The 288,358-nt window shown below is 37.9% G+C and overlaps 8 protein-coding genes across 42 annotated transcripts in view; 4 read left to right on the top strand and 4 right to left on the bottom strand.

Moving 5' to 3' along the window:
• pkp4 (plakophilin 4) overlaps window positions 1-19,623 on the top strand; it is a 41,334-nt gene extending 21,711 nt beyond the window's left edge. For 6 of the 9 annotated variants that reach the window (XM_058778920.1, XM_058778917.1, XM_058778919.1 and 3 more), the window contains 15 exons: window positions 962-1,120; window positions 1,227-1,437; window positions 1,911-2,043; window positions 6,876-7,089; window positions 8,376-8,559; window positions 8,828-8,945; window positions 9,534-9,725; window positions 10,420-10,593; window positions 11,273-11,423; window positions 11,555-11,747; window positions 11,880-11,964; window positions 13,592-13,709; window positions 13,912-14,043; window positions 16,167-16,240; window positions 17,483-19,621. In XM_058778920.1, coding sequence (XP_058634903.1) covers window positions 962-1,120; window positions 1,227-1,437; window positions 1,911-2,043; window positions 6,876-7,089; window positions 8,376-8,559; window positions 8,828-8,945; window positions 9,534-9,725; window positions 10,420-10,593; window positions 11,273-11,423; window positions 11,555-11,747; window positions 11,880-11,964; window positions 13,592-13,709; window positions 13,912-14,043; window positions 16,167-16,240; window positions 17,483-17,722 — 2,378 coding nt within the window. In that variant the 3' untranslated portion in view covers window positions 17,723-19,621. Of the gene's footprint in view, window positions 1-961; window positions 1,121-1,226; window positions 1,438-1,910; window positions 2,044-6,875; window positions 7,090-8,375; window positions 8,560-8,827; window positions 8,946-9,533; window positions 9,726-10,419; window positions 10,594-11,272; window positions 11,424-11,554; window positions 11,748-11,879; window positions 11,965-13,591; window positions 13,710-13,911; window positions 14,044-16,166; window positions 16,241-17,482 lie in introns of all 9 variants that reach the window. The other 3 variants (XM_058778915.1, XM_058778914.1, XM_058778916.1) reach the window with 2 other exon arrangements.
• A 644-nt stretch (window positions 19,624-20,267) lies between these two features.
• Window positions 20,268-97,271, top strand: tanc1a (tetratricopeptide repeat, ankyrin repeat and coiled-coil containing 1a). 3 transcript variants are annotated; one of them, XM_058778334.1, is made up of 27 exons: window positions 20,268-20,431; window positions 33,590-33,688; window positions 42,694-42,915; window positions 47,781-47,873; window positions 63,774-63,895; window positions 66,532-66,742; window positions 68,808-69,080; window positions 71,897-72,022; window positions 72,477-72,761; window positions 72,953-73,086; window positions 75,373-75,604; window positions 77,366-77,532; window positions 79,492-80,099; window positions 82,958-83,066; window positions 83,161-83,283; window positions 86,394-86,630; window positions 87,683-87,847; window positions 88,200-88,281; window positions 88,904-89,037; window positions 89,141-89,264; window positions 89,781-89,956; window positions 90,057-90,189; window positions 91,941-91,970; window positions 92,053-92,144; window positions 92,483-92,629; window positions 93,352-93,452; window positions 95,288-97,271. In XM_058778334.1, the coding sequence occupies exons 2-27, from the start codon at window positions 33,625-33,627 to the stop codon at window positions 96,486-96,488; spliced, it is 5,391 nt and encodes a 1,796-aa protein (XP_058634317.1). In that variant the 5' UTR covers window positions 20,268-20,431; window positions 33,590-33,624; the 3' UTR covers window positions 96,489-97,271. The 3 variants fall into 3 exon arrangements, with proteins under 3 accessions (XP_058634317.1, XP_058634318.1, XP_058634320.1); XM_058778335.1 differs by lacking the exon at window positions 91,941-91,970 and having other exon boundaries at window positions 20,269-20,431; XM_058778337.1 differs by lacking the exons at window positions 20,268-20,431; window positions 33,590-33,688; window positions 42,694-42,915; window positions 47,781-47,873 and adding an exon at window positions 63,450-63,565.
• Window positions 97,272-98,677: 1,406 nt separating this feature from the next.
• Window positions 98,678-109,765, bottom strand: wdsub1 (WD repeat, sterile alpha motif and U-box domain containing 1). The gene is made up of 13 exons (XM_058778338.1): window positions 109,682-109,765; window positions 108,942-109,372; window positions 107,735-107,922; window positions 106,741-106,830; window positions 106,562-106,655; window positions 106,074-106,107; window positions 105,913-105,953; window positions 105,718-105,824; window positions 104,885-104,899; window positions 104,545-104,574; window positions 102,933-103,112; window positions 99,697-99,831; window positions 98,678-99,624 (listed from the first exon to the last, which is right to left on the bottom strand). Exons 2-13 carry the CDS (start codon window positions 109,337-109,339, stop codon window positions 99,473-99,475), a joined length of 1,464 nt encoding a protein of 487 aa, XP_058634321.1. The 5' UTR covers window positions 109,340-109,372; window positions 109,682-109,765; the 3' UTR covers window positions 98,678-99,472.
• A 4,439-nt stretch (window positions 109,766-114,204) lies between these two features.
• On the bottom strand, window positions 114,205-201,745 carry baz2ba (bromodomain adjacent to zinc finger domain, 2Ba). Of its 20 annotated transcripts, none has more exons than XM_058778136.1 (38): window positions 201,267-201,744; window positions 189,186-189,229; window positions 156,733-156,894; window positions 149,649-149,849; window positions 148,665-148,820; window positions 148,129-148,334; window positions 147,776-147,985; window positions 146,395-146,988; window positions 142,667-143,267; window positions 141,324-141,614; window positions 139,245-139,305; window positions 138,411-138,519; window positions 138,037-138,138; window positions 137,265-137,481; window positions 137,085-137,177; window positions 136,939-137,000; window positions 136,692-136,757; window positions 135,802-135,867; window positions 131,454-131,498; window positions 131,026-131,058; window positions 128,720-128,785; window positions 128,305-128,445; window positions 126,837-127,088; window positions 126,291-126,514; window positions 125,454-125,528; window positions 124,998-125,226; window positions 124,814-124,876; window positions 123,966-124,110; window positions 123,088-123,866; window positions 121,671-121,938; window positions 121,360-121,515; window positions 120,113-120,273; window positions 119,725-120,026; window positions 119,080-119,215; window positions 118,832-118,978; window positions 117,732-118,015; window positions 117,498-117,641; window positions 114,205-115,681 (listed from the first exon to the last, which is right to left on the bottom strand). In XM_058778136.1, the coding sequence occupies exons 3-38, from the start codon at window positions 156,890-156,892 to the stop codon at window positions 115,525-115,527; spliced, it is 7,002 nt and encodes a 2,333-aa protein (XP_058634119.1). In that variant the 5' UTR covers window positions 156,893-156,894; window positions 189,186-189,229; window positions 201,267-201,744; the 3' UTR covers window positions 114,205-115,524. The 20 variants fall into 20 exon arrangements, with proteins under 20 accessions (XP_058634119.1, XP_058634120.1, XP_058634137.1 ...); XM_058778137.1 differs by having other exon boundaries at window positions 131,032-131,058; window positions 201,267-201,743; XM_058778154.1 differs by having other exon boundaries at window positions 119,830-120,026; window positions 131,032-131,058; window positions 201,267-201,743.
• A 1,530-nt stretch (window positions 201,746-203,275) lies between these two features.
• On the top strand, window positions 203,276-226,297 carry marchf7 (membrane-associated ring finger (C3HC4) 7). 4 transcript variants are annotated; one of them, XM_058778158.1, is made up of 11 exons: window positions 203,276-203,926; window positions 213,119-213,315; window positions 217,431-217,580; window positions 218,013-218,169; window positions 218,281-218,463; window positions 220,092-221,205; window positions 222,620-222,789; window positions 223,326-223,429; window positions 224,694-224,795; window positions 224,954-225,002; window positions 225,488-226,297. In XM_058778158.1, the coding sequence occupies exons 2-11, from the start codon at window positions 213,133-213,135 to the stop codon at window positions 225,589-225,591; spliced, it is 2,316 nt and encodes a 771-aa protein (XP_058634141.1). In that variant the 5' UTR covers window positions 203,276-203,926; window positions 213,119-213,132; the 3' UTR covers window positions 225,592-226,297. The 4 variants fall into 4 exon arrangements, with proteins under 4 accessions (XP_058634141.1, XP_058634140.1, XP_058634142.1 ...); XM_058778157.1 differs by lacking the exon at window positions 203,276-203,926 and adding an exon at window positions 210,181-210,336; XM_058778159.1 differs by lacking the exon at window positions 203,276-203,926 and adding an exon at window positions 210,366-210,389.
• Window positions 226,298-227,111: 814 nt separating this feature from the next.
• Window positions 227,112-234,556, top strand: fam171b (family with sequence similarity 171 member B). The gene is made up of 8 exons (XM_058778161.1): window positions 227,112-227,592; window positions 229,212-229,445; window positions 229,848-229,940; window positions 230,143-230,298; window positions 230,725-230,895; window positions 231,365-231,478; window positions 231,662-231,785; window positions 231,965-234,556. The coding sequence occupies exons 1-8, from the start codon at window positions 227,418-227,420 to the stop codon at window positions 233,193-233,195; spliced, it is 2,298 nt and encodes a 765-aa protein (XP_058634144.1). The 5' UTR covers window positions 227,112-227,417; the 3' UTR covers window positions 233,196-234,556.
• Window positions 234,557-236,148: 1,592 nt separating this feature from the next.
• On the bottom strand, window positions 236,149-240,868 carry zswim2 (zinc finger, SWIM-type containing 2). 2 transcript variants are annotated; one of them, XM_058778162.1, is made up of 10 exons: window positions 240,590-240,868; window positions 240,434-240,510; window positions 240,040-240,080; window positions 239,662-239,887; window positions 238,773-238,911; window positions 238,566-238,678; window positions 237,907-237,991; window positions 237,589-237,671; window positions 237,282-237,459; window positions 236,150-237,182 (listed from the first exon to the last, which is right to left on the bottom strand). In XM_058778162.1, exons 1-10 carry the CDS (start codon window positions 240,737-240,739, stop codon window positions 236,496-236,498), a joined length of 1,779 nt encoding a protein of 592 aa, XP_058634145.1. In that variant the 5' UTR covers window positions 240,740-240,868; the 3' UTR covers window positions 236,150-236,495. The 2 variants fall into 2 exon arrangements, with proteins under 2 accessions (XP_058634146.1, XP_058634145.1); XM_058778163.1 differs by lacking the exon at window positions 240,590-240,868 and having other exon boundaries at window positions 236,149-237,182; window positions 239,662-239,799.
• A 16,173-nt stretch (window positions 240,869-257,041) lies between these two features.
• calcrlb (calcitonin receptor-like b) lies at window positions 257,042-270,493 on the bottom strand. 2 transcript variants are annotated; one of them, XM_058778165.1, is made up of 13 exons: window positions 270,295-270,493; window positions 265,937-266,032; window positions 265,491-265,638; window positions 264,005-264,118; window positions 263,789-263,901; window positions 263,563-263,654; window positions 263,342-263,468; window positions 263,084-263,237; window positions 262,923-262,983; window positions 261,681-261,747; window positions 260,707-260,925; window positions 259,430-259,471; window positions 257,042-259,321 (listed from the first exon to the last, which is right to left on the bottom strand). In XM_058778165.1, the coding sequence occupies exons 2-13, from the start codon at window positions 265,985-265,987 to the stop codon at window positions 259,103-259,105; spliced, it is 1,407 nt and encodes a 468-aa protein (XP_058634148.1). In that variant the 5' UTR covers window positions 265,988-266,032; window positions 270,295-270,493; the 3' UTR covers window positions 257,042-259,102. The 2 variants fall into 2 exon arrangements, with proteins under 2 accessions (XP_058634148.1, XP_058634147.1); XM_058778164.1 differs by having other exon boundaries at window positions 265,937-266,035; window positions 270,295-270,491.
• Between the last annotated feature and the right edge of the window lie 17,865 nt (window positions 270,494-288,358).

Here is a 288,358-nt window from a genome sequence, read left to right as displayed (position 1 = left end):
TAATCAAAAGTGACAGAAAAGACATGAACAAAGTTACAAATATTTCTATTTCAAATAAATGCTGTTCTTTTGAACTTTCTATTCAACAACTAACTTGCAGTTTCCACAAAATTATAAAGCAGCAAAAACATTGATAATAAGGACAATAATTAATAATAATTAAGCACCAATTATATTAGATGAAGACTGGAGTAATGGCTGCTGAAAATTCAGCTTTGCCATCACAGGAATAATGCCATTTAAAATATATTAAAATAGAAAACTAATAATTCACAATGTTACTGTTTTTATTGTATTTTAATTACACAAAACATTAAAAAATGTTCATTCCAAACTTTTGCCCACTTGTGTACTCATGAAATCAGGGATATCACTGAGTGAATTAAAACTAAAACCATACGAAATACTTTCATTACTTGAAATGAGTAATTAATCAAATGATTAATTGCATCCAAAATAAAAGTTTTGTTTACATAATATATGTATGTGTACTGTGTATATTTATTATGTATATATAAATACACACACACACACACATGCATGTGTATATTTCAGAGAGATATGTAATTTTTTTTTTATTAAATGTATTTATTTATAATATAAATTATATGAATATAAATATAGACGTAAATATTTTCAAAATATATACTGTATGTGTGTTTATTTATTTATATATATGTATATACACAGAGCACACGCGTATATTATTCAAACAAAAACTTTTATATTGGATTTGATTAAGCACAATTAATCATTTGACAGCACTACTTGAAATATAATAAACATAAACTGAAATAAGACATAAAAAAAACGTTTTATTTCAGCTGGTTGCCAAGTTTAGTTCAAGTACTACAACTAAATAAAAACTACATAGACATATTTAAGAAAAACAAAACATTTTTAAAAACGTACAATAAATTTACTGAAATGACACCGTTGTAAATCTCTGATCTTCGTCTAGGCTTGCAAACCTCTTATAGTCAGAACAGCCAGTTAGGCCAAGAAGCCCGCTCCCCTGACTGCCACGTCACGCCAATCTATGAAGACAGAACCTTCCAGAACCCTCTGTACCAGAGCCCCACGCACGGCTCCCAGAGCGCTATCTCCAGAAACAATACAGGTATGTGACGAATGTCCTTCATGCACCACTGCTATCTTTCAGTGAATGAGTTCTGATTTCCAGTGTTAATCTTAACAATGTCTGTACTGCTCACTCTCTCACTTAGGATTTGGTACTTTACAAAGGACCACTAGTCAGTGTAGCACTCTGAGGTACCAGCGAGGGTTGTTCTCAATGGGCTCCATGGCAACGCACTCTGACACCTATCGTCCTGCCCATTACCGCCAATCTGACCCGAACTACACCAGACATGCAGCTGCCGTCGACAACGCCGTCACGCGCTCACCTTCCATAGACAGTGTTCACAAAGATCCCAGGTGAAGAGCTGAACCTAATGATTCCAAAAACATTGCAGAAAGCTTCCAAAATGATTTAGGGCCATATTTGAAGTCACTGCCATTTAAAACGTGGAAACTGCTTGTAAATTAAACCCAGCGTGTATCTTCCCTTTTTGCTGCATTATTCCAACTTATTTGATTTCTTGAGCCTCCACTACTTTTGTGTTTTGCATGTTTATTTTGCAGAGCTTGTCAGAAAATGTAAACTAGATCGCCTGAGTGCTCATTCACATTTGCAGTGCATATTTTAATGACAAATTCGAATGGAAAAAATAGAAGCTGGACTGATTTTTTTTAAGCGGCTAGTTATTTGTCCTGATGCAACATGTAAACACAAGTAATTATGTATATTTTATTCAAATCTGCAAACATTTATTTTTCAAATGTGGACATTTTTCATATTTGTATGTGTGTTTGACATCTGTTTTCTCTGTGCCTGTGGGGGGGGTTAGGGAGTTTGCCTGGAGAGACCCCGAGCTGCCAGAGGTAATCCGAATGCTGCAGCATCATTTCCCTTCTGTCCAGGCCAATGCTGCAGCGTACATACAGCACCTCTGCTACGGAGACAACCGCATAAAGGCAGAGGTATGGTTACACACACATACACCCATGCCATACAAATAGGCACTTCCTATTTATGTCTTCTGTTATTCTCAAATACAGTTGACTTATTGTAGCTTAAGCGTAACCAAAAGCCTAACCAATAAGAGAAAAAAAGCATTATTTAAATGCTTTATGCACATTTGATTGGACAAAAATCTTGGACATAAATCTGTGCAGCGCAGGATGAGGCATCAATATTAATAATAACTGTACATTTTAAACTACTATTCAAATGTTTGGGGTCTGAAAAATTAATACTTTTAATTTAAAGGCAAGGACACTTTAATTCATAAGTAACAGTACAGGCAATGACCATTGACAATGACAATAATATAATGATGCAAGATTTTTTAGAATCACAAAATAACAAATGCTGTGTATAATTGCGCTATATACAGTATAAATATACAGAATGTTTTTTGAACCAAGGATCATGTGACACTTAAGACTGGAGTAATGGCTGCTAAAAATTAAGCTTTGCCATCATTGGAATAAATTATATTTTAAAATATATTAAAATAAAAAAATATTTATCAATATAACAGTTTTTACTGTGTTTGATCAAATAAATGCAGCCTTTATGAGCATAAGAGACTCCTTTCAAAAACACTAAAAAATCTTACCAACTCCAAAACTTAAATTAGTCTTCACTGAAGATATTTAACAGCTATTTAATATAAATAACATAAATGTAATTCTGTAGTTGATTTTTATACTCTGAGTAGTATTTCTCTGACACAGAAACAGTGGGGATCTTAATTAGCATTAAACCTGAACAGATACAGTATGTAAATGACACAATACAAATGTAGGTTTCAAAAAGCTAATATAACATGCTAATTCTGCAATTTGAAATCATAAATGAGCAACAGTGTTTAATAAATTCAATAAAAGAAGTAAGAAGTTAGGACTTCTATTAGGGATGGTATCGGGCCCGATACTGAGCTCCTGTACTCGTACTCGTACTCGTACTCGTGAAAAAGCCCCGATACCAAGCGCCGATACCTCACAGTAGAGGTCTGCGCGGGACTGTTTTTTAAGTCCCGCTCACCCGCCCGCTCCCGCGATATATTTACTCTTTGTTCACCCACTGTCCGCTTTGAATAATTTTCTTCCCGACCTGACCGTTCCCGCTAAATTTAGATCTCGTTTCCAGAATCACACATTTAAATTTCCTCTACTGAAAGAAAGACAGATAGGCTAACAAATAAAAGTGTAGTCTGCACAAAATTGTATTTATTTTATTCGTCGTCAAGAGTCTTTTATTGACAGCAAAATGTTAAACGAATTTTGTGTCTTAAGACACGAAATTCGTTTAACATTTTGCTGCCAACACAGTAGGAAAAAAAAAGTGTCACAGAGAAAATAAAAATGTACAACAATTGTATTCCTTATTTTTATTTGTCTTGTCAGGATACAATTCGTTTAACCTTTACAACACGATAGGAACAAGTGTCGCAGAGAAAACAAAATGTAGGTTGTACAAAAATAGCCTATTATAATTTTATTCCTCTTGTCAAAATACTAAATTCGTTTAACATCTTGCTGTAAACACAGTAGCCTAGGAAAAGTGTTGCAGAAGAAAAATAAATAAATAAAGACATGTGTCATTTAAAATTATAGGCTAAGCAAAATATAAACAAAACCAAGTTGAGCGTTCTTCAAGGACAGCGCATCCACACTTTGCTCCATCTTTATTCTGCTCTGTCACTCATCGACAACCTGCCTGTTCTGTCTGCGGGCCGTATTTTCACCACTGGTAGGCTAGCCTGCTCTGAGCATCGTTATGCGTATGCTGCGCACAGACACTCGCAAATAAAACTAAGCACTGTTTCATGCGTGAAGTGCCTGCGTAACAGTCGAGTGCAGGTGCACAGTTCTTGAATAAAGCACAGATATGCTGTTCTGAAAAGACGTCGGGAACGGGATATTGTTAGACCACCCGCTCCCGTTCAAATTGCACCAGAGTTACCGACCACAACCGCGTTTTATTCGGGAATTTAATCCCGCGTTGCAAGAAATCTGGTCGGGTCCCGCGGTTCCCGCGGGACAGCCGCGGGAATGCAGACCTCTACCTCACAGCATGTGCTTAGTGCCATATTCAGACAAAGAAACAGGACAACATGCAGCAGAATGGAGTTATTAGAGATTAAGGATGTCTACGAAGCAGATGTATGCAATGAATAATGTTAAACATTCAGTATTAATGCCTTTATAGCTGATGTGCGTGAACTGAAAAGCAAAGCGCTGAGTGGATTGAGCGGGCGCCGGCGCAGATGCGCGAGCTTGTCGAGTGAATATACTTTTCTCACAGACATCACTGGAACGTTTGTAGTTCGGTCGGATATGTCAAAAACAAGTAAGCAAAACAATGCACAAGTTACTTAACGGGAGGGAGGGAGAGAGAGAGAGAGATAGAGCGCGCGCACTTCTGTGATCTTTATTGATGTTCGCTCACATAGCATGCATCACTTGGATTAAAACTGAATCGTAAATATAAGACAATTTATAGGGGCATTCACTATAAAATAAATAATTTATTTTCAACCTTAAGCATACACGACTTTCTGGCAAAAGTAAAACTAGCAGCCTGTGTGAAATGCGCTAGGCTGTACTGTCCCTCTCATTCTGCACCAGTACAAATACGTGCGTGCGTTGTGCATGTTTTGCTTGCTTCATGAGTGTTTCTGCATTAGAAAGAAAAGCAAAGAAAAACACGACTTCTATTTCTGAAAATATCACAGTTAGGAGATTTATAACGAGTGGTTCCCTGCATTATTACAGCAAAACACGTGATTTTAGCAGCTCTAATGCAATTGAATTAAAGATGATGTACCATTGATTTATACATTTTAATGTGCATAATTAAGTGTGAAAATAACGGAAGGATATACAGTCAAACCAAAAATTATTCAGAGACCAAATATAATTCTTGATATGTTTTACTAGTGGGTGCAGGACACTATAGTTTATTTATGTAAGTGAGGATAGCAAAATAAAGTAAATTGTGACATATTATATGCAAAAATTCTTCATACAGTGGACTACCAATAAAATTGATACAAATTTGGAACCAAAAATTATTCAGACCGAGTCTGGAAAAAAAACTGAAGTTCAGGTTTGCATGCTCCTGGTTGACAGCATGCCCAGGAGACTACAGGCTGTCATTAAAGGAACACTCCACTTTTTTTGGAAATAGGCTCATTCACCAACTCCCCCAGAGTTAATAAGTTGAGTTTTACCGTTTTTGAATCCATTCAGCTGATATCTGGATCTGGCGATAGCACTTTTAGCATAGATCATTGAATCCGATTAGACCAGTAGCATCGCGTTCAAAAATGACCAAAGAGTTTCGATATTTGTCCCATTTAAAACTTGACTCTTCTGTAGTTATATCGCGGTACTAAGATCGGCGAAAATGAAAAGTTGCGATTTTCTAGGCTGATATGATTAAGAACTATACTCTCATTCCGCGTAATAATCAGGGAACTTTGCTGCCGTACCATGGCGCAGCAGGCGCAGTGATACGCAGCGCCTGAAAGTAGTCCCCAGCCAGGTACCCAGTTATAATATAGCTGGGGACTGCTTTCAGGCGCCACGTATCACCGCGCCATGGCACGCAGCAAAGTTACTTGATTATTACGCGGAATGAGAGTATAGTTCTAGCCAAATCGGCCTAGAAAATCGCAACTTTTCATTTTCTGCTGGTCTTAGTACACGATATAACTACAGAAGAATCAAGTTTTAAATAGGACAACATCGAAACTCTTGGTCATTTTGAACGTGATGCTACTGGTCTAATCGGATTCAATGATCTATGCTAAGCTATGCTAAAAGTGCTATCGCCAGACCCGGAGATCGGCTGAATGGATTCCAAAACGGTAAAACTCAACTTATTAACTCTGGGGGAGTTGCAGAATGAGCCTATTTCCAAAAAAAGTGGAGTGTTCCTTTAAGGATAAGGGTGGCCTGACAAAGTATTGATAGTTGTGTAAATATTGTCATACTAACAGCTGTCTGAATAATTTTGGTTGATTGTAATCCATCACATACCTTTCAATCAAAGTTATCTGATATTATCGAGCTGAATTTGTTCTGACACAGTTTAACTCTGAGTTCTTGTCATATTTTACTACCATAAACTATAGCGAATAAACTGTGATAATGTGAGAAATGTTGAAGGTGTCTGAATAAATTTTGGTTTGACTGTACCTATTTGATAAATTAAGTTAACCAACTAACATTATACATACTCTTTTGATTTCTGTACCCAATATTTAAAAAATTTAGAAATGCAATGGAAATATCGGTATCGGTACTTGGTATCGACAAGTACCAAAAATATTTACATTTACATTACATTATGCATTTAGCAGACGCTTTTATCCAAAGCGACTTACATTGCATTCAAGTTACAGTTTTTTACATTTTATCAGCTCTTGCTTTCCCTGGGAATCGAACCCATGATCTTGGCGTTGCTAGCGCCATGCTCTACTATTTGAGCTACAGGAAATACCGATACCGAAATAAAAGTATAAAAGTGGTATCCCTAACTTCTATGTACAAACTCGAACCGGTGAATTAGTGGTTAAAGTGAATGAGTTCGTTTAGACAGTTCATATAATAGTTCAAGAGCTGTTTTTGCAAACAATGTGATATATGTGCTGTGTTTGAAATAGCAGTTAAATTACTAGCATGCTACTAAAAAATGTTTCTGCTTTTAGTTAATTTGCATTTGCAGATTGCATAGACAGAAAAGCACACCTTGGAAACATACATGTGAACACTTGCACTCTCTTACTGTATGTTTTCAGGTGTGTCGACTCGGGGGGATCCGACACCTGGTGGATCTGCTTGACCACAAAACCCTGGAAGTTCAGCGGAACGCTTGCGGAGCTCTGCGGAACCTAGTGTACGGAAAAGCCACTGACGATAATAAAGTGTGTGTGAGGAATTCCGGTGGAATCCCAGCTTTGGTTCGTCTGTTGAGAAAAACTCCAGACACTGAAGTGCGAGAGCTCGTAACCGGTGAGTGGGTGTGTGGGATCACATGACTGACTGCCATAAGAGAGTCTTTCTTGTGCTTTTTCACTCCCTCTCTGTTCCTCTGTCTCGCTCTTTCCGACTCGCTTTCTTCCACTCTTGTGACGAGATCAGTTTGCGCTGTGAAGCTCCGATCAGAGATTACAGTCAGTGGAACTCGTGGCTGTGATTAATGTGGAGGGACAAAGTATTTGATTAAAAGCTGAGCTGACACAAACTTGCACGCACACACACACACTTTCTCCAAGCTGGATATCTTAAGTATTGCTAGATAGATATGGGGAAATTCTACTCTCTCAAGCAGTTTTCTTGATGCATACAGTGCATTTTACTGTCATTTCTCAAACAGAGGCAGTAGGTTTGTTCAGCAAAGATAGAGCTCTTCTTGCTCACACATACTCACAACCACAGGGACGATTTTGTGTTAATGAATTCTATCTGCGGGATTTTTGTTACACTCCCACTGCCTCTTTACAGTTTTATTACACACCTCAGAATGTGTCTCTCATTTTTTCTAATGAGCTATGTTAAATTATCAAGTGTGTTGAATTACTTATTATACCTAAATAGTTCACCTAAAGTTTTTTATTCAGCCTCTTATCAATGCAACAGATTTTACTGTAAACTGCTTAATGGCATATTTTAATTTGATTAATGAATTCAAAAAAGCATTTAGCTAAAGAATTTAAACAACGCCATTGACAAAAAAAAAAATCTAAAATGCTATTTAAATCACAAAATAATTGATTAGTCAATCAGTGTTACATTTAACTGCAGTTAATAATTAGTAATTTTATAAAATACAACTGCGAGTAAATTACATATGTGACTAAATTTCACACTAGGTGACTAAAAATGTCTGTCTTTATGATTTCTGAAGGGTCACGTGACTCCGAAGACTGGAGTAATGAATGCATCACAAGATTAAGTTACATTTTTTAAATTGTAATAACATTTCACAATATTTGCGTTTTTACTGTATTTTAGATCAAATAAATGCAGCATAAGAGATTCTTTATTATTCCAAACTTTTGACTACCTGAGTATATATACGTTGGTCTTTTGTAAGTGGCAACTAAAAAATGTGTTAGTCAGTAGCAATTCTATTGCCAGTGTACATAGTGGGTTGAAATAAGTAATTTATTCTGTTTTATTAATTCATAAATTTGATTCCTTCATATTAAAGTGGCACTCCTAGTTCTCTATATTTAATACTGTACTGTTGCATTTTATATGTTATTTTCTATGTTTTTGGGGTCATGCCTTGACAGGAGTGTTGTGGAACCTGTCATCATGTGACTCTGTGAAGATGACGATCGCTCGAGACGCTCTGGGGCCACTTACCAACACAGTCATTATCCCTCACTCTGGGTGGGGTGCGGCCCCTCAACGAGAGGACCAGAAACTCAAACTGCACTCATCTTTGGTCCTGAGGAATACGACTGGCTGCCTCAGGTATGCCTCATGTAAAGGTGGACCAGCCTAATTATACAGGGCTTCCTGTTGAGATTGATTAATCAATAGTCGTTTAGGTAACTGCTGACTATTTTCTGAGTTGATTTTTGTAATATATAGTTTTGCACATTACTGGTAGTAGCAGCATCACTCTTCTTGCTCAGAGATTATCAGTATTTATACTATTTATATTTCCAAGTGATAATGACTGTTTTTGTCTAAATCATATTGTAATAGTTGACCGCATGATTGTGTGTGTGTGTCTCAGGAACCTGAGCTCAGCTGGAGAAGAGGCCAGAAGGCAGATGCGTTGCTGTGAAGGGCTGATTGATTCCCTTCTCTATATAATCAAAACCTGTGTAAACACCTCTGATTATGACAGCAAGGTTAGAGATATTCATAAAAAAATATATCTGAAACCATCCAGTTCTGATGTACAACAGTCTATAGATTGTTGGTAATATTTGGATCATGTTTGATACATTCTTGCCAGATATTTGACAAATTTTCAGTCTGTATATCCGATGACAGCTGGGAACTGGCAGAGGCTCATGATGCTTATAAAAAGGTGTTACTTGTTTTCTGTGCCACTCCTTGAAGGGCCAAAAAATGTTGAGAGCCTCTAGTGGTGGAGCTCAGAATTGTGCAGCTATGGTTATTTTTCTTCACGAAATCTTAGTCTTAGCATGCCATCTGCTGGAACAGGAAGCATTGAAAAGCTTCCTGGAAAAAAATGTTTTTAATGTTTTTATTACATTTATTTTAAATGATTAGTAATAACTGTTATTATACGAAATATAATAGCAATTGTTATTTTAAATTTAAATTTAATTTAAACTTTTCTTAAATGGAACAATGTTATTGTGATTTTTGAAAAATATCCAGGACAAATATAATGAAGATTGGGGACTGTCGATGTCCAAAATATTATACATTTCTTTCCTTACCCTTTTTCTCTTTTCCTGTGTTGTTAGATTGTGGAAAACTGTGTGTGCACTTTGAGGAACCTGTCATACCGTCTTGAGCTGGAGATGCCTCCGTCTCGGCTGATGGGAACCCAGGATCTGGACACGCTCCTGGGCCCTGACACCTCCAGTAAACAGGCCGACTACAGCTGCTGGGGGCTCAGAAAGAAGAAGAAGAAGAGGTCCTGGCAGGATCAGCAGGTAATCTATCACTAAATTAAATGAGCTTGGGCTCCATGTTCTGAAAGCTTATAACTGCTTTTGTGCTCAGTTATCAAATGATTTGGGATTGTTGGAAAGAGAAATTCATTTTGCAAATAGCTTTGCACAAGCCAACAGATGTTTCATAAGAGCAAGCACCAAAAGCTGTACATTTAAAAGAATTGTTTTTCAGCCAATAGTCATGGAAAACCTGGAAACATCAGTAAATTTTAAAATGGACATTTCCAGCTCTGGAAATCATGGGAATTAATAAAATCTTTAAAATGTTATGGAAAGGCCATGGAAATTCCTATAACTTATTTTCAGTTTCAGCTCAGCTCTAAAAGTTTATGTTTTGCTTACTTTATATTTGAACAAAATATTTGATTTTAAGTGCAGCCTCTATAAAATTATTTTTCTAGTTTTATTTATTTTAAAATTAGTTGTCATTTTAAATAATTAATTAATGATTATATAATAATAAATAATATTTCTAAAAAATAATAAAAGTAATAATAATTAATAAATAAAAAATGGAAATGAATAATATCTTTTTATATTTACAAATATGTTTGTTTTTCACATTTTATGTTGACAGAAACCAATTTTTTTTTTGTTTCTACAGAAAGTTATTTTTACGGAATGTTCACAGCTAAAACTAACCTATCACTATTTGTGTGATCCTGTGATGCAGTGGGATGGTGTGGGGCCTATTCCAGGATTTTCTGGAAGTCCAAAGGGGGCAGAGATGCTGTGGCATCCATCTGTGGTAAAACCTTACCTCACTCTGCTGGCAGAGAGCTCAAACCCAGCCACGCTGGAAGGGGCGGCTGGGTCTCTGCAGAATCTCTCCGCCGGAACCTGGAGGGTAGGCTGCTTGTGGTCACTATAACATAAACTGAATTATACAGCCGCAGTCTTCAAAATAGAACTGAATTATATGAATGCCATAATTGGCTAGTGGATGAAGGATATGTCCTGCACACACGCACACACACACACACACACACACATGTTCGTTTTTGTGAAAAGTGGGGACATCCCATAGGCGTAATGGTTTTTATACTGTACTTACTGTATGTGCTATTGCCCTACACCAATCCTACACCTAAACCTACCCCTTACAGGAAACTGTGCATTTCAACTTTACCCAAAAAAACCTCACTCTGTATGATTTATAAGTGTTTTGAAAAGTGGGGACATGGGTCAATGTCCTGAAAAGTCACCTTCACCTTGTAATACCTATGTCATACCTTTGTTATTATACAAATCTATGTCCTGACTTCACAAAAATGCGCACACACACACACACACACACACACACACACACTATTTGACCAGATGTAGCTTCAAGGTTCTAATAAAGCAACAGTTTTTGTTTTCTTTTCTTTGCATCCTTTATTTTGGAAATGCTTTTAAAGTTAGGGATCGACTAGATACCTAGATATAGTGTTTTGATTTCATCACTTTCTCTGTTTCAGTAAACAAAAAATTCTTGCTTCACTGAAAGATAATAACCTTCTTTTTCTCTCTCTTTCACCGTTCAGTTTGCGGCCTACATCCGTGCTGCTGTACGTAAAGAGAAGGGTTTGCCCATACTGGTGGAGCTACTAAGAATGGATAATGACAGGGTGGTCTGCTCTGTGGCCACTGCTCTACGGAACATGGCTCTGGACGCCAGGAACAAGGAGCTCATTGGTCAGTCACTCAAACTTATTGCTATGAACTCTTTACATTCCATTTTTATTATATGTCGGTTTTATGTGGCCATTAAAAACTGCATTGCAACTTCTAAAATAAATGTTTCCTGAATTCGGTTGCTTTGATAGGAAAATACGCCATGCGGGACCTAGTGACCCGTCTCCCTGGCAATGGGCCCTCCCTGCTGTCAGATGAGACGGTGGCGGCGGTCTGCTGTGCGCTGCACGAGGTCACCAGCAGGAATATGGAGAACGCCCGTGCTCTCGCCCAGACGGGCGGCATCGACAAACTGGTTACAATCAGCAGAGGACGTGGGGAGAGGTGCATACCTGTTTTTATGGGCAGTTTGAAGTGGGCAGTTTGGCGTTGCCACATTTTGTTTCATAACAAAATCTTTTTTTTTTCTTTGAATGTCCTGGTATATCTAGAATAATAGCTTGTTCTCTGTGGCAGGTACTCCATGAAGGTGGTCAAGGCAGCAGCTCAGGTGCTCAACACTCTGTGGCAGTACAGAGATCTGCGTAACTTCTACAAAAAGGTACATGTTCTCAGCTATTGCTCTGTGGTGAGGGACCCTGATGTTCTCGTGACATCCATTCTGTGGGATCCAATCAAAAGTGCACAGCAAAAACAGGGTAGATATAGTGCAGTGCAGTTCAGAGCCAATCCACCCGGCAGGGCCAAGTTGGCCAGCAAATTAGCAGGTCAGAGGCAGCCAGAGAGGGCCAGTGAGGACTAGCCTACACCAGCAGCCATCTATCTGCAGCAACGGGTGAAAGTCAGAACATGAACATTTTTTACAAAAAGTTCACTAGACACAAACACACACACACACACCGTCTGTTTGGACAATAAAAATTGAGAGCAAGTATTGTCTGATCAGTGGTTTTTATTTATAAAAAGAGAGATGTGTTGTGCTGGCACTTCTGCAGTGCCATTTTTATGTCATCCCACCTGTGTTGGGGCACATGACTTTTCCTATGGGCCCCCCCCTGGCTGGTTCTTGGTCCCCCCTGTGCCACCCCATTAAAAAAAATCCTAGAATCGCCCCTGAATAGCAAAGACAAATAGCAATAGCAAAGAATTCTTGGCAGCGTGATACATAGAGCAACATAAACGATAACCCACAAACTTCAGAGGCAAACAGGGCAATATATACAAGCAACCAAACACAAAAAAGGTGGTGAACATAATCAGTAACCATGTTGACTAACAGGAAATAAGATGCATACAAGTCCCTCTGTGAAGTTTGTATTTGTGAGCTTAGAAGTCGTAATTATGATGTCAGGTGTGTTCAAGTCAATTTGGTGGGACCAAAGTGGTGATGTACTATTTCTACATAAAATTCAGCAAGATTTTCTCTATTTCTAAAACATAATAAAAATGTTCTGCTTTTTTATGTTTTTATTTCAGTTTATGAAGATTCTGTAAATTTAACTGTTTTATATTTTCTTTTCTATCATAATTGTACAATACAATTGTATTTTGTACATTCAACTTAGTTTTGTTGTAAATATGTATTTATAAATTCATTTTAGCTTAAAGAAAGTTTTAGGTTTCTCACTTGTAATTGCGACTTTGTGGTTGTGATCATGTGCATTCAATTCGATTTATTCGACATGACTTCAAAAAACTAGGAAACTAACGAAACAGTAACTAAAAATCAGAAACACCGTGATTAGCTAAACAAAATAATCTTCTTCCAGATTTTCAACCTGACTCATACATTTAATTGAGGAGCAAAAATGGGCTTTCAGGCGATATATATATATATATATATACGTATATAAAGATAGATAGATATTGTTTTTCTTGCTTTTAAGCATAAGCTTTTTTATGCTTTTTCAGTTTTGTGCTTACAACTAGAAAAATATTACTTTATGTGTTTGTAGTGTATAGAATTTGTAGTGTATACCCTGATGGTTTGCGGAAAACAATATATTTATTTACAGATACTTACAGTACCTAAATATCAATCATTACAACAATAGTTTAAAACATACAAAGGAACAACCTTCTCATCAAAAACTTGGAACTCAGACAAAATGACTTGAAATTGACTTCGACTAAAAATACTTTTTCGGTTGATCTTTTGTAATTGCATCACCTGAGATGGATACTAACAGTAGATGTAAACAGGAACTGTGTGTTCTGTGATTCATCAGGATGGATGGAACCAGAACCACTTCATCACCCCAGTGTCAACACTGGAACGAGACCGCTACCGTTCCCAACCTACTCTGCCAACCAGCAATGTGCAGATGTCACCTGTTATCCAATCAGGTGGGCTATTACAACAGCAAGGAATTGTAGGAAATGTAATTCTGTAGAAGCTACAGAGAAATTACTCACTTCTCATTAATTCTGATATTAATATTTATTAATTGGTTGTTTTATTTTATTCTCCTGATTTTTTTAGTTTTTTTGTACTCTGCATTGGTTTATTGTTAATTGTTATTTGATTTTTTTCTCTCTCCACATTTAGGAGGTAGTGCCACCTCTTCCCCTGCCATGTTGGGTATAAGAGGTCATCACTTAAATCAGCGGAGGACCCAGTCGTCTATGCAACTTCATAATTATTATGGAGACGCCAACAGAAACACAAGTCAGTATACAGGTGAGCTTTCCTTGAGTCCTCTTTCCACTTCATAACAGACAAAAAGCAAAAATATACCCAGAGCCTAACTGTGCACTATTCTTGTTAGCATAGTCTTATGGTCAGAGGTGGGTAGTAACGAGTTACATTTACTTCGTTACATTTACTTGAGTAAATTTTTTGGGTAACTAATACTGTCAGAGTATATTTAAAAATGGGTACTTTTACTCTTACTCAAGTACATTTTTAGTGAAAAAACGGTACTTTTACTTCGTTACTGTGGACGACGCACCTATCGTTACTTTATCTTAATGCAACACAAGTTAAAAATCCTTCAATTTATTCCGAACGCGCCGTCTACTTTTTTTCTGGGCAATGAGCGATGCCCGTTCGCGAATGATTCATTCTTTTGAGTCAATTCTGTTCGAAGGCTTGATCAAACCAGTTGGCAAACCAGTGAATCGGTTCGTGAATCAGTTGGAATGAATCGTTCAGTTCACTGCCGCACTCGCTGAGTCGCCTGAAGCGGTTCTCACTCAGAGTTGTAACAGAAAGAGCGCTGAAGACGTGTCTTTGGATATTCGGTCAGTTGAAAGCAAATCTGCAAAGGCTATTGTTTGCTAGCTATGAAGATCTTTATTAGACGAACACCGCGTGTGCTGTCGATTCCACAGGTATAGATTTGATTACAGTACACGATACCACTATGACATTACCAGTTTGTACATGTACCTTACACATTAAATACAATGTATAATTTATTCATTAAATAAGCTATCACAGAGTAGTCATTGGAATACAGTCATGTGAGGAGTTTTCACTCTTTCCCGTGTCAGAGGTTATATACATATATACATTTATAATACATAATTAATATACTTTAAAATATAATTTAATTTAATTCAGTGATGCAAATCAGAATTTTTATCAGCTGTTACTCCAGTTTTCAGAGTTGTATGATCATTCAGAAATCATTCAAATATATTGATTTATTACCAGTGTTGTTGAAAAAAACAGCATATGCTGGTTAGGTATGTTTTGAAGCTGAGATGATGGTTTAAGCTGGTCGGACCAGCATAAACCAGCAAAGGACCAGCTCAAACCAGCATCCCATGCTTCAAAACATACCTTACCAGCATATGCTGTTTTTTTCAACAGGGAACAGTTTTGCTGCTTAATATTTTTTGGAACCTATGGCATTTTGTCCAGGATTGTTTTATGAATAGAATGCTAAAAAAGAACAGCATTGATAATAAATCAGGCTGATAAAAATTCTGATTTGCATCACTGAAATAAATTAAATAAAAAAAAAACAAGTATTTTGAACGGTAGTTTGTTTGTGTGTATATATATATATATATATATATATATATATATACAGTATATCTATATATGTATATATAAATGTTATCTAAATATATATAGATCTACATAAAAATAGACTATATTCAGTATATGATCCAAAGTAACTAGTAACTAACTACTTGAGTAGTTTTTTTATCCGGTACTTTTTTACTCTTACTCAAATAAATATTCAGACTATTACTTTTACTTTTACTTGAGTAAATATTTCTTCAAGTACTTTTACTTTTACTTGAGTACAGTTTTTGGGTACTCTACCCACCTCTGCTTATGGTACATCACTCTTGGAAAACAACAGAAGAATCTGTCTGTGAATTAAGAAGCTGGACTGATGTGCTAATAGATATTTCACCCAAGATCTCTTCAACTAATAGAGCAATCAGTTTTATTCCCCTGTCTGGTCGGAAGCTATAATGGTCATTCATTTAAGAGCACTTGACCTCCGTAGTTACTCTTTATTGATTGGTGGTACTTCGGCCTGGAGGGTCTGATTATGTGGCTGTGATTCAGAATGCGTCAGGTCTTCATTAGCCCTGTTGGGCTGTTGAACCATTTCCGTCCATCTAACCCTCAGCCCTGCTCTCTGCCCTAACTGTGGTCTTCACAGAATTAGAGCTTCACCACAGACTGTACATTTATGTAAAATACAAATATAACACCTTTAAACATCACATTATTAGAGAACATGGATGATTATAACTAATACCTGGTAAATAGAAAAGTCTTCATTCTGGTCTTAAGATAGAGATTGTGTTTTAATATTTGTGTTCATCTATGTTTAGGGTCTGGAAAGCAGTCTGCCTATTTTATCAGTTCCTATCCCTCTCCTTCAGCCGAGGAGTCCCGCAGATCACAGGTGAGGTGAAGAAAGGAAGGAAGCAGGAAGAAATTGCTGAATCCGAAGCCGGCTGAACCCAGATGCCATATGCCCACTGTAAATGATAACCATTGACGTGGATTTAATGTGTCTAATCCCAACAGATGAAGTTTATGTAATCCATTGGGTTTATTCCTTGATCATTGCCCACAAATAATCTGTGGTGAAAAGCATCTGGGTTTAGAAGCACGCACCTTATAGAATACTTTTTTTTAGATTTAAGGAAAAAGATTCACTTTTTGTAAGATTTTCACTTATTCTAAATCTTAATAAATTAAAAATATTGTATGTTGGGATAAATCATCATACATGACACCACATCATGACACTGTAAATGTAAAGATGTAAAGGCCTGTTCACACCAACATGTGAAATGTCTGAGATAAACATTTTAATATGAATGAACAGACTCAAAAATTCACATGCCGTCAATGATTTTATTTTACGCATTGGGCTGAAGAGACATTAATTGGACTAAATTTTTGTTACAAACTTTTAAAGCTTTAATGCTGATATTTTTACGAATATTAGGTTTTGAAATATTGTTTACTGCACAAACATTATAACAAGACTGACAATTTGAGATCTCCTTCTGACATAACAAAATATAGTATAAGATATTCTACAGTTAATAACTAAAATAAGATTTAAAAAAAAACTTAAACTTGTTTCATAGCTTCTTCAACATTTCTCATTTTCATTTAATTAACTTGATGTACTAAAATAAATAACTAAATCTAATTTGGATAAAAAAAAATATGTAGACATGTTTAAAAAAACTAAATAATAAAAATGACAAAACCCTCAACAAAATTACTAAATCTAAAATTTTAAATAAAAACAGAAAACATAAAAAATAATATACGCAAATATTTAATAGTATTAGTAATATTTGTTTAATAGTGTCTCAATAAAACTAAAATAACATGAGGCTGAAATAAAATAAGTAATTAATAATAAATAATACAAAATAATAAATAACTTAAGTATAATACTATAATAAAATAAAGTCTTTTCTACAAAGAGAGAGAGAGAGACAATAAAGACAAAGTATTATCCTTTAGATAATTTTATATAAATATATATTGTAAAAAAAAAAAAAAAATCAGATAAAATCACTGGATTTAAATAAATGGTGTCAGTAATTTTTTATTATTTGGTTATTCTTTTTATATATGTAAATGATAATTAAAAAGGCACTCTTTTTGTCTGCTCTTTCAGCATGGCCGGCTCTACTACCCAGAGGAGGGAAATCAAAGCACCTATGACACTTTTGGAATGTACCTGTCATCTCCGATGGGCTACGAGGATGCGTACCTGGACGAGCCGGTTCGTTATCCCGTGGTGAGCGAGAGGCAGGTGCTCAAACCCAATACCAACTACGTGGACTTCTACTCCACCACACGCAGGCCTTCATACAGAACTCAGCCCTTCCCGGCCTCACCTGACTCATGGGTGTAGGCATGTACGTGTGCGTATTTGTTCATGTGACGTGTAGCCATAGATAGAATATTGCAAGGAGGTGTTACTCTTTAAGACATATCTGGGTCAGTGGATTCCAAGACCAATGTATGGACAAGCTGTTGCATATGAAGTGACTGGTTCATTATCATTCGACAAATTGAATTTGTTTTGTGTGTGCAAACAAGCCCTTGCAGCGACATTCATTTTCATTTGGATGTTTGTGTGTGTGCAGGTGTGAATGGAAGTGTGTGTGTGTGTGTGTACATAAATGCTCAATTAAATTAACTTGAATTAGTTTGACCTGGGATTGAGTGTGAGCCAAAGACTTTACTTTTCAGTGTCTGCTGTTTTTAGACAGTACAGCGTGTTTAAGGTCTGATTTACTGAGAACTTGAACCATCGTTTTATCATTTGATTTTTCATGTTTTGTTTTTTTATTGGCATGTTAATATAGTCACCTCAGTTTTTGAGCCAAATGAAAAGGTGTTACTAAATTACATATTGGCTGAAATAGCTAATAAAGAAATAATAGCAGTGTAAAAGAAAAAAAAAAGAAACACTAATAATAATGTTCTGTGCATTGGAAAACAAAAACGTCATTTTGTCTGGTCTCATTGCTGTAACCTACTTAATGTAAAGATTAATGTATGTTCCATGGAGTCTTGTACAACTACGTCAGTTTATTGTACAACCGTGATCTGTGCTAATAAGCACAAAAAACTGTGCCATGATAAATCGCTATGTAGAACTGTGTGTATATGTAAGAGACCTTATGGAGGCAAAAGTTATTACTATCAGAATATTTAGATGTAATAAAGATAACATTTTTTTTTTTTTTAATATTTGATGTTGGATTATGTTGTTTATTCATCTACCATAAATTCAATTTTATTTTCAAGTGGTTTTCGCGCTACAAATTGTGTTAAAACATTCTAACAGAGAATAACCCAGAGGACAGATTTCAGCTTTGCAATAGCTTTCATTTGGAAGAAACTATTTATCACTACAACATTAATATGCTTATCAAATTTCCATTCAGAATCAGAAATGACACCCAGATTTGTAACATTGGCGTGCATAATAGCAGACGGTGGCCCTAAGCTATTCACAAGTGAAGTCCTTGCAATATTAATGAGTAAAATGTTCCATCCATAGCCACACAGAGACGCTAAAGAGTCGATTATACTGCACATAAATGGAGCAGCACCATACTATTTAAGCAGATATAACAGGATAGATATTATAGACTTGTGGTTTTAGGGAGTGAAAACCCCTGATACATATCAGTATGTTTATTTTCTTCTTCCTGGTGAGTTATTACTTCTACATCATGTTCTGTCAGCACAGATTTATAAGCGGTCAGTTCCTGCTCTACTGTATCAGATGAACATAAGGGTCAACTACAAAGAAAGAAAGAAAAAGAACAAATGAACAAGCTTGTGGTGAAATATAGGGATTTCCAGAAATGTGCTCTGGTCAAGTTCATACACTTTTTATGAATTATAACTTGCTTAACAGTAAGTTAGTCCTATTAACCTATCAGGTGAAAGTTAGTCATTACTCCATGAGAAGATTAACTTACATTAACTTATAAGTTAATTTGTTTTTCTAAAGTTTGATCTAACAGGACAACATGTTTTAAACCAACTACTACCACAAAATGTCAAATTCAACAGATCCATTGCTGTTTATTTTATTTTTTACTTTAATTTTTAGATTCAATTTTTTTATTTATTTGATGAATCAAATTCAAACAAACAAATATGAACACATTTGAAAGTATTCTTATTTTTTAAAACTTAATATTGTTTTTGGGTTATTGTCATAAATGAAAATCATTGCGTTTTTCCCCACCAAAAATGATGTCACTGGAAGATGGTGTAGCCTAATTGTTAATAAAAAAGGAATAAAAAAACAAACTGGAATTGGAATTGGAAATTGAGGATTTATGGGAAATATTTAAAAATATACATTTTCATTATGGCCCTGCATATACAGCAATGCAACTGAAAACTTAAAGGCCAAAAAAGGTAATATAGACATTGTTAAAATATCAGTGGTTCAACCATAGCACACAGGCATGCATTGTGGTACTGTCCTGAATGTGCAGCGAAGACTGACATGTAGCTTCATTACATTGAGGTTGAACCACTGATGTCACGTGGACTATTTTAACAATGTCCTTACTACCTTTCTGGGTCTTGAACGTGTCAGTTGCGTTGCTGTCTATGCAGGGTCAGAAAGCTCTCGGATTTCATCAAAAATATTTGTGTTCCGAAGATGAACAAAGGTCTTACGGGTTTGGAACGACATGAGGGCGAGTAATTAATGACAGAATTTTCATTTTTGGGTAAACTATCCTTTTAAGGTATTTGAAGGAGACATTGTATCAGACACCTCTTAAGACTGATTTTATGTTTCAATGTACATTTTTAGATTTTATGTTTTATTTATTTAAAATACTAATATGCTTTAAGGAAAGAAAGTATTTAACTGTCCATGTGAACAGACTTTTCTCAGTCAGAGCGGCGGGAGTGTGTCAGTTGATCGCGCTGTTTGTTCTGATTGAGGGAATCGCGAGAGGGAGGAGCTGATGGAGCGCGCGCCCTCCCTCATTCACTCGCTCCCTCACTCCAGTTATAAACTTATACTGAACGAGAAACGCGTGTGTCAGGCAGAGACTGAGCGGTATCTCTCTTAAAACAGGTAAGTTTTCTACAAACTTTAATTCTGACACAGTTTGTACATGAAACAAAGTAATAACGGACAGCCTTTGCAAGTTTTGGTCTTGTGAAGTTGTTACACAGAGGCGCGTTCGTGTTACTGATGTATCAAAAATGCGTGTTTCAGAGTATGTTACTAGTTGCGTTGTTTATTTCACAGTTGTTTTGTAAGCGTCCTTTGCTGGACATATATTTATCTTTTCCGGCTCAACATTAGTGATTGAGTGCTCTGTCATGCTGTGATATTTCAGTTATCACGTGCAACACTGGTCATAATTTGTACACAAACCAGTTCAGTAGTTTGCAATCCTGATTCATATTTGTTTGCCTTTCTATTATTAGTCAACCAAGCCAGTACTATTTTCTGTTTTGCACACAAAGTATGTAACAGCTCCTTGAATTTTATTTAGCCACAATACTGCACTGGACTTGAGGTAGGCATCACATGTGGATATTTTGTGCTGCAAATACTTACAGCAGGGACTTTGGACCTTTAAATCAACACCTAAAGCCTGAGAGTTTCTTTTCCTCTTTATACACATGCTCATTTTAGGAAAAAATGTGAGGTACCCAAGACTTTCCTGCCAGGGTCATGAGCCAACTGACACTGAACAGGTGTACACACACACACACACACACACACACACACACACCCACACCCACCCACGTTACACTAGATTTGACAAAGTAATGGAATGTGTTTGTTCTTGCATTTGTAAAGGTCAGCTGAACCAAGACTGTGGCCGTTCCTCCATGCCTGCTTGTCATTAAACACTTGCATTTCTTGTCTGCTTTCCACACTGTACCCTGAAGCCTCTTGATTCAGTTAGTTAATGTTTTCAGTTCAGTAGACATCTGTTATTGCTGCCCTCGGCCAGAAAGTAATCAGATCACTTGCGGTAAGCAGAGTAGGATTTCATTTTTAAAGCTTGCTGCCATTGTTCTGATCACTGAATCTGTTGTTGCATGCTCTATTGAACCCTATCGAATTATATTGAATTTTGCAAAAGCAAGAGCATGGACCGCTTTGGGTGGGTTTTTGTGAAAGAAGATATTGTCCTTATCCCGCTGCTTAATCCTTACGGATCCTTTAGTGTCTTGTACTTCCACTGTGAGCATTCCAAGCACTGTTTCCATAACAGTGGAGGGGTCACGATACTTGCAATAATTTGTGCCATCTTCAGTTAGGACAGCATAACTGTTGCTTGATGGAGGATATGACTGAACTTCAGGTTATGAAGCCATTGCTTCACAATAGATGCAACTGTTGCTTTTCCGGAAGTAAAAACTCTATTTGTTTTCTCCATAGGTAAACAGATTTTTAACAATAACTTACAGACCTGGGGCCCGTTTCAGAAAGAGGTTAAGTGAAAACTCTGAGTATGTTAACCCTGAAATGAGGGAATCTCTGGGTTTTCCGTTTCAAAATGGGAAGTTTGCCAAACCTGAGAAAGCAGGGTAAGTCAAGCCCGTTTCTGAAAGAGAGGTAACTTACTCTGTGAGCCTAACCTGGTCGGGAGCAGGTTTTCTTCGCTAAACCCAGAGTTTCTTTTGGTCTCTTTTCTTTTACGTTTTAAAGTGTAAGCGATGTTTAAATACCTTATTCGTTCATTCACGCTGCAAAAATGCTTTTCTTACTGAGTATTTTAAGTGCAGTTTACGTAAAACAAGTAAAATTGTCCGCCATAGGGTAAGAAAAATAATCTTAATGCAAACTGAAACAAGAATATTTTTAATTTCTAACCCCATTAACAGATAATTTGCAAAATAAGAAAAATGCACTTTAAAACATCGGAGATGTAGAGCACATTATAAGTCCACTGTATGGAGATTTTAAGGAAAGTGTGCATCCCTCTCACACTCATTCTGAGAATTTTTTTCTTGGGCACAAATCAGTCAAAGAGGAGTTTCACAGGACTGAATTCTTCCAATACTTGACCATCTCTTGATCTGTCAGTGGTGCTGGTGCAGGTTCTCCCTCTGCCGCCTTGCTGTCAATAGTTAATTTTATTACTCTAAGAAATGTAACAGTTTGGATTAGAGATTATTGAATTATGTGAAAAGAGTTAGACACTGTGGCAAAAGCTGCATCGCATTGAAATAGACACTGAATGATATTTAATGTGAAATGTTTGTAAAGTCATTTAGCCTACACCCATGAACCTTTTATGCTTAAAGCTTTACCTTGATTGAATTGTGTTTTTATACTTGATTTTTAGCTGCTGCCACGTTCTTGTTTATTTTTTCTGTATTTTTCCCTTTTTTTTTGGCCATGGGATACCATTAAAATGAATATTAGTTCAATAATTTACAGTTTTCACCTCTGATATTATAACAGTTATTAAGAATCAAAGTTACGCGTTGACTCGGAAGTACGCGAACGTCTTTTTGGCTGGAGCTGTTGCCATGGTGAATCGTAATTTCAGAGCCCCACTGATTATGACACTTCATAGTCGTGGTGCATGCGCTAAACTCAGTCAGCCTACTCCGAGTTGAATAAACTAACACAATTCAGTCGTTCTGAAAGCGAAAACTCGAGTTTCCCATCACACGGTAAGTCAACTCAGAGTTCAAGTTTAAACTCTTGTTAACCCAGAGGCTCTTAATCGATGGTATGTTTTTGTTGGCGCTATCTGTTTGCGTTATTTAATTTTTTTTTTTTTTTTTTTTTTTTTTATAATTGTTTAACAGTTTAAATTTGTGGCGAAAAACTACATTACCCATGACGTTGTACAGGAAATTCCACCAATATTTGTGTATAGACCTTATGCTTCAGAGAAACAAGTGTGCAGCCACCTTTTGAATTTTGTCTTTAAACTTCTGTTTTTGCAGTAGCTCTATATAGCATGAATTGTTGAAGAGTAATTAGCTGGTGAAGTGGAATTACTTATTGCAGAGTTTACAGAAATGATCGTGTGCGTTGTAATGTTCGAAGTGGATGTCATAACAAATGTCAGTAGACAGGGAAGATTTTAAAACGAGCCTTTCATTCATCAATTCGTACGACCTTACAGTACAAGCTGTGAAAATACAAATGGAAGTTAGAAGGCAAGGAGAGCAGCACTGAAAAGGGGTGGGGCTACATGAGGTCTATATATTCAGCAATTTCAAATGAATGGTTTTATCTTACTATTGTTTTTAATTTGGTTATGGCATTAGCGATACCACTTTTTTCTAAGGCACATTTATAAAAATGACTTAAATGTCCTAATTTAAAGGTGCCATAGAATGAAAAACTGTCTTTACCTTGGCATAGTTAAATAATAACAGTTCTGTAGATGGAAATGACATACAGTGAGCCTCAAACACCATAGTTTCCTCCTCCTTATGTAAATCTCGTGAATAAAAAAGACCACTGAAAAAGAGGCTAATCAGAACATAACACCGACTGTTACGCAACAGTAGGAATCACTAATAGTTACGCCCCCAACATTTGCATAAACCCGCCCTTGTTCTAGGCCAGCCGAACCTACACTACCGAATCATCAGAAGTCCTGCAGGTATTGTAAAGAAACAAGCGAGGACAACAGCGAAAATGGCAGACCATGGAAATAAATGTTATGTTTCAGGCTGTGCAGGGATGGGTTGGTGTCTGTATTCAGAAAGGCACGGAAAGCAAATAACGCGTTCTAATAAAATAACAGGAGCCACTAAAGGGACATGGTTAGCTGCTTGCTAGCCTGTTACAATACATAAGATTTCACTTACCACATAAACAGAGTAAGGAGAGATGAGGATGATGGAGGATGATTTACATATCCTGAGCACCACTGACAAGCATCTGATCTTGTAAAATGTTTGGTAAGTACTGCCGCTCCATAGTATAAACAGAGTATGTGCGATCACGTATCTTGAAAGTGAAACTATAACGCGATCGACCGAGCCTTCAAAAGCAGTTTCAGTGCCTCGCGTATTAATAACGGCTCCCTGATGCCCGCATTTTATATACAGTGTAATTACCCGACGATATAACTGCGAGAGAAAGTATTTAAATATATATTTTCCTCCCTGTGTTTCCTTCTTGCTGTGAGTTATTGAAATAAGCCGCACTGTGAAACAGCCAATCAGAGCAGAGCTCATTGTTATTCATGACCAAATAAGCCAATAACAGACCATTTCATTCTATGGAGAAATCCTAGGGTTGTAAATGGACATTTAAAACCGTTTTTGGAGATTTTTTTTGCCCTTACCTAAGCCACATACCTTCCATATAGATATCAGAGAACAATTTAAAATACTGTATCAATGCATTCTATGGCACATTTAACTATGGCCTAATCCTGGTTTAGGCCCCGTTTACACTAGTGCCTTTTCGTTAATATGTTCAAAAAAACCAATCCTCGTCTGCACTGCCGTTTTCACTGCGTTTCAGAAACGATCTCCGTCCACACTGCACAAACCGAAAACGTATGTCACATGACCATTCATGCAGGTACAACCATAGATATGTATAGGTAGATTCCCTATTATTTAGATGGTGGATGCATCTATGTGCTTGCAGCGGTCGAATATGAAATCTACTTATATATTCATATCTAGGGGTACAACAATGAGCATGATGTTATCGGTCGTCAAGGATACACAGAGCGAATGTGGGCAGCAACGCCATTGTTTTAAAAGTCTCCGTTTTGGTCTGTTTACACTGAAATGCAACCCCGGGTTTGTAAACGACAGGCGTAACAGTAGCAAAAGTTATGCGTTTTAAAACAAAAACGCAGTGAAAATGTAGCCTTAGTCTAAGCCCTGTCTATGAAACCATGCCTAGAAGTTACAGAAGATTGCAGGACATGACAAAAATGGCAGCATTTTCTCAAAGCAAAGTAGTAAAACTTGTTATTACAGTGTATTAAAATAATTTTTAAATACGTTTTGTAATGTTGTGATTTTATGTTGTGGCTGGTTTGCTTGGTTCATGGCTTTAAACACCTTAACAAAGGCTTTTTTGAAATCCCTGTGGGAAAAATGAGTGAAAATTATTCTGGAACCAAGGCCACTGAAAAAGTGGGCAGACACTAATGTTGAAAGATACAAAAAAAAGTCCTGTAATCAAAAATAGCTTGACATTGTGTGTTTTATATGAACTTTATGATTCTTGTTTATGTTTAAAATTACTATTATGGTAAAATTGTGTGCACTTAAAAAAAAAAAAAGAACATAACATCATTGCTGAACTGTGGTGAACATGCATCACTGGATGTCCTCCACAGTTCCTCAGAAGCCTGTGACTTGCAAAGTTGTAATAAAACAAAAAGGAATGTTTGTTTTCGAACAGAGAATTCTGGCAGCTGAAGAGAGAGTGCCACAGAAGTAGTTCTGACTGGAAAAATCATAAAATCCTAATTTAATCAGCGTAATTATTCCCTCTGTGAGTTCCAGAAGCGATCCAGTGAGTGAAACATGCTCGCTGTGCTATAGTATTTGTTTGGACATTGTGAACACTAGCTTTCCATCTCCTTGTCAGCACCTTAAGATCATTTCCCATGTTTACTCATTAATGGAAGTACAGGCTTGCACGGTCCTGCTGTTCCTTGAGTCACTCTAGTGTTTTTATGGGAGACTAATGGTTTAATTGGCTGTGTTTAACTCAGCAGGAGAGAATGAGCTAATGTTTGACCTGAAAAGAGCTGGAGTGAAAGGGTGGGCTGGTTAATGTCCACAGGGTGTCTATAGGTTAGTGAAATGAAGTGAGGATTGTTACACTCACTGCCATCCAGAAAGATTTAAAGTGACACTTTTGAACATTGTTCTCTTTTTCGTCAACACACAGTATGTTGATGGCAAGATTTAACTTTGGTTTGTGGCTGTATTGAAGTGGGATCTGAAAAAGGAAAAATTGCCTCACAGTGTTTAATGTACTTCAGATGTCGAAATTACCAGAGAATCGGCTATAGATCATCATATCTACTGTATAAGTTTAGGGTAGTCATTGGTCTACGCATTGGTCTATGCAGGATGATGCACCATGATGTCATGTTAGGTAGAATGGAAAAAACAGATGTCATGGTGGTTCAGGGAATAGGTTGTCTCCTCATTTGTGTTACATACCTCTATAGACACTTGAGCCTTGAAATCATGGTCACTCTTCTTGTACATTCTTCTGAAAGTTTCCAGGTGAATCTTGTAAAATCTTTTAAGAAATGTTAAGGTCACATTTTACCCCAAACCCAAATAAAAAAAAAATAAGAAATCATATTTTGCATAAAGAGAATGTATAAAATTATTTATTAAGACCATTTGAATGGTTTACCTTGTCACTTTTTTAGGACAACTAAGCAATTTTTTTCACTTGCAATTACAGTAATACCTCTGGTATTGTCTTTGCAATTATCAATCAATAAAATTATTTAATTTGAAAAATAATAAATTTTTCATAAATAGATTGAAGGACAACAAATGCTACCATAATATATATAAAATATGCCAAACATAGAATAAAAAAAAAAAAATTAATGTCACATGAAAGAAGCTTTTAGGATGCTGATAACTGATAAATGACTGATATTATTATTCTATTATACTTATTTAAAAAAAAAAATCACATGTATTTGATGTGCACTTTTAAAGGAAAAGTATTCTTAAAGTGTTAAATATTTGCCATAAGCTATTATCTCTTTAAATTGGTGCTCATTGATGATAAATCTTAAAATAGACAGAAATAACTATCTGCTGCTATATATTCAATAATAGCTGATTCTATAATATAATCATATAAAAAATAAAATATTAAAATAATGCAAGTGTCAGCTAATGACTGAAATGATTTATACTTCATAATATTTCTTGTTTATTTGTTTTTGCTTGATTTTGGAGTAAATGATGACCTGCACACCTCTTGGTGAGATTCACCCTCTCACTGCTTATCGTGGAAATGAATGAATCTGACAAGTGTGTACTAGAACTCTACTTCTGGAGGATCACGAAAACTAGTTCTTGCATAACTGCTCACAAAACCAGTAACCTTCTGTCTAAAAATCTGCTCTTGTTAGGCCTGAAAAGCTTGACAGCTTTTGATGTGAGGGCTGCACATTTGTATAAGACCCCCCATGTGTCATATGTCTTATTCAAATGGTAAAGTGGGGAGGAGATTTAGGCCAGATTGTCCATAAAAGGAAACAAGGCCATTTTCCCTTAGGTTTTAGCCATAAAACCTATTTAGAAAAAGATGTCCTCATTTCCCGCTCACTGAACGAGCACCGTCAATTCTGAAACCCCTAAGACGAGTCGTTCATTTGTGCTGCGAATGTATTTCTGAATGTGTGATTTGAATGAAAAATTCCCATTCAGCTCTTTTATATTTTCATATACTATAGCACTTAAACTCTACAGCATTATGAGACTCAATGTACTGCAGTGTTTTCCTGAATGCATGGTTTTCTCTGTTTCCTATACTTTTTTTAGTCATGTTTTGCTTTCAACCCTCAGCATCCACCCCAGTCGCCACCTTATTTCTTGTCATTCTCTATTTTTCCCTCCACCCTCTGATAAATCTCAGCTTTCATCCAATTAAATGCACATTTAGGCTGCAGTCATGGTCCACAGAAACCTGCTATTACTAGAAAGTACAACTTAAAACGTTATTCACGGTGGAGGGCCAGCGGTGGTCAAACCAGAGCTTTCCAGTTGCTTGGTTCCAACTCTGGCAAACACACCACGGTGAAGCTCTAATGCACTTTTCTGGAGTCTGTAATTTGATTTTCAGTCACGCGCAGGGATGATTTGCTCTGGTCTATTTTAGCTTCTCAAACAGAAATCAGTGACTTTAAAAGTAGAACGACCATTATTGATATCACTTGTGATGGTGAATTGGTAGCCAATATGCAATATCTACGAAAACGCTGTCATTAGTACAAAATTAGAGGGTTTTGTAATCTTTTTAGTACTGGAAAAAAAAAACAGACTTAAGAAGATATAAATGTTTCTTAGTGAAGTAAACTCTTATTTTCTGCCTGTATGTGCTTTGTCTCCGTTTTCCCTATATCCAGCACCATCCAGATGGAGTTAGTTATGTGACATCACCTCTGTGACATCAGTGTCTCTGCAAATCTGTACAGTATGTGGCTTGACAAGCTAGTCGTTATGAACTCCATTTTGCACATATGTGTGTGACCCTGCTTCATGTTCCTGGGGTGCACATGTGCCCGTCCAAAGACTGTGATGTGTTTTTCATGATGTCATTTAGGCTTGTGTTTCAAAACCATGTCTCTGAATGACAGAGCTCCTTTCAAATCCAGGCAATTAGTATTGAATCCATTGAACCAGTACTGCTTTTTAAGCTTGGTGACAATTAATTTTAACATTTAACAGAACGCAAACTAATCAATCCTAGAGTTTGTCTCCAAAACTCTAACAAATTATAGTAAGTGCACAACTGTGATGCTTCTTTAATTAATAATTTCATAATCTACCCTTATATGGTTTTATTTCCTCTAATTTGTTGTTCTTTTTTATTTGATTGCTTCTGGTTGGTTGTGGCCAGCAGTCCTGTGGAGTTAAAGAATCAGCAAAATTGGTTGTGCTGTATAAAAGAGCTGATGGTGACAGTTTTTAAGCCCAAACCAACAGTCAGACCCATGTCTTAATAACTCCCAAGTAATTTTTCTACAAAAATATATTGCATGCTGCCTACAGCTACTCCGTTTCCTTTTTTCTGCTTTTCTGTGGTGTTCCAAGAAAAGGATTGTTTAGGCAGAAAACAAAGTATTAGTGAGTCCATCACTCATTTGGGCTTTTGAACAACATGGTTCAAAAGTTTAAAAATGACCCTGGGTTAATGTCTCATTCTGTTCATGCTCTACCCTGGGTTATTATTTAAATCGTTAGTTATAAATTAATCTCAGGTTTTGAATTTCACACTGTATATGTTTGAAAATAAATATATTATTTGCATATTTATGAGGTTGCAAGTCTCTACACACACTTTGCCAATAGGATCGCCATAAGGTTGTGTGTGTGTGTGTATAGTCATGGCCAAAAATGTCAGAAAATGCAACACTTTTCTCAGAAAATTGTTCCAATTGCAAATGTTTTGGTACTCACGTGCTTATTGTTTTTGTTAACTCAAAAACAGAACTCAAAAATGGACTGGACAAAATTATTGGCACCTTGTCAAAATTGTAAGAAATAATTGCTTTTCAAGCATGTGATGCTCCTGTAATTTGTATTTAGACACACCTGTGGCAAGTAACAGGTGTGGGCAATAAAGTAATCACACTTGCAACCAGTTAAAACGGATAAAAGTTGTCTCAACCTTTGTGTTGTGTGTCACACTGAGCATGGAGAAAAGAAAGAAATGTAAGGAGTTGTCTGTGGATTTGAGAGAAGAAATTGTGGAAAAACATGGACAATATCAAGGCTACAAGTCCATCTCCAGAGATCTTAATGTTCCTGTGTCCACTGTGCACAATATCATCAAGAGGTTTACAGCCCATGGCACTGTAGCTAACCTCCCTGGACGTGGACGGAAGAGCAAAATTTATGAAAAATTACAATGAAGCATCGTTCGAATGGTGGATAAAGAACCCCGATTAACTTCCAAACAAATTCAAGCTGATCTGCAGACACAGGGTACAACAGTGTCAGCTTGCACTATCCATCGCCATCTGAATGAAAAGGGACCATGGTAGGAGACCCAGGAGGACACCACTGCTGACACAAAGGCATAAAAAAGCAAGACTGGAGTTTGCCAAAACTTATGTGACAACCACAATCCTTCTGGGAGCACGTACTGTGGACAGATGAGACAAAAGTTGAGCTTTTTGGTAAAGGATATCATGGCACTGTTTACAGAAAAATGAAAAAGGCCTTCAAAGAAACCAACACAGTCCCTACAGTCAAACATGGTGGAGGTTCAAAGATGTTTTGGGGTTGCTTTGCTGCTTCTGGCACTGGATGCCTTGACTGTGTGAACAGTATCATGAAATCTGATGATTACCAAAGAATTTTGGGGCGCAACGTAGTGGCCAGTGTCAGAAAGCTGCGTCTCCACCAGAGGTCATGGGTCTTCCAGCAGGACAATGACCCGAAACACACTTCAAAAAGCACTCAGAAATGGTTACAAACAAAGCGCTGGAGAGTTCTGAAATGGCCAGCAATGAGTCCAGATCTGAATCCCATAGAACACCTGTGGAGAGATCTCAAAACAGCAGTTGGGAGAAGGCATCCTTCAAATCTGAATGACCTGGAGCAGTTTGCAAAAGAAGAGTGGTCCAAAATTCCAGTAGAGAGGTGTAAGAAACTCATTCATGGTTACAGGAAGCGATTGATTTCAGTTATTTTTTCCAAAGGGGGTGCTACCAAATATTAATTTAAGGGTGCCAATAATTTTGTCCAGTGCACTTTTTGGGTTCTGTGCAATTGTATCAGATTTTACTTTTCTTTTTTTTTTTTTTTTTTTGTGTTGTTCCAATGCAAACAAAAAAAAAATAAACGTGAGTACCAAAACATTTGCAGCTGCAACAAAGGGTTGCATTTTCTGACAGAATTGTAAGGGTGTAGATATTTTTGGCCATGACATATACACTGAACAAAATTATAAACGCAACACTTTTGTTTTTGCCCCCATTTTTCATGAGCTGATCTCAAAGATCTAAGACTTTTTCTATGTACAAAAAAGACCTATTTCTCTCAAATATTGTTCACAAATCGGTCTAAATCTGTGTTAGTGAGCACTTCTCCTTTGCCAAAATAATTCATCCATATCAAGATGCTGATTAGACAGCATGATTATTGCACAGGTGTGCCTTAGGCTGGCCACAATAAAAATGTACCCATTAAGCACAGCCGGACTTTTTTACTTTAATGATGTATATCTTTATTGAAATGTATGTTTGGGTATAAAAAGATCTACAAAGTTACAAATCTCAAAGTCCACTCCAAAGGGAGATATTTCATTTTTAAAATATCCCTTTTCAAGAACTACAACGAACGGCTCGTTTGGACTACAGCATTGTTTTCCGGTGTTTGTGATATCACAAAGCAGCCCATTAGAATATCAAAATGTTTTGCCCGTGCTAATTTCAAATAATGTGGCATGAAAATTCAAACGCAGCATCAGAAAGCTACATTAACTTTCATCGTGTCTACACCGGATGTGAGCGGCGCGGCACGACGCAACAAAATACTATGGAACCAATTATAATCAGTGATGTTGTCTACACTGGATACGGCACGACACGACAAAACCCCGACAATAAACTGTTGACTCGTTCTATTTATGACGTACTGACACAAAGTTCAGATGATTTGCAATGCTTTGTTGTGTCCGGTGTAGATACGATGTGTCAGCAAAAACATGGTGAGTGTGAAGAAAAGAAAAGTGGACACGGAAAATAGATGATTGAAATGTGAATGGACTGAACAGTTTTGAGTAAGTGACTGATACCATCTTTATGGAATACACGTTGGTTTGCAGTGAGCTCACAGTTTTAACGTACCACAAGTTTGCTTTAATTTATTTTCAAGATCTGATGTAAAATATTTGTTGCTTTCACTATGGCTATAAAGATCACGCAAAATAATATTCAAACTCACATTAGACACTTTTAACATTGAATAAATCACACAGTCATTACCTGACATTATCACTGTCATATTTTGTATGTTGTTCCTGCCTTGAGATCGCAAAACACCATTTCTGAAAGAATTCTGTGTCGCTTATTGTCACATGTCGCTGTTGCTGTTGGTTAGGACAAAAACTACATGGAAAAGATATTTTTTATCGCATTGCGTCTGGTTGGGACACACACACAGTGTTATAGTTTGATCCCCCCCAAAGAAAATCTTAAGTATAAAAATATTAATGCTGACAGATCTAATAATTGAATCTGCAATTAGGGGAGGTGGAGAGAAGAGATCCAGTCTGGGAATGAGCAGGAACAGTTTATTTGCATGGCAGACATGGAGATCCAGATTTTTTGTTTGTTCATTTGTTTTTAATATTCAACAGGCAAAGTTCTTCTGTAAATGCAAAAATGTTCATAATTGTTTGAATTGAACAGACTACTAGAGGGGAAATAATAATATATGTATAATATAGGTCAGTGGCTCTTGGCTTGGTATTGTTGGCAGAATTCAGGGAACCCCACTAAACTGGGTTTAGTTCTTAATTTTTTAATCCAAATGTCAGCCAGACAGACTTCATGGTAACGTACGCAGCTCTTCTCCAATCATTTAGTCCTCGTAAACCTCGCCCCTCCAACTCTCATTCATGCGCCTCTAATTTTGAGTGCAACACCCACATCTCAAAATCTAATGAACAACCAATGCACAGAACCAAGTCCTTGCCCTACATTTGTTTCACTTGGATGTGCATCACAATATGGAAAAGATCTGTCACTTCCATTTCTATGCTACTTTTTGGACATTCAATGTAGTGTGAAATGCCTTGATCCACCAGTAGTTTAGTTGTAACTGGACAGTTAAACATCTACAGCTGGATTCAAACAGAACCCTGGAATGGACACTATTCTTGTGTCTCCTAATGAGCAAATATCCACCTCTGACCTGCCTGTCACTGTGAGACCAGCCTGCAGGCCTGGATACCCAGATAAGCAGACAGATCCATTCTGCTATTTTAGAACGAGGTGGAGGTTTGGTAGACGGGCTGGTATTTCCTGCTATTGTCTGAAAGATGTGTCAGTGTGGACAGCTGCCGTGTGGACACATGCAATGGACTCATGAAGGACAGTGGCACACTAGTTTCCCTCTTATTTTGAGTGGTTTATAGCAACTGGTCTTTCCTTGCCTACTAAGGTCTTTCAGTTTTTCTTCAGTTTAAGCTGTTAAATGTATTTTTATTTCTCATTTAATGGATTATGTGAGTGGCGTGCAACAGTTTACAGTGTGTGGGTACCGCTGGCACTCACTGTTTCTTTCTTTATTTGTTTATATGCCTAAGACCAGGCAGCAGAGCGTTAATTAGATGTGGAATGTGGGAATTTCATCAACCAATTCCTCCAGTCACGAGGTGGCAACACACACATACATGAAATGAATAGGGAGTTTTGTTTTCCATTGTGTTGTCAAGTTTTTGGTAACTTGTTTAAATTACTCGTCCAAAGCATTGTGGTATTATTGACCAGATCATATTCCTTGATGAGTTGCTAACAGTGTGCTCTTCTTCAATAAATGTGTGTTTCTGCAGGAACAAAGGACTGCGGTAAAAGTGGGAACTGAACCATGTTTAAGGGAGTGCTGAAGAAAGGGCGAGAGGGAGGAGGAAGAACTGGCATAAGAGACGCAGGTAAGCTGCTTTATTCCCAGAAGGAAGGAAAATGATATTAATAAACTGTTGCTGAAACCTTTTGAACTGTACTTTGCTGTTGGCTGTTGTGTGTATGCTTAATTTAATTGCATAATTGGCTTATGGCCTTCAAAGAGATTTACAGAGCTGTGGCTGGGATTGGCCAAATTAGTATTTTTTTTTTCTCTCTCTTTATTCCAGCTCAGGCTGTGACTCATCATTGAAAATTATCTAACAAATGATTTTATAGAATAATAGTCACCCATATATATATATATATATATATATATATATATATATATATATATATATATATATATATATATATATATATATATATATATATATATACACAAGTGTACTGTATTACACACACACAAATGATATAATAAATGACAATTTTGTGTGTGTATAATATATGTACACACAAAATTGTCATTTATTATATAATTTGTGTGTGTAATATAATTTTTATGGAACATAAAAGAAGGAATTTTGAATAATGAATGGGGATTGTAACTCTCAAAAAGCATGCAAATTATGAAAATATACAAGTAGTCCATACGACTAGTACGCTATATTCCATATCTTCAAAAGCCATATAATACTTGTGTGATAAATAGGCCAAAATTGTGTCTTTTCACTGAAAATTCTACTTTCTGGTGGGCTGTTGTCATAAATGAATTATGAAGCAATCGAACTGGAGCAATCGATTTACTGATGAAAAAAATACTCTAAAAAGTTATTCTTTTCCGACTTGGATGTCAGGAATCACAAACTTTATTTTTCTTATTAATGCGTCCTAAGGGAAGAACTCGTTAAATAATGACATACGTTTTTTTTTTTTGTTGTGTGTGTGTAATGTTGTAGCTGCATTGAGCCAGTTCCCCATTCACTTTCATTATATTAAGACAAGGGGCCAGGATATTCTTCAAAAATGAAATTGTGTTCCACAAAAGTCATATGAGCTATGGAAAGAAATGAGAGTAAATAACTGACTTTTCAATTTTGTGTGAATATGCCTTTGAGAGTCTCTACGCTTTCTCACTTACGTCACTCTCTTGAAACGTCAACCACTGCGACAAATAAGAGTTACTTCATTAATGATGTCACGTTACCATGACACCCAGTTCCACAAGATCGCCCTTGTATCCGCTCGGCTTCTTGCTGAATTCAGCACCATCACTGGCCCGATACCTCTCTCCCAACGGAGCCCCTCAATGGAGCCGTGTTCCAATTAACCTCATTCATCTCTGCTCCACTCACTCACTTAAGTATGTCAAGACAAGTTTGAGAGCTGCCAAACAAACACTACCTGACCCACATACAAGAAACTTTTCATCTGCTAATCTAACTCAATGTCTTCTTTCTAAGTCAGGAGACTACAAATAAATAATTTCCCTTGTATATCCTCCTCTCTTCAATGTAGTTGATTGTCACTTTGTTCATTCTCTGATGTGCAAATCTGCTCTACTAACATCGGTGAACTCCCTCTGGTTTTCATGCTGACAGCCGATGAAGTCTCTGTCGGTTAGAGACAACACTTGTGTGTCCTCTAAAGAGACATATTGCTCATGAAGTATTTACGACACCTTATGTTAGCTGCAGGGGGATGGAGAGAGTTATCCAGCACACATGATAGATCAGACGCCACTCTACAGTGCCTCTTTTTGTGGCTGATCATCTGCCTGGAAGCTCTGTTCTCAGTTGCAAAAGTAATAAAGAGCACCAGATACACATGTAGTGAGGTCATGAGAAACCTTTCTGGTGTCAAATATGACCATTTTTGTTCAGTCAAATCTGTTATCATTAGTGTTTGAGGAAGCTGGATTTCAGAAAGCTGCATGTGATTTATGTACAGTTTTTCTCAAAAGACACATTTCTTAAAAGCTACTGTTTAACACACAAAAACACAATTTTACAAGCTTTTAAGACAAAATCAAATGCTTTTTTAATCTTTAATATAAAATTAAACTTTGCCTTCAAAGGACATAGGTACCAGCAACTGGTATACTACTGTACCATGCAAAAGTTTGGAATGTACTTTTTTTTTTTTTTTTTTTTTGAAAGAAGTCTCTTATGCTCATTTGCTAAGGCTGCATTTAATTTGATTGGAAATACTAATTTATTTGATCAAACCAAGCCATTAGAAATCATTCTAATATGCTAATTTGGTGCTTATGAAATATTGAAAAGCCATTGTGTGTCTAATGTTCTCAAAAACAACCTACCATGGCGAGAAATATTTTTCTGCTTATACTGATGTCTTTCATATACCTTTCATGGTCAACTACAGTAGGACAGATCTCATCAGAAACAAACAATCTCATTGGCCTACGTCCCTCTCCTCCACATTTTTGTTCTTGTACTCTGTCTTGGGATGCAAACAATGCAAAAAAAGTGCTTAAATTAGAGGAAATGAATTTGCCCCATGATTTTGACTGGTGTAAGAACAATTTTGCACATTGAGAGCTTGGTGTAAAATGCTGAAATTGTGTAGTGTTTTGAGGAAATAAAAGAAAGAACTTTAACAGATTTGCATCTTGTGTGAATCACAGGAATGTTTAATGTTTTCAAAATGTTTAATTTCAAAATGGTGTTATAGCTTAGGATATTTATAGATTTTAGAGCATTTGAGAAAAAAAGTAAAATGGCATGTGGACTACTTCAGTACTTTTTTGGTCATTTTGTAGCTTGACCAACCCAGACCCATTCAAAATAAGAAGCCAGGATGTTTTTCAAAAATACACTTGTGTTCAATTAAATTCATACTTGTTATGGAATGAAATGTGGTTATTACATGACTGAATTTTCATTTTTTGTGTGAATATTCTTTTATGGATTTATAGATTTTAGAGCAATTGAGGAAAAACTGTAAAATGTAGTGAGACACACGTGACTAGCAAAAAGCTATATTCAAAAACGTATTACTTCTTACTAAAACTTATGAGCTGCCTTGCTGTCTATTCACTTCATAAGCAGCTTCCTTCTAATGCAGCAGCCTAAATTGATTTGGAACCTCATACTTGACTAATTTGGAATGCTGTACATGTGCAGCTACAGAAATGGCACACAGAAGACTCGACTCACAAATAATTACAATAGAGTTTTACATTTGCATGTTGCTAAGCAATTGACACAAAGAATACAAATATGTAGCACACATGAATATTGAATAAGATTCAATTTTTAATTAAATTTACATATTTTTTGATATTCTGTGCTATTGAATGACATTTAGAATTGACATTTCCCTTGACTCCAAATGGAATGGAATCAAAATTTACTAGACATTCTAGGATTGCCTTTTCAGTGAAGTACATGCAGTGCTGCATTAGAATTTGATATCTAAAAGATATTACAACCCTAAAATGATCCCTTAAAATGCTATCTTGGAAGTACAGAACTATTGAGTCACAGATTTTGCGAAGTAGTCATTTAACGAACATGATTTTCAAAAACACATTACATGGATGGACCCTTTATTGAACTTGTCTTGCTCAGTGGCACAATGGAGATGGCTAATGGATCCCTTTGTGGCATTGAAACCTATAACCAGCTCAGATGTCTAACCACTGCTGTAGTTTGATTGGCTGCTACTAGTAAAATGGAACCCAAGGCTGTATTACAGAAACTTCTTATCTTAATGCTTGATTTAAGTTTTGAAAAAAAGTTATTTCTTAGTAAAATTACCATTAGTTTGTTACTAAAGGCTGGAATACACTACACAACTTTTTACCCAGATGTTTCCCCCGAAAAGTCTTTTGCCCAAATGCTTTGCCAAAAGTCAGAGCCAGGCTATAGATCTGAGTTGACCTAGTGTATGATGGTCACAGACTCTGATTTTTATTGACTGATTGATTGATCATTTTGAGTCAATTTTAGTACACTTATTGTTTTCATTTGTCATGAGTCTTTTATCAACAAGCCACATGTTTTTGCGAGTTTGTTGTGTTCAGAAGATCTTGAAAGTAGTGTGTGATCCTCAGTTACTTGGTGTGTAATTCCGAGATTTTTCTCTGTAACTGTTACAAAGTCTGTAAGTTATTATTCATAGTGTTTAAAAGTCATGTAGTGCATTCCAGCCTTAAGCAGATAGGATAAGATTCTGATTGAGGTTGTTTCTGCCTCAGCATCTCAACTTTGGATATCACATACACTCTTTTTCCCATCCAGTATAATTTACACCAATGATGGGCCAAAACAATCTAAAATCAGTTTATCAGTGAGAACTGCTGTTTTATTGTCTTTTTTTTTTGTCTCATTTCAGTCTTTTCTGTCTTTTTTTTTTTTTTTTCCTCTCACTCCTTTTTATTTTTTATTTTTTTGTGGATTTGAACTCTTTAATCCCTAAGAAACATACTTTGGTGGGGATTTCTGCTTTCACGGATTGACCCTTTTTCGTTTGGAATGTCAGATTGAAGTATTCTCCTGCCTTTGAACTGAGGCCTTGTAAAGGTCTGATCACAAAGGATTTAGCTTTAAAAACCGGGACTGTTTGATGCTGGGTTACAGTGCAGAGTTATATAGCATGATTCCGGCCTGAGATGTTGAGTTTACAACGTGTGTGTGAGTTATTACTGTCCTCAGGTATAAATCTCTAGGAGTAGTGTGACATTCAGAAAGTTGATCCATCTGCATTGTGTGTGACAGGGTAAGGTTTATGTTTTGGGGCCAGTTGTGTGTGTGTGTGTGTGTGTGTGTGTGTGTGTGTGTGTGTGCACGTTTCTGGAGGGTTGTCTTGTGTTATCTCAGCTGCTCTAGTGTCCAGTTTCTCCTTACTCAGCAGGGGCTCCTCATGTGATTTAGCAGAGTCAGATTGTTTATAAAGACACACAAGATTGTTGTCTGTCCACCTATTAAAAACACACTTGCAATCAGATTTTAATTGTGAATTTAAATGAAGTATTTTAGCTAGCAAATTTGCTCAGTTAATGCTTAATTATTGCACACCCAAAAATGAAAATTGTGGTATTTTCTCTTCTTTATTCCAAACATGAATGACTTGCATTCTTTTGTGGAACTTAAAAGGAGTTAATTTGCAGATTGTCCAGGCTGCTCTTTTTCCATACAAGGAAAGTGAACAGGAACGTGAGATGTTAAGCTCTGAAATGGACACACAAATCTTTTTAAAAAGATTTTTATGCATATACATTATTCCAGTCTTCAGTGTCACATGATCCTTCAAAAATCATTCTAATATGCTGATTTAGTGCTCAGGTAATTTTTTTTTTTCAGGGTTCTTGAGCTGCATTTATTTGAAATTGTTTAGGGGGAAAATTTAATTTACAGCTAAATTTAAAACCTTTTGGTCATTTTCCCAGATCTTTAACCATAAAAATAAGCCAGTCAAAATATATATTTTCTTCAGGTTAATTTTTGAGAAATGTTAGCCAATTAAAAACTGCTGCTGGAGCATATTACTTGGTAATGATCTTTTCTGAGATTGTGTGTTTGAATTCCAGTAACACAAGGCCTAATCTCATTACCAGAAACACAGCTGGCCACACTCTCAGATGAGTGAGCTAATCATGGATAACATTCTTTGAAATGCCTAAGAAGTTCCAGTGGTAATCAGTCAGCATGTGCACTAATCTGACAGATCTACCATGGCCTGCATGTCAGGTAACACAACAGGCATGGGCTATAGTGTCAGAGTTCTGGAGTCAGCAACCTCTGGAATTCTGCCATCAGGAAGAGAATCAGGATATAGGAAATGTTGAAAATTTAGGAGCAAAAGATAAAAGTGAGGCTAAATTACAAACGGATGCTGAGTCATGTAACAGTTAAAGTTGCTATAGGTTAGGGATGATTGATTTTATCTGGCTAATAACTCCGTCATCCATCTGTGGTTTGCATGTTTCGATTAGGGACAAATACACTTGTCAACCATTGCTTTCTCTTTAAGAGTCTGCATTATATTAGTCATCACTCAATCTGTTCTTGCTTTGTATACTGTATACTGTATACAGTACTGTTTAAAAGTTGTGCTTTTATGCTAAATTATGGGTAACGATTTAAGTGAAATGGTTTTTTTTTTTTTTTTAATTAGTGACCTAGAAATAGTCCAGAATTTTAAATATTTCTTATTTTTGTCATTTCTTTGTTTAATTTTCCTCCCAGAATACAATTTTAGGTTTATATTCAGGCTTAAATAAAATTTAAGTCCTTAATTTTCAACATGGAAACTGAAGACTTGTAAACATTGCACATTGGTTGGTTAGATCTTTGTTTTTGAAAAGTGTCTTATGCTCACCAAGACCTTTATTTGACCAAAATGCAGTAAAAACAGTGTAAAACATCACTGCGGTTTATAATAAGTGTTTTCTATTTAAATATATTTTACATTTTCAGCAGCCGTTATTCCAGTCTTCAGTGTCACATCAGAGAAATCATCCTAATATGTTAATTTGGTGCTCAAGAAACATTTCTTCTTCTTCTGCTTCTTCTTCTTCTTCTGCTTCTTCTTCTTCTGCTTCTTCTTCTTCTTCTTCTTCTTCTTCTTCTTCTTCTTCTTCTTCTTCTTCTTCTTCTTCTGCTTCTTCTTCTTCTTCTTCTTCTTCTTCTTCTTCTTCTTCTTCTTCTTCTGCTTCTTCTTCTTCTTCTTCTTCTGCTTCTTCTTCTTCTTCTTCTTCTTCTTCTTCTTCTTCTTTTTCTTCTTCTTCTTTTTCTTCTGCTTCTTCTTCTTCTTTTTCTTCTTCTTCTTCTTCTTCTTCTTCTTCTCCTTCTCAATGTTGAAAGCAGCTGCTTAATGTTTGTGGAAACCTTGACAAATGAGTGAAAAGTTCAAAGAACGGCATTTATTTGAAATGGAATTTGTTTCCCTTCCTTCCTTATTGTTGTCATCCTACGTCTGTCCTTGCCTGTGATTATTTTTTTTGACTTCCTGTTTGTGTGAAGAAGAGTTGGTACCATCTGGAGTTAAGGTTTGTCTTTTGTTTTCATCTACTGTATGTGTTCTTTTACTTAATTTCCTTCAGAAGTTGAGTAGTCGTCACTTCAGTCATTCGCTTTTTCTTATGCTGAACTCCAGCGTACCTGATTTATGCCTCGTTCTTATGATGATGCCAAAACGCCAGCATACCTGATTTACTCTACATGTACATTTAAGAGTCCATTTACAGCAGCATGAATGTATTTTTTTTTTTTTTTCCCTGTCTGGTTCGGTCTGTCCACATTTGACTAAATATAGGATTCAGCAAAGCCTCCGTCCAGCTCCAAACCCTCATTTCGACTGAATTTATATTCTGATAAATATTTGATGTCTGATGAATGGAGTCTCTGGTTGGTATTTTGGTCAGGCCTCAGTGTTATGAATGCAGGGCTGTAATTATATCAGAGCTCTCTGGAGTAGACTGTCATTAGTCAGACTTGATTTGCTGGGCTGTGTTAAGAGGCGACTGACCACAAATCTGCAATAAAAGGGAAGAAGAAAGCCATGCCGGCACATTTTCCACCCTATGGCCAATGTTACATATAGCCTCCATACTGGAGTGAAACCTTACCCTGTGGTCAAGTATCATTTGAATCCTGAAAATCATTTACTTTTAAAACACAAAATGCAAACAAAGTTGATACAATTGAATAAACGTTCTGTAGTATAATTTATTAGCAAAACTATGCTTGAAAAACACTACTATCTTTTTTTATTATTATTTATATATATATATATTAAAAGTATGTTTTACAAAAATAGTATTTTTAGACTTTCTGCTTCAATTTGTTACTTTTAATACAATGTTACTTTGCTTCTGCACCAATTATTTAAATTTATGTGATTTTTGTTTATCTATTTATTTTACTAATCTAACGTTAATAAGAGGATCCCTGGAGGAATGATTTATGATTTTTATTTATGATTTATTTTATTTTATTATTTTTCTTTAAAAGATTTAATTTAGTTTTAAGATTTAAATATTTCATTGTGCATGCTCAATTCTCCTTTTTTGATTATTAATTACTTTTAAGTTACTAATAAAAGTTACTATTATTATAAAAAATACTGTACATTATAATCTAGTGATACCTAGATTTACTAGTATTAGAAGTATTAGGTTTTGTACAACGATTAGTTTGTTTGTTTGTTTTTAGCCACAACATGAAAATGGTTATCAATATTGGCTAGAATTTTAAATTCTAAAATAAAATGCATCTTGCAAAACGAATGTTTTAGACAACCAAGCCAAGCCAAAGTTTAAGAATGTTGCAGTCACGGACAAGAAAGCAATATGATTATTGTGGAAACTGACTAGTTGAACGGGAGTAGCATATTGATTTTATGTGTATTCTGTTTATTAATTTAAAAAACAATGCAAGTTTTCAGTAAAGCTGTGAATTAGTGTCAGCCTGTTTATTCATTTATTTATTTATTTTTTTGTTTAATTTACACACAGAGTAGTTTTACATTTTGGTCTCTTTAATCAGTCTTTCTCCAAAATGACTGCAGGGATGTCCTGTACATAATATGGTGGGTTGTCCAGTGAAAAATCTGCATACTGTTGGCATTTTGTTTAAAACCAGCTTCGTTTTGGCAGTAAAGATCAGCAGTAAACCCTGTTGCGGTGAGAGGAACTTTAGGCCTTGTATGTTTGGTTTGGAATGTTAAAAGAGCTTAAATTATTCTCAGCTTTCTTCGAAAGGGCTTATTATAGGAGGAGAAAGATGTATAATATTACTGTTGGTCATGAGACTGGCTTAGTAGTTTGTCTGTATGTTTTTATAGTGGTTTTGAAGGCTTGAATACAGAAAGCCATTGGTAATGATACCTAGCTAATTGGATTTCTGACGTCCAACTGGAAAGCATACAGGCTTTTTTTTGTTTTTTCACTTCTCAATGAATCGAATTTAAGAGTTTGAGAGTTTAAGAGACTCAAACCATTCTAAATGTTCAGTCTGTATAAGTGACTCATGTTGAATGGATCACTAACACAGGATTTTGAACTCTCATGTTCGGCTTTGTTTAAAAAGTGCAATTTTTTTTTCTTGTCTATCTTATTTTTGCTTAGGAAGTCAATCCCTCAGCCCCAGTTTCCATCACAGAGTTCAGGAAGAGGGGATTGTGGGTGTTCAGAATCATGGGAGTGGGCCGCTGCCAGTACAGCCGTACCCTGCAGAGGAGATGGTGAGGCCGAGTTTGACCAGAGGAGTGTCCGTCTCCCTCCCTTCCTCCCCCCTTCTCCCTCCCCGCCAACCCTATCTTTCTCCAGTCCGGTCCAACAAGTCACCAGGTACATAACAGTCACTTTTTAAATGTATTTACTAGGAGTATGCGATTACTGACAGTTTGAATTAATGGCTCAACTCAATTTATTAATACATTGATACTTTTAATACATTAATACTCAGCTGATTAATATGATCATATACTATGCAATATTATCCTAGACTTATCATGGACTATGCATTTTTTAGACCCCTGGTTGTTACTTGTATCATTCAAGTAATTTCGGGTTTCACATTACATATACTATACATCCATTCAGAGCTGATGAAAAATGCATTTTTACAATGTGAGATAACATTAAAGATAAAAAGTAAATATATATTTACAATAATAGAAAAAGGGATAGAAAAATGTTTACATTTTTAATCCTAGTCAGTTGGACTGGTGATTTAATATCTATCCTAATGGGTAAATCTGGCTGTTTGGGTACTATCCAAATAGTACTTCTGGTTCAAGTAGTATGCTGTATATCATATACAATAGACACATCAGTCAAGTTTACAGTGCTATAGCTTGTCCTCCTCAAGAAGTTCTGCAGCTGTGATTTATGTAATGCACAAACTGTGCCATCTGTTGGTGCTAACTTCACACTGTAGACCAATGTTTCTTAACTTTTTTGACTCGAAAGCCCTTCATTGTCTAACATTCAAAGGCCCCCCATTTATATTTCTTCCTGTAACTCCTCTGCTTGTTTTCAAACTTTTTATTAGAAGAAACTGAGAATGTCACTAATATTAAGTGTATTTAATTATTCATTCTGTGATTTCACAACAGTATGTACTTCAATAAAAAAACAACGGTTTGAGGGGGTAAAAAAAAATTGTGGCCCAATTGCCCCTTGATTAGGAACAACAGACTACCTCTCAGTCTATACAAGCAATTCTCAGCTGATGTTTCACAGGACTGTTCCGGCCCTGGACAGCAGGACAAAAAAACTAAAAGAAAAATGCAAATATTCAAACATATATTATAACTGTATAATTATGTAGAGTATGATTTTTAAAAGATAAGAAAAAAACATTAAAAGGTGTGTGTATTATAAAACTTTGCACTATTTTATAAGTCAAGGCATTATTTATATAGCAAATTTCATACACGGTGGTAATTCAAAGTGCTTTACATAAATAGAAATAAAATAGTCATAAAAAAAAAAAATAATAATAATCACAACAATAAAAACAAAATTTAAAAACAAACATTCTCAAGCTTTGTTCAAACTCTTCCGCACTAAGTGAAAAAAACCTCCCAAAACACCCTAACTATTCCACTACTTCACCCCCTACTTTGACCATCATAAACCAAACAAATAGAACTCAGAGGTCCTACTTTCAACTGATTAACCAACACACTTGTCTTTCTTTGCCCACATTCTCTTTACCATCACAGCACGCACTTTAGCCTTCTGTTTAATCTTTTAAAATGATATAAAAGTTGATTTGAAATGAATTTAGAACAGTTAGAAAATGATTATACATAAAATACAGTGCAATCAGTTCGGATGTAGCACAGTGCTCATTCAACAAATGCACAGCTAAACAGATGAGTTTTGAGTCTGGATTTAAATATGGCTAATGTTTTAGCACATCTGATCTCTTCTGATATATCTATCTGGTATAATAGCTAAAGGTGGACTGCCCTTGTTTTGTGTGAACCTTTGGTATTTCTAACTGACTTGATCCTAATGATCTGAGTGGTCTGAGCAAATTATTAAATTCAAATGTATTTTGGAGTAAATTTAGTGTTCCAGATTATTATTTTTTAAGTATTTACATATGAATAGATTTCATGTTTGATTTTAAGGACATATTTGTTAACTTTTGTACAATAAATAATGTTTCTGTGATGCTCAATAGCAAATGGGAGTACCGAAGCAAACCATTTGTGATCCACTGGTCTGTGCGACCACCAGCATCGCTAATGTGTGTACTTAAGGACAGCAAGGGCTGAAGGCAATATTTGGGATAGGGTCAAAGAGTCACTTACCTGCATGTGAAGATCAGTTGCATAAACTGCTTGGAATAATCAGTAGTAGCCATCTAATCTTTTTTCTTTAGGGCTAATCACTTTTAACTGTTATTGGTTGGTTGGTTGATTGATTGATTGTCAGATATATTGCTCTAATTCAAAAAGTAAGACTAATTACCCCTTGAATAACTACTAGTTGGCCAGACTAGTTAAGAAGACATAGTTGCTGTGTTTATGCAACCGGCCCCTAGGAAGGAATCCCATTATGAAACAAAAGTCAGGGGTCAAAGTGTAGGTTGAATTGATTGTCAGACTTTAGGTCAGAGTGTAGGTCAAGATGAACTTGAGTGGGTTCATATATTGACATGTTTCTGATGTAAAATCTTAGATAACATGCAGTCTTTTCCAAATGTGTGATTAGATAAACTGTATATTTTTTGGTAGCTGCTTTAGATTATTTGAGAACTGATGAATGAAACAGTATATATATATACTGTGTAAAATGCATTACGTTATCATTGTGGCATTGGTTGCTCTGTGCTGATTCACACTGATAGTTGAGCTGAGAGCTGCCAATCACATGGCAAGAGAAACACTTGGCAGGAACTCGCTCAGTATTCTGGCAACGTTTGGTGATTGTTCTTCCCACAGTCTTGCACCTCAGGTTGTGTGATCATACCCACCTCAGCCCTATGTGCTGCTGAATTAAAGCTGTTCTTAATTAGAATGCTTTACAGAACACATTTGGGAAAAAAAGAAAAAAGAAAAACTGAGAAATGCAACATGTTACCATTAATCAACTTGATTTAGATTAGAATTGGATTTTTTTTAGATCCATTCTAATGTTTAAGTAGCAATTAACAACATTCACATTCTCGTTTCATAATATTTAGTTTTATTATCTGTCACTTCATTTCACAAAAGCATTTATTTCTCCCCTGATGCAAGCATTTCCCATATTAAGTAATGCTAATGGAAGCATTTCTGTGCCTGCAATTCTGTGTGTGTTCCTGTAGGTGGCAGTACACACCACTTTTCATCTAAGTCAACATAAACCTAAAATTGCTTTCTTAGTCTTGTTCTACACAATTCATTTACATTATTCCGAAGGAAAAAAATAGCACGTTACAATTACGTTTTCAATTATGTCATTCATGTTTAAGTCAGTGTCACATGTTTTTCTCTGCAAATATTGTTGCACTTAGAGACTACTATGCGAACGTTGTCAGGTTGATTTTAAAACTGAGTGAAAGCCTATCACAGATCAAACCTTTTTAGTTACTTACCTTATAGCAAACACTTTTCATCCAAAGCATTGTACTGAAAGTTACATGTAATTACATGACAGTCCCTATCAGGCAACCTGTTGTTAACTGCCAAACTCCAGGATGTGGAAGTGATAGAGCTGTGACTGTGCCATTAGTCTAGAGTCAAACCTACATTGATTTGTTCCTACAGCCCTAATCTCTCAGATCCTTTGCTATTGGTTTCCTTCAAACAATCATTAACTGTGTAATGTAATATTACCAGAGGTTCGAGAAGAGTCTGAAAAGTCGAGGTGACGCATTGCCCAAACAAAGTCCAAACTAATTTTCTTCATTTCACATTGGCTGTCAACTTTTTGTTTTTTGGCTGATCAACACAAAGCTCTTAAAATATAATGATCCCCAACAAGTGGGTAGGGATGAACTTAATTTCTGAAAGTGGGAAAGGCAGTTGCTACAGCCTCGAATATTACTTTCAAATCTGTGTGCCAGTAGAGATGTCTGTCTTTATTCTCATTTCAGGCTCCTTTCTGATGTTTGAGGCTTTGTATGAGGAACCGCTGTGAAGTTAAATGGAACAAATGTTCATGCAGACGAGTCAGGGCTGTGAATGAGCTGATTCAGCTAGTGGTTTGTGTGCTGAAGTAACCCTGAGACTGTGTTTTCAGTTTTATTTTATTGTTTCATATATAATTTGATCTAGTATTAGACCAAATAATAAACTATTATTATAGATTGCGGTCAGAAGAAACTAATATATATATATTTTTTTCAGCATGGATGCATTAAAATGATCAAAAGTGCAATAAAATCATTTACATTGTTCCAAACATATCCATTTCAAATAAATGCTGTTTTAAGCTTTCTATTCATGTAAGAATCTTGTATAAAATATCAAGGTTTCCACAAAAATTAATGAACCGTTTTAAACACTAATGATAAAGAATGTTTCTTGAGCACCAAATCAGCATATTAGACTGATTTCTGAAGTATTATGTGAAACTGGAGTAATGAATGCTGAAAATTCAGCTTTATCATTACAGGAATAAATTACACTTTAAAATATATTCAAATACAAAACAGTTATTTAAAATTGCAATACTAATTTACAATATTGCACTTTTTACTGCATTTTTGATCAAATAAATGCAGCCTTGGTGAGCATAAAAGACTTCTTTCAAAAACACTGAAAAATCTTACCAACATCAAAACTTTTAAATGTTAGTTATTTATAGTCTATTTCTCTACTCTAAATACTTTTATGCTTTGGCAAAATTGTAAATGTTGACAATCATGCCAATAAAGCTTGACTCTGACTCAGCAGACGCAGGAGGAACTGCTCAGGGTGATTAAATCATTACAGACGACTCATTTATACTGGAATCTCTCTGGGAGTACAGGACAGCCGATCACAACTGTTACACACACACACACACACACACACACACACACAAGCAGATCCACATGCAGCTCTGCCCAGAGATTCAGATCGCCAGCTTCAAAATCCCATCTGGAAAGACTTAACTGTCTCTGTGTGTGTATGTGCGTCTCTCTCACTCTCTTTCTCCTCCCTCTCTCTCTCTCTCTTTCTCTCACTCTCTCTGCTCTGGTCTTTCTCTCATTTTCGCTCTGTCTGCAGGTTCAATCAGGACACCCAAATATGTGGAGAATCCTTGTGTTTCTGGAGATCCTGTCACCTGTGCTCTGAAGAACAGGAAGAAGAACAATACTGGTGAGTACTTCTGTGAGTGTGTGTGTATGGACCAGTCGGTCTGTTATGAAATGTATTCTTTTATGTGAATGTTTGCATTTGTAGTTTCATTGATTTTTATCTGTGGGTCAGGTTTTGTTACGTTGTGGGTACCAGATGTCCTCACAAGGATAGTAAAGAGAGAACCAGACATAACCTACGTTTTATAAATGCATAAATACTAATTTCTTCCTTAATGAAAATGTTTGTTTGAGGGTTAAGTTGAACAAGGGGATATAAAATATCATTACCTCAATATAAAAACCATAGAAGTCGATGGAAAGTCCCCTCAGTCTTTGAGTGAAATTTGCCCTTGTCGTAAGCTGAGGGATGGTGTTTTTAAGATGTGGGGAGTTACATGAATTTACAGCTGAGAGTTCAGTAAATCCAGCAGTCCATTAAACCGCATTCCTTCCTCCCTCTTTTTTACTTGGTATACTTCTGTCTTCTAGCGCCAATCTTTTCTCCTACTTGCTATTCATTTTCTCTGTAGAATGCTGACCTGTGCTTGTATGTGTTGGTGCGCTCAGTGAGTTACTCAGTCTGTCATTTTTGGTGATGTGATGCTGAGGAAGCCAGTTAGGATGGCAGATTTCAGCTCTGCATTGTAAAATTTAATTGGAATATGTGTGAAATCTGGAGGGTTACAGGTGGGCATGCAAAGAAAAGGTCATAAAATGCTTGTTAGATGTATTTTTTCTTAAAAGGTTGTGTTTATATAATCAAAAATGTAACTGTAATAATTAAATATTATTGCATTTTAAAATAACTGTATTCTATTTTAAATATATTTTACAATGTAACTTATCCCTGTGATGGCAAAGCTGAATTGTGTCTTCAGTGTCACATGATCCTTTATTCCAGTATGCCGATTTGATGCTCAAGAAGCATTTTTTATCATCAATGTTAAGAGCAGTCATGCTGCTTAATATTTTCCTGGAAACCATGAGACTTTTTTTCAGGATTCTTTGATGTATAGCACTTCAGAAGAATTTGAAAGACTTTTTTTTTTTTTTACTGTTACTTTTTGAGTCCTTTCTGAATAAAATAATTCATTTGAATGGCAGTTTACATAACTTTTTATATAATTTTTTTTTTAAATCCAAAAAAGTTGGTTTCCAGGTGAACTGGAAAAAATCCCAGATTCTGTGTAGTCTTAAACGTTTGCTCCCCACTGTAAATGCAAACAAACATGCAAATATTGCCACTTAGACAGCAGTTGTTTTCACATTTGTGGACACACGAACACATGCAGAATTACACAGATGACACATTAACAAATGTCCCCTAATTAAAAGTCATTTGTTATTTTTGGACCCTCTCCCTAGACACGTCTGTTCTATTTCAGGCAGTCATTATGGTTGCTTTGGCCTTCCATTAATTTCATACATCTAGAATATTGGTGCATCTACAAAATATTAATTATGAAGCAGTCACACCTCCACCTGTTTGATAATCTCTAATGCAAATCGTGAGAATGCACCAGATGCGGTGGCCCACTCTGGATGAACCTGATGTAGATGCAAATGAATGATCTCCATGTCAATGACTGCCCGGGTGACTTTGACTTTCAGCTTGAGGTTCATTGTCCTGACAGCTGTTCTATAAATGTTTTCCTCCTCTCCCTCCATACCTGTGTGGACTACAAACTGAGCTCAGAATGGACTCTGGGTCACACAGCTTTTCTTTACAGATCAAAGAATCGAGAATCATGGGAGAATGAGTAAACCGGACTTTAGAAATACACCCACCGCTTGCCTCCAAAACAGATGACTATGAAGTGCATTAGAGTCTGACTCTTCCTGTGTAAAAGGCAATTATCATCTCTCTGTGCTCACTTACTGTTTCCTGAAAGGACAAAAAAAAACCTTTGTGATGTCATTACAGCTGCCAGCACATCCACCTGTGATTGGGCAAAGTGCTGTGTAGATTTAATGATTTACATCCTGTGATGTAATTACATCTAGTGGATTGGAGAGTTTCCCACAAATGCTGGGCATTTTCTCCTGATCGCTGTTCTTTCTCTATAAATAGAGGGTGAGTGTACGGTTACTTGGGTTGGTTTGAAATCAGCGGAGTTGTTGGTATTAGTCCATTTCCTTTGTAAACTCTTTGGCCAGAAACATGCTCTACGCAAGTAATGCAGATACAAATGTTGGACATGCATTGCAAGTGCGCATTTCCGTTGTCCATACTTAACATGCATTCTTGCATTATTGTGACAACCGATGATTTTACCATTGGCTTTTGGATTATTGCAGAAAATAAGCACTGTTGTCAACAAAAAAAAGTCTGGCATTTAACTAAAAACCCATTTAAAAAAAAAAAACCTGACTGCAGGACAATGGAACTGGAAGTGCTAATATGTCGCCCCTGCTGCAATTAATAAGTATTGCATCATGAATTGTGTTATGATACATTTTTTTTTTTTTTTTAAAGATTTATTTTTTATTTTTATTTTTTTCTTTATGGCAGGGGATTGGGGACGGGATGCCCGAAGTGCAATGGTGCTATATGTCGGCACGCTGCCCACGAGGCTATTGCCGCCTTCATTAACATGTTATGTGCATTAAGAGATGTTCACACTAGCCATGTTTGCATGGAACCCACAGTAATTAAAGATGCACAATATTGATACCATATAGGTTATATATTAGTTTTTCTTTAAGTATTGTTTCCATATATCAGCCAATGTTGGGTTTTTAATTGTGCAAAGTCATTTCCCTATTTTATTCACATGTTGATTACCTTAGCCATTATACCACATTGTTAAATCACAAAGTCAGTCTTTAGAAATGTAAATAATTTAATAACGCTGATAAATGTAATATTTAGCAAATATATTTATTAAAATATATAATTTATTTATGCTGTGCATTATGTCATGATACCTTAATTTATTTGTAACATTTACAGCAATTCAAATTTGGTTAAAAAAAATGAAATTTATAGTATATGGTTATAAATATATAATATAGTTAAAACGTATGTAAAACATTTTATTTTTAATTTTTTTATAAATGGGTATAGAATTCGGAATGTTGACCATGACAAACAAATATTTATTATTTAAAATTTAATTCAGGTGGTGTAAACATTTGAAAATCTTGTTACATACTAAAAATAAAGGTTCTTCACAGTGATGCCATAGAAGAACCAGTTTTGGTTCCACAAAGAACCATTCAGTCAAAGGTTCGGTCCCACTTTATATTAGGTGGCCTTAACTACTATGTACTTACATCAAAAAATAAGTACAATGTACTTATTGTGTTCATATTGTATTGCAAAACACTATTGCTGCTATTGAGGTGGGAAACAGGTAAGGTTAAGGACAGGTTTGGTGGTATGGGTAGGTTTAAGGGTGGGTTAAGGTGTAAGTGATGGGTCAACAGTGTAATTATAAATGTAATTACGGAAATTAATTACAGATGTAATTACATATAGGTATTTTTAAAATATAGGTACAATGTAAAAACATGTATGTACACAGTAAGTGCATTGTACCAAATGATTAATTGAAATGTAAGTACATAGTAGTTAAGGCCACCTAATATAAAGCGGGATCAAAGGTTCTTTAAAGAACCATCTCTTTCTTACCTTTTTATAATCTGAAGAACCTTATTTTGCCACAAAGAACCTTTTGTGAAACAGAAAGGTTCTTCAGATGTTAAAGGTTCTTTATGGAACCATTTAGACAAAAAGGTTCTTCCATGGGATCGTGAAGCACCTTTATTTTTAAGAGTGTAGGAAGATATTAGCTTATTAGTTTCCTAGTTGCCTAAGAAATTGCTATTTTAAAAGAATGAAAGGTAACACAGGTACAAGGTTGACAGGCAGAGACCAGTGAGAAGTGCAATGCTATGTGTAGTTTGCTATAATATAGTACAGTCAGCATCCCCATTTTGAACAAGAGATGAAGCAATACTCAAATTTACTAGTCTTGGCCTTAGACACATCCTAAAGCACACAGCCCACAGTGTGGACTAATGCTGAGCTCTCGAATATTAGAGTTGCAGCGTTTCATTTGATTGAGCTAACAAATCTCTATGGCAACATTGTGTCTGCTCTCTTTGAGCCATGACCATCGTTTTCCACTGATCTCTTCAGAGCATAATCTCCATGATTCAATTCTAATGAGCACTAATGATTTACCCAGCACAGATCTCTCATCACAGGCCGATAATACCGCACCGCATCCCGCCGTTTACGCCATACCGCTGCCCGTTGCCTTCCCAATCCGTGCTTTCTCCCCTGTTACATGTGTTTCAGCCATTAGCTGCAAAAATAAACCTTGGATCGACAGGGCTGTAATTTAGATGTCATTTTACAGGAAAAACTTTGAGTCGTTTGACCGAAAAAAAATCAACAGACTCGGCCAGGTTGACTTATGCCAGTTGCTATGGCCGTCTGAAATGGATGCTTGGCCAAAGCAAATGTAATAATAGGTCCTTCTTTTAATGACAACAATGGCTAGCATGGAGGTGTGCATGCTTTATATAAATATATAAAATTAACAAATAAGATTAATGTCACCAATGATTTATTGAATGAATCACTTGTTTTTTGCTACTTCGTATCACGACATGACACGTTCTGGCATGCACAGGCTGTAATTAATAAATTAAATGTAACATTTACAACAAAAAGTTGTTGTAAGGATTCGTGGGTGCAGTTGCTGTCAGTGTTTGTAGGAAAATGTTTAATTTGAACTTTTCAAGGGTGGCACTGGGATACCATCAAAGTTAGAGCAACAAGATATAGCCTGTTATTACCCATGTGTGGGATTGCTTTGAAAAACCCATAATCAAAGTTTGATGACAGTTTTATTAATAAGTGCTATCGCCGGAGATAAAAAGGCTACTCATTGTCTAAACTGATCTGAAAGGATCTTAAATTTGTGTGGCATATAAACATTTATTTTTGACAAATAACGATTATGACTAAGCACTGGCTGCTTGAGACTGCGAGGACAGAGTGAATGTTCATCACATGTTCAGTTAATTTTAGCATTATAGTTAGTACATAGCTGCTGATGTTCATCAGGAAGGGTACCAGTGTTTTTCTGATCCTCTCATGTTGTCTTTTACCCTTTGTTAGTTAAGTGGTTTGTCTCATTCATTATCATATTAGCAAGACGTCCCTCTGGTCTTATGATAAAATTCAGCACATCTCAGTTCTTAAGCCCTTAATCTTTTGATTATTGCTTTGGTTTGTTCCAATGCAACAAGGGTCATTAAAAAGCTACAGCTAATTATATTTGGTGGCCAGTGAAACATGTCTTGCAAATTAGAAGCATTGTAGAGGCACAGGATTGTGTTGTAAAGCATCTTAGTTGAGTGCATCTTAGTTTCTCTTTACTTTTAATATTTTTGTTTTGTTTTATTTATTTTTTAATTTATTTTAATTAATTCATTTACTTTATTATTTTTGTTTTAATTATTTATTTTGTTTATTAATTTGATAATTTATTGATTGTATTCATAAACTGACTTAAAATATGATTTTTGTTTGAATTTTGAAACTTTTTTGATTTTTATTAGAGATGACAGTATAAAATGGCTATTACAGTACAGAATATAACCACAAACTTTCAAAAAACATTCCTTTCTAAAGCAAATTCATAAAATGTCATCCTTCCATTTGAAGATATAGAACCTGCTACAAAAACTAAGGTTAATAGTCAGCTTAGTTATTACTGAATTGTGTATTTACTAATGTTGGACCCCTCAGAGCTGTCTGTGGAACTCCAGACCTCCACCCTGTCTACAGTATCTCTCTCTCTCTCTGAGTGACACACGCTCTCTTCTCCGTGGCTACTGTATTTTCTTTCACTCTGTCTCTTACTCTCTCTCACTCTCTCTCGCTTGCTCTGTGTCCATCGTCCTCTTCTCCACCTCCCCCTCTTTTTTCACACTCCTCCATACATAGATACATACCTCTCTCTCTCTCTCTCTCTCTCTCTCTCTCATATCTCACGCTGTCTGTCCTTTTGAGGATCTTTCTCTGTTTGTCTCTCACATACATGCGCATGCTCCCAATGAAAATTGTGATAAAAGTGTGAGTTTGTGTACTCCTAAAGCTATTTGCTTTATTTCATAAACTATGTGGAAGAACAAGGCCATCTGATGAAAAGGGACGGAGTGGAGATGGAAGTGTGGACAGGGGGAGGGGAATGGTGTTCCCGAGCTTTTTAGCATGCAAATAGATTTCAGCGTCTAGAAAATGAAAACGACAGGGGCCGAATGAGACAAGTAAGATTATGGTTGATTCATAGTCTGAGAGACAGGATAGAAATGGAGACTGGAATTTGGAATTTTGAGGAATTGTTTGATTTACCCCTGTATCTGATTCATTACCTGGTTCTCAAACCATATATATCCAGGGGTCCAATGTGACTGGAAATTTACAGTGCTAAAAAATGAAGATATTTTAATGCCAACATTTTTATTTTAAATAAGATATACTTAAAAAATAGTGCTACAAGAGAATTTAGGCATAACATTGTTAAAATGCACAGTATGAAAGATGGATAATTATACCTTTTAAAGGTGCCATAGAATGGAAAACTGTATTTACCTTGGCATAGTTGAATAATAACAGTTCTGTACATGGAAATGACAATACCGTAAGCCTCAAACACCATTGTTTCCTCCTTATGTAAATCTCGTGAATAAAAAAGACCACTGAAAAATAGGCGAATCAGAACATAACACCAACTGTGATGTAACAGTCGGGATCACTAATAGTTACGCCCAACACATTTGCATAAACCCGCCCATGTTCTATGCCAGCCGAACTTGCACAACCGAATCATCAGAAGTCCTGCAGGTATTGTAAAGAAACAAGCGAGGACAACAGCGAAAATGGCAGACCATGGAAATAAATGTTATATTCCAGGCTGTGCAGGGGATGTGAAGTGCAGGGATGGGTTGGTGTCTGTAATCAGAAAGGCACGGAAAACAAATAACGTGTTCTAATAAAATAACACGAGCCACTAAAGGGACATGGTTAGCTCCTTGCTAGCGGTAGCCTGTTACATTACAGTACATAAGATTTCACTTACCACATAAACCAAGTAAGGAGAGATGAGGATGATGGAGAATGATTTACAGATTCTGAGCACCACTGACAAGCATCTGATCTTGTAAAATGTGTGGTAAGTACTGCTGCTCCATAGTATAAACAGAGTTCGTGCGATCGCGAATCTCCAAAGTGAAAGTAAAAAGCGATCGTGCATTTGAAAGCAGTTTCAGTGCCCCGCATATTAATAGCGGCTCCCTGATGCCCGCATTTTATATACATTATATTTACCTGATGATATAACTGCGAGAGAAAGTATTGAAATATATATTTTCCTCCCCGTGTTTCCTTCCTGCTGTGAGTTACTGAAATGAGCCGCACAGTGAAACAGCCAATCAGAGCATAGCTCAACATTATTATTCATGACCCTTCCAAATAAGCCAATAACAGACCATTTCATTCTAGGGAGAAATCCAAGGGTTGTAAATGCACATGTAAAACCGTTTCTGGAGAATTTTTGCCCTTACCTAAGCCACATACCTTCTATGTAGATATCAGAGAACAATTTAAAATATTGTATTAATGCATTCTATGGCACCTTTAAACATCTGGTACTGAAAAAACACATAAGTCCTTATGCACTCTTTAAAATAAAGGTTTCAAAAGGAGGTTGTCCCAGAAGAATCATTTTTGTATTCACAAATAACGTTTTTGTGAATGGGTCTTAAAAATGACAATTTTGTCCAAGATTGTTCATGGAACCATAGATGTAAACATTTATTTTTAAGAGACATTTCTTTACTGTAGGAGGGACCTCTAGGTTGCTGGTTAGAATGTCCTTGATAATCTAAAGAAAAGAGCTCAGAGTTATACTCCATACATTTAATAAGGCAGTTGTACATTTTTCCAAGAAATGTCCTTGACTCCTTTTAATGGACAAATGCACAGCAAATCACTTGGGCATACATTTTTAAAGGGAAAGCACTCTTGAAGTGAGTTATTTTTGAATTAAAAATACCACAAATTGGTTAATTTGCTCAGTTTCATGAAAGTGAGCTTTAAGACTGCACTGCATTAGGCACTGGATCTGACAAGATTTCCAGGGGTGCCATGAGCAGTTTTAAGGGGGGTATTCAAGACAGAATTGGTATTTAAAGGAAATAAATATTTCCAGGACTTAAATGGGTCCTGTAAATAAAGAACTAGAATTTGTTGTAATGCTTTGAACTATTTGTGTCAGTCCTCTGTCATGTGTGCCATGTGTTCCCGCCTCTTGTTTCCATATTTGGTCTTGGTCCTGTCCTTGTTAAGTGTGATTATTAGTTAAGTCTTGTCCAGCCGTGTTTCGTCTAATTATCAGTGATTGTCATGTGTATTTAGTTCCTGCCTGTTTAGTTAGTAGTTTGTCTGGTCTACTCGTTATTCCCCGGTGTTCCTGTCTGTGTGAATCTTGCCTTGTCTTGCCCTGTCCTGATGTCACCATTAAAGACTATTATTTTGAAGTTACTCCTCGTCTCTGTGTTCCTCGTTCCTCCCTGCTGTGTGCACCGTGACAATTTGCAAGTAATATTTTTAAATTATTTTCAAATATCCACACATTCATTCTTAATCATATACCTAATATGGCAAAAACAGTTCATTGATTTTCTCATTACTATTACAAATTACATGAATCATGCAAATGATATTTTGCATTCAAAATGGCTAAATTGCACGAAGAAGTTGAATAGAAATGTCTCCAACTCCGTAACAAACTATTGTAAGACAGTTGTCATGATGTTTAGCTCTCACTAAACATCTGCAGTCTTTAACTTTTATAATCAAAGCATCACACTGGAATTCATGCTTGGGTTCTGTCAGTGGTAAAGCCCGCCGCCTTTGATTTAATTGGTCATCATTTTGACATTGACGAATGCTGTTAGACCACTACAAAGCAGTCCAGCCTAAAAATGTAATTTTGTAAATCCTTTTTTTGTTATCCTAATAACATGTAGAGTACTGCAGTGCAATACAAATATGGCTTATATATATATATATATATATATATATATATATATATATATATATATACATATAATAATATTATTATTATTTTTTTTTTGTAATCAGAATATTCTGTTTATAAGACACCCAATTTGTAAGGGAAATTTTCAACCTCTTCTTTGCTATTTTTTTAAATTTTGGTCACACTTTATTTTAAGGTCCAGTTCTTACTATTAACTATGACTTTCGCCTGAATAAACTCCTAATTACTGCTTATTAATAGTTAGTAAGGTAGTTGTTAAGTTTAGGTATTGGGTAGGATTAAGGATGTAGAATATGGTCAGAGAATGTGTACTTTATAAGTACTAATAAACAGCCAAGATGCTCGTAATATGCATGCTAATAAGCAATTAGTTAATAGCGAGAATTGGTCCCTATACTAAAGTGTTACCAAAATGTATGCATGTATTTATTTATTTACTTTTATTTTAATACACTCTTAATAGTGTAAACGTGTTCGTGTATGCAAGATAAAGCAAAAAACAACGGCACCCCTGAGGATTTCCATGTGCTTTTGACAGATGGGAGAAGTTTAAAAATCAAATTCCAATCAGATTCAAAATATTTTTAATATCAATGTTTGCTTGAACTGCAAAATCAACACATTCAGTTACACTGTCTGTAATCCTTTATAAATGTTAGTACTGTTTTATATGTGTTCTTAGAGTGTAAGGTCCTTCCACAGATTTGCAAAATGCAATTCAACACATTGCGGATGCTCTCACATGATTTATCTACAGGATTACTGATATTAATCAACACACATAGTGTACGTTGCTTGCAGTTTTTAAATGCAGTCCAATATTATGATCTCCATTTAATCAGTGCTGAAATCATAAAGAGAGGATATTTGGTGGACTTGGTGGTACTTGGATGTTCTCATTTTTACAAACATGGTACTTGGCCTGAAATGTTTGAAAAACATTGAATTACCTTTATAAACTGTGCAGTTTTTTTTAATGAGTAACATCTGATGCTATAAATGGTGTTGCTGCTTGTCTTTCTATGGCATCAAAGTCACTACACAGGTTTATTTCTGTTTGCTGTACATCACACATTTAGAGTTTAGATTTACGCACCTCACTCAAACAATCAAGAGGGAATTTGGCAACAGTTCTGAAGTGATTTTCACACACACACACACACACACACAACACACACACACACACACACACACACACACACACACACGTTTACTTACTGTAGCTATCTAAATGGGGACATCCCATAGGCGTAATGGTTTTTATACTGTACTTACTGTATGTGCTATTGCCCTACACCAACCCTACACCTAAACCTACCCCTTACAGGAGACTGTCTGCATTTTTACAATTTCAAAAAACCTTTGTTTACTTTATTTTTAAACTAGTTTTACAAATGAGGACGTCCCCAAAGAGAGGTTTTTGGAGATTTTGTCAGGTTTAATTTACAAATTTGTCCCCAAAATATGGTTAAGTAGGTACACACACACGCGCACACACACGCACGCACACACACGCACACACATGCACACACATGCACAAGTGTTACTAGACTTCTAGACTTCTGGCCTGCCAAAATGAGAAGGCACCAATACACTACTGCTTGAGTGCTCTGCAAAAACAAGCCATGTCTAACTCTGTGTGTGTTTGCGTAAGCATAAGCAAAAGGGGAGTGAAATGTGTGAACTCATTGGGAGGTCTGTGTCCTTTGGCAAACACAGATCAACTGGAGACCAGCTGAGAGGAGCTGGCTGCAGACTTGTGGACCACCGTAAAGGTGCTTAGAAACAATCCACCCTCATTTCACTGTCCTAATGTCTGTACTGTAAAGCAGAATAAATAGTTTAATTAGGGGACATTTATCTAGATTAACATGCTTTTACAACCGTGCAAATGGCGCATTTCTTTGCACGTTAATAAATGTTTTATGAACAATGTATTACATTTGGATTCTGCCTGAGGTTTGTCTGTGAAATCTGCCGTCAGTCGAAAGCAAAAACAAGACTACCTGACCAGCAGAGTCAATCGATCGTGAAGTGATTTGTGTAAAGCTGGATTGATGGCAGGAGATGTTAACAATGGAGGGAGGGAGCAGGACAGAGTGTTGCTGACGGAGTGCAGTATGCTAATGAACTGTGACCTGTTGCCCTGTCACCCCCTCAGGGATGCTACACACGACTGCCCTGCTCATTTACATTTCGTAATTGTGTAAATATAACTGACCACACATTAGGGCTGCATATTTTTATTTCGATTAATCTATCGGCTAATTTATCGATTAATCTAAACGATTAATTTCCCACAAAAAATAATTTTACTTTAATTTTATTAAATTATATTTTATTAAACCAAACGAAATCCAAATTTCTATGAAATCCTTTTTTTAAAGCAAAAGTACAGTGCAACGTAGGCTTAGTTCACACTGCAGGTCTTAATGCTCAGATCGGATTTTTTGCTGAAATCCTATTTTTATTTATTTATTTATTTATTTTTTGCACTGTTGTTCACATTGTCATTTAAATGTGACTGCCATCAGTTTTGTGTGTACCGTATACGGCCCAGAAGTGACCTGCATGCGCAGAAGATGACGTGACGTCAGACGCAGCACACTGTGTTTGCGGAAATAAAAATGGATGCTGCTCATGTTAGCGCATGTTTAGCAATTTTTAAGTTAATGTGCAATCGGAGCCAAAATAACGAAGTCATAAGAAGAAGAATATTAAGAAGGAGAGCACGATTTCCTCCAGCGCAGAATTGTGACGTCTGTTGCATTTCAATGATGTAAAAATCACATGAAATGCGACATGGCTGTTCAGACAGAAGTCGCATTGCGAAACATCGGATATGTATCTGATTTAGGACCACATATGAAAGTGGCCTGGGCCTGATTTGAAAAAATCGGATTTGTGCTGTTCAGACTGTCAGAAGAAAATCAGATATGGGTCACATTTGGGCAAAAAGTTGGATTTGGGCCACTTTAGCCTGCAGTGTGAACCTAGTCATAGAGTGCAAGAAGCAAGTGTCCATCTCATAGTCCAAATCACTGAAATCAAAGTTCAGTATTATAGAGTAAGAATGACAACATATCCACGTGTTCTAGTCTACTGATAAAACAGGATTTGGTCAAGATAAAACTGTAAAACTCAATTAATTAGACAGGCTTTTTGATTAATAAAAACAGAGTATAGAAAAATGAAAATGGAAAAAAACTGAATTTGGAAATAAATCGGATTTCTTAGGGCCCTATAATTATAATTATTTTTTTTTGTGGTAATAAAAATAGATGCAAGTGAACAATAGCCTTTAAAATTACTTAAAATGCATATATAATAGCAATGAGGCAATAATAATTAGTTCAAATAGTTATAGGCTATTACCAATCAAATAAAATCAGTATCCACAAAATCTATTTTTGCACCGCAGAGGGGGCTCAGACTGCATTTAAAACAGCATTTAGATGTATTTACACTGCAGTTGCATCAATGATGCTAAGAGATTAATGTATTAAAAATAATATTTTGAATACCGAAATTATTTTTAAAACTGAATGTATCTAGTGAGTCAATTAGTTATTTATTAAACTCATTTATTCAGTGGCTGATTCATTCAGGAATGTATTCCAGTCCTTTGAAATGTCCTACCCTAACTTCTTATTTCAGTAGGAAATGTGTCAACAAAAAAGAAAACTGATCTAGTTAGTGATTCTTGCTAAGGCAACCAGCACTACTATAGCTTGTATTGACTTTGATAAAATGCATTTATTTCATGTTAAGTATACTACAAGTACATTTACATATTTATGTACTTAATAAAAAAATACCCTGCATTTGTAATTTCAGTTTACTAAACTGGTATACATTCCCCTGGTTTCACAGACAAGGCTTGAACCTAGTCCCAGACTAAAGTGTAAGTTTGAGCTGTTTTAACTGAAAGAAACTTGCACTGACTGATCTTAAAATATATCAGTGCCTTTGTTTTGTCTCAAGATGCACACCAGTAATGTTTTTTTCTAAGGCATGTTAATAAAAATCACTTAAAATCACTTAAATTTCCTAATTGAACAATGGCCTAATCCTGACTTAGTCTAAGCCCTGTCTGTGAAACCGGGCCTTAAAGTCTGCTAAATTGGAACAGCTCATTTTGTACGCAATGCACTTTAATTGTGCAGAAGTAGTGCGGACGTCCAACTAAAGATATACTGAAGTGTACACTGTAAAAAATGACTGTGATTTTAACAGTAAAAAAACTGTGACAATGCTACAGTAAAAACCTGTTAAATGGTTAACGGTAAGTTCCTGTAAAATTTACAGGGAAAAACTGTAAACTGACGTTCCCAGAATTCCCTGCGTTGCATTTCAAATTTTGTTTGAATTTGATGTTATTTCTTTGAAATAACTATGTTTCTTCTTAGTTTTTTCTTATCAGTTATGTTTATTAGGGTTGTATGTTACATCTAATATTGTTAAATTAATGTTTATTGCATATTTCAGTTTAATGAGTCTCACCATGGTGGTGTTTAGTGCTTGTGTGAATGACACTGTGCCCCTTCTATATATATTATTTAAAAGCTGCTTGTGATGGGCCTTGGTTCATCACGTGACTTTCTCATCACCACCTGCATTTGGTGGTTATCAGTGTATTTCAAAGGTACAAAACAGATTTCAGTACTTTAATAGGTTGGTATATTAACATTATATCAGTTAATAAAATTACGGTATTTAACTGTAAATTTAAGTTAAAACCTTTAATTGTTGTTACCGTATTTTTTACAGTAGTATTATGGCAACCACAGCTGCCGTTTTTTTTACCGTATATTTTACGGAATTTGTTTTTACAGTGCATTTGAATATGGTAAAAGGGAGCTATTGCAAGTGTACTTTAGTACACTTTAAATGTCTTGTTTAAAGACAGATATTATTCAAATATCATACAATCCTCATCAATAGTGACATTAAAATACATTTTAGGCTTAATATTAAGACATGTGCATTGTGCCCAAGTACTCCAAATAAAGTTTAATTATCATTTTAAGTAGGGCTGCACGATATATAGCATGCGATTTATTTAATGCGCATATTGTCAATAAAGCCGGTTCTGTAATCAACGGTAAATTTCCATCACGTGCGTGATTTCACATGGAGCAGCATTTACTACACTGAGCCGTTGTTCACTGACAAGCTGATCATGAACGTGGATTTGCGCAGCTTGTCAGTGAACAACGGCTCAGTGTAGTAAATGCTGCTCCATGTGAAATTCCAAAGTTGGAATTACCCCACTTTTAGAAACGGTCTTTGAGCATAGCTGGCAGGCTACTCCCAGGTTCAGGAAATAGTCCTTTGTAAAAATGCGATGCACACACTCAAATATTTGGGTTGAACTGTTCTGGAACAGTGTTGTAAATGCAACTTAACCACTGATTTCTAGTTGTGTCCTCTTTTGGAAGCCTAAACAAAGTAGTTTTGCTTTCACAACGAACCACAGCATCTCCACAACATGGCGCCGGCGGCAGCAACAACACTACAGCGAGAATAATAGTTACGCCGCCTTTAATTGCATATACGTTTGGGCGGTGTTTTTAAATCTCCCCACACCGTGATGTGGGGCGTGTTTGAATGAGCCGTTTTAGGGGGGGCGTGGTCAAGTCTTAACTTTTATAAAGAATATATCTTTGGTTTTGAGACTTTAGTCTTTGCAACTTCAGGGATCTTATCTATGCACGAACAGCTTGTAACACTCCAAAGAGAAAGGAAAACTTGAAATCGCATCATATGACTCCTTTAAAAATATATTACTTTTTTATACAAGGGTTGGTATACATATGCTTTTAACAGTTGATTCAGTGAACCGTACAGATTTAATTTTATTGACATTCACATTGTATTTAATGTTCTTAATGTCAAGTATTTCTGAGTGAAACAATATTCTGCCGGAAATCTGTCAGTCTATGATGTTATTGGTTAATATTTTCCCCCACCTTTCTATTCTTTAGAATAACATGCACTGATGAATCATGTGCAGAGATTTATTAAACTAGTAATTTTGATTTCATGATGCCTTTCATGTTTAGCCAACTGGTCTCATCTCTGAATTAAATCCCTAAAATATCAGTATCCAACGTTAAATTAATGTAGAATGAATGTTTCTTTTTATGTCTGTCAATGCAGAATTGTGGGATGGTGTTGGTGCATATGAGAAGGGGAGAGAATGAATGAACGTGTGTGTGTGTGTGTGTGTGTGTGTGTCTAGTCAGTTGTACTAGCCCAGTGATTGCAGTGAGCACGATCTCTGCTCATTCACATTCACACCCTGTCCTCTCTGTCTCACACACACACACACAGCCTCTGAATGGATGGAAACTTGGTTGTCATAATAACCGCATCTCAGACCTAGGCTTTTTGAAGCTGTGCGGAGCACTGTAAAGACTGTGTGTTGTACTACAGAGCGAGAGATACAGGGCAACAGAAAGGAGGGGGAGAGAGGGAGGGATTGAGACTGAAAGAGAGAGAACAGTTGCGAGAGAGTGAGAGCGGGAGGGACGCAGATTGCGAGAGAGCAGAGGAGACTCTGAAAGGCAGCGAGAGGAGAGGAAAGGAGAGCACAGGAAGTGCCACACCAGTCCTTTGGATCTTGGTGAGTTGGGACAGATTTGCCATACGTCCTGGAGGAATAACGTTGAATATGTAATTAGACTGAATGTAGGGTTTGAATATAAATGTGGTAGATGTATTGTCAATGTGAATGTATCCTTTGTGTGTTTGGGTACCTGTAGGCATGTCGCTTTTGGGTGTGGGCTTTTTGTGTGCATCCTCCTATAACCTTTGTGTGTATGTGTGTGCAGAGCTGCTCTCGCCGACTGAGTCTGGCTCCTCCCCGGCTGTCCAGGAGCTCATGACACGGTTGGGCTTCCTGCTGGGAGACGCCATCCCCACCTCATCACAAACAAACATGGAGGAGAAACAGGTAAGCATGAACCCTACAGGTCTAAACACCCAAACTCCAACAGACATGCAGTCTGATACACAAACAACCTGCCTGCTGCATCATGTCACAGATGATCGCAAGATTAGGACGATAACATAGAAACAGGAACTCAGAAACAGGAAAAGGCTTCTGAATGTTCTTTTCAGTCAGGTTACACCCAATCAGCCTTAGATACCAGAGGTCATTTATCAGAGAGATCGATTACACTGCTGGAGCTGTTCTGCCCTCAGAATCACACTTCCACTCCAGACACTACTGGAGGAGCTTGGTTTTAGATTCCACTTTAAAAAAAGGTTGTTCGCACTCTTCACTGCTGGCAAGATTAGCTTTTAATACAATTTTGCAGTAGAAGCACAGTTTGTTTTTAAAAATTGGTGAAACATGACTAGAGAACACGGGCTGTCAAAAAGGTAGGTAAACTTCAACACCCATAATGCACTACTACAAAAATGTGCAAGTACAACCTGTAATTTTCACACAAGCTTTCAAAAGTCCACTGGATGACATGTTTTGCTTTAGCTAACAAGCATTTGAGTACAGGTGACATGGAAAAAGAGTTCACACTGACATTGTAAGTGATTCCCAGATGAAAGAAGCTTTATTTAAAATTATCATTCATGTATTTATTTACTTGTTGTGTGTGACGGCTTAGATTTGTGCTTTGTGTCAGTGTATAGCTGTAATGTACTAGTTCCTGATTACTAAACTCTGGCTTTGATTTTCATTCAGTGTCTTCTATTTGTTTCTAATGTTCAAAGATATTTGTGTTGGTTTGTCCACATCATCATAAAGTAGATACATCATACAGAGGTTTTGAGGTGTTTATCTGGGATCTAAATCGCTCTTAAGAGGCTTACGTAGCGTTTTTAGGGATTGCTGCCCACAAAGCTACTAGTTGCAGAATTCATCCACAAACATGCTTCAGCAGTCGTGTGTTATCACAAATGAGAAGCTGCTTTCTGATTGGCCAGTTTCTGATTTTCGCTTCTGGCTTTTCAAATGCAACACATTAAGTATGAATGCTGGTTTCTGTGTGTTTGCTGCCTTGTACGTGCACAGCTGTTTTATAAGGGTAGAAACCATCTTGATGTGGAGAAGCACCCTGGAGATGTTGCTGCCGGTGAGTAATGCAGTTTCTCCGCGGGAAAACGAATGATGCGGGTGGAGCAACAGTGTCCCTCTTACGCACGCTCGTCTAGCGCTATTGCAGCACTGAGGAAATTATTGAACAGGTGCATGAAGCTCTACCTGAAAGCTTGAGCTCTGCTTTACTCTGATGTGTGTTTGTGTGTGTGTGGAGAGATGAGAATCTTTCATTGGTGAGCGGCTGGCAGGCAACAGTTCTCTGGGGACCAGGGCTCCGGTACACTGATTCCCCTCACACACACACACACACACACACACACGCACACCATCACTCTCCCTGACCTATATAGAGTGCATAGAGAGGTAAGAGGAGAGGACAGAGTAGTATCTAGGGTTTGATGTACTCTGTACAGTATTATAATAAAAGTCAAGCAGAAATCTTAAGTCTGTTGGTTTATGCTCTGTAAGCACTTCTTTCAGATATGCAGCAGGTAGGTTACCCATAATTTCTCACACACCAACATTATGCTAGTTCTTTGGGCTAATCTGCATTCAACTCTTTTAAAGCATTAGTTCTCAACTGGGGCCAGCCCTCAGCAAGCTTCCAAGGGCCAATGGATGATGTCAAAGTATTTAAATTAATACATTAATACAAAATTTAACTCTATAACTGAATTAAAGTGCTAAAACTAAAATATTAGATGTAATAGCTAAAGCTTTTATTGAAGAACATGCAGTTCTTGAAACTTATGGAGTCACAAACTTAATCGTGGTTTATTATTTAATATGTAAATACTACTAGCTTGCAGCTTTGTCATAATTAGAGCAGAAATACCAAAAATATTTTGGCTTCTATTGGCTTTGAATATTGTGTTGGGGAATGGGGGCCTTTGGGTCAAAACTTTGAGAACTGTTTGCACCCTATTTTATTTCTGTAATGTGATGTGTTTAGGAAGAAAATTTAGATTTGGACTTAATTTTTTCAATCTTGACTTGATTCAGCTGTGGAAGGTTGTCATCACAGATGGATTTTTTACAATAAGACCAGCATTAAGAAACATTTAGGTGTCAAAACCTTTAATCCAACAGTTGTTTTTGTTCTTTTTTCTTTTCATCTTTACTTGTTGGCTTGTTTTATCAGATTTTCAGATTCACTCTTTATCCCTAACTAAAGTATTGCCAGTGTAAACACTGGTAAAATGCGGATGTACATTTGTCTGTGTGTTGGTTACTGTCGCCATTGCAGGGTTGAATCTGGTTCTAAAAGCATCTTATTGGTTGCTTATATTGGAACAAAAGCAGACTGGAGGGCTTGGAGTATTTTTGGCCTTGCCCTTGTATGGACATAAGAACTGAGTTTAACAGTTTCCATCTATCACTTTATCTCCTCGCTCCCTTTTTGCTTTTCCTCCCCTGTCTCTTTTTTTTCCTTCATGCAATGTTTATTTATTTATTTCTTCTGTTTGCTTCTTTTGCTTCATTCCTCCCTCCCTCTCTCTCTCTCTCTCTCTCTCTCTCTCACTCTGTAGTGTATAGTGTCCAGTCAAGGCGTGAGCCCCTGCTCCACTCTGACCAGCAGTACGGCGTCTCCCAGCGCTGAGAGCCCCTGTTCCACCTTACCTGAGACCTCCTCCAACAGCCGGGCTCCTGTCATCTGCTCCAGCACCTGCTCCACTGCCACCTCCACCGTCATCACCACACCCAGCTCCACCCTGGAGAGCAAGGACAGCGGGATCATAGGTAACATCTACCTCCTTGCAAAGTCCACTTTCATTTGCTACCATTTTTCCATGATATTAAAACAATTGCTTATAGCACATAGGCTCCAGACAGACTTTTTGTTGATAATTTCAGAGTTAAGGCTCTTTCACATTGAACACAAAACAAAAGGAGAAACAACTCACTGATGAATGGTCTATTCAAGCCCAGCGTGAAAGCATATCTGTCGGGCTCAATTAAAAGCTGGTCCGCCATCCAGCTGTCAGAAGCACAAGAGAAAATGTTCAATACATTGTTACATTTTTCATTTTTATTGCTGAAATGACAGAAATGACATTTAACTAAATTCAAGTCATTTGTGTTTTTTGTTTGGTAGAATTTAACCATCGAAGTTCAGCAGGAAGAATGCTGGTATAAAAGGGAAGATAAAGTCCATGAAGTGTATTTTTCATCTTTTGACAGAACTATGTTTTGTTTAATAAAAAGGTATTTGTTTCAAAAGTGTGCTTGTTTGTGGAATATTCTTTTGCAAACAGCTCGCTAATCATGCCTTATGATTTATTCAAAAGGTTTGTGAGCTCCAAACATTTTATTTAGAGTAGTTTTCAGTTTTTTGTTTTTGTTTTTTTTGAGTGCAAAGACAGCAGTACACTTCAATCTCCAATGCCTGTTTTAAACCTGGTGATTTAAAGGGATTCTTCACCAAAAAATGAAAATTCTTTCATCATTGGCTCATCCTCATGCCATCCCAGATATATGACTTTATAAACACAAACAAACTTATTTTTTATATATATATATATATATATATGTATGTATATGTGTATGTGTATATATATATATATATATATATATATATATATATATATATATATATATATATATATATATATATATATATATATATAATCAGTGCGTAGTCCTTATAATGGAAGTGCACAAGAACTCCAAAGTTGACACTTCAAAAACCACACAAAGTGAACATGACCGTAATCCATACAACCCTGATTATTTTTCTAAAAGTCTTTGTTTGTGTTCATTGAACGAAAGGAAGTGTATACATCTGGGATGGCATGAGCGTTAATAAATGGTAAGAGAATTTTCAGTTTCCCTTAGCTGGCAAAACAACTTTGAATGCATTAACGTTACCAAATGCTTTTATATGTATAGTTGCAGCAACTCCATAACCTCTAAATAAAAATCTTATTGTTTGGTATGTTTTCATTGCCAATTGGTATAATTGTCAACAAGTACAGTAAATGTTCATCTCCAGTCTACATGACTCCATAAAACTGCTGATTCATGATTGGTTTGTTTACATAGTTTAGTGCGTAGAGTACTTGAGGAGTTAATTCTGTTTATTAATAGTAAATGTCAGAGTTCTTTACTACTTTTATAAAGGGTCAGATTCACTCGCTCATTTTCCTTCTGCTTTTCTTCTGTTTCTCGGTGCTGTTTGAGTTTTTGGCATCTCTAACATGTTACAGCACATTTGGAGATGCTGACAGAGGTGTGTATGTTTATGCATGACCAACCTTTCCGCACCACCAAAAAACAGCACCAGGACCATGAGGAAGAGAGGAAGCGAGCACTAGACTTCCTGAGACCGACTTATCAAAGCTATTTATTGTTTGTTAACGTTCTTGAAGTGTTTTTGTTGGCCTGTGCTGTTAATGCTCATGAGTCTGAGATATGCTCTATCAAAACTGGGACAGCGTTGTGTCTTTATTTCAGGTCTGTCGGAGGTTTCTTGAAGTAGGACATCAGTAGGTTTTTCTAAAGCCCAAAATAGTGTTTTTCTATTTGGTTGCAGCAAAGAAAGGTCAAAGACAGCTGCATTAAAGCAAAACATCTGACAGCAATTACCTGAACGAGTTCTATTTTATGTCTTTACACTCTAAGCTCATTGTTTGTTGACCCTCTCTCCAAAACTGCCTTTGATGGTTAATTCCTGTTTTCTTTTCCGTGATGTTCTGGCTTGACCTTCTGTGGCGTTCTCTCCTCTTGTGTCCTTCCCATTAATATCTGGTCCCTCCCCCCTCATACCTCATTCACCTTCATCTCTCTCTTTCTCTCCATCCTGCAGCAACAGTCACCAGTTCCAGTGAGAATGAAGAGCGCTGTGGCTCTAGTTTGGAGTGGGCGAAAGATGGCGGTGTGGGTGTAAGGGGCGAGAGCGGGCGTATCGCTCATCCGCCTTGCACTCCCATCACCCCAGAGGAGCTGGCGGTGTCTAGTGAAGCCCAGATGAGGACAGGCACCACAGGAGGGGCAGCACCCATCGTGACATCACCTGTGGATGGACCAATTACATACCACAGCACTTCTTTGGTTATGCCACGGCCAAATTCTGTGGCAGGTGAGTAATGAAACATCACATGCTGTACTATTTATCATTGTATTATAGAATTTGGATGAGGAGTTTAGTACCTTAGTGTTTTTTGCACCGTTGTTCATCATTCCACCCCTGCTGAATCTGTGGCACAATTTTACCCAAGATGTGAGCTTACGATCTGAATTGAATGTGATTAGATAAAAATGCTGTGTACAGCAAAATAACATGAAGACAGTATTTCTTTCTGCTGCTTTTTCTTTGCTGGATTCATAAACCAATGACCCTTAATAGTCATTTTGTAATGAATTACTCAGAAACACTCTATTTGAATAAACTGACTGAATCAGTCACTTAGTGAACCGTTGAAATGTTACAACATTAAACTATAAAAGCATTCTTTAAAACATTAAAAGTATGTTAGCAAAATACTATTTGTAATTTTTTACCGTTTTAAAGTCCGTTTGATCACCAAGGCGCTGCATTCATTTGATCAGAAACACAGTGAAAGCAGTAATATTGTAAAAATTACAATTTAAAATAACAGTTTTCAGTAATACTTTATTTTACAGTGTCCTTGTTACACGTTACGTGTACTTTTAATATTATAATTTTTTTTTAGAAAAATGCATAATTACATGCAAGTAACCCTAAGCCAAACCCTAATCCTAAACCTAACCATATAGTAAATACATGTAGTTAATTAATATTACTCAGTACTTGAATGTATAACTACACTGTCACAAGGACACCTTAAAATAAAGTGTAACCCAGCTGGTAACTCTTTACAATAAGGTTGTATTAGTTAATGTTAGTTAATGCATTAGTTAACATTAACTAACAATGAACAACGCATCTGTTCATCATTACCTAATCTTTGTTAATGTTAACTTATGCATACACTAAAATGTTAGTTAATGCATTGTTTCCACTTTAGATTTAAGTTCACCAATAACCCAAAATCAGTCCCCAAATGTTGAGTTAGTATTGTTCATCCTTTGTGTGCTGCTACATAAACTTATGTATATATGTGTAGTATAAATTAGCATTACAAAACATTAAATAAAGCTATTTACAGGCATGGTTCATTGTTAGTTCATGTTAACTTATACATTAACCAACGTTAACTAATTAAGCTTTTAATGTGAAGAAATGCATTAGTACTGTATATGTGTAAGCTAATATTAACAAAAAATGAAGTAATCCTGAGCAGTGGCTTTGTTCATTTGTTAGTTCATGATAACTAATGCATTAACTAACACATTAGTATGCATAAGTTAACATTTAACAAAGATTAGGTAATGCTGAACAGATGCGTTGTTCATTGTTAGGTCATGTTGACTAATGCATTAACTAACGTTAACTAATACAACCTTAAAGTGGCACCCATTTTTTTCAGTATTCTTAGATGAATACAAAAATCAATGAACAGCATTTTTTGTAATTTTTTTTTTTTTTTTTGTGACAATGTTAACATTTTTACTGTAACTTTTGATCAGTTTAATGCATTCTTGCTGAAGAAAAGTGTTAATTTCTTTGAAGTAAAAACCTTACTGACCTCAAATTTTTGAATGGTATATTTGCGTCTTCAAGCTAGCTAGTAAAAAGGTTTGCAGCTGGTTGTCTGTGTGTGTGTGTGTGTGTGTGTGTGTGTGTGTTTCTGTGTGTTTGTGTGTGTTTGTGTGTGTGTGTGTGTGTGTGTGTGTTTGTTTCTTGTTTCCTAAACACAGTAGCACGTCCTGGAAGGGAAAAGCTCAGTGCACTATATCGCCTGGCTGCCTCTCCTCCTGCGGCTTGTGGAAAGCTTTGCAAACGGGTGGCTTTGATTTCCTCTTGCTGTAAAGCTAAATAGGGAAATTGCTGTCAGATATACAGAATGACTCCAACAAAGCAAAATGTCTCGCCAAGTGCCTGTCTGTGGTGATCTTTGTCCTACAGAGTGGTGAAAAAGGAAGCTAATGTATTTATATCTGTGCAGCTTCAAAGGGCTGGATCATGATTTCACATTTGAGTCCCTTCACAAACGAATGCAACGTGACAAATGACAATCATCATCCCTGTGTTTATGCCCCTCTGCAGAGATTATGGGTTTCAAGCAGATTAGATTATGGGACAGGATGGAAGATTGTGCAGGGATGAGTGGAATGGGAGGGGTGTAGTGTGGTGGGCAATGAAAAAGATGAATGAAATGAGCCATTGATGGAATGGAAGAATTATGATTGGGTAATACACTCTCAGAAAAAAAGGTACAACTTGGGTGGTAACTTTTTAAAAGGTACACCCTAAAGGGTGCATATTGGTACTTTAGAGGTGTTAGTACTCAAAATCTATATATTGGTACCTATTATGGTACCGCCCTAGTGACAGGGTGTACAAGCCAAAAGACTTTCTCCAAAAATGTTGAAAATTTGATTTTCTGAATCCAAATATTCTGAATATTAAACATTTTCCTTGCTGGTTGTCATTGGACAAGTATATTAAGTCATGTTTTTATGTAATGGATGCTTTCTTATTAATGCAGTGTATACCAGACATCCTGAAACACATTTAAGACTATTAATTTTTCTTTTTTTCCTTGCCTAGAGGAAGTAATAAGTAGAACAGCTTTCCTCACTCTCCCCATATACTTATTTTGTGCGTTTTTCTATCTTTAAACAGTGTGTGTGTGTGAATGAATTGTGGTGGGTGGGGGTGTTGGGTACACGTGTTCCTCCACACACAGCAGCAGATTGTGTTTGTTCTTCACAGAGATCACAGAGGTGGCATGTAATCTCTCTGCTGTCTGTGAGCCAAACACAACCCTAAATGACTCTCTTTCTCTCATTCGGTCTCTCTCCCTGCAGCCACAAGCAGTACTAAACTGGAGGAGCTGCGGTATCTGGATGAACAGAGGAATGCTCCCCAGCGCTCCTCCATGCGCTTACAGTGGCATGGAGCTCATACAGGGGGTCGCAGTCAAGAAGCTAAAGGTGCTGACTAACCTCTACAACTTGCCAAATTAAATGCAAACACTACAGTAACTTTTATTAATTCATTTATCCTAAAAAGCAGCATCTAACCTCATATATAAGGAATGTTTGGGCTTCATTTTATGTTTTCAATTCAAGAAATTCAAGGCCTTATGATTCATTCTCATTTCTTTTAAAATATGTCCAGCATTGATTTGCCTGTGTGAGTTACCCCATGATTTACTCACCCTCAAATCATCCTACTGTAGGTGTATGACTTTCTTCTTTCAGACGAATACAATCAGCTCTTCAAAGCTTTATAATGGCAGCGAATAGTGGTCAAGATTTTGAAGCAAAATGAAGTGCATAAATCCATCATAAAAAGTACTCCACACAGCTCCGGGGGTAAATCATGGGATAAATTTCATTTTTGGTGAACTATCCCTTTAACACCTCTGTGGTTTGAATCCTGCAGCTCGTCTCACGCCCTACAAACCAGTGGACATCATGCTCAAACCCCTGCTGTTTGAGGTGCCCAGCGTCTCTATGGATGCAGTGTTTGTGGGTCGTGATTGGTTGTTTCAGCGGCTGGAGGAGGTGCTTACGGGGGGAGGAGATTCCGGTGAGGGTAGAGGGGCTGTCATCATAGGTAACGTCGGTTTCGGAAAGACAGCAGTGATCTCACGGCTGGTGGCTCTCAGCTGTCATGGTGGACGAATGAGACAGATTGCTTCCAACAGCCCTGAAGCTACACCCCAGAGTAAGATGTCTCTTTAGGAATAGTTTAACTCAAAAGTAGAAATTTGAAGACGTCACATAGACTCAAGGCTTTTGTTGAATATGTCTTCAACTGAGATGTGTTAGTATCTCAGATTTTCAGACCTGCTGCAATACCTATATTCATTGAATTTATGTCAAATAATAGAGGAATTGTGTGTGTTTGTGTTGTAGATCGAGGGGCTGATGCTCATCAAACCAATCAGCTGAACCCCCCCTCACAGAGTCCCCTTCACAGCAACAGCTGCCCCCCGACCCCAGACACACACCGGCACAGAGAGGGGGCTGTCAAACGCCTGGCTAGCAAGGTACACACTTTACGTCCATTCGGACAGGATTAGTTTTCACTGAGGAGGTCAGGCAAGTCTGTGTTTCACAGACATACTTGTCCGTATCAAAGTGTATATTTCTCATACAACCTCTATGAATAATACAGAGCAAATTGCAGTGTTTTTTCTGACAAACTTAACCTTCCTATAAGAAATCTGATATTGTCTACATCTAGGAATATCTGTAGTTTGTGGTATTTACATTTTTCACAGCACTTTTCTTATTTTTATTTTTCCTTAATGCCATTACTGAAGTTAAATGACTTGCTACAATGCTACTGTTCCAAGTCAGTAATATGTGTATATTAGTTCTTTTATTAAAAAATGATGCTTTAAACTGATCAAAGGTGACAGTAAAGTCATGCATAATTTTACGAAAGGTTTATATTTCAAATAAGTGGTATTCTTTTCTATTTAGCAAAGAATCCTGAAGAAAATGTATGATTTATTTTGACAAAAATATTAAGTAACACAACTGTTTTCAACATTTTACACCAAATCAGCTTATCGTAATGATTTTTGAAGAATCTTGTGACATTGAAGACTGGAGTAATGGCTGCTGAAAATTCAACTTAAGAATAAGGAATAAATTCTATTAATACATAATATATTGACATTTTTAATAATAATAATAATAATAAAACATTTTTAATAAAAATAATAAACATGTAGCTTTGGTGAGCATAAGAGACTTTCCAAAACCTTCAGAAAAAATCTTGAAACTTTTGTGAGTGTGCTATGTGTTGTTTATTTGTTTGGGTAAATAACAGTTGATAGTCAAGTAGTTGGAATGGGCACTGTAGTCACTGGTTAGATTTGATCTGCACTTTAATTAATTGCTTCCGTTAATTATGTGATTAATGTTCTAATTATATTACATATATAATTATTGTTTATTTCAGTGGGCTTCGTGACATGTATCCAAAACACATGATCTTTAATAACGCCCACTTCCAGACAATAGACTTTATGAAATTTTTTTGATTGGGTGATTTAAAAAAATGGAACCTCTTCAAAATTGTTTACAGCAAAATAAAGAGATTCCACCGAGCAGCTCTCATGTTTATTTATAAATACACATGATGTTTTGTGCGATGTTTTAGATGTGTCATTCCGTGACAGAGGCAAACTGCATGCCACATGCATATTCAACACTTTGCTCTGTGTGCCAGTATGCGCGCGTGTTTTCCGTTTACATCTGGACCTGAACCTTCTCTGTTGAGTCTTCTAGTCACGTCTTTTTAATCAGCCATCTGTCAGTAGAAAGTCGTTTCAGGCCACGATTTGGGACTCATGGTATTCAAACAAACCTTATAGGGGTTATATCATGAGAAATCAGATTTTCCTTGATCTTTTGAGATACAAGAGCTTCATGTGCTTTGAAAACCCACAGTGCAGTAATGTTCAGAACCTAAAACCTTCTCCCCAGTGGAAGAGCATTTAAACTAAGCTCCAAAATAGTCTCTTGTACCTTCTGCAAAGATAACGATTTGAACACATGACTGCCCACATTGACGCATGAATGACATTTTATTAATCTTGGTGAGGAAAGAGGGATAGGAAGAGGGATTATTAATTATAAAAGTCATCCATATGACTTTTTCATATTCCAAGTCTTCTAAGTTAAATTAGTAATGTGAAAACAGACTGAAATTTAATTTGTTGTTCATTGATAATCTTCCCCTCTGCTGCAGTTGGATCACTGAGTCACTGAGTGAACTGAACTGGGTCATTCAGATTACTGTTGTAAAATGGATCAACAAATGAATAAAAGATTTGATTCAAAAGTGTTTCATTCTTAAAACACCCATTTCTACTTCCCTCATGAATGCGCCATAAAGATGTCTATCATATGACTTCATAATATAGCACACAAGTCACATGGACCATTTTTATGGTATTTTTTTTTTTGTCACCTTGGATTCTTGACCACACCAATCCATGCTGTGTTTCCCAAAGCATTGTAAACAAAAGTAGATCATAAAAGGCCATTGCTGTCAATTGTGTCTATCTATTTAGGTTTACAATGCTTTTAGGAAACAGCCCAGAGCTGTCAGGATTTGTTTTTCTCCATTTAATTCGCTTTTAGGGTTCCAGAGAATCCAAAGAGTAGTAAATAATGACAGAAATTACATTTTCGGGGTGAACAATCCCTTTGAACAACTCTTTTCTTTTTGTTTTCGACCTGTCCAAATCTCCCACTTTCAATGTTTTCCTATCTGTTTTCTGTTTTGACCTCCCTCACCCCTGTTTCTTCTGTTGTAGGTGGTGGCCTATCACTATTGTCAGGCTGATAACACATACACATGCCTGGTCCCAGAGTTTGTGCACAGTGTGTCCGCTTTACTGTGCAGAGCTCCTCGCCTCAATGCTTATCGAGAGCTCTTGCTCAGAGAGACGCACCTGCAGAGCCTGCTCAGCTTACGCTCCTGCGTCCAGGACCCTGCCGCTGCCTTCCGTAAGGGAGTCCTGGAGCCCCTCACACTTCTACGCAAAGGTGAGACGCATCACATGCTACTGTCATTAATCACACCATCACATAAAAACTAAATATGTTTACTCGAGGGGGGGTAATGGGGGGAGAAGAGCGCTCTTGCCTCATTTAATTTGGCCCAGTACGGATGTGAACAGATGGTCCTCAGAAACGGCTTGGATCACAAGGAACGACAGATGAAGGACTTAACAGGAATTTTAGAGAATGAGGCTAGAGCAAATTTCGAGTATGGAAATGAAGACATAGAACTGTCACTCTGAACTCTTGATAGAAAATCAGTGTTCCTGGTTTGTAACATCAGATCAGAGAGACAATCGAGAAAAGCAGAGAAACCAGCCTTTATATTAATAATGTTGGGTAAAATCAACATTACTCTAATTCCTGTATACTTTAAAACCAGGGTGCAAATATTTCTGATCACAATACTTTTTAATTTTTCATGATTTTGTATTAAAACTAATACATTTTGTCTTTATGACAGTGGGTTTATTTAGCTGTTGCTTTCTTGTTTCTTAGTGCAGATCATATACGAGACGAGTCAGTCTCTGTGTCTCGTGAAACTGCACTTTTCACATGATTTGATTTGAACTTTTTGATTTGGTAGCTTATTGTGGTGAATATTCCATGTGTGAAATTTAGAGAAAAACTTTAGACATACAAGATAAGCAGGTAAATTTTTCACTGTGATAAACTCAGTGTCACTTGTCGGGTGTTTTCTTCCAAAAAGGATTTAATGTAATCTTTCGTCAAAATGTGGTTTCGTGGCTGTTTTCAAAGTAGGCTGTGCTGGCTATTAATTGATTTTAATATTAATTTATAGTCAAACAGCTAATTAGGCATTGTTTTAAGCTACTGTTGTAGTTAATGCAGCATTACTTTACTACATTAAATATTGGTATAATTAATTTAATTCTGATTAATGGACTGGGTGTAATAATGTTTTTATTGCGGCAATATTAACAAATAATGATAGATTTGAAAAAGAAATGTTACTTTAGTATATGTGGAGACCTTCAGCATCTATGTTCCAGTTAAAAAAAAGCTTCTGAAAAAGTAGGTATTGGCTGCTGAATTGCATTCAGGTTTTCCTCTATTCTAGTATTGAATGCCCTCATTTCATGATCCAATCAATTGTTGATCGATAAAATCAGGTCCTGCCCTACATTTTATTTTTCTTGTTAAAGATCTTATTTCACTTCAAAAAGCACCACACTATGGAAGTAATCACGTTTGCGACTTCAAAGGAATAATTCACCCCAAATTAATATTATGCCATCATTTATTCACCCTCACACTGTCCCAAACCTGATTTACTTTCTTCTGTGGAACTCAAAAGCAGATGTTAAGTAGAAAGTTTAATTTACTCTATACAATGAAAGTGAATGTGGATAGGTGCTGCGGAGCTCTAAATATGAAATATTTTTCATTTTTATGTGAATTATTCCTTCAACAAATTGTATTCTGAAGGTGCAGCTATTTGTCAAATGGCAAGTACTCAAAAACTATGAGAGTGAGAGTTTCACTACAGACTGCAGGCACATTTTCCTACTCAACATATGGTGAAAGAAAGCAGCATGCAGGGATTTATTGTGCTGGATGTTCTAAAATCATCTAGTACATGAATTCAGCAGCACACATTGTTCCTGTTAACTTTACAAAAGAAAAACCTGAGCACACCCACGTAATGCCCAACTCTTAACAATCTCGGGGCCTGCATTTGACTTCTAGTTCGTCTAACCATGGTGTTTCTGTTGTGTTTTGCAGAGCGGAAGATTCCAGAAGAACATTACATCATCCTAGTGGACGGTCTTAATGAGGCAGAGTTCCACAAACCAGACTATGGAGACACCATTGCATCTTTCATCACCAAAATCATCTCTAAATTTCCTATTTGGCTTAAACTGATTGTGACCGTCAGGGTCAACCTAGTGGTAAGTATTTATTTATTTATTTTATACGAGGTAAGACTACTGAGAAGGTTTAAAATGCTCAGTGTCCTGATGTGCCTTTTGCAATTTGAGCTTTCAGAATGGTTGCGGTGGTGAGTTTTGGATGCTGGTCAGTGGCTAGTGTTGTAGGGTGGGTGTGTGTAATCCATGTCTGATCTGGAGAGCTGGAGCTGGACTCCGGCCTGCAGGAACCAAGCTTATATAAGAGGGGATAAGGGCTGTGATGCAACACCGCAGATGCTACGCGTGTCCCTATACACTTTTCACACACGTACACTGTCTCTTTCTCTCTCACTCACTACTTCTCGGAGCAGTGACCTAAAAGTGCCAGACAACCCACACAACCAGGCTGCCGGTGTTTATTCTACAACATTAATCCTGCAGTTGTTTTGATTGGAAAACATTTGTCGTGATTCGCATACAGATGATGATGAGGATGTGCAGAAATATAAAAATGAACAGACTTTTGTGGTCCTTGTAGTATTCATTAATTTTCCCTCTTGCAGTCATCAAGGGCAGCCTGTTGTCAGTGGTTACAGCACAAAACTGTAATCTGAAAGGAACTATAATTATTCAAGAAATAGGAGTTCTTTGGGAAGGCTGGTGGTCGTTACTCTTGTGCTGTGGTGCAGAACAGCCAGTGAAGTTTCATCCCTTAAAATCCCAGCCTTTTTTCATATTTAATTGCATGTCTTTCCATTGCAGCAGGCAGAAAGCTGTATTACCAGTATCTGAATTATGCAGGCATTTTCAAAATATGGCCATTTTGTGTAGTTTTGTTGTTTTATCATTTATTGATCAAAGTCATGTGGTGCAACCAACATGGTGTCAGAGGGAGGACCCCTGCAGACCCCCATGACTGTGTATCAAGCCTTTTTAGACATATCAGATAATTTGACCTTTTGATCAAACGTCATGTGGTGTGACTCCCCATAAACTTAAATTAACAATTTGTGATGTTTATATTTAAAACACAGCCTTGAAAAATACACTACCGATCAAAAGTTTTGAATAATTTAGATTTTCTAAATGTTTTTGAAAGAAGCTTCCTAAGGCTGTATTTATTTGATCAAAAATACAATGAAAACAGTAATAATGTGAAATTAAGCATTAGCGTTAGTTCTGGCAGGTCACGTGAGTCAAGCTTGCATCATCTGATCACATCTACCTATAGGAATACGACACCTATCACGGCATCCCTACATAAGCACTATTCAGTATTATTCAGCAGCTTTGCTTGCTCGGGAGCAATTATCCTCCTCCATCCCCAACTCCTCCTTTCGCACAGTTAGGAATCTGTTGAATCAGACTCTCTAATTTTGAGTAATGTGTTACACTAAATGTAACTAGATAAAAAAGTTTGTCAAGACAAACTTTAAGTTGGCTTGAGAAAGCCGGGCCAAAAAAAAACATTTTTTAGAAAAAACATTTTCTAATTTTATATATTTAAAAATTAAATGTACTCCTGTTTTTGCTGCTTAATATTTTTGTGGAAACTGTGCTGCAGCAAAAACGGTTTTTAATATTGATTATCAGCATATTAGAACGATTTCTGAACAATCATGTGACCCTGAAGACTGGAGTAATGACTGCTGAAACAGCTTTGCCATCACAGTAATAAATGACACTTTAAAATATATTCAAATAGAAAACAGTTGATTTAAATTGTAATGATATTTGGCAATATTACTGTTACTGTTATTACTGTTTATTTTTGATATGATAAAAGCAGAATTTAAGTATAAGAGACTTCTTGTATATAAGAGACGTGTATATTTTAAGGTTTTTTTTTTTTAAAGGTTTTTAATTTTTCTTAAAGGTATAAAGGTTTCTCAAAATCATATGAACATATCAACATAAATACAAAGAGTACCTTTTCAAGAACTTGGTGTATGTTATTTTTATAATTCTTTGCATTGGCTTTTTTGTTGATCATCACAGGAAGTCACCAGTGTCCTTCCCTTTCCCATCATCTCTATGGATGATTTCCATGACAACAAGGATATAACTTCTGACCTCACCTCCTACATCCAGCACCGTATAGACCACAGCCCTGATATCCTCAGCAACATTGCCATCAATGGCAAAGCTGACCAGGCAAACATCTCTAAACTCAGCGCCCACCTGGTCGCTCGCAGCCAAGGCTCATATCTTTATTTAAAATTAACCCTTGACCTGTTTGAAAAGGGTCACCTGGTCATTAAAAGCTCCAGCTATAAGGTTATACCTGTGTCTCTGTCTGAGCTCTACCTGCTGCAGTGCAACATGAAATTCCCATCGGCCTCAGCATTTGAACGAGTATTGCCACTGCTAAATGTAGCTCTGGCATCTTTGCACCCTCTGACGGACGAACAGCTCTTCCGGGCACTAAACGCCGGGTCCATGAGAGGAGAACTGGAGTGGGAGGACTTCCAACAGCGCATGGACGCTCTTTCCTGCTTTCTGATTGGCCGTCGAGATAGAACACGCATGTTCTGCCACCCCTCCTTTAGGGAGTGGCTTGTGTGGAGGGCGGATGGCGAGAGCACTGACTTCTTCTGCGACCCAAGGTAATCAGTGATGACATTTTGTCTGACACAAATAAGAGAAGTTCAGTTTGGTGTTGTTGGTGCTTGTTAAGGCAAGGATGAATTTGCTAAGGTGTTCACAGTAGTTATAGCGCATTGCCATCTTTGCATTGCCAGTTTCCAGAAAGTGCATAGAAATACAGTAGATCTCCAGTAGGAGTGCCCAGTCCTTTTTCTGGAAATCTACCTTTCTGCAGAGTTCAGTTGCAACTCTGCTACAACGTACCTGTTTGTAACCATCAAGAATTTCCTGAAGGTCTTAACTAGCTTGGGCAACCTTAAAGGCATTAGTTCACCCAAAAATGAAAATTTTGTCATTTACATAGTATTCTTCCATATCAGACTCCCATAGTTGTCTTTAACTGTTTGGTTACCCACATTTTTCCAAAAATGATCTTTTGTATTCAGCAGAAGAAAGAAATTAGGGGCTTTCACACTGGTTAGTTATAGGAACTCGGTTACAAGAACTAGCAACCATTTTTTTCTTCCTAGGGCAATTTTCCTGGTCGCATTTACACAGGCAGTAGAAACTTTGAAGTGACATAAGCCGGCTGACAGCAACATCATTTAGAGCCTGGGACACACCAACCTGACGGTTGGCCGTTGGGCAATGTCAGGTGGTTTTTGAGCGTCCATCAGCTTTAGTTTTTTGGTGTGTTCCACACCATTGGCTCTAGTCGCTGTTTTTCAGCTGATTCTGGATGACAAATAGGCAACGGAGCCTGTCGGCTAGAAAGAGAACTCTGATTGGCTATTCAGCTTAGCAAATAAGTGCACAAGAAAAAACAGAACTGACAAAAGCAAACCAAAGACGGAAAAAAGATGAAATGCACAGACACTTGTCATTCTTGTCACCTCATTTGACCAGAGGATTATTATAATAATACCATGGCTTTATGGAATCAAGATGTCGAAGACTGGCTAATCAACATGATCCAGGAGAGGCCGCCACTGGTGCTTGCTTGCTTGCTGTGTATATCCACAGTTCTTGCTCTTCCAGTTTCCCTGTTTGAATGCCGATTACAGACTGCTACCACCTGCTGGCATGGCAGAGTTCTGTTGTCTCACGCAAATGCAGAGTGTACAGGCTAGTTGGCCATTGGCTGTAGTCTGTCCAGTGTGTTCTAGTGCAACCTTTTTTGCCCCGACACAGGCAATGTGAGGGATTGGCACAGTTGGCTTTCCTCAGCGCTAGTTCTTTGTTGTCGGTTTGGTGAGTCCCTACCCTAAGCACAGAATTCAAAACCGTCAACATCTGGTGGATGGAGGACAGAGAAGTGCCTGGGCTTTGGCATCAGCCCATCTTGTTATTATTTTCTATGGTCGTGGAGTTATTTTGTGTATATTTAAACTGTGTGTTTATAAGGCTTTTTAAAAATGGCTTTGTATGACACGCCTTTGGCTAATCACTTACATCACTGGGAGCACACTTGCATCGCTGATAGTTCCTGTTGTGCTGAGTTAGACCCTACTCTGAAGTAGATGCTAATTTACTCAAAAGGTGTTCCTATAAACCTTCCTTGTTCCCATGTTGCAAACACGCCAAAAAGCTTGTTATAGGCAACTAAAACTACTCAAAACACCTTAGAAAGTTAATAGCAATGTGCTACAGCTGATCAGAACACCTTAGCAACCACATAGCAAAGCGTGTGAAGTATTTGTACAGGGCAGCCATCTATTATGTGTGATTCTTTGGTTTGTTAATGGAGTTCAGAAAGGGAGTAACTAAAATGCATTTGAGTGTGCATAGCCTTTGAGCATGAAATTACTCTTGTGTAGTTCTTTCATTTTGTAGACACTTCAATTATCTCTCCACCTATACACACACACATTACTCAGTGTTCTCATTTAGAAAGGCCTCATCACTGTTATAAACTGAAGAGTGACCCACTTAACACCGATCAAACATGGACTCATAAAAATAAAAGTTCATGGACTGTGATTCAGAGAGAGAAAAAAACTTTGCTGTCTATAAGGACAACATTAAGCATCTGTAGGGCCATTCAGACCAGGGCTGTAACCATTAGAGGCATTGAGGGGGACAAGTCCCTCCCCAGTATTTGATATTTTTGATGCTGCACTGTTTATGACAAAGTTTTAAGTTAAATTTTTACACTGCTCTGCCTCAGCAGTCGAACAACGCTCAATGTCAAAATGACTGAGATAGCCAATCAAGTCAAAGATGGCAGGCTTTAATGTTCACAGATACCAAACATGAATTCCAGCATGATGCTTTAGTTTTAAAAGTGAAAGAGTGCAAGATGGTACGATGTAAGTAGCTAAACATATAATAGAAATTTTAAATGACCAACAGTAATATCCAGTGATCCAAACTACAAATATTTTGGTGAAATTTCACATTCCTGATTAAAAAATATTCGCTAAATCATTTACACTCTTCATGTAATGCATACATTAATGTGACAAAACAAGAAACATTTTTATGTTTTGAAATTTTCACATATTTAGCTTGCAGATGAGTGAATAAAAATGTTACTTGTAAATCATTAAAATTAATTACCAAGACAAATCATTCTCGTTCCTTTTACTGTTCTTCTCGATCTTAATTCTCTTAAATTCATTTAAATCCTCTATTCACATAATTCCTTTGGATGAAAAGAGCACACCAAAAAAAGTCCCCTTTGAAATATTCAAGACATGGTTACTGCATTGATTTAGACTATTAATCAGAATGGAAGAAAGGAAATAAGTCCACCTTTAAAAGGAACCATTCTCTACTCGAGAGACCTTTCAAGAGAGGCGCTTTTATGATGAATCTGGATGATGGTGTCCATTATGATTGTGATTTCTAATTAATTGTTATTGATGTTGGTGAACAGAAGTGGCCACGCTCTGATGGCCTTCATGCTTTCACGTCAAGAAGGAAAACTCAACCGCCAGCAAACTATGGAGCTTGGCCACCACATTCTTAAAGCTCACATATTCAAGGTAGGAAACTCAGATGCTCAAAATCCTTCTCTCTGTTTGTTTGAGTATGTGACCTGCATTTTAACTCTTCCTGCCTCTCCTCCTCTGTCCTCAGGGTCACGGTAAGAGAACTGGGGTTTCGTCAAGTATTCTGCAACCATTGTGGATCAGCTACAGTACAGACAGCCTCTCTGCTGCTCTTTCCTCCCTCAGAAACCTCTACACTCCCAATGTCAAGGTTTGAGGATATGCACACCCAAAAAACAAACACATACTCGTCCTCAATGTGCCAATGAGACCATCACTTATACAAAGCAGCGTCAATCTTGAGTAAACAATAAAAATGAACAACTGCATTGCACTCCTGAATTGTAGAACACGGCTCCAACAATTACCGTGGCTGACGCATTCAACCGCACAAGAAGAGCTATAGCCTTACAGAGTTCTGAGTCATCCACAACGAACGAGATTTCATAAGTCACATAGAACATAGTAATTAGCACTGAGGCTTACTGAAAAATGGCTTACGTAATGACTACATTTATTTATTAAATCTATTATATGTTAATTGCAGTCTAGACTCCGCTCTCCCTGTAATTTCCTCTCCTACGGAGTTTTAATGAAACGAGCGTCACTCTGAGTCCGTGTGTGCACGCCAGCGTCCTTGACAGCCATTTGGCTGGAGAGCTGCTCATTAATTCTTGCTGTGTTTGTATAAATAAATGTGATTCTGCTTCCTTTGCTTTTAATGTGTTCTCGTTTTATCCAGCATCTTAATCAAGCTTCCATTACCACACTGCCCATGTCCACAAAAAATAAATAATGCCAGGTTGCGTTCATTTCGCCCCAACTGACGACTAGGAGTTCATGCAGTCGCCACTTAGTAACAAAAAAGCACAAACCCCAAATAAAAATATCTATTATTAAGTATAATAAAACTAGGGATGCACCGGTATCGAGCCTGATACTGAACTCCTGTACTCGTTAAAATGCCCCGATGCCAAACGCCGATACCACACAGTATGTGATAAGTGCCCTATTCAGACAAAGAAACACGACTCACTATAAACATCATTTATTTTCAACCTTAAGCATACACGACTTTCTATGCGCTATAGGCTGTACTGTACTTGTCCCTCTCATTCTGCACCAGTACAAATATGTACTCGTGTTGCGCGTTTTGCTTGCTTCATGAGAGTTTCTGCATTATATGAGTGGCTTTGGAATATAAATCGCAGCATGTTTCAGATGAAAAGAAAAACGCGACTTCTATTTCTGAAAATATCACAGTCAGGAGATTTATAACGAGTGGTTCCTGCATTATTACAGCAAAACGCGTGATTACAGTACTAAGCCACTGCAATGGAGCAGCTCTAATGCTAGTAAATTAAAGATGATGTACCATAGAACAAAAAAATGAACAGTGAAAAGAACAAAAACTTGTAAAATACATTTTAATGTGCATAATTAAGTGCATATTAAGGATAGACAGTCAAACAAAACATTATTCGGACCAAATATAATTTTTGATATTTTTTACTAGTGGGTGCAGGACACTATAGTTCATTTATGTAAGTGAGGATAGCAAAATAAAGTAAACTGTGACATTTTATATCCAAAAATTATTCATACAGTGGACTACCAATAAAATTTATACAAATTTGGAACCAAAAATTATTCAGACTGTTCAGGTTTGCATGAACCTGGTCGACAGCATGCCCAGGAAACTACAGGCTGTCATTAAGGCTAAGGGTTGCCCGACAAAGTATTGATAGTTGTGTAAATATTGTCATACTAACAGCTGTCTGAATAATTTTGGTTGATTGTAATCCATCACATACCTTTCTGTCAAAGTTATCTGACGTTATCAAGCTGAATTTTTTCTGACACCGTTTAGCTCTGAGTTCTTGTCATATTTTATTGCCATAAACTGATAATGTGAGAAATGTTGAATGTGTCTGAATAAATTTTGGTTTGACTGTATCTATTTGATAAATGAAGTTAACCAATTAACATTATACATACTGTTTTGGTTTCTGTACCAAATATTTAAAAATGTACAAAATATCGGCATCGGTACTCTGTATCGGCAAGTACCAAAAATAAAAGTATCGGTATTGGGTTAGTACTGGAAAAAGTGGTATCGGTGCATCCCTAAATAAAACTTTACTTAAGCGTTCACTTTAAAAATTGTTGCAATGTCTTTATATCCATTTATATATTTGATTATGAATTATTGAAGTGAGAACATACACTATTAATGCATTTACTGTTGCTAATATTAAGAATATTAGACCTTAACTGCATCTTATTTTGACTGCGCATTTTGTGAATCAGAGGCTGTTCTTTGAAATCCTTCATACCTGGCGTCTTTCATTGCCTATTGTAGACCGAGTTCGGTTAATCAGTAAAGTTATTTTCACAGAAGGCTAAACATTTATATTTTGTAACATTCATTTTAGATGAATGCCCCCAACCACCCATTCACAAAATGAAGATGTATGTGTGTATTATATTCCTATTTTGTGGTTTGGTTTTGTGATTAGTGGGCTAACAGTAATGACAAATCCTTACTGAGCAAATTAAAATGAATATTTAAATGCTGGGCAGGAAACTGTGGTAGAGATTGAGATTGAGGCTATATATTGAAGAAATGGACTGAGGCTATAGATAGCTATTGATTTATAACTGTACATACTTTATACAGTAGGCTGTATATCGAGGCTATACATTGAGACTGTAGAGTGCATATGTAGATTGATACTGTAGATTATAGATTGAAGCTGTATATTGAATATGTACTGTAGATGAAGGCATAGATTGGCTGTTGATTTGCTTGCATTAGTAAATTGTTAGATAAGATGTGGATTGAAGATACACATTTTGGTATTTAGACTGCACATGTAGATTTATGCTGTAGATTGAGGCTACTGTTGAATTATAACTGTAGATTATAGATAAAGACCGTTTACTGAGGCTATACAATGAAGCTATAAATTAAACATGCAAATTAAAGCTGTAGATTATAGATTTGGGTTATAGATTATATATAAAATATAGATTGAGGCTGTAGATTGAAGCTGTTGTTTTACATCTATTTATGCAGATGTGTGTAGATTGATTCTGTAGACTGAAGCTGTAGATTGTAAATTGAGGTTTGAGTGCTGAAATCTAATCAGAGTTATTGTAAATTGCAAGTGAATAACTGTGACTGAGCCTATACATTGTGACAATGATTTTTAAAGCATGATAATAATTGAACCGTTTGAATAATTAATAACTGAACCTTCAAAATTGAACCAGTTACTTAATTTCTTGTGTTAAAACCAGACTTACTTTTGTCCCCAGGTGTCCCGGTTGCTGATTCTGGGAGGGGCGAGTGTGTGTTACCGTACTGAGGTGTTGAACAGTGCACCAGTGCTGTGTGTGCAGTCTCACCTGGGCCACCTGGAGATGGCTGCTTTGCTCCTGGAGTGTGGGGCACCAGTGGATGGGCAGTCGGAGAACGGCATGACCTCTCTCTGTTACGCCTCAGCTGGTGGACATCTGCCACTTGTCACCTTACTATGCAAAAAAGGGGCAAAGGTCAGTTGATCCCCCTTTTAATACACAAACTGGCTATAATTGATTAACCTAAACCTAAACCTCCGTATTTCAGTAAAATATATTCAGGGGTTAAATTGGGAGGCAAAAAAGCATAATTAAAAAATTTGGCACGATTTTGTCACAGTATTCTGTATTTGCTAGAAAAGGAAACGGAATAAATGTGAGAGAGAATGTGGTTCCTGTGGCTCAGTGGTAGAGCATTGCGTTAGCAGCGCAAAAGGTTGTGGGTTCAGTTCCCAAGGAACACACATACTGATAAAAAAACAAATGTATAGCCTGAATGCACTGTAAGTTGCTTTGGATAAAAGCGTCTGCTAAATGCATAAATGTAAATGCACTTTTAATAAAACTAGCAATATAGCTACTGCATATAAGTGGAAGAATAGAGCACCCTTTTTAGGCACGGGTGCAAACTCAAGTTCAGAAAACAGTGTTCACATTATCCAATCGAACTTAATTCTGATGGCAAATACTGGGTGCACATCAAAAACTGTACTGTGAAAACCCCCATATAGTAATGGGAAATGCATTTTTATTGAAAAAATATATATTTTAAATGTTATAACAGTAAGACAGTCATTAAATGCTGCTGTCCTCATTAACTTTAAATACTTCATAGAGTGTGCATGTAAATGTCAATCAAACTGAACTCAACAAAAAGAGAGTGCAGTTATTTTGTGGTTTGGTAACTTTGGTTATATAAACAATTCTGCTGTTTTCAAACTCTGAAAAGTTTATATTTTTAAATCATTTTTGCACACAGTGTACTGTATAGAGTACAAGGTGTTCCTCAGTTTTACCTTCTGCGAGTATTACAGATGAACTGCTGGAACTTTACCACTCATCTGTTAACAGGAGCTTGTCAATAAGAAGACAGCTTTAACAATGCAGTATGATAAACTAGATGATTACTGCTCAAAAAGCTTCAAGTAATCAGGAAATACATTTCTTTTTAATTATCATTCATGTGTTCAGTGCAGGTTTATAAGTAAAAATGTATACATACAGTATGTGTTTGTTATGTGCATTAGGTGGATCATGCTGATAAGAGCGGTCAGTGTGCACTGGTTCACGCTGCTCTGCGGGGTCATGCTGAGATTGTGCAGTATCTTCTGGAGCAGGAGTGGAGTTCAGACCTCAAAAACAAGGCATTGCAGCAGGCACTGATCGCTGCCTCCAGCATGGGACACACACAGGTATTGAAGACACACTCTCTACACACAGGATACCCCACAACACACATACACACGGCAAATAGTTACCAAACACACATACCCTTGTTTAGCTATCAAAATAGGCATATACCATAGATTATTTTCTACTGTTTTTATATTAAGTTATTTAGAATTAGACGACTATAGATAAATAATAATAATAGAACCTTTTTTTTTTTTTTTAGTTTTTGTTAGATTAAGAGGTTTAAGTAAAAGCTAAGTTAGAAACAAGTACTAAACCCAAACACACTCAACACCCAGATATTGAATACATATTATCTTGAATCATCACTATATTAATTTGAACATCTCACACATTAATTTGTAATTTCAGGTTGTAAAAAGGATGCTTGCATTGAACAATGATGAATTTTCGGTGCAGATTGACGGTTATGATACTTTATGGGGTGAAACAGGTTTGTAAATACACCACATTACGTTGCATTTATTTTTGTCATCTTAATTTTACTGTAGTTAAAATACAATTAATGTCTTAGTGTAAAAATAGAGTCGTTATTCTATTAGATAATTGACATGTAAAAGTTTAATGCAATATTGAAAGATTTAAAAACACAGACATAAGCTGTGTCCGTAATCGCGTACTGTCTAGTACATACTACGTTTGCTTTAAAACTTACTTCGCAGTTATTAAAAGAGTATGTTCTATAGTATGAAAATGAGTACTATAAATAAAATTCGGACATGCTACTACTATCCGCCATATTGTTGCTGTTACATGACCAACCAGCGTCAGTAGCATCACTTCGTTGCTATTCACAACTCCTCTCCTGTGGCTTCATGGGATAGTAAAGTGTCCATCGAGTGCATACTCCAGAATCTTAGCGGAAGTAGTAGGTCATCTACTTTTGGCCTACTGTTTTTCGAATACTATGAATTCGGACATACCACGGTTTTAGCATACTGTTCACAGTCTGTATAGTATGGAAGTAGTCATATTCGGACACAGTGATAGTTTCCCAGCGATAGAGTCTGCTTTGCTGTTTAGATCATCATTTTGAGCATGCACATCTTCTGCAGCTCTAACCGCTGCTGCTGGGCGGGGCAAACTAGAGGGGTGTGTGTTCCTACTGGATCAAGGTGCCAGTGTAGCACAGACTAACCGCAGAGGGGTGGCACCCATCTTTAATGCAGTTCGACATGGACACACACAGGTAAGACCCATTATTACACAGAAAACAAAAACATTTCATTTAGAAAAAAGTCATTTTACATTGACATCCCTCATCGCTCTTACTTTCCTTCTCTCTTTTCTAGATAGCAGAGTTGTTTCTGCAGCGCGGTGCAGATGTGAATTGCAGTGATAAACATGGTCGCTCTCTACTGATGGTGGCTGCAAGCGAGGGACACCTGGAGACCGTGGACTTCTTGCTCTCACAGGGTCAGTAACCGTGACTCAGATGTCCTTATCTAACTTAACCCTATAAGCCTACTGTATCGTATTTGATATGCAAATTTCTTCTCAGGCTTCTCAATTATCAACATGATCAAAACTTTGCTGAAAATATTGTACAGAATCTACTACATGCCTTCTGTCATCTAATTTCTTTTTAGTATAACAGTAAAGATTTCACAGCAAAAACACATGTACCATAACTTAAAGGTGGATATTTTACAGATTTTTTTTGTAAATGTAAGAGCTGGTTCACATAAAACGTATTTTTTCATTCTACTGCACTACTTTTCCAATATTTTTCTATGTAAATACATGCTAGATGGACATCTTTGACCTTAGCATCTCACCCACGACAGCGTTGTAAAAAGTGGTGCAAGTTTACAAAAAAGTCAGCTTTAAAAAAAAATGCATCTTGAGGCTTTGTTGTTTCCCCCATTCCACTGTGTGCGTCTCAAGCTTTTCTGTCAAATAAAGTCTATAAGGATTGTGTTTTTATTATAGGAGCATGTATGGCAGCAGTGGATAAAGAAGGTCTGACCCCACTCGGGTGGGCATGTTTGAAAGGGCAGAAGAAATTGGTTGAGTTTCTGGTGGAGAGGGGAGCTCAGATTGACCACACAGATAAGCACGGGCGCACCCCGCTGGACCTGGCTGCTTTCTACGGAGACGCGGACATAGTAAGCAGAGATAACCTTTCTCTGTGTGGATACACAAACGCACATAGACACTTTTATCTCAGTATTATACCAGGTCCATATCTGAGCAATCTGTTTTCAGGTGCATTACCTGGTCGAGTGCGGAGCGGCAATTGAACACATGGACTACAGCGGCATGAGACCTCTGGACCGGGCCATCGGTAGCAGAAACACCTCAGTCGTGGTCACTCTGCTGAAGAAAGGGGCTAAACTGGGTGAGTCTCACTTCAGAACATCATGACACACATTCTTTTATATCTCCTGGGTTCATGTGCTGTCCTCTAGAATCTAGATCGCCACAGTCAGGTTCTCAGGAGGGGCTTGTCCATTCTAAATCTAGAATGTAGTGAGTTCCATTTGTTCTCCCCTTTTCTCGGAGAGTAAAAGCACAGCGTTCCTTTGCTGAGTCCTAAATGCAATTGAAACCAGGCCATATTCGCAGAAGAGCCGTGCAGGACTGTTAGCCCACAGTTAAGTAGGACGCTGGTGATGTATGGGACTGTCATTCACACTCTGCATCAGGGCAAAGACTTTTATAGCAAAGTCCACTCAGCTTTCTAGTCAAAGTCAGAGTGCAAACCTTAGGAGAGCATATTCCCCCTCCAGTTTAAAAATGTCTAATTACATCTGAAACGGAGACAGTCTCTGCCAGTCTGGGGTTGATGATGACAACGACTTTGCCAGACGCATTTTAATGACGTTGTGGTGGGATTTGTCTTGTCTACATACTAGACATGGTTCAGAAAAGCTCCTGTGTGGATTGGGGAAAAATCTCCCACTTTTGTGAGCAAGCTCCATAACCACTGAAAAATGACCCATGTTTTAAATTAGCATTAGCTGATATTTCCAGTTAGCCACTAGAAAGGAGCAATGTAGAGGTTAGCAATTTTTTGCTTGCTCATTTCCCCTTGCTATACAAATAATACTGCAGAACAAGCAAAAAGATCTAGTTTCCATTTTTTTTTTTTTGTCAAACTCTCATCCAAACCATCTCGAGAGGTTTTCTGTTTTAGAAACTCTGCCAATGAGTACTTTTATACTTTAGTTACTGTAGTTGTCCTAAAGTAAGCCTGAGGTGGCACTTCTGCAGTTTTAACATTTATTTCATTATTATAAACAGACAATTCCAGTCCTGGATGCTGACTGGTTGATACAACATTTCAGTTCTAAAATACTTGATATAGTCAGAACTGTTATGCAAACCACCAGTTTGCCTAGTAGCTGTGTAAGTGTTAGCCATAGATTACACGTTATGAATTATATTGTCTAGTGGAAGGATGGCACATGATGGATATGCTTTTTGAAACTGCTTTATATAGTTTTTTTAAAAACTGGTTTTATGTAGTAATTGTTTTATAACTGCACTCGAAGCTGTGCTACTGTATATTGTGAATATAGTCACAGTTTCTCATACCTTATCGCTTAACTTAATTCCTTCGGTATATACACTACTATTAAAAGGTTTGGGGTCAGTAAAATAAAAAACAAATATGTGAATATTTACATTAATGAAAAGTTTCTGAACTAGTCATCAAAGAAATCACTTTTTTCAACAAAATATTAAGCAGCACAACTCTTTTAGTGCCGATAGTAATGAGTAATGCTTCCTGAGAACCAAATCAGCATAATAATTATTTCTGAAGGATCATGTGACACTGAAGACTAAGTATGTAAGTAATGTCTGCTAAAAATTCAACTTTGCCCTCACAGGAATAAATATATTTTAAACGGTTTGCAGTTTGAGTATTGCTGTTTTTACTGTATTTTTAATCAAATAAATTCAGCATAACAGACTTCTTTCAAAAACATTGTACTAACCCCAAATTTTGAATGGTAGTTTATATTTCTTCCAAATTCCAATACACACCTATTCTTCTTGAGTTTTCCTTGCATTTGTTCTTTATGCTTTATTTCTCTTTTTTTCTTTTTCTTTCTTTCTGTTCTGCTGTCACTATCACTGCTAAAGGCTACAGAACATCTCCTTATGAACGATCAGGTACAAGCATTAGGAAAGTCATACTCTGAGTCAGTCTGTGGTATTGACTGTCAGGACTGACGTCTTTCTTTCTCTCTTGAAGGTAACGCTGCCTGGGCCATGGCCACCTCCAAACCCGACATCCTCATCATACTTCTGCAGAGACTCATGGAGGAGGGAAACCTGCTTTATAAGGTCTGTAGATCTAAAAATAGAGTGATTTAAAAAAAAAAAAAAAGTATATATATTATTATTATTATTATTATTATTATTATTTTAATTTTTTTTAATTTTTTTATAATTTAAATGTCTGTGAAGTGTTTAGGCTATTATTTTTTAATAACAAATGCTAGATTTACTTTACATAAACCACAGTTGCATTGATCTAGCCATGGTATTGAAGAGCCATCTATGGTTTTACCTGTAGTTACTGTTCTTGGAAATACCACATTTAAACTATGATCAGTATATTTCAATGAAGGTTCTCTGAGACTTTCTGAAGCTCATGTATTCCTTCTCTCCTTCTTTCTCAGAAAGGGAAGATGAAGGAAGCCGCTCAGAGGTATCAGTATGCACTGAGGAAGTTTCCAAGGGAAGGTTTTGGGGAAGACCTGAAGGCATTCAGGGAGCTCCGGGTTTCCCTGTATCTCAACCTGTCCCGCTGCCGCCGAAAAACCAATGTATGTCAACCAAAGTATATGCATAACTTCAGTGGACAGAGGTTAAAGGCTTTAATAACATCCCTAATAATTGTTGGGTGAAAATACATCTTTATGTGCCTTAACAAACAGAATTAAGTATATTAAATGGCTATAGGCATTTTATATTGATCACATCCACACTCATTTTCTCCTCCAGAATAATTGTAATGGTTTGTCTAGGTTCAGGAGATGAGCCTCACAGGCTGTTCGTAGAAGTGTTTTGAGTGCAATTAGGCAGCAGATTACGTGAATGTGAGTGAGAGATAAAGAGAGAGTCACTATGTGTCCTGCTACGTGTTTCCTAATTACACAGGCAACCTGAAGTTCTAATGGTTATTTTAATAGGATCTGCCACTATTAAACATTTAAAGTGCATCATTAGGACTGACAGTTATGGCTTTTCATTGAAACTCTGACCTCAGACTCAAGGACAGAATTTAAACGAGAGTCTCCTGATTTCAGATTCATGCACCACAGCAGAATGAAGGACTGAGGTAGAATGTGAGCAAGTAAATTCAGCTCCTTGGTATGCACACATCTCTACCAGAATGCAGCAGTGCTGCCGTGAGTGCACTAACCGCTCTCATGGGTCTAGTTAAGACAAAGCGTTAAAACTCGCGTGATTGATATTTTTTTCCCCCGTTCCTTCTTCCTGTCACTCAAATTCTCTCTCTTCTTCCTGTCGTAATTGTTCTTGACAGGATTTTGGCATGGCTGAGGAGTTTGCCACCAAGGCTCTCGAGCTCAAGCCTAAGTCCTATGAGGCATTTTATGCACGTGCCAGAGCCAAAAGGAGCAGCAGGTAAAGAACCTTCATGCTGGCTTGAAACGTCTATTGTTTCTGATAAAAGAGAATTACTTTGATTGTTTGTGCTGTCTCTTCAAAACCAAACGTACGGCGCAACAAAATTCTCCATTTGTGTAGTTCTTTTTAATCAATCAGTTTGACCCAATTGGCAAACCCAGGAGTCACTGGTCTGATTCATGTGCTGAATTTAGACATCTGATTACCAAGTAATCAAACTTGAAATGTGTCATGGACTGCTAATATGTATTTCTGTTTTTTGAACAAAATGTTTTAAAATCATCAGTGGTCCAACCGTAACCTTTATGAAGCTACAAGAATACTTTTGTGCGCAAAAACCCAAAAATAACTGTATTCAACAATTTCTTCTCTTCTATGTCAGTCTTTGACGTGCGTTCACAAGAGTACCATAATACATGCGTGCAATGCTGCTGAATGCCGGCTCCTGCATCAGCAGCATTGCACGCATGCGTTGTCATGAATGCACATCGAAGACTGACACGGAAGAGAAGAAATTGTTGAATAAAGGAATTATTTTAGTTTTCTTTGTGCACAAAAAAATATTCTCATAGCTTCATAACAATGCGGTTGAATGCACTAATGTCACATGGACTATTTTAACAATGTCTTCTTACATTTCTGGGCCTTGAACGTGTCAGTTGCATTCCAGTCTATGCAGGGTTAGAAAGCTCTCAGATTTCATCAAAAATATCATAATTTGTGTTCCGAAGATGAACAAATGTCTTACGGGTTTAGAACGACACGAGGGTGAGTAATTAATGACAGAATTTTCATTTTTGAATAAGCCATGTTTAGATGCATAACACTATATTTTCAATGTATTATAGTAATTTAATTGTATTTACATTATAAAAAGATTTGTAAGTATTTTTGCGCTTTATTATAGTGCCAGGGTTATAACCTATTTGCTATGAAGTGGTATTTTTTATTTTTAAAGTTAATCAATTTACAAATTTTTTTTATATTTTTGCAAACATCCAACACTTACAGCTGTAACATTTTTCTGAAAGCTAAGAGCAACAAATACAGCAGAACAAACTGGAAACCGTCATGCACTTAGTCGCACAGCGGAACAGACTTACACAATTCACTCAAGTACAGCATTACTGCCTTAAATCTGCTTTGTAATGCACAGCAGTCATGCAGATGGTTTATCTGAGCATGTGCTTCGTTGACTAGCACAGTCAATCACACTTTTATACTATTTATAGCTCCAAAAAGTATTAAAACAGCCTACATGACAGAGTGATTCCCATGTTCCCAGGGTCCTACGATTTATATGGCACATAAGGAACTCATGATCCCGAGGCTATACAGTATCTTCTTATCACTCAAATATTGAATTATCACGTAGTTACTACTTCTGTAACAGTTACCGTCTCAATATTAAGTGAATAAAGAGGGCTCTCTCTATGGTGTTCTGTTGAACTTGTATTAAATTGCACTTTTTTTTATCCTTGGTTAGGGTCAGGATGAGTAATGACCATTTAAAAAGTTTACTTGATGTGTGTCAACAGACCATTAAACTAAACTAATGCTCACAGGCCAGTGTATAATTGTCAATCAAATGTGAATGTTAACCAGTTGTTTCAAAGCTGCTGCCTATGAAGAGAGTCTTACATTAGTCATTTATAAGGTTCTGTTGTGGTTCCAGATCCTGTTTATGTAGGCTGCTTCCTGTGTAGGATGTAGACAGTGAGGCAGCTTACTAGGTTCAAAGAGAGAGAGAGCAAATGTCTATACCATCTACTGCATATAGTTTATAATAGTGATTAATTATTTACCAGTTCCTCTGTTTTTCACTCTTTCAGGCAGTTTGCAGCCGCGCTGGCTGATCTTTATGAAGCGTCACGTCTGTGCCCCAGTAACAGAGAGATCAGACGTCTGCTGGCACGTGTGGAGGAAGAGTGCCAACACCTGCAGCGACAGGGTTCTAAACACCCTACCTCTCACAGCAACCCCTCGCACCACGAGGAAGACAACGACGAGGAAGATGACGACGATGACGACGATGATGACCAGGACATTGAGAGTTTGGAGAAAAGCCCAGACAGCCTCAGCATAAACATGTTGCAGGCAGATGAGGAGGAGGAGCGGCGTGATCAAGAATCCTCTAGGCAGGAGAAGAGGAAGGAGAGCTGGCATCAAAGCCGCACCTTGCCTGATTCTCTAGGCCTGGCGATATCGGATGCCCAGTCCGCCGTCTCCCCGGCTGCCCCCGGACGGGCCGCCCACAGGCGTCTTCCGTCCAGACAGGCTCAAAGCATGAAAAACCGAGAGTACAGCAGCTCGCTTCACGCCGAGGGTAGGACGCCCCAGAGTGCCGGGTCCAGCCCCATGCCCGGCCGCCACCGGCCTGCCTCACTGCGAGCAGGGCCCTGCATTGACATTGGCAGTGTTGAGAGGGGGCCGCTCGGTGGTACCAGAGAGGGCAGCACTCAGTTTGGTCATGCAGAGAAGGCTGAAGGCAACGTCGAGCCAAGGGGGGAGTTCTGCAGGAGCAGCAGCGTGAGAGTGTCCAGCTCCTCCAGCGGAAACCTGGCTGAAACCAGCCGCATGCGCAATTCTGTGGCGAGTGCCGACAGCGGCACGAGGCAATCTGAGCATAAGCCACGCCCATTTATGGGCGTAATTGACAAGACTGCACGTTTCCAGCAGCAGCAGCAAGGTCATCATGGCAACTTGGTGTCCGGTTATGGCTGGCAAGGACTTGTGCCAGAAGGGCTCGTAGGTCACAGTGTTGGTGTTGTCATGAACACGCACTCGCAAGGACTGAGCAGTGACCTCCAATACGCTAAAACGAGCGTTTATCAGGAGCCCATCCATAACAGCACACATACACCCGAGTTTCACCCAGACAAGTTTCATCCTGGATCTGGATACAAGGACAGTAACCCCATCCAGCAGCACTACAACGACACCAAACACAAGCAGGCCAGCCTGGCCCGGGACAACCCCATCCTGATCAGCTCCATCAAACCTAAACGCTCCTTTATTGAGTCTAATGTGTAGCTACAAACTCGTACTTTACGTTAAGCAGAAGTTATTTACAGTCTTTAATGTAGAAGCTGCGGTTTTCATCAACAAACCCAATGTTATTTGAGTCATTTTGAAGACAAAGTTTAAAGCATTTTGCGTGTGTGCTCCAGGAAAGCACACAGGAGTAAAAGATTGCCTTGCATTTCTGTTTACAACTACAGCTTCCGAGGTATTTAAGCACATTTTAAATGCGCAACGCTGCATCTGCACATTAAAAGAGAGCTGAGATATGATACAGATGATTTATTAATAATGTATTAAGATACCTGACCTGACTTTAGACTTCAGTAAGGACATAGGACGTCTACCAAGATGAAACACTGTCTCTTACAGTAGGATTGTGGACCGGTCCTGTGTATTCAAAAGCATTTCCTGTTTGAATGGTGGTGAGTCTGTGTGTGTTTGTGTGTGTGTTTGAGGAGAAGCGTGTCGTATTTCTTCATGAACTACTCACTGTTTGGACTAATTTATTTATGGCTTGGTTGTCTGATTAAAACAATATTATATTTTATATATTAGTTATTTTTGCACAGCTATATATTATGAAATACCACTATGATTGTGAGATTGATATGAACTGTATAAAGGAGACCAGGTTTACATGCATGTTTTGGTGAACCATATTCAGGTGTCTATGAGGACATAGATGTTATTTCGTATGTACATTATTTGCAATTAATTTCATGTATAGGGCTGTTACGTATTGTATTTGAATATTTCAGCAACATATACAATAAACCACAGTTTAAGACTTCCGTTATTTAGTTATTAGTTTATTACATTTCTCTGTCTTATTTTTATAAAGTCATAAAGTGAACTTAGGGCACAACTATACAAAAACTATACTGTACTATAATGAGAGCCAGTCCTTAACGTTTAATGGTAGCATTAATCATAAAGATTTAAAGGGATAGTAAATTAATCAAAGATTTAAAGGGATAGTTCAGCCCAAATGGAAATTACCCCATGATTTACTCATTCTCAAGCCACCCTAGGTTGACTTTCTTCTTTCAGACAAATACAATCAGAGTTATATTATAAATACTGTTCGGAGTTTATATATATATACTCTTTCCGGTTCCTGTCTGCCGTGCTGCTGAGTGGTTTGCAATTTGTAGCTTTGTGTAGCTTCGTTTTTCTGTTGGAATCTCAATCTTATCATCACACTGTTGTTTAAAGTGATAAATTAATTCCCACAATATTTCTGATATTAAGCTCCAGTGAAAAGTGACCAACATGGAAGCGCAGAGGAGAGCGCAAAACAAAACATCGTCAACCCCCATTCACTTCCTCTATAAAACTTGGAGAAGCTTGGACATTTTTTGATAAATCTCTGATTGCATTCTGAAAGAAGAAAGTCACACACCTAGGATGGCTTGAGGGTGAGTAAATCATGGGGTAATTTTCATTTTTGGGTGAATTATCCCTTTAAGTATACGTCATAGAGAATCCTCACGCTCATTGGCTGCCACCTCCGTAAGCTAGTAGCATCGTTTGGTGATAAGAGCGAAAATTAGACAATGGAACACGCTTATTATCGTTATTAGGTTTTTCCAGAATGTACAGCAGAAGAGTATGGAAGACGGAAAAACCAACAAATACAAAAATACAGCCATACACAAGGTGGAAAGATTTGATGATGGAGAACAATCTGAGTAAGTTAGTGATGCCCAAGTTGCTTCTGCTTTCTTGGACAGGTAAGGGAAAGAATTATAGTGCAGCCCACTCTCTAAAACGCACTAGTATCAGTGTAATTTACATAAAATTCAGAGACTATAATGCAAATTCATGTCGATAGATGGCAATGCAGTGTTTAAAACCTTTGTGGTATCGGTATAGGTTATTTAAAGTATATGAAGAAAAGAAATGCAAATGCTAACTAAAGAACTATTGAATGCACCTTTACTTAGTTCTTAATGTATTATGTGGTTGCTTAGATATCGTGTGTACTTGTTACAACAGATGGTCGCCTAGTGGTTTGCCAAATGCCTATCCCAAAGTCTCAGATTTTTTTTCATTTCTAAATCTGATTACTTGACGCTCTTCTTCAGTAAAATGCATGATTTATCATACATTTGCAGAATTGTTACATTTCATACAACTTGTGAATGCATCACCATCAGTTGATATTAAAATGAATCACACAAGCCAAAAGTCAGCTGTACAAGCAGGTTGATTTTATTTCTGCATGGCTTTCAGTCTCACAGCAGGTTTATCCAAGCATGAACCACCCACCAGCTCATGTAGATAAAGGTCCAGATTGTCATCAGTGCAGTCATATACATACACTACACAGTGAAGCTTTAAATTCAGTCACTGAACTGGCTACAATGATCATCCACTAATAAACGTATACCTGATTTTAAGCATGTAAACAACTTCATATGAGCAACATCATTTGACACGCATAACCCCTTTAAATGATTAATAGCTCATCCTAAAAATCATTTCATGAAATAAGACAATCACTTGTGGAATTTCACCTATATTCAGACCTGTGAGTCACGATATGAGAGAGAGAGAACAGCTGCAGAAAGAATCATAATTATGTGCTAGAAACAGTATAATTATGCCAGTAAACTGTCCGCTATAGAGCAGAAAGGGGATGATAAACATTTATTATGATGTTTAAGGCCACTCAACACTCTGCTGTGTTATACTGGAGAAGCATTTAGTAGTTTTAGCCTGATTGTGGACCACTTGCTATTGAAGGCTTCCTGTGCCATAACTACCGTCACTTTGCGGATGGAGGATCACATCTAATGGAACACCTCTCTCACTCTCAGGATTAAGGCTGAACTTGAAATCAAGTCAAGAGCTGAGACATCACTTAGTTAAAAGCGAAAGCGCTGAAATGTCTAAATGAGCTAATGTCTAAAGCCAGTCTGATCTCAAATCAGTGCCATGGTGATCCAGTTCTAGAGAGACTTCTGTTCTGGGCTCATTAGTATCTGAAATCACTGACAAGTGGTCCATCGTAAAATTGCCATTTTGAGTGTACGGTTGGGTGTCAGAAGAGTGGTCTGCAGGGGCAGGTTGGTCATAGGACTGGTGCGGCTCTTCGTGTTGATCCAGCTCTCAATGGCCTCCCGTTCATACGAGTAGCCGTCTGCAGGTGGAAAATGTTTCAACTCAAAACAAAATCCCCAGTCAACAGGTAAACAGTCTCTCAGACACTCACCGGCAGCGATCACTGGGTCCTTCATGATTTCACGCGTGATTGGACAGAGGTACTCGTCGGGAGTCCCGTTAGAGACAGGTGCCATTTTTAACTCCTCAATCTTCTTCATGACTTTACTCCGAAGGCCCAGAGACTCTGAGAGAGCACAAGAACACTTCAGCACCACCCAATCACAGAAAAGTGGGACCCTCGAGTACAGGTATCAATACATATGTGCTAACAGAACAGCGGTGGTTTGGCCTCCAATTTCAGGAGTGTCCAACTCTTTCTGTAAATGCTGGGCAGAAACGTGATGGGTAACAGTAAAATAAAGGCCAAGAGCAAGTGTCCAGCCAAGCACCATGCAAATCAACTTGAATGGACATAACTGGTGAAAATAGACTTATTAAAAGTGAACAACTATACCATTACAGAATGGTATTCCATCACATATGAATCAAATTTAACATCAAAATGATGTATAATTAAATGCCGATCTGTGTTCAACAAACACTTAAATTTAACAGCTCAACATCCAGCTTTTTGTCTGTGACAGTTATTACATTTTTGGTGTTCGCTGTAGATTTATTAAATAAGACTCAAAGTGGGACTTTGAAAATGTTGGTAGAAAATGCATATGAAATTTTAATAGTAAATGTAACAATTATAACTCTCAAATAAAGCTACATGAAATATGCATTTTACACTGAGTTCAATAAAACCAAATAGCAGGAAATATTAGGTGTAGCAAATAGTGAGGCTGACACTGATGCAGCATTTATTTCTTGCACAGAAAATTAAACATTTCTATAATATAAAAGCATTTATAATTATAATTAAAATATAATAATTAAATGTAAAGATTCATTAGTCCCTGTTACTATTTGTGTGAACTATTTACTTGACAGTGCTTCACTTGTTGGTGATAGTTAAAATCCACCATGCAGAGACTCAGAATGACTTTACTTCTGTCAAACATATAAGTACTTATAAATTACTAATTATCTGTAAACCAGTAAATTACCTATTTACTGTGTGCTCAGCTACAGTTATTTTGTGTGCATGCACAAGACCTTCCATAGGACTAAATAAACTCAGAGAGTGGACTTTGCCTTCTCATTATTGCAGCCCACCACATGCCACTGCTTTATCTGCATCTGACTGCACTGAGAAAAGCAGAAACAATGGCCTGATGTCACAGTGGGCAGCAGAGAAATCAAATGAAGTAAAGTCTGTTCAAATGTCATGCTAAATGAAATGGGGTGATTTTACTGTCATGGTGAATTGGACAGGGATTTTATTTTCAGAAGTGCACATTTAGGACTGGATTTCTTATGTAAATAGCTGCTGGTTTTAGGACTAAAGCGGAAATAATCAGCTTTAATGCACACAAACTCTTCGCTGGATGCCACACAGGCAAGTGCTTTACATAACTCAACAAATCCCATGTTCTCTAGGATTACGCATTATGTTGGACAATTTTTCCATGATTTTTCCCCCCAAAAAAACTAACTCAATCAAGACTTCCTGTTAGGTAATGTATAAAAGACATGGGAAAATCAATGTTACTTTTATATAACTCCTCATGACATGACAACATCAGCTGAGGTAACATTTAGAGGTTAAGGTCATTCCTACACTATTATGATGTGATTTCTACCAAGTCCAGCACTAAATTTTATATACGTGTGTGTGTGTTATATACATATACACAGACAGACACACATACAGGTGCATCTCAAAAAATTTGAATATTGTGAAAAAGGTCTTTTTTTGGTAACTTATTTCAAAAAGTGAAACTTTCATATATTCTAGATTCATTACATGTAAAGTAAAACATTTCAAAAGTTTTTTGTTTTAATTTTGATGATTAAAGCTTACAGCTCAAAAATCCAGTTTCTCAAAATATTAGAATATTTACATTTGAGATTCATTAAATGACCATCCCTACAGTATAAATGCTGACTTGGCAATGGTCCAGAAGACAATCATGGACACCTTCCACAAAGAGGGTAAGTCATAGAAGGTCATTGCTGAAAGGGATGGCTGTTCACAGAGTGCTGTATCAAAGCATATTAAATGCAAAGTTGACTGGAAGGAAGAAATTAAGTAGGAAAAGGTGCACAAGCAACAGGGAGAATACTGTCAAGCAAAGCCGATTCAAACACTTATGAGAGCTTCACAAGGAGTGGACTGAAGCTGGAGTCAGTGCATCAAGAGTCACCACGCTCAGACGTCTTCAGGAAAAGGGCTTCCAAGCCATTTCTGAAACAGAAACAACGTCAGAAGCATCTTGCCTGGGCTAAAGAGAAAAAGAACTGGACTGTTGCTCAGTGGTCCAAAGTCCTCTTTTCAGATAAAAGTAAATTTTGCATTTCATTTGGAAATCAAGGTCTGGAGGAAGACTGGAGAGGCACAGGATCCAAGCTGCTCGAAGTCCAGTGTGAAGTTTCCGAAGTCAGTGATGATTTGGGGTGTCGTAACGTCTGCTGGTGTTGGTCCATTGTGTTTTATTAAGTCCAAAGTCAATGCAGCTGTCTACCAGGAGATTTTGGAGCACTTTATGCTTCCATTTGCTTTATGGAGATGCTGATTTCCTTTTCCAGCAGGACCTTAGCACCTGCCCACAGTGCCAAAACCACTTCCAAGTGGTTTACTGGCCAGCCAACATGCCTGACCTGAACCCCATATGGAATCTATGGGATATTTTCAAGAGAAAGATGAGAAACAGTCGATCCAACAATACAGATGAGCTTCCATGCCACACCTCACTGATGCTGGAATTTGTGCTTAAGGAGCCCCGAGCAAGTATTGAGCACATAAATGAACATACTATAAAGAACTTGAACTTTTCTGTTTGGCAATATTTTGAGGAATTGGATTTTTGATTTTCATGAGCTGTAAGCTCTAATCATCAAAATTAAAACATGGAAACTCATATATATATATATATATATATATATATATATATATATATATATATATATATATATATATATATATGAGAATATAAAGTTTCACTTTTTGAAAAAGTGACCAAAAAAAAATTTTTTTTTTTTTTTTTTTTTTTTTTTAACATGCACCTGTATATGTAGACATAGATATGGGTAGATATAGATGTATACAAACATAGACACACTCCTTTGTAATATACACAGAGAGAGACACGTAATTTATATGTAGAGTACATCCAGAGTCTACAGCATGTTCATCTACAGATGAATACAGATCTGGAGTAATGTGTGCTGTAATTTTACCGATGTGCAGCTCAGAGCTGAGGGTTTCCTTGGTGAGAGAGAGCAGCTCCTCTCCATCGATGTTATTGGATTTAAACACGTCAATCACAGCCTCTAGCCCGTCCTCACGTAACCATGCCAACACATCCTCCTCAGACCACTCGCTCACCATCAGTCTGGAGTGTCCACTCGACTTCCTGCCTGACAGACAGCAACAAGACATATGTTACATGGATATGATCATTGACATGCACTTTTCCCCCCATCTATTAATTTAGTCAAAAATACTTTAATAAATTGTAATAAGAGTTGAAGCAATAGCCTTTGACATATAATGCAGCTGCGTCTCAGGCAAGCAGAGTCTCTCTCTCTCTCTCCTGTTGTTTCCTGTCTCATCTAGACTGTCCTCTCTAACAAAGGCATAAAAGGCCAAAAAATATAACTTAAAAATGCAATTCATACATATAATGATGGGAATACACCTATTCTGTGATGAACATGTTCTTATTTTCTGAACTAAAATTAATTTTGATTTTTTTTGGGATGTTTGGGAGATTATTGTCCTGATGATTTAATGAGAAAAAAAATTATATATCTTAAAAGGAAAATTGTATTAAATCATTAAGCACAAGGTTTTATATTTTTTTCCCACCAAATCAAAAACATGTGATCGCAAATGACAGAGAGGACCCCTCGTGATTGTGTGCAAATATCTTAAAATATCAGATAATGCTACCTTTTCATCTTTTGACAGTCCCGATAAATCTTTGAATTATATGAATAATAAATAATTCATGACATTTGCAATAAAATAAAAAACAGATTACTGAAAAATTGCTGTAGGAAAATTTATTACATTTTACTTGTTATTTGACATTTTTAGAGTAACTATATTAAAAATTTACTTGGAAATTGTACTAAAGCTTTTCCATTTGAAAAACAAAAAGACCAATTTGAAGAAAAAAAAAAAGTTCCTTAACATCTCATGTGAAATGTATCAGCAAAACTAATATGAATTAATTTGAAGACAAAGAGTGAATACTTAATGAGACTGCAGGTCAACACTTCTCACACTGCATCTAATGCATAAATCATGAGGTGAAATGTTCTACAGCATGTATCCGCTCAGGATGCAGTCAGATCATTTGCAGTACTTTGACTTCCTCGTGTGTGAGAGCTGTTATTTTGCTATTCATAATGCAGATCTCATCAGCTTTCCTCCACACACATGCAGTTAAACCAGTCAGAGTATGTAAAGCCCACTAGAGCTCACAGAGTGCACTGTGTTTGGACTGAAGGCTGCAGCTGTGATCCATCACCCTAGAGAAACTTCTGAAGGCCGTGAGAAGAATACATCACATTCTTCTTCTTTGTGTATTCGGTTAGATAATACACCTCTCCTGTGTTAACGGTGAGTAATTACTGAACATGGTCAGCAGTATTACAAGCGGATAACAATAGCACGTGATTTACTTAACAAAACGGCCCCCAGAAGTTTTATTTAAAGCTACTATTCAAGGTATGTATTTTTTATCAGTACATATGCTCCCTGTGGATCAAATCCATGACCTTGGTGTTGTTGTGTAATGCTTTACCCACTACCAGTGTACTGCATGGTCTGGACTTCTCTTACCTCCACTGCTTGACACCGAAGCAGCTTCATCTGAAAAGAGAAAGACAGGAACAAGCATAACTGAACATGAATTCAGTTTTCAGGTTACAAGCAGACATCATAGTTAGGTTATGGTTTGTTTATATATATTATACTATTTGTATCTCTTGAGCTCCGCAACAGCAGTAAACACAAGCTTGAGCAGTGTAACAGAACAATGCAAACACTGCTCAGTTTGTATTTTTGTTGTCAAGTGTTTGTTTGTTGAGTGTTTATTTTTTGTGCCCTGAGCGCCATTTTTTGCATACTGTTTGTTAGTTACAGCCCAAACAAATGATAAAAACTTGTAATATACACTCACCAGGAATAGATTTGCCTTCGGTTTCAGCAATCAAACAGGAGAAAATGACAAAAGAAGAAAAACAAACAATCATTTTGTTGAACAAACAATCATTATTATCGTTCTTAGAGCAAATAAAACAGAAAAAGAATTTTCCAAAGCAAATAGGAATTTGCACTTCCTGTGTGTGTGTGTGTGTGTGTGTGAGTCATTCCTTCTCTACAGTACAGTTTTATAACCCTCATCATATATGATTTAATATACCGTGTAAAATATTAAACTCACTTTTTTTTTAAAGATCATTAAAGGGAGTCCACCCCAAAATGAAGATTCTCATCATTTACTAATGAGAACATAAATTATGTGGAATTTTGTTCAGAGCAGATGTTGCCGTTTTTGCCACATCCCTTTTAACATAATACACTGGCAATTTATTAAGAAGTATTCCAGGTTTGTCTTTATTTTATTCCATTTTTCATATTTTAATAGGTAATGATTTTATAAGTTTCCTCTTTGTCCTCAATTTTATTTAGCAGCCCGTTAGTCTTCTGACAATGTCCCTTTAACAAAAGACAGGTCCTTAATATGACATCATCCTCCAGGAACTGAGAATTAGCAACATTCCCTTCTGTTTCATATAATTATAGAAATCTAGACAATTTTGTAAACTACGAAAATTACGTTGACACCCTTATGTGCCTGAGCTTGACCAGAGCATACTAAAAAACAAATGAGTTGCCCTTTTATAGAAACATTTTTGAGAGGGTTACAGAGTTTAAAAGGTATTGTATAGCAGGAATGACTCATATTCATTGGAAATGTTACTTTGTAATGCAGTTTGAATAGGAACCCACCCTGAGCACCGCTGCCGTCCTCTACCATCCAGATATTGACAGTTTTGTCCATGGAGCCGGTGGCGATGAGAGGGGCCGTGGGGGAAAAGGCACAGGCCGTCACATACCTGCCCAACAGGAAGAGACCAGTGAATAGTGTTCAACGACTAACACTGAGAGTTCAGACCTCATGAGAAATCATGACCCACAACTCACCTGTCATGCTGGTTAAGCGTGTAGAGTAAGACACCTTCGTTCTGCAAAGAACAACTAATTATTATAAATGCAAACGTTATGCTAATGACATCCAAGCTGTCAATCATCTATGATTTTTATTGGTTAGACCGAAATATATGATGAATATGAATGAGACTCACAGCTTGATACACAGTCACGGTCTTATCCACCGATCTGTGGGAAAAGAGAGAGTGACATTTAAAAAGCATGAGTCAGACCAGCCTCTATGGCCTTTATGTGCAGTAAAACTGAGCCTATCTGTCTACTGACACACTGAGGATGAAGAATCAGTTTCAGCAGAGATTATTAGCGAACCAGCTCTCATCGATCACTGATTACACATCTCCACCCAGTGGACAACAATGGCACTGCAAGGAATGGATCAAAATACATTTACATATATTTACATTTACGCATTTGGCAGAGGCTTTTATCCAAAGCAGCTTGTAGATTTTATTCAATTTATACATTCCCATGTAGTCGAACCCATGATCTTCGCATTTTTAGTGCCATTAAGACCAAAGTAAGGCTAGATCATGTTAACTTAACTTAAAGTTTGTCATTTTGGATGTTGATAAATTACTTTTTGAATTAAAGAATTATGCAGGTATGTGTGTGCATTACTGACCCTGACACCAACATCTGTCCATCAGCTGAGTAAGCACAGGACAGAACTGGAGCAGACTGACCCATCAGAGTGTGAGCGAGCTGCATCTTAATGCCTGTGGATCAACAAACACCATTAATCACAAACACACTCGCTAAACATACAGAAGACACAGGTGGACAGGTATCAGATGGAGCTACCTGCAGCACACAAAAGAGAAACAATCCATATCTTCACCAGACTGTCCTGTCCACATGAGGCCAGCCGAAACTGAGCACAGCCATTGGTGCCTGTGAAAGAGAGACCAAGAGAGTTAATAGTTTACTTTTGTTCATTTAACAAGAGATTCATCCTAAGAAGACATTGGAATAAATGTTACAAAATCTATCTGGAAACTGTTTTGCAGGTTGCCAAAGCTACTACATCATAATTTGTAGTCAAGCTACACTTTTGAAGTAGCTACTAATCTTAGTAGGATTTTGATTGATTGATGTTTTTAAAATAAGTTTCTTATGCTCAGCAAGGCTTTTTTAATTAGATCAAAAATACAGTAAAAACTGTAATATTGTGAAATGTTATTACAATTTTGAATTATTGTTTTCTATTTTAATATATTTTAAAATGTCATTTATTCATGTGATTGCTGCTTAATATTTTTGTGGAAAACGGTGATCATTTTTTCAGGATTAATTAATTCAAAAGAAAAACATCTATTTGAAATAGTAATCTTTGTAACATTATAAATGTCTTCACTGTCACTTTTGGTCAATTCAATGTGCCCTTGTTAATTAAAATTATTCATAAAAAAAAAAATTAAAACACTGATGCCAAACTTTTTGATATTTACACATTTGTGACTATATCTTGTATACAATATGTATAAACATTACATTATATTTATTTTTACATGATCTAAATTACATTTATCTAAATTAGGGTGACAGCATTAAACCAAATATAAATTTACAATTTATAATACACTAAACTAAAAACATGATAATTAATATTGTTCAGTCAAAAACAAATGATGAACAACTAAAATAAAGCCATTTTTGATCAGTGAATCTAAAATGCATCTGACTTTACATGACTTTACATTAAGGAGAGTTCGTCTAAATATTACTTAAATTTAATCGGATAGAGCAAGGTAGTGTTTTGTAACTTGTCGGAATAATTGAAATCCAGGAATCATACCTTTCAGTATCTGGGGAGCAAACTGACAGCAGGAGACCCCGAGGTCATGGGCGTTCTTCTCCGCATGGAGATGGTTCATATTCAGGTCCCACAGCCGCAGGTCACCATATGTGGAGCCGGTGATGAACAGCTGACCGCAGGGAGTGAAAGAGCAGGCCACTATACTGGTGTCAGTCACTGCGCCCGTCCTAAACATCACCATACACAAGTGTCAATCAAACAGTTTGATCTGGTGCAGTGCAAAATAAATCTGACTTAAATCTAACACTATCATACAAAAAGAATGGCTTGATTCATTATTCAACATCATCATTTTCAACAACATTTAACGGCCCAAACCTGAACCAGAAATTAGAAAAAGAAAAGAAAAGAAAGAAAGCAAGGAATATATTACTTGATGAAACAATAATTATTAACATGTTAATTACCAATTATTTTTTTATTAAATTCCACTCTGATTGTATTTTTTATATTATTTTCCCCTTCATTTATTTATTTTCTGTATTTAGATTCATTTATTTAAGTTTTTATTTATTTTACTTTATTTATTCCCACGTGCATTTATTTCCATATTTCAATACTGCCACATTTATAAATAATACTGAACTAACAAATATTGATTTGACTACACTGACATTATTGGAAGAAAAAAAAACTTGAATTGAGCTGGATTATCAGTGTTGGGCAAGTTACATTATGTATGTTATATGTAATACATTATACTAGTTACTGTAACTGAAATTAATTAGTTACATTACAATATAACAGTCTCTGAATTGTAATGTTACACAACTTTTGCCTTACTTTGAGTTACTTTCACCAAAATAACCACAGAAGTACTTTTGTAATGCGTCACTCCCAACACTGCTGTAGAATCGCTTGATAGCTGAATCAAATTTTTTAATAATTGACAAATTTTGCAACATCAACACTGTTACTGAACTGAACTAAATCAACATTAAACTGACTTGAGCTGAATAATGACACTATTGTTTCATTTTAAAGAGCTGCTTTAGAGCAGAACTTGAATTTGAGTTTGCATCATTGATTTTCCTGTCTAATTATTATGAAGTTGTTTTGAAACATTATACAAGCACTATAAATGTTGACCTGACTTGACATTTATTTATTTCAACATTTTTATTTACTTAATCGAGTGGTGCACTCCGCATTGAATATGTAGATCAGTAATGAAAAGCTGATGTACCTGCGCAGGGTCCTGGAGGTAAAGTCCCACAGTGCGATGGTCCCATCGGAGCCTCCAGACACCAGGTAAGATGAGTCTGGAGAGAAGGCGCACACCCTCACCGGACTCCGGCCCGGATGCTCCAGGACGGCCTCGATCTCTCCGGTGTCCATCGACCACACCACGGTGGTGGCATCGGTGGAGCAGGAGGCCAGGTACTGACCGCAGGCGCTGAAGCAGCAGCAGTGCACCCCGTAGCCGTGTCCGGACAGCGGGGAGAAGGGCAGCTCGCTGAAGTCTCGTGTGGAGTAAACGCAGACGCTCTTATCGGCGGAGCAGGTGGCCAGCAGAGCGCCGGAGAACGCGCAGCAGTTCACATCGTCTCGATGACTTTGTAAGGTGCAAATCAGAGACACCATGTTTGTGTTTATGTCTTGTTGTCTGACTGGTCCCTTTAAATACACAGGAAGAGGAAGTGTCTTACATAACGGACAAAACAATAGAATTCACGATTAGTTTGTCTAGAGCTAAAAGCTGGAGTTTTGACACATTATTCAAAACAAACCACTTGATATTACAAACGTGCTTCGCAAGTTGCTTAAACTGACGAAAAACGTGTTGTAATACCTTTGGTCACTCCTAGACAACATTATGAAATTATCCAGTACCATGTTTAATAATCTAGTATTACATTTCAATATATTTTATGTATTTTCTATTGTTTATGTCAAATGTAAGCGGTATTCGAAGACGTGACGTACCTTTCGCGATTACTTCCTGGTTCTGTCACGTGACTTCCAGTTTGTCCACGTGGTTTTTGTTTACTGCGCTGTATTTGTTTTGTCACTTTATCAGACTGCCATAAATGTGTGTATTTGCTTATATATTATGTGCAGCCATATTCATTTGTATGTACAAATTAACATTTTAATTAAACAATTATGGATTCAATCACATTTCTTAAGATGTTACCTAGATTTAAAGTCTTTCTTGCTGAGATTTTGCTTATTGTTAAATCTCTTAAACTCATTGATAACAATAAGAATAACAAGTTTCTTAAGGCTTATGATGACATTTTCCTTACTGGTTTATATATATATATGTATATGTGTGTGTGTGTGTGTGTGTGTGTGTGTGTGTATGTATATATATATATATATATATATATATACATACAGAGCTGGGTAGTAACTGATTACATGTAATCTGGATTACGTAATCAGATTCCAAAAATTAAGTACTTATAATTAGAGTAAGTTACATTTAAAATACTCCTAATCAGACTACAGTTACTTTTGTATTGATTGCATGATTACATATTATTCACACAATAGCAATAGATTATTCATCATTTATTGATTCTATCTAATTCCTCTTTTTTGTCTTTTAAATTTTCCTTTCTAAAATAGTCTACACTGTAAAAAAAAATTAAACGTAAAAAAAACAGTGAAATGCTTGGCAGCACAGGGTGCCAAACGTTTACCATTAATGGAAATAATGGTTAAAGAACATTTTAAAAAAAAAAAAAAAAGACTGGCAGAAGCAGCTGCCAAACAAAAACTGTAAAATTAAGGTACAACATCCTATTTTTTCTTAAATGTTTTTTTTTTTTAACTGTTAACTGTTAACTGTTTTTTTTTTTTTTTTTACTGCAACAGCTATTGCCTGGATTATCATTGTGAAACATTCTCTGTGAAACTTTTTTTTTTTTGCAGTTAACCATCAGCACACATGCAAAAACTAATAACTATCACTGCATCAGCAACTTCACAGTTACTGCCTTTAAATAAATCATAAATCAACATGCAGCATAACATCAATGTTTCTTGGTCTTCTCCTGGACTGAAGCATACACTCTACTCTTCAGTGGTGACCCACAAAACACAGACAACAGAAACCCTTTAAATCCCAACAGAACATTAAACACTAACAGATCTCTCTAGATCTCAGCATCTTCACTTATTACAAACCAGTCTGACTTTATTTCTTTCATACAAAACTTCATATTGAAAATTAACAGAGGTTTGAAGTTTGAAGTCACCATTGTGGAGATAAGTGTTTGCTTTAGTTGGGCTTCTGACCCTTGACTTTTTAGCAATAATTTTTCTCTGGCTGCTGTAACTGTGTGCTTCGAAAGCACGTTTGTTATAGCAAAACCTGCAAGAAAAATTCTGATCAGATAGAATTGTTTACGTACTGATGATGATCTTGTCATTGTATAGCAGCCTGATTCACTAACCTCATCAGAAGTGTCCAAGCATGTTACAGTTATTAATTTCATTTTGTTGTAGTCTTAGAATTTTACTGCTTGAAATGTAGCCCTGCTTTTTAAGGTTTTTAAGTAATTTTGAAGAAATTTACACAAGAGCATGTAGAGTCACAGACGTCAAGAATCTGCATATGAACCTCAACAATGGTGACAATGGACAAAATATTCAGATCAGCTCTGATCATCACAAAACAAGCTTTTTGTTGATTGTCACCATTGTTGAGATTTATGTTTGTGTGAGTCAAAAAGCCTCCATTCAAGACACTTTCTATATAATGATAAAAAAGTGAATTCCTTACTGTCGTAACATCAAAAGACTACTGTAAAGAGAGAGACAATACTCATGATGTGATCAGGCTACTATATGATGACTAATTCATCAACAATAAGTAACCAGGTTTATTTGATCAGACTTTCCGCTAGCAATTTTTGCTACAACAATTGTGCCTTAGAAACACAGTTATAGCAGCCAGAGAAAAGCTGACATTATAAAGTCAAGGGTCAGAAGCCCAACTAAAGCAAATGCTTATCTCCACAACGGTTCAAACTCTATTATTTTCAATAAAACATTAACATCTAAACCTCTGTTAATTCTCAATAAGAAGTTTTGTATTAAAGAAATAAAGTAAGACTGGTTTGTAATAAGGGAAGATGCTGATATTGTTCTGTTACTGCCAGTCATGTGACGTTTAATTAATTAGTTAATTTTACAGTGAAGGTGTTTGATTGTAATAATTTAGGAAATGCCTGTAAATTAACAGTGTTGTCAGCTTGTTTAAATAAGGAGATTTTACTTAAATTTTAAGGTTTTTTTTTGGCACCCTGTGCTGCCAATCATTTGACCGTTTTTTGTCTTTTGTTTTTCAGTGAAGATGTTTGAGCATAAAAATTCAGGAAATACCTGTAAAATAACAGTGTTTGTCAGCTTATTTAAATAAGGAGATTTTACTTTAATTTTATGGTTTTTGTTTGGCAGCTGTTGATGCCAGTCATTTGACCATTTTATCATCTAACGGTTATTGTATTAATTACAGATTACTTTTGTAATTTTACATGCATTTGATTGTAATTTAAGAAAACAGGAGACATACTGTATAAAAATGTGAAATACTGTAATTTGTCAGTAATGTCATACTACTTAAAATAACAGCCAAGTAATTCAGACATAATTTGGTAACACTTTATGTTAAGGTCTCTTAACTAGTTGCTTATTAGCATGCATGTTACTAGAATATTAGCCATTTATTAGTAGTAATTAAGCACATATTAATGCCTTATTCTACATGACCTTATTTTACATCCCTAATCCTACCCAATACCTAAACTTAACAACTGCCTTACTAACTATTAATAAGCAGTTTATTGAGGAAAAAGTCATAGTTAATAGTGAATAAGTGTTCCCTATTCTAAAGTGTTACCCATCATTTTACAGAGTTTTTACTGCAATTCAAAATAAAAGAAAACACTTCTTTACAGTGTACCGCTTATATACACTCAGAAAGTCCAGTTTTGTGGACATTCACACAGAGATCAGTCATTAGTCAGGTGGCGACACAGCATTTGACCACTGGATTTACAAAAATCAAATCAGGTTTAAGAAGTGTTTCAACATTGCATCAACTACTGATGAACACATTCATTTTTATTTTAATTATCACTCAGTAGGTTATTTAACCGTGTATTATTAAAAGGCTTTTGTCTTTCAAACTCATTAAAATGCACAAATTCTTGTTATTTCTTATTTGCAGACATTTTCAAACTTTTTATCATCTGAATCTCTTTCACCTAAATTTCAATATATTTACTTTAAAGGGTTGGTCAATCAGCAATTCTGTAAAAGACAATATCTCCCTTTGTATGGAACTTTGAGCATCGTAACTTTGCAGATGTTGTTTTTGCTCAAACAGCAACATTACACACTAACTAAAGTTAAAAAAAGTGAAATCATAATCAATGACCACTTTAAGTACCCCTGAGATTTAAAAATAAATATTTTAATAACTAAGTATCGCATTTGCATGTTCACAGTTCTCTGACATTGGTTAATGGTCATATGGCGTGCAGGTAAGCATAAAATATTTCTTGTTTTTTAGTAAGTGAATTATTTTGATTGTTATTTTAAAATGATTTATTTAAATTTTACTTTTTTATCATTTAATTACATTTTTGCCTTTCATTAAACTCACAAACCCCCTGCAGTTCCTTTACAAACCCCAGTTTGGGAAACCTTGATGTAATATAATGTTTAATGCACTTCATGTTGTTAATTACAATAAAAGGAATATATTTTCTCACTCTTTGTATTTTTACATCATTATGGTACAAGATTTTCCTGTTTAAATCAATGTGATAAACGAGTTAGGTCAAAAGTAATCTCATTATATTACCTAAAATGTGTAATGTAATGGATTACGTTACTGACTACAATTTTTGTCATGTCATTTGGAATCAGTAACGGATTACAATTTGTAAGTAATCTACCCAGCTCTGTATATGTATGTATATGTGTATGTATATATATGTGTTTATATATATATGTACATGTGTATATATGCATATGTATGGGTATATATATGTGTATATATATATATGTATGTGTGTGTGTGTGTATATATATATATAAATAACTCACTATTTTTATCTGAAAGTAGCTTTCGATAAGAAGGACCTTTAAATAAATCTGATATAATTTACAAGTTATTTTCATGAAAAGATACAAACAGTAAAATAAAAAGAAAGAATGCAAGAAAAAATATTTAGAGGAATCTTAATCTTAAATATTTAAGTCCTAATGTGTTGAAAAATGGCAATTTGTTTTCAACCTTTTTTTAAATTCTTGCTGCCTATATATGGGTTAAACACTTGAATAAAATGGTGAATAAAGGTATTAATTTAGTCAAATATTAATTTAAAAATGCATTTTTCACTACTAACATGACCGTAAAATGAAAGAAAATGAGACCACTGCCCACGGGAAAAAGAATAAAATAACACATTAGACACTGTCTGGATTTAAAAACATCCTTTTAATAAGTCCGTGCCAAACATCCACACACTCGCACAAACACACTCTCGTACTCTCACATACACACACACACACACACACACACATACACACACACACACACATACAAGCACACACTAGTGAAAAATAATGCTCCTACAAAAAGAACGCTACCATTTGTTTCCCACAATATCTTTAAATAAAATAACTTCAAGTACTCTGACGCAGGTACAAAAAAACTCTGTTCTAGCTGCCTCCAGTGGGCCACGACGCACGCGGGTGCTTACAGAACGCCTGCTGTCCATCTCGGAGCGCCTCTGGGGCCAGGGATACTGAAGAATACTCCGACAGCTTTCATATGGGTTCAGATATGAGTTTCGTACAGTATGCCTTTGAGCGGAGGCCTTGATGTGTTGTATATAAGAAAACAATAACGTTACAAAAAAGGGAAAAAACGAAACCAAACAAAAAAGAACAAATTATCTTCCCTATACCCTGTTCTGAAGGGCAGGCACTACTAAGATTAAGGAGACCACAGTGTTTTGTAGAGGATATGGATATACTGTACAAACAATAAATGTATATTATTAATCACTTTAAGACTAAAATTAATTGCTACAAACGTTCTAAGGCATAAACAATATCCAATGTCTGAAACAATATGTACACATCATTCCAAACAAGACTCAATATATTGACATTAATAGACAGTATGTACACATGGGTGCCTCCTGCTTGTCTGAGTGTGTGTATGTATGTGTGTGTGTGTGTGTGTGTGTGTGTGTGTGTGTACAGTGATGCCGTTAGTTCACGTTCAGAGGGTTGAATACTCTGATGCCACATGGCACAGAACAGTGTAAACAGTTTCTTTTTTTTCTTGGCTTTGTTTCATATTTGGAGAGGAAAAACACAAACAAATAAACATTCCATTAGATTTAAAGCAGTTTTGCTGTTTCTTCCTTTTCATAGAAAATGAAGAGTGGACCTTTCTTTTATTTAGTCATAAATAATCATTTAAAAAATTAAATACATTCACTATAATATTAACGATAAAGTAAAAATACAAAACCAAAATAAAAAGATATTTACAAGTAGTGGAAAGGGATTTTTCTCCTTAGTACAGCTCTGATGGTTGAAATTTCAGTGCGATTTATCTTTTCTAGAAGGAAATGGTATTGCACAAAGACACCCGCTGTCTTGTGTCTCTTTGGGTGTTGATGTGGGATTGGTCGGTCCTGAAGGCTCTGTGTCGCAGAGAGAGCTGCGACTCCTCCGCTTTTGAGCCCCGGTCGCAGGTTTGAAATGACAGCCCGTGGTGGTCCGAGACCACCTCAGTTAGTCTGCTTCAGCAGCTCAGTCCACCTCTTCTCAAAGAACTTCCTCATGTTGTGCCCGGCCCGGCCGATGTCAGAGTTGTCCTCGTTGAACTTCTCGCAGTTGTCGAACACCAGATTGACATCGATGATGAACGTTTCTAAATTCTGATACCTAAAGAACAGAGAGAGAGAAAAAAAAAAAATCAGTTACTACATCTGCATCTCATTATTAAAGAATCATAAAACACTTAAAATAAAAATTCGGTCACACTTTATTTTAAGGTCCAATTCTCGCTATTAACAAACCATTAACTATGACATTTGCCTTAATAAACTCCTAATTTGCTGCTTATTAATAGTTGGTAAGGTAGTTGTTAAGTTTAGGTATTGGGTAGGATTAGGGATGTAGAATATGGTCATGCAGAATATGTACTTTATAAGTACTAATAAACAGCCAATATGTTAATAATAGACATGCTAATGAGCAACTAGTTAATAGTGAGAATTGGTCCCTATACTAAAGTGTTACCTTTTTTTCTTTTTATGTTAAGTTAAGTATGTGTTACACATAATTGAAGACAGTGCTATCTATATTTTATTTGTATTGTTAAGAAGAAAATAGTTTATTTAGGGAATTCAGTTTTTATGAATGGAATTTTTATATTTTAAAGTTAAAAGTATTTTATTTGAGGATACATAGAGCATAACCTATATTTATTGTGATTTTATGGTCATGGATATTATGTTAATTTATAAAGTTTATATTTTGGCAGGGGCTATTTGCACTAAGTGCAAATAGCAATAGATGCTATTTACACAATGAAAATAGCATATTTTCTTGGCAGCGGCTATTTGTACTAAGTCTAAATAGCAATTAGATCCTATTTACACTAAGTTCCAAATAGCACATTTTCTTAACAATAGATACTGTTTACACTGTTAAAATAGCAAGATTTTCTGCTATTTATACTACTTCTTGCAAATAGTGGCAATTATCTGCAACTCAGTATTGTAGTACATTATAAAACAGTACCCAATAATAACGAGTGTAAATTATAGTTTTAATTCAAATTAGGCTATTAAATGGATGCCACCTTGTTGGGACAATAAAGCCCTCCTTACACCTACCCAATACTCTTATTTTCAACTTTTTGATTATTTCCTTCATTTTTATTGAAAATAAATGCCTTTCCGATGCGATATGAGATTTGAAAAGGGAGGAAAAAAGTTCGGCAAAAGGCGGGTTCGAGCTCGGGTCAATCGCGTCAAAACACGCACCTCACCATCTACGCCACTGAAACTGATGTTGAATGAGCGTCTTTTTGCAGTGTTGACTATCCCAATCACACGTTGGTGGGCGGAGTTAGTGTAAATACCCTTTGCCAACAAGGCAGGCTATTTGCACTTAGTGTAAATAGACATTCCGTTATATTTTTGTGTAGAATTTGTTTTATTATTTTGATTAATATTTTATGCATATTTTAATCATTTATTTTGGTGGAAAGGGTTTAAAATGGTACATTAAAAGGGAAAATGGTTAATTTACGCATTTACATTTTTATAAATGGATTTGTTTTATACTTTAAAAGTATTTTATTTGAGGATACATGGAGATGATCCTTATTTGCTGTTTTTTTCTTTATGTGAATTTATGTTCATTTGTATAGTATATATTTTTGTGTATTTATTCATTTGTCCGTGTATTTATTTATACATTTATATTTATGCTTATTAATATTTATTTTAGTTATTTATTTTATTTCAGAGCATTAACAAAAATCTTAATACATAAAATAATTTTCAAAATAAAATGCTCAAATAAAATGCTTTTGTTTTATAAAATGGATTAAAGTATTTATTTTAATAATTTAAAATATTAAATAATTATTCAAATTTAATTTCGGTTCATTTTCATCTTTAAGTATTTCATGCCACCTTCCCAGCTTTTACTTTTTCACATTTTTCAAAACCGAGTGAGAGACACTTACTGGCTGCTGACGAGTTTCTCACGGATAGTGGAGAAGTCCATGGGTTTTTTAATGACTTTGCGGTACCCTGGGACAGATTTGAGGTTAACTGGTGTAAGGAAGGGCCAGGCATCCTGGTGGCGTTCCAGTTCAGCCAACAGAATCCTGAGAAATACAAACATACATAAGAGCTGCATTAAAACAAACATTTAAATCCAGGAATACACACAGAAAGTAACAGAATGCGGGCGGTACCTGCAGAGGCCCAGGTCCCGGTTGTTGTCTCTGGCTGTTTTGGCTCTTTTTACACAGGCAGGGCTGTCTGGTTTGGGTGCTGGGGGCGTGGAGGTATTCTTCTTGGCCTGGGTGGAGGTGGAAGCTGCTTTCTTTGGGGTGCTGTTGCTGCTGGTGGCTTCTTCTTCTTCACATGTCTCAGTCTGCTTCTTGCTTTTCTTGGCTGCTTCTGTCGCTTTTTTTCCTCCAGTGGCTGGTGGTGCACGATTGGGAATCTTCTTAGATTTAGGTGACTGACCGCTTGCCTGAAAGAGTGTTCAGGACTAGTTCAGATTTGCAGGTTCATAATGCTACTTGTTTACAACACATTAACATATACGAATACACTTAATAACACTCCAAATAAGTCAATGAACACAGTACACATCATTGCTCACAGTGGTAGACTAAATAATTAGAACTCATTAGCACTTGCAGTCACTTTCAATAATTTCCAATGATAAAATAACGAGAGGACTAAGAAAAAACACATTTTATTATCATTATGTATACTGCTACTACTACTAATACTATTCTTGTTACATAACCTTTTAATAGACCAGTGTTTAATAGAGTTTAGGGCCAAAAAAATCTATTCTATTCATCAAGAACACTGAAAAAAAAAGCACCACAGTTTCCACACAACAATATATTTAAACTGTTTTCAACATTAATAGTAATAAGAAATACTTCTTGAACACCAGATCAGCATATTAGTATGATTTCTGAAGGATCGTGTGACACTAAAGACTGGAGTAATGACTGCTGAAAATCCAGCTTTGCATCACAGGAATAAATAAAATCTTAAAATGTATTAAAATAGAAAAGTGTTATTTTTAGTTATAAAAATATTTAACAATATTACTGTTTGGACTGTATTTTTAGTCAAATAAATAATTCAATTAAAAAAAAACTATTCAAAATCTTAATATATAAATAACAGGCATATACTGTATATAGACAGAACGCATCTGCAAAATCTTAAAGACACAAACTCATCATCTCGGAGACATTGCTCTGACAACATGCCCCTCAGCAAATGAGCACTTGTACTCATGATGACGTGAACTGGAGGCAGTTACCTTGGAGATGCAAGCAGGGCAGTACCAGTCTCCCTCTGGGATGTTGGTTATCTTGGGTTTGTGGCAATAGGTGTGACACCCCTTATCACAGCCATCACACAGCAAAAGCAGGTCTTCATTATCGCCCTTTCGGCACATCTGACAGTACTGCAAACACAAACAGGCATACAAGTATGGCAACTGCAACATTTATTGTAGATGCATAACAAAATAAGTAAACCCTGTGGTTTGTGCATGACATGACTTACCACTTTCATGATGGACCTCTCCCAGGCGATGGATTTCTGGAGCTGCTGCAGACACATGGCCAGCTGAGAGGAGCTGCGTAACTCGCTCAGTGCCTTCCGCCACAGCTTCATCCCTGGAGCAATCTCTTCCTCTCCCCTGCGACAAACAAAAACACAACACACAGATCAGAGAGGGGGTTTATTTCAAACCTGTAATTTGTCCTTAATGTCTGTTTAAAATTGAGTGGCTGAGACCCTGAGCTTTCAATAGCACACACATAAACACATACAAACACACACACACAAACACACACACACAGACTATATAGTGTGATACAATTCTGTGGTATGACTTCACAGCCATACATGAGGATGGAGAGCTGTGTGTACCATGCACTTAGAAGTATTAGAAAACAAATCAAGTTATTTTCGAACTCTGTCTGTGCACTGCTGATTAAAACCATGCAGCCAAAAACAGGAAAGGTGCAGGCAAGGGAGCGAGAGGAAGAAAAAAAAATAAAACACAGCACAAGAACCAAAATCCGAAACCGGAGCCAGGGTGAGAACGGATGGACGGACGAGCAGAGAAGCCCCAGCCAGCAGAGAGAGGGGGAGGGGGAGGATGAGGAGGAGCAGAGACGAAGGCTGGCAGTCTGGATGACCTACCCTTCCCCTCCAGCGCTAGTGGATGGAGCAGGTGCGGGGACAGTGACTGTACCCACATTATCCAGTTTGATCTGGATGGTGGTCCCTAAGGGGCTCCGCAGGTACCTTCTCTCGATGTGACGCTCCAGCTCTGCCAATCGCGTCACTGCGATGTCCAGCGGATTGCTGGGTCGACGGATCAGGCCCTTCTCCGAGCTTCGCTCCTCCTGAGACTCCGCCCCAGGGCGGGGCTTGGGGAGGGGCTTGTGCTCATAATAGACCAGATCCTCTCTTTCGGACTGTGGTTCAGGATATGTCCAGCCCTGAAAAGCAAAGGATTGTGGGGTATAGGTTAGTAGAAGAAATGACAATGATTTGATGCATTTCTGGAAGCTGTATAAACGCTCACCTTGACCTGCAGGCTGGCGGACGTGACTTTGCGCTCCAGCTCCTCCACCTGTTGCAGCAGAGCGATGTCGGTCTCCATGGCCTGCTCCTCCACACACCACTCCTGCAGCGTCTCCACGGAAACCTGGCCCTCGTCGAGCTCTGAGACCTCCATAACTGCCACTGCAAACAAAAAATAAGACAGCCATAAGACCCCAGGAGAAATCACACCCGTAAAGCACAGCACAGCACAGCACAATTCAGCTCGTTCTGACAACTGCATGCTCGGCTGAGTCAGTTAGACAGTGTCTTATGAATATTATTTACGACTGCAAACAAGTCAGATAGTAAATTGTGGTTATTCTGATTTATTTTATTTGCATTCTAAATCAGTTAACCTCAAATCTGAATTTGCCTAACTGTACTCACATTTCTTTCTTTAAAAAATATACTGGGAAACACTTTATTTTACAGTACGCTTGTTACTTGTTCATACATAAGTTATTACAGTAATTTATGCATAATTACATGCAACTAACCCTAAACAAGTATATGTTGTTAATTAATATTACTCAGTACTTAATGTATAATTACGCTGTAACATTGCAAGTTCTGTCATAATTTATTAAAATTATTTACTATTAATTGTTAACAGTTGACAGTAGACATTGACTTCCATAGTCAATTGCTACCGTCAACTGTTTGGTTACCAACATTTTTCAAAATATATTTTTTCGTGTTTAATAGAAGAAAGAAACTCATTCAGGTTTGGAACAAATTATGACAATTTTAATTTTGGGGGAACCATCCTTTTAAAATAAAGTGTAACCATATACTTCAGTAATTTATGCATAATTACATGCAACTAACCCCTAAACAAGTATATGTTGTTAATTAATATTACTCAGTACTTAAATGTATAATTACACTGTAACAAGTAACCTGCAAGCTCTGTCAGCGGCTACTAAAATTATTAATCAAACAGTTGACGGTAGCCGTTGACTTCCATAGTATTTTTTTAACAGAAGAAAGTAATTCAGGTTTGGAACAAGTAAAAGGCGAGCAAATTACAATTTTCATTTTTGGGTGAACTATCCCTTTAAATTAAGTGTAACCATACACTTCAGTTTTAATACATTCTGTTCCTCTTTTAAGGAAGAAATTAACAATAAAAAAATGACACAAAGAATTAAATTAAATTTAGTTTCGTCATAAGTCTTACTTAACACACACAGGCACATTGTGTTATTTCATAGTGATTCTACTCACCCTCTCGGTTCTTGTTACAGGTCTGCGCTATGAGCTCCATGGATTTCTGCAACTGTTTCTGCAGGGCTCTCTCTCGGATGCCTCTGCTGTGGAGAGCGTTCACTAGCGCTTTCAGCTCCTCCATGTCTGTCACCTTCCACCAGCCCAGCAGCATGTCTGCCAATCAGCCAAAACCATTTCCATCAACAACCACAAACAAAACTCGACTAACGACTCGTTGTTGAGAAAAGTAAAAACTAAAAGTGCAACACTATCACTTAACATTTGTTTGCATTATTTCTGAGTAAATTAGTTGATGGTACTGCACTCACCCTCTGGTATGGGCAGGGGTTCAGTGTGGTCGTGATTCCTAGGAAGGTCCAGTGCTATTGGAGAAGGAGCAGATGTAAGCTTCTCCCCAGTGGGAACGGGAGAACCACTTTTGCTGGTCGAGACGCTGGGTGCCAGCAGGGGGCTGGCGCTGCCCTCCACTGAGGGGTATATGTGCAGGGGGCTGCTGCACAGGGGGAGATTAGGGCTGATGACCCCACCGGACCAGTTGCCCAAAGGTAAACCAATCAGAGTTCCACCTGGCTTTACCTGGGAGGAGATCATGAGAATGCATGAGATACATGATGAGCATCCATATCATTTAGATCAGTGCTTCTCAACTAGGGGTCTGGGGCCCAGTAGGGGACCTTAACAAATCTCCAAGGAGCAACACTGTTATCCTGGACTGCATAGCGTTATAGCCTATGGGGCTGGGAATGAACGACTCGAACCCGAGACTCAAGAGATGAACTAATCAATTCTATTTCTGGTACAGACTGCATAGCTTCAGTTTATGGGGATGTGATGTGACAAAAGAACGAATGAGATCGGAAGGTGAGGGAAACTAACAGACTGCATAACATAACATAACAATGAATTAATCTGTCTCTCATAATTTGGCATTGATTGCATTAGTTTTATTGCATTAACAGCCTTATTCATAACGTTGTGTATGTGTTGTGGAACTTGGCTATTAACATGTAACATTTTAATTATATTCTGTTGAAAAGAACAAAATTACTTGAAAAAAGGTTTGTTCATTTTGATGAATGAGATTCAAAGATCCGAGAAAATGAACCGAACTTCCCATCACTACCAAAGAGGTGTCTAAATGACTTAAATATTTCTTATTTTAATTCCCCTACTGTAAAAGCCTAAATAAATAAAGCCTGATTTTAAATGTGTGATTTCTAGACCCGGAAAAGTCATGTAAATGAACAAAATCGTAAAACAACATGAAAATTTTTATAATGAATATACATTTTTTTCTGGTTATTCTAAGCTAAAACATTTTATCAGGTAGAAATAGTAAGGATTTTTTTTTTTTTACATCCAGTTAACATCAATCAGTTAACTGTACGTTATTATAACATCAATTGTATTTTAGTTTCAGAATTTTTGGCTTCAGATTTTCAGTGCAACATTAAACAATCACAACCAATCAGAACATGTTTGAACATTCACATCACCACAACACTTAGGCATATTTCATATAGCCGTGTGATGCAAGACTTTGAACCATTGAGATATCACTGTGTACGGAGCGACCTAAAGTAACATGAAAGAAATGGAATGCAAACGACTACAAAATATCTTGGTTAGGACAAAAGTGCTAATTAACTTGAAATTAGCTTGTCACTTTATCATGTTGGACACTGTAAATATGAAATATATATTTCAAGTAGGATGGGTAATTACCTGCAAACTGAGGTTGCTGATCCCACCAGGTGAGGGGTTCAGAGGGCTTGCAGACGCAGAAAGAGGAAGCAGGTGATGGTGCGGAGAGGAGGTAGATGGTGCAGGTGGCGTTTTGGGCCGTGTGCTGGGGGTGTTGCTGCTGGGCGAGGACTGCGGGTGTGCAGACGGCTGGATGAGGGAGGTGTCGTCGCAGGGCGAACGAGGCAGCAGGCTAAACCAGTGCCCGCTGCGCTCGCTGAGGACCTTGAGCAGCTGGTCGTTGGCCAGGAGCTGAGTCTGCGCCAGCTGCTGCGGCTGCAGGATGTGCGCAGGGATGCCCAACTGCAGAGGAGGAGGGATTGTGTGCTCTGCGCTTGGGCTGCTGGCCTCTGTCAGCTTGGAGGTAGTTGGAGAGTGAGCTGGAGATGATGCTGATGTAGTTTCCATAGCGACTGTTGCCGGGCAGCCGTTATGGGTGTAGCAGAGCCCCTTGGCCCCAACAGGTGTGCGAGGCAGTTCCTGACACTGAGGGCTTTGTGAGGGGCGGAGCTCTGGTAGTTGAGGGGGCGTGGTCGCAACCTCTGTTTCCTGCTGTTCTTTTAGTGGAGAGGAGCGCATCTCTTTATTTGCCTCCTGATCAGGATCGATGGGCTTCTCCTCCTCCTGTTTCACCTCCTCCTTCACAGCCCCCTGTATCTCCTCATGCTGATGATTCTGCAGAACGTCCTCCTTAGGCTCCTCTTTGACCTGCACTGGAAAGTTCCTCAACCTTTCATGCTCTTTCTCCAGCTCCTCGACCCCTACATGAGAGACAGAAGGAAAACATAATTAGTGTAAAGTTAATGGTGTGGCTGTATCCAAATGCATTTATGGATGGAGGGATGGGCTGACAGACTCACCTTCTCCACTCTCTAACCCCTCTATGTAAACTCCTCCACACTGCGGGAGGACCCAGTATCTGCGGCGGTACCGGTCCTGCCCGTACGACATGGACCGCAGGGCGTGAGACGACTCAAAGAGCTTCCGACGGATCAGGTTTTGCTGCTGTACTCACAAAGAAATACACGTTTTTGTGGGACTATATATGTAATTATAATAGGGCAGCACAATTAATTGAAATTGCAGTATGGATTTGTGCAATTATACAATCCCAAAGGCTGCAATTTATTTAAGTAAATATATGCGCTGCGTGTTTCAGAGTGAAGTGTGGCACTGTGTTCATTTACACGTGAGCAGCTCATGATCTGGTGTTTTCAGGGCCTTGAAGCGGCTCATTTCCATATCTGCACTCGGTTTGGTCATTCATAATGTGCATTTGGGACACAATATGTGCCAACCATATTATAAACTTCTAAACTGTTATCAACAAAAGAGAAAAAAGAGCTTCCTGTGTCCTTCTGACAAAATATAAACTTAAAGGTTTAACGTTTGAATATTAAAACATAAATATTAGCTTTACAGTTGTATTTGTAATTATCATTATTATTATTATTACATTTCTCTTAAATACTTGATTTTTTACAATATATATCTACTATATTATATAAAATATAATTTTCATTATTTATATTTTATAGTTATATTGATATATAATTACAAAATTGCATAGCCCTACAAACAAACACAGTAAACCTTTGTGGACCTTTATGCAAAAAAAAAAAAATTTTAAAAATGTAATTGAGATCACAAATTTTATTCGAAAAATCACAATTTGATTGCAGCCATAAATTATGATGTTTGAATTTACCTTTGATAACTTCTCAATCTGTTTCTCCAGCTCTTCAACACTTGTGGCTGGGTCTCCCTCATCCTGACACACACACACACACACACACACACACACATGCAGACTCAATATAAAAATATCTGCTAAAGCCAGTAAGTGTAATTGCTATATGAAACTACACCTAAAATGAATGAATGCCTTTTACCTCATCACACGTCTCCACCTTTTTTCCCTTTTTAGCCTCTTCCTCCTCCTCATCTTCATCCTCATCCCCTGCATCTTCACTGTCCTCATCTTCATCATCGTCGTCATCACTATCCCCAGCCTTCCTCTTGCGCTTGTGACCAATGGCGGAGCCGCCCGCAGCCTGAGGCTCCTCCCCTCCAGTGATTGCTTCACGTTTCCCTGTCCGTTTAGCGTAGATTGTTTTCATTCTGCATGAACATATGCATAAATACTGATTAGTGACAAAACTAAGATGTGTGCATTTAATGCACCGCTATTACAGTCAGTAAAGGGAAGCATTGGTTGCGTTTAATGCCTAGTAAGATTCAAATGTTTGAATACATCTATTATAGCTGAAAATGCTGTCTCTAGGTAGAGAAGTCCTGAAATACAGCCATTATGTTTGTATAAATCAGGCATAAATGTTGATACTCACTTCTTCAATTTGCCCTCCACAATACACTCGTCCTTCCTCAGCACATTCATGTGCTCCAGGCTTTTGTCAATTTCACTGCAAAAACACACAAACAGTTTCGTACTGCTGTAGATACCAGAGTTATTTTAGTATTATTTATGTTCAATTAACTATTAATTAAATTATTTAGTTTAATTATTAATGATAATAACCCCGGTAGATTCCATATATACATGTGTGATAATGTCACATGATGAACCCAAGCTGTTGAGGTTCCTGTGTTCATATGCATTAAGTATTCAAAGCTCTGTGACCGTCACACTGTGTGACCTCTCCACTGCCTATTTATGCACTATTATTTCAAGATGCATATTTCATATTGCCCAGGCAGGCCTGACAGAATATAAGCATGCATCACTTTTATAATGTAATCTCTAGTCCAAACATGAATCATTTGAGTTTGAGAATGTCTTGCATAGGTGCGATTAGTTGATTTTAAATGAATGTTTAAAGGGATGTGACATATTTCTCAACAAAATATGTTGTTTGTTTAAAGTAAACAAAGTATTTATTTGCCTCATTTTAAAAGGTCTTGTAAACATGCTATTCAGTTAATGGTCTATGCACATATAAAAACAACTTTGAAATTTTAACTTAAAAATCAGTTAACTGTTTTTAAGAATTATTATTTTATCAAGGTTGAAAAATTGTGCTGTAATGTATATACTGTGATAACTAAAAAAAAAATGCCTTCTTGTATAAACAGTTGTGCTCTGTACCAGTGTAAACATCAATCAAGACATCAAGAATCACTGCAGCTGAACTCTGAAAACATAAGTGGAATCTATTGGTTCTTACCTGACCACGCTTTTACTGCAGGACAGCTCATTTACCAGGAAGGCCAGGACAGCGGCTTTCTGAGCCGGCGTGTGGGCCTGAAAGGCTTTGGTCCTCAGACTCAGAGTAAGATCAGCTAGCTCAGTCTGAGAGCAGTGAGCCTCCATGTACAGCTGCAAAACCTCAGACACATTGTCCCGATTCAGACCCACATTGGTCAGGTGGTCACCTAAGATAGACTTAGCCTGATGGAGAAAAAGGAACAGTTGCAATTTTGCTAATCCTTTTAAACAAAGATAGACAGATCATTCATATGCAGTGGCACACTGACTTAGTAAGTGATTAATGTGTTCATTAAACCAGAGACCCTTTCCTCGATTAAATTTGATCACAAGCACTCACAGGAGACGCATGTTAATACCAGATGTAAACAGAAATGTGTCTCTGCTGAGCTCTTGTGAGCGGGTCACTTGAGACAGATGTTAATAGCAGGTGTAAACAGGCCTGAAAGTGCACTTATTACATTGACAATCACACTGAAGTAACCTCCAAGCATTTCCTCCTCACCCTGTGTCCTTGAGGCAATCCTGGGTCAGACACAGCAGACGAGAGTAGTCGGACCAACAGGTCCTGCACTTGCCCCATGCTGTTTCCCAGGTTGAGCAGTCCCTCCTGCAGTATACCCAGAGTGGGCAATTCTGAGGGATCCATGCCAACGACCTTCCCAAAGCTCCGCAGGAACTGCACCACCATCAGGCAGTCCGCAAACACACTCCCGGGAAGAACCAGACCATGTATACGAGGAATCTCAGGAAGGGGCTATAGAGGGACAGAGAAATATAGAGAAACAAGTGAGACATGTTTCAAATGAGCAATGAAATCTGACAAGAATAGTATCAAGTCTGCTTCTTTTGCTCAAATCATGCAAAAAATGTCTTTCAAGCTGATTTAGTTCACGTGATTCAACATTTCGTTCTCATTCTATTACAGCCACCGTACTAAGCATGTAAATATTTATTTATTTATTCGTATATTTGATTGTTTGTTTATGAGTGGCCTTTCACCTTACTGCCTATTGTCCAAGCCAGGATGTTTCTAACTCAGATCAATAAATATATAATAAATAAAAATGAATATAAAAACAAACAATTTACTTAAGTAAAAAACACATCTTAGGTGTTATAATAATAATAATAATGATTTGTAGTAGCAGTAGCAATAGTAACTCGAATTATAAAAAATTAAGACTAAATATAAAAATATATATTAAATATATTACTGCTGTAAATTACAATTGCACTGTAAAATAAAAAATGAACTTTATAATTATAATAATTAAATGCACTGCATGCTTTACTCTGAAACACGCTGCACATCAGATTATTATAATCAGTTATTTAAGTAAATTGCAGCCTTTGACTTGATAATCATACTAAGTTATATCGCAATTATTGTGCAGCCCCATTTATTCATTTTAATTTTACATAAGATATAATTAAGCTTTTCATCAACTCATGAACCCCCTGCAGTTCCCTCACAAACCCCTGCTTTAGATAATGATATAATATTTTGTTTTGTCTTTAGTACAGTTACAATATAAAAGCCACTTACTTTATTATGGAAACATGTTGTACAGTATGACAAAATTATTTTTTCACACTGTAAAAATGGGTCTTTATACATGAGATTTTGCAGCAGCCATTATATTTTAAGAATGAGGTCTTTCACCAAATTTAAGTTCATAAGCATCAAAAAGTTTGAAAACTCCTGGTCTAAGATTCAAGGCTATCTTTATCACCACTAGGTGGCAGTATTCTGTCTCAGGTGAATTCACTGTGAAGTGCTTTGGTAAGATTAGGATATGTGTATGACATCATATCTCTGATAGTTCTGATTGGACGAGTCTTTATGTTAATGGCTCATTAAAGAAAATACAATTTGACAAAAACAAGCCTTCTAAATAAAGGGTTCATAAATGATCGTTAAAGTTGATTTTTAAACAATGCAAAACTTGTCCGATATCCAGTTCCATTACCTTGTGATCTGTCAAACACATGTCTTCATTGGGTTTCTTCATCTCACGGATCATCTCCAGCTCCAGCCTCCGGAGCTCCATTTTCCGCTCCTTGTTGAGGCGTTTCTCATCACGTTTCTCTTGCCTGAGGCGTTCACGCTCCTGCAGCGTGGAAGAAAGACTTTACTAACCAGTTGGATGCCACATCAGGCGTGTTTGACATTAGGGTATTATGTTCTACAAGAAAACTTTGTTTTGGAGAATGAGGAATGTTTAGGGAACTTTATCAAACTACATCCAAATTATTTGGTGAAACACATTCAGGGAATGCAGCAGAGCAGGTAGACGTGACATGTGAGAAAGCCTTGAGGTGCAGAGAGGAGAGCGGAGTGGTGAAGGACAGTGTTCTTTTATTTATTTATTTCGTTTTGCACACCTCAGCTTTTTTGCGAGCCTCCACAGCTTTCATTAGCATAACGTGCTGTCTCCTCCTCTCCCTCTCCTGAAAAGACAGAATGATTCCATCGTTCAGTGGAGGAAAGCAGAGCATACAGATCCACACAGAGAAAACAAACAAAATATAAAAGCCAGAGACAGACGATAAAACTGATCAGCGTGGTTTAGCATGTTGCACAGAAAGAGAGAGAGAAAGAAAAAAAGTAGGTGTAGAACGGACACATTGCTATGGCCAGGATGAGGCAGCCACAAAAACGTGTGTTACAGCTGATCAGACGGGAACAAAAGAGTGAAAAGAAAAGCCACAGATGTAATGGGCAGGTCAGAGGAGGAAAGCTGTCGGTGCATCTTGAGTTAGATTAGCGTAGCTACTGTTACAAGCTAACAAGGGAAAATACATCAGATTTTCCTTTAGCCTCAATGTCCTGTCCTTACAGTGAAGTACGTTGTTATGTCACTGTTATTATGAATTTAAAGTCAACATGAAATCATAATCGACCCTATTTACTTTCTTAATACACTTTTCAGGTCTTTCTTTAAAATGTAAAACTGGCAAATAACTAATTTATGGCTGAGATTACCTAGAACTCGCAGACTGTTGGATAATGTTAAATGTGCACTCAGTAATTTGTTGTTTATGGTGCGCTACCAGTGTCTTGGATTCATACTGACATCTAGTGGTGTGGATGTAGCATCACGTGAGTTTCAGTTACCGATACCACTTTGCAGTCAAACTGAAAAGATCTACAAATTAAAATGTTTAAAAACAAGGGTGTTAAAGAGATCGTTCACCCAAAAGTAAAAACTTTGTTCATCTTCAGAACACAAAATAAGATATTTTTGATGAAATTTGAGAGCTTTCTGACCTTGCATAGACATCAATGCAACGAACACGTTCAAGGCCCAGAAAGGTAGTAAGAGCATCGTTAAAATAGTCCATGTGACATCAGTGGTTCAAGCTTAATTTCATGAAGCTACGAGAATATTTTTTTTGCGCAAAGAAAACAGAAATAGCTACTTTATTCAACAATTTCTTCTCTTCCTTGTCAGTCGAAATTACAGTTGAACCACTGATGTCACATGGACTATTTTAACGATGTCCTTACTACCTTTCTGGGCCTTGAACGTGTCAGTTGTGTTGCTGTCTATGCAGGGTCGGAAAGCTCTCGGATTTCATCAAAAATATCTTCTTACGGGTTTGGAACGACATGAGGGTGAGTAATTAATCACAGAATTTTCATTTTTTGGGTGAACTTATCCCTTTAACCAAGATGAAGTGAGCAGTATTTGGCTCGTTATTTATGATGATCTTAAATTTTATTGCACTACTGATATGACTAGAGTCTTAATTTTATGTGAGTGTACATGATTTTTAAATATATATTTATGAAAAGTATTAATTTCTTTATATGTAAATCCTAAAAATTACAGAGTGCACCTCTAACTAATAGCCAAAATATTTATTGATTTTTTTTTTTAGCAAACTTGCATTCAGGTTTGCCTCCATTCTGGTATGGAATGTCCACTTTTTACAATCCAATCAATTCCTAATGGAATGAAGTGCTGCACAAATTTGCTAAATATTTTACTCTGAAAAACATCACATCAAGGAAGCAAAATGGGTTGTGAATGCGGTCTCATGTTGACTTTAAGGACAAAGCCAATTAGTGTGAAATTTTCATATCTGACCCACAGATGGCATGGAATGTACAACAGAGAGAAGTGTGAGTTTCCTCAAATTCTCTCATTGGTCAGGCACTATGACCTTTGACCTGTACTGATGACCTCACAGGCAGGACAATCAGCACAGTGCAAATGCAACATCTTGACAAAGAGTCTGCCACAACATACATACACGCGCACACACACACACACACACACACACACACACCAACACTCACGTTTTCACAGCGATAATGATACTACACAATATTGGGGTGACTTTACACGTGGAATGAGGGTGTGTGGCACTTTCCACCAATGAGAGTATGTACTCAACAGGCTCCATAGACACACACACACACACATACATACATACATACATACATACACAAACAAGGCACAGGCCTGCTGCATCAAAGCCGGTTTTCTCTCATTGACATACATAGCAGATGTAGGCGATGCAGTTTTTTTCTTTTGTTCTCTTTTTTTGCTTGAAAAGCCATGCAGAAGGAAAATGTAGTTTTGACAGCAGCCAGTGCTACATTTAAAAATGTGCTGCTATGACATCATATCACAACCAGGATTCACGATGCGAGTGTTAGATGTACAGAAGATGAAACATACCCATACCATATCTAGTCTATGCCTCTCCATCTCCTGAGAGAGAGAGTTGGCAGAGTATTATGAGACAGAAAAAAAATCACAGCGTCATTTAAAAAGAAAAGAAAAATAAACAAACTCAAAACTTCAGCCTGTAACCCCAAAGAGACAGATCCCACTCCCAAAAAAGCATGGAAATTAACCAGAGAGAAACAGAAGAAAGTTAAAGACAACCACATGAGACTCGCCACTTCTTACATGGGCAAAGACTGAACAAATCTATTTAAGGACACTTTTTAACCCATAATGCACTGCATTTCACATGGTGACTGTGAACTAGACAAGAAAAACATGCTCTTTGCCTCCCTTTCTCCTGCATTTTGTAGCAAAAATCACTACTACTATATAAATGGCCATTATGAGACCTATTATTTATGAGAGTGGTGACTGACCTGGTGCTTGAGAATAACAGCCTGTTGGCGTCTCATCTCCTTCTCCTACAAACACAAAACATAAAAACGATTCAATGCTATACCAAAACACTCATTATGACACAGTCTAAAATGAAACCATCAATCAGAATCCTAAGAATGCAGTAATCTGTATATAAATGGTAACTCAAATCATGCGAGATATGTGTAATATTTGACCAAAAACATGCTAACAGCAAATGAAGAGTTTTACAGAACAAGTCAACCATCTACACAATCGTACATGCCCCTGCAAACAAGATGAGTCATCAACTTTGGTTTCATTTTCCCTAAAGAGAAAGACTAGTGCTGAGTGGTATTGTGGCATAAAAATTTGGAGTATCTAAAGCTGGTATGATCTGTCATAGAGTGTGCTAACTTTCTCAATAATAGTGTGGTTTGGCAGATCCACAGTTCAACAAAAAAGTCAGATTCGTAATAGTGCAGACTGCCTCAAATATTATAGGCTGTGATCTGTGATCCACCATTGATGACATTTATGTTTCACGTTTGCAGAAAAAAGGCTTAACAATTCTTAGAGATTCCACACATCCGGCCAGACATTTTTTTTTTTTTTATTCCTTTACCCTCAGGCAGACGACAATAAAAACTAAGTCTGTACGCTTTTTGAACAGTAGCCTACCTATTGTAGGATTATCCATGTTTTAAACTGTTCTGGCACTTATGCATCTGTATTTCATTCTTTATAGGCTAATGGTTGGAATAATTTATGCATGTATGTACGAATGCGTTTGTGTTTGTCGCCTCTGGCTTGCTCAGTTGGGGACACTTAATTTCTAGCGATTATCGCTGATTTGATTGCACAGATACTATTTAAACTAAACTGAGCTAGACAATGACATCTCTGAATTTAATAATGAAATGCCTTTAACTGAAAATTGAGTGTTTAATCTTATCATTATACATTACTGACACTCTATCCTCCAATTTGATACTGTTAAGTGCTTTGACACAATCTGTATTGTAAAAGCGCTATATAAATAAAGGTGACTTGACTTGACTTGTTTGAACTCAAATTCCAGACAATTATGTTATGTTTGGCATTAAATAAATAAATAAAATATTTAGGGCCAGTTTTACTAAACAAGGCAAATTAGCGCTAGAGCGCAATTCCAAAACAGCGCCGATCGGAGGGGAAATTTCTGCTGTGATTTACTATGCCGAGTTCACACTGCACGATTTTCAAACTCGTCGGATCGCTGTTGTTTTCACACTGCGTGACTATCTGGGGTAGCATTCAGTCGCTGCTGTGTTCACATTGCACGATGGATCGGCGACAGGGGCTTTCACATTGCACGATTTCACAATAGGAAGAGTCGCAGACAACTCTGTCTGATCCGCAAACTACGTTTCACAACAAAACACACGCGAGAAGTGATAAGGAAATAACGCGAGAACCTGCGTGCGTCAGCCCGTTGTTCTCGAGCAAGACTGGAAGTATTAAAAAAAATATAGCCCGCAAATTGTCTGTGAGCTGATTTCCAGCTACAAGAAAAACAGATTATGCAGGAGGGAGATGCAGGGAACAGGGATTGTGTTCTGCAAAGAGTGGTAAATAATAATTTTGCAGTAACTGTTATGCTGATGTTGCGGCTGGTCAAGCGTTTGTGCTCATTTCTGTATGATATAATTGTACATATTAAAATACTGATATGGTCTATAACTCCTCACTGAACTTCCCTCTGCCCTGTATTGGCTGAAGGTCATCGCCGATGTAGTTTTCAGTCAGAAATCATTGCACACAGCAGGATTGTGAATCGCTGACAGCTCCAGATATTTAGCATGTCAAATATTTCACAGGCGTCGGCGACGTGTCGGTGATTCTCTCAGATCGCGTCTCAGATCGCCCGATTTTTCACTCGCCGACAGGTTTTAATAAATCGCCGACAAATGCCCGACATCGGAGGCAAATTGGAGCTCGTTCACGCGAGTGACAATCGCACAGTGTGAATTATCAAAGACGCGATCTGAGAGAATCGCCGACACGTCGCCTGTCGAGCTGTCGGAAATTCACAATCACGCTGTGTGCAATGATTTCTGACTGAAAACTACATCACGATGACCTTCAGCCAATGAGAGACAAAGATACAGGGCAGAGGGAAGTTCCGTGAGGAGTTATCATATCAGTATTTTAATTTGTACAAATTATATCATACAGAAACAAGCACAAACGCTTGACCAGCCGCAACATCATAACAGTTACTGCAAATTATTATTTACCACTCTTTGCAGAACACAATCCCTGTTCCCTGCATCTCCCTCCTGCATAATCTGTTTTTGTTTTTGTAGCTGGAAATTAGCGCACAGACAATTTGCAGGCTATATTTTTTTTAATACTTCCAGTCTCGCTCGAGAACAACGGGCTGACGCACGCAGGTTCTCGCGTTATTTCCTTATCACTTCTCGCGTGTGTTTTGTTGTGAAACGTAGTTTGCGGATCAGACAGAGTTGTCGGCGATTCTTCCTATTGTGAAATCGTGCAATGTGAAAGTCCCTGTCGCCGATCCATCGTGCAATGTGAACACAGCAGCGACTGAATGCTACCCCAGATAGTCACGCAGTGTGAAAACAACAGCGATCCGACGAGTTTGAAAATCGTGCAGTGTGAACTCGGCATTACGTTGAAAAGAACCGGAGGCCAAAAAATGAAGGGTTGCAACAGTTTTGATAGACCTGGTATTGCTGGACTCCTAGATGAGGGTTCCAAGTCCTCTTTTATTTCCTGAAGCAAATTAAAAATAACATGGCTTGGCAAACGATATGTTCGGATAAAGTGTTCTTTCCAAACAAATTAATACGTGTGGAAAAATCCTCTCCCTTCTACCACACGCCCTCTGTTCTCTGCGGTGCCTCCTCCTAGCAACAAATTGCATACATTTCAAGCGCAAAATAGTTTAAGACGTGTTTTGTTTTTAGTTTTTTTGTTGTTGTGTTTTTTGGGGGTTAAATAATGGCACAAATGCCAGCAATTTGACTAGTGCAAACATTAGTAAATCTCTTTGCGTGATTCATTTTAATACTCTCCTCCCATAAATTTTGCCTCTGAAAGGGAAACTCCTAGAAATGCATATTCAATAAGGTAAAAAATGAATGTGTCCACGCCTTTTCAGCGCTAAATTCTCACTGTGCGTCTTTAGTAAAACCTGACAGTACTATTTTAGCGCCAAAAGACGGTTTCCACTGGCGCAAGCTGTTAGTAAAACTGGCCCATAGTATTCTGCAATAGGCTACTAGATAAAAAGTGAGAATTTTTATTTTTTTTATTTTTGATACCATGGATCCCCAAAATATGATGATCTCCTTGCAAGGGAAAAATTATGTGGGATGTTGTAAAGACAACAAAATTATATTTTTACTTTATAAAGGAAACCTTGTTATTTTACCAAAGAAAAGAAAAAAGAAATTGAAAATTAAATATATTTTATTAATAGATCGCAGGTGAAAAATTCCTGATTTAATACAGTACTGTTTAAAAGGGGTAAGTAATTTTTTTAAGGTCTCATATGCTCATATTTATTTGATTAAAAATACAAAAACTGTAAAAATGTTAGTACAATAGTAGTATACTGAAATATTAGTACAATTTAATATAACAGTTTTTTTTATTAATAGTCTTATTATGAGCTTAATATTTTGTAGATAAAGGATTCACTTTTATAAATAGAAAATGTATTTAAATCTCAATGTATAAATGTAAAAGTCTGTACTGTCACTTTTTATCAATGTTATTTACTTTTTAAAGAATGTTAAGGTATTTAAAAGTAATTTATTTCTTAAAAAATAAATAAATAAATGACCCCATACATTAAAATTTTTTACATGGAATTTTCCACAAAATAACTAGATCGTGGTATACAGTTATTGTGAGATCAAATTATTTATACCGTACAACACTTTCATCATACTTCCCTAAGAAAGCCCACAAGATTGCTACAAAGCTAACGGACGTGACTAAAAGTCATAATACTCGACAAAAAACTTTATTCAAATAAGGGAGGCTATTTAGAGCAGGTTGTGTATTCTAGTGAGGGCCCCATGTGTACAAGACATAAAAAGATGCACTGTGCGTTTTTCATTTTAAACAACAACAGCAAAAATCCAGATGTCAAGCTAATTTTCCCCCATAGGCCGGCAGACATCAGTCAAACAGAGGCTCTGCTCCTTTGTTGTGGTCGAGGAATGTTAATGGTTTGCCGGGGTAGGTGAGAGCGAGGGAAGTTTTCTCGGGTGGGGGGTGGGGGTTTCCACGGCGATGATTCATAGTGCGCAAGAGTAGGTGTGTAGCATCTCTTCTCACTCACAAACTGACCTTTATTCGCTTTTCCGCCTCCAACATTTTGGCATTGGCAGCCTCCTCTCTCTTTTTCCGCTTTGCCTGCCAATGCAAAACAGGTCTGGGTCAGACCAGTGCTACCGTGCTGGGTATAAACCTAAATTAAACATGCTAAACCAACATCTGTTTTATTTATAACTTATACTAACACTTTGATTGATGTGTCTGCGAGAGGAAAAGCGAGAGCTGGCATCGAAACATTCACACACACACACACACACACACACAGAGGAAAGCCCTTCTGTCTCACGTCTTGCCACTGTTGCGCTTTCTCTAGCTACAGATCACTGAGTCAGTGATTGAGAATGTTTTCTCTTCAAGTCCGTGTCAGAATCAGCCCCGAGATCTTCAAAACTATTCAATATTCCTCGGGCTCTGACAACGGCAATATAAAAAGAAAGCAAAGGCGAATTAGCTGAAAATTTAAATACGTAATTACAAACAGCAAGAAATCCTGTTCAGAATGGCTTGCCAAGCGTGTCAGCTCCAATTTGATTTTGCCCGGCTAAAACACTTTTGAAGCCTCTATAATTGGGTGAGTAAAGTAAACAGTGTCTTCCTCCTGCTACTTATGCAAGAACTGCCATTGTCTGATGGAAAAAAAATCTTTTATGTCTAATTTACCTCTGGTTTGAAACACAGGAGGCAGCAAATTTAATATTCAAAAACTGTCCACCAAAACCAATTTAGCATTAGTCCTGACGAAAATTATGCAGAACTCAGAGCCCCAAAATGCTGGTGAGTGATTCTGCTGTGGTCCGGGCTCCATGTTAAACAGGAACTGAAGGGGTGGCGTGTATTTTAAGAATGTTAAGCCTATTTCAACTCTTTTAATTTATTATTTTCTTTCCGCAGTCACTCCGTACCTCGAGAATCTGCTGTGCGCGGAGTTCCTTCTCCATACGGATTTGCTGAATGCGCTTTATCTTTTCCTGGTAGGAGAGGAGGAGGAAGTCTGTTAATTGAAAGTGCCGCTGTGCATTTAAAAAAGTCGACTGGCAGCCAAGCTGCAGCCGTAGAAGCACCGGTGGTCTCCGTTCTGAATTAACGCTTGTAATCTCATACCAAGTGACCCTCAGACTGACCGAAAACCGGTTTTATTCTCAAACTCACCTGCTGTTTGAGAATCTTCAACTGTTCCTTTTGCTTCCTCCTCTCCTCTGCAGCCATGATAGCTGAATGAGAGATAGAACGAGGCTTAAGCGAGATGTCTGAACGCCATTGTGAGTAATAGAGTGGTATTCATAAGCCTGGAGTACCTTGCTGTTTGCGGGCCTCCTTGGCAGCCCGTGCGAGTGCCTGTTTTTCTAGTTTCCTCATGAGCTTCATCTGAGCCGCCTGTCGCGCGATTTCTTTTAGGAAAACGGACAAATCTCTTCCATCAATACATGCGTTATTATCTATGAATGAGGTGAATAAGTTGAAAAGAAGCACTTTACCCTGAGCCTCCAGCTTGCGCAGCAGTTTGGCCTCGGAGGGACTTGGGAATTCGCTCTCTCCTAGATTCGGGGGGCGGCCTTTTCGCCGCCGGCTGCCTGAAACCTCGCTGCCGCTCCTCGGCTGCCGCTCCGAGCTGGGTGGACGACCTCGCCGACCTTCCATGGCCAAGATACGAGGGATGACCTCTTCCTCTTTCAGAAGAGTCCACTGCAGACCCTGAGGGAAGCAGGGGACAGAGGAGGGTCACACTTATGAAGATGACGGTAGAAACAGAAAGTTTCCTATTTTAGTCTGGTTCCCTAGAAGAGCGTCACATCACTAATGATCATGCGAGTCTATAAATCACTCTACTTTTTACTTGGTAATATTCTGACATTTTATTCTCAATGTAGATCCAATTTAAGCAAATGAAATGAAAAAGCACAAAATAAAGTAAATAAAAAAAAAACAAGAAAGTCGATTTTAAATTTTAATCAATAAACTGTCCCAACGTTTGCTCCACTGTATCTTTAATCTAAAGAATCTCTTTCAACACACATGACAGACAAAACATGAAGTAACACCCTGCGGAAACAACGAGCGCTGATTATTGCACAGACTCCCTACAGTTTAAAAGGGGAAATTCAGGCTATCGGGGTTCAATCAAATTCCCTGCCCTGTTCAAGATGAAAGAGAGATACAGGGAGAGCGAAAGAATACGAGCGAGAGAGACAGAGAGAAAAAAAGAACATAAAGAACAAAAAAGAAAAAGAGGAGATGAAAGGCATTCACCTGGGGTCCTTCTCTGGCTTCATAGAAGTCACCAACCCTTATTTTTGCACTGAAGCTAAAATTATCACGTGTGATGTCAGTTATTCCATATCTGGACAGATACTACAGAAGAGAGAATAATAGTGATTTTGTCAGACAGGACATCCAGAGAGCCATTAGCACTATAATGGTACCAAACTGAAAGCAGCCTAGCACACTTGCCATAACAGTGCACAGCTAGCTAAAAGTGACCAGATCACCTAAATAAACTGCTGGATTTTACACCAATAACTGTTAATGGTGCACTGGGAGAGGAAAGGGGTGGGGAGTGGGGCTTCCTGAGCGTTTTGGGGGGGTCAAAGTGTGAGGCAGCGGGGAAGACGGGTAAAGGTTACCTTTACAACATCCGGGTACTGTCGCAGTCGTTTGCCACACGGGGCGTAATACGCAACGTCTCCCTGCAGCCGACCGCCCACTGTTTTCATCCTGGTCTCTCTTTGCCAGCTAGAACAACAACATACACATTGAAGAAGAAGTGCGAAATACAACACACTCACACAAACTTTCAAAAACTGCTTGATAAACTAAAACTCATTTTTATGCCATTTTTAATTCTAATTTTATTTTATATGATAGTGGGCGTTGTAATACATGTACTTTGATTGATTGATTGATTGTTTAAAGGCATGTAGGCAGGAAGCCTGTTTTCCAGACAAGAAAAAACTGAATAATAAAAATAAAAATCACAAAAACAATTCAAGTAAAATATGTTTAAAAAAGTCACAGGAAGGCATGATGTTGGTTCATCAAGTTTCAATAATGTGTAAATGTTATCTGTAAATGTAGATTTGAGATTACTAAAAACCTTTTTTCTAGAATTTATTTCATATAACTTTTTGCTGTGGCATTCACATGTACCTTCATAATACCATGATATCATGCAAATATGTTGAATATGAATTATGAATGTGAATATGACAATCATTCAAAACATCTAAGTACAATGCCATTACACCATCACTGTGCAATGCTGCTGCTACCGCTGCTTTTTGAACAGGTTTGTAATAATAGAGCAAAGAATTCTGATTTGAGTATTTAAACATCTGCAGTTTTAATGCGATGTTTGTATGAGACTGTGTGCTCTGCTGCTTTAGAAGCACAGAATGCAGAGCGGCGGTTAACAGGTGTTGAGTCATGCTGCCACCAGCGTGTGTCATATTTAAACGTACCCCATTTCCAGCGGAATCCGTAAATCATCTTCATTCATCACTCGCTTTCTCTTCGCAGAGCCTGAGACAAGACAACAGCCAGACAAAACACATTATAACACACACACTTTAAGCAAACCGTTTCATCATCTCTTACAAATTACAACTCACATAATGAGCAAACAACATCAAATAAAACGTCGATTTTTATTTGTTCTGCTTTTGATGGTGCCTGCATGCATAAATCTTGCCTCTAAAATGCCAGGGCATTTCAATTCGGTAGCTAAGGCATCTAGAATGGTGGTTACTAGGGGTTCAGTGATATTAAAATTCTGGGCAATACTAAAAAAGCAAATTAGTTTCATATGCTAATGGAAAATTTAAAAAATGGTAATGATTTAAATTATAAAGTATTTTTAAATAAATTAAAAATTAAACACTTAAAAACTAAAATCAAGTAAGTTTAGCCATCATTTTAATTTACAGAATGAAAAATGGATAATAATTCTAAGATTTGCTTAATGTGGTTATTAAATAATTGTTTTTAAAGAGTAAAAATTAATTAAGTAAAAGAAGTTGCATGTAAAAAGAAAAAAAATAGGACAAATGAGCATCAACAAATAGATAAACAATATTGACTGATACAAACTTCTGTTCAAAAGTCTGGGTTAGTAAGATTTTTTTTTTCTTTAAAAAAAAAAAATTATTACTTTTCAGCTTTAGGAATACATTTCATTTTTAAAAAAAGATTAGCAGTTATTAAACAGTTATTTTAATTTGTAATGATACTTCACAATGTTATGTTTCTGTATTTTGATTAAATAAACGCAGCCTCGGTGAGCATAAGAGACAAAAACATTTAATAAACATGTTACCAACCACAAACTTTTGAACAGTAGTGCATGCAAAACCAGTACAATTAATTAAATAAAAGAGAACAGCCAATAATTGACATAGTACCTACATATTACGTATACCTAGTTTATGCATCAAAAGAACCCACTTCCAATTCTCAAATATGGTATTTTGGTACTTAGATTTGACTTGGAAACCTCTCAAAGAGTAAATTTATGGGGGATTTAGCCTGATTTTTAGGCAGGTAAACATCTGATCAAATAATAGCAAACTAATAGCTCTCCTAAACAAGCCACGTGATTTGAGGTAGAGATTTGACTGTAGCACAAGCGATGCAAGACAAGCTACACTCTCAAATTTAACGCTTAGAGATAAGGTGTTGTTCAAAATATGAGTAATACCAGTAGTGACACTAACAAAAACCACAGGAAGAAACTAACAAAATCATCACTCTCATCTCTCTCCTTTTGAGAAGTGAAGTCTGCAAACAAAACGAGAGTTAAACGAATCTCTCAGCAGCTCATATAATGCTCCAAAAACAAATCATCACAGTAACTCCTCTCAGCTTATTACAGATTCCTCGCGCTTTTCAACGGACACACTTCGGCTTCATTAGAAAAAGCGTTTCATTCATCGCGGTGAGGGATGCTGAACGCCGTCCAAGAGCAGATGCACTTGTGTGCCATGTTTGCTGGATTTGTGAGTGTTTTGTTTAACAAATGTCTCTGTTAGCTTCAGAAGGAAAAACAGATTAAGTCAGCCAAACAGGGGTGGTTGATGTGCCTCAGCTAACAGGTTAAGGCAAACACGGGTACCAGGGTTAACCCAGACACCACACAAAGAGCTCTTGTTACCAGCTACATTTACCTAACCCTAAACCTGACCCTGTATAAACCAAACACACAATTAATGGAAAGAGTTTAATATTAATTCTGTTTAGGTTTTTTCCTGGAATACAGGCCAAACAGAGCTCAGACACAACGGCTAGGTCCAAGGACGCACACCCAAATAGACGGGCACAAAGGGAGCCGAGCGATGCCAGACGCCACCATTTATCTTTCTAAAAATAGACACTCCGTCATCTGAGTGTGACAGCTTGCACACAGACAAATACACAAACAAAAGGGCATACGCGTACACACGACACATATTCAACCCCATGCACACTTTGACACTGACAGAGCTCCAAAGGAAGGTGTCAAGCATATCCAGTTTTAGTTTAGTAATGACGTTGCCTGTGGTTACCTGGAGAGGTGCCAACAGAGTACGATGAGGAGGGAGAGCTGTGATAGGTCAAGGCACCGGAGCTGCTCACAATGGTGGGTGTGGCCACACTGGAGGGCTTAATGACTTGGAGGTTTAGTGGCAGACAGTCAGACAGGCCGTGATTGGAGGAGGAGTTCAGATGGGAAAACCCCTTGCTGAGTTTCTGAGGAGTCTTCTCTCCATCGGTGTCCATCTCCGTGACTCCATCCTTGCGCTTCTTTTTACCACCCTCTGAGCCATTCATCTCGCTGTCTGAATTACTGTCTGACTCTGAGAAATAAAAGGCGACAGGAGAGGACATGAGACAGTGTTTATGGAATTGATCATAATAACATGTCTTGTGTCATTGGTTGCACCAATGAACCAAATGAAAGAAATAGTTCACGTAGCAATGAAAATTTGTGGTTTGTATTGACTTGACATTGTAAGGACAAAAATACAATGGCAGTCAACGGAAGCCAAAATGTTTGGTTACAAACATTCTTCAGAATATCTTGTTTTGTGTTTCGTCATACAGGTTTTGGAAGTTGAGTAAATGGCGACAGAATTTTCATTTTTAGGTGGACTGTTCCTTTAAAGAGAAACTGAAATAGCACAATAGCAACATATTTAATTGTCATAATGTGATGCATTTTGAAATAAAAATGAAATGATATTCAGTAAGAATTCATTTAAGCAATATTTCTTTGGATCAGGTTAAAATAAAATAAAATAAAAAATAAATTTCTCAAACTTCATACTGACTACAAGGATTATTACCTAAAATTCTTATTATCCACCACTATATACCGTGACCGATTTCCACAGAACTTCATGGAGAGGTTTTTTTTTTTGGTAATTTTTGATACATTTTCCATTTTATTTAATCATATGGAAAAGAGTGGCAAGATATTCTTTAAAACAATCCTTTCATAACTTGATGCATTTCCTAGTGAAAACGCAATGATATTCAGTAAGAAATAATGTAAGGCATGTTAAATTGGATCAGGATTTCAGATGAAATAAAATGAAAAAAACAACAAAAAAAACATTCTGACTTGATTGTGAATTAGTCAGGATAATTCACTGAAATTCTCATCATCCACAATCATATATCATAAACTATTTTCATAATTCATAGTATCTTTTTTTATTATTATTTTAAATAAATTTTCATTCACTTTGTCATATGGAAAAGAGCAGCCAGAATATTCTTAAAACAATTCTCTTTTGTGTCCCATGGATGTCTGTGTTTGGAGTGAGTAATTAGTTAACACATTTTAATTTCTGAACAATCTATTTCTTTAATGCACTTACAAAACCTCTCTCCTTAAGCATCTCACCTGAGAGACTGTCATCTGAATCCTCTTCATCATCATCCTCTTCATCCTCCACATCATCATCCTCATCGTCTTCGTCCTCAGCAGAGTCATCTGAGTCTTTGCTGCTGGGCAGCTTTTGTTCAGCTCCGCTGTGTTGAAACAGGTCCACCAGAGACTGCACCAGGTGGTTTTGGGATAAACCCCTCCAGGCTTCTAACGCTTTGGGAGTCTTGCTCTTCCGGGGCTCACGGGTGCGGTTAGGAGTGGGAGACGCGGAGGCGGGGCTCTTACGGCCTCCTGTACTGAGGTTGACGGGCACGTCTGAGCGAGGTTTGGTGGTTAGGGCCAACGGCACATCCTGGGTGCTCAGGATGACTCCGTTAGGCTGGCCCAGACCCAGCAGGCCATGAGAGAAAGGCAGACTGGAGGAGGACACACCTTGCGCTGCAGGTGGCTTGGTCCTACCTGACGCTTCAGAGCTGAGCTTAAGAGGGAGTGTGGAGGAGGAGGAGGATGAAGATGAGGAAGAGGACGTGAGTGCCTCCGCCTTCTTTTTTATCTTATATGGGTCCTGCTGTTTCTTTAACTGGAGAGGAAACGTCTGATCCTGGGACAGGAAAGACTGCAGAAGGAAAAACAAAGAGAACGATGATGGAAAGAAACTAAAACAAGTCTGTGTCACATCCAGTCTCATTTACTAAAAAGCTGAGCACAAGTTTCAAAGTTACATTAATAGAAACATATTAAGTAAATGAAAAAAGTAAAATATTACAGTTTAAAAGAACTATTTTTTTTTTATTATTTGTAAATTATTTTATATTTTTAAATGTAAATCATGCCTGTGATGGCAAAGCTGAATATTCTGCAGCCATTACTTCCTCTTCAGTGTCACAGAAATCCTTCAAATATGTGACCCTGGACCACAAAACCAGTCTTAAGTCGCTGGGGTATATTTGTAGCAATAGCCAAAAATACATTGCATGGGTCAAAATTATCGATTTTTCTTTTATGCCAAAAATCTTTAGGACATTAAGTAAAGATCATGTTCCATGAAGATATTTTGTAAAATTCCTACTGTAAATATATCAAAACTTAATTTTTGATATGTAATATGCATTGCTAAGAACTTCATTTGGACAATTTTAAAGGCGATTTTCTCACAATTTAGATTTTTTTGCACCCTCAGATTCCAGATGTTCAAATCTTTGCATCTCGCCCACATATTGTCAGATCCTAACAAACCATGCATCAATGGAAAGCTGATTTATTCAGCTTTCAGATGATGTATAAATCTCAGTTTATCAAAAAATTGACCCTTATGACTGATTTTGTGGTCCAGGGTCACATATACAGATTTGATGCTCAGTGATTATTGCTGCTCAATTATTAGTAATGGTTATTATTATCATCAAAGCTGAAAAAGTTTTTTCTGGATAATATTTTAGTTTCTTTGATGAGTAGGAAGTTCAAAAAGAACAGCATTTATTTCGAATATAAATCTTTTGTAATATTATAAATTTCTTTGTAGTCACTTTTGATCAAATTATTGCATTCTTGCTGATTAAAAGTATTCATTTTTTTTCTTCTTCTTTTTTAATCTTTCTTACTGCAAACGGTAGAGTATCACAGTTTCCACAAAAATATTAAGAAGCACAGCTTTGCACAAATTTCAACATCAGTATATTAGAATGATTTCTGACGAATCAAGTGACACTGAAGACTGGAGTAATGATGCTGAAATGCCCCTATTTTAATTTAAAGTGCCGTTCACAGCAAGGACTTTAATGATAGCTATAAATATAAAGTTTTAGCACATATAATTTTATGACAATCGTGAACTGCACACCTCAGCTATAACGATAACAACACAGAGGAACAATATCGTTGGAATCACTTTTAAAACTTTTTTTAAATCAACATTCCACATGGGAGTATGCGTACATCTGATATATAAGAGAATAAAACACACTTTTTATTTCTTTTATATTTAATTATTTTTATATCTATTTATACTGTTAATCTATTTATCTATTACTCAAAATCAGTATTACAGCAAGTACTGCTGTAGAGGAATACTGTTTTTGAAACAAAGTGAAACAGGACTTGATTTCCTTGAACAAAGCACATCTTCAGAGAAAGTGAGATATGTATACTGAGAGCAAAGACGAGAGGAGCAAGAAACAACAAATTGACTGATAAACAAAGAGAGAGGGGAAAAACAGCAGAGAGGGAGAGGTGGAGATGTGGTAATTGCGCTGGTTGTCATGTGGCCTAAGTGCTGGTGGAGGAAGAGTGTGAGTGAGCATAATGCTGCTCTGACTCACTGAAACAGAGAACAACAGCGTGGCCATGACTCTATCAGCTCCACAACATTAATTAAGAAAGAAGGAATGCTCAAACACTGCCTTCCTTCAACCGCTCAGCACCAACGCTCGAAATCTTCATAGTACCATTATAGTTTCCAGATTCATGAACATGAATGAATTGGAATAATAAACTGAAACCTAATTTTTGCATTTTCTTCAGAAAACTGCTGTTTTATGAGGTTGCTAGGGAAATCTAGATGGTGTTGCCAAGAAGCCCACCTCCAGGTGTCTATGAAGTTCTGAAGCATCGTAATAAACCCCTTAAGTATGTAACAGGAGCAACAACAGATCAAGTTTTATTCCATATTGTGGACCCAAAGTGAAACAGATTTTCAAAAGAAAAAAAAAAAGAAGTAGGCCGGGAACTTGGTTGGTTCTATCCATCGGTTGTTGATCTGTCTTGTGACCTTTTGTGAAATTTTGAAGTGAAAAAAAAAGTATACGTGGATGAATCATTCATAGTAAGATCAATTATTAAAATCATGTATTTAGAAAAAAAGATTTGGTAAACTTTCATTTCATGTCATTTTTATTAACCGCTAGATGAAAATCTGATCACTTAGGAAAGTAATAGCACCTCAACAAGCCACATGTTTTCAGGAAGTATTCAGACAACCCAAACACCACATCCTCATGTATGAGCAGGAGTAACATTGTTAGTTGCCTTAGTAAGCACCACTAATAAAATCAAAATATTATGAAACTGTTCCTCACCGTAACATAATAATAAAACCACTCTGGTTAATTACAAGAAGAAGAAAAAACTATATTAATCTCTTCAACAGTAATTTCAAGGCAACAAAAGAAGAGGTGAGGAAAAGGCACATTTATTACACTCATTTGCTGAAATCTGGACCCTTAAGAAGTCATGGAGTTAATTGCCTGTTGGTTTTGCTTCAGTAATTCTAATAAAGCGATGCACATTGTCACTTTCATTTACCAACTAAAGCCACACAGTAGGGAAGCCAGTCCTACTGATAAGAGAATGGAGCTGTCCTTTCTGTCCTTCTCTCTGCATTTCGGTCTTCAACACACTCACAAACACACACACACACACACACACACACACACACACACACACACACACAAATAATTCTCTCTCCCCCTCACATTCTCCCTCTCCGTTACTCTGACCTTTTCAAATAGGCTGGTCAATAAGGAGAGACACGTCCTGAATACCAACAGCACCCTAAAAGCGATAATCCTAAATTGGCTTAAAAGATACGGACACAAACTGTGGAGAATTTGCTTTAGCTGGTTTGCTTTTCTGGAAAATGAAAATGTGGACACCGGCCTTGAGGGAAAAGCGGGATTAATGTATGGACTTGAAGGATGAACAGTCTCACATTTCTCCTGCCAGACCGTGGCAGACTGTCTACTCACCTGTTTCAGTCTGTAGTCAGCAGTGACTTGTGCCAGAGAACTTTCCAGAAACTTCCTGCTGGTCAGAGTGTCCAGCGCTGGAGATTGGGACTTCTGGGAGGAAGCTTGAGATTGCGCTTTGAGGGAAGGGGTGAGAGGGGGCGGTTTGGGGGAAGAAGACAGGGGGAGGGGTTTAGGAGGGGAGGGGACTGAGAGTGGTTTGGGGGAGGAGCATAACGAGAGTGGGAGGGGCTGAGGTGATGAAGTGAGGGGCTTGGTAGTGGCTGATGTGGTTTTTGGAGAGGAGGTGCGATGCTGTGGAGAATGTTTGGGAGAAATGTCTCGACGTGACTGTGCGATTAGTGCTAACGGTTTAGCGGCTGCAGCCAGGCCTGTGGACTGGATGACGCTGGTGTGGAGGGGTCTTTCCCTGGCTCTGCTGCTCGAAAGAGACAGCAGAGGGGGTTGAGACAGGCCTGGAGGAGGTGGAGAGCGATGCAGGTGCACTGGAGAGGGCTCTAAAAGTGCACTGCCCGGCAGGCCTCCGTGGAAGTCTTTGGCTGCCAACAGCCTGGTCTTTTCCTTCTTACTGAGCCCAGAGTTTGGTGTCACAATCTGAGCAAACAAGACAGAGAGAAGTTTTTTTTAACACTAAAAACAGTCAACAATCACTCTCACTGAACCTCAGCATTAAACAGTTTGTTTCTGTTACTCTAACTTTAACACACTCAAAAAATATTTAGGCCCTATTTTAAGATTCATGGATTTAAATTCCACTGAAATTCAAAAAAGAAATAAACATAATGTGATTCATATTTGTCAGTCATACATAAATTAAATGAGTAAGAAAGTAAATCATGACAATTTATTTAAATACATTTATTAAACATTTTTAAATGCATTTATTCAATTTGCTTAGAATAAGCATAAAACTGTCCACTGTGAAAACAATTAAATATATTTAGTTGAATTAATATAATTATTATTAATTGTGGTTAAAATATGGCCATCTGTGGGACATTTAATTTAGTTAAAATGTTTGAGATTGAAACAAATTTGATTTATTGATGATAAATATATGAACTTGGTTATGTAAATTATAGAAATGTTCCCTGTTTTTTTAACCATTTTATTTATGCATGACTGACTATGTTTATTGAGTTTATGTTAAAATCATGTAATTCAAATTTTACATTCAATTCAAATCCACAAACCTTAAATTTAGGCCTAAATATTTTTGAGTGACCTCTGTTATGTTACTTTTTTCGAAAGTGACTTCCAATGCACTGGAGCAATCTGGGGTTTACTCTGTGGTTCAGTGGTGCAATGGTAAGATTCGAACCTGCAACCTTTTGGTTTCCTGCCCAGAAAAAGTAATAAGCTAATATGAGCAGCATCTTACTTTCATTTTCTTTTTCTTCTGCCGCTCCTTTTCTGAGTCCGACTCCTCACTGTCTTTACTCTGCTCATCTTCATCTTCATCATCATCATCTTCTTCCTCTCCAAGATCATCGATATCACTGCTGCTCACGCCGTCGCTGTCTGTATCCAGCGATGATCCAGATTCACTCTCGCTTACGCCAGACCCCTCTACCTGCTTCTTTCGGGCTTTCTGCATGGGTTGGCACAGACGTCAATCACGAGTCAATTTTACTGAATTCAACAAACAGTTAAATATTTGCTCATGTATAAGAAGTGTTTGTGTGTTTAGACTGCAAACTGCATGTCTGTCCCTCGTATGTCATGATGTTGTACCTTCTCTTTAGGTTTCTGTGAGGGTTTCTCCTGAAGCTCCCCTGTGCTGTTGCTATGGTGACTGGCCTTGCGGTCGCGGGCTTTGGCGTTGAGTGTCCGGCTGTGTTCAGGGGGCCGGAGCGCGGGGGAGGGGGAGGCAGAAGCCGAAACCGTTCCTTTAGCCACAGATGGAGACAGTGAACGACCATTCACAGCTCCGTTCACACCTGCGCACAAAAGAGTTCACATGAACCAATCAGATGCTTTTAAATTATGCAAATTCTTGCTACAAGTTACAGAAACAAATAAAGATTTCCATCAACATATACACTATGTCAAATAGCCTTTGTCATGGATTTCTGGAGTTTAAGCTGCTGAAGATCTCCTTATGAATTCAGCACTGGAGGCGACTGCTCAAGGCGATGATTACTGTGAGTACACCAGCCTGAAGGCTACATTACTGCTGCATTACTTTTGTTTAACTTTTAAGTCTGCCTCCAAGGGATAGCATACATTTCCAAGAGGTAGATATAGACTAGGGTTTTACAGAGTAATACCTTTGGAGGCCTGACTGCTCTTGCTGGGTGTTTTGGATGTGTAAGGATTGGCCTCGTGGTTGTGCAGCGGCGGGGCAAACATAGGCGGCAGACTTAGAAAAGGCGGGAAGAAGGCTGGAGGACCCCGTCCATGTGCTTCTGCTGCTCTCCACCATTCTGAGAAAGGAAAGAGTAAATTACCTCATAATTTTACGGCAGACAATCTAAATGAGACAGGATTGAAATAGATATTTGATGATATTCTTATAATTATAGAATTATGGTTATACTGTTATATAGTATTATAATAAAACACTATTACTTAAAGGGATAGTTTTATAGTTAAATGGATAGACAAATGAAGATATTTTAATGAAATCTGAGAGATTTCTGTCCCTCCATCTACAGTGTACGCAACTACCACTTTGACGCATCAAAAAGTTCATAAACAGACCATAAAACTAATCCATATGTATTGAGCGGTTTAGTTCAAATTTTCTGAAAAGACTTGACAGCTTTATATGATGAAAAGATTTAATTTAGGCTTGTATTCACATATTTACACTGATCAGTGAACATAAACAGAAGCTCAACCTTGCTTTACGCGCGAGAACCACAGAAGCTCAAATGTGCTGCGTAACACACGAAATTCTTACAGGTTTGGAACAACATGAGGGTAAGTAAATGATGACAGAATTTTCATTTTTGGGTGAACTATCCCTTTAATATTGATGTATGTATATTATTCTTTTGTGTCATTTAGTTACATAGGACTTGGTGTTATCAGGCCTTCAGTCATGAATAAACACCCACAAACATTGTTGTTATTATTAATAATAATAATAATACAATTATGTATTATGGTTATACTATGGTTTATTGTTGTTGTTGCTATTACATAATTATGGTTATACTGTTTTATATTATGTTATATTGTTTTATGAATTTTATACTTTTGTGTCATTTGGTTACATAGTGTCATCAGGCTTTCGTTCACACACATACCTGTGAAGGCTCCTAGTTGTGGGTGAGCTGCGAGGGCAGCAGAGACCCCCAGTCCTCCTAGACCCCCAAACTCTGGGCGGACCGTTGCCGGTGATAGCAGACCAAAGGCTGGGTGGGCCATGAGCGGATACGCGCTGGGCACAGAGGTCACTGAGCTGACACTGAAGGGCTGGTCACTGCCTGTCATCCCAAACAGAGGACCTGCCCCATCAAACACACACAAATCCATTACACATTTAGCATTAGGCAATCATACAAACCAAAATATTTTTAAAAGTTAATGTTTAAAACAAACAAAAAAATAATTTGGCACATTGTGTGTGTGTGTTCTAAAATAAACTGGTAAAAAAATACTGGTTAAGATTTTTTTTTTTTTTTTGCATTGCACAAAACACATAGTAAGAATATAAATCTCTCTGCCTCCAGTGACACTGTAGGAATAGAGAGGGAAGTTATTTGTATGAGAACGAGAGCAAGTGTTGAGTGATTCAGAGTTCAGTGAGAGCTTCTATGTGTTCTGAGTGTTTAAAGCATTTTGTCAAGGTGTGTGGGCTTGTGTGTGTGTATCAAAGAGAGGTTCAGGATGTTGTATAGCTTTCTGTGTGTGCACGCCTATAGACTCGTAGAGCTGTATCAGCCCCTGAAGCCACATATCTGGAAATGACTATGAGCAAATGCTCATGAAGCTGCATTTTAAACCACAAAAGCCTGAAACGTTTGTGTTTGCACGTCCAAATAAAGTAAACAGCATGAGCAATTTCTGATTTGCATTGTTTGTCTGTAATATACACGAGAGCAGACATGGAGGGGTTTCCCTGCATGTCCCCAGAAGTGAAGCTAAACATGAAGAAACCTCCGCTTGGGTTAATTTGGGGGCATCTTATAAAATGAGTCATTCTCTTTTTTTAAGTTAAAATACTGAAAGTTTTCTGTTAGGGGTAGGGATAGTCTATTGTAATTATAATTAAATAAATTAAAATTATATAATTATTTATAAAAAACAAAACAAAACACAACAGTCTATGTTATGTCTTCATTTAGGCCGTTAAGTAAATTTGTGTGCGAGACAGTTTGATGGCTGTTAATGTTAATGTAATCACAGGCTTTCTGACAGTATTTGATTAATAACTATGATCAGACCAAATGAAAGTCTCCGCGTGATAGAACAAGGAAGAAGTGGGAGAGAAGACGCCCAAAGCGCTCCTGCATCTCCACAATATTCTGGAAGATATCACAACACCCTCTCCGAGTTCGATAAATCACTTCAATCTCTTGTTTGACATTGTATAGGCTCTCGGTATACATGTAAACACAGAGCTCTTCATATTAATCATTGTCGTCGTCATCATCATCCAGATTGCATCCTTTCTGGGATCGATCTCCTCTGGCAGCGCTGATGCTGCCCATTGTCTCCTTCAGGAGTCACATGTAATTTCTAAGCCGCATATTTCATGCAAATTCAATTTCCATTAGGGAGCACAGAGAAGAAAGGCTTGAGCGCACCGTTCCGCCAGCGCAGCACCGCGCCAGCTCTCTCTCACACACACACACACACAGAGAAAAGTGATGATGGGAAATGCAGGATTTTTGCAGATAGCTATAACTCCAGGAGGGACAGAGAGGAGGAGAGGGCCTTGACTTTCCTTTGCTGTTGTTTATGTTTGAAGACTGTAAGAACTGTCAGCTGCATGCAGATTTTTTGCAGGACTTTTCCCTGAAGTCCACTCAGAATGTTTGTCCATTTGAAAAGTCCAAGAAAACAGTCATAATTTTGCCTTAAATGGCTATTTTATACTCTCTCTGACCCTTAAAAACTAGCTGTTTTTGTTACTGTGCCTTTTAAAAAACTACTTTCTTGTCGGTCAAAACCCATACTCTCCATTTGATATAAATTTCAGTCTGTTCCTTCAGTCATATTTACTGTTGTTCTGCAAATATTCGAGGATGAAATCCAGTTATTTCATTAAGAATTCACGCAATTGGGAATTTTGCCACCAAAAAACATAGTGACGTTATTTTATTGATTTTGAAGCAAGGTACAAACATTTACAGAGAGTGTGTTACATTTCACTGATAATATTTAAGCACATCACACGTCTGCTATTTTCTGACAGCTGTTTAGAATCAGAACTAGTGACGCTAGTTCTGTGAATAATGCGTTTGAACATGTTAAGTTGAATTTGTGATTCCATCTGAATCATCCAGACAGCTCACATACGCACTGAACAGTGAGCAGTTTCTCATTCAGTAAAACAGCAAGGGCATGTTTCAATTCTGGATGATGTGCAATATTCACCCAGAATCAATTGAAAACTACAAATGTACTCTATCATTTGTAAGTGATGAAAGTTTTCCTGCATGTGAGTAGCTGGTGCTCTTGACTATGATTCAGTTTGTCCTAGAGAAATCAGTAAAAAAAAAAAAAAAAAAACGCTGTGTTTGAGACATTTTAATGTTTGATTTATCACACTGGTATTTATTACAGCAACTTGTTAGTCTGTGATTCTTTTTTGCCAGATTCATTAAAAGAACTGGTTCAAAGAGTTGTTTGTTATTGAATCGGACCACACTGGTCACACTGTATTTTTTTTTTTTGCACGCAGCCAGTTAACTCTTATTTCAAAAGAGCAGGAAAATCCTGTTTTGCATGATATGTCTTCTTTTAATTAGGCTCTAGAACGGAAAAGAGAAGAAGGAATACGACAGACAGCTTTCAGTTCCCAAGCTTAAGGCCTGTCCTTTTTAATTCTCACACACACAAATCCAGTACAGCCTGTATGTTTCGTGGGTTTGTCCTGATATAGACGTGGCGACGAAAGAAGGTAAAAAAAGGACGAAAAGAAGGAGCTTGAGAAGGAGAGAGGCGGATGTGAAGATAAATGAGAGGAAATATTCCCCCAAAGACCATCATCCGCTCCTGCTGGCACACATACACACACACACACACACAAACACACACAGTGGCAGAAACGCCAGTTTCATATTAATGCGCTTTCAGCCGGCAATAATTAAATCAGCCTCTGAGAGGAGCAGAGCAGAATTACCGGATTACCTGATATCCTTCTTATTTTATCTTTCTCCTTCGTTCTCTCTCACCGTCTCTCTCTTTCTTCGCTTGTCCCCCACCCCCCCACCAACACACCTTCCCATGTTCTCCATCTTCTGACAAACCGAGCCATCTTGAAAAGCGGCACTGTCCTCCCCCACCTGTCTCCTCGTTCGCTCTCTTATGTGGGATGCGGCGGAAGCCGATTAATGTGCCCTCCGTTTGCATCAATCACATTTCTACAGACAGATCTGACAGCCGACTTAATTGTCTGTGTGTCTGAGGGGGACGGCGAGAAAAAGTGCGAACATGTGGCCGCCGTTTGTTCTGCGAGAGGTTAAAATATTCTCTGTTTAAGTCCAGATGCACCTCATTCTCGACCTGAACATCATCTATCGCTCTGGCACGCTTGTGGGCCGGTGATTTAGTGGGACAAAGTGTTAATTGCGTTTAAAGCGGTAATGATAGCACTGTGAGAACCTGTCGAGGGATAGTCTCATTCTGAACGTTAATCAGCTCAACTAGGACTGAATTACCAAGGTCCTCTTGTCTGTTTAACCCAAGTAAATCACTTTTTTTTTTTTAAATGGATCATTCTTTGTTTTTGGATTTCTTCCAGTTTTATATTACATGAGCAGGAATGCTTATTGTACAGAATATTACAGGTAATAACATCCATATGAAATATTGTTTTATAGCTGTAAAACTGTTCTATAAACAAAAAGTACCAGACACAATATGGCCAGCTATTTTATTCTTGCACAGCCAACAAAAATAGTCCCAAAAGAGGACAAAGCAGGATCAAGTGCTGGAATTCTATGTAGCAATCACAGACAAGTAGAGTGATGCAAACTGTCCCAGTCCTATTTTATGAAACTCAGCACTCTTGGAATTGAAAACGTCATGTTTTCAAAATTAACTATTTAGTGGGTTACTGGATAAACTGGCTGGCTAACTGGTCTTCAGAATGCCCAGAATAATCAGGCTGGTATCAGGTTCATCAGTGAAGCAGAAAGAAAAGAATAGATTGAATTATTTTTATCAAGACACACTTAAAAAAAAAAAGATGATCAAAAATAGCAACAAAAATATTTGAATCCATGTTTGGCTTCAGCATTGATGCTTTAAATTTAAAAAGACTAAACATCTAAAAGATAAGAGTTTTATAAGCACGGTTTAAAGCATTGTTAGTACTAAAAATATTGAAATTTAAAATGATATATATATATATATATATATATACATATAACGTCAGCACCACCAATTGAATAGTCAGCCATTATATGACTAGTCAACTCCATCATGACCCATCCCAACATAGAATGCCACTTTTTCCTCATCATATTAGTTGATTGAAGCTAACTACTGTACAATTGAGAGAAATAGTGAACATTGGAATGGATTTAGTACATGTTAGATGCCAGAATTGAACCTGCATTACAGGGTTGTGCCGCTAAACGATTGTATCGTGTATCAACGATAGTCAGAGATATCGCCTGTGGATGATGCCTTTGACGATAGCAAGACGATTATTATTATTATTATTATTATCAGGCTAGTAATACTATCTAATTAATATTAGGGCTTATTTGTTGCATTATATTTCTTTTTCTGCGTTTTTACAGTGTTGCGCATTATTATAACCAATCACACGATTATGCTGAGTTTATGAACGCAATGGCCAATCAGAGGCGTTCAGATGAGCCATCGCTGGGACAGCGGAGTTCCGTTGTTCAGTGCGCGCTGACTGAATTCTGACTCGCGAGTTCTCTCATCATAAACAACAAAGTGCAGATGTATGTGCGATGTAAGTATAAGAGATTTATTCATCATACAGTGTAGATTCACTGATTATAACGGCAGTGTTTTTAAAGTGCATAAACTCGCGCTTGGCCGATGTTTCTATTAATTTGTTATCGTGTTAAATACAAATTCAGTGATATTAGAAACATTAGGCTGCTTTTAGCCTTACGCTGGTGTTGGTTCACTTTCCGGCAATGAAACTAAGTAAATAATTAATTAAATAAATTAGCACGATCGTGTATCGGCGATCTCGCAGGCTTACGATAGGACGATATGAAAATTGAGCATATCGCCCAACACTACTGCATTATCCACATGAGTACCATGGCTCAACTTGTCAGAAGTATCTGCAGTAACCACTAAGTCACAGCTCTGACTAAAACCGGAGGTTTATATTTTATTTCTGAGAAAACAGAACAACAAAGAGTTGGTGAGTACTTGAACCTGAATTTTGCTGGGTACTTGAATTTCAAGAGAGACGAGCCAGAGCCGGAATTACATATTCAAAAATCCAAAACTCTGAAGGGAAAAATAGCAAAAACAAAGGGTCTCCCTTCACCGCGACTCCCCTTGTCGGGCTGGTGAGGAAGTAGAAGAGTGGAAAGCCGTGTGGAATATCAACTGTTAATGAGAGTCTCGTCAGAAAACGACACTGGGCCAAAAACGAAACAAGAGCAGACAGAGCGAATTACAAACAGGAAAGAGTCAGTGGAGCCTTACAAACTTCACAGTTTATAGAGGAGAGGAGGATATTTAAGAGTGTCAGGAAGGATGGAGGGAAAGCTGTGTTATTGTGCCTGTGCCTTCACGTGTGCGCGTGTGTTTATGTGAAGGGGGGGTGGAGAGTGAGATGACAGCAGTATTAACAAAGGCCTAGTTAATTGGTTGAGATTCATTAATGCAGCAGCTTCTCAATTTGAAGCCAAAACTGTGAGTGCTAAATCCTGGACGGTGTTTTCACATGCTGAACAATAAGTCGGTAATTACGACAGGAGCAAGTCGGTGGCTTTCTTCAGCCCTGACTGCGCCACAGAATGAACAAAACACAAGAGGGAGGGAGAAGAGATGCTTTATCAGATAGAAAGACTATGGACAGGAAAAGCGATTAATATACAAGTTCATACAAAAATGTATTTACCTACCCTAATATAATTTCAAACCTGTGTTTTCTTTCTTCGTGAAACAAAAGGGTTTCAAGCTCCACAAGTAACCCACCCCCACCAAACACATCAAATTTAAATATGATTACATCAAATATATCACTGATGTCAAATCAAAACACATCTTGCTCACATAAAGCTATTGTATGTCTTTAAATGATTTAAAGGGATAGCTCACTAAAAAATTTAATTCTGTCATTTACTCACCCTCATGTCAATCAAAACCCATGAAGGCTTCAGTTCATCTTCAGATGACATTTTTGATATTTTCTCATCATTTTTGTCCATCCCTTTAAATTTCACACAACTATAGCTTTCACTCATCAAAAAGTTCATAAAGACATCATAAAAGTAATCCATATGAATAAAGCGGTTTAATAATGAACAGATTTAATTTAAGATTTTATTCATAAATAACACACATAGAGCACATCACATATGGTCAATGTAAGCTCAACCATACTCCCTTGAGATTACACATCAAGCAAACCTTTTAATATAGAGTCATATGTACTACCTTTATGGTGCTTTCATGTTTTTATTTATTTATTGTTTGGCTCTTGACAGCCCCAGTTCTAATTACAAAAAAAAATAAAAAATAGAACAGTCTGGACTCTCTGCAAAAATCTCCTTTTGTGTTCCCCGGAAAAAATGAATTTGAGTTTGGAACGACATGAGGAACAGTAAATGATGATAGAACTTTCATTTTTGGCAGAACCATCCCTTTAACAGAACAGAATCTGAGAAAGTGAACACTTATGCCTTATCAGACAAGACTCAATCAGCAGAGAAGATTTGCGCTTTATCACATGTCACTCAGAGGGAAAAAAAAGATGCTTCATCAGACAGGAAGAGAGGTCCCTGATGACATCAGTCTCCAATCTGCCGCCAACCACGCAGTCTAAACTTGGAGACGGGCTCAAAGCGTGCCTATGCGACACTCGGCGGTGTGTGTGTGGAAATGTGCTGGCGTGTGATTGTGCGTGAGTTTTGACTGAGCACTTTTCACACTGTAACAATAAGCAACCCTTGCGTCAGGGCATGAAAGAGCGTGTGTGTGTGCACGAGTTCTTACCGCATGTGCTGAGCGAGGCCGTGGCTCCGTGGTTCAGGCTGCTCTTGGCATTGGAGGCTGCTGTGGATGAGGAAGAGGAGGAAGATGTTGACGCAGAGGTGGCGGTGTGGACGGAGGCCAGGGTGGTGGAAGGCGAGGCCAGCCGTTCTCCAGACTCCATATCTGTCAAGCACAATCCAATCGATAATTAGAGCAAGCTCTTGCACGCATACACGGCCTGCCACTCTTCCTTTCACATTTCACTTGCCATGAACAATATTTCTATTTAACACCAGTCAGTCTCCTTCACACACACACATACACACGTCTGCTCGCAAGACGCACCAACCCCACGAGCATATTTCTACAGGACCACACATTAACGTCCCATTTGGGCAGAGGGTTTGTTCGGCTTGTCACGTTAACCATTCATTCACTGTCGAGACCCCCTTCAATAGGATACAAGAGAGACTGACACGGGCTCACACACACACACACACACACAAAGTGAGCAGTGCACTGATTTACAAGACTATTCACAGCCATTTTTACACAGCGTAAAACAAGCGTTCTCACACTTGATGTGCTTAACAGGCAAATTATGCCTTTAACTGTTTCTGTGGAGATTTCACAGTTTGGAGAGACGCATATTAAAGACAGTCGCATGCAGCCAACATATACACATAAAAAAACCCCACAAGCCTTCTTGAATTTCTTTTTTCCTCCTCAAAACATACCATATCCGCACGTACTTTAAATGCATGAAAATACGATTAGCAGCCGTTAGCGTGTGATTCAAGCAGAAAAACCCTGAGTGCTGAAGACAAGTTAAACATCTTGAGCTTGGTCGCACGTCCGCATGGATGCTAATGTCATGAGGAGATTTCGATGGGGGAAGTGGCAGAGAGCACCACGGTGTAGCACACACGGCTTTGTTATTCTGTCATTATATATAAACACTCGTGGCCTGTCCCCTGAGCGGCTCTCCTTCTTGTATGTCTCTGCTACACACACACACACACACACACACAAACACACATGCATACACACACCGATTAGATCTCAGAGATGGAAGCGTCCACGGAATATCAACTAACAGCCCTCGCCTGAGAGCAATGCCGAAACTAACACACACACACACACACACACACAATGAAAGTGTCTGAATATTGGCGTAAACAGCAGCAGAGGCCACAATCTGCCACTGCAGTTGTTATCCCCCCTCTCTTTCGCTCCACCTGTCCTTCGCTTCCTCGTTTTTCGGATCATCCCTCTATCTCCTCTTTCTAACCATTTTCCCCTCACTCATACCCTGTCTTCAAAAGGTCAAAGGTCACCAGGTCATGACCCTGCCAATTCAAGTTCATGGCAGGTTACTCTAAATGAATACCAGCTTGAAATTCAGGCCTAAATGACCGCCCAAACACTGCTCAGTGGAAAACAATGATTGAATTATACATAGCGCTTGAATATATCTTGGTGAAATTGCTGAGAAGTAAATCACAAATGAACGTTCAATCAGATAACACATTCTAACACAGACACAGTAATAAAATAGTGAAAAGAAATATTGCAAGTCACTTCATATACAGAAACACATACAGAAAATGTGAAAAATACTAAAAGGGAGGTTTTCTAAAATGCACATTTTATGCATATAAATACATTTTAAATGATATGTTTAAAATAAATCATATAATTCAATAGAGTGTAATATGTCTGAATTAAATAATGTTACATTTATAACTGTGCACTACTGTTAAAAAGAGTTTGTAATGTTTATCAAAAATACAGTAAAACAATAACAAAATATTACAATTTAAAATATTTTCTATTTTAATATATTGTAAACTAATTTATTCCTGTGATATCAGAATTTTTGGAAAACTCATCTCATTTTAAAATATGTTTTCATATATGTTTTAATTAATTAATGTAATTATTTATGATAATTTTTAAAATGGAATTTATTCTTGTGATACAAAGTTGAATTTTCAGCAGACATTACACTTCAGTCTTCAGGATCCCATGATTCTTCAAAAATTATTCTAATATGCTGATTTGCTGCTCAAGTATTTCTTATTATTATCATTGTTGAAAACAGTTGTGATATTTAATATCTTTATGGAAACCATGATGAATTTTTTTCAGGGTTCTTTAAATCAATAGAAAGTTTGAACAAAACAGCAATTTAAAAGAATAAATCTTTTGTAGCATTATAAATGTCTTTACTGTCACTTTTGATCAATTCAGTGTATCCTTGCTGAATAAATGCATCAATTTCTTTAAAAAAAAAATAATATCTTACAGACCTCAAACTTTTGAATGGCACTGTATATAGGATATATCATCTACCTCTCTACAGCTATTCACTTAGCGTGATTACCTTAAACATCAACGTTAACAGACGAGGCTCTCAAAATAATTCATAACAACAACCATGATTTCTGCAATAATTGTATGCCAGGGTATTTAAGGATCCAATCCTGACTTAATTATCAGAAATTAAAACAGCTTTAGCATCAGAATTAGTCTGATTTTATAGCTAATTAGCCATCTTCCACTGTGGCACTGGAAGGCAGGCATCATAATCTCCGTGAGCTGCGTAATTAATTTGACTTGGTGCACGCGGCCAATGAGATTGTTGGAAAAAACAGCAGGTCCCGGATCCTGCGAATGAGTGAATCATATGCTAATCGCGATCCGGGTGCTTTGTGGGATACGTTTAGTCCGTGCAATATGGACGACACCTTCGGTTCTCGAGCCAGCTGGGAGAAACGCAAACTCTATTCCCATGAACGTGCTTCCAGAGAGAGACACTACATAAAGCTGTGTGTTATTTAATTTAACCTGAAAATCAATCATACACTCCTGAGGCAGTGAAATATACTGCTGAGGTTGCTGTGTTTGGGAGAGTGTGTGAGTGTAATTTAAGTTTCTATGTGTGTGTGTGTTACTCATAATGCCTCATATCTGTCTCCAAACTCGCACATGACCCACACTTCTCACTTGTTATGGCCCGTGGTAACAGATGGCCAATGCTAGCCACGCTAATCTGCCAACAGAGTCGTCAGCATGGATCAGTGCTAATCAGAGCGCGCCAGCAACCACACCGACACAAAGACACCATTTTCCTCAACCAGAGCACGCTCAGCACAGGCCCGTCACCTTCCCGGTGACCTGCGGCTGGGGAACAGTGACCTTTGACCTCATATCGCTGCTTATTCCCAGCTGCAGCAGCATAAACGCTCATTCCAACAACCGGTAAGTACACAGCACGCGGAATACATGCTATTTTCACAAGGGCGTGAGATTGTGGTTAACGAGTGTCCAAATGCATCCATCTCCCTGGCCCTTATGACTCATTGATTGGTCGCAGCACTGCATCGCCATTGGCTGGAGCAGCTTTCCTGAAGCGTGAGATGGCTTCGCCTGTCGCAAGACACGGTTGCTTGGTGACACTGGCAGTCACACCACCGTCAGCGTCCCAGGATGCACAGAGAGAGAGAAAGAGAGCATGTGCGGCGTCGTGTTAAAAACACCAGTCTCTAACTCAAGGAGGGGAGGGCGGATGATGAGGAGAAATGATATGTGGGCGGTGGCCTGTACAAAGAGGTGTGGGATTCACCTTTCTTTCTTCAGCCATCTCAGTTGTGAGTGAGAGGGTATTAGATTTTATGTGTGTGTGTGTGTGTGTGTGTGTCCTGCTGCATGGATGAATAATCTAGAGGTCTTTAAGAAAAGCAGGACGGCAGGGTCGGACTGATAAAATTGATTTCCGAGCGCTAAAAGCTGCAAGTTTCTCCACGGCTCCGTGCATCCATGTCCGTTCGAACAAAATGGGAAATTCTACAACTCCGATCGTGAGCCAAACCGTACGGTTTATCATAACGCAAAGAGACGGATGCCATTGATCACGTCAATGCTCCTTTCCATCGTAACAAACATCACTCTTGTGCTACACAGTACCCGAGACTTGAAATTCAAAGGATGGAAACGTGGTTTAAAGCTGTAATATGTGTAAGTGTATGTGTGTGTGTGTGTGTGTGTGTGTGTCTTTGCGTGTTATGAGTAACCAGAGACCAGCAGCTCAACCCACACCCAAACAAAGGGCCCGTGACAGATGGTGGAAAGCTGCATGCTGGGATACTTCGGCCTTTCGTCCGTGAGCTGTTCTGTGGTCCAATGAGGAGTTACCAGATCCGCTTCCACAGCAACACAGATCAGCAGATATACCGAGCAGATCGTCTGCCCAAACAATGCCACACAAACAATGCAAAATGAGACATGTCCACACACACGCATGCACACCGCTGTCCTACAAGCGAACATCTCCTAAAATTTCACACTCTGAAATGTATGTTAAAGGAAGAATTAGCTTATCTTCATAAGCATAGCGGCCGTGCAGTGAAATGGCGGATGCTTTTGTTCTGATCTCACGATCTCTCAGTCTTCTTAAAGTCAACTGGAAAGCATCACACACACATTCCTTTAGGCCGGCTGGTGCTGACACACATACACACACACACACACACACACACAAAACACAAGCTGCTGGTCACGCCCACACTTGTAGTTGTTGGAGTAGTGCATACAAAGCAGCTACATTTAGCCCTAAGCCAGGGGCGGATCCATTCACACACACACAATCTCTCGAAACTTTTCACAAACACACACACTGAACTACTATAACAGCACTGCCCTCTGCCTTGTAAAACTATATATTTATAAGTTTAAGAACTAATAAATCTATCAAATAAACAGGTTCTATTTTGTTGTGGTACATATGGTCAGTCACACTGAACTGTGGTACTGTGGGAAGAATGACTTAAGTTTAAATTCAGTTAACTTCTATGCCATTTCTACTGTCAGCTATGCAAACAAAAGCTTTGAAATATATTAACAAAAATTAATTACAAAAATTAGAAATCATTATATACATTATATTTTAAATTAATTAATTAAAATAAATACAATTGAACGAAAAATGCATACGTTTAAATTGTTTTATTATATATAATATGCTGCACATATACTAATACTACTACTAATAATAATATTAATATGCAAGGCTTTCAGAAAAATATATAAAGTTTTAGTTAGTTTTAGTTTTTGTATTATTTATAAATTATATTTTAATGAAAATTTATATACATTATCTTTTAATATGAAGTAAATTTATGAAAATAAGTTATTTTCTAATAATGTATTTTATTACAAATCTGTGCAGAACAAGATTGAGAACATATGTCAACTTTAAATTTTAATTAGTCTAATTAAAAAGTTACATAAAAATGATTTAGAATTATACATTTTATTATTTTAAAAGTATACAGATTATATTTTAATATAAATTATAATAAATATAATTTATACATTTATTTTATAATAAATTATGTATTTTTTATAATAATACATGCAAAGAAAGTGCTTTGAGAAAACGACAAATTTAAATTTGTGTGCAAATATATATGTTAAACAATTTCAGGCAATCGATTTTCTCTTGCAGCTACTTGATACAGGCTTTATCAAATTTCTGGAGCTTGTACATAATCGCTTTCTCACTTGCACGGATGCACTGAAAAAGCCAGCTATGCCATCTGCCCCTCTTCACCCCATCATTTCCTGTTCTCTCTATACCAAGTCATTTGACAATCGTCAAAGTTTAGGAACCACACAAAAAAGTATTTAAAGTCTGCGATGAACTAAAAGATCAATGTTAATTTACGAGCTCCATTCCTGTCTACTTAATGACTGCATGACCTCTTGTTACTAAACATGAGTTTGACGCACAGATAATCAGCTGGCTGACCACCAATGAGACGTGCATGCTGATTGGTCAGTTCAGAGGAGCATAAAGTGTCTCACAGGATTCACCGGCATTCTTTGACCTCCGCAAGATCCCATTGGGACCATTAAGGATCATTAGATGTTTAGCTTGCCACAGCACGTTCAATGTGTGTGTGTGTATATGTTTATGCTGTAATATAAGTATGTACGCAGGTGTCTTACATCCCATCTACAAGCAAGCGATCCAACAAAACTAGATCGTTGTAGTTTTCACAAAAACTACTGGTCTAGGTTTGTCACACACTGCAAGTGAGCGGCGATACACCGACGACACAGCGTTAGAAGGAAAGACGAGAAAGAGTGTGAATGTGTGTGTGTGTGTGTGTGTGTGAGTGAGTGAGAGAGAGATATTCTGTCCTTTACTGAAGCCCATTTCTTATTCACTCCGGAGGCAGCGGATCCGGCAAAAACCGGATATATTTAGACACTCCATTACAGAGAGAGCTGTGTGTGTGTGTGTGTGTGTGTGTGTGACATGCTCAATGTCCCTGTACCATCTCCATTAACATCCACACAAACACATTCTGAAAATCTACACAAATGCACACAAACGGACACACAGCAAGTTACACATGTTCCATCCAAAGAGTCTTCAAAACGCATTCACATATGCATTTGCGTTCACATTACAACACACATACGCACACAAACAGACAGAAACATAATTACACTACGTAGTTTCATCACTTCAATTCTTCTCTCCATCAACACACTGATCTATACCTGTATTACCGTCATAAACATGATTTACAGCTCCGCAAAAGAGGAACACACATCCTGCCCTCCCCTCATGTCCTGTGTTTGGATGTGTGTGTGTGTGTGTGTGTGTGTGTGTGTGTTTACATTGACAAAAGCATAAACCTGATGAGAAAATCCATCTCCTGTTTCAGATCGGACAGAGCAGAAATATCTTCTATTGATCACTGCAAAACAACCATCAGCTAAGAAAACAGCCATGATTGGCGAGACAGGCGTGTAGTTCCGCACCACTCTCCCCGTAGACTCTGTAATATGTGTGTGTGTGTGTGTGTGTGTCAGTGTCTAGCTCTAGGGATGATTTAAACATTCAAAAGGGAGTAAAATCAGCGTGTCAGTGCTATAACACAAGAGTCATCATATTTCTACATGGAAAGGGTGATGGAAGTGGCATCTCAAATAAAAGTGTGCAAAAGAGAGAGAGAGAGAGAGAGAGGAGTAAAAAAAGAGAGAGATTGTGGGAAGAGAGAAGACTGAATGAGAAAAGGCAGCAATTAATAAGTTATAGATTGGTTCTTTGAATAACTTTGCATTATTCATTGTGGGGTTATGATGATAACTGTGAAATTAGAGATTCATTTTCAGCTAAAGAGAGAGAGAAAGACAGAGGGGAGAGAGAGTATGAGGTGATGCATTGAGACGCCAGTCCTACTACACCAAAACGTTCCAGTCCTTGCAAACTACACACTTACACATTTCAGGGTCCAACATTAACAAACACCAAGTGCCAAAAGCGAGTAAAAAAGTCTTATTTGGAAACTTTCTAAGGAATGAGTGATGTGAGCAATTCAACTCATTCACATCTCCTAGTATCTAGTAAGTTTATCTATCTAGGACAGAATATAATTAACTATAATATCTTATTAATAGAAGCTGGGAGGGTCGCAATATTAGTTCATTTTACATCTTAATTGTGTTTTTTTTTGTATTTTAATTAAGTTGGACTTAGTTTTAATATAAAACTAATAATAATATTAATAATAATACTAATAATATTATATTTAGAATTTAAGTCGTTCTGAAGCCCCCTTAGAAGTTTGCTGTGGGCCCATAAAGAGAACCACTGATCTAGGACACCTTACATTTTTTAAGTTTTTTTTTGTTATTATTTACTTTTTCTATAGACTACACATAATAATAATAATAATAATAATAATAATAATAAAATCCCATGTTTGTATCATTAACAAAATAAAATACGCACTTTAAAAAGAGCAAAGTGATTAATGAAAAACAGAGCAAAATAGTGGGACTTTACTAGTCCAATAATCATCCAGAAAAGTTGGAAAGGTGAACCATGAAAGCTTGCATATGTTTGTATTGTACAATTAATGCAGACAATGCTAACAACAGTTTCTTTGCATGACATTTTTGTTTATGTTAGGGATCTCAGAGCAGTTCTCTATAGCTTTTGTTTGTATGTGAACATACCAAATGAACTCTGTTCCATCTCAGAAGTCTGCTGTGTTGTTGACATATAACAAGCTATGTGAATGAGAATTGCTCAAGTTCCACGCCTTTGTTACATTTTCCGCATATAAGGTAGAGTCCAACAGTCAGACCACAAGTGAAAACACTATTTAGCATTTTTCTAATTTAATTAAAAAAAAGTTATTACAAATTATAATATTAGAGTAACAATGACTAAAAATTTGAATAAAAACATTTTAAAAAAAATTACCTGCTGAATAAAAGAAAATCAGACTTTCCATACAATTTCATATGCTCAATGTCACAAATCTGATTAGTGCAAAATCTTTTTTTTTCTTTTTCCCAAATTCTAAAATATTTAATCTAGATATTGGGGGACAAATGCAAGGGAAACATTTTTTTTTTTCCTGGATTTTCAATATGGTCCCAGACCTTTAGACAGGTAATCATACAAAGATAAAAACACAAAAACACTGGGACAAAGTTTGCAGGCAGGGGAATTTTCCTCCTGCTGTCACCATATAAAACAAATGACACTGAGGTCATGTGGCCCTGACTAGTTAACACAAGCTCAAAGCGTCAACTAGAGGTGAACCTAGAATCTTTTAGTGCAACCCCTAGTCTATAAATCAAAACACACGCACAAACAGTGACACTTCACGTAATTAAATACCAGTCAAGTTCAATTTACTCAAGTCATTTGTGTTGTTCTAGGGTGTGTGTGTGGTGAGGAATACAGTCTCAGAAACAGGCAGACAGAGTTGCAAATTAAACAAGAACTATGGCTGCTCGAGCAATTTTTGTTTTAAATATTGTTATTCTCTCTTTTACACCCTGTCTCTCTCTTTCTCTCTCTCCGGCCTCCAGACTTAATCCAGAGCTGTCTAACCATCTGCCTAATTTTAGCTTAAAACGCACACTGAAGTTTCCTCCTCCGCTCTGTGCATCACACCCCTGTCATATGATCCTTTTATTCAGCCGTGACCTCCTCAGACAGACCAGTCTAAAAAACGGCCCACATCTGCGCACCCAAACACGCTCCCTGCCGCCCATCTCTGAGTCTGGGCCTGTTCGACTGTACCGGCAGCCTTCCAGAGAATTCTCCAAGTGCCAGGATGAACACATGGCGACAACCGCAACAATATTTCAAGGCGATTACGATTACCAAGAGCTCTGGCGACAATCAGGCGTTGGATTACGCCGTTACTGTGCCTGATCTTTAAAACAAAGGTGGGCTAAGCCGTGGAAACTGTGAGGAATCCCACACGCATGTATGAAATGTGTTACCCATGAGCCGAACGTGCGACTAATCTGGGAGGACTAAATGGAATCAGTGGGTCTGCCGTGAGCTGTCAATCATCCGGTGTGTGGGAGGAGTCAGCCGTGGGGTCAGGGAGGATGCAGTCGGAATTTATGAGGGTATGATGGCATCGTCAAGGACTGCAGGCGAGCAGGCGGGTCGGGGGGCGTCAAGGCCAAGGGACACGCGGAGGATACGGAACATGGATTTTGATCCGTAGACCTTCCCAGGCCCTGGATTACACCACAGCCCACCCGTTTGCATCAGCCTCTCTCCCTCCAGAGAATGAAAGAGAAGCTGACAGGAAAGAAAGTAGAAAGAGGAGCAAGAAGGGGCGGAAAGGACAGAAACGTAGCGAGAGAAGATGAGAATAGCCCCTCGCGTGATTTTTCTGTGGGCTGCGTGGTTTGAGTGGGACAGCAGGAGTGAGTTGAAGTAAAGCAGACTGGACTGGCCCAAATCCTTCAATCCTAAACACTGACACACACACACAGGCTTTGTTCCAAAACCTAGTAAGCTGCCTACCTAGACAGCATGTTAAGGCATTAAAGGTGCAGCCCTGACAGACTTGCGTGCAAATGCGCCTACTTACAGTAGGTGAAAAATGCTATGTGAAATGAGTAGTATTTTTAAACTCATAGTATTCAAAAGACAGGAGGTGAAAAGGAAAGCCTAACCTGATAACCTACTATTTCCGCCGAGATACCGAAGTGTGTAACTGATGGATTGTGACAAGCTCACTAAAAAGATGGCAGATAAGTCAACAGAAAATTTGACTATAGATAATCATTTCATGACTTTTTACCCAATATTTATGCGTGCTTAACACCATGCTAACACTAAATAAAGAAAATAGCTGCATACAAATTTGTATGTAGTGCATATGATAAAGAACTGTTAAAAAAAAAGTTCTATAAGTATAAGGTGTTTTATAAATACAATCCAGACATACTAGCATTGCTAGCAGGTAACCTACAACATCAGAAGCCTCACTAGTGGTGCCATGGTTTTGTAAAATGTCTGTCACATGTATTTTTGGAATCATGGAAGTTATTTAACCATTTGAGTACAAGCTTTTAGTTAAGAGCCAAACGCTGGTTTATTTGTACTAGACTGTGCATGTGCATTAACTAGTATGACTAGCCTGAAACACATACAGTTGTTTTAATTAATTAGGTTTTTGGAACTGGAGAATCTAAATTTGTGATTCAGTTAAATGATTTTATTGCTGATATAAAATTCTTGAAAAGTAAATTTACTTGAACTACCCATTCAAGTAGATATTAGCTGTATTTGTATGCCGAGGTGCACTATCCATTCACAGTCAGAAAAAAAAAGCTAAAAATTGTATCTTTAGGAGTACAACAGCTTATCACTGATGCAGAACACTTAAAAGGGACAACTTAGTACCTTATCTACCCCTAAAAGGTGCATATTAGTAGTATTAAATTACTACCATGATGAACTTTTCAGGGATAAATATGGTACAAAGATGTTCTTTAGAGGGTACTGCCCCGGTGACAAGCTGCTATGCCCTTAAGGTACAATTTTTACACATTTTCCCTGAGAGTGTCCAAATCAGCCACTTATGAGGTTCCATTTCTCTTAGAATGCAGCTGCCTATTTAGACATTAGATAGCAAGGCTGAAAGGGTTTTAAAACTGAGCTACGGTGATCAGTTACTGCAAGGCTCCATCAAAGATGTGCTGATCTGGATGGAGAGATCACACTAAAGGAGAGGGTCTAAAAGCCTAGACAGAGAGATCATATCAAATGTGTAGTTGTGCGCTGGAGGTGTAGTAGCCACAGTGTATTTGTGTGTAATGAGCTCATGTTCTGTTGTCCCAGCTAAATAAAGCCTGAAGGCACCATCTCTCTCACTCTCTCTGTCTCGGACTTTTCCATCCACCTCTCTCTCCACCTAAAATGCTGTCTTTGTTTTTCCTTGTTCTTTTTAGAACAGAGCTTCTTTCTTTAGTTAACGTAATGGCATAATTAGTCGTTCGTTTAAAGAGATAGTCTTCATTTAGCTTTATGCATTCTCTCCGTCTCTCCGAGCGCCTTCCGCACGGCTCGTTCCTTCCCAACAGAAAGCCAATTATGTGAAGTTTATGTGGCTTTGCCAGCCAAATATAGGCAAGACCGTTCATCTCTGATGATAACATGCATGAGTCATAATCTGTGTGTGTGTGTGTGTGTGTGTGTGTATGTGTGAGAGAGTGTGTGAAGTTATAAACGACACCCATGGTGCATCTAATGAGATGAATGTTGCTTATTTATTTATTTGTTGTTTACTTATACACAACTCAAACTATGAATACTTTTTGATCAAGCCCGCTGCTGCGAAAAATGCCTGTTCCTCTTCCAAATCCAGTAGGTCAAAGGTCACTGACAGTCAGCTTGGGGACCTTGAATCTGGTTGGCCGTTCCATTGTCTGTAACAATGACTTGCCTCATCTCAAACAATTTGTCCTGGACACCGATTCTGTTTATTTTTTATTCAAGACAGAGATTATCTATCAGCGATGGAATGCATTAAAGGCACCGGATCAGTTGAAAGCACCCAGCATGCGGACACACACGCAGCAGGTGAGCAGCCAGCTGTCATATCCTCACGCCTAGTCCAGGGAACATCGCTCTGACATTTCAGGAGCGGCAGAGACAGCCGAGCGGAGCTGTGTGAAATGGCGGCGTGAGCGTGATCTCCAGACACACACACACACACACAAGTGTGGTGGATTCAGGGGTTTGAAATGGCGACCGGACTGCCATCTCTTCATAATCACTCAAATCCACACACACACACACACACACACTTATCCACCCACTCATACACACACTAACACACTCGCAGTCTTCTCTAGATATTATCTCCCCTGATTAGCATAATCTAATCAATTTCACAAAATTGTCTTTTAATTACCAGGAGCTCCTCCGGTGTGAAACCCTCGGAGGGCCATGGAGGAGAGAGATCTTCGGCACCCCTCACCGGTTCATTGGCACCTGCTCTTTGCCTGTACACGTTTGCTAACCAAATGTAAACACAGTAGCATTAGCATTACGCTGTTTCATTGGTTTAATGGTAGCTAAAAATAATCCTGGACCGATTACAAATCTTCCTCCAAAAAAGATTTTCTACTTTAACACAATTTACGGCCGTTCAATCACTCTTTGTTTGTTTATGAGATTTTGAAGTGTTTACAGGCAGAGACTAATGACTAAAAGTCAGGCTGTAAACACGCTCTTAATAAAACTAGCCCTGTGTAGCAGTGAGTAATCACGGCTGATCCTGCCAGTTTGCTCGTGTGAGCGTGTGTGTTTGTGATCGTGTGTGTGTACTTTGCCCGTGTGGGAAATGATTAACATCCAGTGACTCACAGCCCCCAACAATAACACAGAGAGGTAAGACAACACACACAGATGAGGTAAACACACAAACACGCTAAATCTAGGCCGTGCAACACACTGCCTGCATCCACTGCATCCTCCTGCGAGAGCTAAAAACCATAGCGCGGGATGACATGAAAGCTGTTTCTGCTCAAATACGAGAGAGTTAACAAGTGAAGGTCTGCATCTGAACAAACTCGAGCGGAAATCCGACCGTCTATCTCTCTCTTGGGAGAGAGATTGTCCTCGGGGAACTCTTGCTCAAACAGCGGACTGTGTGACTCGGTTGTGAAGTTTATCGAGTTTATTTCGTTACAAAACAACCAATGGAGGGAGTGACACTTTGACTGGTAACCTTTAACCTACACACATCCGTCAAATCAGACTCGGCCACTTCTGAATTACAGAAGCACTCTTTACAAACATAGTTTTGTCATGTTTATTGAGTTTATCTGTTATAGCTGTCACTAATATACATGGGAAAAGCTATTGAGGGTCAGCCTCCTCTTCCCTGGCCCTTTAAGACCCTCATCGCATGGCCTGGGACAAAATACAGAAGTACTGGTACTTTTCACATCCCTAAGGTGAATAAAGGGCCATTATACACAGATAATGCATTCCACTGCATTACTTTTCCATTATTTCTATATAAGCATGCAGTAGATGGACATATCTGACCACTGTGTTCACATTTCACGTCTTTTTCAGCATTTTTTCATTACACTGCTCACATGAAAATGTGTAAATGGCCTCTAAAGTTGCAATAGATTCAGGAAATGCAAGCCGATAAATGCCTATGTGCGCTAACTGCCAGGCCATGGCTCTGACAATATTTCTCTCTTTCGAAGAATCACTTAAATCGCCTTCGGAGCCAAATACAAACCGGCAGGGAAAATCAGGCTGAGGTCAATATAATCTAAAAATGATTTTACACTGAGCTTTATCTGAAGGGAGAAACAGTGAGAGACAGACAAATCAAAAGAAACAGAGTTCCCTCTGATTACTCCTCATCCCTCCTTCTATATACTCTTTCCCTGTCCTCCCCCTCTCATCTGATCATTTCATCCAATCAAGGTCCCTCACAGCTGCCACACACAGATGTGGACGCTGAACCCAATTCAAGTTTGAGAGAGAGAGAAAACGAGAGAATAAACCTTGAAGCAGCTGCGTGTGACAATGGAAACAACAAATAGCTAAAATGCTCACACACTCTTTAAAACACACATTGTCGTCTCTCACACACACACACACACACACACACACAGAGTGTTCATACATTGTGTCCATCTACACAGTTTTGATAAGCTCCTCTCTGTGAGATAGCAAGACACTTAGAATTCAGTTTGAGGAATAACAGACGTTCTCTGCTGTGGACTGCACCACAAGCACTTACTATTGGCCTGTTTTATCTGTTTCCAAATGAATGAATCCAATCTAAACCGAATCCTGCCCCAAACAAATCCTGCTCACAATCAATCCTTGGTGATGTGAGGTGACTATAAGGAGCTCTAAACCCTGGCCATGTCAAAAACAAAAATAATAAATAAAATAAAATAAAACAGCCAGCTATATTCAGACCTGTTTTCTCATGTGCTCAGAATATGACACATTGCAGGCAAGTAGCCATTTAGGAGACACTATAATCCAAAGTGTCTAAGACACCAATGCACCTCGGATCATACCCCACTTTTCCCTCCACATGAAAAGTTTTGGACACCGATGGGCGATTCTTTTATTTATTAATTTACATAGATCATCTAATGTGCAAAAAATATTATACAGCATACAAATAAGTGTTTCTGCACAATTTTTTTAAGTGAACAATTCATTCTGGTTCACTCCCTGCTTTCTTGCCTATGTAGACTGACTTCAGCAAACAGGCTGTGAAGGCACATTTTATTGGTTAGACCCACTAAACAAATATGCCCACTTCACTGTTTTGATTCTGTCTCGGACCGGCACTGAACGAGACTGAATGAACCGGGGTGTTTCGTTTGTGAACGAGGATCTGCTGACTGACTGACTGACTGATTGATTGATTGATGACATTTGATTAGTTCACCATGTGAGTCGATCTAGTTCACAACAAAGAATTATGAATGGGTAAAAATTTCTGATTGTCATACACAATAAAAATGACGTAGGAACATTAGTGAAACTCTTTATTTAGGCTATTATTGTTTTATTTTCCTATAGCTTAAAGACATGCCCAGCAGATGACAAAATGGAAGTCAAATGACAGATTCTCTCTTCAATTTTCTCTTCAATTTTGCACTGGCACCACCCCATACATTCTGAAAAATAAATGTTCCAAAAGAAGGGTTTCCCAGTGATGCCACAGAAGATCCACTTTTGGTTCCCTAAAGAACAGTTCCTAAACATCAATTTTTCTTAGTGTGAAGAACATTTTAATAATCTAAAGAACATTTTTCCACTATAAAGAATGTTTTGTGGAATGAGAAGGTTCCATGGAGGTTAAAGGTTCTCCACTGAACCACAGATGCCAATAAAGAACCTTAAAAGAGTGTAGGGTTGGTAATGTTGACTTGAGTCATATTACAAGGACAGTCCCGCTGGAGAAACCTGAGGTTACGCGCCAGTGCTATACACTGGAATTATCTCTTGAGCAGTTCAAACCTATGACCTTTCGGTTACTAGCCCAGATCTTTAACCTATACTCCACATCACCCCAATGAGGTATGGAAGCAAACCTGAAGGGCAAGCACAAAATACCAAATTGTTGTATTTAGCAGACTTATTTTATCCAAAGTGACTTACAGTACACTAATTACAGCCACAGTCCCACTGGAGAAACCTGGGGTTAAGATCCTTGCTGAAGGGTAAAACGGCCACAGAGCAGAACTCTGGCTTTTTTGCTCCTGTGTTATGTACTAGGGATTAAACTTGTTTCTACTCTGCTTTTAGAAGACGTAACACATGTAACATCTTGTCTGGGGTTAAACCAGGCAATGTACTTTTCCAATCAGCTGTTACTTAACATGACTGCTGCAAAGCTCACAGGATACATTGACACGTTCAGAACAGCATTACCATTTCTGCAGGATGCGGTAAGTATACCATGCATAGTATGCAAATACACATGAAATACCCAGATATTTTTGGGCAAAATGTTTAATATACAGCAAAACACACTGCGCTGAGTATTGTTTCCTACAATGCAATGTGCTCAATGTCTTTGTTTAATATTTTTATGTAGCAGCTATTATTTATTTATTTACTTTGCAAATTATGCAGCATTACACAAAAACATAGCAAATCTGGAGCTTTAAAAAATACATTTTTTAAAAATCAGGAAAAATTGCAATTCGTTTCCCCCATGTCAAGCAGAGCTATTTACCTCTCATAAATATTACAATACTACCGTCAGAGTAAATTTTTAAGTAACTAATACTTTTAGAGTATATTTAAAGATGGGTACTTTTACTCAAGTACACTTTTAGTGAAAAAAACGGTACTTTTACTTCGTTACTGTGGGCAGCGCTCCTCTCGTTACTTTATCTTAATGAAATACAAGTTAAAAATGCTTCAATTTATTCCAAACTCGCCGTCTACTTTTCTCTGTGCAATGAGCGATGCCCATTCGCAAATGATTCATTCTTTTGAGTCAATACTGTTCGAAGGCTTGATCAAACCAGTTGGCAGACTGGTTCGCGAATCAGTTTGAATGATTCGTTCAGTTCCCTGCTGCACGCGCTGAGTCGTCTGAAGCGGTTCTCACTCAGAGTTGTAACATCAAGAGCGTTAGAGACGTGGCTTTGGATCTACAGTCAATTGAAAGCAAATCTGCAAAGGCTATTGTTTGCTAGCTATGAAGATCTTTAGCCTGTTAGAACACCGCGTGTGCTGTCTACGGTTCCACAGGTATAGATAGGCTACATTCGATTACAGTACACGATACCACTATGACATTACCAGTTTGTTATATGTGTACCTTATACATTTAATACAATGTACATAATTGTATACATTAAATAAGCTGTCACAGAGTATGAAATGAACACCCGCCAAACCCGCGTTATGTTCAGAAGCGGTAACGTGAGGAGTTTTCACTCTTCTCCGTGTCAGAGGTTTTATATATATATTTATAATAATTAATATACTTTAAAATATAATTTAATTCAGTGATGCAAATCAGAATTTTCATCAGCTGTTACGTCAGTTTTTAGAGTCATATTATCCTTCAGAAATCATTCTAATATATTGATTTATTACCAGTGTTGGATTCTTTGATGAATATAAAGCTAAAAAGAACAGCATTGATAATAAATCAAGATATTACGATTTCTGAAGGATTATGTGACACTGAAGACTGGCGTAAAGGCTGATTAAAATTCTGATTTGCATCACTGAAATAAACTACATTAAAAAACATTACAAATCTTTTGAACGGCAGTGTGTGTGTGTGTACTTGTTTTTCTATTCAGGTGGGGACTTAAACCTGAATACACACAGACTCATGGGGACTCGTGTCACGGTGGGGACCTAAATTGAGGTCCCCACGGGCAAACAAGCTAATAAATCACACAGAATTAAGTTTTTTGAAAATCTAAAAATGCAGAAAGTCTCCTGTAAGGGGTAGGTTTAGGTGTAGGGTTGGTGTAGGGCAATAGCACATACAGTAAGTACAGTATAAAAACCATTACGCCTATGAATGTCCCCACAAGGATAGTGAAACAAGTGTATGTGTGTACACACACACACACACACACACACACACACACACAACATAAATTTTATCTATATATCTAAACAAAAATACACTATACAGTATATGATCCAAAGTAACTAGTAACTAACTACTTGAGTAGTTGTTTTTTTTATCCGATACTTTTTTACTCTTACTCAAGTAACTATTCAGACTATTAATTTTACTGTTACTTGAGTAAATATTTCTATAAGTACTTTTACTTGAGTACAGTTTTTGGGTACTCTACCCACCTCTGACTACCGTTTCGTATATTTTTGGAAATGTTATTAGACAGTACACAGTATATGCTGTGCATTATCTAGTAAGCAGCAGGGTTGCGTTCCATTCCGTACACAGCCAGGGTTCTTTGCACTTTACTTAACATGGACTCTGTTGTCTCCCTCTAGCTCTCTCTCTCTCTGAGCTTTTTAGCTATTCTTTAAACATTCATTAACATTGAGCCGTCCCACAGCCAAATGCTGAGCTCAGTCTTTAGAGCGTTCAGAGAGGTCGCTGACCTCTGAGGAGACGGAATCGAATAATGTTTCCATTTCTGTCCCTTTAGCCAATCAGACGAGTGCGGGGCGGGAGGATGAGGAGGGAAAGGAGGGGAGGGGCAGCACACATCCTTCACGCCTCACTCACAACCAGGAAGACAGCCTGCAGAGATACAGAGCGAGAGAAAACACAGCCGTCTCTCTCTCTCTCTCTTGCTCGGCTCACGTATCCTGACATTCCAATCTCCTCGGAGCGAGAACAACAAACGCACTGTCATCCTCGTGGAGGCGGCCATCTTTGAGAGCTGTGAGTGTGTGTCTGCCATTACAGACGATCAGATCAGGGGAAGAGCGCAGGTCGCTGTTAGTTTAGAGTATACTATTACCTGATACCCTCGCGAAAAACCACAGCAGCGGGAGGGAAGAGAAAACACACACACTCGTCTCCACAGATGGACCTGTTTGATGCACTTGATTGAATCATCCTGATGTAGTTTAATGAATTTAATAGACTGTGGTGGTAAAATTAGCTGATGGTTTATGCCCTTAATGGTCTCCTAAATCACCTGACAGCCAAACAGTCACATCTCCATCACACGCACAGAGGTTGGAGCCGTGTGTCTTACAGATGTACCTGTAAATATTCTCTCGCTGTTTAAACATTCCGTTCGTGCTGATCCTTTCAAGACGTTATCAGAGAACATGACACACGACTATCTCACAAAAACACACACACACAGCTTACAACGATATTCATGTCTCCTGCTTTGATTGTGACAGAGTGTTTAGTCTCTGTACATTTGACAAAAAATGACTGGCTTTGAAATGCTACACACACACACACACACACACACCTTTACTTATCTATCAAAATGGGGACATTGCATAGACTATCTATTGTTTTTATACACAGCTAGTTAAAAATACTGTAACCTAACCGTTACCCAAACCCTAACAGAAAACGTTCTGTATTTTTACAACTTAAAAACAAAAACTTTATTTACTTTATTTTTACACTGTTTTTTACACATAGCCCACTTCAGATTAAATATTTGACCCCAAAATATGGTTAAGTAGGTATATACACACACACACACACACACACACACACACACACACACACACACACACAAACCTCTTACTATCCAGGAGTTTTTTATTTAGGACTTTTTTATTTTAGTCACTTTGGATAAAAGCATCTGCTAAATGATTAAATGTAAATGCATTAACTAGTTGCTAATTAACATGCATATTACTATTGGCTGTTTATTAGTACCTAGCACATATTTAAAGCACATATTAATACTTTAATCTGCATGACCATATTTTAGATCCCCATATCTAAACTTAACAACTACCTTGCAAACTATTAATAAACAGCAAATTAGGAGTTTATTGAGGCAAATGTCATTTAAAGTAGTTAATAGGGAGAATTGGTCCCCAAACTAAAAAAAAAAAAAAAAGTGTAACCATAATTTATTATTTATTTCTTATCAGTCACTTTACGCTTACCCCAAGGTATGGTTTTGTTTGATTTGGCTTCTTTTTTTACCCTAAGTACAGCAAAGCAACCCCCTGCCACACACATTTACTTTCACTATTGACCGCAAGTCGATTCTGCACTTCCTGTATACTGCTACGATGCTGCAAATCACTGAGAAAAACTGAGAATGTGTGTGTATTTCTTCACACAGAGACACACTAATGGCACAGACCGTTAGCCACACACACACACACACACACACTCTCACACACACATATACTGGTGCTGGAGTCTTATGAAGCAACAGGCTATCACTTTAAAAAAAATAAAAAAAATACTCATCTGCTAAACTGTTCTAATGATATGAAGCAAAAGTGTTTGGGTTTGTTGAATGTGGCTGCATGTGACAGGTCTCTCTCTCTCTATCTCTCCGCTCTAAAACACATGCACTGACAGACACTGTAGCATGTGCTCTTTCAATAGCAGATGGCTGGACACAATCTGCGCCTTTTCTGCAAAAGATATCAACAGACCAATGAGAGTCTGTGCATCTAAAGTGGAGTCCAGAAGTCTGAGACCACACTGAAAATACTATAGGACTTAAAAACCTGGAAATTTTTTTTTTTTACTACATATGAAGATATATTTAGATTTTGCACTAGGCTATTTTCAAATTTGTGACACTGATGTCTTTGTGCAGATGTTCTTGATTCCGCTGAAGCTCAAGATGCTCTTTGGATCATTCTCAAATCATGATCATCAGCTCTAGTGCTGCTCTCATTAAATTCATGTTAATTTTCTCACAATTTAACTTTTCACTCTGATTGTTATTATAATGATGATATAATTTTAAATCTTAAAATAAAATAAAAAAAATCTTAAATGTGTCAATCATTGCACAAGACCCTAAAAACAACAGGATGTGATGTAATGGCAAGAGGTGTCCGTCAGTATGTACAAAACCAACAATTAAAATGAAAGACAGAAGGCAGTTATTGACTTATGTAAACAAATTATATTATGAATTTTAAAGCCACTTTTTGTAATGACTTTTCAATGCATTAATCTGAATCAATATTGTTCTCAGAAAATATTGATATAAGTGATTAACTGTGATTTCAGTAACATTTTCACTCGATTCAAAATGTTGATGCAAAATAGAAGCATTTTACTTGTGGTCTCAGACTTTGAAGCCCACTCTGTGTGTGTATGCGTGTGTGTTCCTGTGCACACATTGTTCTTCTGTCTGTTTGGGTGTGCTTACTCTGAGCTTTCCTGTAATCATCCAGTGAACAGTCATCTCCACACACCTTTCTGTATTCCCACCTGTGAATTTGTTCGAGTGTGTGACTAACCTTTAGTCAGAGTGGCCGAGAGTCTGAGCTCTCTCTTATTTCTCAAACAAAAATGTGTGTTTTGCTTGAAAGCAAATAACACGGTGGTTTTGAGTGTGTGTGGCCATTATGTGCTTTTGATTCACAAACTCCAGACCTCCATCAGTTTGATCAGCTTCACTGAGATTTGCAGAAAATATCAGTCCAGAAATGATTTTATTTCTCCCTGAATCACTCTGATGAATATGACAGAGAAACCAGAATATCCGAATGGAAAGTGTAACGTCCATATTTCAAATGATTCCATAATCCACATAGAAAACCAGAGATGTGCTGCAATAGCCATCAGATCATTAGCCCAAAGAAAAAGAGAGAGAGAAAGAGAGTTTGTGTGTGTGTGTGTGTGTGTGTGTGTGTATAAGAGATAATCCGTCCTGACTGTTTCCTGTGAAAACAGATGGAAAAACATGAGTCTTTTTCCTGTGCCTGGTCAGGCTATTAATACCTCTGAGACACACACACACACACACACACACACACACACACACACACACACACACACACACACACACACACACACTAACACACACAGACCTCTATATTCACCAGAGACCGAGCACAGCTCAAAAGTCCTGTTATACAACCTGAGATTGGCTATACAGGCTTGTCATTAACACAAAACACACTCTAATATCACACATTTTCACACGCACTAACATCAACCGCTTATTTCACACGATCTCAAACAGGCATACACCACACACTACCTCCATAGAAACACTCAGCTGAAAGAGCAAAACACACACACACACACATACATACACACACACCCACACACTCTAAAAGACAAAGACGGGCATTTGGTTACAATTAAACATGTCAGAGAGACAAAACCAGGGGCAAACACATTAAACCCTCTTTCTCTACGCAAGGCCTCATCTATAGTGAATGACAATGCGCTAAATGCTTTTAATTGCCATCAATTGGATCTAGAGAAAAACGGAGGGAAAACCTCATAAAACACGTTTTGTTTTTTTCCTTAAGGCTGCAGTTAAAAATCCAAACGTTTTTGTCCAAACCTACGGGCGGCGTGAATGCAATATTCATTTTGCTGCAGGAGAACAATCCATGCATAACAATGAGATTTGCTAATGAAATCAACCATCAACCTGCAATACATACATATTAAAGCAGCTTGCGCTGTCACCCGCTTTGTGCATCGTTTGTTCCTCCTGCCGTCTCCTCAGTCTCCCTCTCCCCCACTCTTTCCGACCTTTCTATCTCGCTCTCACCTTGAGTTTTAATAGCTGTATTAACACAAAATGATGATCGCACATTTCCACTTCTTTGACCTGCGTGACACTCTCACACACCTGTGCAAAGAGGTCAGACCCACATACGCTGTGACTGTAGTGATGTAACTGAGAAAAATGTGACAGTATCTACTAATGTTTGCTGAACCAAAAGAAGCCAACCACTAATACAAGGACCAACTTATTATAAGCAGCTGACAGATAGACAGATACAGATATGTAACGGTGAACATATTATCAGCCACCTATATAGTGCACTGGTCTGACTGGACGTTGAAATCAGATGATGTCAGGTCTTATTTTTACCATTTCAAACAGTATAATATTTGTTTGTAGGTTTCAGAAGAACTAATCATTTTCCATCCAATGGTTGATTTCTGATCTGCCACAACATTTAATTAATTATCTTTATTGATTACAAGTATTTTTATTCATTACAGACATAGATGGATAGATGGATAGATGGATGGATAGACAGACAGACAGACAGACAGACAGACAGACAGACAGACAGACAGACAGACAGACAGACAGACAGACAGACAGACAGACAGACAGACAGACAGACAGACAGACAGACAGACAGACAGACAGACAGACAGACAGACAGACAGACAGACAGATAGATAGATAGATAGATAGATAGATAGATAGATAGATAGATAGATAGATAGATAGATAGATAGATAGATAGATAGATAGATAGATAGATAGATAGATAGATAGATAGATAGATAGATAGATGGACAGATAGGTGGAGAGATGGATAGAGGTGGAGAAATGGATAGACAGATGGGTGGATAAACAGACAGATAAATGGAGATAGAGAGATGGATAAACAGACAGATAGTATTGATATCTGCCAATATAAGAGTTTTTTTCTTTTTTCAGTATCAGTTAATTATCAGCTATCCGTATCGTCCAAAATTTTTCATCCTGATAGAGCAAGAGAGAGGGAGAGTGTGTGTAAGGAGTGTGTGAATGGCCATTTCTCCCTGCTGACACAGCCTCCATCTGCCACTGAGCCGTGCAGAGAGGCACAGCGAGAGAGAGAGAGAGAGAGAGAGAGAAGGAGAGGAGGGAGGGAGGGCAAGAGGCAGTGCTGGTGTGATGGAGAAGGAGAGAGAGCGCTCACGCTCACCTTGGTGTCACCTCTGCTGAGCTGAACGGGATGATGGGATAGGTAGAGACACAAAGACGCTCTGCCCTCTCTCCCACACACACACACACACACACACACACACCTCTCCTCTGCGCTCCATCTCTTTTCTGCTCGCTCACACACGCACAGAGTAACGGCACAATCTGTGATCACTGGAGCTGTTTGAGCCAGATATCGTCTCTGGGGGATTTACACACACAAACAGGTGCACACACATGCAGAAATATGCACACATACACACAAACCTACACGCGCCGTCTCGTGAGATCCCTGTTTTTCTCTTAAAACGCACACGCACACACACACACACACACACACACACATGCTGTGGAATACACACACAAACAGACACAAAATAGGGCAAGCAGAGAGATTTTGACACACTTCTAAACACACACACAGAGAGCCTGAGGGCAGGGTTTGAAATGAGAGGCAGCGTTTTAAAGAGCTCGCTGAATTCCACCTGTGATTAGTGTGGCTGCAGGGCTGATGGATCACGGCGGACACATTTCACTCGCTCGCTGCTTATCTCTCTTTCCCTCCCTCGCTTTTTTTCTCCTCTCTTTTCCTTTCTCTTCCGCTCCTTCCCTCCCTTTTTTCCTCTCCGTCTCTCTCTCTCTCTCTCTCTCTCTCATCTTAGCTCTGATTTTTCACTTTTCTTCTCTCCTCTGCGCTTTAAATCCTCTCTGCTCGCATCGACATCTACACTAATGCCCCCTCTTTCTTTGTATTTTCTTTTGCCATCTCTCTCCCTCTCCGCGTGTGCCAGCAGGGAATGACCTAGCAGCTGGGTCCTCTGGAACAGACCAATAAAATACTAAATATCTCCCTGCACATCACCCACACACAGACACAATGCCCCCCTCTTCCCTGGACCATCTGCACGCCAAACCATCCGTCCCTCCCCCCTGACACTCAAGACCCTTGTGAGCTGTAAACAATAGCCAGATATGACGGAGAAACGCTCTTGTTGTATCAACCGCTCTAAACCACCACCCTGACAAATGACAGACAGATAAATTAGACGATATTTGGCCATTTCCCAATGAAAATCATGTTGAAGTTCTACCTTGTGTCACTTCTAAATAGCACTTTTTTAATGTTTTGGAGTCAATGTTGTGTGAAATAAATCAGCAAATTTCAGCAAATATTTGTAAGTTGCTCTGAAACCTCATCCTGCGAGTCAGTGCCATGTTGCAGCAAAACAAGAAAGCCTTTGAGTTAATGAGTCCCACAAATATGTAATTACTTGTCGTTTTTACCTTGATTAAATATCTAAAAAGAAACGTGACAAGGCATTTTTAAATCCAATTGAGAAGTCAGCCAGATTCAAGCATTTGCATGCTCATTTTTTCCAATTGATCAGATTATTTCAGGTCTACATCTCTCTTTCATTCAGACTGAGATCAATTGGATTGACTGAAGTGTTTACATGAAGATTGAGCCATCAATCTGATTACTATTTGGGTGCATGTAGCTATTGAGCTTTGGTGCTCATGTGGATGATGCAGGTTTGAGTCTGCCTGGCATCATTTGCCAATCCTGTTCCTTTCTTCTGTGCATCCTTTCTCCAGTATAAACAAAAGCTACAAAAATGCCCAAAATCGCACTCAGAGACCTCCACCGTGGGCACGAATCAGCAAACTTCATCGCTTCTGTTTCTAAGACTTCATACCCACCTCTCTCCCTGTTTTTTCCCCCCCTATCTCAGCCTCTCTTTCTGTAATGACCTCCCTGAGGTCCAGTATCGCAGCTCTCTCTCTATTTCCAAGAGGTGAGGGAGGTTCTGCGAACGCACACCCAGCGTAATGAGCTCTCCCTGGACACCCAGAATACAAAAAGCCCCTGATATGCTCGGAGAATCTCCCCGGACCACCTTGGATCCAGATCGTCCCAGCTCCTGTTCTGAGCTCAGGGCCTGCCGCGGGTTCTTTCTAAATACCCTGGGTCGAGGGAGGGAGACCCCTGGGTGGCTTGCTATTCTAGGGCTGTGTGTGTGTTTATGTCTAGGAGTGTGAATGAGATAGGTGTGAGAAAGTGTATGGTTGGTGTGAAAGGTGTGTTTATGAGGGATTAAATCTTGGTGTGTGAGAAAGGGGGGCAGTTAGATTCAATAGAATCTCTTTAACCTTCTTTGAGGGCCCCCAACCTCCCCAAGAGCCCCTCTAACTGCCCTTAACCGCCCGATTCCTCTGAGAGAAGGGAGAGACGCCTGCCGGCCGACCTCAAAAAAACACACCCCTTGATCGCACCTCGTACACACACACACGTTTTTACACTCTAAATGGAACATAAACCCTACAGTGTAAAGCATGTAAGCTGTGATGCTGCTTTTCCTTTCACACACACACACAGTTTATGGCTACTGTTCAGTAAGAGTCGTAAGTGTGTGTTTGGAACCACAGCCAGCGAGTCAAATTTGTGGCAGTAAAGCAAAGCCACTCCTTTTTATATTTGCCCTTCAAAAAAGACATAAATAATGGCCTGTGTGTGTGTGCTCCCTTGAGGTGCGCATCCTGTGCTGAACACACACAGTGAGAGAAGGAGAAATGGAGAGAAGATGAGCACAGAGCAAAATGAAGGAAGAGCAGAGGAAAAAAACAGAGGTGGGGAGAGGAATGAGAGAGCTCACACACACACACATGCAAGCGTGCACACACACACTCCCTCTGCGTGCAACTGCGGTGTAAATGTCATCATGTACACAGTTTATCCTCTGTGTGAGCGAGAGGTGCAGATGAAGGGAGAGAGCGAGAGAGAGGAGCGAGTGAGCCCACTGCAGAGAGGTAGACGGGAGCACACAGCCTCTTCTTCTGTTTGTTCATTAGTATTCCAGCGCTCACTCCTTTAGATCCGTCCTCACGCCGCTCTTAGCGTCAGCACGGGAAAACACACATACACACAAACACGTACACCAGCATTAGAAAGAAAGTAGCTATGTTCGATGTGTTTCGCCCATCTACCAAATCATCTCAACCTCTTGTCTTTACAAATGACACAATAAACCCTACTTGCTGATTACGGAAATAAGTTCACCCAGACTAATTACATCACGTAACGTGCTAAAGTCAAGACGTTTTGAGGGATGCTCATTTATAGAATTGCTTAAATAAAAAGATATTAGAGTTGGGGCCTCGTGTGCACTTGAGCCCTTGGCACTTGAGCCCCTCAAGTCTCAAAAAATACAGAAGTCTGTCTTCAGTGTTCTTAAGGTCTTCGCCATTGCAAAGAATTTGCATTAATTCTATGGTGCTTTTAACAAACACAGTACACTTGGCCCATGAAAAAAAAAACATTAAAAACTGGCACAAATGTCATATTTGAACACTGTTACTAGGATGTTACTGTTATTTGTATACTATGTTATTGTTACTTTTATACATTTTGACGATTATTTAATGTTATTGCTAAAAATAAAACTCATAATGGAGGTTTTAAACTGCATTTAGACATAACCAGAATTTCTGATATCATGGTTGCAAAAATTGCAAACCCCATACAAAATGAAATGAAAATGAACAAATCACATAATGTTTAGTTAGACCTCCTAAAGTTTACAATCACTTTCTGAAGTTAACCTCCATTACCATTTACTGAAAAAAACCCTATTTGTGGAAAGTCCCAGACATTACCTAAGCTTTACAGAGTTCAGCATTTTGTTTTCCTATTTTTTTAGATGATTCATTGATTATATGGTTTTTGTCAGAATCTAGGCCTCATGGGTCCTATTTTTACTCTGGTTTTAGAGGGTCTAATCTGGAACTGGTTTCGGTCTGGCTCTCATTATGTCTCTAAGGGTCTAGTGTTGACTAGGCATTTTGAATGTATTATTGTCTAATGACTTTCATTGTGTATTGTTCATGAGAAGATTTATTTAACATTGATAAAGTTTTGGAAGAGGCCTGAAAAAAAAAAAAAAAAAAAAAAACTTACAAAGTAGTGTAAGTAGCATCTAAAAGATATGAGTATCTGCCATTTCAACTTGTCGTTTTTTGAGTGAATGACTTCAAAATTTTTAAAAATGACATTTCATGATTCATCTTCATCTAAGGAAAAGCTGTTTCAAGGGAGACAGTGGTGGCAGCGAATGGTCATTTACCCACTCAGGAGGGAAGAAAATGACTCAAAATCAAATATTTTTCACTCAACTGTTGCTTGCTTAATGGCATAAGTGGCCGTGTGGCGAATGCCTGAAGGTGACTGCTGGTTAATTTCGAGCCGTTTCAGTGTGTTTGTAAGAGCAGTGCCGATAAAGCACTTGTCCTTTTATGCCAAGTTGCTCTGAAAAGCCCCAAGGCTTAGTGTCCATTTTGATTCTTAGATTCATTTCTTGTGTCTGTTTTTAAGCAGAAGGTGTTACGGAACATCAGGTACCTGCAAATTTAGATAGATTTGTCTCAAGTTATCTGCAATCCAAAAACATTTTAACCACATTGACACTCCCACATGGTTCCACCAGGTTTAGCTGAACCACAATCAACAAATAGGTAGTTTTCATTATTTCAAAAGGACACCTGTCTTAGGGTTGGGCCGAGCTAAAACATTTGTGCTGCTGAAGCAAAATACGTGGATTCATACGGAGCATTAGCGAGATATTGCTTCAGATTTGAGCACTGCATGCTGTGGTTGTCTCAGTTTAGCCAGTGCACTATTTGTCAGTCTGTTGTAGGTGTAGTGTATTATAGTGATTCTGCTGTGGATAGGGTGGTATTATTGGATGGATCTCCACGGTAACGGGGCGGGTGAAACTCAATCGGAGTCTCTCCATGTCGCTCCCTTAGATGGCCACCCGCTGATCCTGACCTTCTGGATGTTTTTCCCCTCTCCTTTTCTCTCTCTCTCCCTCCCGCTCTCTCAGCCCCATCTTCTATGTTCTGTATTCATTTATCTATCTTTCTAGTTGTGATGGATACAAGAGTGCCTACGTATTCCTATACTGTTATTTTTGGCTTATGTTGTCATTGCGCCGCCACTTTAAAGCACAATGACAACAGCAAATGAATAGCGTCTATCCACTTCGTAGAACCTGCATATGTGTATTGTGTGTGTATGTGTATAAAGCCATAGATGACAACACTTACGCAAGTGGGGGGCCTGGCTAAGGCAAGATAATAGGAGATTATGTTTATGATGTACTCTGAATATTAACTGCCTCATAACTGACTCATTCCTCATTCTTTCTCTCTATGGAAGATCCAGTATTTATTGCTGTATCCTTCAGAACAGTCGGAATCAGCATGGCCTCATACCCTGGCCGGGCATAAATATTTAAGCCAAGAAGGAACAGTAAAATCGCAACTGGCAAGCAGAGGGACAAAGAGAGAGAGAGAAAACAAAGAGGGCCAATGACAGACACTTGAGGCACCCCATTTCAAACTCTCTCCTTCACTGTGTGTGTGCATATGTGTGTGTGTGTCCAGCATTTTGTACTGAGGTAATAACTCTCACCGGGGATCTGGAGGGCCCAGCAGAGTTCAGGCAGGGGTCCATTACACCTTTCACACACACGCGTGCACATAGAATCCAGCAGGCCTGCATTATTTGTATCAAACAACCGGTATGTTTTGCCTCTGACGCACAAGTACAGACACACTCCTACTGCACAGCACCAGCAATGAAAACAGACCCCTCTACCATGATTCCTGCTCAAGATCTCTCCAGCAGGAAGTATGAGCTATGAGCCGTCCCCAGGGACGCAGGAAAGAGAAAGAGAAAGAGAGAGGCCAGGAGCCTGACACTGCCTGGCCAAGATCTATGCTCAAACACACTCTCTTGCCTCTTTTTTCCCTTTCACCACCCTCTTTTGTCTTCCTTTGCTTTTATTTTCCGTTTCTTTCTCTACTCGAAATAAAGAGTAGTTGGTTACACTGTACACACTCATATCCACTTTGTGCAGAGAAATGCCATTTCCTCTGCTTTATTATTCTCTTTCCCCCTCTGTGGGAGGCTGGGAGGAAAGTTTGCTTTGAAGAGAGAGGGTTTAACATGTGCGCTAATAAATAGCTGGTTTGCCCCTGGGCAAGATTGCAAGAGCTCAGTTCTCTCTCTTCCATATAGTCTCCAGCATTTTCAGTGACTACAACTTATAACCTCCATTTCAGAACGAAAAGGATAGAGGAGTGTGTTTTTCCTCGATATGTCCTGACAGAACTGATTTTACTTTACAATTTCAGCTCTCCAAAGAGACTGGTTGATATTCTCTCCATCCATAAACTTTTGTAATTCCCTCTGGGTGTCCAAGCATTGTTTTGTTTTGTTCCTTCCTTTCTTTTTTTCATGAGAAAGGAAAGTTCATCCCTATAACCGATACTCTTGCGAGGCTTCAGTATGCTTTTGTTTAGTTTCTACTATCAGTTAACACTATATTTACTTTTATGAACTTGACAGAGACTTTTGTATCTCTTTTGTATCTAACTTTACTGGTTGGCAGTGTTCTTTAGGGCTGGGACTGGGATGAGAGGCTCCATGTGGACTTTCCTTTCATTTTGTTATGTATTCCTTAATTCCCCTAGACTAATCATAGAATGGGAACGTAACAAAAGTAACAAACAACTTATTTCACATTTTCTTGAATCTCAAATTTTGAACCTGTATATCAGTAATTTGCCATGCTGGATGTAACATTCTGACCCCCCCCAATCAAATCATTTAAAAAATGTTTTAAGTGAATTGATTGCATGAAGATTACAAATCTGTCACATGTTATAAATAAGTCACAATTAACTGCATATATCAATATTTGCGGAGAAAAGTTACCAAATTAAAATAAATCAAACATGTTACATTATTGTGGTAGATAAGTAAACCACTGAATAGACAAAAAGGATTCTGTAATTAAGTCACCAGTCTGTCTGAACTGGACATAAGGACTTTTAAAGAACAGTTACAGTGTTATTTCTTTTTAGTTGTCATTCAAATTTTAGTTTACATTTTAGCAATTTTGCAATGTGCTTTATCATTATTATTAGTTTTAGTTTATTATTATTTCTGTTCAGCTTTAATTCATTGTTAGTTTTAGTTTCTATAAATTTAAGCACTTCAAATTATACTTATTTTTAATTTAAATTTTTATCTTTATTTTTTATTTAATAATTTTTTTTAACAGTTTTATGCTATACTTACTACTATAGTAACAACACTACTATAGACATATCTCTGGCCACGTTCACACAGCAGCAGAATACGGTTGTCAGTCCTGTATTGGAATCCTTAATACGGTTACGTTCACACACAGTACAGTTATTTACGGGCGTGACAACCGCATTCTCGGAACACACACGCTGTGTGAACGGAACAGGTCTGGACAACTAGTTGTCTGAGACGTCATACAGTGCGAGAGAGAGCTGCTCTGCAGCACAAACGCGTGTCTATCGTGTGCTACGTGTTTTCGGTAACTTACAGTGACGGAGAAATGAGCTGCGTGTCATCTGAAAGTTTTAAATCCAGTCAGTTTTCTGTTTCAGTTTGTGTTCTGCATGTGACTTGAATACTCCACTCTCCACCCAAATTTAAAAGCTGCTGTCGGTTAATGAAGATTTGACGAATGAACTTGCGGCTAGATTGGACTCTTGTCGTGTAAGAAAGTGATAAGACTTTCAGTTTTATGCATGTCGCCATCTTTGATTTTACTTTGGTCAGTGTCGCTATGGTTACTGGTAAGGAAAACGGGCTTGACTCCCGTTGCACGTTCATACAGACAGTATTCTAAACACAACTGTAAGCTGCTGTGTGAACAAGACATTTCGAGACACCTGTAAAGAAAATGCGGTTGTCAATCCCAAAAACTGACAGTGTGAACGTAGCCTCTGTTTCATAGTTGTTGTTCATTGTCGCCTGCTAATGCGGTTTGATGAAGCACGCTGCCTGTAAGTCAGAGGGCATGATTAAATGTGCCAATTCTTTTAACACCTTATTTTTTGTAATTAATTGTAGTAAATGAAGGTGTTAAACTGACAGCCCCAAAAACAAGTTTTTCTTCAATTTTTTTTCCTAGGGAAATGCCTTGGCATTAAGGGACGTGCACGGTGCTGCCTCAAAGCATGATTGCCTTGTAAGTCAGACATACAGGAATGTTAGTGTGATTCATGCTGAAATCCTGACCCGTCTCGCCTTCACTAAACGAGCAGAGCCGTTGAGCACGGATGACCCTTCACGCCTTCCTACAATTCCCAGAAATCAATGCTCGGATGGAGCTTCCATTACCATTATTGATGGCTGAGACGGTGGCAGTGACTGCTGCCAATGCGAGAGCCTGCAGTGATGTGTAGCTGAGGAGCTGAGAGCCCTTCTTTGTCTCGCTGTCTTTGTCTGTCTCTGTCTCTCTCTGTTTTTCCCTATCCCATTCTCTCTCTTGCCATCCTTATATTTCTTTCCATATATATAGTTTCCTCTGGAGTGTGAATGGAGCGCTTTTCTAATAAAAGTCATCTGTAAGCCACCACACAGACACACGCTCACTCTCTCTCACACACGCACATCTGAGGAAGCACTTGGTCTACACACAGCTGCATGTTCACCTGAGGCAGCTGCAGTCCGTTTCTCAGTCTTTAAGCACTCCAGAACTCAAACTCTACATTGTCACTTGTTAGTGGTATAGACAGAGAGAATGAGAGGGAGAAGGAGACGGTGAGAGAGTGGAAAGAAACGTCCTTGTATTTCTGTCACTCTCTGAAACCACCAGGGAGCTGGGGAATGAAACGATGCAGCCGAGCAGAGAGCCCTGAGAGGCTGCCGCCCGCCTAGCATCACCGCTAACACCACGACCAGCATCCGCGCTACCAATTAGCCTGAGCCCACACAGGGAGAGAGGGAAACCGGCTGATTTGTTTGTTCCAAAGCACAAGCTCTCTCCACGGCTGTGGTTCATTCGAGAGACTCGGCTGTGAAAATGAATTGCCAAATTAAAGATCTTTACAAACACAAAAAAAACAAAAACAAAGCACGCTTAAGAAATGTCAACCTAACAATTGCCTTTGGAGAGCTTTGTTTCAGCTAATTGGGAGGGAGAGGGGTGAGAAGAGGGGCTCACATCCTTAGAATGAAATTAAATTAGGTTTAAATCGGCTGAATCTGTGTTCACCCTTTTCGGTTACAGCTTCCAATTACCCGAAACAAACACAGAGGTGCATAACCGTGACAAATGACTTCAAAACTGGAAAACTGGTCTTGCAACAAATGCAAAGTCACAGGAAGGTTTAAAAAAAAAAAAAAGTGATGACAACTGGTTGCTAAGAATTATGGAGCAAATACTCACTGAGTGGGAATGTCCTCAGCTGTGTGACATCACTGCTTGTCCACCTGTAGGAGACCGGGAAAAAGAAACAGAAAAGAAAGTGTTTTAATGGCACATTTGGTCACTAAACAGAAGCAAAACTGAGGTAAACTGTCCTAAATTACACTTAATAATAAGCTTCGGCCTCAAGGGGGAAAAGTCAACGGCAACAGTTTCAGCGCTGCGGCTGGAGTAATACAGTGTGTTTACACCCAACCTGTGGCTGCCAATGGTTTTCAAGAAAGAAAAACACTCACATACGTACACAAAGACACTGACAACCACTTTTCACATGCCCACACAAGTAAAGCAAAAACACATGAATGTGTGAATGCTCATACACGCACCCGGTTCCGTCTTTTTTCCTGCTAAACCTGTTGGAATTACAGTAAGGCTTTAAAACCCAGGGTGTGTGGGACGTTTTTCCAAGCACACACGCTGTCTTGTGCAGAAAACCAGCCTGCTCCAGTTTTCTCACAGCATTTGTGTGCGTTTCTGTCTGTTTGTGTGTGTGTGTGCTTAAGAATTATCAGGAACATCACAGCAGTGAGACACAAAGGTGAAACAGACACACAAATCAGATTCGGTTTCCAATCTCCTCAATCTGCACAGATAACAAGTTGCACATACACACACTGCTCAGAAACAAACACCACATGCACAATGAGGAAAAAACTAAAACAAATTACCACCACAAACGAACAGCAGACGCACTCCGAGTAATCTGTGGCTGGGCAGTTAGTTCCTCTTTTTAGTTCTTTAAAACATTTCCATCTGGGCAGAGTTAGATGTCTGGAACAGTTTACCACTGTTTGCTACACACTGAGCCAGGCTGTGACTGACAGCATCCGCACGTCAATCAAAATCCGACTCATCCGTCTACAGTGGAGGCGCTCCATCGCTGCAGTGGCCAAGGACACGTGCGGCGTTAGAGCTGATGTCACCGGGGGGGAGTTCAGCTGTAATGACAGCTCGCAGAGACGAAGTCTGAGATAATGGGGCAAGTGCGCTGGTGGGGTTGATCATTTCCTACACAATACGTTCGGCCTGATCATTAACACAATAACACGGCGCTGCTGCCAACGAAGGCCGGAATTTGTGCGTAGTGGCTCAAAGCTCGCTCTGTGAGCACTGAGCTCTCCCCAAACATCTTCATCCATCCTGAGGACCAGCTAATCAAAAACGTCTTGACGCTACATTTTTTTATTGACTTGCCTAGGGGGAGGAATTTAGATGAAATGATAACGCACCCCCTTCGGATAGACTGCAAACTGTGCGCAGCTGTGAGGATGGTGTGCAAGGAGAAAGACGGGAGGGGAGTTTTTTTTTTCCCTTTTTGTTCTTTCTGCTCCAGGTTGATACTTCCTGTCGGAGGAGCCGGTCCTTTAGGGAGCACCTTGCCACGACTGCAGACGTTTAGCTCCAACCCTTCAGAGAAACACAGGCAAGTCCCGACAATCTATCTCCCGTGGAATCGTCTCACCCGTCCAGTTTCAGGAAACTGATCCCTAAATAGAAGTGATTCATCTTTTTTCATACAATATGAGCACACACAGCACAAAGAGACTTCTCTTTCCTTTTCTCTCGCTTTCTCATCTCTTTCTTGCTCTCTCTCCCTCTCTTTGCTCTGTATGATTCAGTGTGGCTGCAGGGCAGAGTCTTTTATCGCTGTATTATGCCCAGCTGAAAGCTGACAAAATGGAATCTGTGTGTGAGTTCTGTGACTGGGAAAAAACAGCCTTGGACCAGATCTCTTTCTCTCTTGTTGATAATCTTATTCTTTCATCATTAGGCCGATTGCGGTTTATCCAGGAGAAAAGAAGGGATGGGAAAAAAGATAAATACAGAGGGGAAAAAAGGACATGGCCATCCAGAGGGCAAAAAAAACCCTCATACCTGGAAACACTTCCTCAAAAATGGCCACCAGACAATTAGCTCCATCTGAGAGAGAGAGAGGAGGGGGTGTGCTATAACTTAAACTGCCCACACTGGAGGTCATCACTCACACGCTAATGGAAGAACCGTGCTACACGCACACACACACACAAAGAGTTGCTCTCTCTAACACAAGGACACAGCAATCGTCTTTGAACGGATTGCTAAACACTGCGGTAATTTGGCTTTACATTTGTGGTAAAAGTTCATCTGTGAAGAACACAGTAACTCGTGACAATAAGGCCAAATTAATATTCAACTCATTTCCTATCCTCGATTTCCTTCACCTTTGAAGTCTGGTGGAAATGAAGACCAGATGGAAGCAAAAGGAAGAACAAGAGTGAGCGAAAGAGAGAGAGAAAAAACACTCATGTGTCTCCACATGAAATGGAGCGCTTTTTAAACAAAGGTAGAACATGTGGGAAAGTTTCTGAAGCTCTGCAGTCATCGCCAGACACGGCAGGAACAGAAAACATGTTTTAGGCACTCCCAGATACGAAAACAAACAAACTAATGGGAAAATGATCAGAGGCTTTACTTTAGGTTAGCCTTTAAGTGAAATACTGTAAAATGCATGTGAAATGCAAAGCCTTATAAGAGCTTTTGAGAACATGCACTTGAAATGTTTGTTCACTAGTCAGTCCAAGGAATCTCATGCATGTCATTTTTTAAAACATTTCAGTGAAACTTGAGAATTCTCGCACACACACACTTTTAATTGTCTCTATGATGATATTACACAGTTATAAGTGCAAAATGTTAAAGGAAATATGAGAAAAATGGGTAATGTAAGGTGTTTCATCCTGCTCTTAATATCATCTGTTGTTGACTCCTCAAGCATCATATAGCCAAATGTGCAATCCATGCTCCATGCAATACCAAGGGTTCACACAAAACAAGGGGAGTCCGCTTTTAACCATTATACCGCCCACAGTTGGAATCAGCTTCCAGAAGAGATCAGAAGTGCTAAAAACATTAGCCACATTTAAATCCAGACTCAAAACTCATCTGTTTAGCTGTGCATTTGTTGAATGAGCACTATCCTACAGCCGAACTGATTGCACTGTATTTTATAATCATTTTCTAACTGTTCTAAATTCATTTCAAATCAACTTTTATATCATTTTAAAAGTTTAAAAAGAAGGTTAATTCAAGTGCTGTAATGGTAAAGAGAATGTGGGCAAAGAAAGACAAGTGTGTTGGTTAATCAGTTGAAGGTAACGGAATAGTTAAGGGTGTTTTGGAAGGTTTTTTCACTTAGTGCGGAAGAGTTTGAACAAAGCTTGAGAATGTTTGTTTTTAAATTCCTTGTTTTTATTGTTGTGATTACTATTTTTTTTATGACTATTTCACTTCCTTTTATGTAAAGCACTTTGAATTACCACTGTGTATGAAATGTGCTATATAAATAAACTTGCCTTGCTGAGAAACCAAAAACTTGCTAAGAACAGTGGGTAGTTTTCACTTCCCAGAACAAACCAGAGACTTATGTGCAACTATTAAAAGTGTACATAGAGTCACTGATGCTTGTGGAGGCAACATATGGTATTATGAAACAAGGTAATTATTTGAGTAAGTTCAGTAATTTTGTTTTGTGGAATCTATCTGCAAATGCATTGTTATGCTCTCTTAGTATTTTTTTTAAAATGAAAAATAAACTTACAAATCGCATCTTGCACATTCTGCAAGTGATATGTAAAAAGCAGAACTGTACAATACTAAATCTAACACTTTACATTTTAGTAAACCACAAAGAAAAAGTGAGACCTTGTAATTTGGACCTTGTCCAAACATCATTTTAAACTCTTTAAGGCCACTTTATATCAAGCCAAGTATATACTGGCACAATACCACCGTTTCGAAAAACAAAGATAACAGCCTTACATGTGACCATATTATTTGAACAACATGTACCCTAATTGAGGGCCCTGAACAATAACACTGGCAGTCAAAAGAAGCCGATCACAGATTAAACGCTGTCCACGAATTAAGTTAAGCGCTAAAGAACGCAAAGCAGCAGAATACCGTGTAATCAAACAGGCCTTGAGATTTCTCTGCGTGAAGGTCAATCCCGCTGCCTATGCAGCTGTCACGCCTTCCTCTCAAACATATGCACACATACGAACAAACACACTGACACACACAAACCAACCAGATACTCATCTATCATCCCTAAGCTCAACACACCCAACGCGAAAGCTCTCGCCATCAACCTGACATCAATCCAGTGAAGCAGCAACAATGACAAAAAAATGCCTGCCTTTTAAAACAAATATACAATATATGTTTCCAACAAATATTACAGTATATTAGGGACATGATGTCACTTGGTCTGAAGTATGCTGAGGAAGTGATTGCTGTTGTTGTTCTGGTAAATCTTCTGTCATCATTTACTCACCCTCATGTTACATCAAAGCTGTGTGACTTATTCTGTGCTATATTCTTCTGTGGAGCCATATTCTGAGAAATGAGAGTAGCCAATGCCAGTGAGCACCAATATTGTTTGGTTCCTAACGTTCTTCAGAAAAGAAAGTCAGCCATACAGGTTTGGAACAACATGAGGGTGAGCAAATTATGACATAATTTTCCTTTTTGTGTGGACTATCCCTTGGGCTGTAGTGCTGGGTATAATTTGGGGTCATGGTGTAGGTTGAGTTGTTGTGTTGGGGTCATGGGTTATGGTAGTGTGTTGAGATGTTACAATTGGCACGTCGAGCTGTTGTGTTGGGTCATGGGGTGGTCTGTTGGATGTGTAGTGTTGGGTTAGGGTGGAGTTGGGATGTTCAGTCAAGCGGCGTGTTGAGCTGTAGTGTAGGTTGTGGTAGTGATTTAAGCTGTTGTGTTAAGTCATGGTGCTTTGCTAAGTGTATAGTGTTGGCTTGTAGTGGGTGTGCTTAGCATGGTTTTGGGATGTTCACAAAAGTGGTGAATTGAGCTGCTGCAGAGGGTAATCGGGTGTGGAGTTGAGCTGTATTGTTAAGTTATGGTGTCGTGTTGAGCTCTGGTGCTTGGATGTTTTGTCAAGTGTTGTGTTGAGTCATCTAGTAGTGTTGTTCTGAGATTGTGTGAGAGATAGTGTTGAGTTGTGGTGGTGTGTTGAGCATGTTGTTGGGATGTTGTTCAGTCAAGTGGTGTATTGAGCTGTTATTTTGGGTCACCTGGTAGTGTGTTGGGTGGGGGGGGAAGTGAGTTGAGCTGCAGCATTAGGTCATTGTGTGGTGGTCTACTGGGTGTGCAGTGTTGGGGTATGGTGGTGTATTGAGCGTTGTGTTGGAATGTTCAGTCAAGTGTCATGTTGAGGTGTTGGATCATCTGGTGGCACATTGGGCAATGTTGGTGAGTTAAGCTATTATACTTAACTCTTTAACTCTTACCTCTATACTTATATAGTTGGTGAGTTATTAGATTATGTGGTAGTTTGTAAAGCTGCTGTGTCTGTTGGGTACTGAGATGTAGTGTTGAGTTGTGATAGTGTGTTCAGACTGTTGTTAGGATGTTCAGTCAAGTAGTGTATTGGGCTGTCATTTCAGGTCATCGGTAGCATATGTAGCTGTAGTGTTGGGTTGTAGTGGTCTAAGCTAAAGTGTAGGGTTGTGTGGTGGTTTGTAGCTGTATTGGGTTATGGTGGTGCACTGAGCATTGTGTTGGGATGTTCAGTCAAAGTGGCATGTTGAGGTGTAGTGTTGGGCCTGTAATGTTGGGTTGCGATGAGAGGTAGCATTAGTTTGTGCAGTGGTTTGTTGAGCTACGTTATTGGAATGTTCAATAAAGTGGTGTGTTGAGCTGGACTGTTGGGGTGTGGTGGTGTTTTGAGCTGTAACATTGAAGTCAAGGTGATGGCTGAATAGATGACTGAAGGAAGTTAAGATGAGCTCTAGACTGAATGCATTGTTTTCATGAAAGATGCTGTTGCTCCTGCTGCACGCTTAAATTAGCTGGCAGTGTTTGGATTACACCAGGGAGCTCTCACACAGGATTTATTCTAGCCTGCAGGAGCAAAGGATATTTCCATCTCTACACACACACAAACACACATAGATGCACAGTCACCCGTATGCATGTGCACACACACTAACACAAACTCAGATAAAACCCTAAGAGCACAAAACGAGGCTTTCGGTTACGGAGGCGCTGGCACACATACACCGTGGTCAAATAAGGATGCACTGCTCACTCTACCATTCATTTCATCCTTCGCCCCCGAAAATGCGTCCATATGATCCTTTGCCATCAGAACAAACATACAGATGCACTTCCACGCAATCATACACACACACTAACACTTGAAGGACTCAACAAGAGGCTCTTCATGGCCTCCGGATCAGGCTTCTTCTAGTGCCATTGCCAAGTTTACTGGCTGCTCATATTACAGACGGGTTTCACAGCTTTCTACCCATCTAACAGAGATAATACAGAGAGATAGAAACTGAGAGAAAGAGAGAGCACATGCAGTGTTTTTCCTCTCATTTTGTGTGTCATGTGAAACAACCGCACCACAGACTGTTTCACTGAACAATCTGATGACACAAACACTCTTTTGCTACCTAAACAACCTGCAGTCCTTAACCTTATCTCTTCAACTGATTGCATTATTTAAACAAAGAATCACCCGTCCGTTCCAACCTTAAACAAAGCAGCCTCAGCCTAATTTGTAATGACCGAGACAGACCCCCCCCCCCCACACACGCACACACATTTGTTGCGGGTCGGCGAGCATGAGGCCTGCTGAAGCGCCTAATCCCGCGTCTGTAGACTCCAGGAACACACCATGATGCACCTTCACGCGATCGCAGATTAGAACCCTTAATCCAGCTCTCTCAATCTGGAGATCTCTTTATAAAACCTCACAGCTAATCCAACAGTGGTTTGTTTACTGTTCAAGACCTAGTTTAAACCAGGCTAGATTATTTTACTAAAAAACAAAAACCTTACTTCTTCATGTGTCACGTCAGGGTTAAATGCTGGTGTCCTACACTAAACTGCCCTACTAACCATGTTAATGTTTTAAGAGATTAAATAAAAGCTTATGTAAAATGTGAGAGCAAGCAAACTTAAACAAAACAAAAAGGGCTTCAGTTTCTAAAGCACATTACAGTGTCAGCTGAAACGATTCTATTTTCAATCCTTTTTCTGTCTCCATCTCATCCTTGTCATTTCGTGGGCCTTTCTGCGCAAATTAAAAATTTAGAAATTCTTGCTGCGCCGAGGTGCTCTTTGCCAGCGCAGCTAAAATGAAAAGGCTTTGTGGTGGCAGTGACTAGATTTTAAATGCAGCGAGATCAATAAATAAGAGGGGGCTGCTTGAGCACAATCTCTGAATGTCTTTGAGTGCGTATGTGTGTGCGAGGGTCAAATACTGCATGTCCTGCAGTCAGCTGTCACAGTGCAGTAGATTCTCTCCCATCCCACAGCTCTCACCAAATCCCACCCAGCCTCCCTTCTGCCCTCTCCCACAAGAGGAGCATCATTCCAGCCATTCCTGAAATCATGGCTATTTCTACTCTGGATGCAAATATAGCGATAAGCACTAGAACAAATAGGCCAAACTACTGGCATTTCAAACACGGGCTCCATTATCTCAGCAGGGGGAACAGAGCGCCGCAGTGGCAACCCACGGCACAGGCAACATGACAGTCTCCTGGAGGGCAAACAACACCAGAGACACAACCGGCGCAGGGTGGAAAAAACAGCCCTCATCTCTCCAGAATACTCCTCTGCCCGGAATCACTAATGCACTCAAACCCTCATTGAGGAGCTGAGAGAGATAGATAGAAAGAAAGAAAGAGAGGGGGGGGGGCAGATGGAAAGCAGAACAGGCGCACAGAAAGGTTTCAGAATGACGACCTTCAGGTGTCGAGCACAAGATCGGTCTCGTTGATTAACAGCAGAGGCTGGTGGAAAGATACACATGTATTCTGAACGTACACTTCCCGAAGCTTAATTCCTTACTGTGAAGTTACAGCAAAGGAGATTTTTCTTTCTCAAGTCTCAATATGAAGCCTTTCTTGAGGGAAAAATCAACCCTTTCACCTTGTCTGTGAAAAACAAGCGCTCAGACAGCCCAACAAAAATAACCTTGAGTTTCATCAGGGATATTCTCACATTGAATGATAAACAGAGGCCCGAGGGACGCTGAACCAAAAAGCAGCTAATTGCCTGCCTCTGAAATTCGGCCCCTGTGTCCTCTCTGTGTTTATCTGAAAACAGAGTCAGTTTGGTGTGACCCGCTTCAGCTGCTGGTAGAAAAGCCCATTCATTTAACTGTCCGCAGAAATGCGAATCTCCGGCTCCTCTGCCTCGTTACCACGGACCGGCAGGCTAAAGGTAAAGAAGATCATGTTTGCGACACAATTATCAAGTCTGCCGCGACCGACTTGCGCTTCTGCTGACACAAACAGTTGTCTCCCAAGCGCTAATGTTCACGCTAAACAGCAACCCACATAACCCGCTATTATGTAAGAGCCAACTGTTGAGAGGAAATTCTACAATCAAAGCTGTTTGCTAACGACAAAATAAATCATTAGCCAAGTAAGTCAAGATAGAGATGCACTTATCCATGATACCGTTTAGCGTCATGCCAACTGTCTTCTCACGAAACAGCACGGGGAAGAGTATCTGTCAGCATTTACAACGTGATTTGCCAAGTCGTTATGAGTGCAAGGACGCAACCTGCTCAGAAAACAAATTCACCGCTGACCTTCCAGCATCGAGTATTCGGGGCTGATTCATTTGGCAGTTACTGGCCACACATGTGGCACACCAGAGCTTGTATAATCAAGCCCGCGCTTGCGTTCTAGCTCTTTAAATGACAGGTGTTATGATCAGGTGAGAACTTCTCGCTGCCTCTGACTTTTATAGGACGGTTAAATCAAATGACAATCCAGAAACTCTAGGCTGAGCTTTCCGAAGTTCATTGAAATCAATTTTGCCATTAATGGCGCAATGATTGATGCATGTTTAAAAACCTAAATTAATGGGTTATAACTGAAGATGCAAATAATGTGTCTCTATCCAGAATGACGCTGAGGAAAGAACTATGTTTTTCAATTTTGCCAATGCAAAAACCTATATATATATATACACACACACACACACACATACATATATTTTGTAACACATATACACACACATTTTTTATCTAAATATATTTTATAATTTAAATCACAGCAAAGGTTTTAAATCATCTGAATTGGGTTTTACAATGCTAAAAATAGACAGTTCATTTGCCAAACATAACCAAGGCATAAGTAATCTTCCAGAAAGGGTGTCAAGTATGTTGTTAAAGTGAAAGCACAATGTTATACACTGCAGTTGACTATAATATCATCTAATCCAATAAGATGTAGAATGAAACCCCATAGAGCCATTTAGACTATGAGACACAGGCAGGGCTGTGCATGTTAACTGCTCTCCAGTCATTCATATGTAACAGCATGAGTGGAACATCCAATAAATTCAAATCATCTTTAAATGAACCACGCTGATCAGTGCCCGGTTTCAGAGGAAGTGTGATTATAAACCCAAACTCATGAGCATTTGGGATTGCCTGAGCTAAACTTGCATTCGACAGCCTCTGCACTCAAGACCCATTTCTTACAGCCCACATTTTCTCGTAATCAGCTCATTACACCACAATCATTTGTTGTTGTACGCACAACAAAGACATGCAAACAGAGCTTAAACAAGATCCTTCTAAAGATCCCAAATTAAACTAATTCCTAGATACGAACATCTTCTCACAAGCCTAACCCATATCCTGTCGGGAAAACAACAAACATCCTGGACAGAAACGTGTGGCTGACACTCTAACCCCGAGCAAAGTTCTTTTTTTTTCTGTCTTCACAGCTACAGACATCCAGTGGTCTGGGTGTGCTTGAGAGAGCACAGTGTGAGATCCCTTCAAACCCCAACAGCACAAACAGGCCCTGACAGATTTGCTCTCCCTAATTCGTGGTAAGAAAAACAGCACAAGTATATAAGAGATCTTCTGTGTGCTTACAATAAGCACAAACACACACACTCTCACAAAAAAAAAGGGGGAAAAAAAGAAAGAAAAAAAAACATCCAACAATAGTCATTTCTAATGGAAGAAGAGAGTGGGTGAGACTGTTCCGTTTCAATTCACTGATACCGCTAATGGCTTCTTAGCGGTTCCATGAAATCAAGCAGCTGTCAAGGCGATGCATCGGGAACAGGGAGGAAGAGGCGGCATTCCCACAAGAGAAAAGCATCGCGTCAGGATGTTTGGCTAAACATCTGCTCCCCTGCTCTCATGGCTTTAGCAGAAGCACATACTCAGACAAAGAGATGGGAGGTGGAAACACTGACTTCTCCATCTGAGGCATTCTGTAAAAACAACAGCCTGCTCCATGCATAATGACTAGGGCACTGGGCTAGATGAGACAGAGCCCTACTGATACAAAACAGACACAGTCCAGCCATTTCACCAGCCTATGGAGAGCCTGCGGGTTTTGCATGACTGGCTACTAATTGTAAAAAGTTCATGACTTGCATAACAGAAACTTTCAAATATGTAACACTTGCTTTTTTGAAGGTGGAGAGGACTGTTCATTCACAAACCACTACAAATTTACACTATGTGTAAATAAAACACACAGGCTCTATACAAAAGTACATATGCATATCATAATCTAACTAGAACATCTGAAGTCTTTTAAATGAGGAAATGACTGTACAGTGAGGCCATAATTATTAACCTAGTGAGCCATAAATTCATGTGACAAACTCAAATATGTCTGAAAGGATCAAATGCGATTCTGGTCATTCGAGGGAAATTTTTTTTTTTTTTTAATTCTGAAATGGATGTGAAACCATAATTCACTGATTCATCATCACAGCACATTCTTAAGAAATGCTTCATGGGAATTATGAAATGTTTAAACTTCAAAAAAAAAAAAAAAAAAAAGAATTCTCAATTTTAGACAAAGAAAAGACAATAAACAGTTCACCTTACTAAATGACATCATTACGTGCTGATGTCATTCACTCCACCTGTAAACACCGAATCATCAAACATCGCGTACGACTCTCGAGATCACATCAAAATGTTTGTTTTTATGCATACAGAGTCATTCCGACAGCAAAACTAACCGAAAAGCAGAGTTTTCCAGCAATGTCGAGCGAGATAACAAATTCGACGCTTTCTTGGCAAAACATCACATTTTACTTAAACTTCACATGACGTCACCGCTACCACATAAGACATTTCTAAACTTTCTGCCTGTAACGACATGTGCAGGTCGAGTCCTAAGAATACACGGATCCGCCAGTTAAAATTAACCAAGATGGCGTGAGGCTTGTTGTTTAGAGGGCAGAAAAAATGGAGGATATTGTAATATACACAAAGGGATAAATTTCAACAACTCGGCCAGGCGGCAGCTGCTGCTCTTTAAGGAAGCAACAAAGATAAGAGCAACGCGAAGCTCCAACTCAACACCAGCGACCCGCTCCGACTGAGCAGGCGATTTCCCCGTCGAAAATACGAAACCGTGTGCTTTTAACGGCTTTTATCAAAAGGAATTGTAAAGTAAATGCTTTTATCATGTTGTCTCAATGAAGAGCTGTTAGCTTTTGCCATCATCTGAGAGACGGACATTAAACAGACCAAAGGTAGCGTCAGCTCCTCCAAGTGACTCTCCCGCATCGCCCTTTTCAAATAAGCCCTAGAAAATCAAATATTACATTTTTACGTACCCAAACGTACGACGGGGAAGCGCTTGCTCTTTTGAAACATGTTTGGATACATTAAGGAGTGTTTACCAACAGTTTACATTTAAAAAACGTAGCAGTTAAAGCGCACGCGAGAGGGCACAAAGGCAGATTCCTATTATGAAGTCACAACCCCCGCGCGCAACATTGTGTCCACTCGTAAAGTTTTGCTATATTCGCAGTCGCATCGGAATATTTCTCTCGATCGGCGTTTACCGACGACGCCGTTGAAATGCTTTTTGACAAGTTTTGCGCTTTTTACGCTCGAGGGACACGCGTAGCCAACCTAAAGAAACTATCGAGTTAGCTGCCCTCGCTAAGAAATCAAGCCAGCCAGCGACACAACATTGATTCGCTAATGAAATAACTGATCCAGCTCTCAATAAATTCAAAACTTACCCTTAGTTTTGACACTTCGCGTAATTCCGCCTCGATCGGGTCCGAAGTATCACTTCAGGTAACGTTGCTCTTTGTTTTCCTTTTTCGATTTGCTTTTGGAAGAGGCCGGTGTAGCAGGAGATGATGAAGAAGGGAATTGGGCAGTAATTGAGTCTCGGTGTGTGTGTGAGTGAGTGAGTGAGTGACTGCGTGTGTGAGTGTGTGTTTGTGTGTGTGTGTTAGTTACGAACAGCAGATTGAAGGAGAGTCCTTTCAAGGTTTATTCTGCCTCACTTCAAGGAATCAAAGTGACGTCAGCGGACAATACTTAAACGATAAAACTTTTATTCGCCGTGAAAAGGCAAAAGTGTGTAAGTGCCCGAATTATGCACATTGCACGCTGTGTTTTTAGCGTCGTTTACTGTTTACAAAACATCTGTCAATGATGAAGAGCCAAAAACGCTGTAAGGCTGTTGGTTGTGTTTTGTTGTCATCTCTCTCTTTTTTTTTTTTTTTTTTTTTTTAAGACGATTTCGGAAGTGCAATCAGTTCTTACTCGTTATTGATATTAATAATTCACATTTGCATCATGGCTGAGCATTGTTTTGAAATCGCCTGGGGTGAATTTTTTTTTTTTTTTAATCAAGTTATGTGATCAATTATCAAAATTGGCACGTAGTGTATAAAAGTTACAAGGCAGCACGTGTTAATGAGATTATTCTTGCAAAAGAATGTGAAGACATTATGCTGTACAATAGCAGTGGAAATCTGATAATATGGCGTCCAGTGAAATGGAAATTTAATTCTAAGATTGGTTACTTGTCATTCAAAAGCTGTCAGATAAACCGCAAGTCAGCGATGCTTGATCAAACTTGATTGCATTTGTCTCTAGTTACCTCAATAGCTAAATTCAGGGATTATGGATTAACCCGGCTAATCTGACCCTATTTCCCCTCAAATCATCAGGGGAGTGAGACAAGGTGATAACGTTCCAATTTGACAACAGAATTTCCGTAATCCAAAAGATAGTGGCATCATCTGAGCCGATGTCGTCTCACGGTGAAAAGAGAAAAAGAGGATCTGCCCCCGCCACGCTCAGGAGGAACAGAAAATAGAAGGCAGAATAAATGGAACTGTTACTTTTAGTATGATGCTCATTGATCTCTCATTTGAATTACACTTGCGGGCAAAGCGAGAGGCGGCAGAATGGCCCTTTGCAGCGGGAGCCGAGCTGGGCACCACGAGGCAGACAGCCATCTGTGCCTAATTGTGTGCTTTTTCTCCCTGCCGCTGCACTCACAATCAGCAACAGGCTGAGGGGGGCCCTCTGACCTAGACTGGGCCGGGGGGTGGCATGGGGTGAGGGATGAAGGGGGTGGGAGATTATTTCATTGAGCAAGAAAACAACAACAAGGGGGGCGAGGAGGGACACGCTGCCACTCCTTAGTGGGAGAGGGGAGTAGCACGAGGGAGAAAGAGGAGCAAGAGTGGGGCAACTTTTCGGAGTTTAGCTTCACGCTTCAGATTATGTGAGACTTGTGTGCATTGAGGTTTTACTTTTGTGTGTTAAGCGGAAAGCTACTTTTCTCACTGAGACAAGACATGTATGCTTATATGTGATATGTGTGTTTATGTGCGCACTTAATTTTCATTTAAATAGTTTCATTTAAATAAAAAAAAAATAGTTTTTATTCAAATATATATTTGCTATATATTTTATTTTTTCATTTCAGTTTCACTGCAGTAAAATTGAGTAGTGTTTTTTTTAATATAATATAAATATTGTTTTTATTATAATATTTATAAAATATTTAGATTCAATTTTTGTTTTACATTTTCACTTTAGTTTCATCTGAGTTTTTTTTTTAAGTAGTTTTTGTTTTTTATATGCATCTATTTAGCTTTTATAAATTTTTATTTCATTTGTAGTTATTTTAGTACATGAAGTTAAACTAAAATAAAATGAGAAATGTTTGCTTTGACAACTACCTAAAAAAAAGATATTTCATTTCATTTAACATTTATTTCAATTGACAAAAATGTTTTTTGATGGTTTTAATTTTACTTTCAGTTTTAGATAACTAGCCTATAATAACCCTAGTAATGAGGGATATAAATGTTAATGCTAGAGAGAAAAACAGTGGATGACTAACATGTTTATACACGTAACAACTGTATATATTTCAAACTGTCAGGCACTTTTTAATAATTTAACTTTACACTGTTGTCAGAAATTACTAGTGTTATAGTCGTGTAACTACAACTGATGAGCTAATCCCGATTATAATTGCAGACCATTTGTGACTTTACCGCTAAATACCGCTGCTGTCATTTTAATGTGCGTGTAATGAAACTAAATTTGAAATTGTTCAAAGGAGAACCAGTCACTGGTCTTTTTGGAAGCATCAGAGCGTACAGAGGACACACACATTCGTTTACCAATTTATGCATGCATTCATTGATCCTCTCTGACCCCCTCCTCACCTGTAGAGATGAAGCCGAGTGAAAAGGGATGCTTATGGAGGGACACGGACAGGCAGGCAGACCTCCGGGGATCAGCGCTCCGGAGAGTGGGAGGACAAGATGAGACGATGGTGTGCAAGACGTGCATCTGAACATGTGTGCATACGGTCCATGTTTATCTGTGATCATCAGACCACCCTGGCCACAGTAAGAAAACGGTAATTGTGTGTATATTTGTGTGTGTGCACACATGATGGCAATATTCCTCCCTCTGAGTGACTATGTGTATAACCTCCTCCCCTCTTCCAGCAGAGGCACACCGGGGTTTGTAATTGTGTTGGTGGTTCTTCATTAGAGCCTGTGTGTGTGTGTGTGTTGGGGTTGGGGCGTGGGTGGGTGGGTGAGGAGCTGAGGCTCTTAGGACTATGAGCTGCGTCATTAACGGAGGCTGGGCCTCTCTGCATGCAGCCAGAATGTCAGCCGTACCTCGGTCATTTGAAACATAATAAGCACAAGTACAATGAGTGCAATGCAAGCCTGCTGGGGGAGGGGGGAAGTGGAGGGAACACAGCCTGTCTCTTCCATTGGACTGTTTTTTTTTTTTTTCTTAAGAGGCTTGATTAGAAGATATAATAACCTAGCGAATAATAACTGGTAAAGATGATCTCCCCCGAGACTGATGGAAACCAAATTAATGTGGCGATTTGGATTTAATTGTTATTTTTCTATTAGGGTGCATAAAGACAGAGGAGATGTCCATCTAGAGCGGGAGCTGTGCTTGCAGCTATTGATTTTTTTTTTTTTTTCCTCCTCTTTTCTTTCTCACCCCTCTCTCTTTCTCTCTCCAACACAGATTTTAATCATCTCAGAACACCACATTCCCTAATACCATTAACAACACTAACCTTCCAGCGCCACAAAAGCGTTTAATTTCCAATGACACAAATTTCTCTCCAAGAGACTCAAATAGTGTCTTTACGCAATTTGGTGGCCTTAAGGTTTTGCTTTCTGGAATAATTGAATTGCGATCCTCTCACTTAGTCTTGCATAAAATCGCTAGGCAAAGAGCTAATCAGTGCAAAAGAGACGATAGTTTCTTCGCTTTGCCTTATTAGCCAGTTTTAAAAGAGTAAAGAGTGTTTTTCTCCCCACTTACTTTGGAGGAACTGACGCTCACGTCAGAAACTGATAATTAGACTGGAATCGCTTCGAACACCGATGCGACCAGAAATGTTTCTGTTAGGTATTCAAGCTGTTTGTTCCTCTGTCAGCGCTGCTGTTTGTATCCATAAATAAAAGATGACCTTTAAATGTTTACATAATTTATACAGCCATAAATTCTTAATATATCTGACTCCAAATGAGAGAGCGAGCTGCTTGATTATGGTTCATAGTCGAGTTAAAATAGAGGCTGTCTGGTGTGATATATACACACACCTGTATGTGAGTCAGCAATGAAAACCATTTTTATATTTGACTGGGGCAGAGGCTGTCTCCTCTACCTACTCAATGATTAAGCATATATATAGAGAGAGCAGTTTTAACACTGAGAAAGTGTTTAGTTATATTTAGAAGACATAAAAACTGTAATTTTGGCTTTTAAAATTAACACATTTATGTTACAGTGCAGTTCATCAGGTTACAAATGATTACATCATTCATTACCAGGATATAAAATGAAAACAAATTACTCTGTAGTTAGCTGGTAAATTTATCAGAAACTGCAACATTATATGGTTTTAATTGACTGGTTGAATGTGAGTCTGACCTTGCTGATGTAAGTGTGTGATTCAGTTGAAACGCTTACAAGTCGTCTGCTAAAGAGTCTTTACATTGGTGGAAAATTTATTTAGGACAGAAGAAGTTTTTTTCCTGTTTCTAATCCATGTGGAATATTCCCTGCATTAATCACTCAAAACAACAAATGTGTCAAGAAAATCACTTTTGTGACAGGTGCAGTTGACAGCTACAAAAAAACCTGCTTTGTAAAAGAAAAAAGCCACATATTTTTATAATTAAAAATAATAATAATTCAAGATGCAGTTTCAATGTCAGCCAAAATTTTGCACCCCAGCCATGATTATTAGTGCTTATAGCATCATTATCATAATGGCTGCACATGCGCTGACCTTTGACCTATGGATGTAATGTTCCTGCAAAGGCATGCCAACAGATGCTAACCTAATTTTTTCTGCTGTTTACTGTAGGTGCATCATCCCTATGCAGGGAAAGTCTTGTTAATATGGCGGCAATGAGGTAAACAGATAGGAAGTGATGGAGTGGCAGACCCACGGGGGATAACCACATGAGGGGTGACAGACCACTGACATCAGCCCTTGTTCTCTTGCTCTCTCGCTTGCTCTCTCCATCTCTCTCTTCCACACACACACACACTCATTTCCAGGAAGGGGTCATTAATGTGAGGGGAAAAAAACGAATCCAGTCATGGCTTTAAAATGGAGTATCATCTCATAGAGATGCAATCATTCCTAACGGGTCTGAGTCAGGCTGCAGATCTCACAAGAGAACAGCACAATGAAGCTTTTAATTCCTTTATTTAGGAGACAAAAATACATCATTTTATCATTAAAGCACTGTTTGGAGAGGAAAAAGGTACTTTTTAGATTTTATTTGAGAGTAGCTCCCTTAAATGGTAGCGGGGTTCAACTTAACCTGACCAATAAACCGAGAAAATTATCCGTTTTTCGTTCTCTTCACCAGCACCAGCCCTCTTATAAAACTACAGCAGCGGTTCCAACATCCGTACAGTAGTTAAATGTTCACATTTAACAGTCGTAATTGACATTTTCCCTCGCTCCCTTCAGCAATGATATATCAAAGAGTGCATCACCCGCCGGAGGAGGAGAGAAAACATTAGGAGGATTAATAAAGGGGGGGAGGAAAATAGATTGAGCGTTCACCAAGATCAGTAAAATAGGATCTGTCAAGCAACCCTGCAACATCCATCCTGTGGGGGGGAAAAGACAGAGGTACATTTTCATGGATGGAAGGAAGGAAAAACAGAGGACAGCCCGTGCGGCTGATCAATTTCCCGAGATTAGCTTTCAGCGGCTGTGCCCACTTCCATTTGTAAAGATAATATTATTTAATAACCCTTTTGGGTGACTATTTAAATTATCATACTGCCTACAGTGCAAGGCGCTAATGGAAATATTTAACATAAATTCCCTTTAAAAAATGACGCCTTAAACAACAGTTGTAAGAATTATTCTGAAATTAAAGGAGTGTGCATAAATGATTCTCCCTGGCCTCGACGCGCTGGTCTCAATTACATTCTGATCAACTGGAACAATGGAACGAAGCTAGCACGTGCTTTATCGCGCATATATATGCGCTGTTACGAATGTCATATGGATGCTATTTATGGCCACGAGCATCGGTGCCAAGGGCATAGAAAACAGGGATGTTATTGAATCAATTCAGAATGTGCAAAGGAGCAGTGCGACGATAGATCAGGTAGAGCCCAGCCGTTGGGTTCCACCTGAAAAACTATAGCTTGGCTTTTGTTGTGCGCCTTCAAAGACAGACATCTGAAAACCCCAAACGAAGAGACAAAGCTATAAGCATTCCTCAGTCTTCTTCACCTTCAACTTCTTTTTAATGATCTCATTTCAAAACACCTTCCTGCGGACCTCCCCTTTCCTGTCTGGCTAACGCCAAATTGCATAATGCCAACTGAACGCTCGCATTTGTTCTCCCTTTCCCTTCTCAGGAAATCTATTTAAATTTTCACGCCAACTGTCAGTCCGTATCAAACCTTGATTTATGCAAAAACAACGTCTGCTTTAATTAGTCATTTCGCCTCACTGCTGTCTGTGCTCTAGGCGGCAAGCGGGGTCAGACATTCGGAGGAACCTCCTTTTTGTATGATCAAAACTAGGCCATCAGCAACACCGTGATAACAGCCGCGTCTCAACACCCCAGCAACATGCGAGAGTGTGTGTTCGAGTGTGTTTTTATCCCCCATGAGCCATCCATCTCCACTCAGCAGGGTGGTTTTGGGTGGAGCACGGATAATCACAGCAGTCGCTATACACCTGGAGGACTGGAAAATAATAAACAACTAACAGGTAGTTTTCCCCGTCAGCTCTCTATACTTTCTCAGGCACTCGAGAAAGAGAGAAAAAAGGAAAAGGAGGAATGTTTACGCAGCAATATTACATTAATCAAGAGGGAAATTAGCTGGAATACACCACATTACGCACTTGTGCTGGATTAACGTCCGTGATCTTCAAAACGAAAGTAAACTACACCATGTGTTTTTGCTCGTTTTGGATTGCGACACTTCTTGATTATCCCAATTGCAATCACGTAGAGCAAACAAAAGTGGCTGAAACCTCGTGCTAATTTCACAGACTGACATTTCGGGTGGAAAATGCACCAAACAGATGCTCAGAAGAGAGCGACTCTCTTGTCAGATGTTGGGGAAGTGCGTGTGAGTAACGACGATCACATGAATGGGAGGGCAGACAAACTTATTCTCACAACCAATTCTATTTTAGGGTCTGTGCGCTGCTTTGCTGACTGAAGTGGCATTGTGTCCATTGTGAAGGCATGACCCTCTGAGGTGCGTTCATGTGCTGTGAACAGGATAAAAAAAAGAAGAAAAAAAAGCAAGAGGCTGGAGACCAGGGGAAGGCGTGGGAAAGCGACTAGAGAACGAGCGAACGGAGGCCGGTGGAAAAGCCGAGCGGTCTGCAGGCATTCCTTTGTGATTACACATCTGTGGAGAAAGAGGCCAGACATTCTTTCAGCCATGTCTGAAGCTGCTGACTTCTACCCTTGATCGCTTCGCTGTTGTTTTTTTCTTATCAGTAAAAAAGAAGAAGAAGAAACTCAGCTGTGAACGTTTTATTTGGTGACTACAGACTCCTAATACAGGAGCATGACTCGGTCTGAATCAACCCCTTTCAACTTTTATGCTTGGATGTAAAGTAGGCTTCCAAAAAAATCAAGCAGGGAGTGGAAGCTTGTGTCCTTGTTCTGGAAAAAGATATGAGATTTCAATGCCAGGCACCCATATGCAGTGCTTCCTTCCTCTTTTGCAAACATAAACCTCAGAACCCTTCTTTAATCCAGTCATCCACCGGTGGGAGGCCGAACATGACAGCAGACGGACAAGGCAAACACTGGTGGGGGTGGTGCTTGTGTTCCGTCTTTGTTCTGATGGTGACCTCTTCATTATAGGGCCTTTGTCACCATGTAAGGATTAAGAGTGAAAGAGAGCTCTTCCTCTGTTAGGCAGGCTTAAAATCTGACTTCTAATAAAATGCTCTTCCATATGTGCACATCAGGGCATGTGGCAGTGATCTTTTATATTTGTTTTAAAGATGTTTCCTCTCATCCTGCTCTTTAAAAATGGATTTAAGTACACGGTGGTGGACTTCTGTAAAGTAAACCAGTTATTAAATAAAGTAGTTCTTAAGTAGCTTATCTCTCGCCATGATCAATGACCCAATTATAAAGAATGAATTTAATATTCTCAAGAAATAAAGTAAAAAAGCCTGCTGTTTAATTAATTTAACTGTTCATTCAAAAAATGGATGCAATTGAAAACGCATTTTGTATCAGCTATCAGTCTTCCCAGACTTAGAAATTGATTTTTTTTTCTTTCTAAGCTTGTGTGCATAATGATAAATTGTTTGCCTCAGTTAATCAAATAGCTTTATGAATATAGTTGGTGTATTTTAAGGCATTGTAACTTGTAAAGAAACATTTTTGTTTGCGTTGTTCAAATTAATGTCTTATTATCACACTTCGCAATATTTTAATTACCACAGTGACAGAACAAATGTCATGTGGCTGTGAGCAAACACAAGTGAAACGGTGCGGTTATTACTGTATCAGATGCATTGCGCCGCCCTCTACTGGACAATTAAACAAATAGCAGCTATAAAACAAAACAATAAATCTTACACAAATGCCATCTTTTTCAATTTGTTCAGTTTAGTGTTTTATTTACTGGATTGATAATTTACTTTTATTTACATTTGAATGCTGCTAGAAAAAGTACAATTATCTACCAGAATTTATTTCACATTACTGACTTTGTATGCCACCTGCATTTTTAAGTTTTACAACAAAACTTTATTCAGTGAACAACATTATACAACACTATGACTAACAACTAACAGAAAAAAAAGGAAAAAAAATCAAGAGTAAATGCGCAACATGTAGGCAAAATTCTGAGTAAAGTAAACAATTTAAATAATAAAGCTCACAAATATTTAAAGTCTTGATGTTTTATTTTTCAACCAAAGAGTCTCTTAATATTGTCAATGTACTGGCTGGTTTCACTCAGTAAGACACTAAGTTGTGTATTAGTAAATTTAGGCTACTTTTATATGCATGCAATTTAGAAAATAAATAAATAAACATATATATATATATATATATATATATGCTGCATATCAATGTTAAAGAGGAAAGAGGGCGGGGCGTATTTCGCTACACTGTCATTCATTGGCTGGGGCAGCTGACAGTCGGCCGCCGTGAGCAACGTACGCGTTTCCTGCGGGTGTCCGCTTACACTTGAAACCACGTGACCCTCCCTATATCAACACACGGACGCCATTAATATTAAAGGCAGAGAGACGGAAAATCAGAGGTGAGTTCATACGGAAGTGATGCCAACCGGAGCATTTTAACACGGAGAAATTGGTGCGTTTTAACGGCTAGTGTTTGCTAAGTGTTAATAGAAACGCTTACGATTTAATTGCGTTCTATTACCCAGTGAGCTTTGTTCTTCTTGTAGTTACGAAGTGTCCTGGCTAACAAAAACAAGGCCTAGACATCTGGCATAGTGCTGGTTTATTAATGCGACTGACTCCTGGGATCACATGCAACCTAGAGCGTCTAGTTTAACGGGTCAGTGGCGCATGTCATGAACATGTCCTTTTTTGAATGTATTGAGTTAAATCCGTCTGATTTATTGGAGCAAAAGCTTTTGTACGGGATAAATACTCCGTGTTTACCTCCTCTGCGAGCCATTTGTTGTTTTAATGTGCTTGTAACCCGAGAGCTGTGCTGAGCTAATGCAAATCACTGACATCTCACCTGTTTGATCTGCATCAGCTGTGGTTTACAATCAAAATCTTGCTGTTTGTGTCCTGTCAAGTTCATGCAAGTGCAACAAAAAGGACTTGAACATTGTGGCCTGGAGGCCGGAGAGCCGTTTAATAGGTCATTGTTATAGTCTTAAATGTGGACCATAAATATAATCTCCTGTTTCAAAATAGTCAATTTTCACGTGTTTACACTTAAAATATTTGAAGTACTAACTGATGCACATGGAATCAAGGAAAAGCACATATGTGCTATACACATTTAGAAACCTCGAGATGAGGAAGCTGTATAGAGGCATTAACTTAAAATGTGTCCTCATTTTATTAGTGTGCTGTTTTGTGTGATTTTTGTTGAGTGTACAAGCCTGGGTTTAACAAAATGTTCCAGCACTGGTTGCATAATTGGCAAACAAAGCCACAGGGTTTCACACGGGTGTTTTTGTTCTGCCTCTTGTTGCATACACGCCCTGATGTTAATGTATTTCTCATTCTGCTTGTCATTCACCCTTAGTACCTTTGCATATGTTGATCTATATCCTGAAAGAAAATGGATGCTTATTTCCTCACGGTCATGTCTTTCGAAAGTTTCTTGCTTCTGTCAAACAGAAAAGAAGTTCACCGGCCTGGCTTAGCTTTTCATTTCCATAAAATGAATGTGAATGGTGGTCATGGCAAATTTCGGTCTCGTCCTCAAACAAAGCTGTCATAATATAGCCATAATGCAGCATAATTTTTTTGTCACTTTTGCTGTATGGAAGAGAGCAGCACAGATATTCAGAAGTAAGTTTAAAAATGATGCAAGAGATGCAACAAGCCGCTTCATATGATATGACGCAATAAAATTGTAGCTTTAAGTGTCTAAAAACTTTCAAGTACAGGCTTAAGCCTGCAATAGCCCCTCTCTCACTTGCTCTTTTTCTGTCTGACACCTGACTGAAGCAGTGCTTTAGTGCCTTCAGGTTAAGTTTAGCAGTGGTCTCACTTGGCAAATGTGATTTGGAAAAAGCTTGACATACAGCAGAGAGCTTTCATTGCAGGAAGGTGCTATTTTGATACTCTACTGTAGAGGGGTGGGTATTTATAGAGGGCTTGATGAAGTGTGCTGGTGGAAGATGTGTATGCAGGTTTACTGAGGGAGAGTGTTATGATATAAAACAAAAGGTTGAGGTGGTCCTGGTCCATACTGTCTGTGTGTCAGTGCTAATGGCTTTTTGCGCTCTGGGCCAATTTGAAGATTAATTCGTTGAAAAACGTAGACATTTACTCACCCTCATGATGTTCTAAACCCATGTGACTTTCTTTGATTCCACTTAAATAAGCAGCTTTATCCTCCTGTGTTTGGTAAAACATTCACCCAAAAATTAAGATGTTGTCATTTACTCACCACCATGTCATTAAGCCCATAAGACTTTGGAATATAAGTGATTTATATTATTTAGAAATGATCCATAATTCTTGTCCATACATAATGTGCTCACTTAAGTACATAGAGATTGTAGAGCTAATCCAAATGAATTGAGCAGTGTAAGTCTTTTGAAAAGACCCGATCCTTTTGAAGAACATGTATAATTTTATTTTTTATTTATAGACCTTTCTTTATGCACATCAAATATGGTAAAGAGAAGCTCGACCGCAGTGGCTTGCTTGTGTGTTGCACAAGAACAAATTTGACTGGTTTGACTTTTAAACAAAATGTTTGCGCTTATTCTTGCCATATTTGATGTGTGCTCAATGCGTTGCTCAATGTTTATATGTAATTAAAAGCCTAAATTAAAATCTGTTCCTCAAATAAAGAGATTAAAGTGCTGTAAGATGTTTGTATGATGTACTTTTAAAAAAAATTGTTTATTTATTTTGGAAGCATACGAATTTTGGTTGCATAGACTACTGAGAGAATAATAAAAATACATTTTAATAATATATCAAAGGTGAACGGAAGGCTTACAGGCGTTGAGAGCGTCATGAGAGTGAGTAAATGATGACAGAATGTTCGTTTCTGCATGAACTAAACTTGTAATAATGTGCTAATAGTTCTTTAACATGTAATTCTGATGAATGGTGTCTGAAGCAGTAAGAAAGTAAGTCATACAGGTTTGGAACAATGCGTTGGTGAGTACATGAGACAACCTTTAATTTTTTTTGTGAACTATGTCTCTAAAACCATCATACTGCTGGAGGCAACTTGTAATGCTTGACAGGTTATGGAAGTACATGACTAAAGACACGCCTGAAACATCTCATTACCAGTCCTGTTTTTAAAAGGAATTTAGCAGTGACTGCAGTCACGGCTGTGCGGCTGTAACATTGTGTGTCTCTGTCTCTCAGGGTGCAGTTTAGAGATGGATTCGAAGTCTCGTCGCTTTCCGTTTGCTGTCTCCAGCTCTTCGTCGCTGTCATCGCCCTCCTCCCTCTCCTCCTCATCTTCAGCGCTCAGTGCAAGTCGGCTCTATGGCAGAGGGAACGTCTTGGGAAGAGATCGCTTTAGCAGAGAAGCTTCTGTCAAATTAGACTCGGACTATCAGGTATTACAGTGACACATTCATTTCCGTAGTGTCTGCGTTCACATCCACAGGTAGTGCAGCTTAAGTCTCTCTCGGTAGAGGACTGCCATCTTTGAATCATCAGCCCCTTCTGCTGAACCCGTCACCCAGAAATCCATATTATTTTCCTATGTAACACAGCATAGTTAAAGGAGTGTTTCAGGTTCAATACGGGTTTTGTAGTTCTGTCGACAGCATCTGTGGTATAATATTGATTACCTCAGAAATTAACTTGGAATTTCTTTTAGATTAAATGGAAGCATGTGGGGCAATGATAGGTATCCCTAAGAAACCGAAGCATTGATATTCATTTTCCCCCCTCGCTCTTAAACAGGTCTTTATGAATCCATTAGTTCTAAAAACTGGTTTGTTTAGGCAAAATTTGGATGCACAGTTTGAAAAGCATTTATTGAATTGAAAACCTATTATTGAATAGGCTGGCTTTTTGCCCAACATCAGGGTTGCCAGGTTTGCATTAAAAAAAAGAAAAAAAATAGCCAGATGGTAAAGCAAAAAAAGTAGCCAAACATCAAATCTCTAATGCTGCTCTTACACTCAGATGCATATTTTTCAGTCACTTATGCATTATAGTTTCTCTGTTTTTTTATAAAGGTTATATAATTTGTGTAATATTTCAAGCTTTTAACCCACACCAACATTTTTTGCTTGGCCTTTTTTTTATTTTTTTTTAATATATTTGATATTTGGCTAGTTTAAGTTTATAGATATGTATATGATATAATAGAAAAGTTAGTTAAATTTGTTCTAAAAGAATTAAGATTTGTCAGCTGGTCAGTGCTGTTTTGTGACTTTAAGTTAATTTAGTCATTTTTAGTAAAGTGGACTTTAGTAATGCACCCCCACCAGAAGTGTAGATAAATTTCAGAGTGTCACCTACTGTTACGTGTAGTTTTTGCCCATATTTAGTGAAAATTAGGTATTTGATTGCTCTATGCAATCATTACAGTTATATTATGCTAGGTCTCTGAGGGTTATCAATAATATTGATGTTAATATTTAGTATTATTGTTGTAAATTGTAATGGTTTCTTTTTTTTTTTTTTTCTTTTTGTTTTGGCTCTCTCCAATATATAGCATGGAAAAAAAAAAAAAAAAGATAGATATAGCCCTCCAAAAGTATTGTGTAACACTCGACTAAATAGTTTAGCGGTGGTACACTAAACAAAAGGGAACATCAGTCTCACTCAAGCCATACTTATAAATAACCCACAACAACCTAGGCAACATTAAGCCCACAGTGTATTTACAAGGTAATATTTCGATTACACAGCCAAACAACATTAACCACCTTCAGATACAAACAATAATTCCAACAACATTGAAAATCGTAATTGTGTATTTCAGTTGTTTGTGTGTGTCAACTGTCCAGAGCGTGGCGTGAATAAAAGATCAGCCTCACCGGCATTCAGAGTCCTTCCCCCAAATAACTTCTTTTTGTCCAACTGTTCAAAGTCCTCCACGGCGAGAAATCCAAGCGAAATATATATTCCACAACGAGCCAGCAGAACTTCTCGCTATTCCAGAAGAGTCGGAGGGAATTTTCAATCGTCAAATGCGCCACCACCAAACTCCTTTCCACACGCGCTTTTTTCCTTCTTATATCCCCCTATTCCTGAGTAACCGCCGTTACTTCTGGACTGCCTCACGTCATCTCCCGTCATCACCTCTCCCCCTCACAGATTAAGGCTCCCACACAGAAATACACAGGGGAGAAATAAAAGCATACAAGGAAAATAAAGCATTCTAACTTTTAAAGAACACCAAATTACATATATAAATCCCCTTATGTGATCACGCTACAATTGGAACAGTAAACACACAATTGCTCTGTTGGCTGTGGAGTCAAGACATTTACAAATGATTAAAAGATGAATATGAGAGAAAACTACAGAATGTCACATTTTATTATTGGGTGATTCAACCAGCTAAGAAGTTCAGCACTTTTTATTTTTATTTTTTTTAAGTTTCATCCCCCCTATCTGATGTGAGCATAAGTATTGGAACAGTTGTCTCACAGGTCTTTCTAAGTGATCAGCTGTGTCCTGTTGCATTAATTCTTCAGATATTAAAAGCAGGGAATGTGTCGTATCAGTTATATCCATTACTTCTGCATTCTGAATCTTGCATTTGATGATGACACACCAGGATGAAGATGAGGGAGCTGACTTTGAGAGAAAAGCAAGCCATTTGGATGCTAAAAGAGTAAGTCAATTAGAGCTATAGCAAAAACAAAGGGCATGAAGAAATCAAGAGTTTGGAAACTACCAGCGACACCAGCAACAACTACCTGACTGGCTGAGAAAACAACAGTAGTTGATGACAGACAAATCATAAAAGCTGTGAAAATGAACCCTAAAAGATGTGTCTGTAAAATCACCAACAACTTCCAGAAAGCTGGGTTGATGCTCTGACAATCTACTGTCCTCAGGAGGCTGACACAGAATTACAGATGCTACAGCAAGATACAAAAATAGAATCTGACCAGCTCCAAAAATAGAAAGGCAAGATTAGAGTTTGCAAAAAAGCACAAAGGTGAGCCAGAAGAGTTTTGGAACTGTGTTTATGGACCGATGAGACAAAGATGAACCTTTATCGAGGTGATTGGAAAGCAAAAATATGAAGAAAAAAAGGGAACTGCAATGATCCCAAGCAGCCTCATCTGTAAAGCATGGTGGAGGTGGTGTTGTGGTATGGGCACGTATGGCTGCCTCTGGAACAGGCCCTCTCAACTTTACTGATGACTTAATGTATGATGGTATTATCAGAATGAATTTGGAAGGGTACAAAACCATCTTGCCTACCAATATTCAAGAAAATGCCACCAAATTCATTGGGAAGTGCTTCATATTGCATCAGGACAATGACCCAAAACACCCTGCCAGTTCAGTCAAGGAATTTACTAGGGCAAAGAAATGGAAAGTCTTAGATTGCCCAAGTCAATCTCCAGATTTAAATGAACATGAATTTCACTAGTTGAAGAGGAGAGTAAAGGCAGAAACTCACCAAAACAAGCAACAATTGGAATTGGCTGCATTAAAGGCTGGGAAAGTATTTCAGAGGATGAGACCAAGAGTCTGGTGATGTCTATGGATCACAGACTCACTGCTGTGATTGTGTGCAAGGGATCTGCAACTAAATAATAGCTTTTAATCTTTTATATCTGCCTTATGTTCAACTGTCCCAATACTTATGCTCACATCAATTAGTGGGATGAACTCTAAAAGTGCTGTTCTTTTTATTTGGTAAAACATGTGAGTTGAAACGTCTAATAAAATGTGACATTCTGTAGTTTTGTCTCATATTCATCTTGTAATCATATTTGCAAATGTCTTGAGTCCACAGCCAACAGAGCAATTTTGTCTTTACTGTTCCAATACTTTTGGAGGGAGATAGATAGATATATAATTTTTTTCTATTATTATTTCCTCTCTCTTTATCTCCCTCTCTCTTCCTCTTAGTACTGTGTAGGTTGATTTGTTTTCTCCACCCCTTCAGTCAGTAAAACTTCACGAAGATTCTCAAAGCATGAGAGAGCCACTATGAAAATCAGTGTGCTATCTCTATTAGCATCTCATATTCCGCAGCACTGCTGGGGCTCTGGAAAGGTCTTCGTGTTACACTGCTTTGGTTCACTGGGCTTTTTATAGTACACACTAGATTCCTGGCCTTGGTGTATCTCGTCAACCTGTCGAGGTCTGTCTCTCTAGATAAAGTTACTGAAACTTCCAAAGTTGTTTTTGACTCCCCGAGTGTGTTTTGAAGATCACATCTGAGAAACTGGCTACATCACTACATTAGTCAGTGTTGAAGTGGACATTAAACAACGTTAGCCACCATCAGCTCATCCGTATATAGCTTGCCACAGGGGATTTCTCAGCAGCAAACCACCCATATGCTTTAGGAAGGAAACTATTTGCAGAGGCTTTGTGCTTGGCTGTTTAAGTCTGAATATTGGCCCATGTATCTCTTTAATGATGTGGCACAAACAGTAGTTGAATGACTCTTATTGTTGCATCTCTTCCTGTCACATGTTCTAACGTTCACTTGTTCATTTCTCATGTTTCCTGGGTGTTCTAGAGCTCCCGTCTGCTGAGCTCGCCAAGAGGTTACAATTCAACTGAAAGCCGTCACTCCAACTGGAAGTTCTCCACTCCTGTCTCTCTGTCTTCATCATCTTCCTGTGATCGAACATGGACAGAATCTGCCAGTGGGGACCGAGGCAGACTTGTAAATATTTTGTATATAAATTGTATATGTTTATGTAAGTTATATAAAGGGGTTTATTATTATTATTATTATTATTATTATTATTATTAATAATAATCATAATAATCATAAGAATAATAACAATAATAAGAATTATTACATTAATTGCGTAACATGCGTTGTAAACCATGAAAAAGATATCTATGCCGTAGCATTAGACAAAGATTGGATGTCCAAAGTTCTTTTAGTTTTATAAAGTTGCACAACACAATTGTGTGTCAAGTATGAAATTTATGTTTACATGCTTTAATTTTTATGTAACAACTTTACCAAAAAATCTGATTTGAGGGCCCTTTTGCGACGTGAACGGTCCAAGAATTTTAGAGGCTGTTTAGCAACCAACCCAGGCATGTGTGACATCTGGCTGCCTCTGTTTGTGTGTTTGAATTTTAGACCGACTCTGAGAGAAGACAGGGAACCTACTGTGGACTTCTTGGCACATCCCAAGACAGCGAGTCTAAACGAGCAAAACTTTCCTACACAAATAGAGCAGCATATTCCAGATCCCCTTCCACATCTAAACCTGCCAGCTCTTACTCCACTTTAGGAAGTATGTAATAAGTAGTTGCAAAAATATTTAAGTGATAAAATACTCTAACTATAGTTAATATTGGCTGTCTCTTCAATATATGGTGGATTAACACATTGTTCTTGTGTTTAGATTATTCATGGAAGTCCTCCATCAGTCCTTTGTCTAGATCATCCTCTTCATCCTCCTCTTCATCTTCGACCACTCCATCAGAGGGTCTTTGGGCCCGCAGAGATTTGGAGAAGAGGGGGGATTCAGGACTGACCTCACTGGGGGAGTCTAGTTACCGGCCTAGTGGGCTGACATCTTCACTGTGTATGTGCACACACTTTCACATTTACAGTCATCCACTACTAGTCTAGTCCTGCTGTTGTAGTCCATTTTCTGTACTGGTTTTCTTTCTCTGATTGGTTCTAGGCATGATTGGATGTCTTCAACTCATTTTTTTATTTTCATAATTTTTTATAAAAATGTTGGGATATTGCCTAAAAATGCTGAATGAAAACTGAATAAAATGCTTGCTTGAGCTTTATAGTTTATTCTGTTCGTAATGTAATATTAAGTTGTGTAAAATTCAGTACAAAGACAAAAAAAAGTTTAAAAAAGTGACTGAAAATTTTGCATTGGATTGGGCCAATAGCTTTAAGTCATCTTAAATGCTACTCTGGTCATCTGGCTGTTTCTGTTTCACAAAAGTGGTGGTCTTAATCTTATGAACACTTGGGATGGAAATGCTTTATTGCAAACTATTGTTACAGAATTCACTTTTTTTCTTTTTCTTTTTTTCTTTTATTGCTGATATCTTGGCATCTCTTCTAACATTGTCTAACTTTAGCCTTAGAATAAGTCCACATTAATTATAATGATACATTTGAAAATGCATCTCTTTCTCTACATTTTGTCACCCACACTCGGACAGCATTTTTAACCAGCGAAAAAGGCTTTTTGAAGACTTTCTCCCAAGTGAAATTCTAAATTCAAAAACCATGTTTTTGCGTTGTTGGGTGGACTGAGAAAGTAGAGATATTTGAAAATGATGACTTGATGTGAAGCATATTTTACTTGTTTTCAGATATGTCAGTGTGGACAAGCAAATTTTCGGAAAAGGTTAAAAATGCTAGTGTGAACTGGAGGGCATTTTGAACTTAAAACAACAACAGCATTTTCTTTTTTCAGTATCTCCAAATTAAAGGGTTACTCCACCCCAAAATTAAAATTGTCATTAATCACTTACCCCCATGTCGTTCCAAACCTGTAAAAGCTTTGTTCGTCTTTGGAACACATCTCTCTCTGACCCTCCCATAGACAGCAATGTAGTAATCATGATCTGTTTTCGTATATTTACGCTTTGATTTGAACGAAAACAGCGCATCCGGTGTGCAGCTGACACGGAAGTGTACACTGTTTGCGTCCAGCGGATATTCTCCAAAATGGTGCTACGCTGACGTAAAGGAGACGAGCTGTTGAATAAAGTCGTTATTTTTGTTTTCTTTGCATACAAAAAGTATTCTCGTAGCTTCGTAAAATTATGGTTGAACCCTTGATGTCACATTGATTATTTTACCGATCTCCTTGCTACGGTTCTGGACCTTGATTGTGGCTATTCCATTGCTGTTTATGGGAGGGTCTGAGAGCTCTCAGAATGCATCAAAAATATCTTAATTTGTGTTCCGAAGGCGAACAAAGCTTTTACCGGTTTGGAACGACATGGAGGTAAGTGATTAATGACAATTTTCATTTTGGGGTGGAGTAACCCTTTAATGGGAACGGAGCCTTTTGCAGTGGCTTTCAGCCCTGTACCTGGAGACGAGTTAAGTCTCCTTAATCAAACACCTGATCATTTCATTAGTAGACTGTGGTCTAATGGTTTCTTGTCCACAACCACTGGTCTAATGTATTTTGTTGCCCGTCATGGTAACGCTACCTTTCTTTTTGTGCTTCAGACCGTTCGGAGCGTGTTACCTCCACCTATGCACAAGGTGCTCGACCCAAAGAGAGCCAGTATTCATCCCACAGAGAGAATGGTTCATCTAGTCGCCGTATCTCAGCCGAGTACCTTCCTTCTCCTCTGGAGCGCAGCTCCCACAGGCTGACCTCGGATTACCAGTCTGGTCCGTTCTCCCGTGATACGCCACGCTCCAGTTCTAGCTCCACCAGAACCTCCGCCTCTGTCTCGGACCCATCCCAGCTCTCATCCTGGAGCTCCACCCCTTACGCACCCCTTACTGGCTGTAGTTCAAGCCCACCTTCCTCCAGCCCTGCCCCCACTCCAATTCCTGCTCAGAATGGCGGTGACTCGGATGGCAGGCGAACAACCAGGCGTCTGCTATCCCGGCTTTTCTCCCGACGCTCCAGTCAGGAGTCAAACTCTACCGTCAGCTCTGCCTCTGATTCTCGGTCATTTGACTCAAGCCCAGATGAAGCCCCGCCCTCAGAAGTCCCTCCTTTAGTCAGCAGAGAAAATTTGGAAGCAGAGCTGAGGAACTCTGACCCCGTTCAGGCGTTTTCGTTCTTGCGCAGACGTGGACCATCTCTTGCTCCCGTCCGGGAGAGAGCTGATGTAGTAGAGCACGAACAAGAATCACTCCGGTCTCCAGCAGGCCTGTCCTGGCTGAACTGGAACCGCTGTACCCCACTGTTCTCTCGTCGCAGGAGGGAAGGGCGTGACGAAAGTGCCCGCATGGACCCTCATCGTTCACCCCAATTCCCTCTTGGTGATCGTGATGGCCGTAAAACACCCGACCGGGGCACGGATTGTGAAGATGATGATCACGATGATGATGATGATGATGAAGATGAGTCCTCAGAAGGCGCCACAGCAGCGCCTTCTGCTGGAGCCTCGGGTCTTTCTGCGTCGCTACTGCAGGACGGAGCCCGTCTGGCAGGACGGAGCCATGGCATGGGCAGGGTGATGACCAGCCCACTCTTCCGTATGCCTGAGAATATGATAATTGGTGTGGGAGTGGGAGCAGAAGGGAGGAGTCAAACTGATGAGCAGGCGAAAGACAAGCCCGCCCCCTCCAGAGACCCAGAGAGACTGCGAAAGATTCAGGAGAGGTCAGAGGGCAATTTTAATTCTCTAACATGGTTATTGTGGTGGGAAAAAAAAATAAAATTACAGTAAAGGTAGGGCTGGACAATAATTCAATATCAATATATTGCGATATAATTTTTTTCCATTAAGGGTGATATGATTTTTAATATACATTTTCAATATACATTACCAATGCTTTGTGTACAGCCGTTCCAAAAGCACCTCCTGCTGGCAGAGGTTTAATTTGTGCACATAGCCTATATATAAAAGTATAAATAAAAATGTTGCAGAGAAAATTTACATTTTATTGCTTAAATACGCAATAAAGCACATTAACAATAATATTTGCTCTAGTTCAAATTTAATAACAGCTGTTTTAGTAAACGCAAACATTTAAAACGGGCCTATATGCAAACAAAATTTTTTTTTAAATATTTATATGCATGTATGTGTCTTTCGGCAAGGTTTTTATTCCCATTATCCACACAAAACCCCAGTTCACGCTGATGGACTATTTGGTATTGTCTTATTTGTCACCGCAGTTGTTCTTTAAAATAAAACCTTTTGTCTTACTGAACTACAGTGAATTATCATCATATCCTAAGTTTTTGCTTATCCACCAATCCTAAAATAAAGAACATAGGCTACATATAAATGTACATTATACAAAACGGCTAAATCTCAAACAGATCATTTTTATCAACATCGCCCCGCTAAAACTGCTCAATGTTCAAGTTTGTCTGCTTTGTGTACAGTGAAAAGTGCAATAATATTTGACTTCATTTAACGTGCAACCCACCTGTTGAGATTGAGGACCACTATTTATGTTCATCACACAGAAAAATAATTAATTTCTCATAGGTGAGGCTATTTATAGCATAGGTAGGACTATATCATGGCCGTGAATTAAGAATTTGTTCCCCATACTTAATTTGTGAGCCGCTCGTATTATACAGAGCTGCCCGAAGTACTCGGAGATGCCGTCACCAAGCGTTTGATAGGAACTTAATCTAACGAGTTCGTCATAAGTAAAAAAACAAAAAAAACAACACACTTGCTAATTGATTCCAAGTTTGATTTGTGGAGTCAAGATGCAATTTTATGATGTGGTTGTGTGTCGAAGTGCTTAACTACGGAATGCTTAAGTCGGATGCACTTTATAAACCGATGAATTTCTCATCTCAGTCATTTATAGGCTGACACACAGGGTTTCCATTCCTGTTCCTGAAGGGCCACCTTCCTGCAAAGTTTAGCTTCAACCTACTCCTACATACCTTGAAAGTTTCTAGTAATCCTGAAGATCCTGATTAGCTGCTTCAGTTGTGGTCAAGTAGAAATGGGTCTAAATTCTGAATGATTGGGCACACTTAGTGTAGTAGGAACAGATGTTCATAACTTAATTTGCTGATTGTAACTGCACCTTCTTCCTACTTTTAGCCTGCTGTTGGAGGACTCTGATGAGGAGGAAGGTGATCTGTGCCGAATCTGTCAGATGGGGGAGCAGTTGAGTTCCAACCCTCTGATCGAGCCCTGCAAGTGCACCGGCAGCCTGCAGTATGTGCACCAGGACTGCATTAAGAAATGGCTCCGCTCCAAAATCAGCTCTGGTATGGATGTCTTTTCCTGAGGGCAGGAGTAAATTAGGTGTTTATATAGTGTATATTCATTTGTTTGATGTGCACTGAGAAAGGAGCTGCTTTCAATTTCAGTCTGACAAGGAGGATTTGGGGTTCATTTCCTGCAGTTCAGGACTACTGATGCATAACAGTGTGAAAGCAGACTGATAAAAAGCACACGTTTGAAATGTCAAGTCGTGAAGAATCTCATTTGTTAACTGTCTGTATTTTTTTAACCTTTCTGAAGAACTTTTGACATTGAGGAAGGAGGCTACAAGCCTTTATGGAAGAATGCTGTGGCAGTGCTGTTATACAGTTCAGAATGACTTCCGTAATTATATACCAAAGTATTTACTTTGAGAGTACTTAAGAGAATACTATGGTTCTACCATATCCCAAGAGCAACATGGTATTACCAAGGTACAGATAAACTGGAGTTCAAAAACACGTTGAGGGCTACATTTGCTAATAAGAGGTGAATGCAGCTTTTTTTCATTCATATTGAGTACGTGTGCTTTCATACACAGGTTCTAACTTGGAAGCCATCACTACCTGTGAACTTTGTAAGGAAAAACTGCACTTGAACATTGAGAACTTTGACATCAATGAGCTCTACAGATCTCATGAAAGGGTAAGTGTGTCAACCCAAGATGTATACAATAAAGCACATTGTATGGATTACCTATTATTTTTAAGGTCAGAACAAACTTGCCAGTTCATTTGCAATTAGTGTGGTTATGGTTTTTAAAGAATCTCCAAGGAACAAGAATTATTACATGGCATTAAGGCCTGTTCACACCAAAAAGCAGCACTTCTGACAATTAAACTTACTTTTCACAAAGAAGAAAGGAAGTTAAAATAATTTACATCTTTTCAAGATGATGTTGAGGGTTTTGTATGTGCTACACTGTTAGGCATTTCAAAGGGTTTTTACAGTAACTTGCTGGCAACTTATTGCCTAAAGATTCTTTGTGAGGATAAATCCCGAGGGCACAACATAATGCACTGCAAAACATCCTAAGACAAGAGAAATGGTGAAGATGCACTGTTCCAGCATTGGAAGACTATTTTTAAGTGTTATACATGTACTCCAAGCGCTCGTGCTGTTTCTGACATGAAGTACAAACAGATTTTCCAATCATTACAAGCAAGTAACCTGTCCAGTGTAGTCAGCCCCAAGCTGTTGCAGCGTTGTAGACACTGTGCAGGGCAAATCGTGTCAATCCAAATGTAAGAAATGAGGAAAATAAAACAACCACAATAGAATGGCACCAAAGAGGCCATTACAGCAAATACAGTAGTATACAGCAACTTTTAAAAATACAGTAAGTCTCTGTATGTGGGGTGTGACGTCACAGAAAATTCCCATGATGCAAAGGGTATTAGTTATTTCCTGTAAAGGGAATTTGCAGTATTATACTGACTTTATAACATGCAATTGATTTAAGTCAGAATTGTGAGAAACTCGCAATTGCAAGGGGGAAAAAGTTGCAATTAGCCTATTTTATTGTTTATTCAGTGGTGGAAATGGGTTTAAAAAAAAAACTGACAAGCATGTCAACGTCAGGTGTAAACACAGAATCATTCACAAAGAATGCATTCTTGCATTAAAAAGTGAGACACGGGGTCAGGGAATGAGGAGAAAATTCTAATCTGGAAATGTGTATCTTTTTAACTTGAGCTCCACATCTGTCTAGCACATTTATATAGAAAAACAATGAATCAGAACTAGTATTTGCTCAAAATCCCATCACTGTTTATCAGACTCTTTACTGAGTCTGTGGAATAAAGAACATCTTCAAAGACTTTAAGCAAGTAATGTCACATCTATCGGTTACACGAGTGATATTTTTTATTTGATCTTTAGTTTCATGCTTGTGTGTTTGATTCCTCAGTCGGAGTACGAGTTCATCAGCTGTGGGCTGTATCTGGTGGTGCTCCTGCACCTGTGTGAGCAGAGGTTTTCTGATGTCCTGGGTGCAGTAAATGATGCTGGGGTAAGACTTCTACATCTTTCCTGTTGCTATGTTCATTGTCCTTTAGTTCATGTCCAAGTTCAGTGCATTGACTCGTGTGGTGCGTTAGTCAATATGAAAGTGTTCATTATAAGCTGTTGTGATTTGAAAATCAAAACATTCTCCCCTCTCTCGCTCAGTTTTTCAACTTGGCGAGAACTCTACACGAGCACATGGACAATCTTGAAAGTATGTTATGAATTACTTCTATTTATTTTGGTACTGCATCATAAAACCCCTAAATCTTGTCCGTTCATGTATATTAAACTTGATATAATTGATATCAACTTCTTTTAAATGCATAGGTAAGTATAGATGATAATCCAGTGTTTCTTCTGGTGTTTGTATTACTTAAGCAAAAATTTGTGCTCGTTTAAAAAAAAAAAAAAAAAAAACTAAATCAAAAAAAAAAAAATGGATGTTTAAAGTGCAAGCAAATGTTACGATTTGTTTGCATGGCATTCACTACATCGGTTTATTTATTGAACTAACATAGTGAGTCATAATTGGCTGTTGAATGCATAGAAGGAATTACCAGTGCCTCATTGGTGTTAAAAATGCTTGCTTATGTTTAATTCTCCACCAGAAGGTGGCATCTTGCTCTTTCTTCTTCCTCCCTCTTCCCCTTCAAGTTTTTTAACGTTTCTGCATATTTCTTATGTTTGGACTCAAAGGTTCATATGCAGAATCTGATGAAGATGAGGCAGAGGACAGCAGACCATCCATCGACTTCTGTGACTTGGAGGATGAGGATGATGATGAGGAGGAGGAGGTTTAATGTGTTGGCAGGGAGGAAGGAGGCATGGCTTAGCAGTCTGTCTCAGTCTCCTCCCACTTGCTTTTCTTGACCTGTGTCCTCCTGCTTGAAGTGACTTTAGCCAATGTCTGATTGGCAGTGTAACCACTGTTCTTAGCCTATCACAAGGCTTTCATAATATGCAGATAATTCTACAAAGTTTATGGGAGCTGTTTGGTTCCTGTTATGATTTAAATTTTTTTTTTTTTTTTTTTGCATCAGGTTGGTGAGCACTCTAAAGCTTTATTCAGTTAAAAAAAAAAAAAAAAGTCTGATGAACTGATGACCACCATGAGTGCTTTAACTATGCTTCTAGCTGGTTTGGGGAAAGAGAGGATCTTGGAAGATTCATATTCTTAAATGGTGCAGTTGAGGAACGTTCATCCACTCATTTATAGGGCTGCTTAAAAAGGAGATGTTTGTTTTCAATGTCTTTATGATTTTTAAAAAAATAAATAAGACCCTTAATTTCCTGGTTTTATGTTATTAATACTTCCTTTTTTTTTTTTGTTTTTGTTTGTTTGTTTTTGGAGAATGGGTGAGTGAGAAAATGTGGTCACTTTTCTTTCAAGATTTTCTCTTTTCAGAAGACCTTTTCCACAGTCTGTTTGTATGTTGTACATTATAACGGTGTAATTCGCTTGAATTATTACAATAAAATGGAGGTATTTCAATCTCAAAAAACCTGCTTTGTCCTTCAGATGTCTTCTTAAAGCTAATGAACAATGATTCTGTTCATGAAAGTTAAAATGTGTTTTATATTATGGGATTCATTTTTGTCATTACATAATTCATTAACTTCCATTTGTGGTATTTCTTCAACTTGATGGCTTTAGAGGTACTTGTTTTGACTACACTTGTGAGGACCAAATGTGACCCTGGACCACAAAACCAGTCTTAAGTAGCACGGATATATTAGCAATGGCCAGCAATACATTGTATGGGTCAAAATTATCGTTAGGATATTTCATAATCCTGTTCTATGAAGATATTTGGTAAATTTCCAAGCGTAAATATATCGAAACTTAATTTGATTAGTAATATGCTTTACCAAGGACTTCATTTGGACAACTGTAAAGGCGATTATTTATTTTTCTCACGATTTTGATGGGGTTTTTTTTTTGCACCACCAGATTCCAGATTTTCAAATGGTTGTATCTCAGCCAAATATTGTCCTATCCTAACAAACCATACATCAATAGCTTATTTATTCACCTTTCAGATGCTTCTCCCAAAAAACTGACCATTATGACTGGTTTTGTGGTCCAGTTTGACAACCCACTAGTGAGGACATTTTACTGGTGATTTTACCTCACTAGTTAAAAAGGCTTCTAAATCAGCCAAAAAGTGTTTTTATGTAAATCTAATGTTCTGCACATGTTTCTGTGATGATGGGTAAGTTTAGGGGTAGGAGTTGGGTTAGGTGACAGAAAACATTACCCTGATAGAAAATTAATAGAAGTCCATGCAATATCCACACTATTTTTTCGAGACATATATTTTGCTCATTTTAAAATGTTATATAAACCAATTAAAATATCTTGGTAAATTGTTTTTACCTACGCATGAAAAGAGCATTGCGTAATTGCGTGCGCTTTAACAAAGAGAAGAAACACTGAGCCAGCAGATGGCATCGCGTGAGCTATGACGCAACACGCGCACCCGCCTGACTCCAGCAGCTCCCTCAGATATCCGTCGCTCCACCCGAGAAGCATGATGTGACCGTGATATACACAGCCACCTAAAGACAGAAAGACAACAACATTCTCCTTCTCCGTGTCACTGAGTGCAGTTATGTCTGAGACGCCATGCCAGATCTTTCGGGGTGTGTGCTCCTCGCCGCGCTGCTGATTTTCTGCGAGGATGGGTACGTGAGGAGAGCGGAGGGTGGGGTGCTCGCCTCGCTGTCGGAGGAGGACAATGCCAGCGACACACAGACGTCCCCGCTCAAGGGACAGGGGGATGCGACGGTGCCTCCATCAGGTAACAGTCACGGCATCCGCTGGGTTCATCCTCAGCATCATTTGCATCCTCAGCATCCGCTCCGCCATGAGCTCCGCATGCGGCGTGCTCGCGAATAATAGGGATGTTTTCATGATGGGGTACATGACAACAAAGGACAGGGGTGCGCTGTTGACCGCTGTGCTTGCTGTCTCATAACATTGGCCTATAGCGTTCATTATGTGTCTATTATTTGTGAGCCTGCGGAGCGCTTCTACAGGGCCATTTGCAGTGAAGCCACCTATTTCAGGCTTTATTTAGGACAGCCATGTCTACATTATTTAAAGGTGAATAGCTGATATGGTTGAGCAACATTATGATGTTTATCTTCAACATCTTATCTTCATTATGCATTTAAGGTGGGATTAGTTTAGAGCCAGAATCATCCAAGACCTTTTTGTTTGAGATGGTATTATCAAATCCATTAGGCCTTTAATGTCAGGGGTTTTCAACGTTTTGATGCCAATGACCCCAAAATTACTAAAATGTGAGGCCACTATATATGTGTATATATATATATATATATATATATATATATATATATATATGCATTTGAAAAAAATTGTATCTGATATTGCAAAGACAACATGTTTAAAAAAAAAAAAAACAGTTGCTATTTACATTGCACATAGATCAAAATAAATTATAGATCATTAATTCAAAATAAATTGTAATAATTCAGATTATTTTTATACTTTTTTTCCCCTCTAAATTTTCTGCTGACCCCTTGGGATTCCTGGACCCCTGCTTGAAAGCACCTGCCATTGCCATTCACAGATGGGTCTAGAACAGCACAAAGAGTAGCACCTAATTTCATAACATCAATGTTACTGTGCTATAGTAGCAAATTTCCTGTAACACATTTTAAGTACCAGGTCATGGTTGTGTTATAGTAATCTAGTTATATGTAATAGTAATCTTTTAATATTGCTTAAATATCAGGGCCTGAAGTTAAGACCAAAGCATTTCCAAGAAATATTAAGTATTAAAAAAAAAAAAAATTGTTGAAGCTGCGTTGCTTTATTTGACTAACTTGTGTCTGCCATTGTTTCATCCTGGTTATACTGTTGTTTTTAGGTTCTGCACATGTGCAAAGAATAAGGGATTGACTTCTTTTTTCAGTATTGAGAGAGATTTCAATAATGATTTTCAAGGTTTCTCAAGCCTCAGCTTTTCACTGATGTGCTCATCCGACATTTGGCACTTTGATCTATTTTTAAGTCGCTCTGCCTGAGCCGTGGGTCCAATGGTCATTACTATTTCAAGGCAAAGATTTTACTGTCACCAACCAATTTTTTTCAGTGCTGGCTGTGTTGGTTTTTAATGCGTTGAACAATTACAGTTCAGTTACTTCAATGAACTTTTAAACATTGGTGCATGTGGTTAACCTTAAACTTAACTTAAACATTTAATTTGTTTCATTTTTTCTTCATTTTAAAAAAAATAATTCTCTTATCTTTGACTCATATTACAAGGGCTTGAGGTAAAATGTAGCGTTCAAATGACCAGAATATCCTATGTTCATTTTTATGCACTCTATAAATTTTTAATGCACATTTTTTATTAATTTCCACAAAAACCTGACATTTTTCTGTCTCCAGAGTCGCTCCTGACCCTGAAGATTTGGGTTAAAGATGCGTCTAGCCAGAGGTTCGTGAAAGGAGCTCTGGTGAGTGTGTTTTTGAATGGATCCCAGATTCACTCCAGCCAGACTCTGGAGAATGGGGAGGTCACGGTCACTGTTCCATACCACCTTGGCCTGACCCTCACTCTGGTGGCCAGCATGGAGGGTTATGTGCTCACCCAGCTGCCTTGGAAAACCACCAAGATGCCCAGTAAGTTCATAACCTGAATTTATTATTTGTTATTTAATTTATTAGGTTATTGTGTATTTTATATGATTTTATGACATCAGGCTATGATTTTTGTTATGTTTTGTTTATAGGCATGTAATAATTAGATGATGTATTTTTTATTGCATTTTTAAGTTTCTCTTAATCTCTGTATATTTTAGCAAGTAATGCTCAATAAACACCTCAGTGAGATAGATGACTAGGCAGCAAGAAAGCTGTGAACCATGTGACCTCACCCTGGCCCTGGCTTGTTTTATAACACACAACTAGAGCTCTAAAGAAATGACCTTCAAACATATGGAGAAAAACAACTAATGTCACTTAATGTGAGAAACTTGGCTGCTGAAATGAGGTCTGAGTGATTGTTTTTATGCTATTTCCTAGTTTTTTCTGTTATTACAATGTCCCTGCGCCCTCAAACACAAGGGAACATCTGGCTCTTTGATGATACTGTGCTGATAACTCGAAAAGCATCTGGTATGTCAGATAAAACATCCCTATTACCTGTTATCCAATTATCCATACTGCTATTTTTAAATTGAGAGCAGTTTTAAAAATGTTATAATCTATAATTTAATGCAGTACCTATTTACATCTGCTGCATGGAGCCCTACTCAGAATGTAATACTGACACACAAAATTTCCACTGTTGTATTATCTATATATTTTCACATTACAGATCTGTCATTTCAACCAAGTGTACAGTTTCCCAAAAGTCTCCTCAAACTGTCTGAGAACACTACCATCTCCATGTTGTCAGCCTATCTGACAGTTCCAACCCTGCCTACAGAAAAAGACTCAAATTTCTTTACTCTAAACCAGAGCGGTAAAGGAGGTAAGATGAATTTGAAAAAAAGCATAAATTATCTTTTGCATCTGACTACATGGTGGTGCAGGCAAATCTAAACAGTTGTCCTGTCATTCCTAATCACATCTTATCATTGAGTGAATGCTAACCCTTTGTGTTTCACTGAATGTTTATGATCTATAAGAGAGAGGAGTATATTGTAGGGCAATTTTAGTCAATGAAAGCTACAAACTCCATTACTGTTTAGACTCGATGCTGCATTGATTAGTTAATGTTATTGATTAGGCAATATCAGGCCTCTAGGATAACCAGATTTAAACAAGAGCTGACATGATGGCAGATTGTACACATAATATTGATCCTCTAGACCACACACACCTTTACACAGTTTTCTTATGTATTTTCTGCAGATTATAAAATGAATCTCAGTTATCATTGTATCCCCAATTACAGGTTATAGGAATGTCAAGTTAAACCCCTTGGCTATGATCAGTGCCCAGTTAGTGTCTAATGGAAAAGAGGTTGACGTCAAAGGACCCATTCAGCTCAAAATACCACTTCCCTACAACACCCACATCCGACCATCTGACTCGCTGCCTGCTTGGACCTTCAACATGACCATAGGTGATTGAAAAACATTTCAGCATTTAAAGACTGCAAACTTGTCCATTCAGAAGAAACTTGTCAGATCTTCCACTGTTTTCTTGAAGTGGGGACTATGAACTATCATCATTACAGTCTTTAAGCAACACTTAACACTTAATGGACCCTAATGGGGGCTAGTGGCATAGAAATGACATTGAATGGAAGTGATTGTTGGGTGACAACCTTTGCTAGTGTTATGGAAAATTACTTGATCTGAGACATCAGTGAAGTTTGAGTGTATACTAAATGTGAAATTAACTGCCGTACCATGCTTAAAGTTGGATAGGAGAACTGTGTAAAGAGTTTTGAAAAAGTGACCTAATTATTGAGAAATAGGTCCTCGTGATTTTAAACAACTTTAAGTAGAACACAATACCATGTATATCAAGGTCAGGAGATCTTTGGAATTGTGTCCAATAGAAGCACTTAATGATATATTTTATCACAGGTACCTGGGTAAATAAAGGTATAGGCACTGTTCAGATGGAGACAAATGGCCTAGTCTGGAATTACGTAGCACCTCAACTTGGTAACTGGATTGCTGCACCACCACCATCATCAGGTAGGAATCAGTCATATTTAAGATGTAATTAAAATATGTATTGTAAAATCTCTCACTCAGCTCATCAAACTACTTATCAATCCAAAAGCATTCCACTTTCATTACTTACTTCACCACTGAAATCCATATCTTCTTATGTTCATGTGCAGCCCTCTAACCAGATTTATGTTTTTGTAAATCTAGGTTATATGGGGCTCGCAAGCTCAATGGATTTCATTTCCTACCACACATACCTTCTTGTGGGTATCTTGGGAGGAACTCTTGTGATAGTCATTGGATTTTTATCTGTGATTGTATTTCACTGCAGGTAAGAGCTTATTCAGCCATGCAAACATCATTGTATGACTTTCTAAAACTTTTTCAAACACCAATGAGCAACATTGAATTGCCTGACTTGAATAATTAATCTTAACCTTATTTTCATGTGAATGGCAATTATCAAAATATGTAGCAAAAAAATATGTCCTTTCCTATCTTGTTTTACAGAGATTTAAACTATGAAGCTGGAAGAAAGCGATGGAATTCCACCAGGCTCACTGTACTGAAGAAAGACCAGACCACTTCCACCAGCTCTGATGAGGCTCAAGAACTTTTCTTTCATAATGGGGACCGGTCTTACTCTCTGGCTGCAAGAGGCATCGGCCACGATGCATCAGACTCTCCACGACACCAAGCCAACTACAACATTTATGTGGAAAATATTGGCCGGCCAGCGGGCAATCTGTACGAGAATATTGGAGCTGTGGGATTAGAAAGCTTCAGAGCCGCAGTGTCTAATCTCTATGTTAATAGTGACGAAGTTGCAAAGCTACGGGAAAAATCTGAACAGAATGGCTCACGCCAGAATGGTGCGGAGAATGTAGTTTTCAGAGACAAGCTGTTCCACATCTATAACCAGTCTGTGGCAATTGTACCGGCCCCAGAGTTGTTCACTTCCCAGGGACAAGCTGACCCATCTGGAAGTAGATCTGCCACTTTCCCACGGAATGGCATGGAGCATGGAGCTCAGACAGAGCGTAACTTAAAAGACAGTTTCACTCAGACATTACCTAAAGTTCCCCAGCAGGACAGTGACGAGCAGCAGGCTCTGGAAGGAGCACAAGCCGCTGCTGCAAACCCAGGGTTATGGGGCCGCTACAGTCATCTCCTGGAATCCGTATCTGTCCCAGGAACTTTGAACGAAGCAGCCAGAATGGGGCCTTTCCGGGGGGAACTCCAGGGAATATCAGAGCAAACCTTGCTGGAGCTCTCCAAGGGTAAGCCGTCCATTCACCCGCCCCGGGCCTGGTTTGTGTCTCTGGATGGTAAACCAGCAGCCCAGGTTCGTCACTCTGTGATTGAGCTTCAGGGAAGACATCGTCCAGGCAGCAGCAATGACACAAGCTTGGACTCTGGAGTGGACATGAACGAGCTGCAGCAGCCTCTGCGGAAAAGCGAGGAACCTTCAAGCTCTAGCATGGCTAAAATAAGTGGAAATCAAGAGCAGGACTTGAGCAGCAGTGAAATTGGGAGTCCCGAGGACACGTCCCTGAGGAACACCCTGGAAGGCAGTAGTGCAGCCATTCCCAACATCCCAGAAGACAGGGATGCAGGGGACACCTCTAGCGAGTCCAAATCTACCCCTCCACCACGGAGACTGCGGAAGGTTCGAGACAAGAAGCCTGACAAGAAGACATCTCGACACATGAGGGAGGAGAGACCCCAAATGAAACACTAACTGAATAACCTGCGTGTAGCTGTAGCTTTTTGGCGTCTGAAAATGGTTTTGATCAAATTGCCTTATAACATAAACATCAGGAAGAATGAATAAAACAAAAATGCCTGTCTTGCCGTAGCTCAAAGTCAATTATTGTGGTTATGCTGTATCCAGCATCTTGTCAGCAGTTCATTTGTACACAATTTCCCAACCACACTGTACAATGTTTTTAAAAACTTCTTTGAAAGAACATATTTGTTTACCTTCAAAAGTACATTGTAAAAGTATGTATATATCTATATATCTAAGTATTTTTAAACATTTGTTGCCCTGGGAGCACAATGCTTGTACCCACAATGCTCTTCTATTGAGTCTGAAAAATTGTTTAAATGCTATCAATTTGGATCTCTTGACTCGCTTGTAATTAGTTTTTGATCTTCAATTCAGTTCTCCAGACATTAAAATGTAACGCAAGGAACTGCCACACAGTGCCATAAACAATTATAAAATAAATTGTGAAAAAAATTAGCACTGTTAAGCTAAGCACTATATATTCTCCAATTCAGAAAGAGCACCAGTGTGTTGCAAAGAGTTTTCTGAGGGAGCGACTAAGGCCTTTGAGGTCATATGCCGCTTTAACACACTGTACTTATTTATGTATTATTGCTAGTCACATTTGCATGCCGTCCATTGTGATGCTTTTATCATTCAATGTTTTCATGTTTAAGAATGTAGTACCCAAAAACATCAACGATATGTCTCGGGTTATGGTTTACCTTACCAAGGCCAGTGCTGGAAGCACAGCTGTACAGGTCATAAACCTAGTATATTAAGATGTTTCTTGTGCTAATGTGTTTTGTGTGTGAAATATTTCTTCACAAATTGACAACAAATCATTATCAACTCATGTATTGAATGTGTTGGAGCTTTTTTAGCTTTATTATTTTGGACAATTAATTGTAACTGTTTAATTCTTATTGACAGTTACAATAAAACACTAGCTTCTTGTAGTCAGGCAGCAAATTTGAACTAAGATGGTTTGACATTATAAATGAAGTATGACCGAGGAGAGATTGCATTGTTTTAATGTAATTTATGTTGTATTGTAGCATTTATTATTTCATTAATTGTAATATATTTTAATGATTTCTCAACACACTGGTTTAAATGGCTCATGAGCCATTCCTGGATGCTTTAAAGTACAGCTTGTAATCTGCCTTTTTGTGCACATTTAATAAAGGTACTTGACCAAAAATAAAAATACTCACGAGTTTTATGTACTTAGAATTAATGAAAGCATACCTTTTTTTTTTTAACCATATAAATAAACATTAAATACTTAAATGTAAATGACAATAATAAAAGTACTGTCTCTTATACCAACATATACAGGTGCTGGCCATATAATTAGAATATCATCAAAAAGTTGATTTATCTCACTAATTCCATTCAAAAAGTGAAACTTGTATATTATATTCATTCATTACACACAGACTGATATATTTCAAATGTTTATTTCTTTTAATTTTGATGATTAGAGTTTACAGCTCATGAAAGTCAAAAATCAGTATCTCAAAATATTAGAATATTTACATTTGAGTTTGAATAAATGACCATTCCTACAGTATAAATTCTGGGTATCTTTTGTTCTTTGAAACCACAATAATGGGGAAGACTGCTGACTTGGCAATGATCCAGAAGACGAACATTGACGCCCTCCACAAAGAGGCTAAGTCACAGAAGGTCATTACTGAAAGGTGTGGCTGTTTACAGAGTGCTGTATCAAAGCATATTAAATGCAAAGTTGACTGGAAGGAAGAATTTGGGTAGGAAAAGGTGCACAAGCAACAGGGATGACCGCAAGCTTGAGAATACAGTCAAGCAAAGCCGATTCAAACACTTGTGAGAGCTTCACAAGGAGAGAACTGAAGCTAGAGTCAGTGCATCAAGAGTCACCACGCTCAGATGTCTTCAGGAAAAGGGTCACCAAGCCACTTCTGAACCAGAGACAACGTCAGAAGCGTCTTAACTGGGCTGTGGAGAAAAAGAACTGGACTGTTGCTCAGTGGTCCAAAGTCCTCTTTTCAGATGAAAGTAAATTTTACATTTCATTTGGAAATCAAGGTCCCAGAGTCTGAAGGAAGAGTGGAGAGGCACAGAATCCATGTTGCTTGAAGTCCAGTGTGAAGTTTCCACAGTCAGTGATGATTTGGGCTGCCATGTCATCTGCTGGTGTTGGTCCACTGTGTTTTCTGAAGTCCACAGTCAACGCAGCCATCTACCAGGAAATTTTAGAGCACTTCATGCTTCCTTCTGTTGACAAGCTTTACGGAGATGCTGATTTCATTTTCCAGCAGGACCTGGCACCTGCCCACACTGCCAAAGGTACCAAAAGCTGGTTTAATGACCATAGTGTTACTGTGCTTGATTGGCCAGCAAACTCGCCTGACCTCTACCCCATAGAGAATCTATGGGGTATTGTCAAGAGGAAGATGAGAGACACCAGACCCAACAATGCAGATGAGCTGAAGGCCACTATCAGAGCAACCTGGGCTCTCATAACACCTGAGCAGTGCCACAGACTGATCGACTCCATGCCACGCCGCATTGCTGCAGTAATTCAGGCAAAAGGAGCCCCAACTAAGTATTGAGTGCTGTACATGCTCATACTTTTCATTTTCATACTTTTCAGTTGGCCAAGATTTCTAAAAATCCTTTCTTTGTATTGGTCTTAAGTAATATTCTAATATTTTGAGATACTGATTTTTGACTTTCATGAGCTGTAAGCTCTAATCATCAAAATTAAAAGAAATAAACATTTGAAATATATCAGTCTGTGTGTAATGAATGAATATAATATACAAGTTTCACTTTTTGAATGGAATTAGTGAAATAAATCAACTTTTTGATGATATTCTAATTATATGACCAGCACCTGTATGTCAAAAATGGCCCGTCTTTGCCTTTGCTTTCAGCAAAGATCACGCACTGTTAATTTTTAGTTTAAAGATTCTGAATTGCAGTGACTGCTCAGCTAAATACAAGAAAACCTAACATGCTTGATTTTATTAAGCAAGAAATTTAAGGCACTCATATGAGGTATAACATTAAAAAGCCCATTTTAAAACAGGGCAATAACATTAAAAAGAGCCTTCCTCAGGGTGCTTCTGGATTTTAACATTATAGCCGCAGTTTAATAAAAAGCTTTTTAATATTACACATTTGAGTGTCTTGAATTCTTGCTTCATGGACTGTGGAGGTAATCCAAACACCCTTGAAGCAACTTGCTACCATTATTTTTTGATTGCATATTTGTTTACTTTACTCTTGTTTTCTCACAAGTATAACTTTGACAGGATTGTTAGTCATCCAGAGATGAAGATCCTTCACATCCACCATGTTTGGCCTTGGTCTCTGTCTTAAGCGACCATTCCTCAGTGGTCTGATCCTGCCGAAAGCCGGAGTCATGCTGGGTGACCCATTAATGTCCACAGTGAGCCTTTCCTGGTCATTTTGTGTTCCGGCCAAAGCTGACTGGACGTTCAAACAAGTTAGACTAACTGCCGAGGGCCTATTTGGGAAGGACTCTCTCCTCTGTGCAACTATTGCCTTCCCAACTGATAAGCTCCTATGATGTTTATTTGTATAATTCTGCTTTATGTTGGACATTCTGGAATATGGTTCTATGTGGGAACTATTGATGCAGAGATCCTGAAAACCCTCACTGAGTGCATCCACAGAGGAAGGACTGGAATACCCTGGTTCAGATATCACTGTTCTCAACCGAGATGGAGCACTACCTCTTTTTACGTCCAAACCAATACCTGGTAGAAAGAACTCTGAAATCTGGTCATCAGTACGCTTGCTCAGAACATCACTAGATGGAGCCAGAGATCTTTCTTTTCTGCCGCTTTTGGGATTCCACATAAGAGGACTGTAGATGACGTGCCAGTCCAGTGGGCAGCAGTTAGACTTGCAGAGCAATGGATCAATACAGCCAGTATGGAACTGGGTCAGGTTCAGGAAAGAAAGAAAATAGATAATAAAAAAGATATTAAAGATATTAATTATCAGTATTCATTGAATGAGCTGAACTTGAGATGTTACCTTATGTTTGCAGGGAAGAGTTCTGACATGCTGACCCAGTTGAAATCTTGAGAGGCAAATTCTACACTGAACACCTGGATAAAGCAGTCTGGACTCTTTTCGAACTCTCACCATCGGCAAACTCTTCATTACATAGTTCGGGATGATATCACACGTCACACCAGACATTCTGCTGGAGCTGTAATGTAGAATTAAATAGAGTAATATGTCCCAATAACCCCCCACCCCAAAATAAATCCTTAACGTGAGTTTGGAATTAAAAATAAAAGAACTACGTTGCACAGAATCTAGAATGGAGCAGACGAACCTACTATCCATTGAGTGGTTTTCCTTTTTCTGTGTGTCCTCAGAGGCATGAGGTTCTGCTGTCTGCCATGGCTGACCTCTTTTCTGCACAATTAGAACAGTAAAGAAATACAATTTTATTAACCTCTAAATTCTATCAGTAATACTATAATGCATTACTACACATTAATCACTGTAACAACCTAAAAATCCATTTAAACATTAAAATGCTGTTCATTATATCGTTTGATAGTGCCACAATTTATGCTATAAATAACTACATTCTGCAGTTATGAATAGCATGTACAGCACTGCTCACATTTGAATCTTAAAAACTCACCATTCGAACCATGAAGCAATGTTGTGGATGTACTGTTCTCCTAAAGCAGTCTTCACACAGATGGAAATAACTGCAGTCTGTGCATCTGTGATTATCAGATTTAAGACACTGAATATGACACTCCAATCCAACATTAGTCAGAATCAGGATATATAGATTACCGTTCAAACATCTGAGCTCAGCAGGTTTTTTCTTTCAAAAAAATTAAAACTTTGAAAAGTTTTATCAATACTAATACTTTTATTCAGCAAAGATGCATTAAACTGACCAAAACAAAGAGTTTTACACAGTTACAAATACAAAAGTCTATTCTTTTGAATGTTCTATTCATCAAAGAATTCTGTAAGAATGCATCACAGTTTCACAGGAATAATAAGCAGTGCTTTTCTTTTTTTTTTTTTACTGTTTTCAACATTGATAATTATATGATAATAGAAAAAATATATTTTAGCACCAAATCAGCATATTGCAGTGATTTCTGAAGGATCCTGTGACACTGGATTACTGGCTGCTGAAAACTAACATTACACAATATAACTGTTTTTACTGTATTTTTGATCAAATAGATGCAGCCTTGGTGATCATAAGACACTTCTTCCAAAAAAAATCTTATCAACCCCAAACCTCTGACTAATAGTATATGTGTAATAGATGCCTACTTGAAACATTTGCCGATGATTGGACAAACCCTGCAGCTGTTGCACATAACACCCAGATGTTTGTCCAGACAGTCCTTCTCATAGCAGGTTAACAGTTCACCTGCATTTTTCACCTGTCAAAGATAACACATTTAAACCCGAGATGATTTAAGTTTAAACAAAGGGTAAGAAAGGACATTTAATTAACTGTGTCTTGCAATGATGTACCTGTTCAGTCAGCTGCTTAAAAGTGCCAAAGTCCTCCCTACAAAGTGGACACTTAAGCTGGCCACGTGGGTCCCTCTTTGTTTGATGATCAGCCCATACCTTCATGCAGGAAATGTGGATGTTGTTTCCACAACTGAACCTTAAAAATGATGCATAATTACATTGTAACCAGTCACCACCCCACAGCATAGAAATTTCATGTCATTGAGGATCACTAATAGCTTTTTGAGTTTAAAAGGAAACTTGGGTGAGTGTGATGCATTTGAGAAAGGCATAATTACTACATTTCTCTGTTTAAAAATGTATTGATTTCAAATTTTTCAGCTATGGAACATATTCACTTGCCGTTTAATAAAATTTTTATCATTAAATTCTACATATATTTACATATTTTAGATATATATGTGACCCTAGACCACAAAACCAGTCTTGAGTCACTGGGGTATATTTGTAGCAATAGCCAAAAATACATTGTATGGGTCAAAATTATTGATTTTTCTTTTATGTCAAAAATCATTAGGACATTAAGTAAAGATCATGTTCCATGAAGATATTTTGTAAATTTCCTAGCGTAAATATATCAAAACTTAATTTTTTGATTAGTAATACACATTGCTAAGAACTTAATTTGGACAACTTTAAAGGCGATTTTCTCAATATTTAGATTTTTTTTTGCACCCTCAGATTCCAGATTTTCAAATAGTTGTATCTCGGCCAAATATTGTCCTATCATAACAAACCATACATCAATGGAAAGCTTTCAGATTATGTATAAATCTCAATTTCGAAAAATTTACCCTCATGACTGGTTTTGTGGTCCAGGGTCACATATTCAAGGAGTATCCATTTAACTTCCTAAATAAGATTAATTCTAAATAAGTTCTCCTACTTGCAATAGGTTACAGGCAATTTTTTCAGCAAAAGTTCTTCTTGACAGATTGGACATATATCATCTTTCTCAATGTCTTTCTGTCTGATGCTTCCGTCTTCCTCACTAGGCTCAGGACATGATGGCTCTGAGCTCCTCCTGTCATTAGGAGACGTAGTTTTGGTTACATGAAGCCCTTGTAACAGCTCTAGGATCTGTCTCTCCGCAAGACCGTACTGAAAACAGTCTGAAAAAGAACAAATGACCAGAAAGACACTTGTAGCTCAAACATTAATGTACAGGCAGTATGTGCCTTTATGTGCATCTGTTTGCAAGATATCAGTGGAACGGATTGTTTGATGATGCCTACACCTTAGAAAGAAAAGTTTGTCTACTTACATTCATGATCTTCTGGTAGTCGAAATTTACGCATTAAAATCCTAGAATGAAGTGGAAAAGTAAGGTATGAGATAAAGTTAGATGATATCTCAACATCCAACCTGTATATGTGTTTCTTCAACTATGTGCACTTTTCTGTCCCAGGGGTTGTTATTTTTTTAAACTAAAAGATTAGGTAACAATAAAACTTTGAATTGTTATACAATGCCTAGATCATTTATTTATGCTACTTTTCAAATGCCTGTCATGCAGATTTTATTGTTGTACACTTAACCCCTGAAGGCAAGACCTACACTTTCATTTAAAAAAAAAAACTAGGTAAAAAAAGGTGAAAACTAAGTACCCATTGTTGAAGAAACACCCACCTTGAGTTCAACCCAAAGCATTTATTTACCAGCAGATGTGTGTACAAAGATCCTTCTCTTTCTGAAACGTAGGGCAGGTACACGTGTGTGGATCGCCCAAACACACCTTAAATATGAAACTGCATTGTTAATTTGCACAAAATATATTAAAAATGTAATTAAACAACAAAGTAATGCAAGCTTACTTTATAATGTTTGCTGTCTCCATCCTCTTTCAGGAGAAATCCAATCGGTCCAAACTCTTTGAGAATAAAAATGGTGGTATTCAGGGCTCGATGTTGATGTGAGCTGACAGTATCACTCACTGCTTTCCTCCACATTGTTTTCCGGAACATTTTTAACCCAATTTCGTTAGAAAATACGCTTATATTTTTAGTAAACGTTTTAATGAACAATGTAAGTCTCTAGACGTTTCATAAAAACTTTAAGTCGTTACATGAACACGCTGAAACTTTCCGTCTCGAATCAGGTGTTGCTATTGTATCTGGTGTTTCTATAGCAACAAGTTACGTTCAAAAACAGTAGATGCGTATCACCTCTAGATGGCGGTATTGAGTCTCTGTTGTCTCCTTACCCAAGTGTGTTCTCTGTAATGTCAGTTCTTTTTCAGTAAACATTTTTTAAGAATAATATGCTGTTTAATCAACATTTGACAGTTGACAGAAACCATGTTAAAACTACATAGGCCTATTCCAGCACTTACTCCTAAGCTTATTGTTATTGATGTCAACTTGAAAAATAACGAACAACATGTTAAACTGTTGCTAAATGTGTTCGGTGTCTAGTCTATAGAAAAGGTAAAAGTATTAATCGCAGATTAATACAATAACTGCAGGGGTGTTTCTAGCCATTCATCAGTAGTCACTCTCATCAAAAAGTGTCCTCATATTTTGATACTGTTATGAATATCTGGATATACTGTATATGGTCCTCACCTGCAGAAGTGGATCGTTTACAATGTGCACGCTTCAAGAGCTGCTTCGCTGAAAAATGTGACCCTGGACCACAAAACCAGTCATAAGTAGCACGGGTATATCTGTAGCAATAGCCAAAAATACATTGTATGATAGATTTATAGATATTTATTAGGATATTAAGTGAAGATCATATTCCATGAAGATATTTTGTAAATTTCCTACTGTAAATATATCAAAAGTTAATTTTTGATTAATATGCATTGCTAAGAACTTAATTTGGACAAATTTAAAGGCGATTTTCTCAATATTTAGATTTTTTATTTATTTATTTATTTTGCACCCTCAGATTCCAGATTTTCAAATAGTTGCATCTCAGCCAAATATTGTCCTGTCCTAACAAACCATACATCATTGGAAAGCTTATTTATCCAGATATGATGGTATATAATCTATAATTGATATATAAATCTCCATTTCAGAAAATTGAATCTTATGACAGGTTTTGTGCTCCAGGGTCACAAATGAAAAGACATTTACAAAAGACATTTACTAGTTTTGTTTCCCACAGTGAACTTTTTGTTTGGTGTTTTATAAAATATCCTGTTACAATTTCAATGTGACAAATGAATGAAAATGAACCTTGAACAAATATAGACCTAAATTGTGAAACGAGTGATTTATTCGCGTCACTACTATCTGACATCACTAGTTCTGATTCTAAACACTTAATAGAAAACATACAACATGATTACTGGAATATCAAGGAAAATGATTTTCAGGTTGGTATATATATGATAATCTCCGTCTTCAGACAAGCATTTATCAGTAATATTTTACTGGGCACTGGGGCTCGAGCCTTAATAAAAATGTATTATATGTCTATATATGCTTTATATATGTTTATTATATGTCTATATGTTTATATTATATTATATATAAAATACCAGTTGACTGCTTGTGACAGCAGAATGCTGAGATCGAGCAATTACAATCAAGTGTTCAAGACATCTGTGTAATAATAATGGTAATCGCTTTCTGTATTTTGGTCAAATTTTGATCTGTGGGAACTGGCCTCAATGCATGACTGTTATCATTAGTATCATGCAGTGAACTCCCTTTTTAAACAGCAAACAGATTATTTCGATTTCAATTTCAGTGTGACACAGATAATGATCATCAAAATATGTGACTCTCTTAACATGTAGCTCTTGCTGATCTTTAGATTCTCACTTATATCTTCTGTCATCTAAAGGCCCTCTGAGATCCATAACACACACCATGTGCCTTGGGGTTCAGCTTGCTAGTGAGAGTGATGCCTTCCACATTTTGAAGCACTATCGCCTTCCTTGGCCTTGCATCCCACATCACCACTGCATGGTTCATATTAGACTCTTGCAGTGGGAGGTCATGATTTGTGTGCAGAACATTCAGTCTATCATGTGAGCTTCTGCGTATGCAATATGTGTTGATATGGTATAAAAGATCTGATATTGCAAAAAGCTGCTGCTCTGTTGCACAATCAAAAACAGATATTGCATGTGATTTTGTAAGGATTGCAAATGTATATGAACACACTGTATTTCCAGGCTGATATATTTTGCAGTGTCTGTATACAGTCATAAAGTAAATCCTACAAAACAAACTGTGCAGTGCTGATGCATCATTGAGCTGGAGCATGACAAACTGCTCTCCAATCACTCTGCAGATTCCACCCCTACGTGAAGTAGTTTGTAATGGATTACATCATCAAAACATCTGTTGACCCATGCATGCTTCATAATGCACATATCACTTCAGGCATTTCAGTGTGACAACGCCTGTTTTTATTGCCCGTGAGATTCCCATCCATTTCAATCAATGTACCCTTTTGTACTTTCATCTGTCCACTGATTTCATGTGCTTTCATTTATATGACATGGAATTTATTATATAGTAAATGAAATGTGACGTGGGAAGCTTGAATTTGTGTGCACGACAGAAAACTGAGGCGCCTACATTTGGTATTTGTGCAGTAAATACCCAATGGCTACAGGAGAGAGTGTTTTTGGCATGTACCAATGGATCTACTTTGGTTTTTTGCACTGCAAACAAAGCCAGTCTAAAAACAGGCTGTTTTTGCAGAGCCTGTCAGAAAAAAAAAAAAAATGTCTGACCCTGCTAAGCCAAGAATTATCATCTCAAATGGGTTGGTCATGTATAGTAATCAATCTGATTAAAGTGTATAAACATTTTCGTAAGCATGATAATGTAAAGTATATTAACATCTTTGCTCATTGGCACAGATATTTTGGTGACATTTTGAATCAATCACCCGAATCATAAATGCCATGTGATTACTCTGACATCATGACAATGCTGATTGGTTGATGTCACCTCAAGAATACACAGTCCTAAACCCAGTTGCCAACTCGATGATTTTATACTGTTTTATACTGCTGCCGCACATTGGTTTTTAATCTGCAGGTTGAAGTGAAACAGCTTGCCCCCCAGAACATGGTTTCGACCAAGATAGAACCCCTCAGAAGGAGGTTTTGACCCACATTGGAGCAATTTTGATAGTCGGAATGTGATTGGGCTAGTTTGGGCTGTGATTGGGCTAGTTTTGAGTAGCAATCGGGCTGGTTTTGTTACGCAGACTTGGCAGCCCTGCCTAAACCCTTTACTCTCCTGAGCTGTGACATGAAGAGCAGCAGAAAGGGAAAAATATATAATTTCCCCCCAAATAATCTATCGTGAAACATATACTACAATAAAACAAAGCATACTTTTCAATGTCTGTCTTTGGAGAAAGATGCTGTGTGTCTGCAGACCGGCCATGTCAACCAGCCAAACCCTGAATCAGTTGCCTGTTCCCAAACTGTAGTACAGTCTTTTCATCACCTCTGACGTAGCTTGCGTACATAAAAAGTGTTGACATCACACTATTCCCTCCGAGGAGCCAGACACGGGATGATTTCAATAAACTTTCTCAACACTGGTTTACACAAGCACATCGACACTTTGTGGTTAGATGACTTGTTTAAATATTAGTTGGAATATTTAACTTGCTGACACACTTGGGAAATTTGAAATGATATTGAAATGGCCTGCATCTGAGAGTTTTCTGGGTCTACTCTGAGACTTAGGTGTAACAACAACGGATGACTTGATCATTGGGGGTGGTATTGCTAAAAAGTGGGTGTTAAAAGCTAATCCGGTGTTAAAACTGTGGACACTATTGGCCCTGATGAGTTTTAGAAAATAAACTCCCTTTAAAGCACACTTTCTAGAGTAGTTTATTTGTCTACTGATAATCTCCAACCGTGCATTGACATATTGATGTATGGACAATCAAGTAAACCTAAACCTCCTACGTAAGTCGAGCAAGCGTTTGTCTTGAAATATTACAAACAATATTAAAAAGGTCCGGCAGACAGCATGACTGTGTACAACAGTAAAGTTTTGAATATGTCGTTGATTTAGAGGCCTTAGAAACTTTGCATCAAATAAGATACAATAGAGTTAAAATCTCACACATATCTTATGCCACACTGTTAAAAAGTGCCTTAAAATTATTAAGTACATAATAATTAAACAAAAAAAAAATGTTAAGTGAACTTGACAATTCAATTAACTTTTTTTTTTTTTTAATTATCATTTACTTAAAAATTTTAAAGGCAACGGGTTTCCTCAATTTTTTTAAGTTAAGTCAACTTATCACTTTTTACAGTGCATCTAACAACCCATTTTTGAAGCAGTATCGCCTTTCTTTGGCTTTCCATCATAAATCACTACTGGTGTAGTGTCACACTATGTATAGTGTTTAATAGCATTCTGCAGGTGGAAATTAAATTTGAAACATTTCAGATTTAAAATGGATTACTCCTTTGCCCTGTTAAGGCTAATTTCATAGCTAAGATTTTAAGTATCCTTTATTTATTTAGAATAATTCGCCAAACCTACAGTTTGATTGGAAATGATTAAATAAAAGTATGCTTGCATGTTCTGTTTACCTTGATTTCTGTTTGTTTTCTTCAAACATCACACATCTCATTCCATTTGAAGCATGATCTTCACACTGTAAAAAAATAAAATAAATAAATAAATAAAAACGTACATTAACTTTTGATGCAATTTTTTTTAGAGAGAAATCTTTAGAACTAAAGGCCAATTTGCTTCAAAATCCATTCAATATGAATTAAAATGGTTAGATTATTTCACTTGTGGTTAATACATCATGTTTTTGAAAAATGTAGTAAAACTGAATATTTTTATGATGGATTTTCATATTTAAGGACTGTAGCTTCATCATGCCACTATTAAAATGCTGGGAGGGTATGTGCAGGAAAGAGAGGAGAGAGAGAGAGAGCAATAGAAAGTACTGAATGAGTTAAGAGAGGAGGGTCAGGAAGAGAGCTGTGATCCCTGATTCCTGTTTGTGTCAGCCATGCTGTAAGTGAACACTAAATCAATGCCTCTAAATCATGCGGATCATAATGGAGCTTTCCTCCCAGCACAGCCATTTCACCCCCTCCCATCACACACACTGAGCTCGCCGCGATTTTTATACAGAAGTGTTTAAAATAGGGATTGAAATGGAAAATGTGTGTGACTGAGTGAGAAGCTCCCTGCCTCCACTAATAAATCCTTCACTTTTTGATATACTCAAGTGGAATATTGATAATACTTCTGATAAGTTGGGTCTGGCAAAACCAACACGAAAGGGATACAGAAAACAGCGCCGTTTAGACTCGCTGGCGGTTACACCCAGAAAAGTGACCTTTTGAGGGCTTTATGTTTATTTCTTTTCTTCTCCTCACCTTTCGTTTCTTATATGGTGTGATCTCTGTTTTTTAGAGGAAGGACCAGCACAGGAAGAGAAAGGGGTAAGGGTTCATTCAGCACATGTTACAGGGTCACCACCCCATTCAGCACCAACAAAAACCTCAGTTTGTGCTTTGCTTTCTCCTGGGCTCTTGTACAGGCACACACACATTTTTAGAATCCTGGTCTATTTAAAATGTTGGCAAAGTGCACTATTAACATTAGGGACATGAGAACAGATCAGTGTAGTAATCTTTGGAACATCTCCAGTAACACAGAGATAATGCGCTATGATTCTAAACAGCATCGCTGTGCACAATAATGCTTTGTTTTGTTGTTAGCGTGTTTACTGAGGCGCAGACAAGCATTAGAGCTTGAAAGTGTATTCAGACTCTATTGGAAATGTATTTATACATAGAAAATTTCTGAGAAAAAAAGATTTTAAATGTAAAAATTGGTTACTTTGGTTTACGACTAATGTTATAAAAACTTCAATTTGAATTATTATGAACTATATAAATCATTACTAATTGTTAATAATATTTTAAAGAAATAATTTTAATAATTTATTTTGGTTGTAGTACTGTAAAATTACAACAATGAAAATTATAAAATTGTATATGTATATATATATATATATTTATATATAGCTATATTATATTATATTGTTGTTAAGTTTTATTCATTTCTGTGAATCTGTTCAAACTGTCCATTTTGATAAATCAGTTTAATTCAGGTTCAATGAATCATTTTTATATAGCTGCAATATTAAGTACCCACCCTTTACATTTAGAAAAACTGTTTAGTAAAAATTAATGTGGATAAGTATTGCTATTTATTGTGTGCTGCTATATTGGTGCATATAAAAAAAAAAAAAAGAATAAATATTATTTGTGTTAATTTAGTGAAAAGCAGCTAATGTAGATCACATGCCTTGATTCCTTTTATAAAATTTGAATTTGAAAATAAAATGGTTGTTTTGCTTTTTAAAAAAAAAAAAAAAAAACACTTCAAGCCATTTTAGAAAAAATACATAAATATAAAAAAATTAAATATTTAAATAATGTCAAAAATCTATGGTAAGAAAATGTTAAAAGTGATTAAAAACAGGTTCTCTAACTCTTTCAAAAAAAGAAATGGCTAAAGAAATGGCTGTTCGTGTTAATGCTTGATGCACGTTGATGGATCGTCAAGTGCTCGTGAGTCGTGGGTTTCCATCTGGAATGCTTACTTCCTGAGTGCTCCCTCAAGAGCAGGGGAGTGTGTGAACAACCTTTTGAACAAACGCCCGCTGCAAGGTGCCATTTCGCCCAGAGCAAACACAAGAGGATAGTATCATTGAATCAAAGGAAGCAGCTCAGCCCTACAGCGCTGCTCAGAGTTTTCATTGCCTGTTTTCGTTTTCTTTGGCCTCTTTCAAATGAAGCTAAGATCTAATGCAAATACGTGCCCATAGAATCACAGAGAGCAGCTGTATCAATATACCTGTAACACTTGAGGTTTGACAGAAAATCCTCCATACAGACTAAATCAAGGTGGAAATTTCCACTGTACTGAACTTGTCTTGAACCTTTTCCATCCCTGAACAGGCCTGCGGGTGGATCATCAGCTCATCTTTTTATTCTCTATGTTTCTGCTCCTATCGTTTCCTGGCCACAATATTTCTGCAGGAATGGACTTCCCCAGTTTATGCTTCACAAAAACATTTTTTTGGGATGTCCATCTTTGTCACAATGAATTGAATAAATGGTACATAAAGAAAGCCTTGCCAACTAATCCTTCAATTTATTGTTTTCATTTTGTCATATCACCCCTTTTGACTCGGATTCAACCCTCCATTCACAGTGCAACATTTCTTGCAATGTCTTGACTTCAGATGGTTGCTCTTATCTGAAGAGGTGAGAGAGGAGGACCAGAAACGAGCGGGAACATCTGGACATCTGGCTCAGACACTCCAAGTCATCTGGCCCCCTTCCATCCTCTCAGATCCCGGAGCAGAGCTCAGGCGCTGCTCAGGTCATGTAAACCCAGCAGCCGCACACCCACTCAACCACCCAGTGACACAGACGGCTCGTGAGCCAGCCTTCAGCCCGGGGGCAAAGGCTACATGTGGCTTCTGTCACAAGACATTGATATGATATAGCCTGCGGCAGGTGTTTTCAAACTGGGGGTAGAGGAGTTCTTGGGGTCTGTAGAAAACCTGAGAGACAAATTTTATGTGTTAAGATACTGTATTAATTCAAATGAATTTTTAATTAATATACACAATTCATTTACACGTTTTTTATGTTATTTAAAAATTCAAAATTAATAAATGTTTCATTTTGTATTTTAAAGAAGGGTCAGGCACATTATGCAAGTCAATGTATTAACTAAAAAGAAACCAAGTATGCATTATAATTTTGTGAAAATAAAATATATATATTTGAATGCTTTATATATATTTGAATTTGAGTGCTATACAAATACATTTGAAATGAAAATGTTTGGTTACTCAAATAGTGGGTAGAAAAAAAAATGCACTGTCAGCTTAATAAAAATGAATTAATTTCAGATAATTTGCTTTCATATTCATTTAAAAGATTAATATTTTTCACACACTGTAAAGGGGAGAAAAACATGAAAATATACATAACTGTCTTTTATTTTAGGATGGGGTTTCTTTGCAATGGAATCAAATTTGATGGTCCTTGGCATTAAAAAGTAACAGGAAGTTTGTTGGTTTAAACTTATTGAACACTTTCTCTTTTTTATAATTTGTTTATTGTCTTTTTGCCTTTATTATTTAGGAAAATTGAGAACTAACAAAAACAAGTACCCAGCTAACAAAGATATGTTCTAAAAAAGCTAATGTTCCCGTTAACTTATGAATACATTATTTCTGAACATTCAAAACATCGTTTTGTATTCTTTTAAAACGTTATATATATATATATATATATATATATATATATATATATATATATATACAAACATTTTAGCATTTTGCAAAGAATATGAAACATTTGATTGTTCTCTGAACATTCTGAAACATGTAATAACATTTAAAAGAAAACATTAGATTAATGTCCAAATAAACCTGTTCCATGAAAATGTTCCATGAACAAACGAACAATGAATCAATAATTTTTTTGTGGTAATGTTTTGAAACATTATTGAAGACCAAATAACTCTGAATGAACATAACTGAAAGAATGTTTATTTGTAACTTTGAGAGAACCTTGCCAGAATGTTAGCCAAAGTTCTGAGCTGGGTGCAGGGAGAGAGAAGGGGAACAGAACTGGGAAAAGGACCCTGTAGCTCAAACAGTACAGCGCTATGCCAAGATCATGGGCTTGATTCCTGGGAATGCATGAAGTGAAGTGTAAGTTGAATGCAGGTTGCTTTGGCATGAATGTAAATGACATGACCCAGGCCAGACTCAAGTTTGTCTCCCCATGAACACAAAATGTTGGGAACAGTGTGCCACAGCTCTGTGAGATGTATGCAGACATTCACAACCCTGTTGAAAAAAAAACAGCGTATGCAGGTTAGGTATGTTTTGAAGCATGGCTGCTGGTTTGAGCTGGTTTAAGCTGGCCATGTGCTGGTCTGGTCCTGAGCAGGAGCTAGTTGCTTAGGACCAGCTTCGGACCAGCACATGACCAGCTAAGGACCAGCTTAAACCAGCTCAAACCATGCAGCAGTCATGCTTCAAAACATACCTAACCAGCATATGCTGGTTTTTTCAACAGGAAAGATAAAGTTACTGCATGAAATGCAGCTTAATTACAATTACCTTTTCATTCCATTGCATTAAATTCAGTCTTTTGCACTGACAATTGCACTGTTTATGTTCATGTGGTGCTCCTTTTCTAATTTCACCAAGCTTTACACTTATTTCCAGTAGAATATAGCAACAATATCAATGTTAAAAGTAGTTGTTGTTTTTTTCTAACACCCCTCTTCCATTCTTAAAGGGATAAATCACCCAAAAATACTCACCCTCACGTTGTTCAAAACCAATTAGTTGTTCAGCTTTGAAATACAAATGAAAACGCAACTGAAAGACATTGTAAAAGAAATCCATAAGAATTGAGCAATTATGAACTTTTTGAAGCACAGAAGTTTTGGGAGATGGATGGAAATCAGGTTTCATTAAAATATTTTAATTTATGTTTTGAAGATTAGCGAAAGTCTCATGGATTTGAAATGACACAAGGGTGATTTTCCTTTTTTGGGAAGTAACTCTTTAATTAGTAATTGCGACTCTGGAAGAAAGAGGAAGATTTTAGCCAAAACAGTGGGTGGGTGTTCATTTGTTTCAGGGTGGTTAGTAAAATGCTGCACTGTAAAATGCTGTGGAATAAAGCCCAAGCTAAATAACAAATTAGTGGTGCACGTCTTGTGTATTGTGGACAGTTTAGATCATTGTGCAGTGCAGAAATGAAAGATCCCAGCGATGTGGGAGACTGAACTTTCCACTTTTTTGTCCAATACGGCTCAACCAGTGTTTCTCGTTAAATAAATCAAAGTAGACCATTGAAAAGTCCTGCAAATAACAATGACTGCTGGGATGCCATAAAAGCGCAGCATGGAGCAACATATGGTAAACGCAGTGAGAGATGGAGATAATTATTCCTGAAGGATCTGGGAGGATGACGACCTGCTCGAGGTAGCGGCGACTTCAGCAGACACGCTAGGCTGTGGGTCAGTGAGTCCGTCTCCAGTGAAAACCCCACCCAGACCCCTCTCTACCCCACCCCCCAACTGCCCTACAGGGAGGTAAATATTTCTCGTTTCCCGGGGAAGTGAATATAGCCTCGGCTAAATCTGTTCAATCTCCGCCCGATTCCCAGGGCAGACTTTACGGGCCGTCCAGCGCGGGCTGAGCCACCCCACCAGGCCCGTGACCTTCCTCATGCCTCGCCCACAGTGACGGCAACACGCTGGCAGAAGGCTCCTTCATCATGCCACGGCGTGCGTGTGTATGCGTGCAAGTGTGTGTGTCTGTAGCTTTTCAACCTTTCCCAGCTACCCTCCTTATCCTTCCTGACTCTGAATGCCCTGAAGGACTCTGAGAAGGATTTTTTCCCACCCTTTCAAGGAGTTCACCTTGCGCTGTGTGTGTTTTGATGCTGTCCTTTCCGAGCCGTGCTGCAGAGCTCAAAACATTGAATATGTTGTGTTGTAAGAGTTCTGAACGCAAGCCAGTTCTAAACATCTGTCTTCTCTTAAACGATGAAAACAAATAATGCGTCAGGGTTGTCGAATCTTACATAATTTGGTGACTTATTACCACCCAGTGTCTTGAAAGAACAACGGTGCTAAAGACAAAGAGCAGACAGCATATGTAAACTGTACTTGTATGAAAAAACTGTTATGGGAGGATGTTTGTGCATGTTACTCTCCTCCAAAGGCAGTGTGGGAAATTCTCAGACAGTGAGTAAAGCTTCAGTTAATTGCAGAAAAAAACTAGATGGCTTGGTGTGGAGTTCTTGATATTAGCCAACCATAAATGTGTGTGCGCGAAAGAATCACAGACGTAAATGTGTTACAGCCGCTTTCCATTGCCGCAGCTGTTTGTAAACTGCCCGCACACAACGTTAGAGAATTCGTCTCTCTCCAGATGGCGTTTGTATGTCCGATTTGAAAAAAAAAAAGACAATTAATATTATTTATGACCGCAGCGTTTGTCGCAATCGGTAACAACGCAACCAGTTTGACCTAAAAAGGATGCGCGGTCCATTGCGCATCTGCGAATCCCTCAAAGAAATGATTCCGTTGGCTCTTTTATCCGTCTTCTGTCCTGGTTGAAGAATCATTAAGAGCTGCGGATTATTGCGGTCTACGATGCAAACGCACCAGCCTCTTCCCCTGGGCTTCGTTTCGAAGGTCAGAGTTCATGGGCGGCCCTGTCTATGGCTGTGGTGTTTGGCTGGGGTTCCCGCTGACAGACAGGAAAGGCTGTGATTTAACATTCCACCTTTTTCCCAGATAACGCCACGGCCCTGGTGGGGCTCTGCTAGCCCAGTAGAGAACAATCGCAGGAAACTGCAAATGATGAAAACGTGCTCTCTCTAGAAGACACTACGGGCGTACCTATGAGAGAGCAAGGGATGAAGAGCAAAGAGAGAGCGAGAGAGAGACTAATACAGAAAAAGGGGTGAGTGGAGAAAATGAGAGCTAAAAGAGAGGAAAAGAGCTGAAGGGAGGTGCATCATGGGCCTCTGACAGCATGTGCTTAAACTGGCCTGTTCGCTCACTGGGACAAGGACTTCCCGCTCTGAAGATTCCATTTCCTGTGCTGATGAACAGCAGTCCCTTTTGTGCTTTTAAAATTACGTTTTTGTTCTCAGAAATGTACTGTACATTGTACTGATGCTTATTTACTTCATTACTTATTTAATTAGGTCATTGCGTTTTATGGTCTTGAAATATTTATCTATTTTTAGTTATTTATTTATTTTACATTACCGTGAAGCTTCTTTTACTCGTTTTTGGGCATTATGTAAGTCTCTTCTCTCTTCCAAGGCATAATTTTTTGCAAGCAGCATGTGAAGCCAAATGTAGAATCTGTTCAGGGATTCTCCTGCAGTAAATGGAGTAATATTCCTGGAAAGAAAGAAATTAGAAATGTCCATCAGGAACTGACAAATCCAGCAGGAGTCTTTGAGCTGTCCTCATCCTTGAGCCAGATGTGGCCTGTCCCTGGTCTTGGAATTCGGTCCATTGTTCTTTAGTGCTGGAATCCCATTCCTTTCCTGCACTGGGTTTTCCAGATGTGTGGTTGGTTGGTACAGTCCATTGGCATCAAAGTATGTTGTTTGTGATTGCTTTTCATGATGTTTGCAGATTTTGTTATATTCAGAGATTGGGTCAAAAAAAAAAAAAAAAACCTATTGAACTTTTCCACCGTTAATGCCCCAAAAAAGGTTCTACACATTATGGGGTACGTTGTCACAATGAGAGCCTTTTCAGCTAAATTTAATCAATAAAAAAATTAATGCAACAGCAACAATTATAAACACAAAATTGAAAACCACCTTTAATTAGGACAAGCTGTCATGAGTTTTAATTTTGTTACATTTATTTAATCAATATATTATTTTATAAATATTCTAAAGCACAATTATTTAAACAGTTAATGAAAGAATTACTGAAAGAACAACAATTATAAAGTTTAATATATAATAATGAGATATATTAATTATATATAAATGCATGTACTGTATATTGCTGTATAATATAAAAATATGTTTGTGTAATTGGTCTTATATATACATATAAAAAATCTAATTCTTTTGTATAATAATATAATAATATATAATTGTATGATATACATATAAAATACAAATAATAACTTGTTTGACCAACATATATTAACATATATACTGTATATATATAATTATTTACAAAAGAATTCGATTTTTATATGTAAATAAAAAATCTAATTCTTTTGTAAATAATTATGTATTGATAAATAAATCATTGTATGATATACATACAATATACAAATAATAACTTGTTTGGCCAACATATATTAACACACACACACACACATATAAGTATATATATATATACAAAATATAAATACAAAATTAAAACATTGAAAAACACATATTTTGTCCCAATTTAACATGGTTTTCAACCATAATGGCATACAGTATATATACATTTGCATTATTTGGGCTTTTCACTAACTGAGATAAAGCCCTTGTGACACATTGCCCCAGTCTCCCATATATTATACATGTAAAGTCAGATATTTACTTTGGCAATCTAGAAAACGGAATTAAAATACTTAACCAAAGTCTTTATGTTGTTATTGAGTATATAATTTTTCAGGTGTGACTTTGTATTTTATCCTTGAACAAAATGTGCTGCTTTACACGAGCAAGGTTCTAAAAGATGAAAGCCCTTAGTGTACCTTGTTCAAGGTTCATGGGAAATGCACAGTGCTTCAGCGCACGGACCACAAATTAATTAATTAATACTGAGAACGCAGCAGGAAACTTGACCACTTTTAAATCCTCTTAAGCAAACAATGAGGTGGGTGCTTAGTAATCAGTGTTCTTTGAAAACAGAGCAGACTGCCAGTAAGCACACACAATCAGAGGAAGATCACTATCTTCAGCAACTTTTGGCTTAACTTACCTGTCTGTGGTTTATTTTTGTCATATCACTTTTATCCTCATAATTACTCAATCATTCATGAATAATGAGTTATAAAAACACAAAGGGAATTTCAGAATATGTCAGTATTGTACTCTTTATGAATGCAGTTTTATCCTGCAACTCAGACCAGCAAGAATGGATTCACAGTGTTGGTCTGAAAAAATGATACCACAAATATTTGAACAATTCCAGTGAAACTATAAATAATAAAATAAAATTAAAAAAAAACATCTCACATATTGAAGGAAACAAGTCAATTTAATGGAAATAAGAAAACCAGACTGTGCTGGATTGTTATGACAATGATTGTTTGTGGTTTTAACAAGACATTTTCTAGTATTTGGATCACAATGTTTGGAAGCCTCTCAGAATGAGAACATTACAATAAATAAATAAATAATTTTTACAAGCTCTCAGTAAACAGATACAATATAACGTCAGCATTAGCCAACGCAAAGAATATTTCAGCCACCAGCCAAACTTGATGATCACTGTTCACTGTTGTTTTTAATCTATAAGTAGACTCTTGACATACAGCAAGTTTGAAAAAAATCGCTTTGTTTTCTGTTGGCCCAGTAAAACCAGAGTGTTCTCGAAGAGTCAGAGACGTCTGTGAATGTGAGATGGATGCAGAAGTTCACACAGTACAATTATAGAAAAGGGAAGTGATGTTCTCTGCCAAAAGATTTGATTAAAGAATGGAAAAGAACAGCTTCTCTGTGCTGATAGGGACTAGATTACAAACAGCTAGTTTATTTCTATCTTTATTTGGATTATGATGTTATTATTTTGGACATGAGTCAAGAGAGAGAGACTCCAATAATCCAATTCCAAAATAAAGCTGCACTAGAGCTACCTAACTACTGTAGAAACATTTTAGTCATGTTTGAAAGAAAGGCTGTTCCAGATGTGTTCGAGGTGTGATCCCATTCATGATCAAAAAGATCCAGTGTCTGTTGTCAATAATGAAGCGGAGTTCACACAGAAGTCACTTTCAAACAAAGCAGCTTTCTTTTGGTCAAAGCAGTGAATCTGAGTGAACAACCTGAGCCCTTTAGGAATTTTGCGTGGGTAAATCTTTCATGTGAAATTTCCAATTGCATGGATTCCTATTGAAATGACTGGATTTGGCCTGAGAAAATTCGGTGAACAATGGTAGAAGTGGCGGTAACACTTTACAATACGGTGACACTAATATGCATTAATTCATGCTTAACAAATGCACAGATAATCATGAGTTAATGTGTAACTCATGAAGAACTAAACCATTTATTAACAATTACTGCATCAGCAATAAATAAACTAATAAAGTAATCAAAAAATTGTTATCAGTTAAATGCGTCATACTATATTAACTACCTAATAACTTATTTTATTAACTAATGAAGTAAATTCATATGTTAATTACCACATTGGGTCGAAGCCATGCCTTTAAACTTGAGTGCCTCAACAAGTAAAGTCATAACATAATGATACTCATGCAAATCATTAGCTAATGATTAATTAAAGCAGACAACTGCAAGTTTAAAGGCATGGCTTCGACCCAATGTGGTAATTAACATACCGATGTGGCTTTAGTTTTAGGCAGCAAAATTAAAATATACTTTGGTTAAATGAAAAATGTTTCCCAACATTTGTGTGCGACATTAGCTTAGCAACATGCTAATTTCTGTCATGACAACTCTCATTGAGATTGGCATGGTAATGTACATGACAATGTTAATGTGTTTGGTCTTGGCGGAATAGATCTGCTTACGCTGCTGCAGCGGCAGAGCAAGTACCGAGACTACTACCAATACATCTACAACATGCTGCTGTGAGCATGTAAGAAATATTGCTGCTGCACTTTTATGGACACTTTTAGCGGGTCAAGCTGAGAGATGAGCTTGTCACAAATATAAACCAGGGTCAGAGACCAGCTAGAGCAGCTAAAGAGCAGCTTGGCCAGGCTGTGAGAACCAGCTCAGGATATTTTAAGCAGGGTTTTTAGGGCAAACAAAGAAAAGCCTTTTCTATTGTAGTTTTAAAGATTGTCTTTGATCTTTTCCCTCAACAATTCATTTAAAATGATGCATTTACATGTCAAAAAATATATTAACTATTTTTTGAGGGTTGAAAAATTGCTTGAGGCCCATTGCCTGCATTTGCTGCAGGTCCTTGTGCGTGCAATTCATCTGCTGAGAGTAGAGCTGATGACAAGGGAGGGTTTTTCCCTCTGGGCCCCTTCACCACATATGGAACCAATGCAAACAATCACATAACATCAATCTCTGCGAACGTTGATAACTGCAGATTTTACGTAACGTTGTGTTTGACACACACACATTTAGAGTGAAAGTGAGACCCCATAGTGTGTGGCAGCACCAAATCCGAGGCTTCTTCCTGTGCTTTTCCCAGAGGCAGAGACACATGTCAGCTGCACACTGTTTACTTCTGCAACTTTTTTTTCTCCACAGTGTGTGTGCATGCTTGTATGTGTGTATTAGTGAGGAAGTTACACATCCTGTTGGAGCACTCACATATCCCTTTGTGAAGTGACCTCCAACAGTATCTTTAGTAATCTGCTGCCTTTAACAGAACACATTTAAAAACATCAGTATTCCAGTGGGAAATGTGCTCACCGCAGGAACACAGCCGCCATCTTTGTTACTTTAATAATATCTCGATCACGTTTCTGACATTGAATACATATTATGTTCCTTACGACTAACATGCAGCTTTATCAAAAAGAATAGACTCTTGTGTAAATGAATATGATTGTTTATATTGGAAGTTGGAGAATAAACAGGAACAGAGCTAATCGACAGATAAACAGGAAATAATTTGAGATTAAATCTCTCCAGTTATAGTAACTGACTACAGCAACACGTGAACATTCATGCTGGTCTTGTTCACATTTTTCAAATAATTTCAAGATGTTTAAACTTGTATTTGCTCTTGGAGTGCTTGTACTTCCATCAGAAAACATACAATGACAACGTTTTCGGCATATTTTTCCAAACCGTGCGCAAAGAAGTCAGTTTTTTTCTAAATGAATTGGTGGTATGTCTGAATTGTATCAGGTGTCATTATGACTAATCGGTAATGTCAGTTTTTAAATGTAAAACATTAGATTCCAACAATCAATCTTAAAAATAGTGTTTTCACCATGATTTCAAAGAACCATTTTGAGTTCCCTGAAGAACCTTTTCATGAACTGTTCTTAAAGGGATAGTTCACCCAAAAATTTACATTTTGTCATCATTTTTCTCACCCTCAAGTTGTTCCAAACTTATTTGAGTTTCTTTCTTCTGTTGAAAACAAAAAACGTCAATAGCTGTGACCAACTGTTTGGTTATGACCACATTCTTCGAAATATCTTCTTTTGTGTTCAACAGAAGAAAGAAACTCATGCAGGTTTGAAAACGACATGAGAGTGAGTAAAAAATGACAGAATTTTGATATCTGTGCGAGCTATACCTTTAAAAGGAGAATGTTTTTCTAACTGTGAAGAATATTTTAATAATCTAAAGAAACCTTTTCCACTACAATTATCATTTTGTGGAATGGAAAGCTTCCATGAATGTTAAATCTTCATTACGGAGGTTAAAAGTTCTTCATGGAAAGATTGATTCCAATAAAGTACAAATACAAATGAAAACATGCATAAGACATAAACATAGAAATGCATTTACATCTCAAAATATGAATGTTTATTTATCCAGCATGTGCACATAAAATGTTTTAAGAAACACAACAGTGAAAAAGCGCCAAACGCATCTGTATGTTCCAGACATAGAGACACAGATAAAGACCTCATCTCTGTTTGTAGATCTGTAGATCTCCAAAAACTGTAAAACCACGTGTTCTAATGTAACTTGCCCTTCAACAAGACTCACTTATACTGAGATTCATATGAATTACAGATAAATTAGTTTAAGACAGACATTTCGATGAATCAGAAGTAACTAAGATAACCCTGCTGAAAAGACCAGCAAGAATTCACATGCTAGTCCAGACTGGTTCATCTAATTTGTCCATGATGTGCTAGCAGGGGGGTGTATGTTGACAGTGACTCTAGTTTCTGATGACAGTAACTCTACTCTGTTTTTTTAGGTTTTTTTTTAAATCAAAGTATGTATATATACACAGATATATAAAAATTCTGTACTCCTAAGAGACAATAAAACATTTCGCATACATAGAATATATTGTCAATATTGCCCTGTATGTGGATAAAAATTTCACATAAAATTAATCACATAACTGATAGCAAGATGAAGTTCAGGATGAACAAAAAGAGCAGGACAAGGTCATCAGTATCTTCTGGAAACACGTCATAGTGATTTCGTCTCTTTAATTGTTTATTCCTTTCTTCTACTACAGGTTCGTTGAGCCAGAATATCCCATAGATCCATAGATGTGGAATCCATCATCCAATGGATCAGTGTGGCACAACCTTCACTAAAACAACACAGTGCCATAAAGAAAAAAGCTTCATTAGGGTGTGATCCTAAGTCCATTGTTTCACCCATTGAACAGCTCCATTTCAATAAAGAAATCTGAAAGACTGACAATGTGTGATGTTCTCCAAAGTGTTCCACTGGATCATCATGGAAAAGGTTCACGTGACTTTAATATTCCATATAAAATACAGTATTTCCTCCAGTTCCCATCCATAAACATGAGATAACTAAGGCCTCTACGGAACAGGAAAGGCTTCTGGGTGTCTGTAGTTCAAAGTAACCAGATGTATGTCCAGTAGGCCTTTTCTCACACACATCTCAGTCAGTGGTCCTCTCCATGAGGCTGTTCTCGCAAAGGTCAAAGATTTAGAGTCTCTCACATGTACAGGTTGTCTGATCGGAGAATGGTGGTCTCCAGATTGTGAAAACTCTTTCCGTTTAGAGTCTCCATGTGGCTGTCGATGCTGTAACATCGATGGACCTCCGTCATGGAGGAGGCCGTGTAGGATGCAGAACGCAGGGCCTCAGTGTTCGCAAATGTGCTGCCAAACTGGATGCGGTACTGGTTCCAGTGTCTTCGTAATACACCTTGCACCTAAACAAACAAAATACAGACAGATAGTAAGTATAATGACAAATATCTTTGTTTTGAGCTACACGTAAGGAAAACATTAATATTTATGAATGCATTGAAATTGCTTACCTCGCTATTGAAAAAGCAAAATATAGTGGCAACCAAAAGGCCCTGTGTTGAAAAAACAAAAAAACAATTATAAGCTTCAAAGTTACAGTTTTATTTCTAGTGTAAACCAATGTGAATGTGTGAGTACCGTTAAAATATAAAATGAAAAAGAAAACAATTATTAATGGGCTAATAAAAAAATTTAAAATATAAATAAATCACTTTTCACATTAACAAAAAATGTAGACAATAGTTTTATATGAGTGCTGTCAAATCGATTAATCGTGATTAGTCGCATCCAAAATAAAAGTTTGTTTTACATAATATATGTGTGTGTACTGTGTATATTTATTATGTATATATATATAAATACACACACATGCACGTATATATTTAAGAAAATATGTTATGTTTCTATATTAAATATATTTATATATAAAATAAATTATATGAATATAAATGTATACATATAAATAAATGTAAATATTTTCAAAATATATACTGTATGTGTGTGTCTTTATATATATATATATATATATATATATATATATATATATATATATAATATACACAGTATACACATATATTATATAAACAAAAACTTTTATTTCGGATGCGATTAATCACGATTAATCGTTGCCCAGCATTAGTATATCTATATCTATCTCTCTCTCTCTCTCTCTCTCTCTCTCTCTATATATATATATATATATAAACACACACACACACACACATACATGCATATATTTAAAAATATATGTAATATATATAATATAAATTATATCCAATTATGAATACATATATACATGTAAATATTTCATAAATATATACATATATGTGTGTGTATTTATATATTTTGGATGTGATTAATCATGATTATTCAATTTGACAACTCTCATTTAAATACAATTTAAATAAAATTAGATTTAAAGATTTAAATTAGATTTAATAGACTTAACTAAAAGATTAAATTTTTATTATAATTTCAATTTATTAAATATACATTTTTATAAAGTATATACAAATTGTATTTCTTTTTCATTCGCCAAGTGATTAAAAAATGCCACTGGTTAAATTTAATGTTGATAATGTAGGTCTTTGATCTATGCAATTTAATGCAAGATGCATATAAACATTAGGCTTTAATGACTTATTTTATTGTTACATTTAACTACATATTTAAACATTAATTAATTAAAGTTTCAAATATCTATATTAATAGTCCAAGGTGATTTATTTCTTTGCATTTAAAATTTTTATAATAAACTGATACTTTTCTTGTTGACAACAACACTTACCTGGTAATGCATAAGTATGTTCATTGTGTGCATAAATATCTCGGAGGCGAGCCGTCCGTCGGGTTTGTAGGGCAGCAGTAAGTACTGAATGCCCAGCAGAGGTACCAGGATTAAGGTGGCCCTGACGGCCCTCATGTACAGACTGGATTCTGCCTGGTGGGTCACCTTCAGCTTAGTGATCAACACTCTCACAATGTTTAAAAGGAAGAAGAGGTTAACCTGTGGAAACCAAGCAGAGAAAAAAATCAACTATGCAGACAGAGAAAGAAAGAAAGGAATGCATCGCGCATTACTTCTAAACCAAAACTAGTAAAGAAACACTGTTATGTCACATATTTACTTAATTTTTAGATTTTTCGAAATGTTAAACTTTCTTTTTATTTTCAGGTTTTAATAAAAAATGTCTTTTGGACCCCACTGCACATTCAAATATGGACTAAAAGGTCAATTCTAAAGTTTGGTGGACCCTAATGCTTACTTTTTTTTCTAAAAATCCTACATTTTTGTATGATTCACAATTTCACATCATACAAATGAAATCGCCACCTCGTAAAATGGTTACGTTTTCCTGTGAATATTGGTTGGATATTTGTCATCAACCAATTCTGAAAGTATAAATATTCTTGTAAACAGCAACAACTTTTTATAATGCCACAAAATCAGCTTTAAACTGGCAATTGCAGCACTGCAGAAGTCAGTCCAAGATTAATTTGATACTGAGCATGTGTTCATTACATGCTTTTTATGGGCTGCATGGAAATTCATTCCTAATCAGAACTGACCTCAACATAAACAACAAAGAGAACACGGCACTTTGATTAAAACTGCCAGAACTTAAGCAGATTTTTGGAAATCAAGATCATGCAGATATATATACATTTCAAAGGGTGGGTAGAAGATAACCAAGAGAGATAAAGTGTGAGAAAATGAAATAGTGAAGGACAATAAGACTGGAAAAAGAAAAACAGACTTACCAACAGGGCTGCACAGATGGGACCATGAATAATGTAGAGCAGAGAAGTGTTCGAGCTTATCCAACAGCTGTGGACAAAAGCGTAAGAAAAGTTCAGATTTATGGAAAGCAGAACCAATGAACTCATGAACACTTGGTTAATTGTTCAGTGACGACACTGCTGTGATTTCACAAGATGTTCTACAGAGCCTTTGCCTGGTCACTGTATTCCTGTGTCCTGACAGAAGCTGGAATGAACTGAACATAACATTTAACTGAATTCTACTACATTGCTCTAACAGTGTTTATTACAATCTACAGCATAAGAAATTAGATTTATTTTGTGCAGTCAGAATTAAATTTGACATGAGAGAAAGAATTGGCAAAAAAGAAAGAAATATACATCAAGGGTAAAAAGTTCGGAATAATTAATCATTTTTAATGTTGAATGAAAGAAATCTCTAATGCTCACCAGGGCTGCATTTATTTAATCAAAAATACAGTAAAAACAGTAATTATCAATGTTGAATTTCTTTTATTTAAAAACATTATAAATTAATTTACTGTCACTTTTGATCAATTTAAATGCTTCTTTGATGAAAAAAACTGATTTCTCTTTTTTAAATATTAATTTAAATACCCATTTAATTACCAAAGACCTTTGAATGGTAGTGTATAACAGTTTACGCAAAATATTAAACAGTACAACTGTTTTCAACATTAATAATAATAAATCCTGAGCATTAAATCAGCACATTAAAATGAAGACTGAATTCATTGTTGCTGAAAATTCAGCTTTGCCATCATAGAAATAAATTACATTTTTAAATATTAAAATAGAAAACAGTTATTTTAAATTGTAATAATAATTCACTGTTTTTACTGTTTTCACCAAATACATGCAGCCCTTATGAGAATAAGAGATGCCTTCCAAAAGACTTCTTTAAAAAATATTAATAATTCCAAAATACATTTTTGGTAGTGTATATATATATATATATATATATATATATATATATATACGGTATATTTAACATTCAACATTAATATATAACATTAAAATATGCTCTACAAAATAAAATTGTAAAAATAAGTATTTATAAAAGTAATATAAAAACAGTAGCCTACTGTTGCTCAGTATATAACTATGACCACTTATGAGGAGGAGGGATGCTTCCTCAAAAGAAATGTTACTGGAATCATCATGGAACCAGAATCATTAAGCAGGGCCAGAATTCTTAAATTCCTATTCGATTTGACTCACTTGTCATTGTAGTAATAACTTCGGGATATTGCATGGATAAATGCAGGTATTAACGGGAAGCCTGGAAAACATTTGAAAAGAATAAAATCATTAAATGTGAAAAGAAAACAGAAAGCCGTTTTATTTTGGTGCATTTTAGCGAGGCAATTTTAAAAACGTACCCCATCCTAGGAGGTAATACCACATGAGGTGCTGTTTCTCAGCAAACACTGCCACCACAATGAGTGTGTGCAGGTAGATTCCCTCACACAACATCCAGAAGTAGTTACAGCCCAGGAGATAATGGTGGATGAACACGGACACTTTACAGCTCACCTGGGAGAAAAAAAAAAACATCAATGTGAAATCAGCTTCTTAATACACATCCCTGGTCATATTGTGCGTGACATGAGAACCCACTATTCTTTTTGTACACTTACTGGGTTGGCTTGTGTTACTTCTTGGTTGTTTGCAACACAAGTGAAAAAGATGATGGTTATAACCGAGTTCAACACAAAAGAGAAGAATAGATTCTTGTGCAGAGTTATCCTTTGACAACTTAAGCTCCTGAGTGGAAGAAAACACCAAACTATATTAGATTGGGTGGAAAGGGAGGCATGTTTATATGATATGGCGACAAGGTTTGTTACACATTACTCACTTAAAATAGAAAAATATCCCCAGAGAAGTAAACAAAGATATCAGCGACAATCCATGACCAATCAAAGCCAAGTAGTAGAGATTAAGTGCTGTCTGAAAAGAAGGAAAGGAAAAAGGAGGATAGATATACAAAACGTACCATATGAACAAAAGCAAAAGTTATGTGAAGCAAAGTGTGTGCATTTTGAAGATAGAATGGACCACTGTAGTCCTAAATTAGAGCTCACCCTTTTGTGATCATTAGACTTATGCTTACAGCCCGTGTAATTTGTCCATGTTCTGTTACTCTCTGGGTGAACGAACCAATGGCCTGAATCAGTACAAATCTTCGTTGCCATTTCTGATAAAAACACAATTTGGATTAGTCAGACTTTTTTATAAAGTATTAAGTAACCTTCATTCAATGAGCAAGAAAAAAAAAGAAAATCTAACATGGGACTCACCTGAGGTATCAAAATCATTAAAGTAGCCTGGACAGTGCTGAGCCGAAGTGACTCCTGCTTCCAAATCGTCCCAGCACATCCATCCATCCCAGGTCCGTTTACACGTAGAGCCATCTGCAATAGAGTTATATGCAGTTATTAATAACATAAGGACTTGGAACTTGTAGTCTTGGTCTTTCTTAAACCATGCATGTAAAATAGGTCTTAGCATTTGGTGTCTACATTTGGCAATCGGCTTCTCAGACAAGACTGCTGTAAATCCAGTAAAGATCAATAATAACAATAAATCTGCTTATAGAGTGCAGCAGTTTGATTCCGGAAGTAAATGTTCCATTCATTTTCTCCATAGGTAAAGTTATTTTTTAACAATAACTCGTCCCTTAGAGACAGATATACTTTACTGTGATCTATGAGGTTGTCAATGGAATATGCTTTTATTGAAAGCATCAGTTTGGATTATTTCAACCTATATTTCAAAGAGTCATGTTTAACAGCGATATTTCCTGGTGTAAACTACATTACCCAGGATGCTGTAAAACAATTCCACTAATAAGAGAGTTGAGGTGAGCAAATCGCGCCAAAATTTCTCATGTAACACCACACTCTCAAGTACTTCAATATTTGTAAATGTATGCATATTTTGCAATAATTGTAAACTATATTTTTATAAACACACACACACACAGACACACTTTGATAATTTGCAATATGATTGTAGTTCTTAACCTCATTAAATTCATTAAAGGTTCAAAGTCTTTTTTTCGCATCCTTTTTTGCTTCATTCAAAGTTTGTAATGCTGTAATTCACCTTGTAGCTAGCTGCGTTGGTTTGTGGCTCTTTCTTGCAGACTTTTTTTTTTTTTAAATCCCTATGGGAAAAATGAATAGAAACCATGTCCAGAAAATGTGGTTGGACAGGACACTGTTGCACTCTATAAATGTTGTATCTTTCTAGTGAGTTGCAAATGGATCCTCAGTTTTGGCGGTCTTTGCCAAACAGCTTTTAACAGCTGTTACACAACATCCGCCTCCCCTTGTCAAGCTTTAATCACCGTCCTTCAATTGTAACTTGTGTCTTGTAGACAGCAATGAATCTTAATTCAGAGGCCAGACAGCTGATGTTGAGCTTCTGTAGATGAACAAATGCATGTTGTGGGACACACCCAACAGAATGTTTCCAATTAATCAACTGTCCACATAAGAGTCTTCCTGTAAGTTCCAGGATGATGTGACAAAACGGTCCATGCCCCCTAATATTCTTAAAGGGATAGTTCACCCAAAAATGAAAATTCTGTCATCATTTACTCACCCTCAAGTAATTCCAAACCTGTATGAATGTCTTCGTTCTGCCGAACACAAATGATGACAGAATTTTCATTTTTGGGTGAACTATCCCTTTAAGAGCATCCAAGTTAAAGACTGACTGAGTTGTAGTTTATAGCTATTACTCAGAGTCAAGAATCTTTGTGAAATATGAACCTCTCACCTGTTCTGTTGTGATTAGTGTCTTTCATAATCTTCTGGTAACATTCAAACTGAGCGGTCAAAATATTGTGACGAGTGAAGCCCATTTCATGGCCTTTCTTTTGTGCCGTACCTCCAGTGTTGTTCTCTGAGTGGACCACCACAAAAAACTATTCAAAGACATGAAAAACAAAAGAGAGATCAACAATGAAATTAGATGATGACCGTCAAAAATGGCAGATACATAAACCTTAGAAAAAAATCTTTGTCTGTCCAGGACCTTTGAATTGCATAATAGTTGCAGATGCACACTCAAATTATTGTTTGTTTGCTGAGTAGGCTACTTAAAAACTTTTCATGGATCAGTTTGTTTTGTTACACTTGAGTTAGTGATAAATGATTTTACAATAAATAGCTAACTAGCAAGTTAACCCAATAAAATGATATAAATCTGTGTATAACAAATACCTCAGAGGTTGCCAACAGAAAGAGAAATGAGGTAATCCAGCATCCAAACATGGTTCCAGTGTTTGGCTTTCGTGTATCCAAATGATCTGAATGCTTCTGCTGAAAAAAAAACATGGAAAGTATTGAGCGATGACCAGACACTTTGCTAATAGATTTAGGTTAACTGTTAAACTAAACAAAGAGTGTAGGTGAGCTACAATGAAAACGTGAAATTAGGGATTTCCCTAAAGGATTTCTGATGGTTATTTTTGTCAAGCTGACAGTAAATTCTCAGTTCCAAGAAAACAAGCCATTGGAGCCAGGTGAACTGTTGACCTATTGTCGCTCCCAGGAGTGCGGTAACAGCGCTGTTGTGAAGTTGGAAAAGAGGGTAGAATCAAAGCCTGCTTTACATGAAAGTTCAGTCCATCAGGGCGCCGATAATCGCCACAAAAGGCAAGAAGGCATCATTAAACATGCATTACACGGTTCACCGTGGCTGTTTTGGCTCGCTTGATATAGATAACATCATAAATCAGTTTCAAAGCATCGGAAGATCTGTTTTAGCCACAATAAAGTTGCTTGCAAAAAAAGTATTCACTATTTTTACATGCTAATGTTTTATGACATCCTGGACTACAGTTTGATTATACACAACCCCGGTTTATTCTTTTTATGGTGTTCCATGTGGAACTATCAGAGCATTCCAAAACATCTTTAACATCTGCCTTGATTCTGTTGTTATTTCCTTTTTAAATTAATACCTGTCGGTATGGCCATGGCCAAGGGGCTGAAACGTCATGTGATTCTTTTGTTCGGCCTCCAAACATTTCCTGCTTGGATGGGGACCCGAAACCACATGACTAGACTCATATGTGGAAAATTATCCATTTGGATTTGTCTTTAGTCTCAAAAATGAACATGTTTCCCAGAAGTCCAGACAAAGTGAATTAGCGAATGTGTGGGTTTTTTATAACTTCCATTTGGATAGGAAATATTTCTTGATGCAAAAATGGCAATAATCGCAACTTTTGAAGAAATTTCTTTTTTTATCTTGTACTACTGTAATAATACCAGTATTTTGCTTCATAAATAATGATAAATGTATTATATATAGAGTACACACTGCTCGATCTAATTTAAAAACATGAAACTGAATTACATGAGAAGGAATGAGTGCATGTTCTGTTTGTTTGAAGCCACCCTCTGATGTCATAATAAATATATAAATCTGGGCACCCACTGAATTAGACCACAATGGGATTGATTATACATGGATTAAAAAACTCAATATTAAAGCAATTGGCACCTGCAAACAAATGATGAGCTTCATTCTAGAGCTTCCTTTTAACTTCACCTTTTCTGAGCCATTTGTTAGACATTTTAGCTATTTTTATTACCAAATGATTAAAATGTATATTCTCCTCAAGTTGACTAGTTGGTGTCCAAGCAGAGTAACCTCGTAAACTGTTATAAATTAAGTTTGTTTCCATTAAGTTTGACAACCAAACAAAAAGAAAGAATTTTGAGCTGTATATCTGTTTTTCATTGTGAAATGTTTTGTTTAAGATGTCACTTGATTTGATGTAATCTAAATGCAATGATTTCGTGCATTTTTAACAGTTGCTGAAATATTTTGGTGGGTCACTGTATGCCTAATTTTCTGTCCAGAATGAGATCTCTGACACCTCCAGAAATTTCACTGCAAAATGACACAGAGACTTCATAAACTATTTCTGTCTGAAGTAGTAAGTATAGATTTATCTAACTCGGAATACTGCACAAGCCAGAACTGTTGTATTTGCAGGTTCAGTGAATGTCATGAATGTCTTTCTACAGTATCCAGTGTGTCAGATTCTGTAAAAAAAAAAAAAAGACAGTCCCATTGGCCCCCAGGACCAGGACTGAAAACAACTCTTATACAACACATCTAAGTGTAATTTTCAGTGTTACTGTCTCCTAATACGTAGAGACAACTTTGAGACATTGGTAGTATACATTACTAAAGAGTGTAAACATTGTGGTACATTGCTTGATTTGAACATCCCAGCCAGCTCAACATAGCAACATTTGTGCAAACAATGACAAGAGTTTGGGGCCAGATCTTTGTCCAGTCAGACAGTGTTCTGGAAACCTGTTTGAAAACATTAGTCAATTGCATCGGCTGTAACCTTTATATTACCGTCACCATTCCTCCAGTGTGTGTGCAATTATTTATAGTTCCGCCAATTCAGTTCCAGTTGGCAAAACATATTCGCCTAAGCAAGGTAAATCACCGTCAATATAGAATTTATGTGTCTCTCGGTCATCAGCATTTATGTGAATACAAGAACTCAGTCCTGTAAGCTCCAAACCCTGACAGATCCACTCTCAGTACTTCATTCGAGACAAACAGATAGCCATTTATTGAGATACTACATATAATATTTGTATAGAATAATTTCACAGGACAGATTAATTTGTACCTACTATCTTGATATCCATATAATTTATCAGGTGCCCAAGATATACCAAGATATCAGAGTAGCAATATTGTCTTTGTACATTGAATACTAAAAACTAAAATTCAGAAAGAAATGCAGAAATTATAGTAAGGGTAACTCAAAAAGAAAGATGACTGTGAAACTATGAATTATCAGCATGAATGTACTAAGTGCGCCTTGATGAATGACATTTCTTTATCGGCTGAACATTTTCTTGATGACTGCGTTTACAATAAATCTACATTAAAAAGACAGTGATGTGATGAAAGAAATACAAAAACATTCCATAAAACTACTTAAAGAGAGGAAAAACAGCTATAAATCTGGCCATTCAGGTGTTGGCGGTGAGCATAAATCAGATGTCATTCTAATAGGAATGTGAAAATAAAGTGTTTTCCTAGACATTTTGGATGATTGGATGACCCCAGCATTTGGTGGAAAAACAGAGGGCTAAAACATGATAACTTTTTGCCCTTCCTGTGAAGCTAAAGGAGTGGTTTATAGATGTGACATTCCCAGAGACCCCTCTCTCTCATACCCAAACCCTCCCACCTATTCCCTCCCTCACTTTCTCTCGATCCTGTCACTCTCTCTGTACTGGGCCTGGTCGCAAAAAGCCACTCTCCAGATCTTAAATCAGGAAGTTAGTTTAACTCATGTCCGTTTAGGAAACACCCATGGGTATAACACCAAATTTTTCCACTCTTCACTCATAAGGATTTATCTTAATTTGACACAGCATAAAGTTGTATTCAGCGGAAATGATGTGCAAACTCACAGAGATAACTGTCAAGACAGTTCAACTGAAATCACTGTCATTTTTAAAGAAATTTCAACGGTTTTGCTTGTGTGTACGCGTTTCATATTAACACAATAATAACAAATGTAAGTCCTTAAAATGTAATGTGAAATCTGTAAGCAGTCAACATTTAAGTAACAATTGTACATCAAGTTTCAATACAAGTCAAAATAATATGATTGGTCAGAACCCTCCAACCCATCTAAATGACACATAAAACACATCTTCTTTAAAACTATTTAATGTGTTAAGTGTTCAAGAGATTCATTATTCAGAACACAGCTACAAACCTCAATGTTCAACTAAAAGACATCACTGTTAATTAGTGGTCAGATGATTTTCATTTCTTTCTTTTAGTGGCATCTAGTGTGCCACCAGGACTGCAATACCAGCAATTATAATTTAATGGCAGCAAATTAGTGCCATATGTAAATAAACACATGTTTTCCACAATATTTAATAATATTTAAAAAAAAATTGCAGCGACATGGCTGTTGTTAAGATTCTGGAGTGACAGAACAACCACTTCACACGGCAAGTTGGGTACAGTAACATACTGTATAATGCTAATAACCTTGCCAAATATTAGCAGATATATGACATATTAAACAATAAAATCAGTTTATTACTACTGTTAGTATATTTTAATGTAAACTCACCATTTTATTTTTATATAGGCTAATGTTTAAATGTTATTACAAATGTAAGCATTCAGAATGAATGTACTACTTAAACATTTCAGTCAAATAACTGTCAGGCTTTACTACAAAAAAAAAGTGCTCTAAGTTGGTACAGGAACCTTTCAAGTTTTAAAGGTTCTTGAATGACAAGAAAAATGAATAAATCTTCAGATTTAGAGGTACTCATGACGCTTACAGCAAGTAATAGAATGAACAGAATTTAATTAGCCAACTTAAAAAAAAAAAAGAAAGAAATTGAAATAAGTTTTCTATTTCAGTTCTGAGCAATATGACACAGCAGGATGTAGTAAAGTTTACTTAAGTGCGCAGTGAGTTTACTTAGAAACCAAGATCGAGAAATAAGCGTCGGAAGAATACATTCACATGTTGACATAGATGATAAATTCTCGCTCTTACCTCGTTAGCTCGGTCCTGTGTTCTCCGCTGCGGCAGTACGTAGTGTGCAGTGTGTACTGGGAGATGTGCTCTGTGATGAGTTGAGGCCCCTGAAGCAGCAAAGGAGTGTGTAACGGGTTTCCTGTGACATCACACAGCTCATCTGAGTGTCCCGTTACACTGCAAACGCGCGTTCTGGTTCTGTCCCGTCTCCAGCCTCGCTGACACCATTTAAATGCGACTTGGATTAGACCGTGGCCATATTCAATCTAAAGGAAAGTCTAATGTAAAATAAAGTAATGAATACGTACATAAATAAACAGATCACGCAGTTATAGGCTAAGTTATCCAATCCTGTGTCTGATTTAGTTAACTTTCATTTAAACGAAGGTCAAAGCATATGAGACTAAATCTGTTAGAAGAGGCTATATTATAAAATCCAAAAAATAAATACATAAATAGGCTACATACACAGTAGCACGACCATTTGAAGCCATGGAACTAGTCGTGTGATTTGTGGAAATAAACTATTACTACTATAGCGCCTCCTCGTGTTTTAGTAGGACTACTGAAAGAAACCAAATGCAAAAATAACTCGCAGTATCTGCACAGAGAGACACGAATCAGACTGATTAGTCTAATGTCATAAATGTCTAGAGCTTCCATTGGCGGTCAAACTTTCGAACTCATTTGCACAGGGTGTAAAAAGTGTCTCTAGGTGACTAAAATGATCTATTCAATTAAAATATGCAACAGTCCCCTCAGGCAATACGAAAATACAGTTTTAGTCAAATGATTTAACATTTTGAAATACCTTATTAAATTGTGATAAAATGTAATAATAAAAAAATATATTTTAAACAGTCCCCTGATGCATTAATTAAGGAGAACAGGCATTTACAAATACACAACCTAATCCTTAGGAATTCTTGTTATCGACCAAAACTGATGCAATTTTCTCATTATAATTTTTTTACTCTTATTTTATTTATACTGCAGGGCTGCTCTAAATGAGAACTTTGAAAACTAAATATTACTTAAATGTAATCTAATGTACAAATTAATTTCATTGCTCTGGCGAAGCTCTCTCTCTCTCTCTCTCTCTCTCTCTAATAAAATGGGTTTTAATGTAATTTGCCTAGTTCAGTACAATTCTTAAACATTCAATAGACTGTAGTAGAAAAGCTGAATGGGACAAACTGGTGTCCAGGGCAGCATTAGAGATGACTTGTCACAGAGTTGTAATTGGACATTTAATTTCATAGCCTATAATGAAACATGAAATATTGACAATTACCACAATAATAATTTGCTGTTAAACGGCAGTGTTTGGATACTGCTGGTTTCAATCTGATCCACTTGTGAGTCTGTGATGTGACTGGTCTTCACTGTCCTTGTGCTACCTTTGCTATTGCTGGCCCTGTGATCTGCACTTTATGTCTTGATGAGAAAATGGATGTCAGAATTTTAATGAAGGCCTTTAGAACATTGAAGGATCATAATTCATCTGTGGAAACTGCATGGAAATGTGTGAAAATGTAAAGTACTTCTCATTTATTTCAGCGAAATATTCATAAAATATTCAAACCTGGGAGTGAAAGGAGGTGTGTGACTATACATTTAAATTCCTTGTTCTTTCTACTGACATTTACAGGTTTCCAACATTTATTGATACCTCAATTATAGAAATTAGCACACACAATGAGGACCCTGGAATGAATTACTAATAAACCAGGCAAAAATAGCCTGCGGCTTCTCTGGCTGGAGCACTAAATTAAGATAATCATAACACACAGGTAAAATGGGAGGTATTTATAATTGGAAACACACATGTTTTCAAAGTTATAGTGTTATGAACAGTGACTCTCCCAAGAATCATAAAGAAAAGTGAACTTGACAGGAATGATTTCTCTCTTTTCTAACATATTTGTCATGTACAGTAAAGAATACAATTCTGTCTCTTCAGTGACTGAGGAGGTTGGGAGAAGCTGAGTCTACCCTTGATCTTTCCATTTCCTTTTTGGGAAGATGTGAAATTATTCAATCCGTTTATCATAAAATGCTTATTGAGATAATGTCAGTCATCCTGACTGACAGGTGGGTACTCCCACAGCCGCTTTGTTTTCCCAAAAGGACAGGATATGCAAATCATCCTTCTGCTGATTAAATGCAAGCACGGCTGTTGTCCCACATGTCAAACTTTAATGAGAATGAGTAAGCCATTTCTTTACGATTTTAGTGTCTGAGGCAGCTGCTTGTACATGTTACAGCATGGAGTCAGTATATGCGCATCTCAGATAAGATATCACATAGGATCTTCTAAAGATGGTGATGGAAATAATGAATCTACATTCCATTTTTGCATTTAAAGCAAATTGTTACAAATTATTTATGTGTAAAAAGCACTAGAGGGAGCTAAACAGTCAGCCAAAGACTCACAGTATGGTTGTTGTTTATAAACTACTAGCTTTGTGACATATAATATATAAAAACTTCATATCTTCATGCCTTATATTGTTGCATTTAGCAGATTATAGCTGGGGCAAGTTGTCAAATATGTTTTAAATTTTAAAGATGTTTTATTTATTCATTGGCCTAAATAAAGATTTAATATATTGTTATGCTGCTACCTCATTAATAATTTTGCTTCTCGTTTCCCCTTTTAAAGACAAGTTTCATTGTGAATGCGTACCTTATATATTTTGTCAACATTCTTGCTATTCTGTTGCAAGAAGGTCTGTTTATGTTCAGTAAACTTTTTCCTCTGAGCAATGATAGTGGACATTTTCAATTATTTTTTTTTTTGTAGCCGAGACTTTGTGTCTGAACAGAAACTGATAAATAAAACTGGGGTAAAAACTATAACAGTATTTCTCCTTCACTATATCCTCAGCCTTGATAATATGAGGAACATGGCGTGCAGATCTGTCAGAGAGGATAACAAGTGTTCCGCATGTTGTAGCCTGATTCTGCTGATCTTTAATCAGACACAATACATGATAAACAATCATCATATTCATTCATGCAGAGACAATATTATCAAACAAAGACACACAGATTGGCACACACATTCCTGCATGTACACATCACCTCACAAAAAAAATACACTTTTAGTTTCTTCAGACTGTGGATATAATCATGCATATTTAGGACAGCAAACATTTTTAAATGGGAGAAGAGCATGCTTTTCTTTTGTTGTTGACGTCAAAGGGTAATTTGGTACAAATTCATCTGTCATTTGGTAGACACAAGCTAAATCAGGCAGATGTAGGACTGAAACCACCATATGTCCACTTAATATTCAAATTAGCTCGACTGACATGTAGTTTTCAATGCCGATTCCTAAATTATTACATTTAGTCCCCCGAATCCTGAATGGGTACATCTTTGGCCAGATGCCAACATCTGGCTGTGCATTTTCATATTCAGCAGCCTAATGCAATATTTGGCCAAACGTTTGCTTCATGTGTTAGCCAGATAAATCATACTTCTGTTGTTTATGCATTTACAAAATTGTCATGTCCTATTCAGCCTATGCCATGTTAAGAATTATGCATGTTGTTGAGCAGTCACAGTAATATTAATACATTTTAATGTTTGATTAAAAGGACATTATTGTTTATTTAATGCAATTTACAATTTTGGCACCGCCTTGTGTCTCCACTTCATGTTCAATTAAAAACACAGTGTAATGTTTTCTAATAAATGTTGTTGGGTAATATTGTTGCAGTAATATTTTACAAGAATCCAAACTTTAATGACTCAATTACTGAGAGCTCCCATATTAATTAAAAAATGAGTTATTTTATTATGATATGCTTTTTGCCTCTACATTCTGTATCCATTTCTCTAATTCATTGTAGTCTCATAATAACACTTTTCAAGTCAATCCGCTTTCAGCTTTTGTTTCCAAAAGCTTTGTACCAGGTCTATTTGAAAACCTCTTGAGTGTGTCACCCTATTCTTCCAAAAGATTGTAACACATTATAGAAATTGGAACAATTTGAATTGGACTTTAACAAGCAGTAGCACATGTGACTCTCTTTGAAGCAGTAATGAGGATTCATTAATATAGCAATTACAAATGAGGAGATTTTCATGAGTAGTTTCTGGGGAAAATGGGGCTTTTGAATTGCATTTCTAAAATGAAAAACCTTAGCTAAAAGGAGAAATAGACCTTTTCTATTGATTTTGGGGGGTTTTGTTTCTTGTGTTCAGGGAGTGAGACTGAAGCTAGCTGTGTCAATCATAAAGTGCATCATCTTTCTTTAAAAGAGACAAAACTCTTTCCTGTGTCAATGGAACAGAATCACAGGCAGGAAATATCACGCCTCAAAATATTTCTGTTCCACTAAGAGATGACAATCAAAAAATCTCAAACAAAGTTTTAAATAGGTCCAAAATCCTTTCCTTGTAACATTTTTATTCCTAGAGTCCCAGTTGATCAGAACAGAGTTCTGTCACTGTTTAATAATCAATGCAAAGATTTAACTGAAATTAAAGGGAAAGTTCACCCAAAAATGAAAATTATCACATGAGTTACTCAACCTCAAGCTATCCTAGCTATCCTATCCTTTATATGATTTACTTAAAGGGATAGTTCATCCAAAAATTAAAATTACCCCATGATTTACTCACCCTATGCTACGCCAATGTCTTTCGTCATCCGCTGGAACACCACTCTCTTGTGAATGTGCGTACGACAGTTAACAAAAGCTAGAGATTACGATTTATAAAGTTTTAAATATGGATATTTTTGTTACACAAACGCATCGAATCGCTTCAGAAGCCCTTTATTAACCCCTCCCGGGAGCCGTGTGGAGCACTTTTTATGATGGATGGATGCACTTTATTGGACCACTGAATATCAACAGCCATTCACTGCCATTATAAAGCTTGATAGAGCCAGGGCATTTTTTAATATAACTCTGATTGTATTCATCTGAAAGAAGAAAGTCATATGACTCTGAGTAAGGTGAGTAAATCATGGGGTAATTTTCATTTTTGGGTGAACTATCCCTTTAACTACCATTAAAATTTCACCTTTCCCTCCAAGACTATCCTCATTACAGTCGATTAAAAAAAGCAGATGACCTTGCTTTGTTGTAGCTGGCTTAATTTGAAAGCAAGTCCATGTAGAACACATTTTGAATAATAAGTAGGAAACCCATTCTTACTTACAGTGATATATAGCAAAAATCAAAAGGTAATAACACAAATTAGAAATACTACTCACTAAAACTTGTAATTTCACATTTTTCCTTCAAAATGGTAACCTAAAAATTAGGAAATCATGTCAGAACATAAGGAACTGTTTGATTCAAGCACAAGTCTGTTGCTTCCTCAGGCGTTGTGTGTGTTTTCATATTGTGTTGTGCAACTGTGCATGTTTGTGCCTGAAGAAACATAGGCCACCTCTCACCATATGCCAGTGTCCCCGTCGCTTGTCGATGCTCCATCGCTGTCTTAACCACGAGACACACAGCAGCTGTTGTCAGTCTCTCACCAACGGAATCAATAAAGCATATCAAGCCTCCACAAACACAGAATCAACACTGCAGATCTATCAAACAGCGGAGAGTCGTTTTAATGACTTCCACAATGTGATGAGAAAAAGCTGTGATTTAGATGGTATAAAAGGATTGTGGTAGAGGCCTATATTACAGAGAACTGATCTATTGAATGTGCCATGGATTTCATCACACGGAATGAAACCTGATCCACAAACACTTGTAATGGTGTCTTGAGAATTTGATGCTACATCCTAAATCGGCAAGTAGCTGAATAAAATTACAGCTGTTACAGTTACGCAATATCACACAAACAACACTGTGCTAATATTCAGACCGGCACAAATTGGGAGTGACATTTATACAACAATTCAATAAAGAATAAGTTAATATTGAGTAACATACATTTCAGACAGTTCACACCAAGAACAACAACTATAAAGAGAACATCTCGGTTATGTACGTAACCCTCGTTCCCTGATGGAGGGAACGGAGACTTTACCTGGGAGCCCCATTCACCTCTGACTTTAAGAGAAAACGCCAATGAATATTGGCTAGTGGATTTTGCATACCTGAGCCACTCCCCGTGCATACGGGTATAAATAGGCGACAGGTGCATCCACTCATCAGGTTTTCCGCTGAGGAGCCGAGAACGTGGCACTACGCTTGGCGTCAGACTGCTTTGCCCAGTCTGACTGCTGGGGGTGCTGGAGGAACTCCACCAGGGTTCACTGTCCGGGGAACTTTACTGGAGGAGGGAAAAGGTGCACGTATCCCCGGGTGAGGGGGAATGGTGTAGCAAGCGTGACACCGGCCAGCTCTTCCCGCCACTTACCTGTTACCTAACACACAGGAAGAAACTGGCTCAACGCAGAAACTGTAAAACCTCGTGAAGGTGTTTGGTGTCGCCCAGAACACAGCTCTACAGATGTCTGCCAGAGAGGCGCCGTGCACCAACGCATAGAAGGAAGCAACACTCCGTGTGGAGCAAGGATATTATAGTTTTGAATTTTTAAATTAGTTTTTATTTTAATATCGTTTTCAAATTTCCTATAATTTCAGTTTAGTTTTAGTTAGTTTCATTAATAGTTTTGTTAGTTGTAGTTTAGTTCTTATTTTGTGAACACATTTCTATTTAGTTTTTATATATTTTAGTTTCAGTTTTAGTTTTAGTAATTATAGTTTAACAGAGTTAATGGACACTTCCAGAGTAGACCAAACCAAGACATTTAATTTGAGCAAAGTTGAATGTTTGCAGTTTACAATTAACTCTTGTGCAAACCTCTTAATAATGAAAATAAAATAATTCTTTACAATTCAACAAAAACCAAAAATATGCAGCTTATATATAGGTACGTTTTCATATTCATGTTCATATTCATTCATATTAAATATGTAATCTTGTTTAATATGCCAGTAGTTTACAAACAACATGCTTATCAAGGTTTTCAGAGTTACTAGACAGCATCAGGCAGTTGACTTTGTATCAGGGTTGGAGCTAAATTCTGCAGATCAATGGCCCTCCAGTGCTGGATTTGAGGAACAAGCCTGCGTCCCAATGCAAATACTATCCACCCTATCTGCCCTAAATAGTATTAAAAATGACTAATATCCGATAGAATTTAGCATGGACAGTGTGCACATTGGGACGCAGGCTTGTTCTTTGCAACTAAAATGTTTTGAAACCTTACTACTCACAAATAAATGCGATATGGTGATTTAAATGATGTTTGCACTTTACTTTGACGAGCCGCTCCAGCGCGCGCGCGCTTCAGATGAGCAACGCAATCAATTCCAGTTCTTCTAAAGCCCCTTTTACACAGAAACACAGCGCGGCTATCGCTTTCTCTCATTTCGGATGCATTTTATACAGTCAAGGCGGTGCTCGTGTCATGGACTCGAGGCGGACGTTACCATAGTAATCGCAAAGCATGACAAAATGACTATAATAATAATTATTTTATTTTCGTTAGTTTTTCAGTTACTGTTGTTAGTTTCGTTTCGTTTTAGTTTTTAATTTATTTAGAAATTGTAATTTTATTTCAGTTTACGAAAATGTTTTTTGACCAATACTTTTAGTCTTAGTTTCAGTTTTCGTTTACGAAAATAACCTTGGTGTGGAGTGAGCCCTCACCCCCAGGGGGCACGGCTCGCCTGGGGATTGGTACGCCAAGGCGATGGCATCCACTATCCAATGGGCCAACCTCTGCTTGGAGACAGCCTTACCTTTCTGCTGACCTCCGTGGCAGACTGCGTGATGGTCACACAATGTGTACCGCGGCGCCATGCCCATCTCAGGACTCGTGAGTGGTCTCATATGAAGCAACCCGAGTGGCATGACTGCGGCTGTGGATGCCATGTGCCCCAGGAGCCTCTGAAACTGTTTCAGCGGAACCACCGTCCTGCCTCTGAAGGAACTCAGGCAGTTCAGCACTGATTGGGCGCGCCGTCATACTCACCGAGTCTAACTCCACACCGAGAAAAGAGATTCTCTGCACAGGGGAGAGCTTGCTCTTTTCCCAGTTGACCCGAAGCCCCAACTGGCTAAGGTGCCGGAGCACCAGGTACCTGTGACCACACAACTGTTCTTGCGACCGGGCCGGAATCAGCCAATCGTCGAGATAGTTGAGGATCCTGATGCCCACTTCCCGTAATGGGGCAAGGACAGGGAGAGCCCGAAGGGGAGGACCCTGTACTGTCATGCCTGACCCTTGAACGCAAACCGTTGGAAAGGTCTGTGTCGAGGAAGGATCGAGACATGAAAGTAAGCATCCTTCAGGTCGATCGCTGCAAACCAATCCCGGGGCTGGATGCATTTGATAATGCGCTTCTGCGTCAACATCTTGAATGGGAGCTTGTGAAGAGACTCAAGACTCGCAGATCCAGTATTGGTCGAAGGCCACTGCCTTTCTTGGGCACGATGAAGTAGGGGCTGTAAAACAACTGCCTCATCTCGGCTGGAGGGACCAGCTCGATTGCATCCTTTGCCAGAAGGACAGCAATCTCCTCGCGCAAGACAGGTGCATCTCGAAGGGGAGTAGGGCTGGATGGTACAGAAGGCATTGCGTTCTGACCCATCCTCGCAGAACTCCCTGAGTCCCTGGGGGGACTGGCTAGAGGCGCGTGGGGAGGCACTATGTCCCCCAACCGCACTCTCTTGGCTGCTGGCAAGATGGGTTGCGGGCGAGGTGAGGAGGCAGTGCATCGAAAAGGAAATTGCTCTTTCTTTGAGAAGGTGGGACAGAAACAAAAAGAAACAAAGGATTCTCCGCCTGGCCCTCCACCGGGAGGCTGTCCTCGTCATCTCCTGGGAAAGAGCAAAATTCCACATCTCCTGCGAGACGCTCGACGCGCTGGCCTAGGTGTCAATTTGACATGGGGCGGAGCAGTTCTGGAGGATGCAGGAGGGCGCCCATGGCGATAAGCAGACTGAGGCCTGGTCCTCGGGGCAGCGGTGGCTGATGGAGCATCCCGCCAGTGCAGGATGTGCTGGATCGCCTCGGTCTGCTTCTGCACTGCCGAGAACTGCTGGGCAAAGCCCTCGACGGTGTCACCGAACAGCCCAGCCTGGGAGATGGTAGCGTCGAGAAAGCGTGCTTTGTCAAGTGCACAAGTGCACTGCAACCGCTCTCTCCACCTGGGGAATGTGCTCGTACCCCCTAGCCACCCTGCCAGGACGGAGTCGAGCGGGGGAGGATGCTCAAAAAACATGGACTATTATTTTCTTTTGAAGCCCAGGATCATTGCCCTGCCTTAGCTTCATGTGTCAGGTGTTTATGTCTGTTGAAAGCATCTCTGCATAGAAATCAATGCAACAAACGCCATGAGGGACCATGACAATAAAACCTCAGGAGACCATAAACTGTCAGAAGTCCGGGGATGCTGGGTATTTTTATCCACTTCTCCTGGTTCCATGAATAATGGAAAGCAGTAAAGTGCACTCTTATATCATGTTCCAGAAGGAAGGCCACTTCATAGGTCATAACCATCCACAGCAACAAGGTAAGCACTCTCCACATGGAGCTCTGTTGATTATTATAATGAGAAAACATGGGGCATCCATAATCAGGTGATTGGTTGTTGTCTGTTGCACTCTTCATGTCTGCTTTATTACCACAATGAATTATTCATGAAGATGCATAGTCATGTCTCATATTTAATTACTGTGCTCTCTATCATATTTGTCTAAACAGCATCTATTATCAGGGTGCATCAGTAACATGTTTAAAAATCATGGCGGTGTGTAATGAGCATTAGTGGAAATGATTTAATAATTAAGATAATCACTACGCACAATTAACTGACTGCTCATGTTTGTTAGTTTTGTTTGTTTACTTGCTTTATGTTGCCTGCCGAACAGAATCAACATCAGGGTGTATAAAATAAGCACACTCTTCAACTTCAACTGGGTTGTCAGGATTTTTCAGGCCAGTGGCTGTATTGTTCTATAGTGCTGACAGCAATGGCCTGTAGTTAATGAAGCTATGAATATTCATATTGTGGAGTTAATGAGGTAGAATGGGACTTGGGCGTCTGAACGCATGGTCAGAGCAGATCTGGATCTGTGTAACAGACAAACATGAAGAGATCTACATGTAGACCGTTCAAAAACACAGGCCTTTGTTGCACTGTCAAAAGGGAAGGCCTCCAATCCCCCAAATGCAGTGTGACTGCGCTTTCATCCAGTTATAGAACTCAAATTCTGTGTTTGAAGATCTGTTTTTGAAACTGAGTTCGAAAAATACAAAAAGAGAATAAACATGACATGACAGAAGAAAATTAGGACATCGCTGCACAAATTTTATATGGATTTGGACCACCTCAGTTGCGCACAGAACTTTTTGTGAGTGTGGCCTTCACTAGGGTGTTGTGTTGAATCAGGGGAAATGGGATCATTTATTTAGAAATTCTAAACACTTTACTGACAGTCTTACTGGAGGAAACACAGAGGTCTGTAATAACATGTAAACAGCAAATATGGGAATTATTAATTTATAAATATTATTAAATGTTGGGGGAGTCACACTGCTGTACATGACACTGTACAACATTAACTACCTTTACCTTGTCATAAAAAGGTTAAATTATCTGATATTTTAATCTGATTGACCTTGGATGTCTATGATATAATTTCTGGTTTTATGTTTTTACATTGTACATTGTACATTTACAATGTACATTTATGCATTTAGCAGACACCTTTATCCAAAGCGACTTACAAAATAGAAACAAAATTATTCATCAAGGAGCTAATCAGATATCCAATATCTGCATTTACACTATACACTTGGCAAAACAACCCAGGAAAAGCGTCCACCAGAGTCGACGTCAGTTGCCAACATTGCTTTTTCAATAACGTACAGTACGACTCGCATTGACAGGGCAATATCCGATCTGCATGTCCGAGTCATATCAGATTTTTGCATGCATATGAAGCCTGAAACTGATCAGGAAATATCAGAATCCATGTGCTTCTTTCCTGTTACACATTCGTGGGTCATATCTGATCTGTGTCACATGGGAGGAAAAAATTGGAATTGGGTAATTTGAACCATGTAATGTACAGTAAATGTGGCCTTAGGCTTAGACAACCAGTTAGAGAAGAGATGAAAAGCAAAGAAAAATTGTATGTGTGTGTGTGTGTGTGCGCGCACTGAGTTTTTGCAGTTTTTGAGGTGTGTCTGTGATGGTCTTAGCAATCAGTTTGAGGTTGGCAGCTCATTCCAGCTGAGAGGAATAGAGAAGGTGAAAGTTCTGGAGAGTGACCTTTTGCCTCATTGTGAGGGAACAAGACGTCGCTCATTCAGTGTCCTGAGCTGGCACATTTGTAGTAGCGAGTTGTAGTAGGGAGGAACTTTTTCAGTGGTAGTCCTAAAAGCCTTAAAGTGTCAAAACTTTAAATTTGATTCCGTCCACAACTGAGAACCAGTGAAGTGAGATCAGGAGGAGTGTGGCGTGGGTTGTCTTTGGCTGATCGAAGACTAGACTTGCTGCCGCGTTCTGGATCATCTGCAAAGGTTTAGTTGTGCCTGCAGGAAGGCCTGCCAGTAGAGCATTGCAGTAGTCCAGTCTTGAAATGACAAGCGCTTGGATGAGTAGCTGTGCCACGTATTCTGACAGGAAGGCTCTGATTTTCCTAAGGTTGCAGAGTGCAATCCTGCATGACCAGGCCGTTGTTGAGATGTAAATGGAAAAGCACAGCAGGATGTCAAACACTACCATATATTATTTATTCCTGAATATTAAACATATTTACAAAACAATAATAAAAAATGTTCAAACTATTTTTTTTGTTCTTCCTCATGAAATAATTCAGAAATTAAAAAGTGCTAATAATAAAAGTGGAGTATTCAAGTCATATTAAGTGTAATTCACATATTTAAAGTATTTTAAAATAAATTAATAGATTTGGACTAGATTTCATTTTCTATTACTGTTGTATTAAGACAACAAGAAAACAAAAAACTCACTATTTCAATATTAAATTATTAAAATCAATATTAAAATCAATATCTACCACATTCACAGAATTAACATTTCATGTGATTAAATGTGTTTTTAAAACTGCTTTCTGTAAAATAGATACAATATAACTACAAATAATCAGTATTAAATTACATTTTATCAGTACAGGAATATGTGCTTCCATGGAAACAAACGTTTCACCTCATCAATGTAGTGCCATGTTCTGCAGCTGAGCTATAGAAACACCGGCAGTGACACTATGAATTAAGAATTATTATTTTTGTAAAACTATTTATTTATTTAAGATCAAGCTATACGTTCTCTAAAACTTTTTTTTTTTCAACTTTAATTAGACATTTCGTTCTTTTTTTAAACTGATGTACATGGCAAAGATACTCATTAAAATCTAGATGTTTTTGCAGTGCATGTTCTGCCCTAAATATTTTTCAGCTCTCTCCAAGTAGTTACTGCTCAACTGTAGATTCGTGCATAAACATAAATTAAATAGTAGAATAAGATAAATGTCAAGTTTTATAAGAGTAAGAGCGGTCATGACTGAGGTTTTGTGCATATTTTATGAAGGTACATTTGGTGTAAGTCTGTGTTAACGTAACCAGTGAGTCAGTTGTTCTGGCAGGATTTGGGAGATCATCCCATAACTGAGGCACAGGGATGCAGATGTCTCATGAGTTGAAAAGGACATCTGGTCCCACTTTATATTAGGTGGCCTTAACTACTATGTACTTACATTTAAATTAATCATTTGGTACAATGCACTTATTGTGTACATACATGTTTTTACATTGTATTTATATTTTTAAAAATACCTATATGTAATTACATCTGTAATTAATTTCTGTAATTACATTATAATTACACTGTTGACCCATCCCTTACACCTTAACCCACCCTTAAACCTACCTATACCACTAAACCTGTCCCTAACCTCACCCGTATCCCACCTCAATAGCAGCAATAGTGTTTTGCAATACAGTATGAACACAATACATACATTGTACTTATTTTTTGATGCAAGTACATAGTAGTTAAGGCCACCTAATATAAAGTGTGACCGGACATCTTTTGTGCAGGGAAAGTGAGAAGCCATGTGGCCAGACATAGCTGATCGGAACAGCTGTATTGAGGTTTACGGTTTGATTATGGCTTGTTTATAACAGCAGCTGAAACAATTAAATTGTAGGGCTAAAACTGTATCTACAATTAGATTCTTGATGCCTGGTGGTCATGGATGATTGGTACTAAAAACACAGCAGACCATGTCCACCACAACCTGCAGTACATAGTCTCTGTTATATGTACTGCATATGCATATACAGTACAAACTATTGTGTCTTACTCACAAGGGCCCTTTTTTTTAAAAAAAACAATGAATTGTATTGTTGTGGGTTTCACATCAGACATCAGAAAACAGCTTTGTGTGGTTAAAGAATGAAGACAAGACAACAGCTGTAAAATTAGTCTTTCCTCGCATTTTTATTTACCTTGCAGCAGATTATTGAAAGCATTATGTAAAGTTGTGCGGTGACAGTCAGCTGGGTTATGACTCAAGGGTCAAGAGCTTTCCCAGAATCCTTTAATGATGCACACATACTAGGCTGTTATTGATTTCCATCAAGAAAGCTCAAAATCAATATGAGAGAGATATCCTCAGGTACCCAATTTCTTTGATATTCCTGCAGTGCTTTGTTCCATAAATAAACACTTTTAAAGTTGCGTGTTTTTTAGTTTATGTTGGCTGCAAATGATGTACATTGGGAATTTGAGTTTGCGCCTATCCTTCTTTCCTTGTTACTGAATATTCTTCAAACGTACAGTGTTTTTAGCCAGAATATTTTGAATCTGGATGCTATTTGTTGGGTTAGGTCCTGTGGGACTGGCTTGTGCCTTTTGCCAGTCCGAGAAACAATGCCATATTCACTGCACACGACCTAAAGGTCAGAAATGCCATTCATTTCTCACGCTGTTTGAGTACAAGTCCATGTGCAAAGACTCTCTGCATGATTATTTGCTCTCACAGCTCAAGAGGAATCTTGATGAACTCACTTATAATAAAGCTTAGCAATGGCAATCGGCTACACATCGTCCCTGTCTTAGAGTCTCTGTCACAATGGCAGCAGCACAACAGTGTAAAGGCTGCAATTAAGAAGCGGTTATTCATAATACATAATTGTGGATTCAATGTCAAAAGTTTAACGCTACAAGCTTTCACAGAGCTGATGTGAACTTGTTCAAACAAAGAGTCTTTGATGGTTCACTCAGACTTCCATTACAAACTGATGCATTTTACAAAGTCTTGCAGTTCTACCAATTATGCTTGTGCTGCAGACAATAGAGAACCTGCTCTGAGACAATAGGTTATTCAGAGCTGGATCACTGACTTTAGAGAGTTTGGTTAATAGCAATGAATACTTTACTCTCTACATCACTCTCTGCAGTGTTTTACCCTAAAGTAAAATATAAAAGGATTCTAATTACAAAATGCACTTATAGTGGAAGTGTGCCATTTCTTTCAGTGTTAAAATAGATAGATAATAACTGCAATTCATACATACAAAGACTTGACAACACCTTTTCTGTGATGAACATTTTTTAAATTTCTAATATTTATTTTGACGTTTTTGTGAGGCATAAAGTCAAAACAGTCTTTATATCACAAAAAACACATTAAAAGAATGGAAATCTTAAAAATAATTCAGAAGTATACCATAAGTAATAACCAATAAGCTGTAAAAGTGACAAAAAAGTGTCAAAAACTGTTAAAAGAAAAAAGTGCTTCTTTTTTTCTGCCAAATCAAAGTTCAAGTTATGTGGTGCTGTGATGTGATTCCATAACATGCAAAAATTAAAAATTAAAAAGGACCCATGCAGACCCCGTGTGTCAAGATCAAACTCTTAAAATATCAGATACTTTGGCATTTTTATGACAAGGCAATATGTCAGGTTGTGAAGTGTCATGTGGTGTGAGTCCCCAAAATGTAATGATTTTTGAAATGTAAATTAATCATTCAGAATTCATGATATTTATAAATAATAATAACAATAATAATTCATTTGAAAAAAAAAAAAAAAAAATATATATATATATATATTATTATTAAACACACAGGAATGATATGTTGTTGCTTTTTAGTTGATTGTTACACTACATTTTCAGAGTCTTTTCAGAGATTAACATGAATACAAAGTTTCTACAAAAAAAAAAAAAAAAAAAATTCTAAAAATCTATTCCTGCCTGAAACATCACATCATAGCCAGAATCACAGGAACATTTGTAGAAAACCAAATGGGATTTATCAGCTGTGCCCGCGTACACTCCCTGCTTCGTCTACAAACAGCACAATCAATGAAAAGCACCACATGCATACACAGAAGCAATTTTACCCTCTCATGTTCACATCCTGCTCTCTGCAGGTGTTATTGCTAAGCAATGACCTGCCGCTTACTGAGTTACGTAAAGCTACTGGACACGGCATGTGGGAAATGATGGCTGCATCTTCAGTAATCCTTTATAGATGATTCCTCAGACCGGATCTACACTAATGCATGGATGTCCACCACAGTAGCATATGTACTGCTGACAGCAGGAAATTACAAAGCTGATATCAGCAAAGGTGTGCAATAAGTGCAAAGGAGACATTTAAATGCTCATTTATCTTTCACACATTTTAAAATGAAAGAGTATACAGAATAAATGTCTTGTTCCCTGCTTTGTAGTAATAATCAGTGAGTTGCTCAGAAAAGCAGGTTCCAAAATATTTTGTAATATGTTGGAAAGGGTATGGGCATAAGTCTTTCATACTGGCCATGAAATGCTATTTGGCTTCTTTTTTTTTTAGTCCAGTTGGTACAAAATAGCTGTTTAGGTAAATCATTAGTGCCCAATTCCCATGCTGGCTGTTGCTGTTTCAAGCCCAAAACAATAGATAAGTTATAGATAAATCATTAGTGTTCTTCTTCTGCTGAAGTCATGGCAGTCCATTGAACCATTTGTGGAAAAGTTATGAAAACTTGCACAATTGATGGAAAGTGTAAATATATATTGTAGTGCCACCAATAGCTCAAATTTACACTTATGTTTATGTTATGAACCATAAAGACGAAGCAAAATCTTCTTTCTTCTGATTCTGAGATGCTTCCTCCAATCCTCAGCAAGTCACGGCTCAGATAATTGTTAAACTATGCTGTAAAAATGTTATGGAATTGATTTACCAATTCACTCTTGCATAGCGAGTCAACAGATTAGAAAGTGAGCTAGCTTAAGCAGACATGAGGCTATATTTCCATAACACTTTAGCATATTGAGACAAAACCTTCGGTACATTTCATCACAAGTATTACAAGACTGGTGACATTCAGTGCAGCGAATCCATAGTCATCTGCATATTTTTATGAAAATTGATGTTTGTCATCACCACCATGCCCTGAAGGAGCTTGAGACATTTGGAGATTATCTAATGGACAAAACATGTTAATATATGCTTCTAACTAATGTCATATAGTTGGAATACCAAACTTGCAATGGTTTGCCCTGTGACAAATTCACAATTTTGATTTTTATTGCATAAAATGTTTAGGTCAATTGCTTCTATGCTGTTTGCTCAGTTGGACCGGAAAGTCTAAATTTTGGTTCTGTGAAAATAGGGGGTGTTGCTGTCTTCATGTAATGGAATCACATATTTTTACCATTTTTAACATATAAGGGATCAATCTGAGGACACGAAAGTAGTGAGGCTTGGCAACTTGGTGGTGCTATACCAAGGAAAAACATGAAATTGTCTCTAACTTTGGATTCCAATTCACTTCAAAATTGGCATACACTGCCTTGTCTGTGATTTGCCATCAATGCACATGAAGTTGTGTATCTTGAGAAACATGACCACTATTGGCTGATCACAGTTCAGCTGTTATTAGAAAAGGTTAACAAAGGCCAATCAGAACAAAATGTGACATATTTGACTCTTGGTCTGAGAAAAATAAAATAAAAAATTCAGCCACCAGGTGATGCTGTCATTTTTCATACACATACATCTTTGAACTCTTTAGATGAAACTTCTTAGGTTACTTTTGGTATCGGCCAACTGTTGATAACCTAATTTATTTTTACTCACTAAAGACACTTTTTACTCTCATTTGTTGTGTGGTGAAGGGTCATTTTGGACTGTGTTTAGAGGTTTTCATAAGTAGCAGGCTATTCATGTAACTACAAGAAATCAATCACACCTGAAATGTAACACAGTGGACCAGTGACTCAGGCCTCCCACTGTTCAATCTGGATGTTGAATGATGTAGGTTTTTGGTTTTTAAATGGCTGGTGGCTGCGACAGTGCAATGCAATCATATGGTTTATTGTTCGCTTGTGGGTCTGAGAGAGGAATAGGGCAGGAGGATAAATTCACATCACTCAGCTTTCTGCTTCGCTGAACTCCCATCTGTTATCACCACAGGGTAAGAAGATGCCAAAACAGACATTTCTTGGGATAGTGGCACAGAAAAGAGAGAAACTGAAGAGCCTGGTTGAGATGATTCAGTGCAAGCCATTATAACTATTTCTGCCATAATAATGGCTAAAGTATGTCTGTGTGGCGTCTTTGCATTGATTTCTTCGCATTGCATTGACTTTCTTGCAAAAGTTTTGGTGCAAGATTATGAGTGTTTTAGCTGTTTTATCTCTAAGTGTCTGGAAAGCTTTCAGACCAGGACCAACAAACGTCAGAACAGTTTTTATCTGCAGGTGACCTTTCATAACCACTCCAACAGCCATTAAAGCCATTACATTTTATAACTGTTAAATGGCATGACAAATATTGTATCACATACTGCCAGTTTTGCACAGTTCTATGGAAGCCTGTTTAAGCTATGGAATAAAAAACTAAAAATGGTAATTGTGACTTTGTATCTCACAATTTAGACTTAGAAAAAAAAAAAAAAAGTCAGAATACTGTTTACTTTACACTTAAAATTGCAACAAAAAAGCAGATCATGTGGGAAAATATAAGATAAATCGCAAAAACTACAGATGTTAAAGCAAGAAGTGTTAAAATCATCCCCATTGCCTGTTTTTGCTCTTTAACTGCACTTTTATGTCTATT

This window comes from Onychostoma macrolepis, chromosome 06 (assembly GCF_012432095.1).
Source record: "Onychostoma macrolepis isolate SWU-2019 chromosome 06, ASM1243209v1, whole genome shotgun sequence".
Classification (NCBI taxonomy): Eukaryota; Metazoa; Chordata; class Actinopteri; order Cypriniformes; family Cyprinidae; genus Onychostoma; species Onychostoma macrolepis.
The sequence above is the reverse complement of the archived record's forward strand: the minus strand, read 5'-3'. Positions and strand labels throughout refer to the sequence as shown.

What these genes read in the sequence shown, in the direction of transcription:
- tanc1a (XM_058778334.1), top strand. Translation starts at nt 33,625, where the DNA reads ATGTTTAAGGGAGTGCTGAAGAAAGGGCGAGAGGGAGGAGGAAGAACT. An exon ending in TTAAAGCTCACATATTCAAG is followed by an intron (nt 83,067 to 83,160) that starts GTAGGAAACTCA and finishes CTCTGTCCTCAG; the next exon opens with GGTCACGGTAAGAGAACTGG. An exon ending in ATCTCCTTATGAACGATCAG is followed by an intron (nt 91,971 to 92,052) that starts GTACAAGCATTA and finishes TCTCTCTTGAAG; the next exon opens with GTAACGCTGCCTGGGCCATG.
- wdsub1 (XM_058778338.1), bottom strand. Translation starts at nt 109,339, where the DNA reads ATGGTGTCTCTGATTTGCACCTTACAAAGTCATCGAGACGATGTGAAC. An exon ending in ACCTCCAGGACCCTGCGCAG is followed by an intron (nt 107,923 to 108,941) that starts GTACATCAGCTT and finishes GGTGATGTTTAG; the next exon opens with GACGGGCGCAGTGACTGACA. An exon ending in GGACAGATGTTGGTGTCAGG is followed by an intron (nt 106,108 to 106,561) that starts GTCAGTAATGCA and finishes CTTTTCCCACAG; the next exon opens with ATCGGTGGATAAGACCGTGA.
- baz2ba (XM_058778134.1), bottom strand. Translation starts at nt 156,892, where the DNA reads ATGGAGTCTGGAGAACGGCTGGCCTCGCCTTCCACCACCCTGGCCTCC. An exon ending in GGAGGCCCGCAAACAGCAAG is followed by an intron (nt 137,001 to 137,084) that starts GTACTCCAGGCT and finishes TCTCTCATTCAG; the next exon opens with CTATCATGGCTGCAGAGGAG. An exon ending in CCGCCAGCCTGCAGGTCAAG is followed by an intron (nt 120,027 to 120,112) that starts GTGAGCGTTTAT and finishes TTTGCTTTTCAG; the next exon opens with GGCTGGACATATCCTGAACC.
- marchf7 (XM_058778156.1), top strand. Translation starts at nt 210,569, where the DNA reads ATGCAACCTAGAGCGTCTAGTTTAACGG. An exon ending in TGGGCTGACATCTTCACTGT is followed by an intron (nt 218,464 to 220,091) that starts GTATGTGCACAC and finishes TTTGTGCTTCAG; the next exon opens with ACCGTTCGGAGCGTGTTACC. An exon ending in GCACATGGACAATCTTGAAA is followed by an intron (nt 225,003 to 225,487) that starts GTATGTTATGAA and finishes TTGGACTCAAAG; the next exon opens with GTTCATATGCAGAATCTGAT.
- fam171b (XM_058778161.1), top strand. Translation starts at nt 227,418, where the DNA reads ATGCCAGATCTTTCGGGGTGTGTGCTCCTCGCCGCGCTGCTGATTTTC. An exon ending in TGCGACGGTGCCTCCATCAG is followed by an intron (nt 227,593 to 229,211) that starts GTAACAGTCACG and finishes TTCTGTCTCCAG; the next exon opens with AGTCGCTCCTGACCCTGAAG. An exon ending in AAACCAGAGCGGTAAAGGAG is followed by an intron (nt 230,299 to 230,724) that starts GTAAGATGAATT and finishes CCCCAATTACAG; the next exon opens with GTTATAGGAATGTCAAGTTA.
- zswim2 (XM_058778162.1), bottom strand. Translation starts at nt 240,739, where the DNA reads ATGTTCCGGAAAACAATGTGGAGGAAAGCAGTGAGTGATACTGTCAGC. An exon ending in GAGACAGCAAACATTATAAA is followed by an intron (nt 240,511 to 240,589) that starts GTAAGCTTGCAT and finishes TTCATATTTAAG; the next exon opens with GTGTGTTTGGGCGATCCACA. An exon ending in TTGCCTGTAACCTATTGCAA is followed by an intron (nt 238,912 to 239,661) that starts GTAGGAGAACTT and finishes ATCATTTTTAAG; the next exon opens with GTTCAGTTGTGGAAACAACA.
- calcrlb (XM_058778165.1), bottom strand. Translation starts at nt 265,987, where the DNA reads ATGTTTGGATGCTGGATTACCTCATTTCTCTTTCTGTTGGCAACCTCT. An exon ending in CACTAATCACAACAGAACAG is followed by an intron (nt 264,119 to 265,490) that starts GTGAGAGGTTCA and finishes ACTCTATTGCAG; the next exon opens with ATGGCTCTACGTGTAAACGG. An exon ending in ACATACTTATGCATTACCAG is followed by an intron (nt 259,472 to 260,706) that starts GTAAGTGTTGTT and finishes TTTTCAACACAG; the next exon opens with GGCCTTTTGGTTGCCACTAT.